Source organism: Brachycentrus maculatus, unplaced genomic scaffold (genome assembly GCF_059751285.1).
Source record: "Brachycentrus maculatus isolate JH-2025_06_01 unplaced genomic scaffold, ASM5975128v1 h1tg000055l, whole genome shotgun sequence".
Taxonomy (NCBI): Eukaryota; Metazoa; Arthropoda; class Insecta; order Trichoptera; family Brachycentridae; genus Brachycentrus; species Brachycentrus maculatus.
The window spans coordinates 1,198,889-1,442,681 of NW_028280809.1; the positions used below are offsets into that span (position 1 = coordinate 1,198,889).

At 31.2% G+C, this 243,793-nt stretch overlaps 7 protein-coding genes across 10 annotated transcripts in view; 2 read left to right on the forward strand and 5 right to left on the reverse strand.

The window, feature by feature from the left end:
* Positions 1-16,627, reverse strand: part of Teh4 (tipE homolog 4 phospholipid transfer protein) — a 35,886-nt gene extending 19,259 nt beyond the window's left edge. Inside the window, exons 1-2 of the mRNA XM_088278277.1 lie at positions 16,419-16,627; positions 6,086-6,253 (exon numbers count right to left, since the gene is read on the reverse strand). Of these exons, the coding sequence (XP_088134403.1) occupies positions 6,086-6,253; positions 16,419-16,607 (357 nt within the window). The 5' untranslated portion in view covers positions 16,608-16,627. The remainder of the gene's footprint in view (positions 1-6,085; positions 6,254-16,418) is intronic.
* Positions 16,628-23,151: 6,524 nt separating this feature from the next.
* On the reverse strand, positions 23,152-31,568 carry Teh2 (tipE homolog 2 phospholipid transfer protein). Of its 2 annotated transcripts, none has more exons than XM_088278087.1 (3): positions 31,111-31,568; positions 29,377-29,759; positions 23,152-26,300 (listed from the first exon to the last, which is right to left on the reverse strand). In XM_088278087.1, exons 1-3 carry the CDS (start codon positions 31,498-31,500, stop codon positions 26,198-26,200), a joined length of 876 nt encoding a protein of 291 aa, XP_088134213.1. In that variant the 5' UTR covers positions 31,501-31,568; the 3' UTR covers positions 23,152-26,197. The 2 variants fall into 2 exon arrangements, 1 of the variants encoding a protein (XP_088134213.1); XR_015839309.1 differs by having other exon boundaries at positions 24,868-26,300; positions 29,290-29,759.
* Positions 31,569-34,360: 2,792 nt separating this feature from the next.
* Teh3 (tipE homolog 3 phospholipid transfer protein) lies at positions 34,361-35,671 on the reverse strand. Its single transcript, XM_088278086.1, has one exon. The coding sequence runs from the start codon at positions 35,669-35,671 to the stop codon at positions 34,361-34,363; it is 1,311 nt and encodes a 436-aa protein (XP_088134212.1).
* Positions 35,672-52,608: 16,937 nt separating this feature from the next.
* On the forward strand, positions 52,609-99,845 carry tipE (temperature-induced paralytic E). 2 transcript variants are annotated; one of them, XM_088278089.1, is made up of 3 exons: positions 52,609-53,207; positions 58,659-59,788; positions 95,733-99,845. In XM_088278089.1, the coding sequence occupies exons 2-3, from the start codon at positions 58,752-58,754 to the stop codon at positions 95,794-95,796; spliced, it is 1,101 nt and encodes a 366-aa protein (XP_088134215.1). In that variant the 5' UTR covers positions 52,609-53,207; positions 58,659-58,751; the 3' UTR covers positions 95,797-99,845. The 2 variants fall into 2 exon arrangements, with proteins under 2 accessions (XP_088134215.1, XP_088134214.1); XM_088278088.1 differs by having other exon boundaries at positions 52,610-53,207; positions 58,672-59,788.
* Positions 99,846-101,320: 1,475 nt separating this feature from the next.
* On the reverse strand, positions 101,321-104,702 carry LOC148311868 (uncharacterized protein C9orf85). The gene is made up of 3 exons (XM_088278278.1): positions 104,147-104,702; positions 102,453-102,550; positions 101,321-101,673 (listed from the first exon to the last, which is right to left on the reverse strand). Exons 1-3 carry the CDS (start codon positions 104,456-104,458, stop codon positions 101,427-101,429), a joined length of 657 nt encoding a protein of 218 aa, XP_088134404.1. The 5' UTR covers positions 104,459-104,702; the 3' UTR covers positions 101,321-101,426.
* A 674-nt stretch (positions 104,703-105,376) lies between these two features.
* LOC148311869 (heparanase-like) lies at positions 105,377-108,007 on the forward strand. The gene has a single exon (XM_088278094.1). The coding sequence runs from the start codon at positions 105,574-105,576 to the stop codon at positions 107,092-107,094; it is 1,521 nt and encodes a 506-aa protein (XP_088134220.1). The 5' UTR covers positions 105,377-105,573; the 3' UTR covers positions 107,095-108,007.
* MICU3 (Mitochondrial calcium uptake 3) lies at positions 107,930-242,941 on the reverse strand. 2 transcript variants are annotated; one of them, XM_088278092.1, is made up of 11 exons: positions 242,723-242,941; positions 126,144-126,285; positions 122,699-122,809; positions 121,245-121,292; positions 120,730-120,812; positions 118,348-118,413; positions 116,281-116,367; positions 113,116-113,419; positions 111,901-112,128; positions 110,993-111,150; positions 107,930-110,898 (listed from the first exon to the last, which is right to left on the reverse strand). In XM_088278092.1, the coding sequence occupies exons 1-11, from the start codon at positions 242,927-242,929 to the stop codon at positions 110,827-110,829; spliced, it is 1,506 nt and encodes a 501-aa protein (XP_088134218.1). In that variant the 5' UTR covers positions 242,930-242,941; the 3' UTR covers positions 107,930-110,826. The 2 variants fall into 2 exon arrangements, with proteins under 2 accessions (XP_088134218.1, XP_088134219.1); XM_088278093.1 differs by lacking the exons at positions 116,281-116,367; positions 118,348-118,413.
* Positions 242,942-243,793: the final 852 nt, after the last annotated feature.

Below are 243,793 nucleotides of genomic sequence, written 5' to 3' on the forward strand. Positions count from 1 at the left end.
GGAGATGCATGAATGTGGAAAAGGCGATGATCGTTTGCAAATATGAAGTGTTGTGGCGTTCTATTCTCTCTGCCTATCTTTGCGGAGAACTAGCATGATGGTTTGTTAGTTTGTTCGCTTATTTATTAATTTCCTTTATTGATACAGTACATATTTACAATAAGTGCATATTTTAATAATCCCCGATATAAATTCAAAACGTCGACAAGAAAAAAATATGGATTCAGTTTTTTAAAATAGTTGAGGGAATATATATTTTTTTTAAAATGCCTGAACCCTTTCAGTACGATTTATTTTATTTTAATAATTCATGTAATATTTATAGCACAAAATATTTATTGCTAATTTAGTTTGACGGGAAAAACTTTTTCAATTTTCAATTTCAATTTTAATTTATTCAATAATAATATAATATATACATCCCAGAATCCAGAATCCCGACAAGAATCCCGCTTCGGAAAACTCCTTCGGACACATGGAACAGATCGATATACAATGTGATATTGTTCAACATAGCGGTAGCTCTTCTACAGGCATAACCATCGGCAGGTTGGTCCTGTGTATAGGAATGTAAAACAATCTATGTCGACGCTGTCTTAGGTAACTATCGGGAACATACAGACCAATGTTCCGGATAATTTCAGGATTATCGATCATACCGCGCAACAATCGATAAAATAACAAATATTTATATAAATTATCATATTATTCATTGATTATTGCAAAATAATAATTGGGACATATTTTCCCAAAAGTATTGGTGAGTGGGTCATATGTGTCCCAACATTATTTTATGATAAATTTTATGATTTTATGCATAATAGTAGATCAAATAAAATATATATCGCACTAAAAACAAAAAAAGACAGGTTTGGACTTGTTTTCGAGCCTTTGACCGTACAGTACTAAAATCCCAGATCCCAATGCATTTGTAAGCATTTAAATTATTTTAATATATTTTTTTTTATCTGAGCCCACCATCCACCCGCAGCAGTTATAGAGTCCTGGGGGACTCTCTGTCAGCTGCACATAGAGGAAAATCTTCAAAATATTTCTGAAGAAATAAATAATGCTCTATTCAATTAATGAGGGGGGAGGAGGATGTACGAACAGAGGCCGACACTTCGTCCCCACCCCTCGGGATTCCCTCATTACCTCTTTTACTTTTAATAAAATAAAAACAATAAGAAAACAACAACAAAAAAATAACAATGTTTCCAAAAATAAAAAACAAAATACAATTTAAGACGAACACAAACAATGACTTAAAGACTAAAGTAATAGAGAACTAGTAACTAATATAAAAAAACACTGTTATTTACATTAAGAGAAGAAAAAAAACCATTTTAATAATTATTAGAAATTCTCTGGGACAATTCGTCCCTACAGTATTTAAATGGTTAAAGTGAGAAGCTAATATTGAAAAATATTGAATCTGTCGCCCACTTATGGTACGTTTATCCATTAAAGACATCATTTTCTAAAAAAAGAACGACTGCTTTATGTATTTACACGTAAATATTGAATCTGTCGCCTACTCATTTGGTACGTGGCAAGTAGCTCTTCGCCAGGAATCGATATATTATTCGTTCTTAATCGAATTCAATAATCGCAGTCAAGCCATTTACATCACTTAACACTATGTATGACAGTAAACGAATAAAATAGTGAGTGCGATGACAATGGATCAATTTCATGATGTGTTATTGGCTAATAAATTAAAATGAAAAATCGCAAGGGTATCAGTAATATTCTTATTGAAATCTATAGAGAACTAAGGGAGATATTAAGGTTTAAACTTTAGATATTTGAATATAACGAAAAACGGACACCGCTATACGTCATCAAATTTTACGTCATCGGGTGTGTAATGCGGCGTATCCTAAAATGTCTCTGCTTTATAGAGCTATAAAAGTAGTAGTGTATAAAATTTTTAGTTTACCACTATACTACCATTTGTGTTATAATATGAACGGGGGGGTGGGAGAGTGGACCATAGACATCAACAAATAGAGCCGCCAATAATTTAGCAATGACACCAACATTAAAATAACTCCATCGTTTCTGTGACGTCATTCATTGCCAACTTACGAAAATAAAGTTTTTTCAAGGGCTAATTTTCCACAAGACAATGATGAATGAAAATATTAATTATATCGGCTGTTATAAACACAAAACGAGTCTAATACAATCCTTTATAGGTTGAGTATGTTAAATTAGATACTCCTCCCGTCTACAAATGATCCATTGTCTACGCAAGTAGACGTGTAGGTTCTTAAAGGTTGTAAATAGTTGTTCCTAGATGTAGTCCTTCGCTGAATAACGTTTAAGTATGCAATAGTCTTTTCATTTTTAAAGCTATCTACATTAAAACTGTTAAGTGGATTAACTAGGTATTTGACCCAGTTTAATATGTTAAGGCTATTTATCTAAAGAAACTCAATGAGCTGGGAAATGGCTTAAGCAATAACGTTATTTATTATTTGAGTGTTCAATGTTGTTAAGTTATTATTTCTGAACTATGCCTAAATTTTATTGTAAGGAAAATACGTATTGTATAAAATTGTACTATTTTTTTAACATATGTTTTTTTGTTCGAATTGTAATATACGTAAGCAATGTCTATACGATGTCTTTCGGCATCTCCATGTTTCACTTCTATACATAAGCGTTGGAACCAGGACTCCGTTGTGTACTTCTAGCTAAGCTTTTGTCATAGGTTTTTATTTGCTATTGTAACTGATTTCAGTGCCTTCCATCCCTAGAACATGTCTCTCTCTCTCTCTCTCTCTCTCTCACAGACACACACACACACACACACACACATATATATATATATATATATATATATATATATATATATATATATATATATATATATATATATATATATATATATATATATATATATATATATATATATATATGTATATATATTTATATATAAATAAATATATATATGTGTATTATACCGTAACATGTATCATTATGTATTAACATTTCGAAAAGTGATTTGTGTGTATAATACTATTTTCAACAATATAACTCCTTACCCACAAACACACAGCTTTGATAATTTATTAATTATTTTTACTTTTATTGTTTTATGTTTTCATGTTTTCCAACCGTGGGAACTTTTGGTGATAACTAAGATTAATTATTATTACGAAAATTAAAATAAATTTTCGTATTAATATTATAATAAAAAGACTTATGACATAACTATCTATTTTTTGTCATTCATAAATAGGATTTCATTCAGCGTCAAGATGTTGATATCCAAAATACTTGTTATATGTTCTGAGCGTTACTGATGTTTTTTTTTTACTTTGACCTTCCTTACTATCTTACCTGCAGACAAGCCTCTTATTAAAATTATAATATTTAATTATAACCAACTTTCCCTAAAATATATTTCATTTATCCTCTCTAATATAAATATTTATTTTTACAAAATGTGTATTTTTAGAATTTTCCTCATCACCCCTCTTACGTGTATAGTCCATTTAGTATACGAAGTACAGCTTGAATTACCTTCTTATAAAATATGCGTGTAGGAGTATCTAAATATAACGATTTAAAAATAGTCCTATTGAACAATGAGTTATTTACGTTTCGTATTCTTCACTGATGTAAAATTAGTTATTATTCAGATAACCTTATAATTTTGCACGTGATTAATTCTATGTACATACTTTTGTACTTTTATTTTTAACCCAAGTAAAGTCGGGTTGTGGTCCCGTGGTTAGTGTTGCTGACTCTTAAGTCATTGTTTCTCGGTTCGAGCCCACTTTACCACAATTTGATACCTATTTCTAATAATGAGCCACTTAAGCTCACAGAAATAGTATGAAATTGAAATATTTGAGTAAATAATTAAAACTCATTTTTTTCTTTTAAAATAATAGTAAATAAATAAATAAAATGTAAAATAAGCATAAGTTACGAATAACTTGTTTATTTTAAAACGAGCTGTTGATTTGAAAGGTAATAATAATATCGTGTTATTTTGTCCCCCTCAGCTTTTTAATTTATTTTATGAGCAAAAATGTGAAGTGTGATTTTGTATTTTCTGAAGACGTTATATTTTTTATACCTTACTTAAGAAATATATAGCAACCGCGAAATTATCGTTTTTATTATTTTTATGACTACCCTTTTCTGAGGAATGGTTTAAAATATCTGATTTAATTTAACGAAATTACTTGCTTTGAATTGTTAATTTAAGAATGGGGTGTTTTCACATTCATGGAATTTTTACGCAGAAAATAAAAAAGGACTCTTTTACATTAATATTTACTTGTCTGGATTACAAAAGCTTTCATGCACGGATATGAAAATTATAATGATGACTAGAAGAGTCTTCATTTCGGTGTTTCTAAAAAGACTTTTACGTTCTCTTTGTGTCAGCTCTTGTTTGATTGATCTTAAGCAAGTCTTATAGATTCTCACCTTACTCTCTTTCAGCATGTGTTTATATCTCCATACAGCGTTTTTCAAGCATCCAACCACAGCGATGGTCTTGTTTGCTCGGTCTTTACATTAGCTTACATATTTTACAATTTTTATTTTATTTTTTATTTCTAAGCCTGCCATCATCCACAGCGGGTAAAAACACCTGGGGAACTATAATTAAAATATAATTTTGTTTTTAAATCACTATAAATATTTCATTATAACTTAATTATAATGTCTACCGGTTTCGAAGCTAACCGCTTCATTATCAAGACTGATTAACACTAATACAAGTATTTTATTTATAATTATATTTGAAGCACTAACCTTGTGATTTTCCATTTTATAATTAAAATGTAACTTAGTTTTAAAATCACTATAAATAGTGAATATTCACAGTAAATATTTAATTATAACTTAATTATAATGTCCACCGGTTTCAAAGCTAACCGCTTCTTTATCAAGACTGATTTATACTTGTATTGGTATTAATCAGTCTTGATAAAGAAGCGGTTAGCTTCGAAACCAGTAGACATTATAATTATAATAAAATATTTATAGTGATTTTAAAACAAAGTTACATTTCAATTATAAAATGGAAAATCACAATGTTAGTGCTTCAAATATAAATTATATCTTGGGGGACTCTTTATCAGCTGCGCAGAGAGGAATAGCTTTAATTCATTCTTAAGGAATAAAATCTCTATGCAGATTTTATTCTTTAATTAGATTAATGAGGGGGGAGGAGGATGTATGGACAAAGACCGACACTTCGTCCCTACCCCTCAAGATCCCTATGCCTATTTAAAAAAATACATAAGAAGAAGAAAAAAAATGCGAGTGCCTAGAATTTTCACTCATGAATTACATGAAATTATACTAACTTTAAACATAAAGAGTAAATCCACTCACAAGTGAGCATAGGTTATGAAACTTATTAAGTTGAAGCCAGAGTAGGGACATGATAAACGGTGTTGCATAAGCCGTAGCTAGATTTCAGAGTCACTTGAAGGTTAGGTAATTTAAAAAAAAAAGAAAAAAATCATTATTTACAAAGTTTATGAATAAAGATAATGACTTAAAACTTAAGTAAAAAAAAAACAACATTATTATAAAAGAGGTAATGAGAGTCGTGCTTAATAGTAACTTAAAACATAAAGAGTAAATCCACTCACAAGTAGGCATAGGCTATGAAACATATAAAGTTGAAGCCTGAGTAAAGACATGATACACGGTGTTGCATAAGCTGTAGCCAGATTTCAGTATCACTTGGACGGTAGGTAATAAAAAAATAAGAAAAAAATCATCATTTACAAAACTTATGAATAAAGATAATGACTTAAACTTAGGACGAGGACGACCGAAAAAGACTTGGCACGATCAGATCAATCAGAACCTAAAATTTGGCGGTGTCAAAAGTCTGCCTAATCAGAGGGCATGTATGACTAGATGTATAAATAAATGTGAAGGAGGCGAGGATTGTATGTCAGGACAGAAGAGTGTGGCGTTCCATCCTCTCTGCCTACCCCTGCGGGGAAACGGCGTGATGGTAGTAGTAGTAGTATAGTACTTAAAACTTAAGTAAAAAAAACAATATTATTATTTAAGAGGTAATGAGAGTCGTGCTTACCGGGGGGCAGTTGACGTGCTGCGCGCGCGTGCAGCCCGAGAGCAGCAGCCGGGAGCCGTTGGCGCGCGCCACCACGTGCATCTGCGGACAGTAGCCCGACGTGCGCGTCAGGCACCACTCCCCGCACGACACCCACGAGCAGTTGTTCTCCATCGTCGTGTTCACCGTCTGTTGATCAAATTCACAACTGTTGGAATATATCACCGATAATTTATTCTTACAAAAATAATCAAATCATATTAATAACTGCGTTCTCATTTTTTAAAAATATTTTCTCATTTGTTTATTTTTAATATGCTTCTTACCTTATATTCTTTCATTTATTTCTTTTAAGTATGCTTCTTGTGCCTATTTATTATACCTGTTTATAACTAACTAACTAACTAACCATCACACCGCTTCCCCGCAGGGGTAGGCAGAGAGAATCGAACGCCACACCACTCTGTCATTCTTCGCCTCTTCTACATTCATGCATCTCCTCACACATACCCGACGATTATTACGACTCCTGACCCGGCCGCTTTCAAGTATTTGACATACCTGATTGTGCCAGGTTTTCCTGCCATGTATTAGTATTAGTTTTGGTTATTTAAAAAAAAATCTTTTTTGTTACTATATTATTTGTGTTCCAGTCTTGTTAACTTCAATCCCATGTCCCGAAATAAGAAATAGAAATTACTCATCGGGAATATTATATGTATGTATGATTTATGTATGTAATATGTTTTGAAATAAATAAAATTAAATTAAAAAATTAAAAATAAAAAGTTAATATAAAGTTAATGCCGAATCAATAAATAATATAAAAATAAAAACATTTTTTTGAACTACGCTTCATATAAAAATTTAAAATCATGTTTTCAGGCGGGTCTCAAGTTTGTGAATATAATCTTGTATTCGGACCTCGCATACAAATTTACCCGCTACAGGGCAGAAAAAGTGGTTGTTGCATTTTAAAGAAAAAGTATTGTTTAATTATTTTTTTAAATATACTAAATATTTTTCAAATGGAGAAAAAACCTTCAGGTTTTATCTAAAAAGATCTGTTGCACAGTAAAAAGTTTAATGAGTAAGTGGCTTGATATATATTTTTAATATTTTTTTAGTTTTAAAAAATGTGAAGAATTTTAATAATGTTCTCAATTCGGAATGAATATTTGGAAAAATAACTAATATTATTAAAGTTCCTTCACTTTTTACGAGAGATACTCATAGGTACATAGAACGCATCAGTATTCCTATCTGTGCTCACATTATCCTTGTATAAATATGTGCATGCTAACGCGACTTCTCCCTGTAAGTTCACAATCAAACCACGCATTTACATCTTCGCGCTCATTAAATTCCATCAAGATTCAATACCCTATAGTCAGGCAGACAGGCGCCAGTCGAGATAGAGTTCATCTCAAACCACCGTCTCTCCATCTCACCCTCAATTCCGCTTGTTCTACTTTTCCCGAAAAACTCTCACACCACTCGTTCATTCAATATCGGTCTAGAGCAGTGATCGGCAACCTCTTGGACCAAAAGAGCCAAACCCGAGTAGAAAAAAATAGGTCCAGCCAAAGAATGAATAATTTACTGGAAATCCCTTTTTGTAAATCCAGACTCGCGCAAAGACACTCATTTTTCATAGCTCCAAAACTGTTTAATTCATTCCAAAAAGACTTTATGTTAGACATTAATTACCTAAGTTTGTTTAAATTTAAAATTTTGCCTTATTCAAAAAACAGATCTAAGTACGTATAACTCATATAAACATATTTGCATATTATTTTTTTTTCATTTTTATTGTTTTGTTTTCTGTTAAAATGAAATATTTGTAATTTATATTAGCACTTTTAATCTAATTTTACTTCTGATATCAATTGTATTCTTGCCAGTGCCCCTTTATTATAACCTTAAACAAACATTTTTCCACCCACAAGCCATGTCTTTGTGGGATCTTATTTTGTATTAATATTATATATTTTTATGTACTTGTAATTATAATATATTGTGAAATGCAAAAGAATTTAAAATAAAGAAAAAACGATTTGGAAATTTTCGGGTAGCCAATTTTTAGTTAACAATATTTTTGTTTAATTTTTTGCATATTTAAAAGATGCATGAGAATGGTTGTCTTTAGCATAAATAGGTATGCTTGCTATCAAACGAGCATTTTAGTGGCATATTGAACATGAAAATGGTTAGAAACTAGTGTGGTTTTTCAAAGGTTGTTTTCTTTTCAACGTTTACATTTTTAAAAAGAATACGGTTTTATGAGGGTCCATATGTGCTCAAACGGCACCATCACTCCTTACCCAACCGAACTTAATATGAATATGAACAGAATTATCGAAAAAGTTAAAATTATTAAAATTTCCGTAAAATTTTTCATTTTGAATTTGAGAATGAAAGAGCCACACAAATTCCTTTAAAAGCTACATGTGGCTCACAGGCCACACGTTGCCGACCCCTAGAGATTCCGTTCGTGAGTCATATTAAAATCTCTCGTTATCTTGCACGCTCAACGGAAAACCCCCGGAAAAGGATTGAATTTACATGCCGTTGCCGAAGGTTTCAGTTAACTATAAACCGATGCTAGATGAAGTGATGCCAAGATAAATATTTTTTGTTTATTTTGAGAATTAGAGCATGATTCTCAGTTTACGCTTATCATAGCAAAATAGACATCGGTATTGACATATTCCATTATCTCCTCTCAGCTCTCGTCTATTATGAGAAGGGGGCTTAGTTTTGGTCCTTTTCGCTTGTGATTTTAAAAATATTTAAAATTTCATACGGATATAATACTACTACTATTGCTACTACTACTACTACCATCAGGCCGTTTCTCTTCAGGGGTAGGCAGAGAGGATTCTGTCCCAACGTACACTCCTAGCTTATTTCACATTATTACAGCTAGCCATACATGCCCTCCGATGGCGTAGATTTTTGATAATACCAGATTTTAAGTTGTGATTGATCCTTTATTACTTAAATCATTAACTACCTTTGTTACTTTATTTTTTAATTATATTGCAAGTATAGTCGGCTGTTATACGGCCCTTATGGAGCCAAGCCAAATGTACCAGATGGCACAAATTTGACTAGGTAATCTGATGATATACCCAAAGGAAACTTTTATTATTGTGTCGGGTTGTGGTCCCGTGGTTAGTGACGCAGACTTTTAAAGTCAGAGTTTCTCGGTTCGAATCCACTCTACCACAATTTGATACCTATTTCTAATAATGAACCGCTTAGGTTCACAAAAATAGAATGAAATTGAAATATTTGTGTAAATAATAAAAACACAAATATTTCTCTTTTAAAAAAAAAAATGTTTTATCGAAGAATTAACAGTGTATGATAAAATATCATAGCAAAACGTTTTTAGCTAGTATTTTAGGAAAATGTTACTTTATAAATTATCAACAAAAAAAAAATATTCGACAACGGGATCTTTGGCACGGTAAATTAAGCGCGACAAATTGAAATTTTAAAAAACAAATCATTTCATTAAAATTTTATATTTATATATTTTTTTTTATACGATGTTTTTATTTTAAGGTAAAATGTAAATATAACGTAACGAATATCGTGTTAGTATTCACGAATATAAAGAAAATCTTGCTGATTTTCCCAAGTAAAATATATATTTTTATTAAGATTTACTTTCCGAAGGATAAAAATGTCAATTTAGTTACGTTTCGCGTTGATTCAATTTTCTTGGAAAATTTCTTGGAGCTTTCAAGAATATTAAAAGTTCATGTCATTCAAGTTCTACAAATCCCGCCTTGGAGTGATTCTTGGAAAGTAAGACCTATAAATATATAAATATTAACCTATTAAATTTAAATTTATTGAATAATCAATTCATGATATGCCACTTGCAGTTGTACATCGGTCAGCATAATAATGATTTATTGTAACCTGATAAGTGATTACAGATTTCGAAAATTCTTTTAAAAATAAAATTGAGATGAAACATATGTTAAAACAAAATAAAAAATTAACATTTATACTCTATTGTGATAGTATTTCTAATATTTTTGATATGATTAAAACCCGAATTTAGTTAAAACTTTTTTCCCTAGTGATTTGACGAAATGGTGACGTTAAAACTACATATTTAATTTATCATATTATTTATTGCTTTGGCATCAACTCTATGGAATACGATGACGATTTAAAAATAGAAATAAAATACTTAAATCAAAACTAGTTGTATTATAACCTGTTGATGAGAAAATCTGTCTTTCTCGAAACTAGGCGTGTTTACATAAATAAACTCAAAAGTGGTATCAAACGAGTGAATTTAAAGTCCTATATTTCATAAAATCAATGCTAAATCAATAAATAATATTGAGAAATAGATTTTTTTAAATATTTTCCATTCAGTTTTAAACAATATAAAAATTAATGATTAAGTGTCATTTCCTTAATATATTTTAAAGGATGCAGATTTTTTTAAAGGAATAACCTGCAAAGCCTCTATTTTTAAAGGCTTGTCTGCAGAAAGGAACGTAAGGATAGGGAAGGTAAATGTGAAAAACATACTAGGTATACCCAGACCAATCGAAAATAAATCTTTCTTGAATTTATTTTGCAATTGTCGGGAATCGAACCCGCAACGCCAGTTTTGCAGTCTAGCGTCTATCCAACCACGCCACGCCGCCTGTTGCAAGGGAAGAAACTCAGGGTGAAAGACAGCACTTTTTTTATGAAAAAGAATATGGAGTAGGAGTAGTACATAGAAAAGTGATAATATCAGTAATAGCATAGATATCTTATATTTTATACGCTTAACCTGTCCGGGAGTATGGCCGTACATGTACGGCCATACCAAACTTTTCTCAAAGGAGTTTGGACGTACATGTACGGCCGATACAAAATATGATTTATGACACGATTTATATCAAAACATGTTAAAAACATGATTTATCGATATTTTGATAATTTTGATATAAATCATGTTTACTGGGGTAAATATCTTTGTTTATTCAAGAAAACATGTTGCTTATAGCATCGACTATAATATAAAAATTTAAAAGTAAAAAAAAAAAAACAAAAACAAATTCACTCCTCAGATACAGTTTTGTCCGGAGAAACTCACACCCAGACAGGTTAAATAATAAAAATGAAAATGAAATTTTCTAGCGTTTCTCATGTATGTGATTATAATCCACCATTCGGACCTCACAAACTAATAAAAAGAGTTTCTGCTCAATAAAAAGCTTCCTTTCATCTCACCAATAGTGAAGTTCTAGTGATTCATGAACAACGTTTCGAAATTGGTTCATATACATGTATAAATAACTTCCAAGAATTTGAGTAGTGTGGTTGTCAATAATGGGTAGAATAGGTGAATATTACACGTGTGTACAGTGATCACTTAAACCAGCCTATGACGGTCGTCAGCCCCGTAAATGCCCAGACTTCCATGTTCTTCTTCATCTGTGATGAGATGTCAAAATATAATTTAAATCTTGTGACTTATAAACTGTTAATTTGTGTAATCCCCTTTAAAAATAAAAATACTTCGCGTTATTTAAAACTTTATCTTCGTTATTCTCTTTGGGTAGTATCCTTTTATAACAGCGATCATATTTTTGTTTGCCGGATCTATTGACTAACGTGACAGACTTCTCTCGTTTCGCTGTATGACCTTATTATGTATGCCCCATTAGAAGGGCCAGTCCCGTGTTGACACTGTCGCTCGTATGATGAGTGATCGGGCACGTCACATCCGGCGGCGTGGGCGACCCGGCGCTCTGGCGCCGCCGCCTCCCCGTCAGCGCACTGTCGCGACGCCGCCCTGCGAGAGGACGTCTCTACGCCTCTACGCCAGACATTGTCCGTGGCTAGAGGATATGAGGATAGGCTAACAATGAAAGCGGCTTAGTTTTTTTTTAATGGCAACGCTGACCTCGATAAATATTTTGAATAGTATCTATCCCAAATAACTCACTTTGACCTAAAATATAGTCATTGTTTTTCTTGAAGAAATCTTTGGTTTTAAATGCACAGATACTTCAAATTAAAAAATAAATATACAAATTATTTCATTAAAACCCTTATCCGCACCCCAATGTTGCATAGGGCACTGCATCATATAAACGCAGTGTTATCTTGATTATTAACACATGAAGGAAAGGTGATCAGCCCTTCGCTTCAGGTACCAGTCCAGGGTAATATTGAATAAATATTAGAGTGAAAAAATCACTTATATTTATTTGACCCTCCCTGGGAATCGAACTCGGGACCTCCAGTACGGTAGCCGTGCGTGCTGACCATGACACTACGGAGGCGTACAAATTATACTTCATCATTATTAACAACATTTGGAGTGTGTCCAAATGCTTGTTTACAAATCGGAATATCTCCACTTGGATTTTTTTTTCAAATTGTCATCTTAACATAGATGAAGAAGAACATGGAAGGAAGTCTGGGTATTTACAGCCCCTTAAATACCCAACATTCCATATTCTTCTACATCTTTTTTAAGATGTGAAAAAATGGCATCATTATTGTAGATTGTAAATAAGTAGCATATTTAAAAATCTATTACATTTATTTTGATTCCCCTGGGAATCGAACCCGGAACCTCCAACGCAGTAGCCAAATGCGTTGATCACGACACTATGGCGAAAGACAAAAGGCATCCTACGTCATTCAGTATTTATTAGGTACCGTAAAGTGGGTATACATTGCACCAAAATACTGCATTTTTTCAAAAAATTGTCTATTCAGATCAGGTTTTTTTACTTTTTCTGAGGTTTCAACTACTGCAATGTAATAACACATATACCTGTAACATGTCTGATACGTTTTTAAATTTTTATCCATTTTGCCTGTATTTTTTTTTATATTTATATTTTGGTGCAAAGTATCCTAGGGTAAAGTACAACTTTGCACCATGATATTTTCTCTACGCTTTTCGTACTAGAATCGAAATTTATGCAAAGTAAAGGCTATCCTACAAGTTTTGTTGCGCCTTATGAAGGGTTTTGGCTCACAGTTCACTAAATGCAGATTATAATATTGTATAATTTTGGAAAAATAAGACACTTGATAGATTTTTTTTTTTAAATATTGAAAAATCTAACAAGAATGTTTTTTTTTCAATACTGAAGGTTTAAAATTAAATAAATAAAAGGTGGATATAAAACATATCGTACTATATAGGTAATAGGAATTAAAATTAAATTAGGTCTAAATATGGTCAAGTTCCGGGACGGTAAAGAAACCTCTTTTGGATTGCATTTTCGGTTCTTTTATGGAACCCGCTACATCCTTCCAAGAATATTGAAGAAAGTCTTCCTTCATCGGCCACTTCCACGATTTGAGACTCTCCTGCATGGATTTAACAGCTCTGTCTTTCTTTATTTCCAAAATCTGTCCCGGAAATTTTTCTCCTTCATAATGAAATACGACATATTCTCCCACCTTCTTTTTTACTGGTCCTAATGAAACGGAAGAACAAATACGATAACTGGTTTCAGTCATCGTTTTTGTTCTTCTCCCTCTTCCTCAAAGCTTCCGTGTGAACTATAATCAGTTAATGCTAGATATGCTGGAAGTTTCGATGCGGAAGGTGGGTTCATTGATGTAGTTGGTTCGTTGGTTCAGGTAGCATTTGTGTCTCGTCAACGTTCATTTCGACATTTGGATCGTGAGCAATGCTCTTACCTGGTTCTATCGGTATCGTTTTTCTGCGTTTTAAGACTGAATTCTTTGGGTTGAATCTGTTTTCTTCCAAAAACTGTTGAAAACTCTGGCGCACGTCATCGTCATACGCTTTTAATGGCAACCGATTAAGCAACTGACTAGTTTTAGCAACAGTCAAGGTTTTATGTCTTTGCGAAAATGATCTTATCCATTCAGAGCCTGGTACGTTGTTCTTTAATATTCGTACTCTTCTGCCAAATCTATCCAAATAGGCTATTAGAATGTAGCGAATGTTAAAAACACTCACTGGGAAACCGTACTCACTCATGTCTACTATGCAGTTTACGAAGGATTGCTCTTCGTCCTTGTCACATATCGGAGGTTTTCCCACAGGTTTTGTGTGCTGACCTTTGAGCTTATAGTTAATCGTCCTTCTAGGGATTTTTAAAATTTTTTCAGCCTTTCTTTGACTGATTGTACCATTTCGAATGGCCTCCAAACACTGCTCCACTCTCTTCGGTGTAAAATCGCAGTATCGTCTGGCTTAAGGCCGCTGTTTGTGTGTTCTTGACATTTTTGAAAAAAATATACCATCAGGAATTAAGTAAGTACACAAAACCTATAGATATTTAGCAAACACGTCAAGTTGTATTAGCCGTTTTAAGACTTTTCATCAAATTAATTAACCATGGCCTTTTGTGGATACTTTGCACTTGGTGCAATGTTACCCCAAATGTGGTCAATACAAGTCAGTTCTTAAAAAAAAAATATTTTTACATAAACTTGACAACGTAACTAAAAAATACAGCATTTGAGAAAAGCAGGGCCCAGCTACCTACGATTTAGAGACCACTCACTTGTTGTAACTAGTTTCAGTTTACTGATTCCACTGGATTTTTTCGGACACAATTTTCAGACAGAAAACTTTCTTTACGTTCGGACAGGAATAACGCATTGAAGCAATAGCAACCGACTGTTACTTCTGTAAACTAAAAAGTAGATTGAAGTGCCATCTATCAGAAACAATAGAAAGTAGAATGAAAAATGACATGTATCAGAGATGACCAGCTCTACAATTTCTTTACAGAAGGTGGTGCAAAGTATCACCCATGGTGCAAAGTATACCCACTTTACGGTAGTATAAAAACAAAAAGTTTCAAAAGATTTTTAAAAAAATTGTGTTTTTTTACATCAGCATCACTATATCAAAGTAAGATATGATATAAATATTTTATTTTATTTTATTTTTTTAAATATTTAATTTGAGTATTTATGTAACATTTTACTTTTCTCTACATGTGATATTTATGTAAAACTGGACTAAAATAAACTTAAATAATATTTTTTCCAATATTCAGATTGATTATAATACATTATCATACGTTTGCTTTAGCGAATGAAGCTGTATTTTGCCAATAGTAATGCGTTCATATATACATATACATACTATTTGCTATCCATGAGATATTTGGTTAAATTCGAGTTTGGACACCATATTTTTTTTTAGTTTCTTTGAAGCCAAAAAAGGCTGAAATATGTAGATTGTCATCGGTATTTAACATTTCGACATTTCCGCCTTACTATTATTTCAATTCATGCACTTTTTTCTCATCAATTTAAATTGCGATTTTTTCATATAGTCCTGGTACTTTCAGTCAAATATAGAAAATAGTTCCAAAAGTGTTAATAAATTAATTACGGTTCTAGCTTTAAAAGGGTTGTAGTTGTATGAAACTATTAACTTATTAATTTAATACAGGGTAAAGACTCTAGGGACAGTCTTATAAGGGTCTACTAACATGCAAAAACTGCATAATGTTGTTTTATCTCTTAACCAAACGAAAGGTAGCGTGTTCGTTTATCTGATTCTAGACAGAAACAATAAACTATCTATTTGAAGTATTATAAACTAGTTGTTATTATTATCATGTGAAAAAATATCTTAATTTTGCGTTATCGTTAATTTTCATAATTGGCTCTCAAATCACAGTATCAAAAATATATTATAGGTGTTTGATTTTAAGATTAAATATGTATTGTTTTTTATTTGAAAGAACATGGTGGTCTGAGCATCCCAGGGCATATGACCTGACATTAAGCTGGCTTAATCACTTTATACACTTGTGTAAAGTTAACCATTCTGTCCATTATTGGAAATACATATTACATTAATTTTTGACACTTGTGACTATTCGATGCTGGTGGATTTTTTCAGTATTGTAGTGGCGCCATCAGTAGGAAAATTTGCAATATTTACTATACTCAGTCTCTTTGAACATATTTTAACTATTACTTTTAGCTTTTTTAACGTATATTCCAACATATAATAGATTTATATTATCCACTGACACTTCGTGATGGAATTGCATTTTAATATATTATTAGATTAAAACCAATATTTTTAGCTTTTCAAACATATAGTTTTTTAGGAAAGAGAGCCTGAAATATTTTTTTTTAGAAAAGTTAAAAAGTGATTACTTCAGCCAGCCAAATGCCTGGTGTTAAGACTTTTATCTTCTTTCCAGCGATAGATGTTTCATCTCGGGTTAAGGCACCTATAATATTCACATATCATCCGTAGGGTGAATAATCCAATGTCTGACAGATAATATAACATAAATAATAATAATAAATGACATTTGAATAAAAATCAAATAAAAATGGAAAGAAACCCACATACCTCGCACATGACCGGGTTGGGATCGTAGCCCGAGTTGAAGGCTTTGCGGCTGGGGCCGTAGACCGCCACCGAGAGGTACATGAGCGCCACGACGCTCAGCACGAGAGTGAGCTGGCAGAGGCAGATGGCGCCTATGATGCGTCCGTCTTGCTCAGGGATCACGCGGGGTTTGTCCTTCTTCTTGCCCATGTCTTCACCAAATTATTCCCCTGTTAGTAAAAATCACTGTGTTTTGAGTGTCTTAACCCAGTGTTCCGCAAACTTTTTCACTTTTACATAGTTAAAAAGATCCCGTTTTTTTTGTGTCACCCTTTACCACGCTTTCTTAAAATCGACACAAATTGCGACACATCTTTCGATGCAATCTGCATCATTTTCAAACACCGCATCATGCGGAACGCATCGGAACACGTTTCTCAATTGATTAAAAAAATAGTGGCATTTACTAAGTGAAAATAATATTTAATATTGATATCTCTACAAAGATGAAAAAGAAGTAGTTATCAATAATGGGTTAAATGGTTAATTTTACCCGTGTGTAAAGTGATTACTTAATTGTCTATGACAGGTCTTTAGCCCTGTAAATACCCAGATTTCCATAATCTTCTTCATCTATGTTGAGATATCAAAACAAAAAAATATATATAACTCAAATGTGGAAAACCTCAGATTTCTGCACCAATATACTGTGCAGAATTTGGTATTGTGATTTTAACAGTGTTGCGTATTTATTCTATGAAATATTTATTTTCAAATATGAAAGGAGCTCTGGTTTTATTTCACAAGGGACTACCGGAATGAAAGCAAAACTAATTTAATTTACATTGTTCTCTATTAAAATACGACGGCATTGTGTTTTAGCTCTTATCCTACCTCATAAATATCACTTTAAATCTAAAATATTCCTCGAAGTACTACTAGTACAGGAATGAAGGATTGAATTGAATTATAAATTACGTACTTTGAAAATAATCTTGTAACCAATATGAATGCCTTATTTTTTTAACGTACCTACGTAATTACTTGTTAAAAACGTAATGTTGTTAAACGCATTTAAAAAATCGTAAAAATTACATTTTGACAAAAAATACAATAATAAATTTCAGTGGTGTTTTTTTTTTTGTAGTTTTCTAAATTAAACTGGTTTATTTTGTGGTAAATTTAAAACAATTAAATTAAAATGACTTCTTACATCGAAAATTCCCAGATACAAGACTTCAATTTCTGCCAGGTGCCTACGGCACGGGTAGACGCTCGACTGCGAAACTGGCGTCGCTGGTTCAATTCCCAATTGCAAAATAAATTCATGAAATACTTATTTTGAATTGTTCTGGGTGTTTGTGATGTATTTTCACATCTACTTTCCTTATCCTTACTATACTACTTTCAGACTAGCCTCAAGAAAAAAACAATAATATACCAACATTAGATTGAATTTTTTTTACTTAATGTCAGTCACAGAACAATATTTTAAATCATGCTTTTTTTCTTTCTGCCTAAAAGCAGGTATTATGGTATATTGTCGTCTGCTACACACACATGTAAATATACACATATAAACACACACACACACACACACACACACACATATATATATATATATATACATATATATATATATATATATATATATATATATATATATATATATATATATATATATATATATATATATATATATATATATATAGATATATATTTATATATATATATATATATATATATATATATATATATATATATATATATATATATATATATATATATATATATATATATATATATATATAGATATATTTATATATATATATATATATATATATATATATATATATATATATATATATATATATATATATATATATATATATATATATATATACATATATATATATATATGTATATGTGTGTGTGTGTGTGCGTGCTTGTTTGTATGAGTGTGTATTTTATTTAAATACATATTTACTCGTACGTACATAATATATGAAATAATCCCACTGAGAGCTTTATTTCGACCTAAATGTAGGAGTGCTTGTAGCGAAATAATGCCTGTGGATTCTTTTGAAATCCCACAGGCTATTTTATTATGAAAAAGGAAAATGATTTTCTCGGAATTATTTACAGGATAATTCAATCTTAACTGTCACATCTCTGCCTTTTTTTTATTTTTCTTAACGTTTTTATTTATTTATTTATTATTTTACAATGGATTTTATTTGATAAATTTCTTTACAAATACATAGCAAAGAAGCTTTTAATGTTTTTCTGCACTACTTGGGCATTCATTTATATTGATTTCCTTTACATCCCTTAATTTATGTCTTCAAAAACTATCCAACCACCACATCATCCATAATAATAACATAAATTAATGAATGGTGTAATAAAAAACATTATCTAACTCCTACGCGGACTCATTGGCGCATATTGAATAGTATATTATCAATATGGTGTATGGTCATCAATTACACGAGACATGGTGATCCGTCCTGTACTTCATGAATCATTTTTGATAGGATATAAATAACGCATGTGAATAAGCATAGAGTAGAGAATAATTGTTATATGGTAAGGAAACAGATGAGGAATAGAAGGTTAGATGATGAGGATAGCAGAAATGGCTTATGCATTCAGAGTTTTGTTCTTACTTTTACTATCCTTTGTGATTTTGATCCTACTCCTATTGTGTACGAGACCCTTTAGCAACATTCTCTAAATTGTAAGGTATTATATAAGTATTTTTTTCTTTTCACACTTATTTGCACCCAATGATGCATTTGACATTATATAGCATCGACGCAGTATTATCTTGGTAGTTTATTGAATGAACGCAATAAAATCAGTCTTGTGCTTCTTGTACCAGTCCAGGGTGATATTAAATATATATATAAGAGTGAAAATATTATTTTTCCTAATATTTATTACTTAGAATTTTTATTGAAGTCAAAATTGATGTAAAAAAATGTTTATGAGAAAATCAATACATGCTTAAACTATTTACAAAACGCTCTTGAAGTGTATTCGTATGAAAACAGCTATATATAAATTATCCATATAAATAAATACAATTAAATAAATATTGCTTCTTTAAAACAGTCTTTATTTTAATAACTCTAATGAATTTCACACAATTATAAATTATTATTTGGTAACAACACAGTATTTAATTTTTTTTTAAATATGTATTAATTTATCAAAGTTTAAATTCATCGCGTCAAATGAATAAATTTGTGAAACTTATTATATCACAATTCAAACGGTAATGTTACAGAAAAATACTCACAGAAGAATTTCCAATCCTCGAGCAACAGTTTGTTTCAGAACAAAGCACACTGAAAATAAATCCTTTGTTGTTTTAGATCCTTTGTTGAAAAATGAAAAAAAATTATCCCCGTTGATATTTGACAGAATGATTTTAAATTAATAAAAAATATGTCGAAATCACGATACTCAAAAAAAATTATTCCGACACCGAATAAAGTTTTTTTCAATTTTTTTTTAATGATTGTTTTTATAATAGTGTTATAATGTTTAAGCGTTACGTCAATTTAATTAAAATATATATTTTTTAACAAAATATTAATACGTATTTGTATTACATTATGGAAAAAAATTAACACTGCGTAATTGCGTTATTGTGTGTGTTATTTTTGCGGTAAATGTTTAAATTAATAATTTTGTTTGTTTATGTACAACAGATAGTAATCTACAGGTGTTTACACGTCTGATACCCACTGAAGTTAGGCGGTGACTGAAACGGGCTGAAATATAGCACCATACTTGTTCGGGCAGCTTTTCAGGCAAATGTTTCAGCAAGCTCAACCACCACGTAGAAAAACATTTATTAATAACCCCGTGGTTGATTTTCTAGCGACTGAGGAAACTGATCATTTTTATAACGTGGCTCTTTACTTGGTGCTTTGGACATTGGGGTGTGTTTGTTAGTATGAAGAGGGTGGCAGGGTGTGTATCGTGAATTTTCCCCCTTAGGTGGGTGACCGGACTTTGTGATGTGTTCAGGAAATGTCTTTATTGCTCTTACTGCAGCTGATTTGAGAATTCATAAAACGACTCTACAAAGTTATATTTTCCCTTAGGAAAATTGCAAAATCTTTCTATTTTTGTTGAAAAGCATACATAGTCATACATTTCATGGATGTAAAAATAATCTTGTCCACCTCCGTAGGTCCGATCAACATAATGGTTAGCACGCTCGGCTACCGTACTAGAGGTCCGGGTTCGATTCCCAGGTGAGGGAGTCAAATAAATATAAATGGTTTTTCACTCTTATGTCTATTCAATATTATTTCCCTTTAAGAAGGTTGCAAATTCTTACTGTTTTTGTTAAAAAGCATACAAATTCATTCATTTCATGCATGTAAAAATAATCATGTCCACCTCCGCAGTGGTCAGCACGCTCGATTACCGCACTGGAGGTCCCGGGTTCGATTCCCAGGGGAGAGGGTTATTTTTCACCCTAATATTTATTCAATATTATCCTGGACTGGAAACTGAAGCGGAGGGCCGATCACCTTTCCTTCGTGTGTAAACGATCAAGATAACACTGCGTTTATATGACGCAGTGCCCTATGCACTATCGGGTGCGGATAAGGATTTGAAGAAGAAGAAGAAAAATAATATATGCCTGTAACTTTCTCATTCTTATTTGTTTACTTTTAATAATATAGAAAAACTACACAATTTTGAAATATTTTAATAACCTTAAGATTTAATTTATTATTAGATTAAAACCAATATTTTTAGCTTTTCCACTTTTTTATTTGACCAGCGACCGGGTTTCGTCGTTACTGACATCATCAGACTGGTAAAAATACCACCACTAAAAATATTGGTTTTAATCTAATAATAAATTAAAAATGCAATTCCATCACGAAGTGTCAGTGGATAATATAAATCTATTACCTTAAGATTTATTAAAAATTAATGAAATTATTGTTTATAATAATTTTCTAAATTGCAAACAATTCATTGGTGTATTTTATCGATTTAATTTTTACAATTTAATTTTTCGTGGAAAGTTCTAATTCAAAATATACTATCCTGGCTTGTGCACTTGAAGGTGACTTTGCGAACCGTAAATTGCCGGTTTCTTTGTACAATAAGATCTCCCCCAACCCCAGTCCATTTCGAAACTACCCCTTACCATACATAGCCTTTCTCGAATTTTCCTGAAGCATTTTTATTTTCTTGGGCTTATATTTTCTGCCTTTTTTTTGGAATTGAAACCATACTGTTTTATTGTTATTGTAAAATGGTTTTATATTATTGTATTAAAATTATTATAAAATTAACTTTAATAAGTAAATTAGAAGTAAAGGTTTGTTTAATGTTTTTGAAATAAAAAAGCGTTTTAAAACATGTTCTTTCAATTGAATCTTAATGGTCCAACATACGCTAAAACGCAACTATTTTTTTTGAAACCAGGTTACATTTGACGTAATTTATGTTTTTTTCTTAAAATACAAATTTTGTTGAAAAAATAAGTTTTCCTTCGAATAGAGTTATTGAAAGGTAGAATCAATATATGTTATCCTTTATTTAAACTGTTAAAAATGGACGTGCACTGACGAATGCTCTCAGCGCAGCCGGACGTTTGAATTAATTAATTGAATGAATTATTTTATTGAGTGTAAGGCCTTAAATTGAACAATCTCCTTCGTTTCCTTGTAAGTACTTTATAAAAAATATCCCATGTAATAAAATAAAATATTTTCTCTTTTTCTATTCGATTCTTCACTTAACCTAAGCTGTCTTATCCCCATTCGTACCAAAGAGCATTTTTTTAACAAAGGGAAGTATTCTGGTACCATCTATATTATTTTAATGAATAAATGTCAAGATTTAGTGATAAATTTATTTAAAATATTTCAATTTAATTTGAACCTTCTTATTTTTCTCTGTCACCGTGACATCTATGATCATGTAATCAAAACTGTTTTGAGGCTTTTCTCTCAAACATATAAAAGTTCTTTAAAAGCTTTCAAAGGCTTACGTTGACAAGGAATGTCTGTATTTCAAAAAAAAATAATATCTGAGATGCTCGTATTGAATCTTGTGGGGAGGGATTCACAATATGTACCTACTTAATATAACTATATGTGCATATATTATATATATATATATATATATATATATATATATATATATATATATATATATATATACATATATATATATATATATATATATATATATATATATATATATATATATATATATATATATATATATATATTATATAGGTTAATTTTAAATTCGAAAGTTCACTTCAATTTTAACCTTAAATGTATAACTAAGATATTTTTTTTTATTTGTACTAAATCTAAATACGAAGAGCAGAAAAATCATTTGTTTTTTTTTCCGGTTTTTTTCTTTGGTAGTCTTGCAGGACCGCCTCCGTAGTATAATGGTCAGCACGTTTGGCTACTGTTCTGGAGGTCCCGAGTTCGATTCCCAGGGGGGAAGTCAAATAAATATAAGTGATTTTTTCACTCTAATATTTATTCAATATTACCCTGGACTGGTATCTGAAGCGGAGGGCTGATCACATTTCCTTCATGAGTTGACGATCAAGATAACACTGCGTTTTTATGATACAGTGCCCTATGCACCACTGGGTTGCGGATAAGGGTTTGAAAAAAAATTATTGCCGGAAGGTTATGGGATCTGGAATTGTATTAAACCATTTATTACAAATAAAACCATGTTTATATGAAGAAAGTAATTTATTTCTCCGCAATGTTTGTGTCCAATATACAAGAAGTTTAGTATTATATAACAAATTAGCAATATTTGTGATGATTGCGTAAGTTTTAGCCATGATTGCACACTAGTTTTATGTTTTCTGAAAATGTTCACTTCTATACAAGATTGAATAAGAAGTATATATGACAAGGAGTTAGGAATGCATAAGATAAAGGTTTTTTAAATGCTGTGATTTGATCTTATAAAATAATTAAGGCGCATATAACATAAATGGGCTAGTTTGTGGATCTTTAAAAATATGGCAAGAAATAGGGAGTATTGATTAGGAATAGATTTTGAATCAATGGCTTACACTTGGCAATTGATTAAATATGTTTTTTATCTTCTTAATCTGCAGAAATTAACATAAATTGTTCAAGTAAATAAAAATACCAATTATCTTAAAATTATTTATAAAATACAAGGAGTGTGTTAATAGAGATTTTATAATATACAAAAGTGGCAAAAAATACCTTTTTTGTTACTTAAATTTATGTTTTTGTACAAATTTTAAGGATAACATCACAATGTGTATCGTTAAATTAATAGAACACATATTCATATATAATGATAGCATTTAAGATAACACTTATTTCAGGTTTTTATTATTGAAAATCCCAATTTAATATTTTTTCAGAATTTACTCCCATGTAAAATAACCATAAATTATTTGTTGTGATTGAAATCAATCCAATTTCATACATTAAGATCGAGCGTACGCATATAATACATAAAACTATGTAGATCACAAAATGTATAAGTTTTTAGTTCATCTTCATTAAACTTTAATTTTACTTTTAACATCAATAAATCCACATTTCAACAAATCTTAAAGGACATAATAACAATGATACAACGATTTGTTCCTTCTGATTTAAAGATATATATTTAAATATTGATAGACGCACCTTATAAAATCAGATCTTTCGGCTTATTTTAAGCCATTTATTGTCCATATATACAAATTTCACTTCTGGTCTTAAATAAATATTACTTTTATTCACTATTTAATAAAAAATATGATACATATACATATTTATAAATAAGCGTTAGATGTGAAGTAAGTATACATAAGCCACATGTTGTCGCATAACTTGATAAGCCAAGAATTGTATGCCTTGCGCCAAGCAAAATATCTTAAATTCTCAACGTCTTCAATTAATTAAAGTATTGTATTATAATATTCTCATTACCCAGTAAGCTTTAAGCCATAGTTTTGAATTATTTTCTTATAAAGATGTTGTATTTTGACGTACCTAAGATCCCTACAAAGTCTTGCAATAAGACACGCAAGTTTCAAGTTAAATGTATGATAGAGCTTAAATTTAATGAATACGTTCGAACATTATATCGCATTTTGCGTGTAATTATAATTATTTTTGATAAAACAGAGTTCATTTTTATAACGTCAGCAAGTAATACTTATTTCCAATAATATTATAATATGACGTTTTTACTTTTCTAAATGTCATAAAATAAATTTTACTTTCTTTAATTCAATCAACAATGTTTTTTGTTGTTCTTTAAAGACAGTATACTAGCGATTATTCGAAAGCTTTTTGATATCACGATGAATCTTAAAATTTTATTATTTATAATTGAAATAATGCAAGGTGCTTTAGTCATTTTGATTTAAATCCTTTGAAATACATTACGGTAAGTTAAAATACGTATGATATACGACTTTTTTTTTAAATATTGTGTAATGTTTTATAAATTTCACCCGAGTTATTCTCATCTGGTATTTCATTCCATGTATGATGATTAAATCAGGCGTAATACTTTGATTTATCAACTATTTTTTTTATTTTTCACAACCAGAAACTTCAAAAATCATTTGTAGTAAGTTTTGCTTCCGACTAGGTTATAATAAATTCCCTTACAATATTACACAGTAATTTTATAAGGACAGGTTTGGTAGCAACATTCGTTTCTTAGTTAGCAATACTCGACAAAAAACTTTAAAATAAATAACTAAAGATTTTGTTTAAGTCAATCACAAATATTTCCAATATTATTTTTAATTAAATGATTACACACAAATGTGATCTTAAAATTGTACAAAATCATTTATGAATTAAAATGTCATAAACTTATCATTTAAAGATTATTTTGGTTACTGCATTCCGTATTATGTCGATAAAATCAATCGATTTTAGAAAACACTGATTAATGCTACAATATTTCGATCACATGTCGAGTTTAAATTTATTTTTAAATATTGATCTCTCCTATATCGACTATCAAATCTTGTAAATGCCTATTTTTTATGAACGGTAAACAAAGGTTTTGAACCATCAAATATCATAGTTCACTGTCTATAAAAAGTCGTATTTTTTACGACCATTTATTTATTGACATTGACATACTTGCTGCTAGCTCTCGGTGTAAATCACAGATAACAGTATTTTTATTTTATTTTTTCATTAATTGATTGCACCGTCACTCTTTATGTAAATATCAATCCATTTTGAAATTAATTTTTACTTGTTAACACCACATTTAGATAGAAGTAAGTAGTGATATTTACCAAGTAAAATTTATTTTAAAAATGGATAGATATTACCGCAACGTGACCACTGGATCAATCAATTAAATAATTGAGTCTAGTATGGTTAAAAAAGCAAATACATAGTGGTATTTACGAAGCTAAAATTTAATTTTAAATAAAAATCATGAATAACTCTTATGTGAAAATATTAATAATTAAATAATATACGAATAAGGGGTTGATTTTATGTGTATGTTTATTTGAGTAAATTTGAAGTGAATACAATAGTTGTTTTAAATTTTAAAATATTCGAAAAACATATATAGAAATACTAGACAAAGAAAATAGGGCTTTGTGGGATTCGATAGTTGACCAAGGAGAGTATCAATCACTGGAAAGTATGAACTAAGTTCTCAGACGTATCAGCTACCTGTCCTTAGGAGTACAAACTATAGTTAGAATCGTAAAAATCTGGTTGATAAGGCAATAGTGAGGTGCGGCGTATGGGCGTGAGAGCCTTCGGCTATCCCTTCCAGAGGGCGTCCGTGTCCCTGCTGCCGGCCCTGCCCCGTGTGTAGATGGACTCCTCCGGCTCGTCCAGGTCCAGCTCGTCACACAGGAGCTTGCTGTGGGGGCAATAAATAGTAAAACAAACAAATTAGATTATATAATTTTTATTTGAAGCACTAACTTTGTGATTTTCCATTTTATAATTAAATCGCTTCTTTATCAAGACTGATTAATACTAAAACACTACCTACTAAACAATATTAAAAATTTGAATATTTTGAATATTCTTTAGTAGATAGTGTTTTAGTATTAATCAGTCTTGATAAAGAAGCGGTTAGCTTCGAAACCAATATAATTAATATACATTTTAGTACTCTACAAATTTGTGTTTATATTTTATATATAAATTATCTTCTGATTAATAAATAATAATAAACATTCTCGTTTTTCGTGACTTTATTGATTATCAAAGATATTTTTTAAATCTATATTAGGTCAATAAATAGATTTGTAATAAAGTACGTTTCTATTAGCTAATTTTAAAAGCTGAATTTTTATCAAGAAAGTATCTTCGGAATAATTTATTTCATTAATTTAATTTAACTAATTTTTTGGTCGTATTTTATCAAATTTATGTTTTATACTGATTTCTTGGAAAAACTGCATGTAAAATAATATATTAGTATATAAAAAATGAATAACCCTTTTTTATATACTAATCTACTTTTTAATTTATTTGAGTAATTCTACTTTTTAATTTATTTGACCAGTTACCAAATTGCTTCGTTATCGACATCATCGGACTAATCTAATGATGTCGGAAACAATGAAATCCGATCACTGATATAAATAAAATAAATGTGGAAAATTCTATATGTAAGTCAAACCTTAAATTTCGATTTTGAATATTTAAAGCATTATTTTTGTGGATCATTGTTTTATATTATTTGAAACAAACAAAATAACTTCGTTTTTTATTTTTATAAAGTCATTTGAATTTATATTTCCTAATGTAAATATCATTTCAATTTACCGTGGAATTATAAAAATTATACAACTGAAAAATCATTTTATTTAGAACACATTTTTTGTGAAATTAAAATCAAAATATCGAATCACTAACATATTAACTAAGTTACAATATTTATTGATTTGGCATTTACTTTGTGGAATAACACAATGATTTAAGTACAAAAATAAAACACGTTTATTAGACCAATTTTAAAATGATCAAGGTAAACACTAGTTTCGAAAACTACGGGTGTTCTCATTAGCAGGTGAAAATACAAACTGTTTCCGCAGAAATGAATTCAACTTCTTATAAAAATATTATTTATAACCATTTGTCGTCATTTAAAAATATTTATATTTTAATAATATGTACTAACTACGTATTTTTTTTTTCTAATGTTGGGAAAAACAAGAAAAAAATTCTTAGTGCTAATGTGAACGAAACACTATGTAGTATCTAAAATTCAACATGAATGCTATCTACATATTTATAAACATTATAAATTTTATGCTTTAACAATAATTTATAGCAGATGATTTTTAATCATTAATAGCATTGAAAAAATAATAATCCTGATACCCATCCATAAACTTAATAATTCTAGGGCATATTTTTTTTTTCATTAAATGATTCGCAATCACTTTATGGTAAAATCTATCGATTTTTAATTTAAGTTTTATTTACTATTCATTTAGTGGTATTTACAAAGTAAAATTTAAATTTTAAAATGCATAAATGTATTAGTATCTAAATGCAACATAAAAAAATATATAATAATAATTCCAACACGATCATAAAGTTTCGCTTGCATATCTGTTTGCATTATTGATGCTCAATTGATAAGCGATATTCAAACAAACAAACAAAAATCGGCACAATATTTCAATCCCTAATTTAAAAATATTAAAATATATTTATTAAAAAAACAACTCATAAATAGCAATTTTGATTTTTCCGGTGTTTTTATTTGTTTATTTCGTAGTCGTACAGGAGAAAGTGACCAACTACCAACACGTAAAATGTTCAGGAGGGTGATTTAAGTCACTTCTGCTTGGCAAGAAAATAAACACCAATGCAGTTAGTCATTTTTAACAAGTCAACATATTATACTTCCAAGTTCAAAATCCTTTGGGATTTTTCTAGTGCAATATTAAGCTAGTAAGATATGAAATAGTCAATGATCACGTTTTTGTAAAATAATGCACTTGGTCACTTTCTCCTGTATGACTACGATTTGTTTGTTGATGTTTATAATTTTATATCCAACGGGACAATGTGCAGTATCCAGTTTAAATTCTGACAAAATTGTTATAAATTATAACGCAGACTAGAAATATTCTTCAGTGAATGCGAAAAAATGGCGTATATTTATTTCTGTATATAAGAATAACAATAATTGATTAAATATTTCAAAATCTTCTAAAAATTAACATCAAACTTCGAGATTTAAAAAAACATCATTATGAAAATAAATACATAAATAGTGATCAATCTAAAAATAAACTAAAATAAAATGTGAGTAAAATGAGTAGTTTCTGTAATTAAGAATTACAAAAATCGATTAAATATTTCGAAAAAATTAACATCAAATAAGACAACTTCAAGATTCAAAAAATATTATTAGGAAAATAAATACATAAATAGTGATCAATCTAAAAAATAAACTAAAATGAAATGTGGGTAAAATGAGTAGTTTGCGTAATTACGAATTACAATAATCGATTAAATGTTTCTAAAAAAATTACATCAATATCATAAAAATATAACTTTATTTTAAAATCACTATAATAATTTTTATATAACTTAAATTAAAATGTCTCCCGGCTTCGAAGCTAACCGCTTTTTTTCAAGACTGATTAATACTTGAATAAGTCCTGAAAAAGAATCGGTTAGCTTAGAAACCGGTAGACATTATACACAAGTTATAAAATAATTGTAGTGATTTTAAAACATAGTTATAATTTTAGTATAAAATAGAAAATCACAAAGTTATTGCTTGAAGTATAAATTATATAAAATACACAAATAGTGATCAATCTAAAAATAACTGAAATGAAAATTGAGTAAAATAAAATAGAAGCGACTATTATTACCTATGAACATGCATGGTCTACTAGTGGGCACTGTGTGTTGGCTACTAGATGCGGGGGAATGGCGGGGCGCTCGTCGCGCACACTTACTCCTCCTTGGCGGGCGGGAACCTCTCGCTGGCGCGGTCGCCGCACGCGCAGTGCCAGTAGGCCAGCACGCCCACGGCCAGCGCGAACACGAGCGGCGGCGCCACCACGGCCACGGCCAGGTGCTGCAGCGTGGCCGGCCACGAGTAGCGCTCCACCACGCGCTCGGGGTGCACGCGGCTGTAGTAGCACGGGAAGGCGGCGGCCGCCTCCAGCTGCTGGCGCAGCTCGCGCGCGAACGTCGTGCAGTTGACGCGCGGCGGGTAGCCGCAGCCCTCCGTGTTGATGAGGTACTTGGTGTCGTACACGTCCCACTCGATGCTGCTCGTCGTCAGGCCGCTCTGCAGGAACTCCGAGTACGGCATGCGCGAGTAGTTTACCAGGATCTGTAAGCGTAAGACGATATTTACACACGATATTCGAGACCTTAGCAGTTCCTGTATTTATCGTCCATCAAAATTGGTCCATCAAAACGGTGAATATGAGGATTTCGATATGTGCTCTGCAAGAACTCCAAGTACCTACGACATGCGCGAGTAGTTTACCAGGATCTGTAAGAGTTATACAATCTCTAAACATAGCTCCTGTATTTATCGTCCATCCTAATTGGTTCACGGTGAATATGTGGATTTATAAGTGCTCTGCAAGAACTCCGAGTACGGTAGGCGGGAGTAGGGTGTCAGGATCTGCAAGCATTAGACGATATTTGACACCTTAGCACATCTCTCGAATAGAACAAACTCTAAACAAGGTTCGTGTATTTATCATTAAAGGTTGGGTAACGGTGAATATGAGGATATTCAATTTGACATTGTCAGCACTGAGATCATTCTATAATAAATTGCAAGTCGACATTAATATCATGGTGTGTCCCATCTTTCACGCAATTTGTCTTTGATCTATACCCTTTTCCTCCCTCCGCTCCCTCGTCCATATATGTTGACAAATGTCTAGTTTTGTAATTGGAACAGTTCTTGTTTTATAATACTCATATATGTGTATAAATTTATGTTACATAGTCGACATTGATATCGTGATGTACGCTTCATTTCCTACAATTTTATTTCTCTTTGACTTCCAGCTTTGATCTTCCACTTTTCTTTTTTCTTCCCTACTATTCATATATTTTACAAATTTATAAATGTGAAATATAATTGGAAGATTACAAGTAATTTTTCTATAATACTCATATATCGCTCACTCCTTTCAAGAACGTCATAAATCAAAAAACTTTTCAGGAGAACGTTTTTAAAGTTTAAAAATATAATACAATGTATTAAAAATAAATATCAAGCCACTTATTGAACTTTTAACTGTGCAACAGATCTTTTTAAGTAAAACCTGGAGGTTTTTCTCCATTTGAAAAATATTTATTTAATTTAAAAAAAAGTAATTAAACAATACTTTTTCTTCAAAATGCAAGAACAACACTTTCTGCCCTGTAGCGGGTAAATAGTTACAATATGCCTCTTACTGGGATATAGTACTTCTGGGCATTCCGAAAACACGCACAACTGGCAATTTACGATTTTTGATTTATGACGTTCTTGAAAGGAGTGAGCGATATGTGAATTACTTGATGTGACTATTTTGTCAAATTCTCAAATAAAAACATCGTGTTTTTTGTATAAAAAAAAGCTTGCCGCTGAAATTCGTGACACAATATCAATAATATCGTTGCTGTATAATGAAATCTATGCATCTACTCAATTGGAAGAAGTGAACTTGTATTATTACCTGGAAGCATCGGGTGTGTGCTGTTGTACATCCCTCCCTGCACGATGCCCAAGAGCAGTTCTTCATGCCTTCGACATAGAGGTGTTCGCTCACCGCGCACGTGATGGCCTCGGACTCGAAGTCAGCCAGGATTGTCGTTATGGCCGGCTCTACCACGAAGGGGATGAGGAACAGGAACGCGAAGACCGCCAGAATGGCCGAAGTGCCGAGGCACAGAGAAGTATAAAACTTGGCCTTCTCCACTAGGATGGCCAGTTTCTCCGCTGCTGTCGGGGGCACTGGAGATGCTGGCGGTGGGGGGCTCTCTCCTCTGTCGCTCAATACCTCTGCGCCCATGATGATAGTCGACTCGTCCGAATCCATGGTGGAATGAAGTGATGACCCCTTCATGATTGCAAATTTAGTCGGATCGGTAACACTTTTCAAATTTTTTAGTGTTTAATTTTACGTACGTCAATTTTTTTCTGCACTGGGCACTTTTATAAACTTTTAGAATGATGGAAACAAAATCGTTTTTGCTGGTGCTATTACAATATTTACACTTTGAATTTCAAATATGTTGTGTATAATCTAATTAAACATTACAATGAAATCATCTAATCTTTTATTCACAATTATTGCGATAGATTTTGGCGTTTTTACTAAGTAACCACTGACTGTAGTCGAGCCGTTAAACTATGTTGAGCTAGAAACGTGTTGAGTTTATTTTCAATACCGCTAGCTGGTGAGATTCAACAACGAAGTCTGCGTTTAAACTAGAACTAATAAATTGTTTTTATTTCTTCTTCTTTTATTTGTTTCGTTATTCACGCGCTCTCCCCTCCAGCGCTACCGATTATCACTGACCACAGTTTGTCGTCTACCCCCGATGGCCGAGCTGTCGTCTGCCGCCCGAGCGAGACAACTCTCATCGTGCAACGGATGAGTCTACGCTCCCTTCGTTGTCACCTCACACGATAGCCGAAACGGGCGGGTGAAGTTCAGAGGATGATTGACGGATCGACGCAGTCAACTGATGAGGATGAGACCTCTAGCCTAATCCAGAAGTCGAGAGGGCTCTGAGGATTACCTAAGATGCGATTGACGAATTAAATGCGGAAGGAGATGAGCTATGTTGCTTGTCTAGTGTGCTAGTGGTGCTCCAGTCTCGGAGGGCGGGTGATGCTGGGTTCGGGGCTAGTCCGGCGGCAGTTCTCCCTCGGGAGGGTCGCAGCCGGCGCTGGGGATAGGCGGGACGGACGGGCGGCGCTAGAACCCGCCCAGCCCACTGTGGACGGGACTCTCGTGCAGGAGGGGAACGCCTGAAAACGTAACGAATGTTCTTTTAAAATACATCCTTTCATTACAGTCCAAGTACTTCACCACATAATCAAAAATAAGTAAAAAAATTATATTATACTGCTCCATAGTGTAGTACATTGTTTCGCAAAGTGTGTGCCGCGGCACACTGGTGTACCGTGGTGATTAGTTGGTGAAAAGTCTAGTTCTGTAAAAATTACACAATTGCTCTAAATTTTGATTGCCCGGCTAAGTTAAGTAGGCTATTTCGCATTAAATATGTTACCATAATATGGTAAATATGCACCTCCGAAATTTCTTAATTTGGTAGGTGTACCTTGAATAGAAAAAGTTTGCGAAACACTGGTGAAGTTACCAGTGGCGTGCACAGAGTTTTTAATCACGGTAGGCAGTAGGGTGGATAGATACTAGGTAGGCATAGTAGACACCGGTCGTGTTTTATATGGAACGCAAGTAGTCCATGGTAGGCACTGCTTTTTTGCCTATATACAATAGAATGCACGCCTCTGGTGGTTTCCACGTTCCAATACCATGGTTCGATTCCCGGGAGGCTCAATAAATATAAGTGATTTTTCGGGTAAGGGATCTTTCCCTTATACTTCACTTTCTTAGATGAAGTATGAAATATTTTAGTTCAAAACATTAAACGCAAATACTGTATTAAACTTTTAAGATTTTTTGGATATCACCATAATGATAAAGAAGTTTTTTGGAAGAAAATATTACTGTCTTATACGTAGCATAGTTTTCGTAAACTTAGGCAGTATTTATTACCTCTTTTAAATTTTCCCGCATTGCGTCATACTTATTACGATCAAATTGGTATAATATATTTTTTTTAAATCATGTTATATTAAGTATTTTAAAGTTTCTTGTAAGTTCAAGTATGGGTGAAGGATTACGCATACGATGTTTACGACTTACTGCATTACCAAAGGTTTCATTATCCAACCAAATGGCGCCAGATTAAAAAAATATATAATATTGATGTTTATATATATATAAATATATATTATTATTAACCATTACATTATTATTAAACATTATTATTATCCGCTCCCTAGGTGGAGCATATGGAGTCCACAAACTGTCTCCAGGCTTTTCTGTTTATATAAATATATATATATATATATATATATATATATATATATATATATATATATATATATATATATATATATATATATATATATATATATATATATATATATATATATATATATATATATATATATATATATATATATATATATATATATATATATATATATATATATATATATATATATATATATATATATATATATATATATATATATATATATATATATATATATATATATATATATATATATATATATATATATATATATATATATATATATATATATATATATATATATATATATATATATATATATAAATATATATATATATTTATAAATATATATATATATATATATATACATAAATATATATATTTATGTTTATTTACATTTTCTTTAATATTATGCGATAATTTTATTTATATAATTATATTGACCTTTCTGGTTATCATCGGTGCCAATGTCATTGTTTATAAATGTTTGCAATATTATGCGTCGTTTTAATCGGTAAGTTTACCAATAAAAACATAACTATTTTATTATATTTAAATATAGGTAACTGGTTCAGAGATGTATTTTTGGAATTATCTAACGTCCAAGTGAGCTACGAGTTATGCAAGACTGCTTATCACATTCCTACTTAGGCTTCAAGTTCATAAGTTTTATAGCCCATTCCTTATTTACTGTTTATGTTGAAAGCTACTATAATGTGAATTAATTCTTAAGCGAAAAATTTTAGGCAAAAGAACTCGCTGTTCATCGATGTAGGCAATCGTTTATTGTTAAAAAGGTATGAAAACACATTAGAAGACATGGAAATGGGTGTTTTTCTTACGTGACGGATCTCAGAGCGCCATAACATTATCTGCATTGGGCTGAGCCGCTGTGTCGGCAGGCAGCTCACTACCAGCACAACCTTTAAACCTCATCTTTGCGTCGTCTCCTACTACGACGGCTTTCTGGCACAAGAGCAGCGTCAGGCAAGATAGCACAAATAATACGGATGGTAGAATGGCAGCTACTATAAACTGTCTATAGGTCTTCTCCAGGTCGAAACGTGCCACGACTATATCTGTCCCTTCCGCGAAGAAACAAGGGAACCTAGCTCTGGCATTGTGATCTGTACCGTCCTTGCCGTAGTCCTTTATGAAGTCTCTACACTCGTCCTGCAAAGTGTTCACGCAACCTTCTAGATTTATCATCAGCTTGCTTTCGTTCGCCACGATTAGTTCTTGCTCAGGCGGGGCTATTATCTTCATGGGATGTGCTACGAATGTGTGCAGATAACTCAAATACGTAAAGTTTGTCAAGTCGGTGAGTACGTGCTTCTCCAATACGGATCCGTTGATACAGTCCACGGCCATCACACCTTCCGAGCTGTTGCTGATGCTGTAACAAGATGTCATGAGAACGTTGTCCTGGTCCTCCGACCAGACTTCTTTTCCCGTGTCTTTTTCGAGCGCTCTTTCGCATTGAGAGAGATAAACTTTATCGCCACTTAGTAATATCATGTTTTTATTGCGAGTGGGAATGTCGACACATCGGCGATCGCAGTTGTACGGAGTTCTAATCTTTTCGCAAGTCCCTTTTGTGCAACTGAATAAACCGTCTATATCGATGCACGTTATTTTTCCGCGTCGTCCCGAACACTTGAGCGGTGGATCCGTGTCGTGGAAAATACACTCGAAGGCATCTGTTATATTTATACACATCCCTAACGAGCAATTGAACGTCCCTGTTAGATTTTTGCATTCGTCCGCTATGCAGCGATATTTTCTAGCGTTTTCTTGGTCTATCCCGTAGCACGTTTTATTGGCCGCGTTTGTACAGTTTGCGAACAGTAACGAGGATCCGTTGTGTCGGAGGTTGACGTAAATCTGAATGCAAGCTCCTGAGGTCTTGCTGAGGCACCATTCCCCGCAGGATCCCCACTCGCAGGCGTCCTTGTTGATGGCCCTCGTGGTGGTGCACATGATAGGCGTCTCGCTGATGCCCGAAGCGAAGGCTCTGGATGAAGGCATGTAGATGGCTACGGTGAGGTAAACTAGGGCCACGCAGCTGAGAATGCAGGTCATCTGACAGATACAGATGGTGCCGCATATTTTACCATCTTGCGGCGGGATGATGGGTTCTTCCTCTACTTTTTTCTTCGGCATGATAGCTGTCAGTCGGCCAGTCACAGATCGCGATGAATTGTCACTCGGTCGGGTGCCGATTTGCTCATCTCGCGGAGCGGGTCGGTCTCGTGTCCGGGGGGCGCGCGCGAGTGCGGAGTGTGGCAACCGTGTCGCGGCGCGCGGCGCGAGTGCGCCCGGGAGGGGGCTGCGCTGCGGCCGAGCTGCGCACCATCCGCAGAGCGGCGATCGATCCTCTCCCCTTCCTGCTCTCCCGCGCCCTCGCCGCGCCGCCCGCACACGTTACTTACTACCTGTGACGTCACACCGAAATACCGAATCGACAGTTGATTCAAACCTTTACATAAAAGGCGACCGATTATTGATTCCAGTATGTTCATCGGAATTCTTACATAATTTATTCGATTGAAGAAAAGTATTAATTTTTCAAACAGTTGGAAATATCGATTTTTTCTATAAAGGGAACTTTTCATAAATATTTTACGTGTTTTGTTTCTTCCGATGAACACGTTTACTTTTGATTTTACTTCTGTAAGCATATGAAAACCTTAATAAATCAAATACATTTTTTTACTACTGTTAATTGTCTTTCCGTGAAGTGGACGTAAACTAACGAATCGGACAAGTCCGGTGACACTTGAAGCGCCAGGCAGGCTGCGATTCCCAGCGGAACGCCTCCCTCTTGTTTGCCAAAGTGTTCAAATATTTGCCTACGCACACGTATCGAATAATCTGTTTACCCCTCAGGAAAATCAAGTCACGTCAAGTATATCCTAGCGCCCTTTCCAGTAAGCGCCGCTTTGTTGACACTCTCCATTCACTACTGTGGCGTAGTTTTCACGTGAAAGCTTACCGTTAACAATCACGCAATTTTTACCATTTTACAAAAAGGGTCGAGATTCGGTTTTAAATTGTTTTTGTGCATGTTTTTATAGTCTTGACATTTTCGCTTCGCTCCTTTTTGCTGTTTAACAAATTTAATTGGGTGCATCTCGTCAAAAGGGCAAGATTGTGAAAGCTCGCCATCCTTTAATTTAATGGTTCGGATTCCTTGTATACATTTCCTTTTGTATACAACACACAAGTTGTGGTTTGCCTTATTCAATATTAGTATATGGTACATTGTTAGAGTGTTTACATTAGGATTTTCAACTAAGGATTTACAGCTTTTATCAGTTTGCTGCCGTTCTACTGAAGATAGAAATTTTTCATTAGTATTATCAAATTTTAATTACTGTTTAAAATAATATTTTTTCGACATCTCATCATAGATGAAGAAGAATATAGAAGTCTGGGCATTTACGGGGCTGACGACCGTTATAGGCTGGTTTAATTGATCACTTTACACATGTGTAACATTCACCAATTCTACTCATTGTTGACAACCACAATACTCAAATTCTTGGAAGTTCTATATATATATATGAACCAATTTTTAGACATTAAATCACTAGAACTTCACTAGAGACATCTATTGGTGAGATGAAAATAAACTTTTTATTGAGCAGAAACTCTTTTATTAGTATGTGAGGTCCGAATCCTGGATTATAATCACACACATGAGAAACGCCAGAAAATATCGTTTTCATTTTATTATTTAAGCTTATATGATTTGACCAGATAATTTATTTACAACATTTTAAGCGAGTCCAAATACTTGTTCACAAATCTGGATCATCTCCAATTATAGGAGTTATTTTTCATATGAAATATATACTGTACCCATAACCATGTTTTCAAATATATGAATGGGGTAATGGGTAGATATTTGAGATCATTTTCATGTTTTATGAGGTATATATTTGAAATCATTTTCATGTTTTCAAATATATACTATACCCATTACCTCATTCACGATAGAGGACTATACTATGTATTCATTACACAACAAAAGAAAAACAAACAACAAAAAATAGGGAAATCTTAAATTCCGTACAAAATAAAAGCAAACAAAAAAATACGTATTCACATGACAAAGAAACCCGCGCTTTAGTGTTTTCCCATTTAACATTTCTCTCGCCGTTCGTTGCATTTCCTATTTTGGTTCTTTCTTGTGCTCTTCACAAAGGCCGCCTCCCACTTTCATCCCTCCTTTCCCCTCCCCTATTAACAACTTCTATGAATGTGGGTCAGCGATGCGGCGCGGATATTGAAACTCGTCGACGAGTGTACTTTACCAAAAGCCTTATTCACAGTTCTGAGCTGTGGAGTTCGCTTTTAGACCGTGATCAAATAACGTCCACAACCTGATTTCAATTCAATTGGTTAAAATTAGACATAGTAGGTATTTGAATTGTTATTTACAGTTCGTTTGAGTTTCGAGATTGATTTTCGTCGATAATTAAATCAAATTCCCTCAAATTTCCCGCAATAAATTAATGGTGGCACCCGCCGTGTGCATGTTGCATCATCTTGTTGAAACCGCAGTTCACTTAACAATACCATTCAACTAAGGTACAAATAAATCAGTAATCATGGTTCTATAGCGTTCTCCATTGACCGTAACATTCTGGCCGCTAAACCCGTCCATAAAGCACACCGAACAGTGACTTTTAATGGATCTTAGGGCGTCTCGAAAAAGGTTTCTGGAGTTTCTCCACTCAGAATTTAGCAATTCTGCTTATTGACATAGCCATTTAACCAAAAATGTGCCTCATTGGCACAAAATTTTGCGTTGAAAAAGAGGACCAAGTTAAATATTATTTTCGGCCTGTTCACCGAACCTACGATGCGCATAATGGTCATTCAGTCTATTCATGGTGAAATGGCAAAATGTACTGATTTCAAATCAACTGTCAACTGTCAAATTGACAGTCTGTAGATACAATGTTGCAGTTTAAAAACCTAGCCTCAAAAAAACACCCTATTCTTCTATTGGATTATACTTCTTTCATTACCCACTGTCAGTATAGAGTAAGCTTTTTTACGAACATTACTTTCGTTAAAAGCAAAACTAAACATTTTCCCAATAATAGTACTTTATCTGTTTATCATAAGTAATATTTACTTCATAGCAAAAATAATTTTACAATCATTTCACGAAAATTTAAATAAAGGCTAAATAATACTCGTAATAAAAAACTAACTCAACTTAAACAGATGATGCTGAGAATTCACATGTGAAAGACGGTGTTAATTAATGGATACATACATACAACCAACGAAATTTTAGTATTGTTTGTAGTGTTGAAAGTGCATAAAGTGACCACTTAAACCAGCATATGATAAGTCGTAAGCCCTGTTAATACCCATATTTCCATATTCTTCTTCATCTGTGTTAAGTTGTCAACATTAAATTTTAGGTGATGTATTTTTTTTTTAAAAATACGGTTTCCCTTCGGGCTATAGTTTTATGAAATTGCAGTTCATAAACTCAAAAACTGTTTTGAATTTTCGCTTAGTCAGTTCATAATAAATTTGTAATTTTAGTATTGTATGTAGTGGTGAATGTTACACGTGTATAAATGACACATGTGACATGTCGTAAGCCCTGTAAATACCCAGACTTCCGTATTTTTCTTCATCTGTGTTGAGTTGTCAATCTCAATCAAATCACAACAATATTTTGCGTTATCTCGGTAATTTATTATTATTCTTCTTCTTCATCTTGTTGTAGGCCTTGTGGCCTCCTGTGATATCGATTCCCAGCTATCGACCCATCTCTTTGGTGGTCTGCCCGTGAGTCGTCTACCATGGGGTTGGCCGTACAGTGCGATGTGTTATTTCATTTATAAAATAATTTAATTGATGTTTATTTGAATTTGTAATTATATGGAAAATTAGATTATACCTTCCACACAATATTAAATAAATTTTATTTGTATGTTGTCAGAAAAATATTTTTATTTTTTATTTTCATAATAATTACCTCATTATATCCGTTAATGTAAAGGTTATCAACTCGCGATATCTTGTTTACAATAATAATTAAGTTATGTACGTCAGAAAATTTCTTAGAAATATTATTTGAATAAACATAACGGTACTTTTGTGAAAACAACATTAATTTTTAAATATTAATATATTAAATGGATAATAAACTAGGTAATTTGGCTTCACGTATGAATTATTCCTATTTATGCCATTTTATTTTCTATTATTACTCGTATCATTTAAGAATTTTGCACATTAATCTTTTAAGAAACCTTGTAAATTTTTGCCATAAATATGTTAGCTGTTGTTTATATTACTACGCATAAAAAGAAAAATATCATTATTTTATTTCTTTACTATTCACATAATGTTGACCTTTTGTCTTCGTTGAAAAACCATTCTAGCATTTCTATTTTTCTATTTTTAATATATTCAATATATTTAATATTTAAATATTTTAATATATTTAATATATTCAATTTTTTCACTCTTAAAGAAATGTTTTTTATAGGATATATGTATAATATTTATATTACATAGTCATATTATTTAAATGATTCGTTAATTTTTAGTTTTAAAACAATGAAAAATACAAAACATGAAATTCTAAATAATATAATAAGTTCATTGATGGAATATGAACACAATAGATATAAGGTTATAAAGAAAACCATAGTTTAAATACATGGAAAAGAAAAAAATTATAAAAAAAGGATTGTAAACAAAAAGAATTATAATACTTGTCACATTGTGGTAAAATCTATCCATTTTTAATTTAAGTTTTACTTAGTGAATACCAACCACTATTTGTTAATTTTTTGTGACACGTGTTGTTTTTTCAAATACGGTGTTTGAAAAAAACTTAAATTAAAAAAAGAATAACGACTGTAATATTGAATGCAATTCAAAATACAATAAAATACAATTTAAATATAAAATACATTGTATAAAAGCATATTACACATAAATATTGTAGGCTCATTTGAAAATAATGTCTTGTTTGTATCATACATATCAATAATAAATCAAATTGAGAACAAGCTTCAGAAATAATGTAACAAACAATTTTTAACAGTTAATATCTTTTCAAATGGAAACTGCTTGATTCTTATTTTTCCTCCCTAAGATTGAAAAAAATGTCCGTTATTGTACGTCAACAGGAAAAATCTTTCGAGAAGGTTTTTTACACATCTTTAAAATAGACAAATCATATCGGGTTTATAAACCTTCAAACAATCTCAAAACAGTATCATTAAAAAAATGTAAATTGTCACTCTTAACTTATATCGAATTAGTGAATATTTACATGTTTACGCATTGCAGTTCATTAAAAAGCAAAACGAAATCTCAATAAATCATTTTATTAAATCCACGCACTTTTTAAATGATAAACAACTTAAGGAATTGTGTAAATATTTTAAAATGCAATAGAAAAAATGGTTGTTGTACGTGTTGCTTGAATTCTTAATATAATTGTTATTACTACGTTTGTTTATTTTATAGACATAAAATATATGATTATACCCTCTCGTGATCGTTAAATAAGAAACATCAAGACGCGAATATAAAACAATATCGATAAAATAATGTTTATTGACATACCAATCATGTAAACACAATCCATTCCTGCGAGAAGATAACGTCAATCGGCACAGAATGGTACTAGAGATGATCAATTAAAAAATAATGTTTTTTCCTTGTTTGTATTATTGCTCACATGTCGCATTAAACGCAAGTTATCCCTTCAATTCTGTCGCGTGTCGACCATTGACCACACGAAAGCAATAGCGGCCATTTTACACTAATTATAGCGCGAAAATGTTGTATTTTCCGGTGTCTCACTCGTATGTCGGGTGACTGAAGAAAAATCAGCTGCCAAACTACCACAACAACGTGTCGTGGTTGGCAATCTTTACTACTCTAACACAGGCAATAAATTAAAGACACTTCATAAAAAAACACAAACCATCATCCGTTCCAGACGTGTTTCAAGAGCTGCATTTTTCCCAAAGTGCCCTGGAAAATCACCCCGATGCAGGCTATATTGCGTGACAGAGCTTGCGCAAAATAGCGCCAAATGACCAAAAGCTTCCTACTGCGCATGTTTCTCTATTGGCCGCATTGGAGTGGCCATCTTGGTCTACTACAATCGATATGAAAACCCGTGCGGCGGGAAATTTTTGAATTTCAAACAAACTCGTATTTATGGTTCCTAATAGACAAAAAATCTATGCAAACTTGCGCAAATAATCACAAAAAAAATATTTTAAAGATTTAAGCAGAATAATTTAAGAACGACATCAAACGTTTGGTAGGGAAAAAAATCAAACAAAATAACCATCAAAACATATATTCATTCTGCAGATAAATAGTAAAGTATCAGAAGAGTATGTTTTTTTTTTTAATATTTACATGTTAGATTACTCTATTTCATGAAATTTTCTATTGTACAAGACTAACGGCAGTGTTAAACATAATTTTTTTTAAATATTAATAAGCATTTTCAACTTTTTGGTACGGACTATATAAGACTGTCATTATCATTTATCGTCAATTTTGTGTAATACCACTTAAGAATTCTACTAAATAATAATAATAATAAATATGGATTATTTATGTAGCGCCATTTTCGTAAAATACTACTTCAAGGGCGCAATAACCATTCCCACATCAGTCTAAAGCAGGGGTTCCCAACCTTTTTGTACTCTACAGCACATTCTAAAATATCAGTAGGGGGCGGGCGCCACCCATTTTTAGTCGACTTATTTTTAAGTACTGTCAGCAAATGAACCACTCATACATACAATATCGCAAACAAAGATTGTATTTAATAATCCTAGGCACTTAAAAAAATTAAAACCAACAAATAAATTAAATACGTATAATTCACATTTTTAATTCATATTTGAATAGTGGGGGGCACATACGAATCGTCCCGCGGGCGCCATGGCACGGGGTTGGGAACCTCTGGTCTAAAAGTAAACCTGACGAGGAAATAATTGTTACGAAATCGGTAATCATGAAGGAGAGTTTTGAAGTGGTATTACACAAAGTCAACGTTGAATGATAAGGAGAGTTATATAATACCACACCAACATATATTTTTAAATGTGTATTGCACGATGAATGATAATGCGAGTCTTGTAAACATATATTAATTATTTTTTACCTTAGAACGCACGTATGATACCTACATATTACAAACATATACGAATGTACATTAATTAGCTTTCAAATTGTCTAGCACTTCAATTCCTGCAAAAAACAGGGTTTTTATTTTAGATGTTACTTGTAACTAAATGTTACTTACTACACATTATATCAGTACCGCCCTTGGGGAGTGGGAATCGAGGTTGTGCAACGCACGAGGCCAAGTCAGACGGGGCGCCAAGGGCGCTCAAGACGCTGTCTTACATGACTATTTAAAAAAAATAAACACTTGTAAAAAACCACTTCATAAGTTTTATTTTATTTTTCACGACTGGTTTTAAAAACTAACGGATGTTTTCATCTACAGGTGAAAATTAAAGTAACTAAAGTTAAGCATTGATCTTCACTCTTTTTTTAAATCGTCGTCATGAAATTAAAGAATGTTCGACCTTTAAAGTGGGATTTCGATATTCCGCAAATTAAATTTTCTTTAAGCCTAGGTAACATTTGACGTAATTGATTTTTTTTACTTAAAGCACCGTCTTTTTTGTTTCTCAAAATGTTTTTTTTTAGAAATAAATATAAGAATTTTTTTTCACTGTAATATTTATTCAATATTACCATGGACTGGTACCTGAAGCGGAAGTCTGATCACCTTTCCTTCATGTGTAAAACGATCATGATAACACTGCGTTTATAAGACACAGTGCCCTATGCACCATTGGGGTGCGGATAAGGGTTTTTTTTTTTTTTTTTTTTTTTTAGAAATAAATACATATCGCTCACTCCTTTCAAGAACGTCATAAATCAAAATACTTGATTTTTCAGGAGAATGTTTTTAAAGTTTAAAAATATAATACAATTTATTAAAAATAAATATCAAGCCACTCATTGAACTTTTTACTGTGCAACAGATATTTTTAGGTAAAACCTGAAGGTTTTTTCTCCATTTAAAAAATATTAAGTATATTTAAAAAAATAATTAAACAATACATTTTCTTCAAAATGTAAAAATAACACTTTCTGTCCTGTAGCGGGTAAATATTAAGTTAAAAATATGCCTCTTTTGCTGGGATACAGTACATTTTTTGGGCATTCAGAAAACATGCTTAACTGAAAATTTTCGATTTTTGATTTATGACGTTCTTGAAAGGAGTGAGCGATATATGGTTTTGAAAAGGAATGAGTTTTTGATAGGTGAGGAAAAAAAAAACATAAATTTTTTTTTTCAGCTTGTATTAAAAAAAAAACATATTATATTATATGTTTTTACAAAAAAAGAAAGACGCTTAGCCCTTAGCGCGGCCGATCGCGTTCTGAATTTGAACTTTTGAGATCTACGCCTTAAACTTGGAGACATTTAAGTTATAATATAATTTAAATATCTCTAGGTTTAAGGTGGATATATTATATTAGATGTTATATTATATTAGATGTTATATTATAACAATACTAAAATAATCTTTAAAATGCATCCAACTATCTTTTTTTTTTAATTTTGACATGTCAGTATATGTATATGAAGAAGTAATTGGAAATCTGGGCATTTACAGGGTTTACGACCTATCATATGCTGGTTAAGTGATCACCCTTACACACGTGTAACATTCACCATTCCATCTGTGATTGATAACCACACTACTCAAAATTTAAGCTGCTCTAAAATTGAAAATCATGTTTTAGGCACGGTAGGGCAAATTACCCTGGATAAGACGGAAATGTGAAACGCTCCCCCTTCTCCGAATTCAACCGGCACACAGTGCGTTATTTTGGCAATCTAGGGGTACTTTATTATTACGCTTAAAATATACCGGTTTTAGTAGGTTTTTGGATACTATCACTTATAAAATACATGATTGAGTGAACATTTTGTATTTATCTTATAGTATTTCAAGAAAGATATGATAAAATGGGTATTAAAACAACTTTCATGCTTTATGAAAAGAGGTCACAGTTAAATGTGTTTGTATTACACTTAAATGTTTTGGTAGATATTAATATTATTTAAATATTTGTTGTAGATGCATATATGCATAAAACGTCATCACCAATGTTTGTAAAAGAAAGGTATATATTCGTATATGAGGCCAGGAATTATTTGAAAATGGAGAATATTCAAGTTATGTTTTATTCAGAATCACTATTATTTAAATATTCTTCTGATTCATTATTCTCATATTTTAAGTTCTGTTTGAATAGATAAACATGATCACATGGCATTGGATACTTTACCGTCTATCATACAAAATTCATCGTAAGCTTCATGTGCATTTTTATTTCATTCACAAGTATTTTTGTTGGAGAAAGTGTCGTAATTTCATCCAAATTTTTTTCTTTCATCAACTTCTGTAGTCATTGTGTTCACCGTTTCTTTAATAAAAACCAATTAAATGGGGTGCCAATATCTAGTCAACAATGGTGCACGATTTTGCCAAATATATTTTTTGTTGTGTTTAACAGTTCCACTATAAGTATACATATTTGTATTGACATCATAGTAATACTGAACAATTTTTTGTCTGTATGATGGTCTTCTGAAAATTTTGTCGGTACCTATTTTGTCGGCACCATGACAGACCCACTTTAGAATTTTATTTTAACTAATGTTTTTCGAGTAACAAAGACTTTCAAGCACTTCTTCTTGAACCTTGGATAATCGCGCCCCAGTATGATCGTTAAGTGAGAATTTCACAGATTCTTTCGCTTAGTAAGGTGGATATTGTTTCTTATTTATATCTATCATTTTTTGCCTTATGATATCATACTGATGGGTTTTTAGATTATTTTATAGGTAGTGCTTAATCCGCAGATAATTCGGCTTATTTTTTATTGAAATATTTTTTTATTGTTAGGAAGGCAGAAGATAACTCTCTGATGAAGGCGGCAGAATCTCTTTTTCCAGTTTTTCTCAGTTTGATTACTGTGGCCAAGGACAACTCTTGTTGGGTTGTTAATTTAACATGATTTTGTATTTTTCGTTTTTTGACCTTCTATGCACACGATTCAAAAACCTTTCAAGGCCTACAAGGCTTACAAATTGAGCTACTTTTCAAAGTACTTGATAGAACTTGAGTAAAAATATTAGAAAACATAAGATTTCCTTGAATAATCTATAAAGAATTTGAACTCAAGAATTGTTTTCGAGATCTATCCGATTTATTCCACTTTTGCCCAATTTTTTGACAAACACTTCTGATTTTTGTTTTAAAACTAGTCAAAATCTTAAATAACACTGAAAACATATTAAATTGCTCCAAAATATATGCAATTATGGCTTCAACTCTCACGCGTTTCGAATCTACGACCCATATGTCAAAAATAGCCTGACGAGAAATTTACGTAGTCATTCTGAAATTGAAAAAAAAATGTATGGGTATGGCAAGTTAAGCAAAAAGTTATTATATATGCTTATAAGAATATAAGTTAAGCTTTTATAAAAATACTGTCATAGTACGGTATTTTAGGGTATGGCATACTAAAAGCCCAGTTATAATTGGAATAAACCAATTATAATTTATATTTACGAGCTATAAGTTCAACAAGACTTTGCAGGCTAATGAAATAATATTTACTCAAATAAAAACACGTACAGTATACCTTGATAAATTAATACTATAAAAATATAAACAAATATTACACATACATAACACAAATTTATAATATGATGACTCAAGCGACTGATGCGCATTCGTTTAAAACCGCTCACCCCCAACGGCGCGCTGAAGCTCGGGTTTCCGATACGATTATGTATTTTTCGGAATGACTTAATTTAAAAATAATTAAACAGTTTTGTAAAATGGTTTGTTTTCTATTGGAATAAAATATTTTTTTCAAAATATAAGCCATCGAAAAAAATAATAAAGTTCCGCTAGATTGCCAATATAACGCACCGTGCGGCAGTTGAAAGAAAAGAGTGAAATAATCATTTCTACTCTCTCCGTCTCATACGTCATAGACAGTGTACGTGCATGCGACATTTCTTTCTTATAGTATGAATTAATGGGAATTGATGGAAGATTTTATGTTGTTGTTTAATTTAGAAGGATTTTCTTGAATTGAATTCTACATAACCGTTTTTTTTAATCCTGAAATAATAAAACCGTCAATAAATGCAAAGATAGCAAGTCAACTGTTTCTAGAACATAAAAAGTTTCATTTCTATTTTATTTTTCCAAAATGCTTGTTATTTTTATATTGACTCGTAGGGTTATATATCATTTTAGAACCATTTTATCGTGAATTTTATTATACGTCCTCTTAACATAGATTTAAAAAAAATACTTTATACTTAATAAAAAAATAAAAACACATTAAAATTAAGTATTTGTAATTAGAAGGTTGAAGGTTTTTTTGTTTTATTTTGCTGTCGGTTCAAAAAGGTCGGTCTTTGCTCTTTGTTTTGTTCAGCTCTGACGTCACAAATTATATTACTTACCGTGCTATAAAGACGGCAATGAAATATGAAAGTCATCAAACATTAGCTTAAATCTTAAGAAGGTTTCTGTTCTTTTGAAAAGAACAGAATTTCGTAAATGGCGTAATATTTATAACGATCTGAAACACAATAGCGTATGAAAAATTGTCGGAACCTGCCTTATATTGTTAACATGTTTATAGTTTATTCATAATGAACAAAAGACTGAGGTTTCTCTGTGGCAGTTTTTTTTTAGTATGTAAAGAATTTATAGATATCATCAACGGTACCATTTATATGTCATCTTCTTCAAACCTTTATCCGCACCCTAATGGTGCATAAGGCACTGCATTATATAAACGCATTGTTATCTTGAACGTTAACACATGAAGGAAAGGTGATCAGCCCTCCACTTGAACAAATACAAGGGTGAAAAAATAAATAATATTTCTTAACCTCCCCCCCCCCTGGGAAACCGGGACCTCCAGAACGGTAGCCGAGCGTGCTGACCATTACACTACAGAGGCGGACAAACAAAAAATAAACAGGTATTTCATAAGTTAAAAGTAAAATAAATATAATAAAACTTGCAAATATTGCATTTTTGGTCCTCTAGATAAGGGCTATCCAAACCAGATACGATCTTGGTCCAATCCAAATAAATATAAATAAATAGATTCGAGGGTCGCAGAAACAGATGTTTTAACTTTTTGAACAAAAAATATGAATACAGGGATATCTGTAATAATTATTATATCACATTTTGGTCGAGTCCAAATTCTTGTTCATATGTCTGGGTTTCTCCACTTAGATTTATTTTTACATTTTGACATCTCAACGTAGATGGAGAAGAATATGAGAGTCTGGGTATTAACATGGCTTACGACCAGTCATAGGCTGGTTCGTGTGATCACTTCATACACGTGCAACATTCTACCAATTATTAATTGGTTGCTGGTAAATATTATATTTTATTGTTATTTTTATAATCCATTGTTCAAGATAAAATTATTATTATTTTTAATCAGCAAACAAAAAATTAAACTAATAATAAAAAAAGTTGAAACCCTTTTCTATGATTTCATTTGTTCGTACTGAAAATAATCTGTTGCTTAAAGAAATTGCACAGTTATTAAGTGCAGGCGTTTTACACATACTTTTGTGTGTGTATCGTTTATCCGTATAGGTTTAAAGAGTAAGTTAATATTACATACTTATAGTATATGTATACGACTCATTTGTGTTAGAATTACGTTCGAATCAACTCTGATAAATACCCTTCCGTGCCTATTCAATACCTACTTTATTTTTCACATAACTTGACTTCAGTAGGCATTTTAAAGTACTTAGATAATGATGTACTTTTGTTATTCTCATCAGAGATATGGATTTTTCTTTCAGTGGTTTAGCGTAGTCAAATATAGAATATTTGAATAATATATAATATGATACAGACATGTTTTAATGTCACAAAACACACGTACATATTTGACTGTCAGATGGAAAATTTATAATCGGACTGGTATTAAAATTGCTGCTTTTTATGGATCGCGGTTTCAACATAAAGCATGAAGATGAGCAAATTATTCCAGTGTTTCTAGGCAAGAGCAGAATATTAAAAACACCTGTAAAAGCGAAGAGTTTAAGTATTCTGTATTTTAGCTGTATTCGTTCTTTATGGTTCTAGACTTGAACATGGGAAATTTAGTGTTATAGACTAAAATGAATATTTTTGTACGTTCGAGTATAAAAGTACCCAGCTACTTAAATAACTTAATACTAAAATATAAAATTCATAATATTAAATACTATGACGTTCGTCAGCCCCGTAAATGACCCCAGACTTCCATATTCTTCTTCATCTTTGATGAGATGTCAAAAAATAATATGAAATACACAATAGTCTAAAAAAACTGTTATACTATCGGTTTCAAACCAATAAGAAATCGCTTGTTTTTTGCTGAACACAAACTTTACATAATATTGTATAACTAGCAATGATAGCGAATAATTTTTCAAATACATGGATGTAATACGTATAATAAATCTTTATATAAAATGAATATGTATATTGAATGTATCTATGTATTATGAAAATAAAATAATCAACAACAAAAAAATATTATTTATAAATGTAGGTAATACATAAATTATTATTATCTATGTCTATTTCAGTCTGTATATTTTTATACTTTATTTTTGAGGCCCTACAAACCCACAACTATTTGAATTCAGACGATCAAAAAATACGTAAAATTCTCCAACATTTTTAGTGCTTTGATATTCCTATCAATCTACTAGGATCGATTTCTTGTTGTTATTCGCGGATCCTATACTTTGTAGAAACCTTAGTTTCCAGGTAACACGATTAAATTATGCCTTTTTATTATTTAAATATAAATATTGACAAATATGAAGGTAATTTGAGTTTTCACGTCTTTTAGTATTTTAGAATGATTACTCCTTTGAAATATTGTTTTAAATGTTGAATAACAATCGTAAGATGAATAAAAAAGCACTCGCATGGGTGAATAACATTTTGTCATTATTATCGTTTCATAAAAATTATTACGTGGAAGAAAGTATGAGAGCTTTTATTTTTTCTCATCTTTACTGTTTTTTTCTGCACATACGGTTCTGAAAATAAAAGGTTCGCGGGTTATTTCTCTAAAATAAAAATGTGTTATTGAATATATTGAATTTTAAGTCCTTTCAATTTTCAACAACAAAATATTTATTAAAATACAGAACTTTGTAAATACTTATACAGTTATTTTCTTGTTTAAAATAACAATACGTCGTTAACCTTTGTATCGGGCATTTTCTTTCAGGGAATTTATCATGGTATTATTGTATCCTTTAGCGGTTTTAACCACCCTATTGTTAAACGAAGCAGGCGGCGCGGTGTAAACAAAAACTGGCACAAAACAATTTTTATTTTTACCTTTTCGTTTTAGTTAACTGAGTGAGTGTTCAATGTTTTATAATTAAACGTAACGAGATTGATGCGCGCTATTCATATTCTCAAAATTTCGCCTTTGTGATATTTACAAACCTATTTATAAATATGTATTTATAAACCTAACGAGTATCACCAATAGATGTCTCTAGTGAAATTGTATGGATTCAAAAATAATGTTTCGAAATTGGTTCATGTATATATATATATATATATATATATGTATATATATATATACATATATATATATATATATATATATATATATATATATATATATATATATACATATATATATGTATATATATATATATATATATATATATATATATATATATATATATATATATATATATATATATATAACTTCCGAGTAGGCATAGGCTACGAAAGTTGAAGCCTGAGTAGGGACACGATAAACGGTGTTGCATAAGCCGTAGCTAGCTTTCAGAGTCACTTGGACGTTAGGTTAGGTTAGGTTAGGTTAGGTAAAAAAAATGAGTAGTGTGGTTGTCAATAATGGGTAGAATTGGTGAATGTTACACGTGTGTAAAGTGATCACTCAAACTAGCCTATGACGGTCGTCAGCCCCGTAAATGCCCAGACTTCCATATTCTTCTTCATCTTTCATGAGAAGTCAAAAAATAAAATGGAAACTAACGAGTATTATTGAATAATGTTTATTATTTTTTTTTATTGAACATTTCAGTTTTTGAATATGTAGTTTTCCAAAAATCCTAATATTTCAACGCGTACGGCCACCCAGTGAAAAGCAGGGCTAAGCGAACGCGAAGGATAGGGATGAAAAGAATTTTAGTTATGTTTACGTACATCTGTTTTATTATAAAATGCACACATCTGCACAGACTTATAGTTATTAATTTTGTACTTTGTGCCTTCCAATAAAATAGGTTGTGAGAGGGTAAAACAGTTTTAATACATAAACCATGCTTATGAAAATGCATTTTAGTGAGATGTTTTTATTTTATTAATGTCATTAATAATTAAGTGTTGTATTGTGTGAACAGCATATCAATTTTATAGATTTTCATTAAGATTCAATCATTATAAAGATATGATAAGATTCAATTTTAATAAAGATTTTGTAAGATTCATATCATCATACCTTTTTTAGATAATCCATTTGTAAGGAAATTTTGAAATTTTGAATGCAGTCGAAATGCGATCTCTCAGAAGAATGTGCGACAAAACGATGTATGATAGATGTACGAATAGTGAAATAAGGAACGAATGCAAAGCTGAGATAAGCATTATCGATAAAATTAAGAAAGGTGTGTTGAGATGGTTTGGACGTGTAGAACGAATGAGTGAGGAAAGAACGGTAAAACAAATTTATGAGGCGAATGTTAGCGGGAAAAGAAGCAGAGGCAGACCGAGAAAAACATGGCACGATCAGGTATGCCAGATACTTGAAAGTGGTCAGGTTGGGAGTCGTAACAATCGGCGGGTATGTATGAGGAGATGCATGAACGTGGAAGAGGCGAAGAACGTTTGCAAGGACAGAGTGGTGTGACGCTCTATTCTCTCTGCCTACCCCTGCGGGGAAGCGGCGTGATGGTTAGTTAGTTAGTTAGTTAGTTAAGGAAATTTTTGATATCGTAAAGAACTGTTAAATTTACACTCACATCGTTTGTTTTTTTATTTGTTTTTTTTTTTAAGATTATTTTAAACACTACGACTTGTGTCGTAAATAAATATACTAACCAGATTTATTTTTGCTTAATTTAAACATTAATGTAAAGTAAAATTTAACCAGTTTAATATATGTATGTGCATTTGAATATATTAATTATACTTAAGTACCTGTTGAAAGTTTGGCCGCTTCATATTATATGTAGGTACATAGGCATTAGGTATGAATTAGGTATTTTAATAAACGGTGTTTGAAAATGACGCAGAATGTACCAAAACACGTGTCACAATGGGTAAAGAAATAGTGGTATTTACCAAGTAAAACATAAATCAAAAATGGATAGGTTGTACAACAAAATGACTGCAAGAGTGAATCAATTAATGAATGTTTTAAAAATATGCTATTTCCAACAAAAAAATTATAAAATTTTATAATTATAATGATAAAACCCTTATTCGCACCCCAATGGTGCATAGGGCACTGCGTCATATAGAGGCAGAGTTATCTTGATCTTTTTACACATGAAGGAAAGGTGATCAGCCCTCCGCTTCAGGTACCAGTCCAGGGTAATATTGAATAAATATTATAGTGAAAAACCACTTATATTATTTGACACCCCCTGGGAATCGAACCCGGAACCTCCAGAACGGTAGCCGAGCATGCTTACCATTACACTACGGAGGCGGACAAAAAAAAGTTATTTTCAAATATGAACGAATATTTTATTTTCTGTAGATTTTTCAGGTTTCATTTCATACTGTGCATTAACATCATTATTCATTTTCTAACTTCTCTACGAAAGTAGGAACCTACCTACCGTGACGTATTTGAGTGAAAAACTGGTACCTATACAGATATGTTCCAAGTCCCGCGAAGATCCCATTCCGACGTCGATTTCTTCCGCTTTGGATCTCAGTCGGAAACGTGAACCCGCCAAAAATCCTCCGCGTCCGCCTTCGGGTCTCTCCGCGGCCGCTCGGCCCGGCTCGGGTCCCGGCGGCCGGCGCCGCCCTGCGCGCGCTATATCGACCACCCGTAAAGCCTCCTCCGCTACACTCCGCCGTTGTTGCCTTAGCGCGCCGATACGGGGCTGACGCTAGCGAATACGCGACCGAAACTTGGCGCCCGAAACTGGCGAATCGCGTGAAAAAAATATCACAATTTCAGTGCCAAAAAAATATAAATCTGTAACCTAAAAAAATACCGAATTCGACTGATTTAAAAAATTGTTATTTTAATTATTATTTCATTTATTTATTTATGATTCTGTGTTTCGTTTGCGGTAGTCGGTTGCTCTATCGCATGTCATAACAATCCTCGCAAAAGGGTAATCCTTGCAAAAGGGATTTCTCGTTTATACATTTATTTTGATTGGAAGTGTTTCGGTATAGTGATGAAGTTTGATTGACAGAAGTTTTATCTGTCACATAATTTTAAAAAAGTCCCGCTTGTTTTACTGTCGTCCTACGCGGAACACAGGACCGGAAAAGTGAACTTTATTTGACAGGTATGAATATAGTAATTGAGCGGTGCTATTTACGAGATGAATGATGTATTAATGAATGGAAATTTAAATGAAGTACATTATCTATGATGAAATAAACAAATAATAATTTTTTGAAGACGTTTTTAAAAAAAATGATGCAATAGTTCTATATTAAAAAATGTCAGTAAAGTTTATAAAGTTTTCTTAATGTTTTATATATTTTTTAAGCATTCTAAAATCTTTAATATATGTTATAAGGCTTCTACATAAGTGTGACTAACCACCGAGCAGTGCAATTTGTAATCTTGTCATCTGTAATATTAAGTCTTTACAGAGGATTTTTATGATATTCCAAGCTAGTGAACTGAAGCAACTTTTTAACTTCTTTTTAGAAGTGGCGCTTCCGTTTAGAAAATTTCCTTTGATAGAGAAAGTGTTACGTAAACTTGCTCATAAGTTATTAATACACAAAACGAGGTCGTTCCGATGTCCTACACGTTGGTTTTATTCGCCAACACTCTCACCGGCTACCGCGACATTTATTCAAAGAAATATACAAAGAAAAAATCATTATCGTACTAGTTTGTTCCTATACACTTGAAGTTTTCTTTAAAAAACTATCTGCGTTTTAAAGGTTCTTCAATTTATTTTGTGTTTAATTTATATTTAAAAATAACTCTTGTATTTATCAAAGAGTGTTTTCAAATGAATTTAATATATGTTATAAATAATATTATTTATAAGAGATAATTTATTTATTTACAAATTCGCTGATAACCTTATGATATTCTAATAATTACGTGAATGATAAGTCACACAAACAAGTTTGCACGTATCACGATACTCTCAGAAAATGGAGTCAAAAGGACCTTTTTTATTTGTAAATATATTAGGACTACAGAATAGTGCACGTCAAAAATATTTAAACGAAAAAATCGTTTAGAAAATCTTTTTCTCTAAAACCGCATTAACTTTCATATGACTTTCTTATTTCCAATTAATAAAATATATTTGAACAGTGTTTTAATTTTACTGAATTTATTTTTAAAATAACGAAATTTATAAATATGAATATAAGTTTTTTTTCTTAATTTTTGAATTTGAATCAATTGAGTGAAAAAATCATCGAAGGTTGTTTTTATATACTACATTTTTTTTAAAATATTTTGTATCATTATTAATAGTCTAGACTCTTAACATAAATTTTTACTCCTATTTGTGTTTTATTTTTAACATATAAAAAAAATATGTTCATGTAGGTACCTTTCCTCTCAAAAGTTTGTTTTTGAAGTTTTTTTTATCACGACTTTTATTATCCAAGGTGCTCGGTGAGTTGGTGATATCACATGCTAGCGGCGCCGACTGAAAAATCAATTTTTATTGATTCTCTCCGCCGACGGCTCAGACTTGAAAACTGAGAAAAATTTCCACCATTTTGTTTACTATTGGAATGTCTTTACTCTTTCCAAGCAAACCCATAAAGTTGAGTAAACACCATTACACAAGGACTTGTCTACCGCGTTCGGGTTCAAAATATACGGCGCGTTTTTTTTATTATTTTGTTTTGTTGCGATCAAACAAAAAAAACTTTCGAGGATTTCAGTCAGAACTTCACTGAAACATTTTTACATTTTTATTTTAAAAGTTTGTAGACCATGAAATCACAAACATGACATATACTCGTAAAGATAGTACGTATATACATATATTGATACGTCATTTTTCTTGTATGCAGAACAATTTTTCATACGGTAAAATGCCTTGCTTAGCTCGTAGCTGTCGAAATTTTCATCAAAGCGTGTTATTAAAATATTATTTTTGATTTTGTTGTATTCGAGCAAATGTATATTAAATATGTTTATTTTTTACCATTTCTTTATACGTTGTTTTTAATAGTAATTGATAATTTATATTTCATCGATTTCGTAAAATATGTAGTAACTCAGGAGCTTCTTTTGTGCTTTATTGAATAACCTACCACATGTTTGTACTAAATAACCAAAAGTTTAAATAAAAAATAACAAGTGGACTTTTTCAAAAACCTTTTTAAATATCTTAATAAATTATTTTGAAAAATAGCATTGAAGAAAACAAACGATGGGATGACGAAATATTAAAAAGACACCTCTAGACCCAGAACAATTCGAGGAGAATATTCCTTATAATTACTTTTGAAATTGACAGAGTTTCCAGTTAAGCATCTACTTAATTCATTACAGCGGCTGTCTTTACAAAGCGACAATTATATTTGGTACTTAAATTGAAATTTTACTACGAAATCAAGCAAAATTGACATTATATCACATGTTACTCACTCCTTTCAACAACGTCATATATCCAAAATCGTCAATTTTCAGTTGTGCATGTTTTCGGAATGTCCAGAAAATGTACTTTATCCCAGTAAAAGTGGCGTATTTTTAACTTAATATTTACCCGCTACAGGGCAGTAAGTGTTGTTTTTGCATTTTGAAGAAAAGGTATTGTTTAATTATTTTTTTAAATATTCTAAATATTTCTCAAATGGAGAAAAAACATTCAGGTTTTACATAAAAAGATCTGTTGTACAGTAAAAAGTTCAATAAGTGGCTTGATATTTATTTTTAATATATTGTATTATATTTTCAAACTTTATAAACGATCTCCTGAAAAAGCAAGTTTTTTTATAAATGACGTTGTTGAAAGGAGTGAGCGATGTGTCAGATACATCAATTTTATGCTAGGGTTGTGATCCAATGGTTAGTGTCACAGAATCTGGGTTTCTAGGTTCAAGCCTACTCTACCACAACTTCATTCTTTTGTCTAAAATTGGGCTATTTAGGTCTAGAAAAAAAAATAAGCTGAAATACTTGCGTTTGTAATAGGAACACATTTTTTTAAATTAAATTATTTTTATGTTTATTTTATTGAAAATACTTTTCATTTATGTATATTGTTCCACATATATTAGTATAGTACATCATTAAGGCTTGGATATGTATAGACATACCTTTTGTATAATTAGTTTAGACACCAAAGCATGTTGAGGTTGAGTACGGCCATTATATCTAGAGAAACTTTGCCTATTAAAAACCCGAAACAACGCAACCAGAAACACAACACTGTCACTATGGCGATCCTGCTTCAATACAATATAATGATTAGTCGGGAAGCTTAAGTGTACGGTTATGTAAGGTTAGGTAAGGTTAGGTAAGGTTGGGTAAGGTTAGGTTAGGTTAAGTTAAGCTATACTGTTTGAAGCTTTACGAAAACTCTAACCCGTCTCATTAATTTCTATAGGACAATGTATACATGCCCCTGGATAATATTGTATATGTGAAATATGATATAGAGACCCGTTTATTTGACAGGATTTCCCTTCATAGTGGTGAAATACCATATCCTTATATCAGTGTTCATATTATATTATAAAATAGAATGGAATTTCTTATAAGAAATTTATGTAAAGCGACATACTCGGATAAAAGATATACCGACTATTTCGTGATATCGGTGGCATTTACATTACTGACAAAAAAAAGTCGGTAGATTCCATCCATGCGAAGATAAGTCGTATTAAGTTATACGCCAATAAATATTTGGCAGATATTCAGAATTAACGATGATCGTATGAGGAGCATTTTTTCAAACCTTTCAGATGTGCGCTGTATTTGTAAGTAATCTTTTTGCACTCATTCGAAGTAAATTACAATTATAATAGTACTCCGACTTAACTAAGTAGTGGGTGTAATATTATTTACCCATATTTAATGTAGGTATAGTAAAATAAAATAAAATAAAAGTAACCGAAAATTAAAATAGTCATACGGTAAAAATATTAGTTCATGTCGCTCACTCCTTTCAAGAACGTCATAAATCAAAAATCATCTATTTTCGGTTGTGCATGTTTTCGGAATGCCCAGAAAATGTACTATATCCCAGCAAAAGAGGGATATTTTTAACTCAATATTTACCCGCTACAGGGCAAAAAGTGTTGTTTTTGCATTTTGAAGAAAAGGTGTTGTTTGATTATTTTTTTAAATGAACTAAATAATTTTCAGATGGAGAAAAAACCTTCATGTTTCACATAAAAAGATCTATTGCAAAGTAAAAAGTTTAACAAGTTTCTTGATATTTATTTTTAATACATTGTGTTATATTTTCAAACTTTAAAAATGTTCTCCTGAGAAATCAAGTTTTTTGATTTATGACGTTCTTGAAAGGAGTGAGCGATGTACGATCCGCCAATAATCTTTTTAGGCCAATAGCCTTTTGATCCATTTTTTAGTGAGATGTACTTACTTCTTAATATGTATTTATTTTTTCAAATGTGTAAAAGTAATTTTTTTGACGAAACCTAGAATATTTTTTTAAAAATATGACGATTTTTATTATATCCAGTGATAAAAATATAGAGATAAAATGTGTGAAAAGTTTTGTATATTTATATACTATATACCAGTATATCGCTCACTCCTTTCAAGAACGTCATAAATCAAAAATCGTCAATTTTCAGTTGAGCATGTGTTCGGAATGTCCAGAAAATGTACTATATCCCAGCAAAAGAGGCATATTTTTAACTTAATATTTACCCGCTACAGGGCAGAAAGTGTTGTTTTTGCATTTTGAACAAAAGGTATTGCTTAATTATTTTCTTAAATATACTAAATATTTTTCAAATGGACAAAAAACCTTCAGGTTTTACCTAAAAAGATGTGTTGCACAGTAAAAAGTTCAATAAGTGGCTTGATATTTATTTTTAATACATTGTATTATATTTTTAAACTTTAAAATCGTTCCTCTGAAAAATCAAGTTTTTTTATTTATGACGTTCTTGAAAGGAGTGAGCGATATGTACAGTACAGTACAGTATATGTACGTGTGATCTATGAGAAAATATGTCATTATATACCGAGTTCAACATATATAAAAAAGTATGTCATATGTACCAAGCTCTCGTAAAATGGATTAAAATAACTCTTACCAAACTTAATACTATCTGAGAAACTAAACTCAAGTAGAATGTTGTTAGGTATTTCCTATTTGAAAATGGCGTATTTATTTAAACTGAACAATTGCATTCCTTATACAGAAGCACGTTTGAAAAAGGATAGTGTTTCAATGAGAGAATCGTGTTGATTTTATTTGAACAGGATGGATTTCATTATCTGGATAGTGTAAGTAGAGTAAATAATCGGTTCGACAGGTAATAATTTTGTGATCTAGAAATGCGACTATCATTTCGTTTGTGATACCGTGAACCGCTTCTGTGCGAACTTTGATGTAGCGGATTGATTCGAATAAATTATTTCCAGATTTGGAAAGTTGACCGAAAAAACAGGGTAGGGGTTGTAGAAGTAAAATGACTTTTAAATATCCTTGGATAATGTACGCGTGAAAGTAGTGAATGATGCAAAAAGTAGAACGTGCGTGACTGAGCTTTGTAATAAATCAACATCTGAAATCTGAAAATAAGAAGGGCGGAATTGAGTGTAGATTTTGACCGCAGCACGGTGGCTCGAGGCGGCATGCGGTAGGCGGGGGCGCGCGGCTGCCGCGGGCCATGGCCGTTGAGGGTCGCGCGCCATAATGGCCGACGAGGAGAAGATCCCCAAGACCTTCCTCGAGAAACTGCTCTTCTACACCACGGCCACGTTCATCCTGCTGGCCACCTTCAGCCTGTTCGCGTTCCTGTTTCTCGTGCCGTTCGTCATCGACCCGGCCTTCACGACCATCTTCATGCAGTTCGACACGAACCCGGCGCAGTGCGTGACGGCGGAGACGTTGCACCGCGAGGGCGCGTCCAACTGCAGCTGGGCCTCCTGCCGCGAGGGCTGCACCAAGGACATCTACGACTGCCTGCAGATCCGCGTGCACTACAAGCGCGCGCCGGGCAGCGGGCCGCTGCCGCCGCCGCTGGCACGCGCCGCCCGCGCCCTGCGCGAGTACGACTACGGCGAGGCGTCCCCCGAGTCCGAGTCGGCCGCCTACGAGGACAACGAGATCCCGCAGTCGCTGCCTGACTACCCGGAGGGCCCGCCGCCCACGGGCCTCATGGGCAACGACTCGGAGTGGTTCTTCACGTACGCCCGCCTCTTCCCCAACGTCAAGGGCTGCGGCTACCCGCCCATACTCAACTGCACCATCTTCCTGGGCAAGTACAAGACGGTCGGGACGAACTTCACGTGCTTCTACAGCAAGGTCGACCCGGGACTGGTCATCACGGACCTGGACATGTGGCAGAACACGTTGAACCTGGTGTACGCGATGGCGATTCCGATCCCGTCGTTCATCGTGTCCGTCATATACCTGACCGTGGCGTACTTCAAGATCTACAACGAGGACGAGGAGGCGGCGCCGCTGGAGAAGAACGCGGAGGGCATGGCGGGCGGCGGGGAGGGCGGGGAGGGCGGCGAGGGCGGGGAGGCCGGCGGCGCGGCGGGCGCGGGCGGCGGGGACACGCCGGGCAGCGACACGTTCCGCGAGGACCTGGCCGCCTTCGGGCACCAGGCGCGGGCGCTGAGTGGCAGCGCGCCGAGCTGCTGCAGCCGGAGCCAGGGCGAGCCGGCGCACAGCCGCTGCAGCCTGGACGCCGGGAACGTCTCCAACTCGGGATCCATACCCGGGTGAGTTTACAACTTGAGCTATAAATCTTTTATCGAATACTGAGGTAGTTACTATACTAATGGAGGATTCCTATCCCCTGACCCGTATCCGTACCTAATGGTGCATAGGGCACTGCACCAAATTGACGCAATATTCATTCGATTGTGTTGTATTGTAGTTGGGTTGACGCTCGACTGCGAAACTGGCGTCGCGGGTTCGATTCCCGCCAAGTGCCAAAAATATTCAAGAAAGATTTATTTTCAATTAGTCTGGGTGTTTGTGATGCATTTGTCATATTTACCTTCCCTATCCTTACTATCTTACCTGCGGGTTATCCCTTTAAAAAAATATAAATGAAGGGATCTGTCCTGGGTTTCAGGTACCAGTGCAGGATAGTAATAAATAAATATTAGAGTGTAAAATCACATATTTATTTTGACCCCTGCACTGGGAATCAAACCCAGGAGCCCCAGTATGATAGGCAAACGTGCTAACTACTACACCACCAAGGTGGATAAAAAGAAAAAAAATTTTTTTTGATTGATTTGGCAGTCGCTTTGTGGTAAAATCTATCCAGTTTTTTATTTAAGTTTTACTTACTAAATTACGGTATCTCAAAATGATGCGGAATGCATCGAAACACGTGACACAGTAGATTTTAAGAAATAGTGGTATTTACTAAGTAAAACTGAAATAAATATATATATATATATATATATATATATATATATATATATATATATATATATATATATATATATATATATATATATATATATATATATATTTATAGATATATATATATATATATATATATATATATATATATATATATATATATATCCATAAATATATATATATATATATATATATATATATATATATATATATATATTAATTATGAATTATAACTCGTCCTTTGATTTATCGCGAATAACAAGTGTTATGTCTGTTCTTTTAAAAACAATAATTTCATTAAATTGCTCGTTATTAGGAATGTGTTTGAATTATCATTGCCGTATTAACGATAGCCAATAATATTAAACATCAGCGTTAAGAAAACATGTCGAACATGGTTTTTGTAAACACAAATATCTCATTGATAATAATTAATATTTCAACATACTATATTGAGTCTTTCCAGCTTATATTTTATTTTAAGAAAATATAAATTTTATCACCTCGCTCTTATCCTCCTGAGGTCAGATGGGGTTTGCAAACGGGTCAGCCTTCGCTATTTTTACACCAACCAACAGCGACATGGCACTACAAGTGTTTCTCAAAGTCACCGAAATGTATACATTTTTTAAAAACATTTTAAGTCATAATACAAAACATATATACAAAATATTAAACATCCTTCTTTAACTTCTTCAAACCTTTATCCGCACCATAATGGTGCATGGGGTACAACATCATATAAATGCAGTGTTATCTTGATCGTTTACATGTGAAGGAAAGGTGATCAGTCGCTTCAGGTATCAGTCCAGGGTAATATTGTATAAATATTGGAGTGAAAAAATTATATTTATTTGACCCCTCCCCCTGGGAATCGAACCTGGGACCTCCAGAACGGTAGCCGAGCGTACTGACCATTACACAATGGAGGCGGAAGTAATATATATGCAAATATAAAATTCTTTAAATAACATTTTATTTCTGTTTTCAAATAAGCTTTTTTTACTTTTTAAACATATTATTTTTAATATTTTGGATTATATTTGAATTTGAGATCTGAAAAGAGACCTTTTTTTACATAATAATTTATTTCTGTATTATTCCATTTGTTCGTCTTGTAATATAATAATATCTCTGCTACATGGTCAAAAAGCTCTTCAGCCATTTACTAAAATATTCGATCATATTTACTATTTCAAATTACTTAACTTTTGATAATACAAAAACAGTGAAAACTTCTTATTCTTACACTGTATTATTTTGACAAAATGTTATCTCGATCGTTACTTGCATGAAAGCATGATGATCAGTTTTGCACTTCTTGCGCCAGTCCAGGGTGATATTTAATAAATATGAGAGTGATAATCGATAATATTTATTTTGAGTCCCCTCTGGGATTCAAACCCCGGACTTCCAGCACGGTAGCTTATCACGCTAATCATAACACTAAAGAAGCGAAGAAATAAATAATACTCTAGGTAAATCAAACTATTCCCACACTAATCATTCGTTTAAATACCACAATACTCTCATGAATTGATTGCTTTGTGATTAATATCTTCTCATTTGTATTTCATTTGTATTCTCAGTTACAATTTCTAATTTGTTTTCTTTTAAACATGCTTCTTACCATATGTTTTTTCATATTTCTTTTAAGCATGTCTTTCACTTTATGTAAATTTTTGTGTGCCTATTTATTATACCTGTTTATTGTTTTATATTTTGCCATATATTAGTTTTGGTTATTAAAAAAAAAAAATTGTAACTTTACCATTTGTGTTCTAGTCTTGTTAACCTTAATCCCATGTCCCAAAATGAGAAATAGATATTACTCACCGGGAATATATATATATATATATATATATATATATATATATATATATATATATATATATATATATATATATATATATATATATATATATATATATATATATATATATATATATATATATATATATATATGTATATATATATATATATATATATATATATATATATATATATATATATATATATATATATATATATATATATATATATATATATATATATATATATATATATATATAAACTATATATACTATGTGTATTTAAAATATTTTAAAACCATTTTTTTATAAGCAATTTCTTTATCTCCCCTAATATAAACGTCAAACCTTAACGGTTACAACAAATCTAAATTATTAAGATTAATTTATTCGGCAGTCACACAGTCTGTGGTAATCCATTTTTAATTTTAATTTTACTTGGTGAATACCTCTGTTTTTTATATTCTATATTGACACGTGTTTTGATGCATTACGCAACATTTTCAAATACAAAAAACGGTATTTAAAAATTATGTGGAATACATTGAAACACGTGTAACAATGGATTTAAAGATATAGTGGTATTTACCAAGTAAAACTTAATTAAATTGCTCCCTACTTGCAGAGTGATGTTACTTACATTATGACAGACACAAATTCAAATTAAATGTATATATAGCATTTAATTCTTGGATGACATTTATTTCGTAACCCTTATGTTGAGAAGCGTATTATCTATCTTCAATGAACGTCAGCCAAACACGTTTATGGCGTGATGCAATTTCAGCGTTATCAACTTTCAGTCGTGATGTGTTGGAAAATTATTTTCCACATGTCATAGGCATTCGGCTTGTTTCGGAATAAAATTTTTATATATATTTTGCAACAGATATTTTATGTAGTTTTTTCAAAACTTACAGGTTATACAGGTTTAGGATATTCACACGTACGTAAAACATATAATAATCACGAATTCAAAATGCTCGCTGTAATATTTTTAACCTCTTAAAATTATATTATAGGTGTCTCAACGCGAGATGAAACATGTATGGTTTATATGCGAAAGCGTATATAAACGATGATGGCATCACTATCAGTCATACCAAATCCACATCATCATCGTTTTTATAATACTTTTTGAAATATTTTGTAATTATATATATATTTTTTTTATTCATTTAATATATTTACATTTTTATTTATAACATAATAACATTTGAATCATTTATACATATGTAGAACTTTTATATTTCGATTCGCTGTGCCTCTCCATAAAAGAGTCTGTGCTCTTGTGCTTGGAAAGGGACTTACACTCGTGGTTTAATGTTATACAATAAAAGATATAATAGTTTTTTTAATATATTTTTTTAAAAGATTTAAATTGCTAAATATTATTAAAATTACATATTAATTTTAATTTAATATGTAATTTTAATAATATTTAGCAATTAAGTAAGAAAGTGGTTTAAAAAATAGGATTTTTAAAATTTTTATTTCATTATTTTGGCATCAATTTATTTATTCCTGGCCCAGAGAATGTCACTTTTTTAATGAAAATTTAGTTTTTTTATGTGATTGTTTACTTTCAATATATTTTATTTTTATAGCATATATTTTTTTCATTGTTTTATTTTAATTTTAGTCTTTATATAACATTTGTAACATGTAAGTAGTTTTAAACAACTTGATGATTTGATGTGTTTTTTATTCTTATTATTTAAATGGTACAATAGTACCGTATAAATAAATAAACAAATTTTATTTTAAAGGAATAACCGCAAAGCCTGTATTTTAGATGCTTGTCTGCAGGTAGGATAGTGAGGATAGGGAAGGTAAATGTGAAAAATACATCACAAACACCTAGACCAATTAAAAATAATTTTTTCTTGAATTCATTTTGCAATGGCGGGAATCGAACCCGTGACGCCCAGTTTCGCAGTCGAGCGTCTACCCAACTACGCTACGGTGCTTACATCACAATGTAACTTGAATACGAAAGATGAGAAGCGTTGGTATTGACGTGTGTAAAATATTACAAATTTGTACCCCAAATATTGTTTTAAATCATAATGACCAGAAAATATATATTTTTAAAGAATTTTACTAGCACGCAAATTTTTTCATCTTTTTTTTATATTTATTCGGACCTTAGTTAAGCTTTGGGTAATGTAGATGACAGTTTCAAACCAGCTATAACAACTGATCACACTAATTACCCCATATTTTTTATTTTCCTCACCATTTAATCGCAATACACGGCCGTTACCTTCATAATTGCTTAACGTGTCGAAAATGTTACACTTTATTTAGCAATTTTTCAGAGTATCATACCAGATTTACGTACAAAAATATGATAAAAATAATGTAAATGGTTTAGAGTATATATGTACAAATTAATATCACGGTTGCAATCTACCATAAAAAAATATTGTATAAATTGTATATTTGAATTTTGAATGTAACAAAATACATTATTTAAAAGATTTCAACTCAAGTCGTGGAAATTAAAAATTCCCATTAGTTTGGTATTCTCCACCTCCGTAGTGTAGTGGTTAGTGCGTTTGGCTACCATGCTGGAGGTCCTGTACTCAGTTCCCAGGGGGTCGAAATAAATATTTGTGATTTTTTACTCTTAATTTCTATTGGACTGGTACTTGCAGCGCAGGACTGATCACCTAGTATAATGAACGATTAATGTAATACTGCGTTTATGCGATGCAGTGCCTTATGTACAATCTGATATGCATGAGAACGTTTAACGTTATACTGACTTTAAACGTTCACTTAAGCTGTTAAAACAAATCGATGACATACCGTGAGCCCTGTAAATGCTCAAAACTATGTATTTTTCTTCTCATTTATGTATATATAAATATATATGCGTCGATTCTATGTTACTTCTATAATTTATCTCAAACTGACTTGTATAAATAAAAATAGCCACATTTATTGTATTCTATGGTTCCCATTGATTGAGGTTATGTAGAAAAAAATCCTTTTTGAATAAGTTCCGGAAATTAATATTTTAAATAATGTCTCTCGTGTAAATAAAATTACATACTTACATTATTTAATGGTGTCAAATTAGGGTACAAAGTCACATTATATAATCTATTATTACACTTTAAACATGTGGGCACATTTTCTTAATTTATTCGGCAGCAAAAAAATCTAATGACAAGCAATAAACGACACGCCACTGCGTGTTGCGAGATGTAACGTTTTTCTTTGAAAGCAGAAAGCAACAATCAAATGAACTTCAGTATTAATCAATTAGTAGTAGTTTAAAATGGAACATTTTGGTTGAATAAAATCTTAATTATCAAATAAATTTTTCACGTTTTGTAATATTGTGTACGTCAAAAAAAAAATGGTCACGTATTTCTCGTTTTTGCGTGACGTTTTGACGTTTATTTTTTAAAACCTTTTTGATAATTCTCTTAATCACAAAAATATTTCGGTAAAAATCTTAGAAACTGAAACAAATAATATATTTATGCATCAAAATTTGTATTTTTTTTAAACTCAAGGGTTCCTCTAATTTTCAATTCTTTTTACATAATATTAAAATCTATATACATTTTTATAGATGAAACATGATATTTTGTATCGCATATTATTTTTTTGTTTTAGATAAGTTGAACCCGGCCACGCATTGCTGAGGCTCATTATGATTAAATAGAAATGAAAAAAAGATAAAACAAACAATGAAAACATAAACTATTTATATACATTGTGTAAAAATTTCAAAGCGATCGGTGATTTGAAATTTCGAAGTGATAAAATTTAGGAGATATAAGTTTTTTTTTAATGTGTTAATTTATAGTTTTATTTATAAAGATGTTTGTAATATATATTATTGTCGGTTCTAGCTAAACTGTATATGTAAATGAAAAACGAAAACATTTTTGTTTAAATTTCGTAAGTTAATATGTTATAAGTTCAGAGTAAAAGAAATACGATAATACTACATTACGATGCCGCTTAATGGGACATAATATTTTTATTAAAGAATGTTTCACTCATTTCATCTACGTTGTATGGTATGTATCATACCGTTTTTAAAGTATAATGTAAAGATTTTGAAAATATATATGTTCGAATGGAAAAAAAATACTTAAATATAAAGTAGATACAATATCAGTAGTGGTATTTTAAAACTACGAAAACGAGGTATCTACGAACATTTTATGATTGCAAAAAATAAATCAACGTTATTTTATATTACGGGTACACAAACATATTTTTGCAATCAGAAAAATTAAGAATTTCCCATATTTTAAAGTAATTTTTATTTTTTATTTTTAATGAAAAATCATTAAATAAGCTTAATTCAAAGAGCTTTTACATTTACAAACAGATGTCACCGTTAATATGCTGGAAGCTCTTCCTGAAAGCGCGGAAGCTTTCTGCCTCCAGACAGAAGAACAAAAGAGCGCCGCCGCTCTGCATTTATTAAAGCTTCACTAGTAAAGGTTTTACTTTCAAAATTTGCACTCTCTGAACTGAATTTAAAAATTAAAGCATTTGTCTAAATTAAAATAATTATCTTTTATAGCTCACTTATTACCGTTGAAAGCACTCCATGTACAAAGTTGATTTCAGTTTCTATGAACGTATGCTATAAAATGTACGAACATATGAGATATACAAGTTCATTAAATAACAAGTCATGCGATGATTTTTGCAAAATGAAGTGAAGTGAATAACCATTTATCATAAAACGATACAAATTTCAATATCAAAACGGTAATCGGAGGGCATGTAAGACTAGATTTGTGAGGGAAGCTGGAAGTGCATGTCAAGACAGAAGAATGTGGCGTTCTATCCTCTCTGCCCATGTCCGCAGAGAACCGGCTTGATATTAGTAGTAACAGCAGTAATATTTTATTTTAAAATAAATATTTCATAGACTTGTCTTATAGACATGTGACGCGTATTACAAACATAAGGCATTCTGAAATCAGAAAATAAGCTTATTGTCAGTTTGTAGGAAATGTTCTTGGATCCAATGTAAACAAGTTAGGGATTTTGTTTGGGGTAAGCCCAAGAACATCTTGACTCGGGTCAAACGGCCTTACTCCAACGGTTATGTTATAATATTATCGGCAAAAAAAGCCAAAAGCTCAAGGGAAGGTGTTGGGATGTTAAATCCAAAGCACTCATCTGAATTATCTTGAGAAAGCTCTGTTTCTGTAAGATTATATTTACAGTCGGAATATAGATAGCTTATTGTTAGTTATATATGTATTTTTTTTTGTAATATGCAGGGAAATTTTTATTTTTTAAATCCGTCAAAATATTATTTAACTTTAAACTGTTGATTTCTTTGAATGATTGTGTGAAAATTCATTACTTGCCTAATCTAATACATTCAGCACATTTTTTGCCTAATACAGTTTTTACTACATATTTCCCTGTTAATAATTCTACTTAAAAATGTCAAATTATTACCACAAATAAATACTTTACCCCTTTTCACAACTCGATTCGTCATAATGTATCAGAAAAAAGTTTATGTAACAATTGAACTTTGATTTAATGTACCAACGGAGATAATTAATAATAAAATAAAATAAATCAGTAGGTAAAGGTATCCTTAAAGTATCTTTTATTTAACTAAAATCGCCTGTAAAATAGGATTATTCTTTTTTTATTCCAAATGTAGCATATTTTGGTAAAATAAATAATAAACTAAGTTATAAAATCATAATATGTTATTGTCCCTAAATTGGCAAAAAAATGTGATCTTTGTGAATTTTGTTTCTTTTGGAAATTGCTCGTCTATTCATTCTTATCTAGACAAAAATTAATACACTTTAATGTTACATATTTATGTTGGCTTTATATTTAAAATATTCATGATTCTCATAATTTTCTCTGGATTATGTTGGATCACGCTTTGCTGTTAAAGATGGCTTGATTTTCAACGTTATTTACGTTTTTCATTCAATATTAAATTATTCTCGAGGACAGAAAGCTATGGCAATATTTCCTGGGTATAATTTAATTTTTTTCTCATGGGTAATCTGGTTTTATTATTTTCTTGGGGGAAATCATTTTCTTGTCAAGCAAGAGGCGGATTTCTCTATGAATTATCAAAATGAAGTTATTCGATACTCAGTGAAATGATTTTCTTTAAATAGAGTTTTTTATATCTTTTTTAAATAAAAAATCCTATGACGCAGACATAAACCATTCAAATAAGTGTTTTGCATCTTCAATAACAGAAATATTTCAGTTTATTATGCTATAATAAAAAATTGTTATTATTATCTAATTTGTATTTTATCGTTTCATTGTATTTATTCTTATCTGTTTTTATTGTATATTTGGATGTAAATAAAATTCAAAACAATTATTATCTCTCTATTTGGATATAAATAAAATTCAAAACATATCTTTGTCCAAATATCATCCTCAGAGACTAAATAAAGACACAAAAACAATTGTAAAATCCTTCATTTTCATTATATCATTTTTATTTTTTAATAACAAAAAACTGCTTTTACTAAAACGTTGTTTTATTCATGATACAAGAAGCAAACAAAATCACTTTACAACTAACTTAAAACAAAAATGAAATGATATTTGGAAAATTTTCCTTATACTTATATGCAAAAGATCCATATCTTACCATCATACCATTGTTCATTGATTTCCTCTATCTCTCCTCCCTTAATATCCTACCTGATTCTTCCTGTGCTCGCCTTGAGGTTACCAATTTATAGTTTCATCAGTGTGTATGTCGTACATATTTGTTCATTCACACTGTGTAATTTATTCTAGTTTTTTTGCTTATTGTAATTTTAGTTTCTTTTTTCGTTAATCCTTATGTATAAGAACTATCTGCCTTTTGATTAAATATGGCTGTATAAGGTTAAAACTTATACTAGTACGTATACTTATACTTAAACTAGTATCACTAGTATGTTTTTGGTTGGTTAGAAGATATTGCTTCAACGAAATAAGCCTGCCAAGTTTGATAAATTAATAATTATAATAAAGTAATTTAAAACATTTACTTTGAATACAATTGTAAATATTATATTTTTTGAAAGCTACTATTTTGACCGTAATTAATTTATCGTTTCAGTAATTATCGCATCGTTTACAAAAAATGTCGTTTATCGGGTAGGTGATTAAAAATTAATTGTTTTGGCTTGTTTTCAGTTCCAATAATCGATTATAAAAATAGGTCAGCTCTGGTCATAACGAGGGGTTTAAAATATGCATAATTTCATGGAAATGATTATATATGTGTAGTGTGCATCATGCGATATAACGAGAATATGTATTTTTTTATAAACACACGTGTGCAAAACATTCTCTCGTACACAGGCTGATATATAACAGGTGATATATCGCTCACTCCTTTCAACAACGTCATATATAAAAAAAAAGATTTTTCAGGAGATCGTTTTTAAAGTTTAAATATATAATAAAATGTATTAAAAATAAATATCAAGCCACTTATTGAACTTTTTTCTATGCAAGATGTTTTTAGGTAAAACCTGAATGTTTTTTCTCCATTTGAAAAATATTAAGTATATTTTTTTTAAAAATAATTAAACAATACTTTTCTTCAAAATGCAAAAACAACACTTTCTGTCCAGTAGCGGGTAAATATTAAGTTAAAAATATGCCGCTTTTGCTAGGATATAGTACATTTTCTGGGCATTCGAAAAACATGTACAACTGAAAATTGACGATTTTTAAATATGACGTTGTTGAAAGGAGTGAGCGATATGTACAATGCCAACTATTAAAACACAATATTCTAATATTACTTAAAAATACACTTGTTTCGTAAAGTACTTGGACAAAAACATTCTCACATGTCAACATAGATGATGAAAAATATGGAAGTCTAGGTATTTGAATATATATCATAAATCTCACTACGCATTTTGTTTGAGTTTATGAACAGAAAAATACTATTTATTATAATTATTAACCCCATTACATTTATTTTCAGGAGTTGTATTAACGCTTTAATTGTAAAGATCTCCTGCATGTTAATTCGTCGGCGATATTTGTGGTTAAAAATCCACCAAAAAATGTCACTAAATCTTTTTTATGTAGTAAATATTTATCATTGCGTTGTTTTAAATAACAAAACTAGGTAACATAATTACGGTCATACTCGATAAATACCTGTTTTATTTATCTCACCATCCACTAGTTGGCTAACCCTTACTGGTTGCTAAGCACATTAAAATCCAAAGGCATTGGTATTTTCTTTGATTGAGCAGAAAAAACAGAAAGCAATTACTTCGTGTTTTTTTTACATCTAAAATTCCCGATAGATTCAGAAATGGTTCGTTATCGCCCGTTCTACCTCGACAATATTGATTTTTCCTTCAGCGTGGCATAATCCTTAATAATTCAGTACTAATTTGTATGAATACGTTGTCCTTGTAAAGAGTTGGACACAGCACGCAGATAAAAAAAATTAACTGATGTTTTTTCACTCGACCGTGGGTGTACTAACAAAAAACGTTAACTCAAAAATCCATGTTTGAATAATCCCTGTTATTTAAAGCTTTTAGCCTGAATTTTTTATTATTTTTTTTAACCCTTATCCGCACCTAATAGTGCATAAGGCACTGCATCGTATAGAAACAGTGTTATCTTGATCGTTAAATACACGAAGGAAAGGTGATCAGCCTCCCGCTTCTGGTACCAGTCCAGGGTCATTTTAAATAATATTAAACTAAAAAATCACTAATATTTATTTTGACCCACTTGGGAATCGAACCCGGGACCTCCAGCATGGTAGCCTAGCATGCTAATCATGACACTATGGAGGCGGTAACCACTACACTGAATAAAATACCCGCTATTAACCTTAAGTTAAATTTTCTTTTAAAACCATGAATATGACATTTCAAACGACTTAGTCTATTTTGCCAGTTTATAGAACGTTGAAACATTATCACTGCATCATTAAGTCTTAATTGCATATTTTCGAGTTAACGTTTTTTGCAAGTACGCCCACGATACATATACAATGTGATTCATACTACCCGTGTCACAATTTTTCTCCATCAGATGTGACAGGAAATTGAAAAAAAACTTCGATATTGATATCTCGTTTAAGTCTGGGTATAACAGAGCTTATGATCTGTCATATTCTGATTTAAGTGGTCACTTTATGCACGTATAATATTGACCATTCTATCCATGATTAGCAACTACAACACTAAAATTTCATTACCCTCAATTGACACCTTCTTCCACATACGAGCTCTCGACACCATCGATAGTTAAGTTGGGTAAGTTTTTATTTTTATTTTGCAGAAACCTTTACAAAATGTATGTTAGAATCTTTCCGAATTATTTTACATAAAAAGCTCACTTGATTTTAGCTTCAGCTTTTAAATAATTTATTTCCTACATCTGATTTCAGTGCGCCATTCACTCGCCTTCCTATATCTTGATCTTTCTTTTCCGTGAAATATTACAGTATTAAATGATTTCCACAGTATTTTGCAACACAACTATAGTATCATCTTATTTGTTTTTGTTATTGGAAATAACTAGATATATTTATGTATTTCAAAAAAGATTACCGTTCAAAAACCTAATATTTTTCTTATCAAAATTATTTTTATCTATCTATGAAAATATATACAGAGAATGTGTTAAAAAAATTACAACTTATGAAAGTTAAACAACTATATGCTAAAACAAACCTTACATTTGTATTTGAGAATAACTATCACATAACACAAGAAAGTACCTCCGAACAAAACACACAAATCACAATTAACATACTTTATGGAAGCTTTCATAGAACTAGCTCCAAAACTCCAAAACTCAAAACCACAGTAAACAAAACCGAATATATAAAATACTTCTTTTGGTTAAAAAAACTTAGATTATTATGCAATATTAACTGCTTCCATTATCTATAAAGTCACTAAAAAAAATATTGAAGAGCTATTTGCAAATGGCTTTCCCTAACCGTCAAAATATTTTGAATTTTGTTAAACAGATAGTGTTTTAGTATTAATCAGTCTTGATAAAGAAGCGGTTAGCTTCGAAACCAGTTGACATTATAATTAAGTTATAATAAAATATTTACTTATAGTGATTTTAAAACAAAGTTACATTTTAAGTATACAATTTTCTTTCATTTATTTCATTAATTGATTAGCTTGGTGGTAATATCTATAGATTTTGAATTGAAGTTTTACTTAGTAAAAACCACAATTTTTATATAGCGGTAAAACCAAGTAAAACTTTTATAATTTTTTTTGTTTCATATCGTTTCATAAGTAAGTCTTTTTAAATCTGCCCTCTCGGTACGGGAAAACACAGTGAGGGCATATTATCGTAATTCATAATTATGTGAACGATGAAACGTTAATAATATTATATACATTACAAGCTTTTGAGAAGATGAATATGAATAACATGAAATATGTCCTCTTTATTGGCTGTAAAAATATTCCATGTTTCGAATTACAAATGTCAGTTTTCCCTCTACTTGTGTACTATCGGTTTACATCTTTAAATGTCACAAATCATCTTTACGAGGGTAGGTTTCCTGAAATAGCTCTCCCTCTTCCTTCCACCACGTATGCTTTAAAAGCACAATATTCAGGGGACGAAGCGAAGAAGGCCTACGAGGAAATTAGATTCAGGCTCCCGAATTCCTAGAAACGCCTCTGCTGGCAATACAAAACAAATTGTTTTATAAAAACTCCAGAACATGTGAGGACGTTAGAAGCCAACTACGTACGCAGTATCGAAAAAAGATTATAGTATTTTATTAGTTTACAAGTATTATAGAAGAATTTGAGTATCATATCAATATTATAATAAAAAACAACATACACATAAATTACAAAGTACAAGTATACGATTAAAAATTGTCTCAATTTACAGTAATGCTCCCTTACTGGGAACTTCAATGCCATGAGCAAATTTTACAATACTTATTCAATATTTTAGTTACTCGTTTGTCAAGAACCATGTAATCACGTATGACGTAGCCAGACGACATGGTCTACATATTTCATTTCTACCTACTTTTATTACCCTTTTATTGATCGATTTTTTTGTTATTATCTTTTCATATTTATAAATATATATATATATATATATATATATATATATATATATATATATATATATATATATATATATATATATATATATATATATATATATATATATATATATATATATATATATATATATATATATATATATATATATATATATATATATATATATATATATATATATATATATATATATATATATATATATATATATATATATATATATATATATATATATATATATATATATATATATATATATATATATATATATATATATATATATATATATATATATATATATATATATATATATATATATATGTTGGAATCTACACCCGGCCACGCGCCAAATGACGATGGGTAGTTTTGAATGATAAATTTTGAATTATGGACAAGTAATAATGTGCTTCTTCCAGATCAATATATCAATATTATGAAACACAGAGAGTATCTAAATAGTTGACGATAAATTTGGATGATTTATATAGCGCTATTTCCGTAAAATACTACCTCAAGGATGTTATACCCTTTACCGTCTGGGTGGTACATTTCTACGATACCACATAAAGTTTATGGAACAATAATTGTTACGTAAATATTCCATTTCCGTATCATTCCATTTCTTAAAATGAAATAGAAGGATACAGGAGAGGCCTATTTCCAACAGTGGAGAATAGAAAGCTAGAGAAGAAGAAGAAAAAACCATTCAATAAATATTTGAATAAAATAAAAAAATTAAAAATTTATCCCTAGTATGATATTTATCCATAATTGGATACATATTTCGATTATTCATATCTTAAATATGATCGATGGAAAATTTATATCCCAAATATGATATTTATCCATAATTGGATAAATATTTCGATTATCAATGATTTAAAAAAAAATCAAACGTTATCAATCAATTGCTGCCATTTTTTGTCAAATTTCTTTCCATAAATCATTTTTTAAGTTCATTCATTTTGAATCCCTGACTATATTCTATTTTATATAATATGTCAGGCAGCTGGTTAATTTGGGTATAGGCAATTTATTGCAAAGACCTTACTCCAAATTTAGTTCTGTTTATTGGCTCCACATGTATTTTATAATATCCTCGTGTATTATAATGATGTATTTCTCTGTTGAGAATCGGTTCGGTGTTGCTATGAGTCGTTTTAAGAATTATTTTAAGCATTGTATTTGCGCTGTTAAATTCATTCCACAAAGACTATAATACGATATACACTAATTATATAAATATGTTTCGATTTAAAATTTTGCTTAAATTATTTAATTTAAAAAAAAGATCTACGTAGCTTCTTCCTTTAAACTTATAACTCATATGGTACATACTTATTTGTTAACTATTTTTCATTATCATCTTATAGATATTTTGGTTTCTAATTAAATAAAATATTTGTAATTTATATTATCACTTTTAATCTATTTATATTTCTTATATGTATAGTATGTTTTCCAATATACCCACACACAGCCCATGCCTTCGTGGGATTTTTTGTATGAATATAATACAATATTTATTTTACTTGTATTTATTATATCATGTGTATACTAGCAAAAAACGTTAACTCTTAAATCCCTGTTTGAATAATCCCTGTTATTTAAAGCTTTTAGCGTAAATAAAATACCCGCTTTCAAACATAAAAATTTAATTTACTTTTAAAACCACATAAATATGACACTTCAAACGACTTAGTGTATTTTTCCCGCCTCCGCAAAACTTAGTGTAATGGTCAGCACAATCGGCTACCGTACTGGAGGTCCCGGGTTCGATTCCCAGGGGGGGGGGTCAAATAAATAAAAGTAATTTTTTCACTCTCATATTTATTCAATATTACCTTGGACTGGTACCGGAAGCGGAGGGCTGATCACCTTTCCTTCATGTGTTAACAATCAAGATAACACTGCATTTATATGATGCAGTGCCCTATGCACCATTGGGGTGCAGATAAGGGTTTGAATGAATGAATGAATGAAATAAATATAAAACGATGAAATCTATTTACTACTGCATCACTAAGTCATAATTGTATACATTCAAGTTAACGTTTTTTGCCAGTACACCCACGATATATTGTCAAATAAAGAAAAAATGAAATAAAGAAAAATATATTTCATATATTGGGAGATTGTCGAAAGGTGTTTGTTATGTTAAAATTATTATTATTTTCGAAAATATAATTTAACCGAAGGCCCGAAGATAAGTTTAGAATTATTCGAGTCGTGGTGCCTGCACAAACCAGGTCAATCGATGCCGGTATCGGCTGATCCACTGAATGTTTGGCTCCGAAACTGAACCCCCGAACCGAGTTTATATAAAACTTGGCCCTAGTCCAATACTTAAAGTCTGACGTCACCAAGCAGCGGGCACCTTAGCGGAGCTTTATGGAACCGAAGGCTCTAATGAAGGCACTACCTCGTATAGGGGAGAACTACCGAGTCAAGTATCCGTTTAATGTGCTTTCATTAAACTACAAACGATCCAAACTTATTTTTAGCCTAATGACTTGTGTTACGAAATGAACTGCGCGACCTCCCATGCATTGGTTAACGCATTTAGACGCTGCATAAGATTCTACCACTGCGAATATGGTTGGTAATAGAAGCGGAGGAATACCGAGGAAAACTTGGCATGATTAAGTATTTCAAAAATGTATGTACTTGAAAGTAATTATTTTTTGACATGTACACTTTTATGTATTATTTAATACCTGAAAGTGTTAAGGTCAGGAGTCGGAATAATCGGCGTGTATATATGTATGAGCAGATGTTTGAATGTAGAAGAGGTGAACATTGTTGTGGCGCTATATTCTCAGTAAAGCAGTATATTTACAACATCTAATTAGAATGGGGGAAAGATATGAGTAATATTCTCTTTATCATTCATCGTTCACTTTGTGTAATACCACTTAAAAACTGTACTTCACGACTTCCGGTTTCGGAATAACCATTCCATAATCAGATTAACTATAGTCTAAAGTATATATTTGACCTGATGATGGAATGGTTATTCCGTAACCGGTAGTTGTAAAGTGGAGTTTTAAAGTGGTATTACATAAAGTAAATGAAAAATGATAAGGAGAGTAAAATTAATATTTGTAATATTATATTTAAAGCATTTATTTTGTAGTAAGTAGTTTTTTTTATACATAAAATTTTTAGTAGATATGCTGTAGATGATAAATATTTGTAACTAGTATTTTATTTAATAATGACTTTTTCAGTCATTTCCGCTTGTTAAAATGTAAAAAAAAATGTAAAACATCAACCCCTTTAACGTTCCCTCCGAAAACGCGGTAAGTATCTCAACGTTATAGGGAGGTTTACTGTATATAACTACTCAACGATGAGTGATTTTATATTAATATTGCTAACTTTTTTAACGGAAGGAGAGCGTTAAAAAATACAAAATAGAGTATTATTTAATGATATTCTCATTCCACCTTCTTTTAGCAATATTTAGAACCTTGTCTATGATGCATAGGGTTCCCCGCGCATGACACGCTAGGTTTTACAAGTCGCTCACTCCTTTCAAGAACGTCATAAATCAAAAAACTTGATTTTTCAGGAGAACGTTTTTAAAGTTTAAAAATATAATACAATGTGTTAAAAATAAATATCAAGCCACTTATTGAACTTTTCACCGTGCAACAGATCTTTTTAGGTAAAACCTGAAGGTTTTTTCCCCATTTGAAAAATATTTAGTTTATTTAAAAAAATATTTAAACAATGCCTTTTCTTCAAACTGCAAAAAGAACACTTTCTGCCCTGTAGCGGGTAAATATTAAGTTAAAAATATGCCCCTTTTGCTGGGATATAGTACATTTTCTGGGCATTCCGAAAACATGCACAACTCAAAATTGACGATTTTTGATTTATGACGTTCTTGAAAGGAGTGAGCGAAGTATACGTAGTAATTTAATTTACGAGTATCTTTTTCGAGTAGTAAGTGTGGAGGTCCTCACCAAAAAGTTACATTTCCAATATTGCACAAAATAATCCTTTAAATGCAAATCTGTTCTGTTTACTGTATTCAATCGAAATCTTAATTGAAGTTGCGACAAAACGTGACCAATCTTATATTAAACCAATATGAAATCATGAAATCCTACCAAAACGTAACAATTTTACAAGCTATAATTCCTGATTACTTAAAATCATTTATAATAGAAATGTAACGTTTTGATGAGGTATTATATGAAGTATTCTTTTTGGTTAGACTTTTTAACCTTAACTACCTTAACCTAACTTTGACCTGCTTAACTTAATCGAACTTTACGTTACTTCACACGACTAATTCTAAGTAGGTACTAACTCTTAAAGAGACTGTAAGAGAGGATACCTATGAAAGAGTTCATTACAAATTAGCCTCTTTCTTTTGTGTTCTTTTTGTTTTTTTATGGTACGACTTTTTAACCTAAAATACCTTAACTCAACTTAGACTTACAAAACTTTACCTAACATGGCGTTGATTCACATTACTAATTCTAAGTAGGTACCTGAGTCCACAAATATATCCTCACATGACTTTACTAAGTTTTCAAAATTAACCTTACCTTTCCTAACCTAACCCATCCTTAACTTACTCAACTTGACCTATGTTTGATTTAAGCAGATACTATGTTTCTCCGCAAGTACAATGTACCTACTCATATTTTTATTTCCTCTGTTTTGCGATTCCAGCTTTAGCTTTTGAAATTTGTATTCGCAAATTCCAGTGGAAGCACTTCAGGTCTTCACTTATGTATGAGATATTCCTGGCTTTAGTGAAAACTTTAAAGAATAGATTGCACACAATGTACACTATTCCGTGGACGTTGGATTTTCCGATTTTCCTTTGCCCTCAGCCTGAGACTTCTATTATACATATTTTATTTTATACAACCTCTACAAGAGACAAGACTGCAGAGAGAAAAGAGCTTTGCATTAAAAACAGTAAAGCTTTGAACGTTAAACATTTAATTTAGTTTATTTATTTCATTAATTGATTCGACATTGTGGTAATAGTGGTATTTACAAAGTAAAACATCAATTAAAAATAAGTTTATTTACTTCAAACTCGAATTAATCATATCATGAGAATATAAAAAGAAGCTGCAATAAAGTAAAACAAGATAAAAACCCAACTTTAAATTAAAAGGTGAATATGTACATGTGGAATATGTAAGAAAAAATATTTGTTAATATTTCATGGATGGGAAGGATAATTATTAGTGTGTTGGTTACCGCATTTAGCTACCATGCGGGAGGTCCCGAGTTCAATTCCCAGGGGGGTCACAGTAAATATTAGTAAATTATATATGTATAAAACACTTGTTTTTTACCACTTGAGTTTTACATTGTTTTTTTGGGTTTCAGATGTTATAGATGCTTCCATCTACGGATTCGAATATAAACTGAGTTAAATTTAAACCCGTAGATGGAAGCATCTGTAGCTTCCGCAACAAGTCGTAGCTATATAATACTCAAGTAGTAAAAAACAAGTGTTTTATTTATAATTGAATCATATCTTACCACAAAGTGAATTCCAAAATAATATACAAAATAAATATTGAAAGAAGTACTATATGTAATATTTATTGAATATCCCAGGACTTACCTTTATACAAATAACGATCAGCGTAACATTGCATCAATTTGACGCAATGCACCGTTGGGTGGGGAAAAGGTTCAGTAGGAGCTTATAGCAAGTCAAGATAGTCTTTGTGATCTCATCCCCTGGATAAATATTAGAGACTGTATCCACCCTGCTGTGGTTCAAACTTTTTCGAAGCACTGCACTACAGATGCAGCTGCAACGATTGTCGAGACGCATCATAGTATACTGCTTTCATTTTATTCCAATCGGATTGCGTGTAGGTTTTCCACAGAAATGTACATAATCTAAAAGTCGAGTGTGTTGCGAAAATGCTAATAGTGTTTTGTTATCTCGAAATGCATTAGGTAAGTGCTACCACTACACATACTGCTTTTCATATTACCATACATCGCCACCTTTCTTTTTATATGATTTTTCTTCTACCCTCACCCGCACCCAATGTTGCATAGGGCACAGTCTTACGTAAAAGGTACCAGTCCAGGATAGTATTGAATAAATATAAAATATATATTTATTTTGACCCCCCTGGGAATCGAACCCAGAATCTTCAGCACGGTATCCAAACGCGATAACCATTTGTCTATAGATTCGGACATAATTTACAGCCATGTAATTTAGCGTAAAAGTAGAACAGACGAATAATATATGTACTAAGAGTAATAAAAACTAATATAAGAGTTTCTGCTTAGTAAAAAGCTTCTTTACATCTCTAGTGAAGTTGTAGTGATTCAAGAACAAGGTTTCTAAATTGGTTCATATATATATAGAACTTCCAAGAATTTGAGTAGTGTGGTTGTCAATAATGGGTAGAATTGGTGAATGTTACGCGTGTGTAAAGTTATCACTTAAACCAGCCTATGACGGTCGTCAGCCCCGTAAATGCCCAGACTTCCATATTCTTCTTCATCTTTGATGAGATGTCAAAAAATAATATGAAAATAAAATAATTTTACGCTGGTATTAAAAGCGATCTCTCGGCCATGTAAAATTTTACTCAAAGTCCTTTTAAAATTTTCTTCAATCATCCAAAAAATTCTTTTGGTTTTCTCTGCCACTAGCTTCCGTAAACCCTTATTGAACTTTTTTGTAACTTTTTTCGTATGCGTGTCCCTGAGGGTACATTTATCATTCATGGTGCTTACTTACGTTTTAGTATTGTGTATACAATGTAAAGGTACTTGCTTGTATAATACTCGTATAAATGTACTACTCGTACCTACTAATGTCGGTCTCGAATACTTGAAGGTTATTATTTTACATTGCGGTGATACAATTTATCATTCACAAACATTTTTACCAGTTCAATAATTTACTATATCTACTGATAGATAAAATCCAGTATTGTAGTATCGTACACCTTATGTACGTAAAAGAATATTTTTTTACATATTAAATGGCTTTGTTTTGTAAGTTTTTATAAGAGTAACGGGATTCATATGAAAATTTTATTCTCATTGAAATAGTTTTATTTTCTCGTGATTATTACGGAAATACTTGTTTGGAAAAATGATAATATTTTTTTTTTAATTATTTATTCGGCAGTCACCCAGTGAAATGATGTTTCTGCCAGTGTAAAGTATTATTTTTATTTAGACAAAAAAATAATAGAAAATAATAATAACAATTAATACAAAATTTCATAGTTTGAATGCGTTTAGCTTTATTTTTGGAAATTATAACCGCAATTCTAAAATTAGGTTCAGAAAGAAGGGTGGATACTTAGGTGGGGAGTTGGATTCCTGCCTGTATTAAGCTGTTTAGAAAGTTCTCCTTCTCTGTTGTGAGCGGAGACAATAATTACTCCAAATTTTATACCCCCATTCATTAAAAAAAAGAAATTATACTTACGAATAAAATTTGTGGTCACTCACCAGCAAATGACAGGTCATAAGCCATGTAAGTACCCAGGTTTCGATATTTATATTCATCTTTATTGAAATATCAAAACTCGATGTAATTAACTCTAAGTGAAAAAAAAACTAGAATTTCTCAACAAAATAATGTACCTCTTATTTGTACACATTTCTAAATTTTAATGTTTATTAAATAGTTAACATAAAATTCCCCCTGTTTTGATTTTATATTAAAATATATTAACGGCAAATAATAAGAAAAAAATGAGCCCAACTAAAACGCCTTACATAATAAAATCACAAACATATAATATTCTAATAAAGTAATTTTATTTCCAACATTTTGAGTGTGTCCAAATACTTGTTCACAAAATCTGGATTATCTCCAATTACAGGAGTTATTTTCGTTTTTTATTTTTTATTTAATTTTATTTTTTTCTTGTTTTAAAAAATATATATAAAAAAAAAAATTATACTTCCATGAGTATGCATAGTTAATAATAATAAATCCTTTACCGCACCCCAATGGTGCATAGGGCACTGCTTCATATAAACGCAGTGTTATCTCGATCGATTACACATGAAGGAAATGTGATCAGCCCTCCACTTCAGGTACCAGTCTAGTGTAATATTGAATAAATATTAGAGTGAAAAAATCACTTATATTTATTAAACCCCCCTGGGAATCGAACCCGGGACCTCCAGAACGGTAGCCGAGCATGCTGACCATTACACTACGGAGGCGGACATTACACAACGGATGCATAGTTATAAAACTTTTGTCATATGTCATTAAAATGGTTTAAGTTATACTTTTCAATCAGGTTAGAATCGTTAACATATTTTTTAAATCCTTTTTTACCTTTGGTAGTTTATGAATACCAAAGGTATTGCAAAAATACATTGCATTTTATATCACACATGAAAGTTTAAAAATTGTATTTCAAGTTAGCTGCGGATCATCGTAGTACCAATTTTCTCACTCAATTAAGTATAGGTAGGTACCCTTATAGCCTTTATATCAGGACGTTCTACCCCACGCGTGCACCACATGGGGTGAGTGTGTAATATGAGTCGTGTGCAGAGATAAAGCAGAAGCAATCAGGGGATGATTGTGATGCTTGGTAGTGATTAAAGATGAGTTCCTTATTTCGCTCACTCCTTTCAACAACGTCAAATATCAAAAATCGTAAATTTTCAGTTATGCATGTTTTCGGAATGCCCAGAAAATTTACTATATCCCAGCAAAAGCGGCATATTTTTAACTTAATATTTACCCGCTACAGGGCAGAAAGTGTTGTTTTTGCATTTGAAAGAAGAGGTATTGTTTGATTATTGTTTTTAAATATACTAAGTATTTTTAAATAGAGAAAAAAAAATTCAGGTTTTACCTACAAAGGTCTGTTGCACAGTAAAAGTTCAATAAGTGGCTTGATTTTTTTTAAAATACATTTTATTATATTTTTAAACATTGAAAACGATCTCCTGAGAAATCAAGTTTTTTTTAAATATATATATGACGTTGTTGAAAGGGGTGAGCGATATGTACAATAATAACTGTTGATAAAGAGACGTAAGTTTTTTTCTTTTTTTTTTAGTTTTTCTGTTTGGTACAATTGGTATTCATTTTGGTATGTATAAACTATTGTTTACTGTCCTTTTTAATTTATTTTTATCATCAATGATTTTAAACAAAAAACTCAATTTATCATAACACATAGACCATGCATTTTGACGTCCCAACATAGATGAAGAAGACTATGGACGTCTGGGTATTTACAGGGCTTACGGTCTATCATTGGCTGACTAAAGTAATCACTGAAAACGTGATAGTTTCTAAAGTCGGTTTGAGTAATCTTATTCACAACATTTTGTGTGTGTTCAAATCTTTGTTCACAAATCTTGGTTTCACCACTTTATTAGGAGTTATTTGAAGTAATTAAACCAGCCTATGACAGGTCGTTAGATTGAAACATTACTTATCACCCTTTAAATCAAACCCTGGATTTCCAGCACGTAAGCCAACGCACTGGCCACTACACTACGGAGGCGGTCAAAACATTCATGTAATGCGGACATATTATTCCCCTTAAAACATTTTAACTTCAACTAAGTTCGTACAGTTTTTTTAAAGAATACTCTAGCCTTTTTGTTCTCCAGACATGTCAATATATCCTATTTATATTTCCCTTTCAGCGTAATCACTCAAACCATCGATTTGAGTTATGGTAAAATATATTATAAATCGCTTTCGTAAGTGGGATACTTATTCCGCAAGTGAGGGAAAAATGGAAAAATGGAAAAAGAGATATTCAATCAAATTATATTAAATGGGCCAAATATTAAATAATCATCAAATGGTATGTTCTTACATCTTAGAAATTTAATAGATGTAGCTAAAAAGTTTACTAAAAATCTCTTACTGTAATGTAATTACAGACTCGCGCAAAGACACTCATTTTTCATAGCTCGATTTTTTTTTATCCATTTCGTAGAAATAATAAAATAGAAATGAATTATTTGAATTAATTTAGATTTTGAAGTTTGTTGAAATTATGGAAAAAATCTGTTTTAAATCGCTTTTTAACAATGTGTACTTTTACAACATGTACAACATGTACTTTTTAAATGATTTTTACACTTTTTTATGCATTAATTTTAAATGAAACACCGATTTTTTTAGTCTACTAAGTTGTATTTTATTAACAAAAACACATAAAAAATTATATTGTTACAATTGTTTCGCCTTGTTAGGGCATTATCAAACGAATGTCCTTCGTTTGACATTCGAATGACATTTGTTTGTCCTAACAAGGCGAAACAATTGTCACAATATATTTTTTTATGTGTTTTTGTTAATAAAATACAACTTAGTAGACTCAAAAAAACGTTGTTTGATTAAAAATTAATATATAAATTAAAATGGAGTTCTACAAATTAAACGCCAAATCAATAAATTTTTACACTTATTTGTGATCTTAATATTTCGTACTTTTAAATTTATTTTTAAATATATATCGTTTTCTCCCAGTTGCTTTTCTTAAAGCATAATCTAAACGTTTTATTCCCCACACACAGGTCTTGGGTTTGTGGCAGTTTTTGTGGATGTAATAGTGTTTTTTGTATGTGTGTTATAAACCGCAAAATATAATAAAAACATAAAATACATTAAAAAAAATAAATTAATTAAGAACACAGAAATCAAATAGAATAGTCAGCACAGTATCTGATGGTGAATAACGACTTTATATACTCTGGACATGATTGATTTAATCTCGAATTTGTAGTATAACGATGATTGGTTACTTTGCACTTATTGGGTTCCTCAGTTTATGTCTTGCCCGTTGTGAATCTTGCAGAAATTACGACCAAATAAAAGCATTTGTATGTGGAGTCCCAGTGGTACATACATAATAGTAATAAAGGAGGCCCTCGCGCCCTTACGAGTAATTGCTGCAGACACAATACGTCAACTTGAATAATGACCACTAAAACGTAAAATAATCGCGGCACAAATAAAGAAAATTGAAGTACTGTAATATAGGTACGTTTAGTACAAATGTAAAAACCTTTTCTTGATAATTTCGAAAAGACAGCTTTCAAATAAATTTAGTGACTTTTTCAATTGATGGTATCTATCTATCTCTTCTTCTGAAAAAAATATCGTCGGCTTGTTATCTCAAGAATAGCTAACTTTACAGCAGAAAAAAAATCTAGTACATAATTTCAAAAACATAAACCCTAAAGGATTTAATCAAAATCTATCTTCCTACCAACGTTTCGACTACCCTGTCAAGGTTTTTATACTTTCTAATATTGCACCCTAGTAAGAATGCAATATTTAAAAGTAAAAAAAATTAAATTATAATATTCATATAATTTACTTTGTGATAGTCACATTACTTTTTTTTAAATATTTATATATACCCACCCACCGAGATTTTTGTCTACCGGTTTCAAGACGTACACATCTCTAGGTCAGGACAATAACTACACCAGTTTACAAACAATATTACACGTCACTACCGTAGCGTATTCACACACTTACAACTACACATAATATTAAAATTTTATATTCCAGAAGAAGGGATATATTTACAGAATAAAACCATAACCGACATTATCAGTCTGACAATATCGGTTACGATGAATCCCGGTTGCTGGTCAAATAAAATTCATGCGGAAAAAATCACAAAGTTGTTATTTTATTCAATAAAATGCAGTTCCACAAAGAAATGTCAGTACAAAATCTAAATTTAATAAAAAATGATATATTTACACTTAATTGATTGTATTTGACATATGTATCATAACCACCTACGAAATTTTCTGTGGAGTGTATTATTTTTTTCATAAATCACACAAACGCTTATTACTATTATTTCCTGAAATTCAGGTAACTAGCTGTATACTCTAGCGGTACTGGAATACACGATTATGTTGAAGGCAACAAAAACCCAACAAGAAGAGCAGAAAACCGAATAAGAAAAGTAGATAGATTCTTGAAAATCTCAAGATGCAGCGCAGAGAAGTTCCAGATCTTGAGAATAATGCAGCTTGGAAGTGCAGCCATACAATGATTCGCTCTTGTTGAGAATAATGTCTTAACTCACTGAAGAAAATTTTAACTATACTTCAATTTTGTTTAGAGATTCCTTGAAATTTCAATTAATCAAGAAAAAGCCAAAAGCTCAAGGGCAGGTGTCGGGATGTTAAATCCAAAGTACTCATCTGACTTATCTTGAGAAAGCTCTGTTTCGGTAAGATTATGTTTATAGTCAGAATGTTCAAATCAGGAGGACATCTCATCTGTAGGGTGAATAATCCAGTGTCCGATATAAAAAAAGAATATTAATATCGTTACTTATCATTTTGATTGTAAGATTGAGCAATATACTCATTCAAATAGATCAAGTATATGCGTTTTGTTATAATTGATAAAGACACAAATTAAGCAGCTAATTAGGAAGGAATACTAGTATAATTTGTTGTGATTTATCCGTGAAATAGATTGAACTTCCCTCATAATATTTATATTATTACTTATTTCGATTATAAGACTAAGCAATGTCTACTCATTCAAATAGACCAAGTATATGCGTTATGTCATAATTGACAAAGACACAAATTAAGCAGCTAATTAGGAAGGAATACTAGTATTATTTGTTGTGATTTATCCGTGCAATAAGTTGAGCTTACCTCTTGAGTTGTACAATAGTTCCTGGTATAATATTTATATTGTAACTAATAATTTCGATTATAATATAAGGCAATGTCTACTCATTCAACTGTACCAAGTATATGCATTATATTTTAATACGATAAAAACTTAAATTATGTAGTTAATTTGGAAGAAATACTAGAATAATTTGTTGTGATTTATCCGTGCAATAAATTGAACTTACCTCTTGAGTTGTACAATAGTTCCTGGTATAATATTTATATTATTACTTATTTCGATTATAAGACTAAGCAATGTCTACTAATTCAAATAGACCAAGTATATGCGTGTTATAATTGATAAAGACACAAATTAAGCAGCTAATTAGGAAGGAATACTAGTATAATTTGTTGTGATTTATCCGTGCAGTAAGTTGAACTTACCTCTTGTGTTGTTCAATAGTTCCCGGTATATTATTAATAGTTGAGTTTGAGGCCAAAGTTTGCGTCAATTGCGCAACTATGCCTCGAAAAACTTTACGGTTCAGATTATATCTTTGGAGGAACTTTCCCGTCGGTGTTCAGTGTGCTTTTGAAAGGAGACGAAGGAACAATGCAAAAATCCTTTCAGATTAAATGCTACTACCTTCCTTCCGCTTCTAGTAAAGTTTTGTAGAGCGTATTTAACAGCACTCAGGGTAAACAAAACAAACCTGCTTTTGACGGAAAATTAAAATGTTGCCTCATTTTTGTTTTCTGATTTGAGCATCAGGAATATGAAAGCCTTTTTTTTACATTTCCTTTAAAGATTTTTTTTAAGTTCGGTTTTTCTTTATTAGTAAACAAAGGTAAATTCGACTTAATATTTTATAACGACTTTACAAACTTGTATTCTGACAATACATTAGTCATACAATTACCTGAAGGCGTAACAATGTTGAAATTAATCTTAATCAATATACGGTGATCCGATTTAAAATTATTAGAAATTAATGTTATTTATTTTGACATTTCAACATAGATGAAGAAGAATATGGAACATTATAAAATAAAACAACTTTGTTTTTTTCCACTTTTTTATTCGTACATTTATTCTCCAACCTTTTTTCGACAAGAACCTTGTCATCATCAGGGTTCGTTTAACCCTGATGATGACAAGGTTCCCGGTTGGAGAAAAATTGTACCAATAAAAAAATGTTTAAAAACAAAGTTGTTTTATTTGATAAAATTTATAAAATGTGCCACAAGTTATCTGCGAAAAACATTTTAAAAAAAGAATTTGGTTGTCTGGATAATTACAGAGTTTATGACCTGTCATTGACTGTCATTCCTGGGTAGAATGATGAATGTTGCACGTGTGTAAAGTGATAACTTAACCAGCCTTTGACAGGCCCTGTAAATATCCAGATTTCTATATTCTATAGTCTGAATAGATAAATAGACAGTGCTCGCGCAAACCGGGACAAAATCTAAGCCGGGCGGGACTCCGGGACCCGTGTCTGAAAGCGGGACAATCCCGGTCGAACCGGGACGTATGGTAAGCCTAAACATTAACCATTTTGACAATTATTAAACATATTTTATGTTAACAAATATTAAATAAATGTCTCTATAGAGACGATTTTATGATTGCGAAGAAAAAAAACTGGCACTTACAGGGCTAACGACCTATGCGTTATTGGTTGGTTTGAGTGATCTTTTTGTGCACCCTGTAACATTAGCCATTTTGCCCATCACTAAACATTATTATTGGTGTTACTTAAGTACCATCGTTAGTACCTACTATTCCCTAAAAAGTAATGATATTCTGTTTTTGTAGATATATTATTGTAATAAACCGCGAATAACATGCAAAAAGAAATTAGACTTCGCCGTAAATAACTATTTTAAAAATGAAAATGCATATTCGAATTTTGCTCCTGTCGTGAAGGATTTCTCTTCATTTATTTGTACCCTGTTTGTTACTCTGCGAAATTAAACATTATTCCCATCATTAAACTTTAATGGTGTTACTTTCGTACCATCATTGGCAGGTACTATCCCTCAAGAAGTAAAGATATTCTGAATATATATTTATATACCGCTCACTCCTTTCAACAACGTCATAAATCAAAAATCGTTAATTTTCAGTTGTGGATGTTTTCGGAATTCCTAGAAAATGTACTATATCCCAGCAAAAGTGGCATATTTTTAGCTCAATAATTATCCGCTACAGGGCAGAAAGTATTTTTTTGCATTTTGAAGAAAAGGTATTGTTTATTTTTTTTTAATATACTAAATATTTTTCAAATGGAGAAAAAAAACAATCAAGTTTTACTTAAAAAATCTGATGCACAGTAAAAAGTTCAAAAAGTGCCTTGATATTTATTTTTAATACATTTTATTATATTTTTTAACTTTAAAAACGATCTCCTGAAAAATCAAGTTTTTAATATATGACGTTGTTGAAAGGAGTGAGCGATATATGTATACATATATATATTTATATATATATATATATATATATATATATATATATATATATATATATATATATATATATATATATATATATACACACATATAATTAAATATATTATATATATATAGTATCATCACCAAATTGTTAAAGATGGGCATAATGGTAAATGTGACACGGTGAATTCGTTAACGTTCCACTATGCCTCAAATTTATTTGTACGTACTCTACTTACACAATTTGCACGTCAATGCTTCAATCAATATTGACCAGAGCTTTTTGAAAGCTTTCACAATCTATAGTAAGTAGGTATCACCGTCCATCGTGATACTTCCGCATTCGCTGGGATTCATTTCCGGACGCCATTCCTCTTCCGTTCTCTGTCTAGTTCCACTCGCCGCGTGTCGAGTTATTGTAGCAACGGCCGTGTATATAATTTATTCCCTATCTTATTTCTTTAACCGCGTGTCAAGTATCTCAGGAAAATATGGAAGTAATATTGTTTACTGTCAAGTTTTAACTTACATTTTGTAGTTCTCTTAGTGCCCTCTGCTGTTAAGTGTGTAGAAGAAATGTGTTAAATAAACAATTATAAATATAACACTGTCTTTATCATTCATCGTTCACATTGTGTAAAAATTCCACTATACTAAACACTAATTCCACGAATGATAACGAGAGTCTTATATTACCATACCACAAAGTTAACTATACTTATAATTTACAAAAAAAATTGTAAATATATATATATATATATATATATATATATATATATATATATATATATATATATATATATATATATATATATATATATATATATATATATATATATATATATATATATATATATATATATATATATATATATATATATATATATATATATATATATATATATATATATATATATATATATATATATATATATATATATTTATATAAATATATATATATATATAAATATACATATATATATGTATATTTATATATATATATATATATATATATATATATATATATATATATATATATATATATATATATATATATATATATATATATATATATATATATATATATATATATATATATATATATATACATATATATATATATATATATATATATATATATATATATATATATATATATATATATATACATATATGTGTGTGTGTATTCTGCATTCGTTAAAACATTTGAGATAGATTCAATCTTTTATCGCCATACCTGGATGTATTTTTTTTCAAATTTCTCGTAACTTTTTGCGACTTGCGGGATTTAAATTCACGTTCAGAGCCTGTTCCCGTCTTGTCAGCGGACTGAATAAAACATAATACTCTGTTTGTACTTCTATACATTCAGGCATCTCTGTTTTTGTACTGCATTTCGGAGTAGACAGCTTTTATTGCGGACAGATATCGAATTCCAGGTCTGAAGCGGACAGGCGATAAAAGTGGAAGCTGTGAATAGTACATCATCTGTACCGTGTATTGACCATCTATGTGAAATATATAACAACTTATAGACGATATCAGGCTTGTGAGTGGACACAACAATACGTTCGTGAGGTATACGTACAGAAATAGTACAAGTTTTGTAGGCTCGAATACAATATATAATATATTATATTATGTTCCACAAAGGAGGCTGCATGGATAAGATGAAACGATACGGATTTCTAAGTGAAGTTGCTTTACGAAAATGTTGAAAATCGTAGGCGTTTGTAAAAATAATCTATTCAAGTATTTTGAAAAGTATTATGTATTTATAGTATATAAATAAATATGTTTATATTAATAAAATAAATTTAATAAATCATTGTTTGAACCAAATTTATTTTTGGTACTATTTTTCCAACCGGTTTTCTTTAAAAGAATAACCCGCAAAGCCTCTATTAGAGGCTTGTCTGCAGGTAGGATAATAAGGACAGGGAAGGTTAATGTGATAAATACATCATTAATATCCAAACCAATTTTTCTTGAATTTATTTTTCACTTGGCGGGAATCGAACCCGCGACGCCAGTTTCACATTCGAGCGTCTACCGAACTACGCCACGGCATCTATCAAGCACCTTGTCCTCTTCAGGGTTCGTACTATCTCAATAAAATCAAACATATCTTAATATGATATCACATGTAAGAAAGTATTTTAATATTGCTGATTTAAAATATAAAAATCCTGTTTCAAATAAGAAACTATAATAGATAAAAAAATATTTTAATACTTAAAAATAAGATACTATCATAAGAAAATCCAAAACTATTTCAAATGAAGATAAAATAATCGATTTTCATAATATTCTTTTTTTTAAACCTGTAAGTTAACAAGCAATTTTAATGACCCATACTTGCAGATCAATTTTTTAAGGGAATATCTGTATCTTTAAGGAAATATGTCTGAATATCTTAGTGCTTACGACCTTCACACACTGGTTTAAATGATCACTTTTGTACACTGCGTAACATTCACAATTCTACTCATTATTTAATATCCGTACTGCATTACTTTTCAAAAGTAGTATATATGCAGTTTTTAGTTAATATCATCCGTATTTTAGTTGGAACTGACAAATAATTCTACTATCAGTTGAAAACTATATGATTTCTTTATTCCCTTCTATAAATCTTATGTTAAGATAACTACAAGATTTATCTTGGTAAAAGGAAAATTCCTTGGGGTGAAAATCCGGTCTGAATGAATAAAAAATAAAAATTAAATACGTAATATAAGAGATATAACATACCGCTCACTCCTTTCAAGAACGTCATAAATCAAATAATTGATTATTCAGGAGAACGTTTTTAAAGTTTAAAAATATAATAAAATTTATTAAAAATAAATATCAAGCCACTTTTTGCACTTTTTACTGTGCAACAGATCTTTTTAGGTTAATCCTGTAGGTTTTTTCTCCATTTGAAAAATAACTACTTTATTTTAAAAAAATAATTAAACAATACCTTTTCTTCAAATGCAAAAACAACACTTTCTGCCCTGTAGCGGGTAAATATTAGGTGTAAAATATGCCTCTTTTGCTGGGATATAGTACATTTATTGGGCATTCCGAAAACACGCACAACTGAAAATTGTCGATTTTTTTATTTATGATGTTCTTGAAAGGAGTGAGCGATATGCATTTTATAGTCGATAATTTTTTTCCCCAATAAATGATGATTAACCGCCCTACACATACGAGCGTACGTGAAACGCATTTTTTCCGTACCATTGCGCTAACTCTGTGCCAAAAATATTTAATGCGAAACAGAGAGAGGGAACACGCTAGCGAAAAAGTACATCAGTTCCGTCGTAAAAGCACCTATTATGGCAAAAAAAAATCAGGTATGAATACAATAAATGTTGTTTCCATAGTTAAGTAGAAAAAAAAGATTTTTTCTACAGAAATTACTCAAGAGTAGGGTTTTTTCAAGATGTAAAAATACAGTCTATGCTAAGTATACCAATATTTAGATACATTTTCCTAGTAAGTTTTTAATGTACAACTAACTTTCTACAAATTTTCATAAAACTAGATGCATTTAAATTGGAAATTCCCATTATTCGCCAAGTCCTGGTGGCAAACAATGTTTGAATAAATTGCATAAGTTTTGCAAGATCTAGGTAAATGTTTTATTCACGAGCCGTTCTATCAACTGGATATTTTTAGCATCAAAAATGAGATTCAATAAAATCTTTCTACGTTAAAATATATAAAAGCCTGAAAATTTTATAAAATGCGTAGAAAGTTATTATATTTTTTCTTATGTTTAATATCGAATGTCAGGTATTTCTAGATAAATTATTGTAAAAGACCGTAAATAACATGCAAAGACAAAAATGGAATTCTGATTTACTGCAATTTTAAAAAATAATTATATAAACAATAAAAATCTAGTAACGATATTCATATAATATATATAACGCAGAGTTATCTTGATCGTTTACACATGAAGGAAAGGTGATCAGTCCTCCGTTCCAGGTACCAGTCCAGGGTAATATTGAATAAATATTACAGTGAAAAAATCACTTATATTTATTTGACCCTCCCTAGGAATCGAACCCGGAACCTCCAGAACAGTAGCCGAGCGTGCTGACCATTAAACTACGGAGGTGGATATATATATATATATATATATATATATATATATATATATATATATATATATATATATATATATATATATATATATATATATATATATATATATATATATGTCTGTGTTTTTATACCCAACTTCTGAAATAAAAAAATATAATAAATAAAAATCACAAATAATTATTTTGTTTTGTTATTAAACATATTTAATTACGTACTTTATAATTGTTAACTTTAACATTAAATACAAATATATAATTTTCTTTAAAGATGACTTCATTAAAAATATTTAAAAGGAGTTATAATAATATTAAAATAGCGAACTAATGACTCCTAAAATATAAGCAGAGAGACTCGTCAATACATGTCTATAAAGGAGAAAACAAACATATTATTATACCCAGATCATGGTGTGTTTTAGTAATATTATATTTTTACTATCGTATTTCGTATGCAATCGTTATTACATGGTAGTTTGATTTTCCATTGTGTAGACCACTGCGACAGACGCCCGGGCGCCGCCACGACCCGCCGCCGCAGCCGCTATGGCGTGCTTCAGCCAGCAATTCCCAGAAAACCGCATAATACTTATTACCAGCGTTGGCTACAAAGTTGAATGACACTTAGTTAGCTTGCGATTGTTATATTATACAAAGTACTCGAATCTGCCCGACTAATGCGTCTGAATCTCGGATTGATGTTCACGCAGAAGGGAAATAAAGACCTCCGAAAATAAAGCTCCTTTGATTGTGCGCTTTTATCGATTTGAAGCTTTCCAGTAGCATTATTAACAGTTCTCCATAAAACCTAAATAGTCAAAACCTAAATACTTAACTAATTTTACTTTCAACAAAATGTTAACTAATTTAAACATATTTTTTTATCAATACAAAAAAAATCAATTTGCGCTCTTTGTATAATTGAAAAACAGAGAAATGTAGGTCAAATTGAGTGGGCTGTTTTTCAGGGTGTTTAAGTTATTAATTTTAAAATAATGTAAATATACTGAGCAAAATCCTGAACGCGGTTCAAAACCTTAATTTAAAATTTCAAAATTATAAACAGTATGTCGTTTGTATTTTTACAAGCTTGTTTCCAGTTTTTTTCGCATACATACATACTCGTATATTTCAGTAACTTCTTCACTGGATAGTTCTAATTATCTTTGCAATACCCTCATGAATAATGTTTTTAAAATAATTTATTTTCGTCAATGTGATTATTTTTTTTTAAGTTTGAACAAATACATGTATTTAAATGACGATTTTTAAAGGGACTAACCCACTTGGTTTTTATATTTAAGGCTTGTTTGATTTTTTACTTTTATTTCTTCACACATTCGATTCATATTTGCAATCAATAAGCAAGTTTTGTATAATGTACGTAGGTACCCTTATATTTTTACCAGTATATTTGGAAAATTTATCAACATTAGTCTTATGGATCCGAAATTGTTAGTAACAATTGTGATAATTGGGCTTCGTGAGACCCAGAATGTGTTTTAATAAAATAATCGATGAGGAAAGTAACGAGAAACCGTGCGGCATACGACTGTTTATACATTGTGTACTGTGTACACTAATGCCTACTTAATTTCATATATGTACATATCGTAGTCATACAGGAGAAAGTGACCAAGTGCATTTTTTACAAAACCGTGATCATTGACTATTTGATATCTCACTAGCTTAATATTGGCCTGAAAAAATCCCAAAGGATTTTAAACTTGGATGTATAATATATTGACTAGTTAATAAAATGACTAACTGCATTGATGTTTATTTTGTTGCCAAGCAAAAGTGACTTAAATGGCCCTCCTGAACATTTTAAGTTTTGGTAGTTGGTCACTTTATCCTGTACGACTACGATATATGTATTTAGCATTTTATACAACAGAAATACGTATTTAATATAAAGTGCTCAAAATAGAAGTGAATTGTGTCCATTTCTATGAATATATATATATGTATATATAAATATATATGTATATATATATATATATATATATATATATATATATATATATATATATATATATATATATATATATATATATATATTTATACATACATATATATATATATATATATATATATATATATATATATATATATATATATATATATATATATATATATCCCTTCATTTTTTTATTTCTTTATTTGTTTCACTTCACAAAAAATTAAAAACATGGACTTGGCTCACTTCTTATCTGAGCGTCTGAGAACCGTATATTATATTGTCATATTGTGCAGGTGGGTAGGTACTGTACAGACTCGCGTGATAATGCTTCTTAACCCTTCGTGTCGGCAGTCCGCGGTGTCGATGTTTATAGTACAGTATAGTACTTTCTGCCCACGGAAACCCGGCGAAGACTGAATATGCAAAGCTTTGTAATTGTTCGCAATTCTTACCCACTTTACCGAAGAATTTTATAGGCGCCGTAAATCTTTTAGCATATATTTTGCGTGTTGGCGAATTTCATATCCACCCGTGTGAAGCAGGTATCGTGCGCCTTTTTGCGCCTAAGGGTAGGTCGGGAGTTGACGCCTGTCGAAGAAAGGATATGTAATAAATTACATATATGTAGCCCTTCATTTAAACTAACTAACCATCATGCCGCTTCTCGCAGGGGTAGGCAGAGAGAATAGAACACCATACTACTCTGTCTTTGCCGATTTTTTCGACTCGTAACCCGGCCGCTTTCAAGTATTTGGCATACCTGATCTCCAGCTCTCATCCGTGCTCCACAAGCGATTTTATGATGAGGTTGGAGCTCTTCGCCAGCCTCTCTCGAAGGCCGGTCACTCTATCTTATTAACCCATCCCAGTATCTATCGTCTATATAAGGCTTGCCAGATTTCTGAAATGTTCAATTGGGACCATAGAATGCCCCCAGCATCGCGGGTATTCAAGTGTACACACTCTGTCGTGTTTTTAGGGTGTTTTAGAGGGTAGTTTTTGTCAATGCTATGAATAAATGGTTACTGATTAGGAACCTTAAACAAATTTTATACTAAATGACACAAGCATTAATAAATGACATAAGACGTAAAGTGAACCGTCCAGAACACCGGGATTTTGTCTGAAAACCGGGACGTCTGGCAAGCCAATCTATAGTCCGTGGAGTCATACGTATTTTCAAAGCTGTGCAATTATTTTCCGCAAACATTGAATGTTTTGAACTGGGTAAAGATTCTAACGATTCCTCTTTTGATTTGCAGAAACTTGAGCAAGACGATGACGACGAGTATCTCGACTCCGCCTGGGCCGATAGCGGCAGTCTGAGGCGACACTTCCAAGGGCTGGACAACATTTCGTGGAGACCCAAGTAGCCGGCGAGCGCCACCCCCGCTCGGCGCATTAGCCCAGTGAAGACCCATGCTCAATCTCTTCGCCGCCTAATGATAAACAATGTACAAGCACTGAGAGTTTGCCGCACTTTATATGATATTACCGAAATAAATAGCGCATCCGTATTGTTTGTGAAGACGACAAGCGCAATTCACATCGAGTGCTAGTTAACTGCATACATAGCCTGACTCGCCAGTATGGAAACGGCGATGCACGGGTTAACTGAAGTTTTATAGCTTTAGGTTGTTTTTTATATAAACATTGTCTTAGAGCTTTGACTGAAGGATGCATTAAGCTTTTGGCCTGATAGCTTCAATCATGAATGGTGTAGCTATAAGCTAACTAAACGTGCAATTCTCTGTGTATGCAATACTTGTACCACATGTACGTACGGCTAAATATACCTTCACCATATTGTTGATCACATCATTCTTACTATATTCATCTAAATGCATTTTTTTCTTCATGAAAACTTTATTCTCCAAAAGTACACACTCATAAATGATTTCTCAATATTTTATTCAACATCTTACGTTTATATTTCATACATTTCTTACCTTAGACTTTGAATACTTTATTTGCAAAAAAAAATCTTACTAATTTTTCTTTTACACATCCCTTCTTTAGTCAAATATTTTTATAAATACGAAACCAGCAAGTCTCTCAGACAGCTAACGAAACAACTACATGATATGTAATTTTTACTTCCAATAAAAGTAGCAATGATGCCTTGAAATTTTCAAATGTTAAACTATAAGACCTGTCTAATATTTATGTATGTAGATTAATAAAAAAAAATACTATGTATAATATATGTCAAAGAGATTGCAAATATTCCTAATTTGTAATCTCGGAAATACTTTCCACGCAATAAATAACGATATTTGAGTGTTTATAGTTTTTTATGAAATTACTATGATTTTCTTTATATATATTTAAATATACACGATAAATTGACATTTAGTAGTCCCATTTATTTCCGTTATTTGCATTATTTTACTAGGATATGTCTAAAATATATATATATATACCTAAGAGAAAAATGCAATTGTAAAGTATACTCTTGGATTTCTCACACATTTGATTCGATTTATTATGTTTTAGTTCTGCAACAAAAATAAAATTAAAATAATTATGACTTGCTTGTGTGATAGCTCCGCCATCTAAGCCTGAATTTTTCCAGCCATAAATATCATATTTGTAATCATAAAACATACTTATTATATTTACAATCACTCAAGTGACTATTTTTTGCTCGTATTGACATTATTATAGACACTAAACTAAATACTAGGTTATTTTCACGAATTACATTTAATTTTGACTGATTTCGTTTGATTAGAATTTTTTTATTCGATGTGCTTTAGTCGAAAGGAAAAAAGGATATAATTTAAGGGATTAACACAAATCTTCAATAAGAGCTCACGCTTTAGAATATTGTACAACCTTTTTCCTACCATAAAATCAGCAAAACATAAACCAGTGATCCAGTAACTACATATATACATACCATACAAAGTAATAAAACAGCCATTAGAGAGTATTCTTACAAAGTAATATACTAGATTAAAGTAAAATATTAGGCAATTGTTGGTAGTAAAAAGGTTAAACAGATCTGTTTTAAGTGTTGCAATATTTAAATAATACAAAAATTATAATAATTCTATTAAATAATACGGTTGTTTTTTCTAAAGAATATATTGATAAAATAAATGTATAAAAATCAAACGAGAACAATTTGTCTGTGATCCACATTTGTAAGACGTGTAAAAATGGATGTACTTAGATATGAAATGAAATGTGCGTTTACGGCGAACAAACAAATAATTAGACATGTGCACAGTGTCCACAAAGAATGAATGCAATCTTTAATATTTAAAAAGAGATGATGAAATAGATACAGTTAAGTCTTGTCCTCTGTATAATATTATACTGTGTCAAGTGAGTTTGGTTGATTATGAGTACAAATAAATGTCAACAATAAAGAAATGAATCTTCCGAAAGTTTACGTAACATAAAAATATTGTCGATAACAGTGGGCTTCTCATTGACTATAATTTTGTATGTTTGAAATCATTTATATAATCATCGTAGAATGAAAAGTGACAACTAATATTTTCTCATAAAATATTTTGAGGTATGAAGAGTTCAAATAATATATATATATATATGTATATTTGAATATTCTTTGTACCTAAGGAGTTTAATATAGTAAAAGGGAGACTTTGTTGTTACTTAATCTTTTTTAGTGTCATTAGAGTATAAAACAAATGCAGTTTGACATAATTAACTTATTTCCAACCAATATATTAACCACTTTTCACTCTGCGAAGACAATATTCTTAATTTTCAAATACTACCCATTATGCTTTTTAAATACAGATGAACATCTACATTACTTATATTTCTTGTGTAATTATACTATTTTTTTTACCACTGTTATCTGTAAACATCTTATAAAATGGAAGAACTATAATTCTACTGAATGATAAAATTTGGAAAAGTTTTTTTTATTACTCGATATTTAATATAAATAGTGAATTTATTAAAAAAATCCTTAAAGAAACCAGTCCATCTGCCAATCCTTCCATGTATTCCAGCTAATATTCATTTCTTCGTAAACCTTCGATGACAGTACCCATCATAGTATGTATGTTTATACATTTGAATCAATCCCAACCCATGAGAATTTCATAAAATACATATGTGGCAGTCCTCACCAAAATGTTATATTTCTATCTGTATAAAGGATTTTAAGTAATCAGGAATAGCTTGTAAAATTGTTACACTTTGGTGCGATTTAATGATTTGATATTGGTTTAACACAGGATTGGTCACATTTAGTCGCAACTTTAATAAAAAAAATTGATGGAATACAGTAAACAGAACAGATTTGCATTCAAAGGATTTTTTCGTGCAATGAGGAAATGTAACTTTTTGGTGAGGACCTCCACATTAACAGTAGAACCCTTCTAATCTGTCACCTTCGGGACTGGGGAATGGGTTTGGTCTTAATGTAAAAAAGGTCAGACTATCAGTAAATACAGTTTTACCAGAAAACCAAATTTACAGTAAAATAAACAATATCTGAACTCAGAAATACTGTATTGTTTTCTACATTAAAAATATTGCAATGAACCGCACAAAGGCTGTTATTTTAAATAAAAAAGAGCAATACAATAAATAATACATACATATAAAAATTAAAGGTAGACCATAGTAAAATGTTACTTGTGAAAATTGAAAAAGAGTCGGTTATTGTCAGTTAGACGGGTTCTACTGTGAAAACATTGTCGACTCCAGAATCTCTTTTAATAGTATAAGCTTAGGATATAATCCTAAAATTTCATATACTTAATTGCATAATAAGTATCCGAGCCATTTTTATTTTATTTTATTCATATCAGAAAGCAATCTTTTAAATAATGCAAAAAATAAACGTTCAATATACCGCAGATATAAGTATAAAAGAAAATAAAAGATTTGTCAAAAACAGAATAGTCATTATTGTCTAAGAAGTTAATCTAAAGTAATTTTTTAATCAATTTTATATACAACTGGATATTTACGAAAGAAATTTTTATTTACCGATCAATTCACATTTAATTTGTATTTTAACTAAGTGTGAATATGATGAATGATTTGAAAGATTAAAAAAAAAGAACTAAAAATTAATAAAAACATTTATTATTTATTATTCTTGAATAGGCACCTTGGTTTATTTCAATCGTAATAAGAATTATATTAGCATTTTTGACATTTTTATTCTCATTTGTATTTTTGGCACATAATTCAAATATTTTTAAGGAGATAAAAATATTGATTAAAAAAAATATTATATACATACAAAATGTGACATTAACATTGATGTAGTAAAGACAAACTAATGAGCTGTGTGTACAGACACTTAAACAAAGTGATGCTTTCTCTATGCCGCAATATTATATTGAAATAAAGTTAAAGAAATGTTATAAAGCTTCAAATGTCGTTTTAATTCACCTTATCATTATGATTTATGTAAATATAACCTTTCAACTGCCGGTTGCTACTAATATGGCGATGGCCGACACATCACAATTATTTTAGAAAATATCGTCATGTATATATCGCTCACTCCTTTCAAGAACGTCATAAATCAAAGAACTTGGTTTTTCAGGTGAACGTTTTTAAAGTTTAAAAATATTATACAATGTATTAAAAATAAATATCAAGCTGCTTATTGAACTTTTTACTGTGCAACAGATCTTTTTAGGTAAAACCTGAAGGTTCTTTCTCCATTCGAAAAATATTTAGTGTATTTTAAAAAATAATTAAACAATATCTTTTCTTCAAAATGCAAAAACAACACTTTCTGCCCTGTAGCGGGTAAATATAAAGTTAAAAATATGCCTCTTTTGCTGGGATATAGTACATTTTCTGGGCATTCCGAAAACACGCACAACTGAAAATTGTCGATTTTTGATTTATGACGTTCTTGAAAGGAGTGAGCGATATGTCATATGTTATAATTATCCCAAGAGACGTCTGCATGTTAGATATTTTTTATTTGAACAATTTTTATGTTATTAGTTTCGTGTTATTAGTATCTGGACAGTAATAGATAAAAAGGCAAGATGTTATTTATTAAAAATTGTGCTGTTACAAGTTATTTATTACAAGTCATTTATTACAATCATCTGTTACAAGTCATTTATTACACATTTAGGACGGGAAAGGTATTTCTACCCGTTCAGTCGATTGATGCTTAAGGACCGGAAGGGTATTTTTACCTTCTGCGCAGGCTTCATTTTAAAGTCAGGAAATGATATTAATTAATTATTATTAATTATTAATTATTATTATTATTATTAATTATTAATTAATTATTATTCATGAATTACATATTTAATGTTTTTTTATGAATATAATGTACCAATCTCTTTGTTATGGTCTCAACTATATGTACATGATTATCAAACCCCACCGCCAGCGGTCCGCAGGCTTGAAAACACATCGCTCATTCCTTTCAAGAACGTTTTCAGTTGTGCATGTTTTCGGAATGCCCAGAAAATGTACTATATCCCAGCAAAAGAGGCATATTTTTAACTTAATATTTACCTGCTACAGGGCAGAAAATGTAGTTTTTGCATTTTGAAGAAAAGGTATCGTTTAATTATTTTTTTTAAATAAACTAAATATTTTTCAAATGGAGAAAAATCCTTCAGGTTTTACCTAAAAAGATCTGTTGCAAAGTAAAAAGTTTAAAAAGTGGCTGATATTTGTTTTTAATACATTGTGTTATATTTTTAAACTTCAAAAATAAAAAAATCAGGTTTTTTGATTTATGACGTTCTTGAAAGGAGTGAGCGACATGTGTTAACTTGTCAATCTCTTAATTAATTAAATCAAATATTAAGTTGTCATATCCCTTGGTAATATTTTTAAAAAGTTTTTAAAAAATTCAATGAAAACACAAGAAAAGGGTTTAAAACATTTAATAATAAACAGTAAAATATATACATTTTCATATATAATTTTATAATGAAAGGTGCATCACGTAGCGTGTTTTCATTCTAATATGATAATCATTCATGTTTATCTGAATCTTCATCTTCATCATTGTTATCCTCGTCATCAGAATTATCACTAAAATCACTTTCGGAATCACAAAAATCGCTGTCATAATCTTCCACATCTTCTTTTTGAGCTTCTAGCCTGAGTTTATTTATTTTTTCAGCTAAATCAACTTTTTTCTCCTCAGCTGTTGCAGTTTCTTCGACAGTTTTTACTTTTTTACTGACCTTTTTACTTTCATCCTGTTTCCGTAAATACCTGTAATATTTAGATAGAAGAATATTTTTGTTATTTATTTTAAAGCATTAGTTTTGACTATAAACTAACAAGACAAAAAATTTGCATTTTCAGACAATCAAAATCAAATTATGGAGAAGCAGTTACTAATAAATTATTATAATCTTATGTTTATTAATATGAGACTGCTATGATCAAACAGTTGATTCAATCTATAAAGCCGATTCGCAGAGCTTATAATAATAATCATAATAATAAGTAATAATTCAATAATGGCAAAAAAAATATAATAAAGGAATAGAGGGGTTGTGAAAATATATATTTTAATTACAGATGTGCCAAAGAGTGACTGTCACTTTTTCAGTTACTCAATTAGTATTTACAACATTTTGAGTGTGTCCAAATACTTGTTCACAAATCTGGATAGGAGTTATTTTTCATATTATTTTCTGACATCTCATCAAAGATGAAGAAGGATATGGAAGTCAATGCCCAGACTTCCATATTATTCTTCATCTTTGATGAGATGTCAAAAAATAATATGGGATAGTATTTGTTACTTTTTCTCAGTTTATATTTCTTTCCAGCTTAAGTTTTCAATGTCATCATGAGTAAAACATAATCAAAGTTGTGCAGTTATTGAGTGATCGCAAATCTTAAGTGATCAAATCCAAATTGAGTAAGAACTTTTTGAAAAGAAGACAAAGATTGCCCATCACTAATTTGAATGGACAAGAGCATTTATCTTAAAATATTGAATAGAAAAAATTGAAGATATAAAATACATTTGAAATAATTACCGAAGGAGTGTTCGCCGTTTTCTCTCTGGCAATGCTTTGATTATCCTCTGCAATTCTTCGTCTTCAGCGGGAGTATTTGTAGACTGTGGTTCAACAACCTTAAATCAAAATGGAAAAAAATGTTTTTTTACAGGTGTTGAAAAATTAAACAGGTAATTAAATTGTTGGGTAATATATCCAAAATAAAACAAGGTTTGTTGAATTGAATTCTACATTTATTTTTGTATATGTTAATACGTGACGCATTTTGTCTTCTTAGGACATTATCAAACACTGACAGTGTTTGATAATGTCCTAAGAAGACGAAACGCGTCACGTATTAACATATACATAAATAAATGTAGAATTCAATCCAACAAACCTTGTTTTATTTTGGATATATTACCCAACAATTCAATATGGAATTCTACTAACTGTCTGCAGTTACAATAAATAAGGTAATTAAATCACAAATTATACGTAAACAATATGTAAGATCATAGATAATTTGCATCTCTTGAATTCTTCAACAATTGCCAATAAATTTCATGTGTAAATGGCCATGCCGATTCAAAGAAAAAGTAACGCCAAATCAGAAACTAACAATTAACTAAAATATATGTGGATCACAGTCAAAAAAGCAATAGTGGAGGATATACCTTTTTCAACATTTTTGAACAATAGGCGCAACTTTACTTATACCCTAATCTAAAATGCCATTAGATTTATACTTGTAAATTCATCTACGCAAAATGTCAAATGCTTGAAAGCGGTCAGGTTACAGGTTGTGGCATTATATTCTCTCTGTGGAAGCAGTGTGATGTTTAGTTAGTTGGTTAAATGTATGAACATGAAATAGACCAGAGGGTGGGAATTGCTTACACTTGCATACCCATCCGTACATCACTTTTTTTTCAAAATATGTACACATATATACTAATTGAATGTATCCCCGAAAGTAAAAAAGTTACCCCACCCCGCCCAGGGCGCCTCATTGTCAAACAATGAGGCGCTAATATTTTGCACCTGATAAGAGAGCAAACATAGAAACAATCTTTAATACAGAAAAAGGTAGCTCGCACTAAACAGATTGATTTTTGTGGTGTAAATCAGTCCAACAAATCATAACGCTCACGTGTGACTCATACTTTTGAAGCGTCAAAGGCGTTCAAATTTAACCGTGTTATAAAAATAAACTGTCTCGTAAACTTATAATTATTGCTGTTTTACCAATAAATATGGTACATTTAACTATTACGCACATATTTTATCGAGTGTCTAGATCGGAAATGTGTTGAATTGACAAGAAAATTTGAAAAAAATAACTCAGTAAAACATTATGCCTGGAATGGATTTCTAACCGATTTTAGTTGATATTTCAATCAAAAGGATAATTCAAAAAGGACATTTTTGGTCAAGCGTCGTCAATAAATTTGTATAAAAATTATAATAAATAATGCATTACAAAAATCTTTCTGATTTGTAGATTTCACACTAAAGTATCTTTATAATATGAACTACCACGGACGGAGGCGTAGTTCAAACCGCGGCTAATTAGCGATTGTAAAGTATTCTTAGCCGCTAGTATGCCGATGGGTTAAGATGTAACATGGTGATGATTAGGTTGCTTTAATTAAGGGAAAATATGCTAAAATACATAGAAAAACAAAACAAAATACATGGAAAAATAATTCACTATCCATAATTATTTATACCTCTTCTTGTTTGCAACATTTAGCACAAACACCCTCCTTTCTGGAGCAAGGTAGGCACATGGTATGGTAGGCATGCTTCACTGATTTCTGTTCGCATCTCACGCATTTCTTAGGCGCAGTAAGGGGTTTGTATTTCTTATATTTTATTTTCCAATCGATTATATCCTTACATCTCAAACAAATACCGGTAGGTTGGATTGAATTTATGAATTTCATTTTCACAGACTTGTCATGAAGATCGTTTTTGAATACTGTACGATTTTGGTGTTTCTGAGCTCGGGTTCTTCCGATATTTCCTTTAGAAGAACTCATGTTCAATGCTTAAGATTAAGACGCACAGAAAATATTGATTTAACGTTCAAATTATTCACTTGCAACCACTTCCAACTTTCAACACGTGCTTGGAATTTTTATAAACACAAATTTTTGACAAGACAAAATGTCAAAGAATATTGAGTGTTCTTGGTTACGTTCATACATGATGACAACCAAAGATTTTTGATCATGGGCCAATGGCCAACATTGGTGTTGAAAATGCCACAAGCACCTGTCTTTCGTAAGATATGTTGTTAGTTTTCAGAACTTCACTTTTTCGGAGAATAAACTCAACGAAAAAGATAATATTGCCCACAATTTAAAAGTTATGTTTTTTTATCACGGGAAATGTGATTTATAAAATATTAACGAACCGTTAAATCGGGTAAACTGCGTAAATGCGGGGAAATCAATATTGTTAAAATTTTAATAATTGTGTTGACCTCCATATGTAAGAAATAACCTATAAGAATATTATTCCTCCATCGTCAGAAAATTGTGATCTATTTTTAGTACTTCAACTGGAAAAACGTTCAAAAAATTACCAAAACGATTTTTTTTGGTTTATGTCAGTCCTTTGAGTCCTTGAAATATATCTAGAAAACAAGTAAATGACCTTTTTTTGGGAATTTTTAGGCCTTTTCTTTATCTTTAAAAAATATTAACATGCTCGTTAATTTTTCATAAAAATCGGTATTTTCGTAATTATTCATTAAATTACAAAGTAAATATCATGGATATGGGATTGGAAAAATCACCACCATGTGAAAAATAGCATGATATTTCTTTATTTTATAAACGTTTCTATTTACCCCAAGATAGCTATAAAAATTGTTAAACGATGGCTACTCGTTATTCATGAACGATGTCTCGAAGAAAAATCTATGGTTTCAGTTTTTTCAAACTGTCAAATGTCAGTCAACTGTCAGACGCCCCAGTAGTTTGTTTTGCGTTTGCCCGGTTAGTTAGTATTTCTACAATCAACATAAAAAAAAGAATTTCTAGCGTTTTATTTTGCAAATTCTAATTCATTTTAATTGGCAAGCATGTTAAACTGAATTCAGACGCATCAAACTAGATGTTCTTAGTGTTGAAACATTATTGCTGCTACAATGTTTTTCCCGAAAAAAATATGTGAAAACACTGTCCTCATCGTTTGCATTTTATTACTTTTCGGTACTACATTTTGGACGTTGCTTCGGCCTGATAATAATTATACTATTTGCGTAAATGAGCAAACTTCGCCTGTCAGCACAGTAAGCAAACGGTTCTTGAGTTTTGGATTAGATACTAGCGAGATAAGCAGCGGTACCAATGATCTTCATCTGAACTCTACCAAATTAATTCATATGGTATCTCTTCTCGGCTCCGGCTACATCAGGTTAGGGGGCACAATGTCTGATCGACTTATTTTTATGAATGAGGCTTCAAGTAGTTCCGCTAATTATGCACAAAATGAATGCGACAATAAAGTATGCTCTCAGAAATTCCTACCATTTTTTACTATGAGTGGGGGAGACTTTTTGCATATAAATGATTTCTGTAAAAAGACAAACTTTAAACTTCTGTTTGATATTAACGTTTTACTACGCAATGACAAAAACTGGGACCCTACTAATGCCATCGAGCTGTTTGAATTTTCTCGTAAGCATAATTTAGATATTGACTGGCAGTTGGGGAACGAACCTAATTCTTTCCAACATGTTTTTAATGTTACAATCACGCCACATCAGCTAAGCGAAGATTTTAAAAATTTAAGAAGAATTTTGAAGGATTATTTTCCTAACTCTCTATTAGTAGGACCCGATACAACAAGACCTCAACCGCAAAGACCAAGTTGCGTAAAGTACATGAAAGATTTTCTTTCCGAAGCTTCGCAATGCGTAGATGCTATAGCCTGGCACCAGTACTACCTCAACGGACACAACTCCAGTCTAGAAGACTTCTGGAATCCCGATGTGTTAGATTTATTACAAACCCAAATTGATACTATGCTGGAAAACATAAGCCCCTACATGAGGGGCCTAAACATGTGGCTCACTGAGACAAGCAGCGCTTACGGGGGAGGTGCGCCTGAGTTATCTAATTCTTTTTCCAGCTCTCCCTTATGGCTGGATAAATTAGGAATAGCAGCGCTAAACAATATACAAGTCGTGGTCAGACAAAGTATTCTGGGAGCTAATTACAGCGTTATCGATCGCAATTTAAATCCTTTACCAGATTGGTGGCTCAGCTTTTTATACAAAAGTCTTGTTGGCGAAAAAGTTGTATCTTGCACACACACATCTTCGAAGTACCAAAGAATTTACTGTCACTGCACTTCTAGGAATCTTCAGCAAAAGAAAAGTATGGTAATTTATGGAGTTAATCTGGCAGATTCTACTATTCATTTTACTTTGGCGGGAACTGCCTTTCATTTACCGACAGATATAGATGAATTTGTCTTGACTGCGCCTCATGGAGACCGGAAATCAAAGCGTGTATTGTTGAATAATATTTTATTATCTTATAAAGATAGTTTTCCAGAAATTCTACCAAAAAAACTTGTAAATAGTGGTTCAATTACAATGAAGGCTTATTCATTAGGGTTCTGGGTGGTACATAATGTGAATATTTCATTCTGCAAAGCGTGAACAATTTTTTTGAAGTGTGGATGCAGAAATTTATCTACGACTATTTGTTATTATATAAAATGCGCCATATTTTTATCGGTTAAGTTTAATTTTGTAAACACCCCATACAAATATAAAGACTTATTTTGACAAATTGTAAAAATTGAAATTGTCAATCCAAATTAATGTTATTTTTTTTAAATATATAAAACATTATTTGGTAGGAAATCAAAACAAATCAAGTATGTTTTTAGCAAAAATTTTGAAAAATTTACTAAATTTTGATTATGTTTGCACTCTAATATTTATTTACCCTGGACTGATACCTGAAGCAAAAAGTTGATCGCCTTTCCTTTATGTATTTAACGATCAAGATAACACTGCTTCTATATAAAGCAGTACCCTATGGACCATCGAGTGCGGGTAAGGGTTAGAGAAAGACATAATAATAATAGTAACAATAAAAACACCATTTTTTAGTGTTGAAAAGATTTTTTACTGAGTTAGAAAATGTTAAGAACAAAGTATGACAATTATGTGTTAAGTCTAAATAGCAATATTCAAATATTTTGCACAATGAATATCTCTTGTAATTTAAGATTTTTTAAATGTATTTTATACTCGTAATTTAATACTTCGTAGGAAGATTTAGGAAAAAAAAATAATACAAAATTGGAAAATATAGATCAAGGATATTCGAGCCAAACATATTTGTTTATTATTCATACAACGATCCTTATAATACTTTTAATTTTTTAAAATTTTTTATTGTATTGGGGGCCAAAACTTTTATGAATTTTACCTAAATGTATTGTTAATAAACACAATTATTACTAAATATCTCCCATGTTAAGAATTTTTAATTTGTTTTTTTTTTAAATGTATATAACTATGTACTCCGCTTAAAACATAATAAAACATTGAAAATATACAATTTTGTAATGGTTTTTTTTTGAGGGAGAACCATCATTTTGGTATTATTTTTTCTCAAGGTCCTAAATGTTAAAAAAAAACTTATAAAACTAAATACAGTTTACAAATTGTTTATGAAAAAAAACAGTGATTTTAGGAATATAAAGAAAAAAACAGTAAATTGTAAAAGAATAAGGGACAATAAGTCCCTTCAGGGGCTTTGTACACATTGTATTGAGTGCCCTAGCCATAGCTATATTTTTAAGCTCCTTTTCCTACCTACGATTTCTTCTCTATTTCCTTTCCTTTATAGCAATAATGTCCTATACTTCCTTCACTTGCATCCCATCAAATATCGATTAGATCAAATAATCTGGAGCAAAGAAATGATCACCTTGCCTTTATGTAATAAAGATAACGCCGCGTTGGTCCGACACAAAACCCCTAGGCACCATTGGGTGCAGATACAGGGGAATATTTTGGCAAAGAATAACACCCTGTACACATAATGAGGGGTGCTCGCATTTTTCTAAGTCGTGCCACAGTCATGAGTCTTGAGGACCTTATAAAACTTATATGTATATCTTGGTGACCTGATAACTGTGTAAATTAAAACTAATTTTATTTGTTTTCCCAAATATTTAGGCTGGAGGTGATCAAATTTAAGTCAATTAAAATTTTATATGATAAAAAACCATAAAATAAACCCAATGATGCTGTGAAACTACAATAAATAATTTACATATTTGACATTGATAGTCTAGTTTTCATTAATAAAAGAAAGACCAATGCCATTATTTTGACGGCGGCCCAATTTGATACTTATCTGTTTTTTTTTCAATTCTCTGTTTTCGGCTTTTTATGAATGACAGTTATGATCTTGTTATTGAAAAGTTGAAAAGGATTATTTTCAAGATGGCAACATTATGCTTTCTTGTATTAAAAAATATCTCATTAAAACCCGTAATTGATTCCTATAAATTACTATAGCTAGTATTTCCTTATTTTGCACCACTGCTCAAAAAATACCAATATAATATCAAAATTATCGAAAATACAATCAGTATACCATGCATGTACATTTTAATAAGAACATTCTTTAATAATACACATAAGATTACGTCTAGGGTTAGATTTTAGTAAATTTTAAACCAAACCAAATAAAAAATAAATCTCCAAAAATACATTAATACACACTTATATAATAAACTTGCGAAAACATTATACACTTTCATTCTTCAGTTGTCATGTCCAGTAATCACAAATAAATGTTTTACTGTCAATAAATTGCAATAATCTAATTTATTACAAATTCACTTAAGCTAGAAAAATAGATAAAACTTATTAACAATAATAATGTATGAGGTCTCCATTTTTAATATATGTAAGTTTTAGGAAAATGTTTTAGTTAGGACATGCCCTTTTTTGCCAGTCATCACCACAGCAGTGTGAAAAGAATAAATGGATCGATTGATAATAATGATTCTATTTCAAAATATAAAGTGATGAATGATAAACATCAAGTAAAGATTTACTTTAAATGTTATATAAAAACATATGAAATAATAAAATTTTCGATGCAAAATGTTCTTACGTTTGTATTTATGTATAGTATTTTTAATTGTAATATTATTACCTAAATAATGACAAGTTTGGTTGCACTTTCGTTTAAGCATTAATATTTTCTAAAGGCTTAAGTTAATAATATTAAAATGCGTTTTAGTAATAGAGAATAACTTCTTAACAATTTTTTAATGGCTAGAATTGGTTACATAGAGATCGAAGAAAATCCTATCAAATTATTTTGATTTGCAAGGTGCATACTTGACAATAAGTGAAATTTAACAGATATTAGAATGAAACATACACGAAATCTCCTTTGTAAATAAGTAAATTATTTCTACGTGTAAGTTTGCGCTGAGGAACTTTAATTAAGAAATAAATAACAATGATTAAAAAAAATAATAATAAAGGGCTATTATTCTTGCAAGTATAATCATACTAATTTGACACTGTATTTAAAATATAATATGACAGGTCATTCTAATATATAAATTCATAAAATACAAACCCACTAACTCAGGGTTTAAAAACCCGAATTGTCATAAAGTCTTTTTAAATACGTTGAAAGGGATACCTAATCCTTATAATAACAAATCAACGCTAACAATACTATTGTGCCTAATTGAGCTAAAAATCAACAAATGCAGGGTGTCACTCTGTACCCATGCAAGAAATAAATACGTATGTCTCTAGTTTTTATGTACAAAATTGTGCCTATTACAACTATCATGTTCAACCCAACCTCAGATATAATACATTTATATCACATACTGTGCGCATAAGTTATCAGGCTAAAAATAATAATTTCAACACAATAATGTGATGACGATAATAATCTTGCTTTAACAAGTGTGTGAATGACATTATCACAATCAGGTACTTGTGTTATAGACAAAAATATATGCAGATTATTTAGAAATAGAAAATTTATAATTGGTTATTGATGTTTTTTCATATTCTGATATACGCAGATTTTTATAAATTATTTATTTCTACAACTAACTTGTGTAAAAAGTAAACCATTCTATCAATAAAAAATAAATAAAATACAAAATGTACAAATTATTGTAAATATTCGTCGGACAACTGGCCTTTTTTTGTAATTATAAATACTTTGTTATATATTACTTAAGCAGAAAGTTGTGAAGTAACTTGTTCAAATTTGACATTATCTTAATCCTAAAATAATATTACCATATTTCCGTTTGAGTATGAAATATCATTAAATATGACAAAATTGTTAATACATAATTTGCTATTCTACTTTTTATAATAATTTTAACCGACAGATTTCATTTCCTGTTTGACACAGCTTTTGAAGGCTTCCCATCCCTCATTTTTAGCAGACGACTGAAAACATAATAAATAAGTAAGTCATACATAAAAAAGCATTAAATAAAAACTTGTCTCGTATCAAATAGATTACAAATTAAAAGAAAGTTACTTTGAATCCTCGGTGTAATCGATCTTTCATGATTGCAATAAATTCCTTGTAACTTAATAGACCATCACCGTCCTCATCGAAAATTGCAAATACAGTGCTGACCAAGTGGTGAGACTGGCTTATTCCGGTACAAATCTTTACAGCACGCTGGAATTCATCTGAAACAAGTCCACAATCAGTCCTTGAATTCCCGGAATCAAAACTTTTTTAGAAATAAAATACATACATTTTTCTATGTTATAAACTATAACAGAACTCTAGAAAATTTAGAATGAAACTCATATTTGTTATTCTTCTTACTATGCCAATCAACATTGAAGGTTGGCAATTTCAACTTTATTTGCAGCCGCTCTAAATAAATACTTGGTGGTACAGTGGAACCACTGACTTGAGCTTTAAAGCCAGGATATACATCTTCTTCCTTTGCTGCGTTTACTATCGACTTTATCTTGTAATATAATACATATTATTTGTATTTCTGTACAGTAATAATATAACCAAAGTACTCTAGCTTTCTTATTTTATGATGTCTTTAAGTTTTCTATCACTCTCTGTCTCTTGTGTTAGTTAAAAATTATTTATTTTCATTCCGCATGTGCTTTTTAGAAAAGGATATAATTTATTTACAATATAATATGTATTTACAGCCGAAAGATGCCTTTGTTTAGCAAATAGTCTATAAAGTAAAAAAAAGTAAAGTTCTAATAAAATAGGGAAAAAGTGCTGCTAGAAGAAAAACATCTTAAAAATGTAATTGGAAGTTTACAAAGTTTTTTAAAAATGAAAAATTGAACCCAATAAACTGTAGATTTAAAGGTAAGTATCACTAATTTTAACACCACATTTTCTCACATGTTTCAATGCACTCTACACCAGTTGTGTTATCAATTAGTGGAAGCAATAAATACCCTTGGATATGGGACGGTCGGCTAGTGTATACATTCTCATGGCGATGGTGAAGTCCTCTAGATTATTGAGAAACTGGCAAAACACCTTAAACTCTTCGAACGTTATTCCTTTTTCTTCTTTCACTCTATCCAGAAGACGATCTAGATACATGTCGTAAGCATCGGTATCCAAGTAAGTATAACGCAGTAGAATTTTAGCGAAATCTACTTCAGATATTGTGTCCTGACCTGCAGATGACAATTAATTTATCAAACAAGATGTAAAATCATAAGTTATACATATATTAGAGTAAAGAAAGTGTAAGCCAATATGTATGTTTTTCTCGGGATTTTTTTAAAAACCAAAAATAGTTATTTTATTATTTGGTCTGTTGACAATACAGTAGAAACTAGGTTATCCGGACCTCTATCATTCAGATTTTTAATTATCCAGATCAATAAAATAAAATATGAATTTCCTGATTTGCACAAAGCGAATTACGTCTACCGTTGTTATGTTGTAATGCATAACATTTTGGCTACTGCTTTATGTATTATTTTCAGCGACGTCCTGGAAAATATTAGTTATCATGCGCAACATTCGCAATATTCGCGATTTAACAGCTTCAAAAAGAACTGCTAGCTTAAAGCAGAAATTAACATGTTTTTTTTTTTTTTTCGATCTGGATTTTTCCTTATCCGGACTATCTTCACCCTTAATAAATACGGATAATTAGGGTTCTACTGTATTCAAATTGGATTTGAACTTAAAACTATAATTATTTCAGTTTCGTATCATACATTTAGTGTGAATTTCAAACTACAATAATAATATATTTTTGAATGACCTTTAAATACACATTTGTATCTGCGTATTCTAAAAGGGATATATTAATTTAGGTCAATTTGCTGGATTAAATTAAAGGCAATGGAATAGCAAAATAATGTTTTTTTAATCTATTAATTTTAAATCAAACACAGTTTTTTTGAGTCTATTAAGTTGTATTTTATCAACAAAAACACATTAAAAATTAATATTGTGACAATTGTTTCGCCTAATTATGGCATTTTCAAACGAATATTTATTATCACAATATTAATTTTTTATGTGTTTTTGTTAATAAAATACAACTTAGTAGACCCCAAAAAATCTGTGTTTGATTTAAAATTGACACATAAATTAAAATGGAGTTCTACAAATTCAACGCCAAATCAATATATTTGAAAAAAAAATACCTTTTGAAAATTCGTTGAACTCCAGTTCGAGCACTTCGGTTTGCAAGTTTTCCATAAATTTCCGAAAGCCCTCATATTTCAGTTCATCTTTTCCCTTCTTTCCGAAAAAATGTACTTGGAGGAAGGTGTCCACATTATGACGGCGCTGCAGTCCTTGTTCATCATCTACATACATGTCGCTGGAAGACTCCTTCTTGTCTTTGGGCTTGGCGGCCTGGTCTGCGGGTTTGGCATTCGGGTCTGTCGGATCCTCCGTGGTTATTCCTCTCTTGCCCTTCCAAGCGTAGCTGAAGATTTTCTCCATCTTAAAAAGTTCCATTCACTCAATTAGAAGAAGTGATGCATCAGAAACATTGCCAACCTGAGTGAAATAATTACTTCGACTATCATGTGGCTTTGACTATACTTGTGGCTACTACACATGTATTTCTAAAGCAAACTGATTCCACACAACTAAATTTATTTTCGATTTATCAAACCTATTTTTGATATTAAAATAACCATCGATACAGATATCTAAATATGTATTCTCTAATTAGTCAACTTGGCAATGTAACCTTAATTTCAATTCAAATATTTTATTACTGGGTTCCCGTATCTATGTAATAACAATTTCAATTTTCAAATTTTCAATTCAATTTAATTGAAATATCAAATGAAAATGTAAAAACAATGAATTGTAAAATTAATGAATCCTAATTTTGGAAATGACTTTTTGTAACTTCCACCATTTCCTACATAAATTTACCTGTTTTTGTAGGACGATATTTATGTTAATTAGATAGCAATATGCTATAATTTTAGTAATACATACCACGGTAAAACATTCATAGCATGTTTATTATAAACATTAATGAGCATTTTTTAAATGTATAAACAGTGCAATTATTATTTCACTATTTGCAACAAATGGTACATTAACAGTTGGTGTAGAAAAAACAATGTTTGGTGTAATTCAGTGAGGTATGGTTATTAGTGGACAATTCAATCTATGTAACACAACGATCACAAGACGAAGGGTCTATACAAACAACGACAACTATAGCAGTTAATCTTCCAAGAATTATTAATATTATAACTAACAATAACAACAGTACAACAAATATAATTACTGTAATATACCTGCGACAGTTTAAAAAGTCTGGAAAAAAATCTCTGGATGATAAATTTATATCTGCGAACGTATAGGAGGTACCTGGTTAAAATAATTTAATGATCTTGTTGAATTAAAAGTAAGCATGCGGAGGACATCCATTTCCATATTTGACTATTACTAATTATTACTTAGCCTGTTCATTTGAAACATAAAAAAATATAAATATATGTTGTGTTTTAGTGACTGAAGGGGCCTGTAAAAAAGTAAAATTTTTCAGTAATATTGGTCGGCAATTATTTGATTGCAAGACATGTGCGATATGTGGGAGCAACAGCTAGATCAATGACTGCCAATGATTAGTTGCCATTTTATTATTGCCCAGATTTTGTGTTAACATACATAGATGCGCTCAGCCTTTATGGACGACACTGAAGTCCTTGTGCCTGCTACATATGTAACTTTTCAAAAATGTGAAGAATTTTTCAAAAATATGATCTCGCCCAAACAAATTTGATCTGATGACTCCTATTAACCGCGAAATGGAACTGGATAACTGTTCATTTAATATATTTACAAGGATAGGATGAATCGGTTTTTGAAGATTTATTAATCTATATCATGGACAAGCCAAATGACCATATTTCTGCAATATTTCCAGCGATGGAATACTGTGAAAATGTTGTTTGTTTACAAGCCCCTTAGGACAACTCTATCTTGAGTTTTATATTGTTGATAGATAAGGAGCTACCACAAGGATATATTTTAGGGCCTATTTTCTCAATAACGTATTCTTTCATATCAATTGACGAAACATTCTTTATAATGTAAAATTACACAATGGTTCTCTGTAAGGATAATGAAATTTTAAGGGAAAGATCGTTAGTAGTGGAGAAGGATTACGGAATGTTAAGTTTTGGATTGCTTTCTAATTTTTTTCATAAACAGTTTTCATAAAAATGTAGCTTTGTAAGCAGTGCTGCAAAAAGAGATTGATAATGTAATAAAAAATACTTTTCAAAGCGAAAATATTATATAAAGATACATATATAAAAAAAATAGGAATACACACACGTAAAACAAGTATTTGGTGAAATCAAGAAAATCCATTTAATCATTGGCACAGTAACAATTTTAGCAAGTAAATTTTGATGATGTAGACATTAATAAACAAATTATTCATTTAATATATGATGTTAAATTAAGGGTACATAAAATATTTTATCTCATCAAGACTGACCGGAGGATTTCGTCATAACGTAACATTCACAGCGAGAATCTGAACATCGGATGGAGTACTCGGAATGAGCTCGACTCCCTGTACTGACTATACGAATGCTCGCATCGTATCATGTTACGTCACGACAAAATGACTCTGGTCAGTCCCACCTTTAGATTCAGTCATTAATATGATTTGATTCAATGACAAAATGTACTATTTAAATACATTTATATCGGTAGATAAACAAATTAACATTTCTAAGCACATAAAGTTTACATCTTTAATTAAATAAGTATATACGTTATAAAAATATAATCTTTGTTTACCAAAATACACACATGTATTAATAGTTGCCAGCAAAAAGGGTGTGAGTGACAAATGGCTACTTGATAGAATAGTCATATCACTGTAATTTTTTATGTTAATTAGATAAAATGACGTCTTGGCGATACATTTATATATGAGAACATGACTACCTTATAAATTTGTAGCGCTTCCAGTAGATTTCCTGTAATGTAGAGTTTGGTCACTAATGCCCTTTTGTCTGGCAACAGTGGATATATTACGTAGTATTACGTTCTTGAAACAGATGACGTGATAAATTGTGAACACAATGAATAATCAAATGATATTAGACCACACAAAAACGTATTATTATAAATATAAATGGCGATAACTTATTGCTTACGTAGAAGTATGGGCTTGTATAAAAGCTCGTGTAAGCTGTTAGGAAAACCATGTATGAAAACCATTATGTGGGTAAAACACAAAACTATGAGGTTTTATAGTAACTAAGACACAGGGTAATCTGCTAGTAACAACACAGACTCTTGCAACTCTTATGACTTACGAAGGAATGAGTTTCCGGCGGCTCTTCGCGCAATAGCTCCCTGGCTCTGATTTTGGCTTGCGCAGTAGAACACACTAGTTTCAGTAGCTGGTAAATAAACACAAATTGTAACATACTGTATCAATACGGACATTGTCAATTGAAGCTTAAATAAGTATAAAGCAACTTTTCACTTGAAACAAAACAAAACTTTCTAAAGCAAATAAGCTATGTTTTCAAAGGTTATTAATGTAAACATTGTTTAAGTAGAAAAGATTATGCAAAGATAGCATTTAAAAGGTTTAACAATAATAGTTGAAATGCATAAAATAGGAAGTATTTTAAAAGCAAACAGTAATGTTAGCTAATAATTATTATTAATTGCCATGGAATAAATCACAGCAAATAGAATTGAAAAATTATAAGAATTTTTACTGTGTTCAAATATTAATTGAATCTTTATTGACTGACCTATTTTCAGGCTTCTATTTCTTTTTTGAAGCTATTGAAGATACATAATTTATGTAAAAATCAAAATACACAATTTAAGGAAATGCTATTCAAAATTACAAACTTGTCATGTCTTGAAACAAATGAGAACTTAAGCACATTAGACAAATTATGAGTCTATGAAACTCCTTTTAAAATCTATCAATGAAGTTATTTTAATTTGAAGATACAGAAACCTTAAATTAGAATTTTAAGAATATTATTTTCATTTTGATAAAACACTACAGATTGTTAATATACAGACCCATTTGCACCTTGGGGCCTGAAGCCAAAGCTTCACTAGCTTTGAAGTAAATCTGTCACTGACTGTCATGAAATTATTATTTACTTATTATTGACTTATTATAGATTAGATAGAAATTAGTTTTTAGAGAGTTAGTAAAGTTAAGTAAAACAGTGTTTTTTTTTTAAATAGAAGTTGTAATATCTTTTGTTATTGCTGGGGCAGTTTTAATGTATGTTTAGTATATTATTCAAAGTTAATTAAACATCAGGCGGTCATTTGCTGAAGAAAGCAAAGAGAATGCAGTGTTTCAGTAGTACACTGCAGAAAAATAAGGAAAATATAGTAATTGTTTGATAAAACATTTTAATAAAGGTAAAATTAAGTAGCTCAAAATCAAATTAAGTAATTCAAAATCAGTCTTTTTTCATTCAAATAAATATTATCTCTCAATCAAAATCAATAAAAAATGACATACTATTATAAAAAAGTTTTATCATTGTAATATTTTGTTTGCCATTGAATAAAAATGAATAATATATAAAGCTATGTTTTTATGATTTTACGCTTTTTTAAAAAAAAAACACATACTTTTGGCTAAGGTTCAATATACGATAAATCCCAACTTTATTTTCTTTTACCCCAGGTAACATTTGACACAATTTAATTATTTGCTTCCAATAATGTTTTTGTATTAAAAAAAGCAGTTTTTCTATGAAAGAAATATATAGTTTTGAAAAGAAAAGAGTTATTTAAAGATAAAGAGTTTATAAAAATATTTTTTCAATATATGTATATTCTAAAAAAAAAATTCACGCGGAAACTTGTCTGTCCCCAAGTGCGGCCGTTCGCATTCTGAATTTGAATGTTCAAGATCTAAGTCTTAAAATCACGCAAGGGCTTATGACGAAATTTATTATATATTAATAATAAAGACCTAATCCAAGAAATAAGTTGAAAATATTTATCAAAAACATAAAATCATACCCAAATTGATAGGCATGCATTTTAATTTTGATTCTCACATTAATTTAACACGATCCTAGAAAAGTAATTGTTAAAACACTAAAAATATTATTTGAAAAACAAGGAAAACGAAGTTGAAAAATGCCAGAAAGAAATTACACAGCAGCTTTTGACAAATCACAAAACACTTAAATTAAAACGTCCACATTAAACGTTGACGTTGCACGTCAAAAAATTCCACAACTTGCAATATGTAACCAGTTTAACATTTAGTATGTGGTAAAAATAACATTTATGCACAGGCCGGGATAGTTTAGTAAAAAATATATATTAGCACAATAATAGATGCATGTAGTATGAAGGCAATTTAGTTTTCTGCTTCCACTCACGGCTTCTGTACTATCTCTATCCAGGTCACTCCGATTTTTGACGGAACCTCCCATGAGCCGTCTAATCTATATTTCACAATAGAATTTAAAAACAAAAACCAATATTAATCATCACAATTAAAAACAGAGAAATAACTTTCTAAAATATTATCCATAAAAAATACAATATTCACATGTTTATTATTCACATATTTTTTTGTCAATATACATATCAGGACATTAGCAAAATGACAGAAATATTTTTATCGATAACATAGTCAGTATTTTCATCTATTTTATATTTTAGAAACAATGAAAATCATGTTATTAGCATTGTTGGAAGAAAATAAACAAACATCTATTTGTATTTATTGTTTCCGCATTTACTTTGTAGTAAGACATTTTAAAATGATTGAGGAAACACTTGTTTTTATACCACTTGAGTTTATTAATGACTACTAGTTTCGGAAGGTAAACTTGTAGTTATTAATAAACTCAAGTAGTATAAAAAGTGTTTCCTTAATCATTTTAAAAAATATCTTCATTATACTAATACTTAACTAAGTTCTCCAAAATCTTACATCTCTTAAAGTAATAAGATTTTCCTTGGAATGGAGAATTATGTGTAGGGGCCCTCAATCTGTCCTATTTTAACATTTGAAATGAACATAATTTTAAAGACTTCAATTATCCCTACAATAACAATAGAATGCAGAGTCCTATGCTCTAAAGGTGCAGAATAAATATATGAAACATACTATGAGTAATACAGTTGACTTTATTGAATCTAAATTAGGATTTTCCAAAGAACACTGGTGTTCTGCAAAAATCTGGATTCGTTTAATATAATGATATAGTTAAAAGAAGATCATCTTCCACTATATGTATTACAGTTTTAAAATATATTAATAATGCATTTATTACCTACCTTAGAAAATAAAATAAAATTAAAAGTCTGTTAAAAATATCAGGATTTACAAAGTGTTCCACAGCAGAAAGAGTTTGGAAACCCAGACGGAAATGATAAAATATGTTGTTGTTCATGACGGAATTTTCAATAAAAATTCTACAAACGGAAATAGACATATAAATACATACATACGAGTCATATCTTAGATCCATTCAACTAAAATATTGAAGCATGAAAATTTCAATATCGAAAACATGGAAACCTTAAGAAAATCACAGTTATGATTTCCAAAGTCAATATCAATGTTCAATATACTAAATAATTAATTCAATACAACATTAAAAAGAAGAGTGGAGAAAATAATTTAATGTACGAAGACATTTACTGTAGTAAAAAAAAATCAACGGTATTTAAAATTGCAGTTGCTTATAAATTTAATGTAGGATATGATATAAAAACTTGCAATAAAAGTGAAAGCCAATGACTTGGCAAATCTTTTGAGATATTTAGTGAGTGTCAGACTGCGCATGATGCAATATTTCATACAACGCTAAAAATAAGGTCAATAAATGCATGGTAAATAAAAATTTATATGAACAAACTGAATTCGTATTATTATACTGGTAGTAAGAATAACCATATCTTATATCATTGTTTCCGGGAAATGCTTAAAAGCGTCTTTTTGCATACTGTTGGTATAGAACGGGAGACGCTATAAGCGATCTACGTCTCTCGTGCCACTAAAACTAAGCAAATAGAAATTTGCTTACTTTTTTGTGGCACGAGAGACGTCAAGAAACATTGTACAGATCGGAATTGGGTTTGCTGTTACTTGCTATTAGTATACAACCCTCATTAGTATACTAAGTAGGGTCGGGGTTGATGTAAAATCCGCCCAACAATGTATTAATAATTACATATTATTTTTAACGGAATTTGCATATAATGGAAGATCATTTATTTCATACGTACATTCATAATAGATGTATCACAGTATATTCATGAATTATAAATATTTATTTGGGACACTTTTTGAAGTAAAAACTGAAAAAAAACATGTGTGAAAATCGATCATTATTGAAAAATTTGAAATATTGGTAGTGTTCCTACCCTTTGTACTGCCTACTAGATTATAACATTTCAGACGTGTATTTTTTATGCCTGTGGACCACTGGCGACGGGATTTAATAATAATTTACATATAGTTTAGATCTTAACGAGATTGGTATACAATATTCTTATAAAAATATTGAATAATTCCTTCTTTTCTGCCTTTGAAATGAGGCCGGCGCAGAAGGTAAAAATACCCTTCCCATTCTTAAGCAGCAATCGACCGAATGGGTAGAAATACCTTTCCCGTCCGAAGTCTGTTAAAATGCTATTCTATTTTTTTAAATGATGCTTGAACTAAAGTTAAGTATGTCGTTTTCTGAAACAATATTTAGTAGATAATTCAAATAACTAATTTTAATGTGCATTTTTTTTATACTTACAACGAGAAATTCATTTTTATCGACGCGTTGATTTCCATCTGTGTCAAACATGTTGAAGGCGATACGAAAACCAGACTGGGGCTCTGAAAAATAAGTAAAAATCAAATATTAAAAGAATTTATTTAAACAGCAGTGTTCTTATTTTCCTTGTACACACAATGGGTGAATAAACCATAAAAAACTAGAGATTTACATATAAAATATCTTTGTCAATGTTGATATGACTACAATATATTTAATTGTGTTCATATCTGGTTTTCTTGTTGGTGTTCATTAAGACAGGGATATTGAAAGCTATTTCATGAAATTGACAGTAAAATCGGGATATAATTTACAGATTTTTAAAATTTTTCATTAAGATTTAATAAAATTTGCTTTGCAAGTATATATGATATATAAATATTTATTTTGTATTTGTGTTTGATGTATAATACATATGTATGTGTATTATGAAAAATTAACTCAACCTTTTATGTAAAAATAAAAAAAATCTATTAATAAAAACCATCACTCACTTGTTAAGATCGATAGCAAGAAGAGATATTCTGTGTACGAAATGATGCCTGAAAATAAGAAATAAACATGTAACTATTAGAATGTCTCATAAATAAATTTCATAAATTTAAAAATAATCTGAATTTTAGGACGCTGGCATACAATATTATGTATATCACACAATTACCGTCAGCTGTTTAGAATTTATTCTAATGCAAAAAAGAAAAACTTTTAAAAAACACATACATACACAATACAAATGATATTTTCATGTGATATGATGTGACATTTAAGACTACAGAATTAGATAACATACATTGCTAGTTAAATTTTTTTTGGGTCATTGACTTCCGTTTTTTCAAGGTTCCAGTGCACAGCAAGGGTAAAGCAAACAGGCTAAATAACTTTTTAAGTTTGCTTTATTTTAGTAAATAAAAGATTTCTTAATCCAATATAGATGGATCTAGTGAACTGACATGTCCGAGTCATGAGACTAATGACGTATGTAGGAGTTCCAATTTTTTTAGTAGTATGGTTCCAATTCAATTCAATTCAATTTATTCAACAAAAAAATAATATATACATAACAAACAATATTCAGGGCGTATAAATTAAAAGTAAGCAAGAAGACTTAAAGGTGTAGAAGAATCCCGCTTCGGAAAACTCCTTCGGACACATGGAACAGATCAATATCCAATGTGATATTGTTCAACATAGCGGTAGCTCTTCCTACAGGCATAAACATCGGCAGGTTGGTCCTGTGTATAGGAATGTGAAACAATCTATGCCGGCGCTGTCTTAGGTAACTATCGGGAACATACAGACCAATGCTCCGGATAATTTCAGGATTATCGATCATACCGCGCAACAATGGATAAAAATGCGTAATCAAATACACATTCCTTCTAGTCTCTTAACTATTGTAGCCAAGCATACCCTGGAGAAACTGGGTCGGGTAGAGCCAAGGATAATAGCCGTACTCTCTCATGTAGAGATACCTCAAAAACTTCTTTTTGGTTGTCAGTCATGGGTAAAATAGGAATGTTTCCCGTGTGTAAAGTGATCACTTAACCTGCCTATGATAGGTATAAGCCCTGTAAATACCCAGAATTCTATATTTTTCTTCATCTAACTCAAGATGTCAAAAATGCTTTAGTTTGGTCTGAAAAGATGTATAGCTATACATAATGTAATTATGTCAGGTCCAACTGATCTATCGGAAGGAGTGAACCCGGATATGAGGAAAAAAACGTAAAGAGAAAAACATGACCTAAAAAATGTATTCGGCATTGGAAAATAATCTTTATTTATTTATTAAATTTATTTTGAATTCGTAAGATATACTCCTATTAGAAATTATAAAAGTTATAACATCATCCCGCATGATGATCTTTCTCATCGCATGGACATAAATTTAGGAGGATGATACAGTTTATGTAAAATAAAAAGCCGTTAGTTTAAGAATAGTTGTTACCTTTATCCCTCAAATGTCTAAACATTTTAGAAGACCCCTGCTTCAAAGATGGAGTTGAATCGCGTAACTTCTCTATTTCTTTAAGTGTTAAGTTTCTTCTCTTGAGCCGCGCTGAAAAAGATAAAACATTGCTTAAAACAACTAAGCATTCCAATATAAATACTTTTATATCTCTCGCACTATAAAATCCCACAATATCATATCGCTCACTCCTTTCAAGAACGTCATAAATCAAAAAACTCGATTTTTCAGGAGAACGTTTTTAAAGTTTAAAAATATAATACAATGCATTAAAAATAAATATCACACCAATTACTGAACTTTTTACTGTGCAACAGATCTTTTTAAGTAAAACCTGAAGTTTTTTCTCCATTTGAAAAATATTTTGTTTATTTAAAAAAATAATTAAACAATGCCTTTTCTTCAAAATGCAAAAACAACACTTTCTGCCCTGTGGCGGGTAAATATTAAGTTAAAAATATGCCGCTTCTGCTGGGATATAGTAAATTTTCTGGGCATTCCGAAAACATGCATAACCGAAAATTTACGAATTTTGATTTATGACGTTCTTGAAAGGAGTGAGCGATATATAAAAACATGATTTTTTATCAATGGACATTGACTGCGTTAACCCTTTGGACGCGTAAATGGACTAAAGTTGCCCGAATTTTTTTCTTCTTTGGGCGCGTAAATCGACTATAGTCCCTGGCTTTTACAAGCCATGGACTAAAGTAAACAAATAAAAGGAATTTTATGGAATATTTTATTTTTTATGGAAAATTTGCTTTTTACAAATCAAATTTTATTTTTTGCTTAAAGCGTTCAAAGGGTTAAGCTGCTAATGCACTCCCGCACTAAGAGAACTAAGAGTTTGTAATAATATAGAATAATAATAATAATGATAATAATAAACATAATAAAACAGGTTTTTTTTATTATTTAATCACCTACAAGTTTTTGTATTAAGATCATTAAAATACGTAAATTTTCTGAACAAATTATGGGGAGAAAAACTTATCGATCGACCCTCTTACCCTGTCATAACTTTATCAACATGTAGGATTCTTCGAGACTCTATTTTACGCAAAAGTTTTCGGCAAGACTTAGTCTCTGGCTGAATTCCAGAGACCGTTTCACACGACATAAAGAAAGGTTAAATTGATTCTGTCATGAAAAAAAATGGAGTTAAATGTGGAAGAGTGAATATGCACGCAAGAAAAAGCTCGTGATTGCGGGCATATTTTATGGAATTATTATCTAAAATAGTGTATATCGTAGTCATACAGGACAAAGTGACCAACTAAACAAACGTAAAATGTTCAGGAGCGCCACTTAAGTCACTTTTGCTTGGCAAGAAAATAAACATCAATGCAGTTAGTCACTTTTAACAAGTCAATACATTATACTTCCAAGATTAAAATCCTTTGGGATTTTTTTCAGGGCAATATTAAGCTAGTAAGATATCAAATAGTCAATGATCACGTTTTTGTAAAAAATGCACTCGGTCACATTCTCCTGTATGGCTACGATATATTAAAATATCATTGTAAATGTTAAATTTTTCAAAAAATTAGTTGATATTTGAGGTATTTCGATTTGATAATTTTTAAGTATTTTTGCAAATAATGTATAAAAAAAAGTAAACAAAAAAGGAAAAAAAATCGAAGTTTGAAATGCGACGATATTTTTTTTAAAGAAAACCGTTAAATATAATCGATAAAAAAGACAAAATGCATATGCTGAAAATTTTTGAGGGTTATTAATTTATCTTAAAAAAATAAAACATTATTTACTGCATTATGGACAAATAATGTCGTGAAACACACGTCTAGGTGAAAATTGCTCTTGAGAAATTGAGAACTTTGAGAAATCAAAAAAGTTATTTTAACTAAAAGAAAAATATCTTTTATAATATTTATAACAAATAAATGTCGGAAAAATGGGAAAGTAAAATAATTTATATAATTCAGTTTCTTAACGAAAAATATTGAAAAAAAAACTAAAACATGTATTATATAATAAAAACAAAATACAATATAACGTGGAAGTTTTCCCTGTTAAATTGAAAGGGTAAAAGCGTAAGCATGACTCCAGTTGAAAGTAATTTGTACCAACTAAAATACAGAGGGCGAAACCGCACGAAATTTTTCATCTTCGTATTGTAATTCGTTTGTGGAAAATTCTTTCAGTCTGCTGAAACAAATTCTCGTGCCTAATGAAGAAATAAAATAACTAAACCTAAAAAAATAACACGGAAGTTTATTTAACATTGTGCTCCGCGAGAGAGGTTCACAATTTAAGGCAATTTAAAATTTGGAGACTAATTAAATGAAAAAAATACTATACTTTAGTCAAAAATTAATTGAACATTGTATTTTTAGCGAAACTGAAACACTTTTTCATATATTTTTCTCATAAAGAGACCTTTTTGAAACCGTTTGAAATTCTTATGATATGATTCAATGATTGGTTAAGGACTTTTGACACTTCCGCAGTCTCATATTTGTACTCGTAATTTAACCGTTTTAGTATCATACATTTTCGATAGAACTATCTAGAAGCGCTATAGCGCTCTTCGGCACTAAAACTGTTAAAATTCAGTTACACATGTATAATTCAGTTATATATGTAGTTATGGTATTTTCTTGTTTGCATATTCATCATCATTATCGCCAAACCCTTATCCGCACCTCAGTGGAGCATAGGGCACTACATTATATAAACGCAGTGTTATCTTAATCGTAAACACATTAAGGTAAGGTGATCAGCCCTCCGCTTCATGGATAATATTGAATAAATATTAGAGTGAAAAAATCACTTATACTTATAGACCCCCTTTGGGAATCGAACCCGGGACCTCCAGAATGGTAGCCGAGCTTGCTGACCATTACACTACGGAGGCGGAGGCTTATTAAAGGTATAAACATATCGTAAAAGCGATGAAATTTGTTTTATAATATTGTTAGATCGATAAATCGTAATTTACAATTAATAAGAATAGTGATTTTTCACTATAATATTTATTTAATTCTACAGTCATTACCCTAGTATCTGAAGCGAAGGTCTGATCGCCTAGCCTTCATGCACATTAACGATCATGATAACATCGCATTGACACAAAACGGTATTCTATTCACTAAACATAAGGTAAAATTTAGTTTTAACCAAGGCTTTTTTTTCAAACAGAAAAGGTCCCGGAAATCACTTAATACCAAGCTTTTTACTAAAAAAAATATATATTCATATATTATTTAAATATTCATTACAATACCATATTTTATCATTTTTATGAATTATATAAAAAAATTGTAATTACGCAAGCGCAAACATTTTTTAGAAAAAAAAATCGTGAAAAAAGGTGCAGGAACGCCGTTCCACAGCGTTACAATAATAGCCCTGGTTATAACTTATAACACATTAAAATAGGAAATTAAATGTCTCTCACTTCTCGGTTCCTGTTCTACAACGGATTCCAGAAAGTCCTGGGGGGTCATGTACAGCTGGCCGTCATATTCAACTGATGAAAACTTGATGAAACGCCTCTCGCGCGATGTCAGCTTCACCGCTCGGGCCAGAGTCTCGTCGTACTGGGGAAAAGGAGAAATATAGGATTTAAAAATTATATTAATATTTTCAATATTTTAAGCATTTTAATTTTTATTTTTCAGGCATCTCCCGGTATGTAAAACACTTCGGGAAGGATCTTGCAAACATTTAAAAAGCCTATGACGGTCGTAAGCTTTGTAAATGCAAAGACGTCCATATTCTTCATCTATCTTAAGATATCAAAAATGTTTGTGATACGTTTTGTGAACGAATAAATGTTGAAAATAATATGTTGGATAATAGATACATCGCTAATTCCTTTCCATAACGTTATATATTAAAAATTGACAATTTTCACTTGTGCATGTTTTCGGAATGCCCAGAAAATGGACTGTATCCCAGGAAAAGCGGCATATTTTTAACTTAATATTTACCCTCCACAGGGCAGAAAGTGTTGTTTTTGAATTTTGAAGAAAAGTTATTGTTTAATTATTTTTTAAACATACTAAATATTTTTCAAATTGAGAAAAAACATTCAGGTTCTACCTAAAAAGATCTGTTGCACAGTAAAAATTTCAATAAGTGACTGAATATTGATTTTTAATACATTTTATTATATTTTTAAACTTTAAAAACGATCTCCTGAAAAATCAAGTTTTTTTTTATATATGACGTCGTTGAAAGGAGTGAGCGACATGTTTAGAGGAACTGATCATTTTAAGACGAATACCGGCAAGTCTACATTATAATATGCTCGAATTACGTATTACGCATTGCTTACATTCACACTGCTGAGAGGTTATATTGACCAGATAACTGCGAATTTTCAGGTAACCAATTAGATCATTTTACTCTAAACAAATCTATTTTTTGTTCGGGAGTGCATTGAACTTTGTAGAAGTTAAATGGGCGTACATTATTCATTCAGCATTTTCAGAATACTCCCGAGGAAATGAACGAGACGATATTACGTGGAATGATAAAACACAATTCAAGGGTAACGCGGAGAAACTAATGAAACATTTCAGAAGAAAACACTTAAAATGTTTTCAATGAATGTGTACAAATTTGAAAGATTTATTTTTAAATGAAAAACAGAATAATGAGCCCACTATTTTTTATCTCAAATCACTCAAAAAAGTATTATAGTTGTTATAAATGTTATTTTCTTCTTCTTCATTTTCGTTTTTTTTTCTTAAAGGAATTACCCGCAAAGCCTTTATTAGAGGCTTGTCTGCAGGTAGGATAGTAAGGATAGGGAAGGTAAATGTGAAAAATGCATCACAAACACCCAGACCAATTGAAAATAAATCTTTCTTGAATTTATTTTGCAATTGGCAGGAATCGAACCCGCGATGCCAGTTTTGCAGTCGACCGTCTACTCAACCACGCCACGGCGCCCGTCTCTCAGACGAATTATGCGACAAAACTATGTGTGATAGATGTTCGAATGGTGAAATGATGAATAAACAAAAATGAAGAAGAATATGGAAGTCTGGGCATTTACGGGGCTGACGACCGTCATAGGCTGGTTTAAGTGATCACTTTACACACGTGTAACATTCACCAATTCTACCCATTTTTGACAACCACACTACTCAAATTCTTGGAAGTTCTATATACATGAACCAATATTCTTCTACATCTTTGATGAGATGTCAAAAAATAATATGAAAAATATCTCCTATAATTGGAGATAATACAGATTTGTGAACGAGTATTTGGACACACTCAAAATGTTGTAAAGTAAGATGTATAAAAAATATGTTAATATTTTTTAAATGTTATTATTTAACAGCGCGCCAATTCCGTTGTTGAAATAAATCAAAGGGAATCATGATGCAGCACACGATGCGAGCGCTCGGAAAAATCGAAGAGCGCAATGAGATTCATTAAAAGCTTCGGACGCATCGCTGCGCTCGGGACGCGAACTAAATCAAAGCGGCCACATATCAAACAAGGCGATAAATTTAAAAGCTCAACAAGTCTATTAGCGTTACAGGACGAGGGGACGCAGAGATTTAGGCGGGAAACGGCGAGAAATGGCGGGAATTTCGCGCGGCCGGCCGAGCGCGTCCGCAGATTGATTGGTGCAGAATAAAAAAATCGACGCAAAAATGCGCGACTTTCAATCTCGTCGGGAGGGGCGTCTGTCTGCCTGCGAGCTTCAGAAATAAGGGCGAGAGATTCAAATTTGGAAATGAAATCATTGAGCTTATTTTTTAATGCTTCTGAGCAAATTTTATTATTATATAGTATCAAAATGGCGCTCTAAACGAATTAGCGCTAATCTGGGTCTATTTTCCACATACATACATAAATACATACATATAGAAATACTTTTACTTTTTTTCGCTCGTTTGACACATTTCCTAGCACGAATGTCTACCATTTGTGTAAGCAGTGTTCAATTATCGCGATTTTATATACAAAAACTAATGGGTTTCAAACGACAAAACAGTACACGTATAGTAGTACATATATTTGCAAACTTATTGGGAATTCACACTTTATACACGACCGAAACGGTATTAACTGATTGGGAGTCGACACGCCTTATGCAAAACCTAGTAAATATTAAGAAATCCCCGAGTAAATGATTGCATTTTTCGGTTCCTCGGTGAATCACTGAACCGCACTATTAAAACAGCGTTATAGCGAAACAGAGTCAATAGGGGTAGCGTCAAACGGGGTATTACTGTATTGTCAATTTTCAATTGACGAGGTACGGAGTGCGCAGTATGTGCTCGAATTATTAGGGCCAAAATTGGCATGTTCAGTTACACGTACACTCATAGATAGCCCCACATGCTGAAGACATATACTCGGGAGCTAGTTAGGAGCTATTACTGTATATATCGTGTAAAATACACTTATTATTTTTTGATATCTCATCAAAGATGAAGAAGAATATGGAAGTCTGGGCATTTACAGAGCTGACGACCGTCATTACTTCACTAGAGACATCTATTGGTGAGATGAATAGAAGCTTTTTATTGAGTAAAAATAAAAATAAAAAGCTTCTTTTCATCTCACCAATAGATGTCTCTAGTGAAGTTCTAGTGATTCAAGAATAATGTTTCAAAATTGGTTCATATACATAGAACTTCTAAGAATTTGAGTAGTGTGGTTGTCAATAATGGGTAGAATCGGTGAATGTTACACGTGTGTAAAGTGATCACTTAAACCAGCATATGACAGTCGTCAGCCCCGTAAATGCCCAGACTTCCATATTGGTCTTCATCTTTGATGAGATGTCAAAAAATAATATGAAAGTAACTCCTGTAATTGGATATAATCCAGATTTTTGTGAACAAGTATTTGGACACACTCAAAATGTTGTAAAATACACTTATCGATGAATAACAACAAAAACAACAACAACAACAAAAAACACTCGCAGATCTACAAAAATGTAAAAACTCAACTAGCGGCTTTTGAAAAGTACATCATAATAATAAAACAACAAAAAAGGTTTGTTTTTTTCAATTTTCATTTGAATGATTTTGCCGACCAATATTCGATGTTACGGTTAATTGATGATTGTAACGGGCACAACTCTAAATCTAACTGCATACAATGTTGGCGAAATGCCGTGAACACAAATCCTGACTCGACGCGTGACAAATCGCTTAGCCGATAATTCTTTTTGTAAACACAAATTGAATCCGGTCATTAAATGACTATTCCGCTGCGACTTTCCACCTCGCTCTTCTCACCATTTCCTTAATTAACGATATAACCCAATTTTCTCTTTCACTACTCTGTTTTTATGTATAAAAAATAATTAAAGACTCTAAAAATTAAAGCAAAAAAACCGTGTCTATCCTGTTCTTTTTCTATATGATTTTAAGATTTAAGTAACTAATAAGTTAGATTTCAAAATTTAATTGATACCTCAGGATATATGAAGATGTCTATAAAGATGGGAATACGGGTGACTGAATATTAATAGGGCTTAGCCTATCATTGGATGGTTAAAGTGATCATTACATACTGCGTAGCATTTACCTTTCAACCCATGATTGACAACCATACTTCTCAAATTACGAGTGTGTGTATATATTTATATATATATATATATATATATATATATATATATATATATATATATATATATATATATATATATATATATATATATATATATATATATATATATATATATATATATATATATATATATATATATATATATATATATATATATATATATATATATATATATATATATATATATATATATATATATATATATATATATATATATATATATATATATATATATATATATATATATATATATATATATATATATATATATATATATATATATATATATATATATATATATATATATATATATATATATATATATATATATATATATATATATATATATATATATATATATATATATATATATATATATATATATATATATATATATATATATATATATATATATATATATATATATATATATATATATATATATATATATATATATATATATATATACATATATATATATATATATATATATATATATATATATATATATATATATATATATATATATATATACAGTGGGTGGCCAAATTATTAGGGACACTTCGAATTTCCTGTAATTTTCATGATCAAATGAATTTTATGAGCAAATAATTAAGTTTTTTAATTATTTTTTTATTGATTGGGGTGCTTTATTTAAAATATAGGAACAATACAATCATTCATTTAATAAAAGTAATTTATTTTTATCATAAAAAGCGATTATTTAAAAATTTCAGAAAAAAACCTTAATATTTAGTAATAACACCCTTTGCTGCGATTACAACTTCCAAACGTCGGGGCATGCTTTCTATGCAGATTTTTGCATTGTGCCGAGGATTAAGGTTACCAAGCCATTCTCTGATAAGAGTTTCTATCAGTAACAGCTTGGTGGTGATGACTTTTTTATCAATTTCCCGTTTCGTTAGCCTCGAAATGTTTTCAATGGGGTTTATATCCAGCAAATTGCCCGGGCAAGCCAAAACACATACTCAACGGACGTTTTTTTCAGCCAAGAATGCGGTAACACTCCTAGCTTTATGACACGGTACCTATTTATGCATAAACACATACTCTTCATCACCAGGGAACCATTCCTTAGCCTCGGCTGGAGCCGACTTTTCAGTACTCGCTGGTACTGGTCTTGCCTCATGGTCCCTTCCATGATATAGAGGAGTACCATACCCTTAAATGAGATCATGGACCACAACATTATGCTAACAGGGTGTTTTTAACCCCCTTTACAAGGCAGTCCGGGTGGAATTTTTCTCCTGGGCCACGTCGGACGAATGAAGTTTTTCACACCAAAATTTTAAATGTTGACACGTCTTAGAAGCAGACCTATAAAGTATTACCATGATTGCAAAAATGTATATTTTTAATTATCTTCTTATTTTATCATACAAATATAAGTCATAAATACTCGATTCCAGTCCTAAACAGTCATATTCCGGTGTTCTTTGGCCCATAAGAGTCGTTTTTCTTCATGTCTCAGTCAGGCGTAGTTTTTTGGTTGGACGTCGACCCATTAGATTTACTTCAACTAACCGTTTCTGAACTGTTCTTTTGGAGACGTTAATTCCTTCATCGTTTATCAACAAAAATTAACAACAATTAGACGATCAACGGACTTTTTACGATTTTGGAAATAGATGTCCCTGATTTTATGGGCACCACGCGGAGTTTCGATCCTTTTTCTGCCTTTTTTTCCGACGCGGGCTGATTCAAGAGGCAGGTTTTTATCAATTTTTCTTTGTATCCGATGGACTCCTGACTTCGAAACATCTGTAAGTGCTGCTATTTCTCTCTGGAAATATGTGGAATGAAGTAGTCAGGTTATAACTTCCCTACATTTTCTTAGAGATATGTTTGAAGACTTGCCCATACTTAAATTGAGAATATTATATTTCAGTTCAAACTAAATTGAATTTAAATTAAAAATAAATTGAAATTAACTTGTTGAATTAGCAAAACAAATAAATTATTAAACAATACTGACGTTTTAATGGTCTTGAACTCAAAAAACTTCCACAAAAATGGTTTGAAAAAATATTAACTGAGCTCACACCAATACCATTTTTCACTAATCAACATCCAAATGAGAAAAAACCTTACTTTTTTTTATATTTTGCAGTACTGCCACATCTTCAAAATAATAACAATGATACCAGCAACAAAAATACATAGGAAAAAATAATAACAATTGAATTTATTTGACCACAAAATTCATTTAAACATGAAAATTACAAAAAAATACAAGTGTCCCTAATAATTTGGCCACCCACTGTATATATATATATATATATATATATATATATATATATATATATATATATATATATATATATATATATATATACATATATATATATATATATATATATGTATATATATATATGTATATATATATATATATATATATATATATATATATATATATATATATATATATATATATATATATATATATATATATATATATATATATATATATATATATATATATATTTATATATACACGCCAAAAAAACAATACGTATATGTGAAATAAAAACACGATTGGCATTTTTCGTGTAAAGCTTCGTATGTGACATCCATGGTTAAATTAATAATAGCAGAAATATATGTAGTACATTAAAAGTATTGTTAACTTTATGGTATGGTAATAAAACGATAAGGAGAGTATTAATAACAGAAATCTTACCGAATGTGTATTTACAGAATTTTTACAACCCTCATCCTGTCTTCCATCAATTGCGTGGCAAAATACGTTTTATTTAATTTCAATTTCAAATCGTCCGAATCGTTTTCACAAATCTACATAATTATTTTAATGGATCATCTTCAACATTATTAGTTTATGGTTTGAAGTTAAGCGCACTTAAAGCGTTGGCGTAAACATAATACAAATTTTAACGATTCTATGAACAGGCTGTAAAGCCGTGGTTTGTTGATGTTGGGCTATATCGTTATTAAAAGTAGGGATTTAGCTCAACTGGTGATTAATTTACAATTCCAAAGGCGAACTAATGATCATGTTGAACTATTTACGGCGTGTGCGAAATAGTGTAAATGTTTGAGAATAAACTTCTCAGTTCACAGAGTTCACGGTCGAGCGAATGAAGGTTAAAGGCTAGAAAAGCTGTGTAGAGGCATATGGGGCTATTCTGTACCTTGCAATTAAATGCTGAAAATATGATTTGCAATAACATGAAGAAAATGTTTTTATATCTCCCTTTTTAAAAAAATCGACTAACTTGAAACGCATCTGACATTAAGGCCCAGTATTCGATAAATCGCAAATTAATTTTCTTTAAACCCAGGTAAAATTTTATGCGTAATTGAACTTATTTCTTAAAACACCGTTTTTGTATTGAAATAAGTTTTTTTTTTCGAAATAAATATATGGTTTTGAAAAGAAAAGAGTTATTGAAAGGTGGAGACTTAAGATTCAAATGTCCGATGGAACCATTAAAAATTAGGGAGAAGCTTTTTGTCACATCAATGTAAAACAATCTATAAAAAAGATGACCATTTTTCATTTCATTTTAAACAGTTCTTTATAAGGATAAAATCTAGGGGAGCATTAAATTTTATATTGACCCCACTGAGAGTTGAATCCGACACCTAAAACATGGCAACTAAACATCATAAGCACTAAAATACGAAGACGAATAATATGACTTAGCGATTTTGACTTAAAAGGACAATCAGTCAAAAACCGTTTTATAATTGCTAGAGACTATTGCTAATAGAAAAAGTAGACCTCGCAGGATTCCTCGTGTAATGTCTGGTCGCTATTACGTATATATCACAATTGGGAGAATAGTGATCCGCGAATTGAGACCACGAATAAAAGGGAAATGGTGCATCATGTCATAAACAGACTATACAGCAGGGGTGGTAAAACTTTATAAAACTTTAGTATTGCATCAAGATTAATTATCCAACTAAATTTATTCAATTTTAAAAGTAATGAGGCTTCCACGAAAAACTATCAACCATTTTTAAAACCGGTGTTTTGAATGTTGTTAAAATTAAACTCATTTTTGTATTCATATGGGATGGTTTAAAACATAAAGAATAACTACTTTTTTATTTGTTTTATTTATTTAAGAGTGTATTTTTGGCATTAATCTCGAATAAACAATAAATTTCAATAATCACATTTAATTAATTGTACATAAGTTGTATAAATGGCGTCAAAATAAGTAAATAATTATGATTTTTATGAAGGTTAATTTTATTTTCCCATCAACAATTTTTTCCAACCTTTTATACAACAACAACAACCTTTTTTACAACAATGTGAAAACGTATTGGAAATATCAATAGATTCATGGAAATGAATTTAATTTAAAATACATTTTTTAAAGAAAGAACCCGCAAAGCCTCTACCTCTAAAGGCTTGTTTGTAGGTAGGATTGTAATGATAGGTAAGGCAGTTATAAAAAATTAGATTATTCCTTCAATATACATCTTCTTCACGAATTCATTCTGCAGTTGGCGGAAATCGAGCCCATGACATATTATACCACTTTAGCAGTCGAGCGTCTACCTAAATGTTTGAATAAAATATTTTAAAAGAAATATGCGATACATCAACAGTTATTTGTCACTTATTTGAGTTTCTGTATTAAAATACTTTCATTTCATAGTAATTTGTTTTTTAATCTTGAATTAAAAGTGCTGATAAAAAAACGACACAGATGATGCAAAATCATTGAGAGAAATAATAAAAAAATGTGCACTAATGACAAATAATGGGTGTATTTTTTTTTCAGACAAGATGTCACATTGTGATGATGATATATGCTTTTGAACTATAAATTAAGAGTCGCATGGTAATAAATTGCCACGAAAATATAAACAGATGACAAAAATCGCTCAGTCTTTACGACTTTCAATGGAGAACTCTTTAGTTGAACAATAGGAGATTCGCATGTTCAGAAGGCAAGCAACATTTAGAATAAACAGACGACTGAAAATATACGAAAAATAAAAGAAGAGGTCTAAAGTCTACAACATGCTTCAGGGAAACATTTCCCTTAAATAACTATTCATTCAATCCCTTATCCGCACCCTATGGTGCATAGGGCACTGCATGATATAAACACAGTGTTATCTTGACCTTTAACACACGAAAGAAAGGTGATCAGCCCTCCGCTTCAAGTACCAGTCCAGGGTAATATTGAAAAAATATTAGAGTGAACAAATCACTTATATTTATTTGACCCCCCTGGGAATCGAACCCGGGATCTCCAAAACGGTAGCCGAGCGTGTTGACCAATATACTACGGAGGCGGACGGAAGAATAACTATAAAAAGTATAATATTTAAACCCCGATAAGTCATATAATACTACCTATAAAGGAGCTTTTTCTGTACTTGTTTGCACGCAATAATATGAAAGTACAAAAGTATATTGCTCATTTGAATGAGGGATAATTTTTGATATATTCATTTTTATTTCTAGAATGTGAGTAATTTAAAAAAAATCACACTGCAAAAAGCTTCTTTTATTAGTTGATAATGGCGTTTATACATATGATGCTTATTCATATGTATATATGTAATCTTACTGTTACCACCTAAAACTAGATGCGACGAACGCTCAGTCGCGGTCTTTTTATTTGAGATTATTGGATTTTATTCAATATAAGATTATTGGAGGGAACTAGTACTTGTATGTGGAGGTTATTTGTATTTTTATCAGTTAACAAATTAATTAATTAATTAAATAATACGGTATGATATACCAATTTTGAAACAATAAGTACTATCCAGTTATATTATATTTAACTAATGAATTTTAAATATGTAGTAATACTTATATACATTTAAGGGATTTAAGAGACACCTAGGAGCATTTATTATATGCAAATTATTTAATTAATGTTGTTAAAATTGATGATCTATTAGTGTTTGCTATATACCTAGCATTGTAATATATATGGGTCTGGCAATCAGACTTCATCATCGGGCGTGTTGATTTAACAGCATTGCGCAAAAATGTGAAACAGTGAAACGTTCAGACGGTTTATTAACCTCTTGCGAAATAATCTGGGAAGTGGGGTCTGCCGTGACAAGGGTGTCTGAAGGAATTCGCCCGGGAGAAGATCTAGACCAGAATATCCATCTCACCCCTTTCCAACCCTTTGCCGGGGAATTTCCATTTTCGCTGACTTAAAGCTCAAGTAGCGCTCCACTTCTTTCCCCGCTAATGGAATTTTTCCGCGAACGCTATTTTATTCTAAAAAGCACGTTACACGAGTAGATATTTTTAAAATATTACACACAAACACACACCTCCGCGGTGTCGATGAACCTCGCAACGTGTCCACGGCTCGCTAGACCAAATAATAAAATTTCGAAGAGCCGGCGAACCAAAGGCGGGAAAGTGCTCCGCGTATAAATCGCGATAATGAAAACGAAAGCGCAAATCTGCAACGCCGATAGTTTGGCGAAAATTGAAGGCGATTTAAACTTGCTGACTAAATAAATATCGCGCAACTGTTTCTCTTTGAAAAATAAACATTTGAAATATTCTATCGTATATTTGTGATAATCTGCATAGTTTATTACTACTGGTTTATATATAAAGCTTTTTTTATAATAATTTTGCACGTAGAACTCAAATGCGTCAGATTTATTGGCTGTGAAACGACATGACGTACCTACTCAGAATTTCGGGATACTAAGATAATTTCGATACATCATCACATAACATAAGAATAACGGTATATGGGCATTTAAATATCCAGGTATTTACATGTAAAACAGCACCTGTCTGTCAAAATATTGATTAATTTATACAAAATATTTTTTGACATCGTGTGGGGCTTAGTTTGTAACAACGAAAAGAAAACCTGTACATGTTTCTTCATGAATTTATCAAGCTTTAAATTAAAACGATCTACATAGTTTGATGTTACCCATGTTTAGTATGCATCACTGAATATGCGACGAAAATTTGTATGTTCATACATAGCTGACAAATTATTTTTCCAATATCATAGTAATTACGAATGGTAAATATTATACCAGCTATAAAATATACCGGTATCTTTCAATATCTACAAGAATACAGGCGATATAGATGAGAAATTGATAAATAAAATTATAAGCAATTTGATGTGTTCATAATGTTCAATGTTCTGTAATAGATATGAAATGGGTAAAAAAATTAAGGTAAAAAAAAAGCTTTATAAAAAAATATTTGATATCTGATTTACTAATATTTAAAATATGAGTAATTTAAAAACTATCAAAAAAAACTCAGACTTTGTTTTTAAGCACTTATACGTTACAAATTTTCCAACCTGTTTCGACAAGCACGTTGTCTTCTTCAGGGATGGATACGTATGGTACGTCCATGTTCAATAACGTATATGAAACGGAATTTGTTTAAAAAAAATATTAAACATATCATTACTAATATTTAAAATATAAGTGATTTAAATATTAATACAATACTTTAATAAAACTCAAAGTTTGTTTTCATTATTATAACCCTAGACCGATTACTTCACTTTCACGTGGCTAACGATCAAGATAACACTAATTCGATGGTATAAGGTGCCCTATGCACCATTAGATGAGAATAAGGGTTAGGTTAGGGAAGGTAATATTTTTTATCTACAATAGGAAATTACGGTAAACAATCATCATAGATGTATAAATCAATTATAAACAACATATCGCTCACTCCTTTCAAGAACGTCTTAAATAAAAAAATTGATTTTTCAGGAGAACGTTTTTGAGTTTAAAAATACAATGTAATGTATTAAAAATAAATATCAAGCCACTTATTGAACTTTTTACTTTGCAACAGATCTTTTTAGGTAAAACCTGAAAGTTTTTTCTCCTTTTGAAAAATATTTAGTATTTTCAAAAAAAAAAAATTAAACAATAGCAATTCGAGCATATTATAATGTAGACTTGCCGGTATTCGTCTTAAAATTATCAGTTCCTCTAAACATGTCGCTCACTCCTTTCAACGACGTCATATATAAAAAAACTTGATTTTTCAGGAGATCGTTTTTAAAGTTTAAAAATATAGTAAAATGTATTAAAAATAAATATTAAGTCACTTATTGAAATTTTTACTGTGCAACAGATCTTTTTAGGTAGAACCTGAATGTTATTTCTCAATTTGTAAAATATTTAGTATATTAAAAAATAATTAAACAATAGCTTTTCTTCGAAATGCAAAAGCAACACTTTCTGCCCTGTAGCGGGTAAATATTAAGTTAAAAATATGCCTCTTTTGCTGGGATATAGTACATTTTCTGGGCATTCCGAAAACATGCACAAGTGAAAATTAGCGATTTTTGATTTATGACGTTGTTGAAAGGAGTGAGCGATATGGACGAGTGATATTTTTGTAGGGTGAAAATAAACATATGTAATTTTTCATTCTAACATTTATTTAACCCTAGATTGAAAACCTCGCTTTCACATGGTTTGGACTACGTGCAAAAATTACGTTAGTGTCAAATGCCTTAAAAATTGACCAGTTACGGTTGTTAAACATAATGAAAAGGAAACTATTCAAGGGGAACAGATAAGTTGAAGAGTAGTGCGAAAAAGAGTAAGCATTGGATACGGTAGCTCATATTAATTATGCTTTGTAGTGAAAGACAATACGTACATCGCGAAATGAATACTACCGCGACTAGAATCCATAAATTCTAAACGTCTTTAACCTGTTTAGTGCGAACAGAAAAAAATATCCTTATACAAAGAAAAAGATTTTCATTTTATTTATTTATTTCATAGATACATATTAGTTTCATAGATACATTTTATTTACTTTTTTTTACTTTTTTTACATGTATTACGGCTCTTTAGGCATGGCCTGTGTTGAAATAAAAGAGTTCGATACATAATTACGTTTACGGCTTACACAACAGGATTAAAACTATTCTTAAGTCAATTAAAAATGCGTTAATACAGGTAAAACAGATTTTAAACTATCCGGTAATAAGATTCGCATTATATATAAATATATTTTAAATACCTACCTGTACTATATCAACCGATAACCTTTTTTTATTTATTGTATTGAAACCAATTAAAAACGAAAATACGTGATTCAAAAGATAAAATTGAAAACAGATATCAGTAATTTTCAACTATATCTCACCGCACTTGTGCGGTTATACCTACTCAGTGACAGGTTAATATTATAAATAAAAATATATACAACATATAGCTTCAATACATGTTTTAATGATTGAAATAAACCATGTTTATATCTCAACGAAGATGAAAAAGAATATGGAAATCTGGGTATATACATGGCTTACGACCTGTTATAGGCAAGTCTAGTGATCACTTTACTTCTACCCATAGTTGACAACCACACTTCTAAAAATTGTTGAAACTCCTAAATATTTCACAAATCTCGTTACGCTAGACATATGAGTTCACACGAGCCATCTATGTTGGATTGACTAACTAACTACTAACATACCATCACGTCGCTTCCCCGCAGAGGTAGGTAGAGATAATAGAACGCCACACCACTCTGTCTTTGCAAACATTCTTCGCCTCTTCCACATTCATGCATCTCCTCACATTGGATTGAGAAAGCTTTTAATAAGCAGAGACCCTTTTTTAGGTCAAAAGCCGTGTTAATACACAGAATCCATATTCTTCTTCATCTATGTTGAGATGTCAAAATGTAAAAATCACTCCCATGCGGAGGAAACCCAGATTTGAATTCGTATTTGGACACATTCGAAATGTTGATTCGATTCGTATTCACGACACGGTTAAAAGTTTTAAAATTGGACAGCGCCAAAATCAAGCCGGTCGGTTAGTGGTCACCGCAAGTCACAAGTCACAATAGTTGAGATGACATCTCAGAAACTAAGGACGTTGACACCTATTCTGGTTTGGGAAACGGCCGACGCCAAACGAGCGTGCTAATTACCGAAAACATAAATACAAGTGAATCATTCACTCCTCGTCCGAAAAATGCGACGTCAATCAAGCGCCTTGTTACGGAAGTTGAGGGTTAACGATTACCAAATAATGGCAAATCGCATTACACACTACAAATTGCGAGATATGGAAAGTATTGTGTAATTAGTATGTATTATAGATGTCTCAGCTTGATATGAAACATGCATATGGAATTTTTTTTTTACATCTCATCAAAGATGAAGGAGAATATGGGAGTCAGGGCATTTACGGGGCTGACGACCGTCATAGGCTGGTTTAAGTGATTACTTTACACACGTGTAACATTCACCAATTCTACCCATTATTGACAACCACACTACTCAAATTCTTGGAAGTTCTATATATAATATATGAACCAATTCCGAAACGTTGTTCTTGAATCATTAGAATTTCACTAGAGACATCTATTGGTGAGATGAAAATAAGCTTTATTGTTGAGCAGAAACCCTTTTATTAGTATGTGAGATCCGAATCCTGCATTATAATCACATACATGAGAAACGCCAGAAAATATCATTTTCATTTTTATTATTTTAGCTTATACTTGACCAGTTCATTTATTTACAACATCTTGAGTGTGCCCAAATACTTGTTCACAAAATCTGGATTATCTCCAATTACAGGAGTTATTTTCATATTATCTTTTGACATCTCATCAAAGATGAAGAAGAATCTTCTTAAATGCAATGATCTCGGGTACCTTCCACATGCGAGTAATCTGATTGTGACGCCATTGTTAATAATCGACTGCTCAAAATAAAGTTATTTTTGGCTCAGTCTTCTAAAAAATATATGTGTACCATTTGTGAATGAATCATACATATTTACTTTTTTTTCCAAAAATGTAAGTAATATAAATAACCACTCACCGAGATATTGTCCGCCGGTTTCGAGACGTACCCGTCACTTCGTCAGGACAATAATTATAATATTGATAATATAAATCATAAATATGTTCAAAAAGAGCAAGCTTTCTCAAATATTTCTCAAATTCTCAACCAATGTAGTAAAAAATATGAACATTATCAGGTATCCACTATTTCAGAGTGAAAAATGTTCTAAGGTAGGCTTTTACATTTTTAATGTCGACAATGGATCCAATATAAATTTGCCAAACGTGAAAGTTATTCAATATCTATCTGATAGAAATTGAATTAAAGACATTAAATGACAATTTCTTCTTACATAAAAATTAGGTAACAAAATGACTAAGGCAAAACACAAAAAAAATTCTGACAGCAAAATTAAGTATTATTATAAACCTATTGAATACCCTTTAACGTTTTAAATACTCGAGTAGATATTCGCTCAACAGAATGTGATTTAATTTATTAAAGAATTTATGAGAAATGTGTGTGGAGACAAGAGAACATATTTATTTATGTGGGAACTCTTTTTTTAATGGTTTGGCTTGTCGCATCAATGAATTATTGTAAATAATCTTAATAAAATCAAAGCATGAACAGATAATTAACTTGTATCAAATGGATGTATTACAAAGTTTAAAAAACTTAAGTATCATTAAGATTTGCAAATAGAATTATTGCCAGGATAATAAAAAAAGAGGGAGAGACAGAGAAAGAAAAAAAGTTGAAGTTTCTGCGTGTGTGTTTGTAGTAAACATTGCTCGAAATCATGGATAACTAGTCCAGTCGCTGTCATTTGAAATTACATTCCATAAAAATAACAGTTTTCTTTACAACATTTTGAGTGTGTCCAAATACTTGTTCGCAAATCTGGATTATCTCCAATTAGAAGTTTTTTTATAGAAAACAATATAAAATAACTACTAATTGGAGATGATCCAAATTTGTGAACAAGCATTTGGACACACTCAAAATGATGTGAATAAATTAACTGGCCAAATTATAAACTAAAATAATAAAATGAAAAAGATATATTCTAGCGTTTCTCATTATGTGATTATAATCCAGGATTCGGACCTCACATACAAATGAAAGAGTTCCTAAATTAAGTAAATAATCGTTTACAAAATAACAACTTTGTACAACACAAATTTGTGCGAGTGCGGAATGCAACCCTAAGTACCCTAGACCCTAGACTTTACATCTAAGCAAAATTATTTATTTTTTAAATGGAATAACCCGCAAAGTCTTTACTTTAAGAGGCTTGTCTGCAGGTAGGATCGAACCCGCGACGCGAATACTTATCGAAAAAAAGATGCAGAAAAAAAAATTACTGGTTTTATTTTCATCATCTTTAGCCTGTTGAAAATAGCCATTAATCAAGATTGCATCAGAATAAAAGTCCCGAAAATTTAATTTAGACAATCGATAAATTCAATTTAAGTAATTTATTTATTTACTTATAATATTTATTTATTTATTGACCGGCTTATGCCTTTAACATGATTAAAACATACATACAGTATCTAATATAAAAATACACTAACGAGTACACTAATAAAGAAACAAAAAGTTTTAAAAATAAAATGAAATAACAAATAAAATAAATTAACAAATAGTAAGCACTGGTAAATACACGTCTCCTTCATACACTATCAGCGAGCATCGATAGAGAGTGAAACACAACGTTTAAATTTATCCATTTTAACATGGAGAATAAATGTTGAGAAAGTACAGACTTCAAAGTGGATAACAATATATTTTTAAAAATCTATACTTTCAAAAGCATTGACTAACATGTGAAGCCGCGGAATCGGGGAGAACATGGCATAGTTTGCATTATGTTCAAATACTGCGAATATAGATTCCATCGATTATTAAGGTACATAACGACTGGCCTGCGCGTTTTTAGAATTTTTCGATTACATCACACGAGATACCGACTTAATTAATTTGTCATCCATTCCTGACATAATAATGCGCAGTGGCATACTCTATATTTATTACCGATACGGGCCCTTGAAGAGCCGACGGGAAACGGGGCATGTGTATAAATAAGAAAACGTAACATAATTAATACTATAGTTTTTATCGATCGCCGTTAGATACAGTTGGCCGAATTGTTTTATCTTACGAACCTGTACTCGAAACAGTAAAGTAAAATGAAACAATCATCGATAAGAATCCAAATAACTGAAAAAAAAACAATCTTATTATCAACACATTAACACTCTCCTTATCATTCATCGTTCACATTGTGTAATACCACTTTACAATGAAAAAAAACCGCAAAGTGAACGATGAATGATAAGGGGAGTGAGGAGAGTGTTATATTACCATACCACAAAGTTAACAATGCTTTTAATGCACGATATGATATGCATGAAATAATCTTACTTTTATTTTTTATATCAGGTACTGGATTATTCGCCCTACGGATGAAATGTCAATATTAATAGGTCGTATAAAAAGTCTGTGCGGTTTTTTGCCACTAGATGATGTTGATGCCCATATATCATGCAACACTCACCCGATTGTTTCAAATGAAGATGTGCCTAAAAGGGGACATTTTAGTCAACATTTTTGGAAAAATTGTTTTCCAATGTATTGCTTTTGTAAAAAGTTATATTGATTTGAAAATTAATGAAATATCTGAAGAAATACGCCATTTGATGATTTTTTACTATAAAAGGGTAAAATGTAGCAAAAATTGCCGAAAATTTTGTGAAGTGTACGGTAAGAATGCCTTGAGTAAACGAAGGACCTAGGAGTTATTTGCTCGATCCCGTTCCTGAAATTTCGATGTCGAAGATGCATCTCCCTCTGGTCGGCTAGTCATATAAAAAGTCGATGAAATTTTTGAAAAAAACTGGTGGAGCAAATGGTTTGCAAGTTGGCTACTTATATAACTTACGATTGTAATAATTTCACAAAGTATATCAGCATCTTTGTTACGAATTAAGTTCAATTAAATCTTGAAAAGAAAAGTTTGCATAGAAAAACTATACAAAAGTCAATCATTATTGTATTCCACAAATCTGTTCGCTTCCTCCCCTAAGCGTAGATACCCCCTTTAGAGTATTGCAAGGTATGTAGATACTACGAGCCGGCGTCACCCGTCTGCAGCTGACAGTTATTATGTGGCATAGCAATACGCGCGCCTTCATACGGAAATATCCATTGAGCCCGCTCTTGGAAAATGTCGTTCAACGCAGGATGTCCAAATCTTTGATGTCTGATATCGTTCCTTGTATGTTATATTTAGTATCCCTCCACTTGTATGGAATATATTGATATTATCTCCGAAATACATTTATTATTCGCAAATTGAGTTATTACAATATACCTATTAAAAAGAGATGATGCGATTAGCAAATTTGAAGAACTCATTGAATAATTTAAAGGAATTATCACAAACACGTCACTTTTCCCAAATCATTGATAATTTATTATTTGGATACTTTTTAGAATATTCATAACGAATAATTGTCAATATGAAGAAATTTATGATTACATCAGCAATGAAAAAAAACATCCAACTTGGTTGTCAGTTGGTTGGTTATGTTAACAAGATCACGGTAAAACCCAATGTCTTAATATCAAAAATATAAATATTAAAAATAAATTAATTTTTTTTAGTAATTTTTTTTACAAAATACATATTTAAATAATAAAATATAGTTGGTAAATATACAATACATTTCAAATATAACGTTTCTACCTCTCAAATAAAGTAGGTACTTGTGTTTAGAGAGGGGGAGTTCGTTTTACAATATTTTTTATGAACAAAGTATTTTTTTTTTTTAATTTTAATTTTAACTTTGTTTATTAAATGAATTAAAGCGTGAAGTAAACACAAAAAACGCCCATACTTTGTACATACTTGAAAAAAGTGTATATAAAATAAAAATGGTGATAGTCTTTAAACTGGTATTTCAGAAGCTTTTTAGATACAAATAAAAAATACATGTATTGTATAAATATGGTAAAAATTATGCCCTCAACGCTCTACATATAGTAAGTAGAACTAAAAAAGGTTACATATCACAATACCATCAGTGGTAGAAATTACCGCTCATAAGGTCTAGTGACTTATTAGTTCTAAATTATGATTCGGCCAATAAATGTTCATCAAAAAATATTATTTCAAAAGTTAAGTCATTTTACAAAAAGCCTTAGTAGCATTAGATAACTCAAGTCGGGATAGCAATCAGCCAGCCACGTCTGCAAAGAATGCCAAATATTTCGACTCAAATATGAAAAATAGTGTCTGATCGCATTATGAGAGTGCGCGACGCGGTATGGGTCCTCGCGTAATGGCCACGCAAATCAGATAATTTGGGCCAATTGACCGAACAATTCGCGAACCGATCGGGAACATGTATCTCTACACGTAGGCGACGCGGGAACATGACGATCTGCAACCATAACAGTCCATTCTCTAATAAATGTCCACCAAAACAATGAGTGATCGAGTCATAACACATGTGCATTAATGCGTCAATGTTTTTCCTACAAGACTGACGACGTGACACGTTCACAATCAGATCATTAAAAGTTAATTTCCGAGCACAAAATATTTCCTAGGAAGAGATTGAGTAATGCAACAATAAAAATCATTTACTTACTCGCATATTCAATGAAAATTTGAGAGAATTAAACAACCATATTTATTGATTAATTGATTCGATAGTCACTTTGGGGACATCTTACCATTTTAATTTAAGTTTTAGTTACGTTTCAAAAAATACCACTATATTGGTAGTGGTATTTACTAAGTAAAATTTCAATTAAAAATGCATATTTATTTACTTTGCACCCAAAGGTCTTCTACAAATTTCGAATAGTTAACATATGAGAAAAACATGAACAAATAAAATAGCATAACATTTTAATTAGATATCGATAAAAATACCTCCTCATTGGTAAGTAAAAATGCTAAGATTCATGAAAGATTTAGTAGTGTTACACAATATGAGCCAGCGGTATGCTAATAGGCATTCATGACATACATCATTACCCCTAGGATTTCAAAATTGTCCATTGCTAAGAAAAGTATCCCCATATGGATGAATTTCCTAAGCGCGTGATTTTCTGAAGCACTCATCAGATTTTGGTAAAACTATTCCAAAAAAATTACCATGTAAACATCTCGGCCGGATTCATTAGCCTGCCTTAACCGTACAAACGTTTAGGTATTAAATCTACATAATTATTACCTCAGATTATAATATTTTTCTTAATTTAAGACCGACAACGACTTAAACGAAGTCATTTCTTGCATCATTGACTGTCATGTCTCAATTTCTACCCTGGCCAGTTCAGATATTGAAACAAATAAATATTGCAGTTCACAATAAATTTTGCGAGATCGTCGTCCATTCAGTGTATCCAAATCACAGCATGCTTTTGATTTCTCTGTCCTATTTAACACATTAACTACCAAAATCTGACTGGCTTTTCGCAGCCAACGGTAAACGACCAATCACCGATTAGTTAGTTTTTCCAATGTTAATTCAATTAAATTGATTCAATCAACAAGAAAACCCCGAATAACAATAGATGCAACTTTACGTTGGTTAATAAAGTTGATACATTAAATTTAAAAAAAAAAAAAAAAACATGTATGTTGGTAAATAAAGTGTCAACATTTTCAAAAATAATATTCGCATTTCATAGTCTGTGTCTCAGTGACAGCAAAACATTAATTGCTGGAAAACTCACATATTTAAAACATTTTCATATTTTCATCATTGTATGATTTTTTTAATATCAGACTATTGTAGACCACCCACGTAGAAACAGTGAATAAAAATATTAAAATATTTTAACGTAATTTACAGTGATGACTAGGTACCCAAGTGAAGTTCATTTACACGGTGGAGTAGTTTGAAAATATTTTAACAAGTCACATAATAGTGAAATAATATTAGAAAATAACACGTTCACTTGTCGTGAGGTGCCAAAAAATGTCGAATTATCTCATAGAGCATCAGTGCACATAAAAATAACTTTGTAAGACTTCAAATATCTTTACGTCAAGACACAGTAAATTGTGAGAAGCAAGTTGTAATTAACCGCTTAGATGCTGCGTGCGACTTTATCGGCTCGACACTTTATGTCTCTAGAGTACTGTGTGCCGATATATAGGCACGGCCGTACAAACTGCTCGTGTGCTTTATACCGATATCAATTTGAGTATTCATTATGAAGGGAATACTTTATATTTTTAATTTAAAAAAGCCACAATTTGGCCATGCAATGGTTTCATGCAAGCGTAATGTGACACGGTGTTTGTATTTACAAACAAAATGCTTTTTTTCGTGTATTATTGAAACCTTTCGTAGAAATTTTAAAAATCAATTGCCGCACCTAAAGGGTTAAGGATATGCTATTCATTACATTTATTTTTTTATTCGTATATTTCATACAAAAAAGAACATAAATCCGTTTCTAAATCGTTCGAATACTAAAGTAACAGACCATTCTTTAGGCCGAAAGAAAGAATTAAAAAATATTTCAAAATAAAAATAATATTTTTGCATGACTAATGTTAGGGTATGAAACCCAGATATTAATTATGCCTAAAAAAATAACGAACGCGAGAGTGAACAATCTCAGCTACACCGTTGCAGTCGGTTGCACTTTTGAACATTGCAACTGTCGCGACGGGGTCATAAATTATAACCACGCGCATAACGATGAATAACGAAGTGTGTAAAAATCAAAATTAAGAATGAAGTTCATAAAAAAAATGTGAAATTAGTTAATGTGATACATTTTCGCCGTGGACCGTTCCAAGGCATTAAAATATTATTTCAAAAATGACATTAAAAACTAGGGAATGTAATATTTTTTTACATAATAAAATATTAGAAAAAAGTGATTTCACGTTTCAAACAAAAATTTAAAAAAAAAACTGTAGAAAGAAGAAAAAAATTCATCAATGAAAACATTTTATAGAAAAACGTGATTTTTTTTAAATCAAAAGGATAACCCGCAAACCCTCTATTTTTAAAGGCTTGTCTGCAGGTAGGATAGTAAGGATAGGGAAGGTAAATGTGAAAAATACATCACAAACACCCAGACCAATTGAAAATAAATCTTTCTTGAATTTATTTGTCGATAGGCGTGAATCGAACCCGTGACGCCAGTTTCGCAGTTGGGCGTCTACCCAACTTCGCCATGGCGCCTGTCGTATTATTAAAAACGTAAAATATTTTTCAAGATTTTAAAAAAATTATATCAACAAATCTTTATATAAGTAGCTCCTAAGTACAACTAAACCCAATACTTGTGAACAAAGGTTAATATATTTTTTTAAATTAAGTTCAAAATAAAATGTTGCATAATAATGAATTTAATGAATATTGAATACAATAAGTTTAAAATAATATTTATCGGCTTAAAAAATTCAAGAATGGCTTGATTTCACGTTATTAATTGAGCATTTTAGGAGTTGTACAGACGTGGGTGCTCGACTGGATAATAAATAATACTCGGGGCATAATTGAGAGGTAACTCCGTGGCATTTTGACCCTTCATCATTGAAAGCGCTCACTGATAGCTCCGGGAGTTATACAAAATCGCAACCGCATCGGAATTGATGTGTGAAAATAAACAAAACGAATAACGCCCGGGGCTATTTTCAAATTGAAAATAAATCGAATGTTTCAAAATAGGGTTTTTAGTTGTTGGGAAATCGATTATTTATGTTACGAGTATCTAGATGCAATAATACGTTGTTCCGCAAAGTGCGTGCCGCGGCACACTGGTGTACAGCGGTGATTAGTTGGTGTGTCCCGGAAAAAATCTAGTTTTGTGAAATAACACAATTGCTCCAAATTCTTATTTCCTGTGCTCAGTTAAGTAGGCTCACATTTTCCATCATAGGTTGAAGGGTAAATGTTGCGCGTGTGTAAAGTGATTACTAAACCAGCCTATAACAGGTCAAAAGCTCACTTGACACACCTGTAAATACTCAGTCTTCCATATTCTTCTTCGTTTATTTTGAGATGTCATTTTTAAATAAAAAATCCTAAATTTATTTGTTTAATTAACAAGTAATTGGATACATTGAAAAATATTGTGTAATAATATGAATTCAAAGAACTATTTTTCAAAACAAATGTTAAGATAATTAAAAAAAAAAACATAGTACCCACTGTTTCTTCAATTATACGAGTTGAAAGAGGGTATATTTTTATATAAATTATATTATAGTGCTTTCTTTAGGTAGATAGAAAGGTGTTTGATCAAGTCAATTTAAAATTTTAGATAAGTAGTTAAGATAAGGGTGAAAAAAACGTGTACAAGCGACAGTATTTTCATTACTAATCGTAAAAACTGCATGGGTTATCAATAAATCTAAAATCACTTAAATAGCAATAAAAGTGTTTTCTTTTGTGGGTGGTTCTCTGTCTTACCGAATACATAAACCATTAAATCCTAAGTTATGGGTTCAGCTAATGCCCATAAAGAGTGGCTTTACAGCGGACATCCATCAATGGGGTGACAAATTTCCATCCCCTATTCCGATGGAATTCGAAGTAACTGTGCATTTTTAATGGGAAATAAAATTTATACGGGCGTTTTCGTTTTATTTCCAGAAATAAACTATATTAGAAACGTTATAAATTAAAATCAACCCTAAGTCCGGTTTAGTCAATGTACGTTTAAATATTAAAACAACCATTAAAAAAATAGTTTAACCTGTGTGCAATGAAGCAAATTATTAGACTTGTTTATTTATTTTATATCTTTTATCAAAGTTAACGTTTCAGAGACACGATAAAGTATAAGTATACAAGTTTTTTTTATTGTGGAAAAAATAAATATCAAGAATTTTATCTCTGTATTTTATATTACCTAAATTCCTCTAACTAAGGCAAAATCGGTTATATACACAATGACAAAATTATTGTACACTTTTATTTCCCTGTAAAATATATTTGTATGCAGTTGAAGATAGTTATAATAAAAAATAATTTAAAATAAAAGGTTTGAATAGTGATATGATGCTTATATTTATTAGGTTTTGTTTTATTTTTATTTTTTAATATTTATACGTATGTGTATATGTTTGTGTGTGTGTATGTAACTAAATAAGCGGGTGGTAAAAATTTGATAAATGTCAAACATAAACAAAACTGGAGTTGCTTTTTTTCTGGATAGCGAAAGAGAGATTATTTTCGAAAAAAAAATAGATTTTATGTATTGTTATTTATATTGTTATTATTGTTATTATATTGATATCCACTAGTTTATAAGACAAACTATGAATGAAGTTTATTCCCGGATATTATGATATTTAGTGGAAAAGGGGAAACATTTAGGTTGCATTCCAAGAGACATACTTGATACTGGGTTGGCTTCTCACCCTGTTATAAATTAGCACCCCCAGTGGCGATACGGCAGAACCCTTTGGTAGGGACGGGGGCTGATTTAGGAACACCGCTCTGGGCAATAATAGGGCCAAAGGTGTCACCTAGCCCGTGGTATAGTGTCAATAAACGTTTTTTTTTCAAACAATAGAAGAAATGTACAGAGTGGTTCAGAAAGTATCGGGTAGGCACGCTAATTCAAAATAAAACGTTTTTATTTTTATTATTATCGTGTATCTCGTAAAGTTTTTAATTTATAGGGTCCCTTAATAGGAAGACATAAAACAAAAGGAATAAAAAAATATATGCGAGTATACATCCCTATTACAATTATAAAAAAGGAATAATTAGTTCCTAGAAACATTAAAATAGTAATAATTACCATAAAAAGTTAGAAAATAAAATATTTTTACAAAAATTATATGAACGTAAAAAATACACTTTAATAAATACACGTCAAAAAAATTATGTCAGAAAATATTTAAACATAATATGTAAATGCTGAAATATGCAATACTAAAAAGAAGATATATTATTTATTTTTTTTCTTAGAAAATACAACATATTGTATGAACTGTAAAATAAGTAGACATAAATAGGTTCATGATCATTTATAATACAACAGCATCAGTCTTGCGCTTTAAAGTTAAGTGCATACTAATGCTAAATAAATATTAGAGTGAAAAAACACTATTTCTATATTGATCCCCAGGGGAATCGAACCTGGGACCTTGATTTTGGTAGTCAAATGTGCTAACTGTTACACTATGGAAGCGGAATAATAATATTATCTATTTATTATACTTATTATGTGTGTCGAGTATACAGTGTCTGCCTCCCAGTAAGACGACACTCGTCGCATTTGCTGTTCAAAATATCAATTGAGATGAGGAAATTACTTTAGTCTGAGTATATACAGGTACATGCGATGGGAGAGGATTTCCTTTTATTGGTGTGACGTGCTGGAAGGAAAAAAGCTAACTCTGTCTGGTAGATATCAGCTGGCGATCTAGGAGAATAAATAATTTGAAAAAATTGGATGAGAAAAGATAGAGCAGGCAATATTTGTCTATTATCAAGATCATCCATCAATGAAACTACGTAGACGCTATTATTATTCCAAGATAAAAATTCCGAATATGATAGAAACAACAACCCAAAATAACCTTTTGGTATTTTGTAATTATTTATTGGTTCGTATTTTAACAAATCAACTTAAATGGTTCGTACATAACACCTCGTCATATTATACAATTGTAATTTTTTATACTAATATCTTTTTAAAGTTGTTTTAATTATTTACATTTCATCATACACGAGTACAAATTACAAAATTCAATAATGTGCCCTCACCGAGTTTATCTAAAAGTTTTTCATACATCTTTTCAAGTATTTTTTTATGATATTTATAGTAGTGAAAATAATAATACGTTTTTTTTAAGTAAATGTTTTAAAATACTCCACAGCGTTGCCTTCACGATAAGGAAAACGATATATCAATCAGTCTATACCTAAACTCCTAGTTATCGTTTTGATATGTTGATAAAAGAATGATAAAAAAATATGTACCAAATAAGACAAAATAAAGCCCCTCAAAGCAAGATTTCTTTATAATTTTACTGGCTTAAAAATGTATGTGTAAAACGATAAATTATGTTTTACGAGTCTACGTTAAAACCCTAACCGGTAAATTGCCTTCAAAACGTCAGCTTTGCCAATGGACGCTACAATGCGATCCGAAATGTAGGCCAAAAAGATAAAAATCCCGATAAAACTCAAAAATGTCGAAAATATTTCTCAATCAAATTTCTGCACTTTTATTTGTCGCAATTCTGAATACCAGCCAGGATTATCAGAAACGTCTTCAATATTAAAAAAAATGTTTTCCTAAAATTAAAAGATCGTTTTGAAACACCGTGTATCTTTTGTGAATGTGTGCGCACCTTTAACACAAAGTGCGGGTGTGAAAAAATAAAACAAACGAAACTCAATAATGACAGTTTGTGTTCCGTGACGGATGGCGCCCCCTGGCGGTCCGCGCCCCACGGAGCTACAAGCGCACGGACACTAATACTTCTTCTTTATGGGGCTTTTTATGGAAAGGCGGTTAAACGGCGTATTCCCGATCCTGAGGGCGCTTGTCCACTACCCGGAATTTTACCGTCCGGCAGTCTGGTTTTGAAAAATGAAAGCGACTACGACAGTTAAGCGTAATCGAATTTACGCGCAACGTGTTCACGCACCGATCCGAAGAAAGATGGACAAAAGCACAAACCAATCCAAGCCAATCATCGTTTTAAAACGCTAACTGACGTGCCGGACCGTAAAATTGCGTGTAGTGGACAAACGCCCTGAGTCTGTTATCCCAGCCGCAAAATCCAAGTACATTAGTGCTTTGGAAAGGAACGCAAGTGAGAGTCGACTATTAACGTACATGTAATATTACCCCGGGTGCGGAATACGCACTAGGAGCGTATGGCTGAATGCAATGAGTCAAATGGCTTAAAAGTATCATTGCGTAATTTTAAGTATACCCTAATGATCCAGGCACGATACTTTATGTCAGTGTGTAATGAATAAAAAAAATACAAAAAATAATTAGTTAAATTTTGATTGAATGTATTATGTAATTTGCGAGTGTCAACTCAGCTTAGGCCCCTCGACGAGTCGTTTATACTCACTTGTCTATAAGAAGAGGTTATATATCGCTCACTCCTTCAACAACGTCATTTATCAAAAATCGTAAATTTTCAGTTGTGCATGTTTTCGGAATGCCCAGAAAATGTACTATATACCAGCAAAAGCGGCATATTTTTAACTTAATATTTATCCGCTACAGGGCAGAAAGTGTTGTTTTTGCATTTTGAAGAAAAGGTATTGTTTAATTATTTTTAAAAAAAAAACTAAATATTTTTAAAATGGAGAAAAAAACTTCAGGTTTTACCTAAAAAGATCTGTTGCACAGTAAAAAGTTCAATAAGTGGATCGATATTTATTTTTAATACATTTCATTTTATTCTTAAACTTCAAAAACGATCTCCTGAAAAATCAAGTTTTTTGATATATGACGTTGTTGAAAGGAGTGAGCGATATATATATATATATATATATATATATATATATATATATATATATATATATATATATATATATATATATATATATATATATATATATATATATATATATATATATATATATATATATATATATATATATATATATATATATATATATATATATATATATATATATATATATATATATATATATATATATATATATATAACGTGGTAATATTTTCCTTTTGAAAAGTGTAAATAATATGTAAAGTGGGTGTATAATAATAAAATAAACAATGTGTTGCTTTGTAATTAAAGTTTATTCTTAATTTATCTTTATAATAATTTTTATATCTATCTATCTATCTATCTATCTGATTCTGACAGTTAATAATATTATCGGAAGTCTTTTGTTTTCTTCTGAGTGACGCATGCGACATCTGTTGGTAGAACTGTTTTATGTAGGTACTATTTGTAGGTACTTAATAAAATGTATAGGTAGGTACCTAGTTATTTTATTACATCTCCCCCCTTGGGGATGAAAATTCATAGTAAAATTTTCACTCGTCCTCCGGATCATCTTCTTGTAGTGAAGGGACTGGTATAAGTTTAGTGATATGATAAAGGTTTGATTTTATTTTTTTGTGACCTGTATCAATTCTGTATATTGAGTTAGAAATTTTTTCAATAATTTTATAAGGTCCAATTTTTAGTTCATCCAATTTTTTTCTGTTAAGCTTGTTTCCATTTTCCACATACACCATGTCTCCTACGTTGAATTCGCAGCCTATTCTATTTTTGTCAAATAATGTTTTATTGTAATTATGTGATTTTATTGTATTTTCAAGCGCTATTTTCCTGTCTCTAATCCAGTCATTATTAGATTTTCCTTGTTTTAATTCGTTGGGTAAAATATTTACAGCTGTACCATATAAAAGATAACTTGGGGAAAAGTCAGTGACTGAGTGATTAGTATTATTATATTTATTAACACATTCTTGAGCTATTGTGGTCCATGCTCTTCTTTTCCCTTTTTCATTTATTTTGCATCTGATTTTGTTCACCAATGTTTGATTCAGCCTTTCATTTAGGCCATTTGAGAATGGTGCATTTACTGCAGTGAAGATTATTGGGATCTGCTTGTCATTTAAGAATTCCTTGAATTCTTTCGAGTTTATTCCTGGGTATTGGTCGGTGAGAAGCATACCAATATCCTCGGTTTCTGTTATTTTCATGACTAGTTTTATAAAATCATTTGCATTCTGAGTTTTCGAGGTTAAAATAAATGCGTATCTTGTAAAGTGATCCACTAAGAGATGTAGATATTTTTTTGTTGATCTTGAACCTCCTAAACCTCCAATTGTGTCTAAAGATATTATTTCAAAAGGCTTTGTGGCCGGGCCTAGATGAGACATAAATCCAAATTTCTTTTGTCCTCTTGATTTATTTTTAATACAAATTTCACAATTTCTACAAATTGTTTTTATGTTTTTTGTCAAATTTTTGGCTGTGTAATGTGGACTAATAGTCTTTTGCATTTGTCCAATTCCAATATGGCATAGGTTTTCATATATGTCTTTTATGATTTCGATGCTAAACGGTTCTGAAAGAATTATTTTTTCTTTTTTCTTGACCTTTTTAAAATAGACATTGTTTTTTTCAATCCATTTGTTTTTTTTCTGTTGAATTCTTTCATTTTTATTCTGATCTCTTAAAATATCTTCTAATTTAACCAAATTTACAAATTTTAATTGTTCATCTGCATTTTCACTCGATTCTAATACTGGATTCCTGCTTAGACAATCTGCTTCTAAATTCTTCTTTCCTGGATTATATTTTATTTCAAATTCATATTGCGATAAATAATATGTTAAATCACCTAACTCTTCATCGGTCCTAGATTTCAGATTCATATTTTCCAAAGGTTTGTGATCTGAATAAACCGTAAATGATTTACCTATTAACCAGTATTGCCAGTATCTTACCGCTTCCTTAATTGCTAAACATTCTAAATATATTGCTTTTTTTTTCTTCTGGGCTTCATTTAGATTTTTTGAAAAGTATGCCACTGGTTTTTCTCTACCATCGGGCTGCTTTTGTTTCAAAATGGCCCCAACACCTTCTAAAGAAGCATCGGTATAAATGTTGATTGGTAAATCCTGATCAAAAATTTCTAGAACGGGCTGTGAGCAAAGCATGCTTTTTGTTATTTCAAATGCTTTTTGGCATTTATCACACCAAATAAATTTTTGATTTTTCCTTAGTAAGTTATGCAATGGATCTAGTATTATTGCACTCTTTGGTATGTATTCATGGTAAAAGTTTATTTTCCCCAGAAATTGTCTTACATTTTTTATCGTTTTTGGAACAGGAAAATTCTTTATTGAAATCAAATTATCCTTTACTGGTTTTATTGAATTATTTTGAATTATATGACCTAGATATTTTACCAAGTCTGACGCAAATGCGCATTTTGTAAATTTTAACCTGAAACCTTCCGTTTCGATCGCTTCCAGCAACTGTGTTAGATGTTTAATGTGCTCAGCAAAAGTTTTAGAAAATATAAGAATATCATCTATGTAATTAACGGTGAAATCTGTAAGTTTATACTTTCTTAATATGTTACCTAGTATCCTTTGAAAAATTGCTGGTGAGGTCTTCAATCCAAATGGTAGGCAAGTCCATTGGAAATGTCCTTCTTGTGTAACAAATCCCGTCTTTTTTCTGTCTTCGATTCGTAAAGGAATAGACCAAAACGCTGAGTTTATATCTAGTGTTGAAAAAAATTTGCAATTCCTGGTCTTTATCATTAGGTCTTCAATTAAAGGAAATGGTTGAGCTTGAGGCACTACTATTTTATTCAAGTCTCTGAAATCTATACACAGTCTGGATTTTTTGTTTTCCTCTTTTTTAAATGCCAATGTAACAGGTGCAGCAAATGGACTGTAGGATTCTTCTATTAGCTTATTATCCAGTAATTTTGCAATTTGTTTTTCTATCTCCTTTTTATCTTCTACAGTACATCTGTAAGGCCTCTTACTGCAATATCTGTCTACTAGTAAGTCTATTCTCGCTTCGTATCCACTAACAGTGCCGATATCATATTTGTCTTTTGCAAAAACGGATTTATATTTGCAAATCAGTTCATTTATTTTAGATTTTTGAAATTGATTTAAATGATTTATTTTTATTTCAAAATCTTCTTCTTTTACATGTTCATTATAATTTATTTTGCACTCCTTGCTGTTGTTATTTTCTGTATTTTTAAATTCACTATTTTTAATTTTATATTTTGTAGAAATTTTTTCTACTTTCTTTTTATTTTCATTTTTCAAGCATTGTCTTTGTGTTATTTTTAAGTCTTCATTTTGGATTAGTTTAAATTTTTTTATCATATCTAATCCTATCAAAAATTCATATTTGAAATTTTCTTCATCAATAATATATACATCAACGTTTTTTTCCAATTCAAATATTTTTATTTTCAAAGTCGTCAAACCGTTTGTCTTTTTAACACCATTAATTGTTACTAAATCTGCTTCATTCATATTGTTTCCTTTTCCTTTTAGTTTTAATAACTTAGAATTTATTAGAGAAACATTTGAACCTGAATCGTAAATTCCAAATATTTCAATTTGATCATTTAGTAATAGTTTGACATTTATTAATGGTGTTACTATTCGTTTTTTTGATCGGTTTCGTTTAACTTAGCTTCTATAACTGAATTGTTTACATGTCTGATAGTATTTTTATTATTAAACTTATCATCCTCCTTTGATCTAAACCAGCACGTTACTTCAGGGTGATATCGAGTTCCCTTATTTAATTTTTCACAAATCTTACATGGACTTTTATCTTTAATTTTACCACTAGTTCTTAGATTTCCATATCTTCTTTGATCCGAAAACCTTTTTTTATTTACAATGTTTTCGTGTTTTTTTACTTCATTGAATAAATCGACTGAATCTTCTAATTTTTCTCTATCAATCTTATTAATTATAAATTCTGGTAAACCAGCCACAATAAGATCTACTAAGGTACCCATGTCGATCGTTCTTCTCATCTCCAACAAAAGTTTTTCCTTCCTTATGGCATAGTCTAACAAGGAACCGTCGTTATATTTAAAAGATAATGCAAACATTACATGGTTCCATCCCTTGTTTGTAAATGTTTTACAAAAGTTGTTTTTCCATACTATCCATTCTGAGTTCATGGAAAATTTTATCATCATCGAACTGTACCAATCTTCACAACTTTTATCCATAAACAATCTTAATATTTCAATTTTTTTCTCATCCGTTGTCACCTCAAAACGTATACATTCTTTTTCAAAAATATCCATCCACTGGTTTGCATTAGGATTTTTGCTTGTAAATTTTTCAATGATGAACTTCTCTGAAATATCTTTTAAATTTTGATGTTTGCTTACCTGAGCATTTTGTATTAATTTTTCTAGTAAGTTTTCTAATGTTTGAGGAGCAGTATCCATTTTTTTTTTTTATTTTGTTTCTTTATTTTTGATTAACAAAATTGTCGTTTTATAACGTGGTAATATTTTCCTTTTGAAAAGTGTAAATAATATGTAAAGTGGATGTATAATAATAAAATAAACAATGTGTTGCTTTGTAATTAAAGTTTATTCTTAATTTATCTTTATAATAATTTTTATATCTATCTATCTATCTATCTATCTGATTCTGACAGTTAATAATATTATCGGAAGTCTTTTGTTTTCTTCTGAGTGACGCATGCGACATCTGTTGGTAGAACTGTTTTATGTAGGTACTATTTGTAGGTACTTAATAAAATGTATAGGTAGGTACCTAGTTATTTTATTACTATATATATATATATATATATATATATATATATATATATATATATATATATATATATATATATATATATATATATATATATATATATATATATATATATATATATATATATATATATATATATATATATATATATATATATATATATATATATATATATATATATATATATATATATATACATATATATATGGCGGTTTCATTAGCCTCTCTCTTTACTTATTCATTTGCTTCCATCCTAAGAATAACTACATATTTTGACTTGACATAATGAAATATTTGCATTTTTTACGGATTCTTTTGCAATTCCGAACCGTCGAGATATGATATTGCAATAAAATAACAATTATCTAGGATCCAGATTATCGCGATGAGAGGAATGACACATCAAAAATAGAGTAACTGTTAACTATCCCGTGAACTTGAAATCACCCAAGCACGTGGCGTCGAAGCAATGAACTTGAATCTATCCATGTCCCACGCATTGCTATTTGTTGAAATAATAATTACAGATAATAGTATACTCAACGAGATATTTTAATTAAATGCCTTCTGGTGTTGTTCATCATACGACATGGACCCGAGTCACTAAACGGTACTTAAAGTGTGCTATACACATTACGTTTATTATTATGTCTGGGATGATAAAACACAATAATAAATTTATTTGAAGCGTTACCAAGAAAACAAAAAACATCATTTGTTTACATTCAAATGGATTTTTTTTTGCTTTGATAACAGCGAATAGGGTTTAAGTTTTTTACTGAAATTTCTTGGGGGAACTGCATTTTATGTAAATAAAAAAAAAACAACTCTTTTGCTTTTTCAACTTTTATTTAATTTGTCCAGTGACCAAGATTCGTCTTTACCGACATCATCAGACTTATGGGAAATGATAGGACCAGGGGTTGTGAACCATGATTTTATAAAACGAGTTTAAATTCAACGTTTTTAGTAGTGTATTGTAATAATAACTACAAATGAAATATGGTGAGAATTAAAAGCAGGATTTTATGTAAATTTTATTTTAGACATGTTTTTTTAACTAAATTTAAACCATGTGTAAATTTTATTGTACACATGGATTTTAACAACTGAAATTGAACCATGTAACTAGAATCGTTAGTTAAATAATACATCTAGAATAAAAAGACTAGATTTAGTAAAGAAATATTTAAAACTAGACTGTTCTATTGCAAAATATAGTTAGATTTTTTTTTCGCCGCTAATGGTCAAGTATAACATATCGCTCACTCCTTTCAACAACATCAAATATCAAAAATCTTAATTTTTCATAGAGATCGTTTTTAAAGTTTAAAAATATAACACAACGTATTAAAAACAAATATCAAGCCACATATTAAACTTTTTACTGTACAACAGATCTTTTTAGGTAAAACCTGATGGTTTTTTCTTCATTTGAAAAATATTTAGTATACTTAAAAATAAATAAAAAATACATTTTCTAATTTCAAAAACAATTTTTTCTGCCCTGTAGCGGGTAAATATTAAGTTTAAAATATGCCCTTTTTGCTGGGATAGAGTACATTTTCTGGGCATTTCGAAAACATGCACAACTGAAAATTGACGATTTTTTATTTATGACGTTCTTGAAAGGAGTGAGCGATATGTGTGTTGTCTTGTTATTCCCGACCACATAATAAATAAATCTCTAAATTTAAATTTAATCTTAAACATGTGAAGGAATTTAATCTTAGATTTATACATCATCCGTTGAACATCTTTCTTAAGACATGATATAATTAAAATGAAGTAAATTATACACATAAACTTACTAGTAACACAAAAAAACATATCATGAGACCAAATCCATGGAATGGTTTGATAACTTGTGACTCACCATGCCAGAATATTGCGAAAATTCAACGATAACAGGGCAGCAACAAAAAACAACGCTTTTGCTTACATTATGACTATTACTTACTATTATATCATTGCATGCTGTGAAATATGTTAAAAGAAATGGCCCTGCAGTGATTTTTTTGTTTCGTGATTAAGAATATCATGGTGTGGTCCTACAATATGCACGCTACTAATAAAAGGAGTGATAAAAAAAATATATCACCAATTTGGGTCCAGCGAATAAGCCAGCACGCAATACAGGATACTAAAATATGTTGTAAAATATTCAAATTACAACGTGTATACAAAACTCAATTCAATACAACTATATTACAGGCATACATTTGAATCAGTTCATTCATTCATCCGTATTCGCTCCCTATGTGGAGCATATGGGGTCCACAAATTGCCTACAGGCTCTTCTGTCGGCCGCCAGCTCCGACATCCTCCCAAATCAGGTACTGATTAATTTTTTGGGTAATATATAAAAAAATTAAACAAAGTTATTGGATTGAATTCTACTTTTATTTACATACATACATATGATAAAATGTGACGTGTTTCGTCTTATTAAAACATTATCAAATACTCCGAAGACGAAACGTGTTACATATTATCAATATATTTGTAAATAAAAGTGGAATTCAATCCAATAACCCTTGTTTTATTTTGAATATACTACCCAAAAATTTTAAATGGAATTCTACCAACTGTCTGCAGTTCCAATAAATAATATCCTAAAGTTTAGTCATTTTAAAATGCCTTTTTTGCCATAATACACTACGATTTAACACAAAAATGGTCAAAAAATGATTTTTTAACTCTAAATTTAACAACAAACATAAACCACGGAAACTACATTTTCATACATAAGTTATCTGCGCTACTTTAATTTTTATAATTAGAGAACTTACTGATCTATTTTCTGTTATTTGTCCTCTCTACGCATTCTTGTTTCCCTTCTACGTCCATCACATGGCGGAGATGTCATGGCAATCCTTCAACTTTCTTAACATCCTTTCCAACTTCCCCTTAACATGTTACTAATACGTGCTCTTCCCTTGTCTCATCTCGTCCAAATTTAGCCCGATCTCCCTCGAACCCACCCACGTTTTGCCCAAACATTTTGAACCCTATTAGCGAAACGGGGACTCCAAATGCCAAATGGAAGAAATCAAGTAGAATTTGAACACGGTATCGGCAGCTGGAACCATACTAGAACCGACATATAACGTGTTTATCCTCTACTGACGTGTAGGGAGGCAAATGCTAGTTCACGCCTTCGATCCTTAAGATCTTTTGCAGATATGATTTAATTCACTGGGCGTGCCAATATAACGTTTTTACGGAACTAGTCTAATAAAATTAATGGCATTTCTTCGTAAAACGTAGCATCTTATTAATCATACTTCTACCTTTAGTGTGTTCTCGTGACTTTCTTATTTAAATAAATAACATTATAGAGTCGAATTGAAAAAACAACCGTGGTTTTTATCTCGACACGAATATAAATTAGTTATTGCGCCCTTTAATTAAAAGTGTAAACTCTGTATTGTGTAAACTGTGTTGTGTAATCTGTGTAAACTCAGTAAATTCTGTATTGACTTTTAAACCCTCATAAAATATAACGCAACAACAAAAAAGAGATGTGAATAATTCAGTGTGTAATATAATGAATAATAATAATAAAAAAATTGACGATAAACAACTAGTCAAATAGTATTTAAAAATTGAAATGTTATTTCATGTTCTCTCTCAGAAATAAATATATCGCTCACTCCTTTTAACAACGTCATATATCAAAAATCGACAATTTTCAGTTGTGCATGTTTTCGGAATGCCCATAAAATGTACTATGTCCCAGCAAAAGCGGCAATTTTTTAACTTAATATTTACCGGCTACAGGACAGAAAGTGTTGTTTTTGCATTTTGAAGAAAATGTATTGATTAATTATTCTTTTAAATATACATAATATTTTTCAAATGGAGAAAAAACATTCAGGTTTGACCTAAAAAAGTCTGTTGCACAGTAAAAAGTTCAATAAGTGGCTTGATATTTATTTTAAATACATTTTATTATATTTTTCAACTTTAAAAACGATCTCCTGAAAAATCAAGTTTTTTGATATTTGATGTTGTTGAAAGGAGTGAGCGATATGTGAACTGAATGAACGGAATGAATCTCACCTTTGTGTAATTGAAGTAACCTATGTAAACGCCCTTACTTATAGTATTTCACGAAAATGACGCTATATAAATTATCCAAAATTATTATTATCATTATTATATACTTTACAAATTTCTCAACTGAACTGAACATGGTCTGAAGGGAAGACTTTAAAAAATTAATGCAACATGGATGTTCAATAGTGGGATGAATGGTAAACAAGTGTATAAAAAGAACACTTAAGCCGACCAAATGCCAGGTCATAAGCCCTTAGACTCTCAGACTTCCATCTTCGTTCGTATATAAATGATAGATATTCAATCTTAAGTTGGGACACGTATAGTAAAAAGATGAGATTTATCAATATTTAAATTGGAATTGATACGTATATGCCAATATAAGCGAAATTCAAAGGAAGCTTATTTGATTTTCGGTACAATCTTACATCGTTAATAGTATCAGAGCATCTCGTTTTAATGATTTTTCCTCCAAACCGCCCCCGTCGGGTGTTCGAACAACGTTAAAGGTTTGACGCCTCGGGCTAGGTCTAAAGATCCTAATTTATGCCGCATTAGCTGTAAATTGGCCGCCTCTGTCCGGTAACCATAATGATAATCCTGATCTGCCTGATTTCAAACTCTTTTATTTTTACAGTTCTATACATACGTCAAATACATTGCCACTCTTAATGCTTTAGTACGTACGATATATGGTATTTGATCGAGACGATATTAACATCCATCCATGTAAGAGATTTTTTTAATTATATGGGTACCTTTAATATACCTTCACTTTACTCATCTTTTTAAAATTCAGTTCTGATTTGTAGATGAAAGGACAATGAAAACGCGTTGAGAAAACAAACATTTTAAAATATTTTAATACTAGCTGCATCCGGCCACACGTTGGTGTAGATCAATCTGATTAAACGAAAAACAAAGAAAATAGAAAGCACACGTCTCTATGCATAATTTTCAAAATCCTTTTGAAGCAATGCAAATCTTAAAAATACTCGTAGGTATATGAAACAGCAATCCAACCGAAAATATTAAAAATTCAAAATGAAAGCTGTTGTCAAGAAGCACGCTGTCCGCCATGAGTTATGTTGAATATTACGTATGTTTCAGTTATGCTCAACCGATGGCGCTGCCACTGTGGTAAAAAACTTGTATCTGTCCCAGGAAAAAAACATGTCACAGGTATATAAAATATTTGAGAGCGTTTTGTCAAAATTATAGAGCAATCAGTGATCAACTCGAGGAGATTTGAGATTTCGAACAAACTAACTTAAATTTTTATATATAAAGATGAATTGTATTATTCGGATGGTAAAAAAAACAGTATTTTAATATGAACTATCAGTTTTATGCAGAAAAAGATTAAGTAATGTACATCATTTAAAATTGAACAATGTAAGCTATCAGGTTTAAAGGTCCATAACGCGTTCAGAAAATTCTGGATGAATATTTTACGAAAACTGAACATGTTCACAATTTATGCACGCGTAAAAACTTTCCAATATTCAATGAAAGTGGTCTCTTATCGATCTGAAGAAGCGGAAAAACGAAAGTAACTCTTAAAAATTATCCGAAAAAATACACCTTTTAAATATTTTACAATAAAGTTATATTACAATGACAGGCAAGGCGCTGAAAATGCAATATTATGCGATAAATAAAAATTATCTAACAAGTTAACGTAGCGTGTTTTGAAACACGAGAAACACGCCTTGGAGGAAAATTACGAGATTCTACATACAAAAGATAAAATAATAATGAATTAAGCTATCAACGCATTAAAAAAATCTAAAACTACACAAGTATTACGACATTCGAAATTGCTGGACAAAGCGTACAAAAACGTTTTAAAAGTATCAGCCTTGAACTGGATTTTGTAATTCCAGCTGTTGCAAAATGTGGAGAGTAGCGTCACGGAGATGGGGTATGGTCAAATGAAGCAATTTTCGGGTTATCTTGATGATATAATAATACACCCTCGATCAAACAATATACCTGACGAGACGGCTCCTCGAGCAATTATTTCTGGGTAAGGCATGCTTAAGGAAATAATCAGAGACCGAATATCTCAAAGAAAGGCGAACTTAGCCGAAACCAGGTTTAATTGTGATATTGAAGTATTCATTCTTGCTTTATGTGTGGAGTAATATTTATCATAGAAAAAAGGACAATGAATTACATAATAAAATGTTTGAAAAATTAACTCATGAAAATGTCACCAGAGTTTAAAATTATGTTATTTTTTGACATCTCGTCAAAGATGAAGAAGAATATGGAAGTCTGGGCATTTACGGGGCTGACGAACGTCATAGGCTGGTTTAAGTTATCACTTTACACACGTGTAACATTCACCAATTCTACCCATTATTGACAATCACACTACTCAAACTTCGAAATTGGTTCATATATATATATATATATATATATATATATATATATATAGAACTTCCAAGAATTTGAGTAGTGTGGTTGTCAATAACAGGTAGAATAAATGCCCAGACTCCCATATTCTTCTTCATCTTCGATGAGATGTCAAAAAATAATATGAAAAATGACTCGTATAAATACAGATAATCCAGATTTGTAAAATAGTATTTGGACACACTCAAAAGGTTGTATATAAACGCTGTTTTGCGGCATTGCAACTGAAATTGGATACCACTTTTCATTTTTAAAGAAATTCAGAAACAGCAATAACATTACAAAGTAAATTTCAAAAGAGTACAATGTAAGTTTCAAATCTCGTCAGCAATAATTTGTTTAATACTTTAAAAGGCAAGTAAATTTCGGTAGAGACTGCTTATTTCCATACGGGTAAGACATTGTATGTGAGCTGGGTTGTAAAATGTCTGGAATGAAGGGAACAGCCACTCAATAAGCTGACGGCGGGAGCGAAATGATGTCAGAAGCGTCATTCAACAAGGAGAAAGAAGGAAGAGAATGTGACGTGAGGTTTTTATCCCAATCACCGAAATACCCGGGAGCAGACGTCATCAAGGTTCCAGAATAAAGGATAAATTTCTTATAAATAAATTAACTTTGAAGTTATAACTTTATTTTTTGTCATATCACCTGCCGATGGAGGGCAGCTCTCCCATTACAAGTGTTGTTTTTTTTTGTATATTTTTTGTATAATATAAAAAAGTAATAATTTAAATTAATTATTTCGAAAGTCATTATGATACAAAGTTACTATCAACTTTGGTCGAATGATATATTCTCTATTCATAAAGGTGAAAACCGTGAAATAAGTATGAAAAAATCAGTAATGAGTTTAAGAAAAAAATTGTTGAATACGAGAAACAAAAAATGCCCAATTCTGTCAAAATAAAGATTTCACGCAGGAGGTAAAAATATCGTTGCTGTCTGGCTCCGTAGTGCAATGGATAGCACGTTTTGCTGCCGTCCTAGAGGTCCCAGGTTCGATTCCCAGGAGGGGGTCAAAATAAATATTTTTCACAACCCTGGACTGTGGTACCTCAGGCGCTAGACTGATCACATTGCCTTCATATAATTAACGATAAGTAATACTACTTCGATACGACGCAGTGCCCTGTGCACCATTTGGTCCGGATAAGGGTAAGAAAAATAAGAAGAAGTACAAAGACATATTATATTGATTTTTTTCACAATAATTAAAAATATTTTTATTAGGAACGCCATTTATGGTAACATTAAATCATTAACCCAATCCATAAATGAAAAATTCTTATGGACTGTTTAATTTGCGTGATGAATTATGTATTTATGTATATTAAGTAAGGGAAAATTCGGAGGTCGCAAAGGTTAAGAAAACAGGTTGTTGAACTCCGTATCCAAAACGACCTTCAAACTTTCTCACATCCACTTGATGCTAAATAAAACAACGCACTGAAATATTTCACGAAATGCTTTTGCTCCAAAGGGAGCTTTCGCTCGAGCTTACTCAGCATTTACGTAATTGAATGAGCTTTGCTAACACCGTTATGTCTGAAATCGTAATACAAAAACTTGCATGGGTAAATTCCTATTCTTGATAAAGGAAAATGAGGGACGCCTACGTCAGTGAGGGAGAAAATCCCAGAAATACCATGGACGGATATATGGCCATTTAGTGGGGAATTCCGCATGGCGGGGCAATGAGATAATTCACTTTGGATAAAGTCTCGATTATGGTGTTGATATTTGATTTATCCATGGTGGCCGAAACATAAAACCATCCCTTTCTTTATCTTAAGGGGGTTTAATTCTTGCGATTCATATGTTTCATATTTTATTTCTTTTGCCATATAATATTTAGGAACAACTGACATATTTATAAAATTTGATCCAAAAAATGGTAGATAAAAAAACAATTAGATTACCTCTGATAAAATTGCATAAACAACTGACAACAAAAAAAATTCAAAATTAGTCGAAGCTACAGTACAATATATATACAGTACAATAAAAATTCAATTAAATTATTTTTTAAATGGTATTTCATGCTGATAAATATAATTTTATTAATTGGAAAATAAAATAAAAAGATTACCTCTAATCAAATTGCTTAAATGTACTAATTATAAAGAAAATAAGTCACAGTTAGTTACAGTACAAAAAACTAAAAATTTAAATGATTTTAATAAATCTAATTTTATACATGTTTAAAAATTAAATGTAAATTTCTACGAAAGTAGACTTTATGGTAAAAAAATATGTTTGAAAATACTGTGATCCTCTTTAAGCTATACCTAAAAACGCACTATTCATAAAAAATGGGAACTTTTTTACATTGCATATGTTTTCAAATACAGTTATCAAAAAAATCACATTTAAATGATGATAATAAATATATTTGCTAGCTTCAGTTAATTGGTTATCGAGTTTGGCTACCCTGTTGTAGGTCCCGTGTTCGATTCAATACATACAGTGGAATTCTTTTAAGATAATTAATGATTCAATACTTACAATGGAATTATTATTGTTACTAAAAACTTACAAAATAATTCAAGATAGTATACATTTTTAGGTATAACTAATTGTTTATTTTTTCTCATAAATACTTGTAGCGCGGGATATTATTTTGTCCATAAACATTGAAAATCGGTTTGTCGGCATATGTATATGAAGTGTGTCCGTAGGGAAGAGATGAACAGGCGTTAGGCGCCAACGGTCCTTCACTAACCCGGCTGTAATAACTTGGCCCGAGGTAGACCACATTAAATATAACCTATATCATAGATCCTATAAACTCGAGACTTTGACCGAAGCAAAGCCTCCTGTATCAGCCATAGTTGAGAGCTGAAAATACAACGATTTTTATTTTATCTTAGTAAGCATTAGATCCTTGGTGACTCGCCATAGAAGATTATATCTAATCCGAAGGTTCTGTTTTGTTCCAATATATTGATTGCTGAGTACGCGCCAGGCGCGTATTACCGACATCTCAGAAGCGCAATACGTGGCTAGCACATACAATTTATAAACGAGATTTATCAGGTTTCCTTCTTAGGGTGTCAATTGAAGGATAAATACAACTACTAAAATTAGAGTATTATGTTTTATCAATCATGAGTAGAATGGTTAACATTAATTGTTGTAAATTTAATTGTTCACGTTATACACGTGTACGTGTATAACGTGAACAATTAAATCATCCTACGATAGATCGTAAGCTATGTAAATACCCAGACATTTATTTTCTACTTCATCTACGTTGAGATATTGATACTAAGGTGTAACGTACATAATCTGATGTAAACTCCGATAGTGGCTAAGAAAGCTTTTAACTTTTTAATTTAAGTTTTACTTAGTAAAGCTTTTAACGTTGAAAAGGGGCGAAAGAGAATTAATACGAGTATGTAAGCTGAGAAAATTATTTGTTGAATAATTCTTCCTGAAAGCTTGAGTTTATCTTCCTGGTCCAATGTAAGAACGGTGTAAAAACATCGTAAACTAGATATACTCCGATTGACGCCGTGTTGACTAACATTACACTATCGGGGAATGTAAGACGTGTGTGTAACAACAATGAGAGCGAGGAACAGACGTGTCTTCTCTCCCACGCTCCGTATATTCCCTTATCGACACCTGACAGCCCTTTACTCCTATCTAAAGCTGGTGACCTTTACCTGCCAAACAATGAGATAATGCTCTACTGGATAAAACGCGTAGGAGAAACTGTGTCAAAAGGAACATGGATAGGACGCATATGAACGAAGGAATAAGATCAATAATTCAAAGAACTTATAAAAACATATACAATACAACACCTATTTTATTTATTGTTTTGGAATTAACTTTGTGGTAAGACATGTTACAATGATTAAAGAAAACACTTGTTTTTTACCACTTGAGATTTATTATAGACTACATGTTTCAGAAGTTAAACTTCCATCATTCAGGTCTGTATAATAACTAAAATTATTCCTCTCCTTATTTATAGAACAATTTTATATTTTATATTTTAGTTATTACACAGACCTGAATGATGGAAGTTTAACTTCTGAAACATGTAGTCTATAATAAAACTCAAGTGGTAAAAAACATGTGTTTTCTTTAATCATTATTCATACAACACCTACAATACAATACCTAAAAACGTTATAATTTAGTTTTTTTTTTACATATTAAAGTTATATTTAAAACTTTCATTTATTGATTCGACAGTCACTTTGTGGTAATATCTATCTATTTTTTATTGAAATTTTACTCAGTAAATAGCACTATTTATTAAAATCCATTGTGACACATTTTTCGATGCATTCTGCATCATTTTCAAACACCGTGTGTTTGAATACATTTATTATACTGGTCAATAATTTTTAATCATTTTTTAAATGTTTTTCGCAGATATTTGTGGCACATTTTATAAATTGATAAAATTTAACAACTTTGTTTTAAACCACTTTTAATTGTATTTATTATTGCACTTTTTATTTATAAAAAGTGGTTGAAAATATAGTTTTGTTTTATAATTTTTTTTAATCAGACTCGATTTTGAGTGACATAGGTACAGTTTTTTTGCACTGATTCTAATCTTTGTTCAGTTTAGTCTAGTTTCTGAGGTAGCGTGCATTGTTTTGAGCAGATCTATCGAAAATCTGAAGAAAAAAAACTAGGCTCGACTAAATAGGCTCAACATATTATTATTTTCCTTGCGTATGATATTCAAGACTTATATCCAGTAAAAGGATTTCAATTGTACTTAGGTAACTTGAGAGGATCGGGTAGGATGGTCCGGCTGTGGCCTATTCATGGGAACTTTTCCGCATCTGCTTTTGTGATGAGAAAACTACATATATGTACATCAGGAGAAAATAAACGTTACTAAAACGATAGATTGTCTTCTTCAGTACACGGAATTTGTTTCCTATTTTAATTAAGAAGTTTACGCCCTTTTTCTAAGTCTAAAACCAGCAATATCAAAAAAGGTGTACGAATTTAAAGCTTGAACGTTAAGGTATAAATAATTTAAAGCACAAAGTATGATGTTTTTGCAGATATTTTTAACATATCAAAAAACAAGGGGAAGGAGAAAATCAATACATTCGAGTGATTATGATAACACAAAATTTCATACATGAATGTTAAATTTTATTGAAAGTTGAATGGAAACGAATTGTGAATGAGAACCATAAGAAAAACTATAATTTCAAAGCAAAATTTACAATTTGCAATACAACCGAGAATGATGACTTCATGTGCAATTTAAAAATTCATTGTATTTCGTGCAATGCCTTTTGAGATATTGAATTATGGTTTCTGATTTCTGGCCCTGTTTATTTATAGCGTTTTTGAACTTGCATTCATTTTTTTTCACCATAATTATCCGGTATCAAATAACAAGGGAATGCAAGGGCATATCAGGACTCTTAAAATTATTTATCGATACTGGCACGAGACCATATAAAAAATGCATGATTGTTAAATACATACTCCTGTCCATCTGCCCAACATTCATTGGTATTCACAAAGCACTTATAACCGAATCCAACCGAAAACAGGCAGCAGGCTTCGGAATCTACAAGTAAAAAACCTTACGTTTGGAGATAAACAATCAGGATGACTTATTGAAATGAAAATCACGAACGAAGTGTCGGAAAAGGAGTGCAGCAAGTTAAGAGGGTATTCATTGATATATTGAAAGCTGTCCCACCGCATTCCCAGATCTGATACAGAAGCATATAGGCTTCCTGACAGACCTTCTCTTGCAAAGCAATTTTTTGTTTGTTTTATGAACTAGCAAAATTTATAGAAAATATAAAACAAAATTGTATTTTACTATGAATTTTTATTTAAGCTAATTTGACCAGTTAATTTGATTAATAAATACGATAGTAAAATGATAAATTAACTGTTCAAATTTTAAGCAAATTAATAGAAAATCATGTTTTCAAGAGTTCATGTATATGAATATAATCCAGGATTCGGACCTAAGAAAACAATGGAAAGAGTCTTTGCTTTATAAAAGCTTTCCTCATCCCACGATAGATGGCTATTATAAATCGCGTTACGAGTTTGATCAGTATATCAAAAAGTAAAAAAAGAGTAGTGTGGTTAACAATCATGAGTAGAATTGGTGAATGTTACAGGTATGTCAAGTGATCACTTAACAAATCCTGTGACGGTCGTAAACCCTGTAAATAAATGCCCAGACTTCCATATTCTTCTTCATCTATGTTGAGGTGTCAAAACAAGTTTACAGGATATTCATTGATACTCGTATAGTTAATGAACACGCTAGTTAGTACTTCCATATTCTTCTTCATGTTAAAATGTGAAAAAAATTAAGAGGGTATTCATTGATATAGTTGGTAATAAACACGCAAATTAATACTTCCATATTCTTCTTCATGTATGTTGAAATATCAAAAAAAAGTTAAGAGGGTATTAATTGATATAGTTGGTAATGAACACGCTAATTAGTACTTCTATATTCTTCTTCATCTATGTTGAAATGACAAAAAAAAGAGGGTATTAATTGATATACAGTATCTACTCAATGAATTAGGGCCACGCAGAATTTCGCGCATTTCTCAATTCAAACAGAAATAACTCAGAGAAAACCTTGAATAAAACAACATTGAATTTTATTTACACATGAACACTTTATTACGCTTAAATTATGCATTTATTTTCATATAAATATAGTTAGTATTTAGTATTTCCACCTTTGGCAGAAATAACTGCCTCAATTCTTTTTGGCATACTTAAAATGCACTGCTTTATCATGTTTTATATTTGTTCGTCTTCTGACCAAATTTTTTGAATATTTTTTTGAAACAGTCTACTGTCGGATTTGGAAATGAGTATACCTTATTTTTTAACATGCTCCATACGTTTTCTATAGGATTAAGGTCCGGAGAATTTCCAGGCCAGGGGAGCAAAGGCAGATTTTGTTAGACAAAATTTTTATTATTGATTTAGCCCGGTGGCAAGGTGCCCCATCCTGCATGAAGGTGTATGGACTTTCTGTTGGGTCGAGTGTATGGTAGAAGGGCAATAAAATTCGTTCGAGGACCTCCTTATAGGAATTTTGGTTCATTGTTCCTTCCACGAAAAACAACGGCCCAGGTAAATTGTTAATAATACATAACCATATCATTGTTGCAGGGGGGTGTTTGATAACTTTTACCACACAGGCCTCATTGTAACGTTCCATTGGTGTTCTCTTGACGAATCGACGGCTCTCTGTCACGACTTCTAACCGGCACTCATCACTAAAGATGACCTGAAAAATAATGAAAATTTAAGTTTAATTCAAATATATAAGTTTATTTACTAAAATGATATGTTGAAAATTCAATTTAAATAAATACCTTTTTCCAATCATCTACCGAGTAAATTCGATGTAGCCTGGCCCATTTTAATCGATCCGCTTTCATTCGTGGTGTCAATTTTGGTACTTTTACAGGGCGCCTGCATTTCAGATTTACTTCGTAAAGACGTCGCCTGAGTGTTGATACCTATATATTTATACCCTCTTCTTCCAATTTTATTTTTAATGTTTTTGCTGATGCACTACGGTTTTCTAAGGCACTTTGAACGATTTTTCGATCAGTCCTCGGTGTTGTTTTTCTAATCCTACGACAGTTCTTTCGTTGATTGCTGGTGGCGGGTGACTGATTTTTTATTGATTTTGAAATTCTGTCCACTGTTTGACGAGAAACGTTTTCTTTTTTTGAAATTTCTCTATTAGATAGTATTCCTAATTTCAGTAGCACTATAACACTAGACTTTTTTTCCTCAGAAATGTCTTTACTTTTTCCTATTTTGTCTTTTTCAAAAAAAACACTTGTGTTTACAAAAAAAAATTATACTTTATAAACTAAAATTAAAAATTAAGTTTTTTTCACAAGACACGATAACTATATAACCTCTCTGAACAAAACAACAACCAGAACTCAAGAAACTTCACTAATAAATAAGATAGAACTATTTATTGAACTTTCAACTATCTGTCTACCTGTGCTGATTAGGGACCTTTCTCAGAAAAAGGGTTTGAAATTTTGTAAAGGCTTAAATAATCCAGGTATATTTTACATATTATTGAAGGTAATATACATGATATTAGATGTCAATAGAAAACTTAAAGTATTTATGTAAAATAAATATAATAATCCAAAAGATTTCAGAGTATTCAAAAAAATAATGGGTGGCCCTAATTCATTGAGTAGATACTGTAGTTGGTAATGAACACGCTAATTGGTACTCGCTTGAGACAAGTTTGACGCGTCGCAAAAAACTGCTGTAGGCAAGAGCAAGAAGCGGCCACGGGCAAAGATCGTTTGGTTCCGTGTTAAATTGTAAACGGGCGATTTAATCGGCGGGGCGGTAACTTGCACCCACTGAATAAATCTCGGAGATAAACTGGACGGACGCGGGCGTTTTGTTTGATACATATAATACGCTACGTTTGCCGCAATGACACAAATTAATTACAATACGTGTATACATTTGAGGTGTTATTTTAATGGTTATAAATTTCAAAGGAGCAAACACATTAATCTTTAAAGCTTTAAATGAAGGCAGAAACTAATGACTTGACAATGAATAAAGCGTTCAGATAAGCAAAGGAACGTTAGTATCAATAAAAAAAACTAACGGTATTCTTTGTAAGTTCAGAATTAAAATAAAATAAAGTTAAATTTTTACGGTCACAGATGATAATGCGTCTTTTTTTCTTTTATTTTTTCTTAAAAGAGCAGTTTTCAAAGTGGTACAGTACTAAGCTTTAATACAACCAGCACTCTCAAAAAGCTTCTACAAGAACGGGATAAACGATAGTAGAATAAATACTTTTAAAACAAAAAAAATATCCATCACGCTCCTTTACCCGCAGAGAGAATAGAACGCCACACCAATGTGTCTTTAAAAACAATATTCGCTTCTTCGACATTCATGCATCTCCTCATACATACCCGCCAATTATTCCAACTCCTGATGTGACTGGTATCAAGTATTGCAAATACTTGATCATGCCGAGTTTTCCTCGGTCTTCCTATGCTCCTTTTTCCAACCACATCCGCCCTATAAATTGTTTTTTTTCTATTCTTTCTTCACTCATTCGATTCACATGCGCAAACCATCTCATCACACCTTTCTTAATTTTATCTATAATGCTTATCTCAGCTTTGAATTATTTCCTTATTCCACCATTCGAACAGCTATCAAATGGTGAAATAAGGAAAGAATGCAAAGGTAAGATAAGCGTTATCGATAAAATTAATAAAGGTTGAATACAAAAAATGTCTTTGATAAAATAAAGTTATTTTACAAGCAAAAATTAAAAAATATGTTCTTATATTTAATTTTGTAAAAGGGTCTACTGTGATACACACATACAGCAATATAAAATATATTATTCTCAATATTATTAATATTAAAAGCATTAAATTTGTTAGTTAGTCATTTTTACATATTTTTTTATAAAAATATTAGTAATGTTAGTATTTAACCACTCACCGATACCTATACAAAATAAAGTTTGACATCACAAACAGCGCACCTCAACTGCGAACTCAATCCAATTCCATACCCATTCGGATGACAGTCCCATTACATTCCCAGTCGCTCTGGAAGTCGATTTGTCGGGATAAAAGCTTCAGCCCGCAGGCTGGACCGACCAATGAATGGGATGAGATCGATTTAGCGAAAGGGAAAATATAGCATTCAAATGCTGATTTATGATGCCGCTTTCGGGGATTCGAATTCGCAACACTTTATGCAAGGTAATGATCTCATCTCCAAACTTGTGTGGACTATCTCAAGGACTGAGAACTACTGCTTACAAATCGTGACACGATATAAAGTTTCCCGATTCAACAGATATTCTGAGTGAATAAAATATAAGGTCGCCTATTTTCGAAATCCGCCGGATCCAATTTTATAAGATTTTAAAATATATACTCCATCGACAAAACCAATTGTTGGTTTTATTGTTTGAAATATTTATATACTTGAAAACCCAGCTAAAAACAGCGTTGTATTTCAAATTCCACTATATTCATGGAACTTGCCTTCTGACCCATATCCATTCATTTCATAAAGACACAGACACAGAGACAAATTATTTTAATTTATTTCATTTTAAGATTTTGCTGAAAATACTTAATTTTCAGCAAAATCTTAACAGATTTAAGTAGCTTCTATGCAGTATACTAAACTTTATATTTTGTTAACTTTTTTTCATTTTAAAGTTTATATTAGTACTTTAAATCTATTTGTATTCTTGATATACAATATATTGTATTCTTTCCAGTAATTTTTGGTATAACCTAAAATAAAATGTTTACCCACACACAGGCCATGCCTTTGTGGGATATTTTTTTTTTAAATGTAATATAATATTTTTGTACTTGTAATTATATTTCATTGAAAAATGCAAAAATAAAAACAAAAAAATAATAAAAAATAATGGGTTGCATGTTATTTATGACGTGATAATGCTGGAGTTCCTGCAGAAGGATAATCTCGGTGATTAGGAGCGCAGAAGCGACGAAACGGGGATGTATCGCTACTAGAAGATAATAATGCGGTGCACATAATGTGATATCGCGAAGAGAATTCGATTTATTAGTAAATTGATAGGTTACGTGTGTAGGAGGAAAATTGACTAAGTTATTACTTATGATTTATTATTACACGGGAGGTGTTTTGAGAGGTATGTTTTTAAGTTATTGGGGTATCCGGTACAAATTGCTCGCTATAATTTGCACAAGATTAACATCTCAATCGAAAGCGATAGCCTCGCGAGAATTTGAAGGGAGTGCGTTAAGGACGTTAAAGATGGATAAATGTATTATCGAAAGGAAAATTTATAGCGTAATAAATACTGAGTACTTACATAAAATATTAGTACGATTATTATTATTATGGTACCGTAAAGTGGGTATACATTGCACCAAAATACTGCATTTTTTCAAAAAATTGTCTATTCAGATCAGGTTTTTTACTTTTTCTGAGGTTTCAACTATTGCAATGTAATAACACATATATCTGTAACATGTCTGATACGTTTTTAAATTTTTATCTATTTTGCCTGTATTTTTTTTTATATTTATATTTTGGTGCAAAGTATCCCGGGGTAAAGTACAACTTTGCACCATGATATTTTCTCTACACTTTTCGTACTAGAATCCAAATTTATGCAAAGTAAAGGCTATCCTACAAGTTTTGTTGCACCTTATGAAGGGTTTTGGCTCACAGTTCACTAAATGCAGATTATAATATTGTATAATTATGGAAAAATAAGACACTTGATAGATTTTTTTTTTTTAAATATTGAAAAATCTAACAAAAATGTTTTTTTTTTCAATACTGAAGGTTTAAAATTATATAAAATAAAAGGTGGATATTAAAACATATCGTACTATATAGATAATAGGAATTAAAATTAAATTAGGTCTAAATATGGTCAAGTTCCGGGACGGTAAAGAAACCTCTTTTGGATTGCATTTTCGGTTCTTTTATGGAACCCGCTACAACCTTCCAAGAATATTGAAGAAAGTCATCCTTCATCAGCCACTTCCACGATTTGAGACTCTCCTGCATGGATTTAACAGCTCTGTCTTTCTTTATTTCCAAAATCTGTCCCGGAAATTTTTCTCCTTCATAATGAAATACGACATATTTTCCCACCTTCTTTTTTACTGGTCCTAATGAAACGGAAGAACAAATACGATAACTGGTTTCAGTCATCGTTTTTGTTCTTCTCCCTCTTCCTCAAAGCTTCCGTGTGAACTATAATCAGTTAATGCTAGATATGCTGGAACTTTCGATGTGGAAGGTGGGATCATTGATGTAGTTGGTTCAGGTAGCATTTGTGTCTCGTCAACGTTCATTTCGACATTTGGATCGTGAGCAATGCTCTTACCTGGTTCTATCGGTATCGTTTTCCTGCGTTTTAAGACGGTTCTTTGGGTTGAATCTGTTTTCTTCCAAAAACTGTTGAAAACTCTGGCGCACGTCATCGTCATACGCTTTTAATGGCAACCGATTAAGCAACTGACTAGTTTTAGCAACAGTCAAGGTTTTATGTCTTTGCAAAAATGATCTTATCCATTCAGAGCCTGGTACGTTGTTCTTTAATATTCGTACTCTTCTTCCAAATCTATCCAAATAGGCTATTAGAATGTAGCGAATGTTAAAAACACTCACTGGGAAACCGTACTCACTCATGTCTACTATGCAGTTTACGAAGGATTGCTCTTCGCCCTTGGTTTTGTGTGCTGACCTTTGAGCTTATAGTTAATCGTCCTTCTGGGGATTTTGAAAATTTCTTCAGCCTTTCTTTGACTGATTGTACCATTTCGAATGGCCTCCAAACACTGCTCCACTCTCTTCGGTGTAAAATCGCAGTATCGTCTGGCATAATGCCGCTGTTTGTGTTTTCTTGACATTTTTGAAAAAAATATACCATCAGGAATTAAGTAAGTACACAAAACCAATAGATATTTAGCAAACATGTCAAGTTGTATTAGCCGTTTTAAGACTTTTCATCAAATTAATTAACTATGGCCTTTTGTGGATACTTTGCACTTGGTGCAATGTTACCCCAAATGTGGTCAATACAAGTCAGTTCTTAAAAAAATATTATTTTTACATAAACTTGACAACGTAACTAAAAAATACAGCATTTGAGAAAAGCAGGGCCTATCTACCTATGATTTAGAGACCACTCACTTGTTGTAACTAGTTTCAGTATACTGATTCCACTGGATTTTTTCGGACACAATTTTCAGACAGAAAACTTTCTTTACGTTCGGACAGGAAAAACGCATTGAAGCAATAGCGACCGACTGTTACTTCTGTAAACTAAAAAGTAGATTGAAGTGCCATCTATCAGAAACAATAGAAAGTAGAATGAAAAATGACATGTATCAGAGATGACCAGCTCTACAATTTCTTTACAGAAGGTGGTGCAAAGTATCACCCATGGTGCAAAGTATACCCACTTTACGGTACCATAGATACGAGAAAAAAATAATAATACGTATTAACTATTCTACTTTAAACCCTTATCCGCACCTGATGGTGCATAGGGTACTGCATCATATGAACGCAATGTTCTCTTGAAACACATGAAGGAAAGGTGATCAGCCCTCTGCATCAGGTACCAGCCCAGGGTAATATTGTATAAATATGAGAGTAAAAAAATCACCTAAATTTATTTGACCCCACCCAGGGAAGCGAACCCGGGATTCTCAAGTTCGGATTAATTTCTATTATGGGATCTATATGTCTAGAAGTTTAAAAAATAAAGTAGTGTTGTTGTCAATCATGGGTAGAATTGGTGAATATTTAACGTGTGTAAAGTGATCACTTAACCTAACCTATGACAAAGATATCAAAAATGTAAAAAATAACTCCCAAGAGATGATCCAGATTTGTGCACAAGTATCTGGACACACTCAAAATGTCGTAAATCTATTATGGGTATTATTATACAAAATTATAAAACAGTTAAATCAAATAGTTTTATTAACGGGTTCTAATTGCGAGGAAAATGATATTACTTAATCGATCGCACAAGATGATAGAACTGCGCTTAATGGATGACAAATTTTATTCTGCAAACATGATTAGAATACTGGTAGCAGCAGTAGGCAAATGAATGATCGTCGATAATCTTTGATTACTTCCTTGCATAGAAAACGCCGGGTTATTAGTCACTAGCGCACTTCGTAGCCCACGGTGCAGCGCGAAGATGCGCAATAAATAAGGCGGCGTCCGAGGCTGCAAGCGCCTCGTCCTGCAATTACTGTAGGATACGGATTATCTCCGTACAGCATCTCGTAGGGGAGGTGTGGGAGCAGAGGTGGCGCCATCTCGCCGATAGAGGGCGAAATATTTTCAAAAACAAATTGGGGAAAGATTGTATCATAGTATCGGATTTGAATGTCACAATTCATTGTGATATTCAAATCTTGTCAACCTTAATCCCATGTTCCATAGTGAGTTTAGAAGTTGCTCATCGGGAATATTATAAACGTGAATATTATATATTATATATGTTACTGTCGCTGACCATTTCCAGGGCTTTTTTCCCATGTAACAATTAGACGAAACAATGTTTGCGCTTACGTAATTACAATCTATATTTATACAATTCGTCAAGATGATAGGAAAAAATTGCTTTACATTTTATTTAGATGATATTTAAACAATTTGTTTTCGTAAAAAGTTTGACATAAAGTGGGTTCCGGGACCTTTTTTGTTTAAAAAAAGCCCAGCCTATTTCTAATAATGAGCCGCTTAGGCTCACAGAAATAGTGTAAAATTTAAGTATTTTGTAAACTGTAAAAACACAATTATTTCTCTTTGATCCTTAAAAAATAAACATATATTCAAATGTTTATATTTATTTATATATATATATATATATATATATATATATATATATATATATATATATATATATATATAATATATATATATATATATATATATATATATATATACATATATATATATATATATATATATATATATATATATATAAATATATATATATATATATATATATATATAAATAAATATATATATATATATATATATATATATATATATATATATATATATATATATATATATATATATATACATATATATATATATATATACATATATATATATATATATATATATATATATATATATATATATATATATATATATATATATATATATATATATATATATAAATATATACATATATATATATATATATATATATATATATATATATATATATATATATATATATATATATATATATATATATATATATATATATATATATAAACATTTATATATATATATATATATATATATATATATATATATATATATATATATATGTGTGTGTGTATTTCTAATATTAATAATTAGTTGAAAAAACTGTCGATGGTTTCATAAAGTCGACCCTGTGCGTCTTCCAGAGATTAAATCGCGGATCGGGCACAAAGCGATCTCGGGATTATCTCGAGTAATAAAATAATTGTGCCCCGCCAAGGGACCGATTCCCGATTCGGATCGGTGTTAATAATAAAAACAGTGCCTAGAATCAGGATCGCCGCTTGATACGAGGCGTTTAATTGAGACGTTTATTACCGGCGATATGAGAATGGGACAGGTAAATTATGACAAACTATAAACGAGCGAGGTAAGTAACGATTCGTTGTACCAACCAGCCCTAACTACAAGTATGTCGTGTTTTTAAATATGCTTTTATCGAGCTACCGCACATATTCCAGACGCCTGAACGTAAAACATTATTTTTTTATTTAAAAAAAAGATAAATATTTTTGTTTTTATTATTTACAAAAATACTTCAATTTTATATAATTTCTGTAAAAAACGTCAATTTCATATAAAGATTTCGCGTTTAATTTGTATAACTCCATAATTTATATTTTAAATATTGATTAAATCAAACACTGATTAGACATTACTTTGATAATGCCCTAACAAGGCGAAACAAATGTCACGAATTTTTTTTTAAACGTTTTTTTAAAGAATATATACAACTAAGTAGGTCTTAAAATTCGGAGTTTGATTTTAATATTTAAAATATAAACAATTTTTTTTTCCAGAACATCAGTCTTCTTTTTGTTTTTGTTGCAAATACGATTTATTTGGTCGTTTTTATTTGGAAATAACTACAGTATGTCGACCATATTTACCTATCTATTTATCATGGAACCCTGAAGATACAGACACACATGCTACTAATCAAACATGCTTAAGAGCATGCTTGATACGCGCTTGCTCTATGGCTGAATACATTTGCTTGAAATAAGCATGCTCGTTTACATACATCGATACTAGCACATTGTTTGCGGGAAACGTTTAAAAGCGTCTCTTACATACTGTTGGCAGAAAGCGTGAGACGCTTATAAGGGTTCTATTTGCTTACTTTTGGTCGCCAAAAAACATTGTACAGATCGGAATTAGGTTTGCGGTTACTTGTGATTTGTATATCACCCTCATTATTATACTAATTAGGGTCGGGGTTGATGAAAAATCCACCCAAAAACTATGTGCTAGCATCCTCATTAGCAAACATGTTCAGACGCGCTCAGTACGCCCTTCCCACCCTCACTGTAGATAGCATGCTCGAAAATTGAACGACTGCCGATTTTTGAGCATGCTTATATCTAGCAAAGTACGTACACACATGTTACTAAGTAACAATTGCTCAGTAAAAACATGCTTCTAGACCTATGCTCACTCAATTTTTAGTGTATCCTAATCCTTGCTCAGGAATCTGTTTTTTTTAGCAAGCCTGCGCTCGTTTACGAGTGATTTATTTTTTACGAGCGTTTTTCCACTTTTATTTAATTTTTCAAATATGATTTATTTTTATTTTCATAGCAAACAAATTTCCTATTCTTACAATGATTAAAGAAAACACTTCGTTTTTTACCACTTGAGTTTTATTATAGACTACATGTTTCAGAAGTTAAACTTCCATCATTCAGGTCTGTATAATAACTAAAATATAAAATTGTTCTATAAATAAGGAGAGGGGAAAGTAAGGGGAAGGGGTTAGTCAAGGGACGGAGTTTGAAAACAAAGGAAAAATGGAAAGCGATGGCGAAGAATTTTGAAACAATATATTATTTAATAAATTATTATTAGAATTCAGGTTTTTTTGTATTTCTAAATTTTCAAGATAATTCATAATTTGGCCTTTATATGGAACAAGGTGTAATAATTTTAATTTATGAGAGTGAAATGAGTGATTAGTATCTATTATATGATTTGCAAATTCCGAAAAATAATCACTAACAAGACCGCTAAGAATGATGGAAGTTTTACTTCTGAAACATGTAGTCTATAATAAAACTCAAGTGGTAAAAAACGAAGTGTTTTCTTTAATCATTGTAACATGTCTTACCACAAAGTTAATGCCGAAACAAATAATAAAATTCCTATTCTTATGTTTAAAAATGTAGGTGAATTCGACAAGGCACAAAAAAATCAAGACGACTTAAGCTGAGATACGGTTTTACGATAATCGTTTTACATACATAAGTATAAGTTCTATTTGATAAATGGTAAATGCACCACTATGTGATATCATATTTTAACTTCGATATTTACAAAATATCTACACGGGTATCCTAACTGTGTTCCAATACGCTGCAGGTAGAGATTACCTCTGGAAGAAATATCCATCGATATTTAGTTATGATCAAGTTAATCATAATTGAGACATAACGGAACGTGTGGCGGTATTTCAATATAACATTTTATCCCGCGTTAAGAGATTTATTTAATTACCAACATAACCGAACGAAGTATGCTACACATCCAATGTACATGACAAGTTCACAAGCTGTGATCATAAATAAGGAAATAAACGCTTTTGGCAACCACGTTCAATTTTGTTTGAAAGAAATATGACAGGTATAAAAATACACGACTCGAGAAGGTGAAATATTTCGAAATAAAGATAGAAGGCAAAAAATGCAACAGCTGAGTTTTTCTTACTACATATAAGTGTATTTTTGAATAAATTCTTTGTTTCATGAAATCCAGATAATTTATGCACAGAAAACACATACTTCTCTTCTTCTAAACCTTAGCCGCACCAAATGGTGCATAGGGCAGTGCATCGCATCGAGGCAGTATTTCATTGCTCGTTAATAACTTGAAGACAAAATGAACAGTCCTACACTTCAGGGCAATATTATATAAATATACGAGAAAAAAACTGAATTTATTTTGACCCCCCTGGAAATCGAAACCAGGACCTCCAGCATGGTAGCCAAAATGCGCCAACCACTACACTATGGAGCCTACACTCACAGACACATCGTGAGCCCAAAAATTATACATCACCTAAAAAACGCCTGCAATATTTTGCAATTTAAAACTGGATTTAAAACGATTTCAGCAAATGTTCCTTACAGCATTATTCGAACCATACGACATAGTTTCTTGCTCTGAAAAATCAATGAAAAATAAGGGAGCATCTTATGGTACAAAGTGCGTCTTATAGTATAAAAGCATTTTTTTTTAAATTGATAGATAAATTTCAAAGTGCGTCTAATAGTTGTAGTAATCGAATAAGGTACAGTACACTTGGTTAAAGTATAAACATTAGAGTCGACAATTAGGTGTAAATTTGTTCCAATGAAACTTATACCCCTTTCGCTTCTAGCGTCAATATATTGTGTAGCTTTATGCATGTTACCAACTGGTTACCGCCGTTGGAAAATTAACGTATTTCTAGGAATTTAAAATACGGTCTAGTTACGAACATAAATATGTATGCACACAGGAAAAATATCGTCTTTTGCCCTAGGCTTACTGAATGTACTGAGCACTGACCGCCTTTAATGTAATTATTCAGTTTGATGCTATTTAAAATATTTGTTTAGCTTGGGGTCATCTTATACTAATCACAGCTTCTTTTCAAGTTTTTGAGTATGTATTTTTTGCGATTATTGAGACCACAAGACAGGAAATAAATACCCAGACTTCCATATTCTCCTTCATCTATGTTGAGGTGTCAAAAATGTAAAATAAGTCCTAAGTGGAGAAACCCAGATTAGTGAACAAGTATTTGGACACACTCAAAATGTTGTGATTTTACAAATATTCAATTTATCAATTTTAGTCAATTAATCAGGGTTAAATTTTGTTATAGCCAACTTTTTATATATGTACGTTCGTGGGTAGTTGAGGTGAATAATAGCTTTATGATATCAAAAGTAAATAAATTACTGATATATGGTATTAGATGTGTCTCAATTCGAGACGAAGCATCTATCGTTTTTATACCAAAGAAGATGGAATTCTGAGCATCCCAAGGCTTTCGACCTGGCTTAAAAAATCACTTTATACAATAGTGTAACATTCATCATTCTGACAATTATTGAACGTCTACATTGCATTAATTATTGAAAGATGTATCCACATATGTATGTACTATCGTTGGATTTCTTTCGTATATCAGTTCTAATTTGATATATTTGTAATTTTGTCTAACCGTGGCTCCCTCAGTTAAAAACATAATGATATGTCATACAATACATAAAATCAAGTTTCTGATAAAAAAAATGTTAAATTACTGATGTGAAAAATATTATCGTGGCGACACACCAGGGAATTAAACACTTGTTAATTCTTATAGTATGAGAATTCACCGGTCAAATCATAACCATGTTTTTTAATTGTATTTTGATCTGCGTTACAAGGATAAGCCTTAAAAGTGACAATGTTTTTAATAAGTTAAATTCAACATTCAAAATATGACCCCTATAAAGGATGAATCGTTCAGAAAACCGAAGTTAACACGGATTTACCTATAAACATTTAATCTTTAGTATACAGTAGTAGTGTAAATCGACGTACGTTCAAAGTTGATTATTTTACGTAATAAATTACATTATTTACGGCAGTGCACCAAACAACGTGAAACTGACAGCCATAGATGAAAGGAAATAAAGCAACGGTCCGCATTTACAAAGTAATAAAAATATACGCTCCGATAATCTACATCCTTGCAGTAGGTACCATAAAGTATAATGTGGGAAGTTCACCCTGTAGGTTAGTGGTATAAATATTTTGATGGCGGGGCATTCTAAGAAGACCATCATTAACAGTGCATACAACCAACAGTTTATAAATCACGGAGGCCGCACGACAGGGGGCGGAGCCCGACCACTGTTCGGTCGCAGTACCGAAACATAAAACACGGGGGACACCATACCGACACCTTGAGGTTTCGACTTGCAAATGATATCGGACGGGAGTAAATTTAAATCGCGCTCATTATTCACGGGATGCTTTATCTCGCGAGGTATTAAGATGCGAAATTTGGCAATCAATAAGTTAACACATCGATACTTTTACATAATATATATGCAAACCACGTTAATCTAAATCTCGATTTGACACTCATGAAATGATTGAAAACAATTTAAGTTTCCTTACATTTCATGTCCGCCTCCGCAGTGTAATGGTCAGCATGCTCGCCTACCGTTCTGGAGGTCCCGGGTTCGATTCCCAGGGGGGTTTAATAAATAAAAGTGATTTTTTCACTCTAATATTTATTCAATATTACACTGGACTGGTACCTGAAGTTGAGGGCTGATCACCTTTCCTTCATGTGTATTCGATCGAGATAACACTGCGTTTATATGAAGCAGTGCCCTATGCACCATTGGGGTGCGGTAAGGGATTTATTATTTTTATTACATTTCATCGTAAAAATTAATTTAGATAATAAATGTGTTTAGCTTAATTAATGTCATTTTAATCAGGTGAAACATCAGGCGATCGCCATTCATAAGTGATAATACAGTGCTGTCTGGCATATAGAATACATCATTAGCCTGGATGATCGGGGTCGGTATAGCTGTTCAGGACATCTTAGTCCGAGAATACACTAGCAACTTGAAGTAAAACAGAGAGGATTTTGCAGTTTCAGCACTTCAGCTGTCCAAACTTAAAACACAGTAAGGGACATTTTTTGTAGCACGTTTTTTTGCATTTTTAGACTAAGTAGAATCTACTTAGTCCAAAAATGCAAAAAAAACTTACTACAAAAAAAATGTCCCTTACTGTGTTTTGAGTTTGGACAGCCGTCTTGCGTTCGAATAAGCACCAAATGCGATTGTTGTAATGAATGCTCAACCGCGACAACTGCACGTTTGTGACCCCGGTTCGTTCAAGCTACTAGTGTATTCTCGCACTTACAGTTTCGGCGACTAAGCTAAGAGTATTCTTGAAAAATTGAAGAAAAAATCAGATACAATTTTGTAGGTCAAAAAATTTATAGTAATTCTATAATGTATAGCGTGTTTTATGTCAATCGCATTAAACAAATAAAGTTCTTCTTTTATAGACACATATTATTGGGTTATTCTATGTACGTATTATTTCACCCTTCCAACACACCAGTACAAAAGCCATTTTAAGGGCGTAATAGTACCGAAATAAATTGTATAATCTTAATACAATAACGTCCTAAAAACCACCTCTATAATGGTGGCAGAAATATTGAACATTGAAGGAAAAGTTTTGAAGGAACATGGATTCATACAAGAATTAAATATTCTTTACTTAATAATGATTGGCAAAACCGACGTCCACTCCATCTAATAATATTATTTATTTATTTGGGAATTACATATACATCTGAAACATAAAAAAATAAAAAAATAATTAGATTTACAAAAATAAAAGCCAATTAAATAATTCCACATATTTTATGTTACGAATACTTCGTTGTATGTTAAGAAAGAAGAAAGGGTGATAATAAACAATAATGTTTTGATTATAGTAAATTATATGTATTTTTAATTTATATTTTTTGAAACTCCTTATTAGCTGTATTTTTTTATACATACCCTGTGCACCGTAATTCATTTACTTTTCCTACAAACACACCTCGACTAAATGAACAGGCACAACAAAGTTTCAAGGAAGCAGATATCAGACAGTCATAAATATGGAGAGAAAAAAAATTCAAGTACTGTGCCAACAATACGTTTTTGAAATCTAAACCGTAAACATATCAAGCAAGTGCATCTTTTTACTTTTGAAACTGAAAGTAAACGCGAGTTATGACCCCTGCGCATTGTAGGGTGGCGATAAATCAACATGTTAACCTCAATCGAAGGCTGTGTATTGAGACATATCGGTATTCGTGCGGGGGGCTGAGCGGACGGGGGCCCCCTGCGGGCCACCGCTGGGGCTGATTTACGGGCCCCTCCGCCGCGGGGCCCCCGGACGCCTCGCGTTCAGTGGGACAAAAGATAATCTTTGAAATTATCTCAGTTTTGAATAACACCGATTTGTCACTACGCGCGCGGCTATCGAGAAGTGGCAAAAAATAAATACGAATAAACAATCGAATGCTATTGTGCAAAAAATTATTCGGGGTAGCATTTATAAAACTGTCGTAAAGGGACTACGCTTCGCAACTGGAAAAAAGTTATAATGAATGAAATCATATAAAATATATTTACAACATTTTGAGTGTGTCCAAATACTTGTTCACAAAATCTGGATTATCTCCAATTACAGGAGTTATTTTCATATCATTTTTTGACATCTCATCAAAGATGAAGAAGAATATGGAAGTCTGAGCATTTACGGGGCTGACGACCGTCATAGAAAAAATAAAATAGTTTCTGCTAAATAAAAAAAGCTTTTTTTCATCTCACCAATAGATGTCTCTAGTGAAGTTCTAGTGATTCAAGAATAATATTTTAAAATTGGTTCATATATATAGAACTTCGAAGAATTTGAGTAGTGTGGTTGTCAATAATGGGTAGAATTGGTGAATGTTACAGTGTGTAAAGTGATCACTTAAACCAGCCTATGACAGTCGTCAGCCCCGTAAATGCCCAGACTTCTATATTCTTCTTCATCTTTGATGAGATATTAAAAAATAATATTCCATATGCATGTTTCATATCAAGCTGAGACATCTATAATACATATTAATTACACAATACTTTCCATATCTCGCAATTTGTAGTGTGTAATACGATTTGCCATTATTTGGTAATCGTTAACCGTCAAAAAAATAATATTAAAATACATTGATTTAAATAACTGTTTTCGACTAACGCAGTTTCGAATACACATCTTCCTCTTCTTCTTATTGTAATCAACACCTAATGGTATATAGGGCACTGCGTCGTATCGACGCATCACATTTTAAATAATAAATTCTTCACAACATTTTAAGTATGTCCAAATGCTTCATTTGCCTCTTGCTACCAGTATTGTAATAATGTTTTCAGAATAAAATTCGTCATCCATTAAACGCAGTTCTATCTTCGAGTGTGATCGATTAAAGTAATATTCGCAATTAGAACTCGTTAATAAAAATATTTGATTCAACTATTAAACAATGTTATAAAATAATAGATCCATAATGGAAAAAGAAATTCGAGTGTCTCCAAATACTTGTTCACAGCTATGGGTTTCCTCCGCAGCATCCCAGGTCGTAAGCCCTGAGATGCTCAGAATTCCATCTTCTTTGGTATTAAAACGATAGACGCTTCGTCTCAAATTGAGACACCTCTAATACCATAAATCGGTAATTTATTTACTTTTGATATCATAAAGCTATTATTCACCTTAACAACCCACGAATGTTAATATATAAAAAGGTGGCTATAGCAAAATTTACAATCTTTTTCATAAAAAACGGAAGAGTGATACATTCTGTTTCATATCAAGAACAATTGAGACACCTTTAAAGGGTTTTTTTCTGTAAATGACCTCAAAATGATGGATGCGATAAAACTCAATAGAGCAATTAAACCACTAAAAATTATTAATTTATACCATGAACTGCAGAACGAATGCAGTATTCCTACATATCCTGTAATCTGGAATACGAGAACGGAATTTTGGGACATGTGGAACCAGTTAACCGACCGCCGATTAACATTGAAAATATAATTAAATGACTTGATTTATCAATCCAGTCGTTGGGCAGGAAACTGAGGTGTAATAATAATTAAACGGGACGGCATCATTTGCGCATGAAAGCGGTACCTGCACTTGATCGATGGCTTCAAGTGCACTCAGTTTCAAGAGAATAAATGACAAGACAAAAAAAATGGCCACAATCATCTTAATTGTTTTGTAATTAATCGTGATATTATTGTGACATTATACATACATTCCAAAGATTAAAATAAAAAATACCGAATTGCTACTGCTTTGAGCTGCTAGTCTGTTTCCGTGCTAACTCTCCGTGAAAGATGCATCCTTCTGGTTACGTCAATATCTATATTTATTTATTTCATTTCATCGCATACATAATTACAAATTACAATAATGTGCCATCACTAAACGTAAATAATTCAATAACACGACGCTCAATTTCGTACATTAACCGCAATACACTCGTTTACGAGTTATATCAAAAGTTTGCATTAAAAAGTTTATTTAATAAAAATCATCAGTTATTCCACAACGTTTATGCCACATCAATAAATAACGTTATATGCATAGTACCTAACATTTATGTTTTTTTTTATTAAAACACGAAGCTCAATTTCGTACTACATTAACAGAAATACACTCGTTTACAAGTGATTTTAAACTATTGCATTAATAAACTCAAGTGGTCTATTTTTAATACATTGAAATTATTCCAAATTAAGTTTAGGTTAACCCTTCATTGCATGAATTTTTATTTTTTAATTTAAAAAAATATTTTCTATTGTATCTTACTCCAAACAGAGGAAAAATAAACAAAAAATAATGAAAAACATTTAACGAGGAAAAATCGAGAAAATACTTATGTATCAAATTTGCAACAACACGCAATGGTTATCCTCATAAAATATTGATATAGTTTTAACTTTTGGCTATGTAACAAATTTGATACACGATGAAGCGAAGGGTTAGTGCCAAATCAATAAATAATAAAACATTCATTATTCACTTAGTCCTTTAGTTTTATTTGTTTTTTTTTTAATAATAACAAACGCTCAATTCCGTGCTATATAAACCGAAATACATGGTACTCCAATAAGTCCTTCGTCCTAAATCACACTAACACGATAAAGACTTCGCATCTGTCCCCCTGACAAATGAGAACGAAGCAAAAAGTTATCATTTTATCCCTTATAAATAATTGCCAGTCGTTCGAAATAATGACACAAATAAAAATAATATACCAAACGACACATCACTTAATAAGAAAAGGATGTCTGTTATCTCCTAACATTGTGTTAGGACACGTGCCTGGGGCCTGTATCATTTCAGGACACGTATACAGCGCCGTCCACCTGCCAACTAAAGGACAAGCGACTGAACAAGGAGGAAACGAATATATAAAGGCAATGTGGAGGTCCTCACCAAAAAGTTACATTTCTTATTTTGCATAAAAAATCCTTTAAATGCAAATCTATTCTGTTTAGTGTATTCTATCGAAATCTTAATTAAAGTTGGGACAAAACGCTACCAATTCTGTGTTAAACTAATGTGAAATCATTAAATCGCACCAAAACGTAACAATTTTACAAGCTAGAATTCCTGATTACTTAAAATCATTTTTAATGGAAATGATACGTTTTAGTGAGGACCTCTACATAAATGCAACATGGCAAATCGGTACAGTGAATGAGCTAATAGCAAAAAAGGAAATTGTCTTAAAAACATTTTGTCATAAGATATTAAAAATAGGTAATAACACACAAACTTTTTTTATAAAACAATGTATAATCGATGTTGTAATGGTACACCATTTCAATAATATATCAATAAGGAATGAATGCACGGCACTATCGACAAAATTAAGAAAGGTGTGTTGAGACGGTTTGGACATGTAGAACGAATGAATGAAGAAAGCACGGTAAAACAAATTTATGAGGCGAATGTAATTGGAAATAGGAGCAGATGAAATAGGAGACCGAGTAAAACTTGGCACGATCAAGTATGTGAAGTATGTCAGGTTAGGAGTCAGAATAATTGGCGGGTATGCATAAGGAAATGCATGAATGTGCAAGAGGCGAAGATTGTTTACAAAGACAGATTGGTGCGGCGTTCTATTCTCTCTGCCTACCCCTGGCGTGATGGTTAGATAAACTAAATTAATGTATCAAATGTGAAAACACATATCTGACATCATTATAGCGCAGATTTGGACGGTTATGATAATTATAAAAATTACTTATTTATTTATTGATTTGGCGTTTAATTTGTAGAACTCCATTTTAATTTATGCATTAATTTTAACTTAGTAAACTCAAAAAATCTGTGTTTGATTTAAAATTAATACATAAAATAAAAAATACAGTAGATTATTCGTATTGTGAAATACGATAACTTTGTCGATTATGCAAATGACTTATTTATTTTTTATCAATTAGTAAATAGTGACGAGCGATTAAATAAGTTCACTGATAGTTCTGGCGAAATGAATATCAGGATTCACAGAAAAACCGATTTCAAAACTTCCTATCTTCTACGAATCATTAAAAGGAAACTCATTATACAGAACAAACTTACCCGCGTATCTACATATTTTTCCTGTTTTTGAAAAGCATTGAAGATTTACCTGTAACAAAAGAAAATAAAAATTAGATACGAATAAACAAAAGAGATGTAATTGAAAACAATTAAGATACAACTTTATGCATAAAAATATTAGTTATAACTTCAATAAAATAAAACAAAAAGAAATTATTTTCTTAAGAATAAAAGTTAACTAAAAGACCACTTTTGGGTTTATTTATGTGGACACAACTAGTTTCGAGAACTATAGACGATCTCATCAACACGTGAAAATACAAATTGTAAATTCTAAAGCACAGGAAATTCATGTACTGATGATAACATGCTTAGTTATCAAAACTAGTTGGATCGACATTAATAGATTTAAAAGTGGTTTTAAACACGTGTTTAATTTTCATAATCAAATCATCGTGTTATTCCACAAATTTAATGCCAAATCAATAAATAATTGTAAAAGAAAAACACTTGTTTTTTGACGACGACTAATTTCGGAAGCTATGCCTTCATCTTCATGTCTAAATAATATAAAATGAAGATGGAAGCATAGCTTCCAAAACTAGTCGTCATAATAAAATAAACTCAAGTGGTAAAAAACAAGTGTTTTTCATTTACAATTTCATCGTGTCTTACCACAAAGTGAATGCCGAAACAATAAATAATATATTTTTTATTTGTACATATAAAAGCGTAAGTTTTTTGCGCCAGGGTGGTTTATGACAACATAAATATAAATTGACAAAAAAGTTTGAGGATGAATATGCTAATAAAAATACACATGTTATAAGGCGAAACAAGTTCGTGAAAAAACTAACTAAAAACTTGATTGAGATTCCAAAAACGAGACCGCGTAATGAGATGCATGGAGTATTTTGATTAATGCTACCCGTCATCACTGCTTACGTCTTCAAAGAACAGCAAAAAAAGAATGCCAGCCAAAGCGTATAATATTTGGCAAACACCGATTTAGTCATGTACTTACGTTAGCATAATTTAAAATTCATAAACGTTATCGTCGATTTGTACCCTTATTATTTGTAAACGATGACTTAATTCCGTCTCAAAGTCGAGCGAAGCGTGGGTGGCTTCATTGTGAAGACTTACTATCTGCCCGCTGACCAGGGGATATGAAAAGAGAGATATCTGGACAGACAGTTGAACAGATGAGAAACGAAACGTAAAAAAGGTAAGAATGCCACTTGATAAAAATAATACGCACTCAAAAGAAAAATTATAAATACATAAGTATAAAAAAATTAAATGATAAATGAAGAAGAATATAACATTAATTTTCATTTCAAATCTTATATAAAGTTTTATAACTGTTACAATGATGTAAAAATAACAGATTTTTTTGTTTTTCTACAATAACAGCTTCAAAATACTGCACAAAATACGTTTCACTCAAACAATCGGAACATGATTAAAATAAAAATATTAAACTTAAATGAACGCAATATATTTAAATTAAAATGCAATGTGAAACCTAAAGAAGATTTTGGAATACAGTGTGTAATATTCACCATTCAAATGGCAGAAACGTTTCAAATTTCCAGTACGAATTTCAGTGACATTTGTTTTTTTTTGTACTGATTTCAATAAAGTTGAAGAAGAATATGGAAATTTAACCGTTTACAGAGCTAACGACCTATCATGGGCTAGTTTAAGAGAACTCTTTATACACGTGCAACATTCACCATTCTACCGATGAATGACAACCACACTACTCAAATTTCAGAAATTATATTTATGCAACTGTTGTTGAAACATTAAATGTTAAATAACTAGGCTGACTATGTTACATAGGTATGTGAGATTTTTGTCCGAGTTGTTTCATTGACAGGGTTAATAATAATATTTAATTATTTTTTCAAATACTTAAAAAAACAGGTCAGAAGGCCTACACCAAGAAGAAAAAGAAGAGAAAAATGAATATGCTCTTTAAAAAAAATACAATTCGTAAAACTTTGTACTTATTATATTCGGTACTTTTCTTTTAATATTTTTTCCTTTCTTCCTGGCAAATTTTAGTTGTTATGTAGATCAGAAGTTGGCTTGCTAACAATTTAACAGTATAACAATATTTTAACGATTTCTGCCCTACAACATTCTACCAATTTTTTAACCCGTGTGATAAAACGAAAAAAAACCTATAGAACTAAATAAAAATAAAAAAATCTAATAAATTAAAACAACGCTGAAAAAGGACGAGTGCCATTTTGAGGTAGTGCTATTCTGATGAACATATTTTGGTATTTCAGGGCACGTGGTTCATTTTAAATGCATGCAAAAACCCGCAGGGCGGTATTATTATGCACCGATTTTTATTCCTCCTTTTGATGTGCTTATTATGCACGGCGTGCATTGTCTAAGCAAATATTTTGAGAGGGGATGCATGTAATTTGGCATGAGTGAAGACAAGACATTAAAACCAAGTGGGATGTTCATGATATGACGGTTAAATAAAATACCTTCGAGAGGCATTATCTGGAGTAATACATAAGAAAACATTTACATTATAAATTAAACACTTGATTTTTATCACTTCAGTGTTATATTTTGTTCTACGTTGTGTATCTACGCTTTATATTTCATAGTTTTTAACCCGTAAATAGAAGCATCTGTAGCCTCCGCAACTAGTCGTCACAAAATATAATACTCAAGTGGTGAAAAACAAGTGCTTTATTTATAATTTAATCATGTCTTACTTACCACAAAGTCAATGCCGAAACAATTAAGAAAAGATTTATCAGTAAAAATACGATTATTAAAAAAAAAATTCAAAGGTGAAAACGGCTCATTACCACCGTAAAAAATGGAAAAAATATAGAATTATTAGTGAAAAGTACTACATAAACGCAAGTTTTCAATCAAGAATTTCGCTTAAGGATTTATATAGGATTTATATTTGCAAAGGAGTATTCACAAGGGGGTTACGTCTTTTACCAACTACATACATTCACCTCATAAATTTAAGTTACTATTCTTATTCGATTCACATATCCAAACCATCTCAACCTTTCGTAATTTTATCGACAATGCTAATCTCAGCTTTCTTTCCCTATATCACCATTCGAACATCTATCATGCAAAGTTTTGCCGCTCATTCGTATGACAGAACGCATTCCGACTGCAATATATTAATATATTTAAAAAGCAATAAAGTAATACAGTCAGACTTTATTATGGTATAAAACAAACCAATATTGATGATTCGGTCTGATATTATTTGATCTATACACAATCAAATTTGTATTAGGGTGTAAAATAAAGCGGTCTACGATATATTATCGTGGAATCGGTTATATTGTAATAAGTAGATCATAGGAAAAAGCCGAAGCGGTGATTTAAAAACATATTTTATGACTTATTCGAGTTGTCATAATGTCCGCTTGCCATGACATCCTCGATAACATGTCGTCCAAGTCGGGAACATATTCATTCTCGAATATTTGACGACAACCGATAACGAGAAAAACAACAAATAATTTCGAAAAGTTATGCCAAAAACCAGCGCATATTTAACCCTAGATAACTATATTTGTAGAAACATAGTAACTAAACATTCGTCGGGCGGACTACGCAATTAAAAACGTGAAAATTATCAAGTATTTATTAAAAATACTAACCGGTTACATGACACTTAAGTTTAGTTTATTAGGAATGAATTAATGAATGTAAGAGACTATTTATTGACTTGGCGTTTAATTTGTAGAACTCCATTTTAATTTATGTATTAATTTTAAATCAAACACAGATTTTTTGAGTCTACTAAGTTAGTAGACTCAAAAAATCTGTGTTTGATTTAAAATTAATACATAAATGTAAGAGACATTTAACAATAAATCACTATTCCGAAAACAATGCCTGGGCGGCACGGGGTGCAGGGAAGTAAGTGCACTTGACTTTTTCGGAGAAGAGCGTCGTCGCGTGGACGAATGTTTAGTTATCTAGGGTTAAAATGAGCGAAATCGTTACCATGCTTTTGCGGTACACACTGTGTCAAGAAGCCTTAAATATTGAGGAATAAGTATACAGCAGCAATGTTTAAATTATACTTCATTAAAATATCCGTAATCACACCCATAACGATCCATGCAACACTGCCTCGATGTGTTGTAGTGCCCTGTGCACCATTTGGTGCGGGTGGTAAGAGTAAGAAGAAACAGAAGATACTAGAAATTAAGTACGTGCGCGCGATAATATTTTAAAGTGCGGGATTATTTTTAATCACTTAATGTACATAATTTCTCTATTGGTGATTCTAATTACATATATTGAATAAATAGTCTCTTCGTATTATGTGTACACAAATATTTTATTTTATTTAAATAACAAAAAATTAAACCGACGGTAAACACTTATCATCCAAAGTAAATCGTATATTTTTAAAAAAGCTTTTTTTGCTATTAAAAACCTGTCAATATTGTAGTAAGATTGAATTATCGATAAATAAATATAGATTAAGTAATATATGTAGTTTTAAGTGTGTAAATAGTGCTATGGTAGTAAAGGGTTGTATTCTTTGCATGCATGTGGTAGGAATTGTCCTGACGAAGAGACAGGTACCTCTCAAAACTAGTAGACATAAAAATCTCGGTGAGTAGTCACACACTAATATTACTAACATTTTTGTAAAAAAAAGTTAAAATGACTAACCACAAAGTAAATGCTTTAAATATTAATAATATTAGGAATAAATAAATATGAATATATATTATTTTTTGACTCCTGTAATTGGAAATAATCCAGATTTTGTGAACAAGTATTTGGTATTATTGAAAATAACTCCTGTAATTAGAGATAATCCAGATTTTGTGAACAAGTATTTGGACACACTCAAAATGTTGTAAATAAATTATCTGGTCAAATTATAAGCTTAAATAATAAAAATGAAAATGGTATTTTCTGGCGTTTCTCATGTGTGTGATTATAATCCAGGATTCGGATCTCACATACTAATATAAGAGTTTCTGCTTAATAAAAAGCTTCTTTACATCTCACCAATAGATGTCTCTAGTGAAGTTCTAGTGATTCATGAACAAGGTTTCTAAATTGGTTCATATATATAGAACTTCCAAGAATTTGAGTAGTGTGGTTGTCAATAATGGGTAGAATTGGTGAATGTTACACGTGTGTAAAGTGATCACTCAAACCAGCCTATGACGGTCGTAAGCCCCGTAGATGCCCAGACTTCCATATTCTTCTTCATCTTTGATGAGATGTCAAAAAAAATAATATGAAAATAACTCCTGTAATTGGAGATAATCCAGATTTTGTGAACAAGTATTTGGACACACTCAAAATGTTGTAAATGAATATATATTATAGGACTCGGAACGGTCAGGATTAATAATCACCATACCTTCACCTAATTAACGATCAAGATAAAATTGCTTCAATAGGATTGTAGCAAATTATGAAAAATAAATACATATGTATGTACATATATATGAATAAGAAGTAAAAAAAATACAACACCGTGTCTACGTCTGGAATTCGTCTGCAACAGATTGTATAAATCATCCTTCGGTTATGATTTTTTTAAATAAAAGGTTAGGTGCTGCTCGAACCTTTGTCAAAATATCGTCACGTCTGTAAGGCGATCCGAAGGCAAAAATATTGACACGATATTATTCATTTTTGATTAAATATTGGTCGACTCAATGCACCGACAAACGGTTACAAAATATTCGCCATGCCTTTGCAGCGAATCGTGTTTACAAGCCGATCGATGTCGTTTCGGTAGTTGTTTTTTTTTAATTAATGCATATTATAGAGAATATAAACGATGAAGAATTTGACATAATAAATTTAAAAAAATAAAAAGTATGACGCAAAATCAAGTGATTTCTACTGATGATTCTGATTTTTATTTTAAGTTTTTTTATACCTTCATCCGCACCCGATGGTGCATAGGGCACTGCATCATATAAACGCAGTGTTATCTTGATCATTAACACATGAAGGAAAGGTGATCAGCTCTCCACTTCCGGTACCAGTCCAGGGTAGTGTTCAATTAATATTATAGTGAAAAAAATTCACTTATATTTATTAAACCCCCCCCCCCCTGGGAATGGAACCCGGGACCTCCAGTACGGTAGCCGAGCGTGCTGACCATTACACTACGGAAGCGAACACAATATTTAAGTTTTAATTTATAAATACTTGTTATTTCTTAAAAATATATTGTGATACGTGTTTCGACGCATCCTGTATCATTTTCAAATACCGTATAAAAATGATGCAGAAAGCATCGAAACACGTGTCTCAATAGATTTTAAGAATTAGAGGTGTTTACAAAGTAAAACTTAAATTAAAAAGTGACTGTTGAATCAATAATGAAGTGATTTCGATTGTTTTCTTTTGATATCTTTAAAATAAAACGTATGTTATTCCATAACGTAATTTAGTATAACAGTAAAATAATTAATATGTAACTTTGTTTTAAAATCACTATGAATATTTTATTATAACTTAATTATAATGTCTACTGGTTTCGAAGATAATCACTTCTTTATCAAGACTGATTAATACTATTAATATTAATACTTTATCAAGACTGATTAAAACTATATAATAGTATTAATCAGTCTTGATAAAGAAGCGGTTGGCTTCGAAACCGGTAGAAATTATAATTAAGTTATAATAAAATATTTATAGTGTTTTTACAACAAAGTTACATTTCAATTATATATTGGAAAATCACAAAGTTAGTGCTTCAAATATAAATTATAGTATAAAAGTAAGTGCATTAAACTAAAAAATTACATAACGATATTTTTTTCTCAATTTTTGTCGTTATTTTATTTTTTGTTTTTTTTTTTCCAGAATCTTTCATCCCACCTGCAGTATTTTACATATGTATGTACAACGCAAGTACCTGCTACCTTTCAGAAAAATATACAGAGAATCAAGATAAAATAATTTTAATAGCTTTACTAGTTCGTAAAATCTGTCGATTAAAAATCTTTATAAAATATTCACACCAACATCCGCCATCAGGGTATTAGACATTAGCGTATTTTCAGTCTCTTGAGTGTTATTATGGCCGGAAAAATGGCTCGGTTTATTATCATTCAAGTCTCATAAAACATGTAACACAAACAACGCCTCCCTTCTATTATCTACCCGTTGAAAATAACGGGGGATATTTTGGGAATATGCCAAACCAGCGATTTGTCAAACGAAATCATTAAATTAAGATAAATATGGGTGATAATAATGTATACATTTAATGAATGGGTATAAAAAGTCTAAGCAATAATTGTGAATCGTTTGTAACCCACAAAAAAATATTTATTGTCAGCACTGAGGACATCTTTCTGTATAAAACATACAAATTAATTGACATGTTTATAAAAAAACTTTTAAATAACCAATGATTACACGTTTTTAAATTATTGTTTTATTAAATATTTTATAAACATATTGAACATTTTTTTTTACACAGAAAGATGTCCTATTTCGTAATAGAAGGGGAAAGTTAAACATATCGAAAATCTTAACTCTGTTGTACACTCGAAGAAAATATAACTGATACCTATACTTCAACAATATGTGCACACAATTCATTTCAATAAAAACAGTAACAGTCGTGTTTAGCATCAATGGTCCAAGGAATGACATTAAAAATGCATTAATTCCATCCCAATTTGCGCGGAGGGCATTTCAAAGGAACAGGCCTGAAATACCTCAAAGGAAAGGACGAGTCGAGAGACGACATTATCTCGTTACTAATTCAATACGCGTCGGCTAAGTGCAGTTATGTATTATGTAGCTAGGGTAACCAATACATACATACATTAAAAACAAACGTCTCTTAATTAAAGATGCATAAAAATAGCTACAATTTACGTTGAATATTATTAAAAATTTAACACTTGTCTCTCTCTTCTTCTAACACTTATCCGCACCGAATGGTGCATAAGGCACTGCATCGAATTGATGCAGAGTCATCTTGATCGTTAGTTACATGAAGGCAAGGTGATCACTCTTGCGCTTCAGGGACCAGTCCATGGTAATAAATAAATATTAGGATGTAAAATCACAAATATTTATATTCACCCCTCCCCCCTGGGAAACGAACCCGGGACCTCCAGCACGATAGCTAAACACGCTAACTATTAGAAACACTTGTATTAGACCAATAATTAAGTTTTATTTAATTTCACACGACTAGTTTCGAAAACTACAGATGTTTTCATTGACTGGTGATCACAACAACTAATGATCGAAAAATCATTTAGATATTGGTAGTGGTTAGTGGGGTAATAACTAGAGGGGGGGGGGTTAGGGGCGGGTCTTGGTTTAATGGGAACATAGACAATAATGTCATTCACAAAGTTAATGCCAAATCAATATATCGCTCACTCCTTTCAAGAATGTCATAAATAAAACTCTCATAAAAAAATTCAGTTGTGCATGTTTTCGGAATGCCCAGAAAATGTTCTGAATCCCAGAAAAAGAGGCATATTATTAACTTAATATTTACCCGATACAGGGCAGACAGTGTTGTTTTTGCGTTTTGAAGAAAAGGTATTGTTTAATTATTTTTTTAACATACTAAATATTATTCAAATGGAGAAAAAACCTTCAGGTTTTACCTTAAAAAATCTGTTGTACAGTAAAAAGTCCAAATAGTGGCTTGATATTTATTTTTAATACATTGTTTTATATTTTTAAACTTTGAAAACGTTCTCCTGAAAAATTAAGTTTTTTTTATTTATGACGTTCTTGAAAGGAGTGAGCGATATATGGATAAAGTTAAATATGGCATTTCAGGTATAATGTAAATTAGTGCCCATAACAACTAAATTATTAGCTTTATTTGAAAATATCGACCAAATACAGGTCAACAAAATACTGTTATACCACACCAAAGAAAAAATGGGACTTTAAGATTCTAAAAATAATTTACAGGACCCTACTCGCACATTCGCAAATCCAGTAAACAATCAGTCGCCGGTATCGGGCGACGAGGAGTGTGCGGGTATGAGTTTTTAGTGCGGAACGTGTCGCAATGTCCGGTCTCCACCGTTCTCCTACTCCCCTGGCAGGTGTACCGGGAGTACTGCATTCCGTTATATCAATCTGCAACGACTTCTTGCTCACAATTTAGATATGGAACACATATCGCTCACTCCTTTCAACAACGTCATATATCAAAAATCGTCAATTTTCAGCTGTGCGTGTTTTCGGAAAGCCCAGAAAATGTACTATATCCCAGCAAAAACGTCATATTTTTAACCTAATATTTACCCGCTGCAGGGCAGAAACTGTTGTTTTTGCATTTTGAAGAAAAGGTATTGTTTAATTATTTTTTTAAATATACAAAATATTTTTGAAATGGAGAAATAACATTCAGGTTTTACCTGAAAAGATCTGTTGCACAGTAAAAAGTTCAATAAGTGGCTTGATATTTATTTTTTAATACATTTTATTATATTATTAAACTTTAAAAACGATCTCCTGAAAAATCAATTTTTTTTTATTTTTGACGTTGTTGAAAGGAGTGAGCGATATAATAACATAAATTCGAATCTTGATAAGATTCGTTCAATTTGTTTTTTAGTAGTATGCGTGAATAGGAATAATGAAATTCAAAAAATAAACTAATTTTATATGTCTTTGACTTAAAACACGTCGATGTATAAATTATTGATCATGATGCGAGTATATGCAGAACCTAGCTTTGTCATAATAATGGTGATGATTAGAAAGAGGAAAGAATAATTAATTCTTACTAATGTTCTAATGCAGCAACGGGACTATTCGTGAGAACCATATAGACGGGTTCAAAATTTGATACAAAGAAACAAATGGAGACATTAAAAAACACGATATAATTTCGGCAAAAATGTCACAAGTTATGTATTTCATTGGTCATAGAACTCTTCGTTCATCGACCTTTTTGTGGCCTAAAATAACCAATATTTTTTATTTATTGTTATTTACAGTTTTCATAGAAAAATAATTAGGTTTGTAGGTTCATTAGTAGCATTTAATTAAATCAAAACTTTTTTTCTTGAATGTTTTCCGCAGATACTTTTTTGGTTAGAGTATTTTAATGTTTTTGAATTAAAATAAACCTTGATGATGACAAGGTTCTTGTCGAAACCGGTAGGTTAAATTGTATTAATTAAAAAAAGTGGTGAAAACAAAGGTAATTAATTTTATAAAGTTTAAATCAAAACTCTTTCGCAACGAAATAATACAATCAAAAAGAAAGGAGGAAATAATAACGTAACGGTAATTTCACGTAACTATGATCCTAAGCTTCAACTTTGGTTGGAAAAGTCAAGCAAATTTATAAGTATTATAAAATAACGAATTACGTGAATTTTGTATCTCATATTTAATAAAACACGGAACTTAAATTTACGAATATCGTCATAAATTTAAGTTCCGTAAAGATACGTAAAGTAATAAGGTGAAATCCGGAATCGCGGAGTCAAAAAAGTTTTCTTGCAAAAATGTTTTTCGGTTCAGTGAAGGGTGTCGGGTTTCAGGAGAGATGTGATATGAGAAGGTAATTTTATCGTGTGGCAATATAAAGGGATAATATGTATTATATTAAACTTATATCGATACAATCATGCATATTGTGGTCATAATAAATTAACAAACAAAAAAAAACAGAAGCAACGATCTCCTGAACGAATTCAAGTACTTTTTTATTTATTTCATAGATACATACATACATGTTTTTACTACGTGTATTACGGCTCTTTAGGCGTGGCCTATGTTGAGCCAAAATACTTACATGTTAATACAATTTTTTATATTATTTAAATTTGAAGCACTAACTTTGAGATTTTCCATTTTGTATTTAAAATGTAACTTTGTTTTTAAATCAAAACAGTGATTTAAAAACAAAGTTAAATTTTAATTTAACATTTTTTTACTATAATTTTTTTTTTAATTATTAGATTATACACATTACAAACAATACATACAATAACAATTTATAGTATAAAGGTTTTAGAATAAAATAATTACACCTGGACTTTAATTAAATCACTTTCTACCTTGTCCCTTCCAACGAAAAGGAACCATCGATGGACACTTGACACAATTGATCGCTAAAAAATGATGAACTGTGAAAGGTAATATTAGATTATTTCTAACACCAATCAAAACATATTGTCATTCTAATAGATAAGTCTCGACCATTAGATATAATACAAGATATCAGTGTGACATAAATATTTTGTTTTTAGCTTATGGGAAAGAAATGTAAAAAGGGTCGCGGACTGCTGGAGTATCTTCACCATTGAAAGTAACGAAAAGTCACAACAAACAGACAAATACCAATTGTCAGTTAATTGAAAAAAAAACTCGGTCACGAATCAAGAAAACTTATGCAATAAATCGTTTTTTTAAATAACAATTTTAAAAAATATATACTCAAAGCATTACAGAATTTTGATCAGAAACCATCACGCGGGTTAAGAAAGCTGTAAAATGATACTCCTACTCGTATTAAAACCACAAAAATTGAAATATTTTACGTTAACAGATTTATTTCAAGAATTAAGGATGTAAGACTATTCGCTTCATGTCAGTCTTCAAGTATAAATGAGATTAATCATAAGATTGTGATACTTAACACACAAATGTCGTATTGAAATCTTCGGAAAACAACGGAAACATTGGCAAACATAATTTGTACAATGATTTAACATTAAATTAGTCGCACAATGTAGGATTACGTTACATTATTAAAGAAAACACTTGTTTTTTTTTACCACTTGAAAGTATTTTTGTGACGACTAATTTAGCTTAGAATAAATGTTCACATTTAGACCTGAAGATGGAAGCTTAGCTTCCGAAACTTGTCGTCACAAAAATAAAATTAAGTGTTAAAAAAACGAGTGTTTTCTATAAAAATATCATATCTTACCACAAAGTAAATGCCGAAACAATAAATAAAATAGGATTACGTTAGTTTTACGTACATGCGTTAACACCGAGATATTTAATTTGATAAGATAAATATTTGTCTTTTTTATTGTTTACAAAAATACATCAATTCCACATTTTTTGTAAGCCTAAGCTAAGGCTCATCATTAGAAATAGGTATCGAATTGTGGTAGAGTGGGTTTGATCCGAGAAACTCTAACTCAAGAGTCCGCGACACTAACCACGGGACCACAACCCGATTTATGCACGTCAATACATAGTCGTTTGACGATAAAGCTACCTTATATCGTCTTTGCCCATCATCAAAAATGGAACAAACATTGTTATCGGTTGTACTGTACTTCTAGAACTATTGAATGGATTTCAATTTCAATGGGCACTGTTAGATACATAATATATACGGCTTTTATTGCATTCTCTTCATCGCATCTCCTTTGAATCCCTGAATATCGTGGCGTGCTGGTGTGTTGTAAATTTAATACCTTTTCGTCTGAGTTTGGAAGAAGGAGGAAGCAAACACCCGTTGGCAGCGGCGTATTCCAGAAAAAGCAACCCTGATTACGAGAGATTTATATTCGGCATTTCAATATGTGGAACCGCTATAAATCATTGCCCGATTGTCATTTGTGGATATTTCGGAGCAGTTTCGCCGCCATCAATATTAATGTGACCAGGGACAATCGGAGACCGGGACATCTTACCCTATTTTACATATTACTTATTGATAAATCCACAACCACACGCAGGAGTCAAGTCCTAAGCGAATATCGCGTTTGCATTGACATCGGACTATTATAGCATGGCCACCCTAGCCTTTTTGTCAAGTAAAATTATTTATACAAAAATATTTATACGATACATTAAACCTTGCAGAGAGACGATGTCTTGTATAAACTCTGACAAGGCGTGAATTACAAATGGGTACGAAATAATTCAATAAGACCTAATCTTATCTGGATGAAAAACCTGACGCTATCAATTAAGGCCACATCGAGATGGGTACAGTTCCCAAATATACCCTCAGTGGGTGAGATCATTATGACCCCCTTGATTTGCTACCTTATACTGTATTTATTTTTGAGTACGTGGGTATGAATGTGTATGTGTGTGCATGCGTGCGTGTGTGTGTTTGAAATAAATATAAATAAATAACAAAAAATCAAATATTATTTCCACCTAGAATGCAGCTGGTTTCGCTAAACTCTGATCTCTTATGACGCTTCACGAATAGCACATCTTCGACGGTCGCCGTTGTAATTAAGTTTCAACGAGTGATTTTATAATGAATACAAATATATTTCTTAAGTTATAATATGTTTCAATAATTTCACACGCTGTTTTGAAACATCGAACAGATTCTCTTAAAATTTATGACCTCACTATGGTATATTCCGCAGGGAAGAACTCAAAAAATCGTCAGAGCGAGCGCGGTCAAAATTTCTAATTAATATTCAAAGCATAAAATTCAGACAGATATGAATTAAACGCCTGTTAATAAAAACACCGAATTTCGGCACACTTTGGCAGTGTGGATACCAGTGTCTGGAGTTTAGATTATGCGGACCCGTTAGGTCCCTGAAAACGTTAGCGATCCTAATTAACTTCGGCCAAATAGTCTCAAAATGTTGGCAAGCAAAAAATTGATTTATCGACGCATCATTGTTGCAGTCACTAATTTACACATAGACACCACCAGTGGCGTGCAGAGTGTTTAATCACGGTAAGAGTAGAGTTGCGTAAGGATACATTAAAAGCTGTCTCACCGCATTCACAGATCTGATACAGAAGCATCTAAGCTTCCTGACAGACCTTCTCTTGCAAAGCAATATTTTTTTTAACTGAGATGGGAAATTTATTGAAAACATGAAATAAAATTGTATCCCGATTTAACTGTAAATTTATATTTAAAAGCTTTCAATATCTCTTGCAAAGCAATATTTTTTTAAAAATAAAATGGGAAATTTATTGAAAATATGAAACAAAACTGTATCCCGATTTCACTGTGTATTTAAATTCAAAAGCTTTCAATATCCCTGACACTGCCAATCAAAATAATACAAGTTTGTAAGTTTGTGAAAGGGAGTAGTATTTAGTTAGTTCAATTAGTCAGCTACATCCGATTTCAACCCGACGTTAGCTGGTACATAGACGCTTCCACAACCCCGACCAGCACAGCAATTGGGTAAGGATAAGGCATAGTAGGCACTGGTCATATTTCTATATGCAACGCGAGTAATTCAGGGTAGGCACTGCTTTACTGCCTATATAGAATGCACGCCTCTGGACACCACCAACCTTGGGCAGGGGATTTTGACCTCTACCTCGTGTGGTCTATTGGTCTTTCTTAGTGTATGGATTCTAACATACGTTAAGAGTTTTTTTACTCTGATCTGTATCATGATTTATGTGGGAGATTATACAACGCGTGTTTGTTTTCGTAAGTTGCAATCCTGATTACAAGTGCCCTAGGAAAGCCTGCGAGGTATTAAAATGGCACGCACACCATATTTGAATGAAAAAAACTAGAAGCAATATTCGAATAAAGTTTTTGACTTGAGCCAGACTTTTATTTAATAAAGTAACCATTTTGTCATCAATATACATACACACATATATGTATTTATAGACAGGCGCAGTGGCATAGCTGGGTAGACACTCGACTGCGAAACAGGCGTCGCGGGTTCGATTACCGCTTATTGCAAAATGAATTCAAGAAACATTTATTTTCAAATGGTCTGGGTGTTTGTGATGTATTTTTCACATTTACCTTCCTTATCCTGACTATCCTACCTGCAGACAAGTATCTAAAAAAGTCGGATCTAAAAAATGGGATTAATGTTAACGAGACTGAAAAAAAACAGGGCATAATTTAAAATATAAAACAATAAAAGGTACAGTAAAAAAGTATTAAAAAAACATAAAGTAAGAAGCTTGTTTAATGGAAAAAAATTAGAAAATATAACGAATCACACACAAATATCTTTCCATAAAATATTTTTTCAGTTCATTCATTTTGGATCCCTGACTGGGTTCTATTTTATAAACATCAGGCAGCTGGTTATTTAAGTATAGGTAATATATTGCAAGGACCTTACTCCAAACTTAATTTTGTTTATCGGCTCCACATGTATTTTATATAATGTCGAATTTCTCTATTGAAAATCGGTTACGTGTTGCTGTGAGTCATTTTAAAGATTACTTAAAGCATTGTATTTATTTTGTCCGCCTCCATAGTGTAATGGTCAGCACGCTCGGCTACCGTTCTGGAGGTCCCGGGTTCGGTTCCCAGGGGAGTCAAATAAATATAAGTGATTTTTTCACTCTAATATTTATTCCATATTACCCTGGACTGCTACATGAAGCGGAGGGCTGATCACCTTTCCTTCACGTGTTAACGATCAAAATAACACTGCGTTTGTATGATGCAGTGCCCTATGCACCGTTGGGGTGCGGATAAAGGTTTGAATGAAATGAATGTATTTATAATCTCATATGTTGGGAGAATGTCAAAAGGTATTATGTTAGTCATACATAACGCTTTTTTCTCTACCGACAATATCGAGTCAATACTATTTCTATCATGTAGGATTCCATGTATGGATCGGTCGATCAAAAGTTTATTGAATTAACATAACAACCCCGGGTTGACCCTAACCTCCGCTCTCCGTAGGGGTAACGCGTGAGGGGTTCGTTAGTGCCCCACAAGATGCTGTTACAAGATGTTTATCGGAAACATATAAACGCCAGGACCTATCCATGTTTATTGTGGGTAGTAGGTACAAAAAATGACCTTACCATTCAAGAGAATCGACTAGGACATTGAACCAAGATAATAAAAATAAAATTAAAAAAAAAAAATAATCGAAGGAGTGAAGAAAGAAAGAAAGAAATTTATGAGGCGGAATGATCGGTAAGAAGAGCTAAAAAATACCGAGGAAAATTCGGTATGACCAAGTATTTCAAATACTCGAAAGTATTCGGAAAATAAAGTGTGTCGGATTGTGGTCCCGCGGTTAGTGTCGCGGACTCTTGAGTCAGAAATTCTCGGTTCGAACTCACTCTACCACAATTTGATACCTATTTCTAATAATGATCCGCTTAGGCTCACAGAAAGAGTATAAAATTGAAGCATTTTTGTAAATAATAAAAAATTTAAAAAAAATTAAAAATTTAAACAACAAAAAACAAAAAAATTCAGGTCAGTAGTCTGAATAATTAAGATTTTTTTATTATTGATATCTCAACAGAAACGAAGATAAGATATAGTTTTCGAAGTCCGTTATCACTGTCTTCTCAATAATCCATGAATGGAACAACTTGCATATAAAATTGATGAAATGTAAGTAATGTGGTCATATTATCATGGTTAAAATGGTGAATGTCACACAGTGTATAAAGTGTTTACTCAAAGCAGTTCATGACAGATAGTAAGCCATCTAGACTTTTTATATCATTAAATTATATTTTCATAATACATAAATCATATTTTCACCTTTCACTAGCTTCTTCGTCTCTATAGAGATATCAATATAATACAATTCCATCTTCTCGACGTTTTTTCCTCCCTCACTGCCTACCCCCGCAGCAAAGCGGCGTTATTGAGTTAGTAAATAGTTCATCAACCCAAAAGTTCAACCAAAGCGAGAGCTTTCGAAAGCTCAACGAAAGTTTGAAAATCACGGAGTATAAATACGTAATACCCCTTGCGTGTTATTATTGAAAGCAAGATGCTGATAATTTGTATTATTCCACTTTCGTGAACAGCGGTTTACTTTCCAACTTAAGAATTTTTAATCATTTTCCATTGTTAATACTCGTTTTATATACAAAAAAAAAAAACAAAGTACACAAAGTAACAAAAAACAAATATCGAAGGTATTTAGGGCTGTATAAAATATACCATATATACGTAGTGAAGTCAAGTTACTTTAAAGACCGGGAAACATGAATAAGATCGTTTTTATAGGTTTTGATTAAAAAACTAAACAGACGGGGCATGTATTGAAACCGATAGCTTCCAGGAACCATTCTGACAATGTCAGAACAAACAGTCCACCGCTACCATCCACATAGATGCACTATATAAATGGCATTGTATTTCAACCTGACCGGTCATCAAAAGGTACAATAACAAGGGGATGAAGAGTTTAAAGTTGACTCAATAGTTTGAACCTTTTATCATACCCATCCAAAACGGTTTACTAAACTTATTTTTGATCTCCTTGAAGATATGGGTTATGTGTAAATTTTCACTTTCGATGGACAGTTAGTGGTGGAAGGAATCCCAAGGGTATTTTTTATTCCTAAAATAAACGACGATGAACACGAGTCTTTTTGTAAAATGTAGAATAAAAATGAGCCCACGCACCGATATTAGAATTTCTTTAATCAATTCACAGCAGGAATCCATGAATAAGATGCTGGGGTATAAGGCGATCATAATTGAACCAAATATTTCTCCTAATGAGGAAGAAAGTTCCAACGATTGAAAAGCGTAACGAATTATACGAAGGGGGGAACTACAAGGCGAGGACAATAAACATGTTGTGTATATGGGGCTTAAAATAAGTTTTTTCTGAGACGGGTTAAAATTCTCCGTAAGTGATGCTGTAACGAGTGGTTACTGGCGCGATAATGTACTAATGTACAGTTAAGTTGTCAGACCGTAAGACAGTAGACCGAAAATAATAGTATTACCAGAAAGGTAATGCCCATTACAGATATCCTATTTATAAATGGTTCCGTTTCTAGAAAAGTCGTAAAATAATCGTCAAACAGTGTCGATGGATTCAATAGTAGAGCAATAGTACAGCTCCAAAAAGATAAAAACAACCTACAGAAAACTAAAAAATCTACGAAAAAATATGGGATCAACTAATGATAAACAAACAAATAACTGTACTAACAAAAAACTAAAAATACATTACAACAGTTTGTCACGTGTGTGTGTGTATTTGTAAAAAAATAAGTTACGCCACATCGCTATCCAAACATTATTCGCCTCTTCCACATTTATGCATCTCGCCTCATACGTACCCGCCGATTGTTCCGACTCATAACGTGATCACTTTCAAAATTTTGATGCTTGATCAAGTCATTTTTTCCTTTGTCTTCCTCTGCTACTATATTCGCCTCATATATTTATTTTACCGTTCTTTCCTCATACGTTCCACGCGCCAAAACTATCTCAACAATCCATTCATAATTTAAATGATAATACATACTTATCTCAGTCTTGCATTCTTTCCTTATTTCACCATTTGAACATCTATTATACATCGTTTTGCCGCACTGATAATGAGTAAATTTAATAGAAAAATCGGATAATATCTGCCCTTTACTACAAATCGCATATCTTCACATAAAAACAAGAGACGAAAAGGGAAGAAAATAAAGAATCGAAGGAGAAAAAAACTATGGATATTCACATAGCCGGTTCCCCATAGAACATTATTTCCGATGGCATTCTTTCAAGTCATCGGTTTCCATAATAAAAATTCCTGGATATTAAAAATCTGAATAACTCCAAACATCTTTATATTCTTAGGTTTGAAAGAATTTATAGTATTTGATTCTATAGCTTTCCCTTTAAAAATAAATCGATGCCAGAATTTCATTAAATATCGTTTAAATCTTTTAAAAATCCTTAATTAATTCAAATTTTTTCCCGAGAATAATGTTTTCGGTCGCTTGGCAGATAATATATTTTTATGGCATTAAGCTCGCTAAATATCAAAATATATATTATTTACAAGAATTTTATGAAATAAATAACCAAATAAGTAAAAAAACGATACACGAAAGATAGATTAAATTAAGCAAATTCTATATTTTATAATACAGCCGTTAGGAAGAATCATTATTATCACCCTTAAGCGAGCATTAATGGCAACGTGAAATAATTCAATCAAAAGGGTCTGTCTCATTCAATTTATTGAAAAAATACTTGACAAATTTAAATATGTATTAGTGTCTTAGGCCAGTAGCTTTGTGGATACATCTGAAATTGCATTAATTAAGTACAGCAGTACTTTCGTACTCTGAAGATCATTGGTGGCCAAAAACCATGATTTTCAGAACCGACCATGTTGCCTTAGCTGCCATCTTGTAGCCTATTTTCAACATTAGACTGAAAATGGTAAAGTGAAAAATTTTAAAGTGGTGAAAAATTTTATTCTCTACGACCACTAATTTTTAGTTTTCGACGCATTTTCTCAGAGACTTATACCTTTCGATTTACACCTTTAAATATTAAATGATTTTTTTTTAAATCGAGATAGAATAATTAAATCTCACCTTAATTCCAACACCTTATATTTAAACTACATTTGATTAATGCAGTTTTGAATATACATATTCATCTTCTTCTAGTCCTAATCAGCACTTAATGGTGCATAGGGCACTGCAATGCAGTATTATCTTGATCGTTAATTACATGAAGGTAAGGTGATCAATCCTACGCTTCCGAGTCCAGTCCAGGGTGATACTAAATACACATTAGAGTAAAAAAACATTCATATTTATTTTGATTCCCTCGTAATCGATTGCCTGAACAGCAACAGGATTGTATTATTGAATTGTTGGGTAATATATCCAAAATTAAACAAGGTTTATTTGGTTGAATTCTACATGTATTTATGTATATTTTAGTACGTGACTCGTTTCGTCTTCTTATGACATTATAAAACACTGACTAAAATTATTTAAAAAAATACAAAAAAATTATTAAAATTATAAAAGAAGACGAAACGCGTCACGTATTAAAATATACATAAATACATGTAGAATTCAACCAAATAAACCTTGTTTAATTTTGGATATATTACCCAACAATTCAATATGGAATTCTACCAACTGTCTGCAGTTACAATCAATTATATTATTGTACTTACTACTTACTTACTTACTAACCATCACGCCGCTTCCCCGCAGGGGTAGGCAGAGAGAATAGAGCGCCACACCACTCTGTCCTTGCAAACATTCTTCGCCTCTTCCACGTTCTTGCATCTCCTCATACATACCCACCGATTGTTACGACTCCTAACCTGACCACTTTCAAGTATTTGGCATACCTGATCGTGCCATGTTTTTCTCGGTCTTCCTCTGCTTCTTTTCCCGCTAACATTCGCCTCATAAATTTGTTTTACCGTTCTTTCCTCACTCATTCGTTCTACATGTCCAAACCATCTCAACACACCTTTCTTAATTTTATCGATAATGCTTATCTCATAATAATATAATTTATTGTAACTTAAGTAATTTAAGGAGCAAAAGTAATGACGCCTATACAATGTCCGTACTGATTTGTTTTACACGTTCCTCTCACCTTTTGTTTGTACATATTATTTCTTTACACTAGGATTGGAATTCAAACAGGTCCACTGTGTGGAGAGTCGGCGTCTAGCGACCTATTTGCCTTTTAAATAATAGAAAACTATTCTAGGGTGGCCTCTTCAATACACACTTTATTGAGCATTCTCACCCCGTTAGCATATTTATGGGAATGCACAGACGCAGGGTTACCAAAACACGAGATAAATGAACCTTTAGGGTAAGAAATGCCAACGCTAGCTTTTCAAATAGTATTTAAATAATAATAAAACCCTTACCGCACCCCAATGGTGCATAGGCCACTGCATCATATAAACGCAGTGTTATCTCGATCGATTACACATGAAGAAAAGGTGATCAGCCCTCCACTTCAGGTACCAGTCCAGTGTAATATTGAATAAATATTAGAGAGAAAAAAAATCACATCTTTTTATTAAACCCCCCTGGGAATCGAACCCGGGACCTCCAGAACGGTAGCCGAGCATGCTGACCATTACACTACGGAGGCGGACATTAAATAGGTAAGTCTTATTTCTTTCTAGGAAATAAATCTATACAATGTAGGTACTATTTTTCGTACTATATTCCTTATTCGGAAATTTTATTTATTTAAACTTCATGTACAGAAAATAAATGAGTACTTTTTTTTTTAAATCCAATTTTCGTTTTTTTTATTACTTTTTATTTTATTGATTTATTTCATAGATACATACATTTTTTTTACTATATGTATTACGGCTCGTTAACATGACCAGTGTTGAGCCGAAATACTTACATGTTAATACATTTTTTTTTATTTTTTAATTATTAGATTATAAAGTACATTACAGTATAAAGGTTTTACAATAAAATAATTACAACTGGACTCTAATCAACATTGGCGGGCTTATTGCTAAAAAGCAATATCTTCCAACCAACCAAAATCATTTTGGAATTCATTTTGATCGGATCACTTTTAATAATAATAATAATATTTTTTTTATTCCAGTTCGACTAAGTGGTGGTTGCAATACTTAGTTAGCCATATAAGTATGTTTTACAAGATTTTTTTAAAAAATAAAATTAAAATTACAATAATAAACAAATAAAATAAAAAATAAATAAATAAATAAAAAATCCACCCTTAGATTTAATAAGATATATCAAAGGGTGGTAAAAAATGTTTTGTTCCTTTATTACAAAACTACAAATTACATGTTAAAAATAAGTCCAGAATAAGGGAAAGTAATGATAATAAAAAAATGTGAATACATCATTTCTTAAAATCCAACGTATTTGATACGAAATGTATCAAAACACGTGTCACAATATAGAAGAAATAGTGGTATTTACCAAGTGAAATTTTAATTTAAAAAAAACCTGTCTAGTTCGTATAAAGCCGGTTTATTTATATTTGAAATTTGATGGTACCGCCACTTTGTATAATATTAACATATGTATATATCATGTACATTACTGTAAAAAAAAGCTTCAACTTTAATAAATTCCATTGATGCGTGTTCAAACGCATTTTTTTAAATCGATCGAAGTCATTTTATATTAGGTACTTGATGGTATATTAATGCTGATTGACATTAGAGATAACTTTTAGACAAATAACAAAAAATTAGACATGACATGTGCAAATACGGTAGTTTTATACATCGATATATGGAATTAATCCATTCATGCTACATAAATGTAGAATTTAAAAAAAGCAACAGCAAAAAATATGCGTTTGCATTTCAAGACTGCATCAATAATAATAAGCAGGTTGTAAGTGGGTACTAGTTTCAGTGTCAACCATTAAAAATATCTTGTTATTAATATTAAGTGACATGCTACATATTTTTTTCAATAATCGGACACTGATTCATATCTTCTCTTTACTAAGTTAAAAAAAAACATAAATTTTTAATGGTTAAAAAAGTGCATCATCAAAAACGTCAACGTTTGGCGATTTATTTTAATCCCAGATATAATTAAACAGGGCGGAGAAATGTAAAGACGACATGTTTTTTCATTTATAAAAAAGCCGACTTTATACTAAGAATTTTAGAATTAATTAAAATAGTTCCTAATTTATTAATAAGCTTTCCCCAGTGAAATATGTCCGTAATAATGAAGAGATTTCGAAACGACACAAGAATTAATCAAGCGGAAGAATGGTAAAGATTGCCTCATGTTCTGTTCAGTTAAAACAATGAAACTGGTAATACTTTAAAATTAAAGCGTCCCTCTGTAATGTCAAAAAATTAACAACGTTTTGAAAGGCTTACAAAAAATTACTTTGAACTTAATCGTTAATTTTAAAAAATCAGAATTTAACTTTACGATTCATAAAAAAAATAAGAAATAGTATGTTAAAATACTAATGCATTTTCGCTAACATATAAATAACATGATATGTCGTTTATAAGAAAAAAATTGTTTCCAGTATCTCTGCTCATTTCTGCGCAAAGATGACATAATAGTACGTACAGTATATTTAAAAATTAACGAAATTGAAAGAGGGGAGTCCAACACAATAATTATAGCTAATAAAACGAAAGTGGATTGTACGATCTTTGTTACCACTACATATCATTATTCATAAAGTCTAATTGATGTCGAGTTCTATGCATTTGATTGATTAATTACAAAAAGTGAAATTGAAATAATAAGGAAGAATAATGAATATTCACAAATTAATTAACGTATTCACAAATCCCATAAATATCAGATTTCATAAAAAAAACTCTTTTCTAAAAAAATCGGTTAGGTGAGTCCTCACCCCCTGTATCTAACACTCATTCAGTTATAATCGGCTCTTGCTATTGGTTTTTGACACATGGGTCTAGAGCTAGACCGAATATAATTTACTAGAGAGTAAGATGATTTTAAGTGGATAAAGATAGGATATAGGGAATGAAGACTAGCCCAACTGCAATTAAATGATTTTTAGCCACAAGGCAAAAATTTAGAGGTGAGATTGAATATGCCCATAATGTGATAGGATAACCAGAACAGACGTATTAAGCGGAGACATTAAGAGCGATAATTTTAGCGTAAGCAAACTTAAAGTATCATGGAGTTTATGAATTAATGGTAATATTCACAAAGTATTTAAAAATTATAAATTTGGCCAAATCAAAAGAAATTTAGAAACTCGGTGAGGATGTTGAGAGTACATGAACCAAATTTTTAGTATTATCCAATAGGTGTCTCAACTTGAAACGAAAAATATTTCGTTTTATACGAAGATGGAAGTCTGATGCTGGGATTCTCAGACTTCCATCTTCTTTTGTATTAAAATTAAAGATGGTATGTCTCTAATTTGATAGTCGAATGAGAAATATTGGAAATATCTAGAGAAAACAGAATAATATAAAATTAATGTCCTTATCCTGGATAAAGCATTCACAGACGTTTCGGAAAATAAAGTTACATTTGAATTTAATAAAAATATTACATAAATGACAGGTAACATTTTTAAAAATCGGTACAAAACGGTAGCAAAATGAACACAAACGATGAAATATATTTTACCATAAGCAATAATTACTAATTAACACGGTAGTCAGACATCCCAAACAGCTGACTCCCGGAGGATTGAATAATTGAGATACTGCACAATATCATGCAACGCTAACACCATATTTATCTGGAAACATGTTTGGATTTACATATTATCGACGTAGGCGAAAGGTGAATGATGAATCAATCAGCCTAATTATATTTATCAAGCGCATTGACCGAATGAGAATCAATTAATATTGTAGGTAACAAAAAAATGTATTCCCTATAATACTATGTCTAGTCAAACGAAGCTTTCACCCCGAATTGATCGAATCAACGTTTCTTCGTCTTTTAACACTGCTTTAAATTACTTTAACCTCTTATGTATAGCCTAAATACATGTTTATCTTCACAAATTCGTTAAAGGGAGAAAAAAAGTTTAAAGTAGTAAATTTAAGGTATTTAAAAAAAGGAAGAAAAATTCACGTAAAAATTAATTTATGTCACACTTTCCTTACCGTCAATCATTCACTTTGTGCAATACCATATTAAAATATTAATACTATTTTAAGTGGTATTACACAAAGTGAACGAATGACGACGAGGAAAGTGTTATATTACCATACCACAAAGTTAAAAATGTTTTTAATATCCAAAATATATTAATCTATGTCTTCTTCAAGATTGAAACTTCGGTACATCTGACGTGCAATTAAAATGTCCCAGAGTCATTACTGCTTATCCATTCTTTAACTTGTCTTAAAGGAAGGGAATCCTGATCAGACACTGGAAAGATCATGCTTAAAATATGGATTAAACAGTTTTTTCAAGTTACTTTTTATATCTTAAAAAATTAATGTATTCTTTAAATGTGACGTAGACCGAAAAGAAGACGCAATACCATGGCGACTCTACTTTCCCCTCCCCAAACTCAGCATTTTTTTATGTTTTTTTATCATTATCATTTTAATATCATAATTCACGTAACCGCCCATGAAGTGGTATTTTACGAAAATGGCCTATATAAATTATTTAAAATTATTATTACTAACGTGCTTTTAAGCTTAGCCAGCAATGTGCTTTTTTCCTAACATTATCATTACAAAATCCGAAAGCGTTAATTATAACTTAATAACAATGTTGGTCTAGGAGTGATGATAACACGATCGAAATGCGTAAATAACGCTTAAATAAAAAATTTAAATATCTAACATAATGCGAGAGAATCTACGACAAATGTACGCGGTAAAATCTTACACTGATGCATCGAACAGCCGCCTACCATTGTTTGCGAGTTGATTCATTGAGGAACTGAGATGATTATCACGTCCCCCAGACACAACCGACCGGTCAGACGAGAAGAGAACTGTTACCGGATCGAAAAATAATCAGAGTTTAAAATTACGCCTAAGCTTAGAGGCAAGGAAGATGGACCGAGTCGATAAGTCAACACTAGGTATTGGTTATACATTATACACCCATCTCATAATGCGATCGATAAAAATACAAACGCAAACAAAATAATAAGCTAGTCACTCGGCCATTTCGCAGAGAGGCATGTCTGGATAAGTTACATCATTATAACTTTATGTTTATGATGCCTTCATAGGTCATAGCGTAGTGATCAGTATTTGAAATATTACTTAGAAAATACTACTTTTTCTTAATATATTGTGACACGTATAACCCCTACTAGAATCCATAAGGGTTAAATGTCATGAATTATCATTTTAAAATAAATTAAATATTGAAAGCCAGGACTAACTGCTGTTTTAAATTTTTTTAAATCACTCAACTTTTACTTAGTAAAAAATACACAACTTTTTCTCGAAATCTATTGTGACACATGTCTCAGAGCGTTCCGCATCATTTTTAAACTCCGTTTGTGAAGCTAAGTCTAAATTTTAGACTTGTGTCCTCGGGACGTTTTAGGATGAAGAGGGGGTTGGAGCTGTTCCTTTTTTTTATCAGTAAGGGTAGGGGTTAGTCATCGTCATATTGTTAATTTTGATTTAATTATATTATTAGATTAAAACCAATATTTTCAGCTTTTCCACTTTTTTTTTTTTACCAGCGACCGGGTTTCGTCGTTACCGACATCATCAGACTGGTTGATTTAATTATTATTAATATTTTTTTACGAAATGCTTTTTGTTTCAAAATGTTCCAGTTTATGAATTTTTGAAACAATAGAAATTCAGAAACACCTGTCACAATAGATTTTAAGAAACATTAGTATTTACCAAGTCAAATTTGTATTAAAATGGGTAGATATAAAAAATAAAGTGACTGCCGAATTAATTAATAAAATAAGTGATCAGCATTTAGGTAAGACTTTAAGAAATACTATAGACAAGAAAAATATTTAAATCGTTTCCTTTTGTTTCACAGAAAACGTTGTCACAATGACAACTCAAAAATCTTTAAACTTATCTAAATTTCGTACAAAAAATTAACTTTTGACAGAGTTGATCGTAATATATACTAATGGTCATTTACAATTGATTAGGTACTTATAATCAGGTACGCGTTTAGGAAGATTCAATTCTACACACATGTCGATGTAAGACATGATCTTTGAAGTAAAAATACTTCAGTATAAATTAAAAGGATTTCTTTGTCCGTTCGTCAGTCAATCATGTCAATTTATTGGATGGAAATAAACCCGTCTGAAGATAAAATAAAACAATATGAATAAAACCACAGTTCATTTGGCGAGCAAAGTTGATCCCAGCTGACCGAATCAAAGGACATAAAATATACGTTAGTACAGTAATAACCAAAATGTCGACAAAATTTTCATAAAATATTTTTTTACATAAAAACTTGTCTTATTCAAACTTCCGCGTCTTATTTCAATGCGAAAAGAAATTAGAGATGCAACAACCAGTCGGATTAGCCGATCAGCAGTCAGCAAATAGATGTCAATTAGTCGACTTTTTAGTTAAACCAGAATAAAATAACCGGATGTATATTCTACACAAAGACACTATCATTATTTATCAAAAAATATCATTTATTCATATAAAATAATCGCAATCATCAAGGCACGTAAATAAACTTACTTACATTGTTTATTAATTATTGCACCCAATGCTTTGTCAATTCAGAATATATTTTTTCCCGTTTATATGGTTATTTTTTCTTAACATTTTTAATCAATTTTGAAACAATATTTGCTTTTACACTAAAAAGCTTCTAGAAGGGAGTTATTTTTCAAAACTTATACGATCATGATGACGTGAAAACTTATACGAGCTCACATAAGCTAAAAACAACGTAAACTTATTTATTTTTTGTCAATTTATCATGTATCAAGTCCTATACATTTTTATGGAAGCTTCTCATGCTATTTTTTCATTCCTATGTCCACCTCGCCTTATATCCTTGTTCGTATATCACTACCAATTTATTGTAATTCCATCCCATAGATTCATGTTTGAAAGGTAGCATAACATAATGTATTTGCTATAATATTTATGCGTAACGTTTTAGGATGGGATCAATTTTACTACAATGTGATGGATGTTCTACTATTTCAGCCACTTATGAAGGACAACTAATGATATATTGATGTAAATGAGTTTAGAAGAATGGGTACATTAGAAATCAAAAGTTAAAACCAGTCCTGTAACATAATTTTAAAATTACAAGAAAAATAACAAAAGGTATGAGTATCTACGATTTATACATCAGCGGATTTACAATATATTGATATTTTATAATGAAATACTCAGTAAATACACGAATCATTCAACGAGTGAAAACAGCTAACCGAGCAAAGAGACCTACACTAGAAAAAATGTATTGACAAAATTCATCGCCGCATAGTGTAGCAGTTACTAAGTTTGGCTAGAAAGATGGAGGTTCCGGGATCTATTCCCAGGGAGGTCAAAATAAATATTAATGATTTTACAACATAATATTTATTTTATATTTCCCCGTAATCCGAGGCGCAGGATTCATCACCTTGCCTTCTTAGATTAACATGTCTATAATTCATTTAATTAATTTTTAGCATTTTAATGTATAATATTTATATATATATATATATATATATATATATATATATATATATATATATATATATATATATATATATATATATATATATATATATATATATATATAAAATAAAATAAATAACAACAGATGGCATGAAGAAAATCAAAGCTAAAAGATCTGTACGAATTATTCGCGGACGGTCATCACTTTCAATTTCGTACGAACGCATCTGAACTTTTGACCCACCATGTACACGCGGGTCTTTTTAAAAGATAAAGGTCATGGTGTCAAGAGCCGGCAGCGGAATGCACCGACTGCACGAGAAAAAAGATCAATTGGTTATTTGTTCAAATTGTTCAAGTTCAATGTCACCAGTATCGGGAGTGAATTGATGGAAGGACGCGAACCCGAGATGAATTATGACGGACCGTTTGATTGGTGAAATGTGAATCAATTAATCACGCAGTGTCACTGCACTTTTTGTCTGCGAGATTGCATCTCGGAGGGGGAGATGCTGTTTTTTCTTCATGAATACACACATTACAGTGCTTCAAAGACAAAATTTAAATGTGCGAAATTAAAACAGATAGAAATAAAGATACAAAAGGGTACCGTAGAACGGGGCTACTTGAACTTTGATGTGTTACTTGAGCCCAGTACAAAAAAAATAAATCTGTATTTGGTCTACAATAATGAACGTATCGACTAATTCATTATTTCCCTGACAGGTGACACTTATTGTCACGATACTTCGATCAATACCACGGTGATCACTCCTGCACTTCGGGGACCAGTCCAGGGTAAGAAATAAATATTAGAGTGTAAAATACGCTGAGTGTCCGCCTCCGTGGTGTAATGGTCAGCGTGTTTAGCTACCGTGCTGGAGGTCCCGGGTTCGATTCCCAGAGGGGGGGTGGGGGCTTGAAATTAACGATAATAGAAATAAAGAAAATAAATTGTAGAATTTTCAATCCCTAATTTATTCCTTCAAATATAGAAACACAACGATATTGATTCTTTAAAATACATAATGAACAATAAAAACAAATGCAAGTGTTAATTCTACATCACACATTTAAGTAGGAGTAAGTAACGATATATGTACGCCAGCTGTGACGATTAATTTATTGAAAACAGCGATGAAACAATCATTAACCCCGGCTACAACATCCCTAAAAAACCGTCTCGTTAGTCAAGGGGTGTCATATCTTTTATTTTACATGACTTGTAATAACCAGAGCTGAATACGACAGTCTTCGCGGGAATAGTACAGAGACACACCTACAAGACTTAAGAGACAACAGATGTTAGTTTGTAGTCGGAAAAAAGAGGTAATTTATTTAAATCTCCGCAATGCACTCAGTAACAATCCTAATAGCTTCTGAATTCCTCGCGTTAGTAACGTGTGAACTAGCATTTGTCAGGCTCGGAAAAAATGCCGAGGGGTTGAATTATAGAACAGCACTACGACGACAGTCGATAAAACTTTCCAGGATTATTCCTAGTCGAAAGTGTGGGTGTTTTGTAAATCAGATTGGCATATTTGATATTTCTTCTTCTTCCTGGCTACATCCCAGCTTATTGTTCTTGTAGACTGCTGGGGTCAGCTCTCCTCGTCCTCAGGTTATAGGTCCTTCTGTCCTGGACAACGTCACCTAGGCCACACCTTCGAATCATGTTATCTTTCTGCTTCACCCATGAATTTCTTGGTCTTCCTCTAGATAACTGTCGAGGAAGATCCATTTCTATTGCCAGGTTAACTACATGTTCGGGTTCTCTGCGTCCTATATGCCAATACCATCTAGAATGGCATATTTGATCTAAATCCACAAAAAAGCATCATGACACGTATCCAACGAATAAAACCACATTAGCATGGACATTATTTGGAACAAGAATGATATACCTTTATATAGATTATACCTTTACTACTACTACCATTCGTCTCATATTTGTTTTTACCGTTCTTTCCTCACTCATTCGTTCCACATGTCCAAACCATCTCAACACACCTTTCCTAATTTTATGTATAATGCTTATCTGAGCTTTGAATTCTTTCTTTATTTTACAATTCAAACATCATATTTTATTTATTGTTTCGGCATTTACTTTGTGGTAAGACATGATGATATTATTAAAGAAAACACTTGTTTCTTACCACTTAACTTACCCCTCCCCTTATTTATAAAACAGTTAATTATTTATTATGTTTTAGTTTACATTAAGACCGAAAGATGAAAGCTTAGCTTCCGAAACTAGTTGTCCCAAAAATAAACCCATCTGGTAAAAAAACTAGTGTATTCTTTAATAATATTCGAACATTAAGCATACACCGTTTTGCCACACATTTGTCTGAGGGTTCTCATTTCGACTGCATTCTGTCTACTTTCATCCTTCTTTTGCCAACTCCATGCTTCATTTCCATACATTAGGGTTGGAAGTAAACTTGATTTCATTTCCTTACTTCAAATACGTAGAGCTTAAAAATTATAGAAAAATAACGTTAGCCGATATTTTTATATTAATTTCTCCTTCTAATAATTAGTGTTTTCAAATTGTATAGTTCATCGCTTAATTTTATTGATAATGTTTATTTCAGCCTTGCATTCTCTCCTTATTTCACCATACAAACATCTTCAAAAGATTTTTTTTTTTTATTCTTCATGTCGAAAATATCAGGATGTCATATTTCAGGGCAGAGAACGATATTACGAGGTACCTTATTAAGTAAATTAATATTTTCGCGAGTGTTTTGACATATTACTATACAAATGTGATTTGCAACCGGTCGTGAATAATGTATGACGGTAGGATATTATACTTACATTATTAACATAAATCCCAAGTTATATACTATAAATTTTAACCGCGTGGTATATGATTTAAGTCCTAAAGAACACATCATGGGATACTTACAAAGGTCACCTACAAACAACATATTTGTTTTATTTAGATATATAATCTATAAAAATAAATATGTAAATGTTTGTTCAAAATCTCAAGTCATTCTCCGATTGATTTGAGTTTTTGACAACGTTGCATTCGAATACAAGCGAGTTTTTATCAGTGACAGATATTTTTTGAAAGACAGGTTTTCGAAGTTTCATCTGTTGAATGTAATAGCAACACACGCAATACCAAATATTACTTATGGCGGATAGCGTATACCTTGACAGCTGCTTAAATATTGTATCCCCAAAAGTATAATTTTATCTATCTATATACATTCATGAAAATGTAAATGTTAGTTTGTTCAAAATCTCAAAACCTGCGACAGGCGTTTTACCTAGGACAGATAAAATTCGTTTTTTTTTAAACACCTTTTTTTACTTCAATGGCAGCGCCGTCTATTGAAAGTTTTAGCAACACGCGAAATACTAAACATTACTCATGGCGGTTAACGTGCTTCTTGACAGCTGGTATCATTTAGCGTTTTCTATTCTTTCGATTGCATTGTTCCATAAATTTTAAATATTTTCATTGCGTCAAGTATTTATTATGAAATTATACAAATGTGTGCTTTTTTATTCATTATTTTCTATTTGATCAAATTTAGCCACAGAAACCCAATGCCGGGTACCTACAGCTAGTCTATAATCAATTTATAATTTAAATTTATCATTTGTATTATTTTTGGTCGTATGTTTCTGATCCGATTTCGTTCATGAATACATGTATGTTTTATATTATTTGTTCAATTTCGAGTTCTCTCGTATTTTTTTATTTATTTTTTTATTAAATTTATATTTTTTAAATTTATATATGCATAATGTATAATTAACATTCCAGGTTCACAGCATTTCAAACCGAATATAAATATTGAGAAACTTAAAATGCAAAGGGCTTTTTTTAACGTGCGTGTATCAGCTAATGGATATGTCACTTTCGATGGTTGTATGGGCTATTAAGATATTTTTGTGAAATGTGAGTAATTATAATTTATTATTTATTATGACTTCTGTTAATTGAAAGTGAGACCTCATATGAGGAACGTGATTTATGGCGTTACATACAATAATTGAGTAATGAACACTTATCGATTCATAAGAGAGAGAAAGCAAAAATAGTGTATTTTGAAAGCTATTACGTTGGATATAGCATATACCGTGGTGCATTGTACCCAAGTGTAGGGTCTTCGGGAAAATCGATGAATGTTATTTTTATGCCAAAATTTTATTTTTAACCATTATCGATAAAATTAAGAAATATGGGTTGAGATGGTTTTGGCATGTGAATCAAATGAGTGAAGAAAGAACAGTAAAAGAAATGTATGAGGCAAATTTATGGTAATATAAGCAGAGGAAGACAGAGGAAAACTTGACATTATCAAGTATTTCAAATACTTGAAAGTGTTCAGGAGTCGAAATTCGACTGATTTTAGCGTAAAAACCACTCGTTTACAAGTGATGTAAGCTCAAACTAACAAAACACATTGTAATAAGAATAAATAAAGGATATAAGAGGAGATAGAGATAGAAGAAGAAAAAAAACAATAATAATAATAATAAACTAACATTAGGTAAAATATAAAATAAACTTTTCGATCTACATTGATAAAATTATATTAAAATGTAAACAGTAAAAATTAAATCGATTTGGTAATAAAAGTTTAATTAAAACGCGTTACTTTCAATTCTGCCTTTTACTGACATTCATAGTTATTCTCCAAGACTGTATGAAGTGAATTATTCCAACAATATTTTGTTAGTTTTTACGATTTCACGGTGCATTACAGAAGAGTCAAAATAGGCACTAGGGTGGCAAGATTTACTCAAATTACACGACTACTTTCTAATCGAGATATCTATGGCCAAGCCGTAACGACGAACGGATTAAATAGTTAATTAAAAATAAATAAAACAAAGAATTTCGTAACAAACCTAATCACGGTTGTTCCATTTTTAAATTGTAGCTATATTTATTTTTAAATAGGTCAAAAATGTAAATGCCCCCATGAAAAAATACATTGTGTACCTACGTAGGCGAGTAATATTTTCACGTGATTTCTTAACACGTTGATTGCCGACCTGAAAAGCTGTATTTCAGGAGATAACCAAATTATTATTTTTCTTTAAACTTGCTTTTTTTAAACTGTGCTTATATAACATTGAAAAGTGTATTTTTAGTTTTAATATCAATTATGTAGTTGAACAAAATGTAAATATTTATCACGCGGTAACGCGTTGTTCCTTCATCGGCTGACAAGCCGGATCACGCATATAAGCGTAACCGGCAATCAACGTGTTAACATAATATAATGCTTGTAGATAGAACACTATGTCTTACCTAATGTACTATTTTTTTTAATTGTAGCTAAGTTTATTTTTAAGTAGGTCAAAAATGTAAATGTCCCCTTGGAAAAAAGGTACATTGTGTAGGTATGCTAGTGATATTTTCACGTGCGTTCTTCACAGAATATTATGTTTGTAGATAGAACAATATGACCTACCTAATGTACTACTTCTATTTTTTTAAATTAGCTACTTTTTTAAGAAGGTAAAAAATGTGAATGTCTCCATTAAGAAAAAATATATATATAATATAATATGTAAGTAGGCGGGTGACATTTTGAAGTGAGTTCTTCACATAATATAATGCTTACATATAGAAAAATGTGACCTACCCAATATAATAATTCTATTTTTTTAAATTGTAGCCACATTTATTTTTAAGTAGGTCAAAAATGTGAAAGAGAAACCATTGCGTTGGTAGGCGAGTGCTATTTTCAAGTGTGTTCTTCACATAATATTATAGTTGTACAATACATAGATAGAACAATATGACATACCTAATGTACTACACGTTAAGGTCAATATGGTCATATTAAGGGAGATGATGACAATTTTGGGTGGGCCCGGGTCTGGTCAATAAAGATTTCTATATTGAATCGTAAATCATGATGTTCAGAATATCTTATTTTTAATTCAGTTTGTTCATTAAACACTATCCAATTACACACTCCATCGTAGTAAATCTAACAGACAATATCAACAATAAATACTGTCAATATTTAGAAGTTTTTTTTATGCCGTTGATATATTTTATTCATAAAAATGCATTACATTTAGAAACAATATCTATACAAATTAAAATATAAATGTTCGTTTGTTCAAAATCTTAAGTTAAAGCTATTCACCGATTGCTTTGAAATTTTCACACAACGGTGCATTCAATCATGTGTGTGTTGACAGTTAAACATGTTTTTACAAACAGGTTTTTATTTTAATAATGGCAGCACCATCTGTTGAATTTAATCATTGCTCATGGCGGACAGAATGCTTCTTGACAGCTGCTAAAATATTGTTAACTTACTAGCAAAGTTAAATTAAACATAAGCAATGTGTGTTTTCTCTTTTCTTTCTTTTCCATTGAACTAGACTTAGCCACAGTAACGCAATATAGCTAATAAAAAAAATACATAATTAATATTGGTACTATAGTCCGATTACGCAAGACTTTTGACACCACCAGATTTTAGGTAAACATATGAAATATTACATATAAATATAGAAACATACAAACATTAAGGTAAATATAGAAATATATTGTATCTATGGTAAATATATGATAAATATTTTGAGGTTTTAAGCTAGTACATTGAAGGAATTAAGAGAACGATACTTTCTACCAAAAAACACAGACTAAAAGTACTTGAGGAAGAAGGGCGTAAGTTAAAAGGATGATTTATTTCTAATAAAACTAAATTAACACATTACTAATTGAATACAAAAAAGTGCACATGGGAGCATTATAATAAAAAAATAAAAATAAAACAAACAAACATTATCTTATTACAACATCCGAATGTAAGACTTTTTTATTTTATTTTACCGATGGACAAATTAAAACATTTATTAATGACTACCAAGCAAATAAATCAAGTTATATGTTCACAAAAGTCGTAACAGTTCCTATTTCACCGTTTTAGCGCAATACATTTTCGATAGAAATATCTAGAAGCACGATCGCACTCTTTCATTTGTTTGTGTAATTTGAACAAAAATGAAGTATAATACTTATATTAACAAAGAAATTGCAACATACAAATGAAGTAATAATTAAGCAAAAATCTTCAGCCTTGAAAAAGTCGACCCAGTAACAACGACGACCGTGTCGAAAAGCGTGACTTTAAATTGAAATGCACACGAGAGATAAATATTTACGACATGCATATGGAAGTAATGTGTTCAATATAAGGCCCAATATACAATAAATCACAACATTATTTTCATAAAACCCAGGTAACATTTGACGCAATTGAATTTTTTGCTTAAAATACGTATTTTTGCTTAAATTAAGTTTTTATTCCAAAAAGATTTATGGTTTTTTAATATGTTTGAAAATTATGCGGAATGCATCAAAACACGTGTCACATTAGGTTTTAAGAAATAGTGGTATTTAAAAAGTAAAACTTAATTTAAAAACAATTAAAATCATTAAAATTAATTAAAACCAATAGATTATTGAACAAAAAGAATTACGTGACATCTCTATATAAGTGGTATTTACTAAGTAAAACTTAAATTGAAAACAATAAAATTCATCAATAATTTGAAATTAACTAAATTAATTTGATTGACCACGAAGAACCACATGACATCTCTATTTAAGTATTTGTGCAGTGCAATGGACCATTTATTATAACGTCTGCACCAATTAGAGATCAATAAAATAGAACTGCCTCCACACATAATGAGAATGGCTTATTCTTGGAAGCTGTCTGAAAATGTGTGAAGATTTAAGGGTTTCTTTGGACTGGGAATAAGAGACATCTTGCTAAAATTTATTACTGTAGTTACATAAAGACCGTATTGATATATGTGGAGTAAATGTCCGCCGAACCCTTCATCAACTGGATATTATGTATTGTTAATCGAATAATATCTCGGAAAGCAATATTAAGTAGTCTGTTCAATAAAATAGGTGGATAATAAAAATGAAATTGAGTAAATTGTCTTCAGTACCTAGCGTAAGTGAAATGCGCCATTTTAATAAATTATCGATAAAAATGACACAAGAAAAATTGCTTCATTCGTTTTCCCAATTGAAAGCAAATGAATAGCCGTAGAAATAGCAGGAGATAAACGTATATTTTAAGAAAGAAAAACTGCAAATAAAACATTCTGGAAAGCGATAACGCCACAGACAAAAATGAGACATAGTATGATTAATCGATATCGTTGTGTAGTACGCTTTATTGATTGTACAGCGTTAGAGATTTCTTTGTCAAGCTCTAAAAGTCCTTCAACATCAAGAGCAAAATGCCCCATTTGCATGACAGATGTAGAACCTGCACCTTATCTCCGAGCAGGGTCATTTGTTACAGAAACCTAACCACCCCTCAAATTCTTGGGGTGCAGCGACTGTGCATATCTGTCAGCGACTCTTTATTGCGAACAGTAGGCAGAAGAATCAAAGGATCTCATATGAAAAGAACATCCATATATAGGAATCAAAAGATATCAATATTCGAAGTAGGTACAGATGTAATGGAAGCGTATTAATATATTAAAAATGTTTCATCTTATCAATTGTTAAACAAATACTTTTCCGACTATTATTGTATTACATAAAATGCAGTTCCACCAAGAAATGCCAGTACAAAACTTTAATCTTTATATTGAATGTTTTTTGCAGATACTTTGTGACACATTCTATAAACTTTAACCATAAAATTAAATAGAACCACTTTGTATAACCCCCATCCCCTCTCACTCCAAACCTAACTTAATTACCCATTCCTTAATCCCGCCCACTCACCTAACTATGAATGTTTGAATGTTTTAGAATTAGTACATATTTAACCCTAATGATGACAAGGTTCTTGTCGAAACCGGTTGGAGAAAAGTACAAATAAAAAGTGGCTAAAAACAAAGTACTTATATAATTTTAAAAAGTTAATTCTTTATGTATAAAGTTACTATAATTTATGTATTAATTTTAAATCAAACACAGATTTTTTGAGTCTACTAAGTTGTATTTTATTAACAAAAAACACAAAAAAAATTATATTGTGATAATTGTTTCGCCTTGTTAGGGCATTATCAAACGAATGTTGACATTCGTTTGATAATGCCCTAACAAGGCGAAACAATTGTCACAATATAATTTTTTATGTGTTTTTGTTAATAAAATACAACTTAGTAGACTCAAAAAATCTGTGTTTGATTTAAAATTAATACATAAATTAAAATGGAGTTCTACAAATTAAACGCCAAGTCAATAAATAAAAATTACTATAATTTCATGTAATTCATGAGTGAAAATCCTAGGCAAAACCACTCGCAAACAAATATTTGTAGTTTATATTAGCACTATTAATCTACTTTTATTTTCTGATATCTATTTTATATAATATATGCCCTTTATTATAACCTAAAATAGAATATATACCCACACACAGGCCATGCCTTTGGGGGATATTTTTTTGGATTAATATTTGGGGATATTTATATCTTTTTTTGTACTTGTAATAATAATAATATAATATATTGTGAAATGCAAAAGAATTTAAAATAAAGACAAAAAAACTCACGTTTCCAAAACGGAAGCCGAATTTCTCGCAAAACCGAATCAGCTGCTGGGACGCACGGGTAGGTATCCACCCAGATAAGATTAATAAAGCGATACCAGCCGAGAGATGACATGCGGGCATTTCTCAAGCCAGGAGGGATGCTAGACGAGGGCTCCTCCCTTCCGCGTCGGGAGACGAATCGCGGCGAGACGAGACGGGACTCTAGACGCGGCCTGACGGATGGACAGACGCGGTAATCTCGGGGATCATCTCGCGGGCGATCGGACCGATTGATCTGTTTTGACGGGGACTTTTTTTTCTTCGTACGGACGGAAGATTGATTGATTACTGAGCAGGGTGTTTAGAGAAGTGTTCCTGTCTAATTAGGGGTGAAAGTGACACTTTTAATAAGGGCCATGCTTCGGAAGTAGACAATAAAAAATAAAAATGAATATTCACACGTTTTAATACAAACAGAATTATGCCTATCATTACATATTTTCATTCCGATTTACCTTACATGATCGTGATTAAAACACTGCGTTGTATCGTAAAAATAATATATATAATTTAATCATGTACGTTAAAATATTATTAGACTTATTTTTATAAAATCCTACATTAAACTGTCGCGATATTTTACATTTGATTAATTCTGATTATAATACACCGCTTAAATTAATTCAATATAAATTGATTTTGTCAGAAAAATCATATAAATTAATCATTTTCAACCCCGGCCCATCTATGTATTAAACACAGAATTTTTTCTTCTTCTTACCCTTATCTGCATACAATGGAGCATGGGGCCCTGCATCATATTGACGCAGTGTTATCTTGATCGTTACTAACATGAAGGCAAGGTGATCACTCTTGCGCTTCAGGAACTAATCCAGGATAATATAAATAAATATTAGAGTGGAAAATCACTAATATTTATTTTCAGCCTCCCCCCCCCCTCGGAATCGAACCCGGGACCTTCAACACGGTAGCTAAACACGCTAACAATAACACTACGGTAGCGGGTATTAGAATTTTGTATGGAGGAAAAAATCTAAATTTTGAGGTTAAAAATGAAATACTATTTGCACGCTTTCAATCAGCCTTTATAACTAGCAAGCTATATTAGTGTCAAGCATTTAGAGAATGTATCGAATAACCATAGGGGTCATTTGATAGGTTTATTGTGCAGACACTATGCTAAAATTGAATGATGACAAATACCTGACAGAAACATAAAAATGTGCCCGTTGAAGTATCATTTTCAATCCTCAAGCAAAAAATCAATTATTTGGAGATTATTGCCGAATCAAAAATTCTAGGGTATAAAAAACATTGCATAATCGGCACAGTGCTTTACAGTTCGTGCAATATTAACGAAACGTTGTTGTACGCTGGGTGCAATAAGAAATAAATGGATATTAGCAATGCTAATTTCAATCTGATTTCAAAGCATTTCACGGTATTGCAATGAGACTTTTTTTAAATACTTCCAGTATATAAAAGTTTAGCGAAGTCATTCTACTGATTAAATTAGAAATTTCCTAATTATAACGAGACATTTAAAAACACATTTTGTTCATTTAATTTAAGCTTAGACTAGACGCGCGCAATTGTAGCAATCTTAAAATTTGTCAATATTTTACAGTGCTTCTTAATATCTAGTATTTATATCATATATTTATATTTAGGATATAAATATAGTATATAAATAGGCACTATCGACTTAGCTATTTTTTTAGACTTCTAAAATTGGGCGCGTCTAAGTTTAACTTAAAAGAATAAAATGTGTTTAAGTAAACTTAAGATACAAATATGCACTATCGACTATTATCTAATTTTCAGACTACTAAAATTGGGTGCGTCTAAGTTTAACTTTAATAAATAAAATGTGTATAATGTAAACATAGGATACAAATAGGGACTAACGACTATTGTCTAATTTTCAGACTACTAAAATTAGGCGCGTCTACGTTTAACTTAAAATAAAAACGTGTATAAGTATAAACATAGGATATAAATAGGCACTTTCAACACTTGATAAATTTTCAGATTGCTAAAATGAAGTGCGTCAAGTTTAATTTAAATGAATAAAACGTGTATAAGTATAAACTTAGGATATAAAAAGGCACAATCGACTATCGGCTGATTTACAGGCAGCTAAAATAAGGCATATCTAAGTTTAACTTAAATGCACAAAATGTGTATCATTTCAAAATAAATCGCTTTATTTCTGTTCATTTGTGTACCCCAAAGTGCCGGCACTCTGCGAGAGAAAAAAAGTAATTTAGCGGAAACAAAATGCATCAGTCGAGTGCCTAATAATCCTTGCGAGAAGTGCAGCGAAAATGTCAACGGCAACCCATGGATCAAATATGTCAAAACAAGATCCTGTCAGCGGGTTCCACTCAATTCCACCCTTGGTACCGAAGCCAAGGGGCGGTTATTCCGTCGCGAGGGTGCGTTAAGAATTAACATATTATCTACACGACAGTTTTTCAATAGGTATCTCGAATCTTAAGTGATTCTAGAAAGAAAACAATGAAGATATTACATTTTCGCTTGGGGTAAGATGTCACGCGGTGCGAAGCAAAAAATTGCAAAAATAAATTTCGAACGAAGCGATAGCGATGATAAAAAATCAAGTAAGTATACCGAAAAAAATATTATTCACATAAAACAGGCTCTATCTTTGATAGACTTAGTATTTATCCCGGAGACGATAAACAAAAATATTTATAGTTTAAAAATGCTGATACAATATTATATACAATATGGAACTTCATATTAAATAAAAGACATGTTTTTGGACTTGCATATATGTATATCTATAATATAATGATCATGTTAGTTTGTTCAAAATCTTAACTTTAACAAACTTACCATCAAGCTACATCCCCGCGAGGGTAGGCAGAGAGAATAGAACGCCACACCAATTTGTCTTTGCAAACAATCTTCGCCTCTTCCACATTCATGCATCTCCTCATACATACACGCCTATCGTTCCAACTCCTGACCTTACCACTTTCAAGTATTTAAAATACTTGATCACGCCAAGTTTTTCTCAGTCTTCCTCTGTTTCTATTACCTACCACATTCGCATCATATATTTGTTTTACTATCCTCTCATTCGATTCACATGTCCAAACCATCTCATCACACAGCCACACCAAATTCTGTTTATGTATTAATTATAAATCAAACACAGATTTTTTGAGTCTACTAAGATGTATTTTATTAACAAAAACACATAAAAAATTAATATTGGGACTATCGTGACAAAATTAATATTGTGACCGTAGTCCATTTGATCTTCACATTTGTTTGATAATGCCCTAACAAGGCGAAACAAATGTCACAATAATAATTTTGTATGTTTTTTTAATAGATTTATATTATCCACTGACACTTCGTAATGGAATTGCATTTTTAATATATTATTAGATTAAAACCAATACTTTTAGTTTTTCCACTTACCGTCGTTACCGACATCATCAGACTGGTCTGATGATGTTGGTAACGACGAAACCCGGTAGCTGGTCAAATAAAAATAAAGTGGAAAAGCTAAAAATATTGATTTTAATCTAATAATATATTAATTTTGTATGCGTTTTTGTTAATAAAATACAATTTATGATTTAAAAAATCTGTGTTTGATTTAAAATCAATACATAAATTAAAATGGAGTTCTACAAATTAAACGCCAAATCAATAATTAAATACCAAAGTCTGTTAGCTAGTTGTTTGAATAAAGAATATTTGTGCATTAATTGAATAGAAACATCCCGAAGTAATTTGCAGATACATGAAAAGTAGTGATTATTTATCATTTAATGACAATATAACAGTCTAAAATGAGATAATATTAATTATTCGTGATTCGAACGTGAAATCGATTTATATCTTGCCAGCTAATATAACATGAGGCTAATATAACATGAGGCTAATATACATCTCACCAATAGATGTCTCTAGTGAAGTTCTAGTGATTCAAGAACAAGGTTTCTAAATTGGTTCATATATAAAGAACTTCCAAGAATTTGAGTAGTGTGGTTGTCAATAATGGGTAGAATTGGTGAATGTTACACGTGTGTAAAGTGATCACTTAAACCAGCCGATGACGGTCGTCAGCCCCGTAAATGCCCAGACTTCCATATTCTTCTTCATCTTTGATGAGATGTCAAAAAATAATAGGCTAATATAACATGAGGTTAATATAACAGCTAATATAATATGAGGCGAATGTTAGTGGGAAAAGAAGCAGAGGAAGACCGAGAAAAACATGGCACGATCAGGTATGCCAAATACTTGAAAATGGTCAGGTTAGAAGTCGTAACAATCGGCGGGTATGTATGAGGAGATGCATGAACGTGTAAGAGGCGGAGAATGTTTGCAAGGACAGAGTGGTGTGGCGCTCTATTCTCTCTGCCTACCCCTGCGGGGAAGCGGCGTGATGGCTAGTTAGTTTTTTTTTAGCTAATATAACAATATAATTTTGTCCGCCTCCGAGTGTAATGGTCAGCATGCTCGGTTCGATTCCCAGGGGGGTTTAATAAATATAAGTGATTTTTTCACTCTTATATTTATTCAATATTACACTGGACTGGTACCTAAAGTGGAGGGCTGATCACCTTTCCTTCATGTGTAATCGATCGAAATAACACTGCGTTTATATGAAGCAGTGCCCTATGCACCATTGGGGTGCGGTAAGGGATTTATTATTATTATTATTATAACAACAAAAATAGATAATAATGTTACCGTCAAACTACGTCATCGAGTTACTTCACCGTTATGAACACTTTCTAAGTAAAATTTAGAGAATGCAGGGTGCATCATTGTACGAAGTGTGAATGAATAATTTAAATGCATAAATTGTTAGGGCATGTTCTTTCGACAGATGCATCCCTAAAACAATGAAGATCCCCAGGTGAAGCGACATTAAACACGTTAACGACGATTGTTCAAACAATAAAAATAAAGCAACAAAATAATAATGAGGTAGTTGAGAAAGGCACACAACATGAATTTTGTTGACGCCTCTCATGTACACACAGAAGAGTTTGAGAAGATTTTCTTTTCATTGGCATGTAAGTGAAGAAAACAACCTGACTGAGAAACAACATATGTATTTTATATGGCGTTCTATTCTACATATCGCTTACCTTTTCTTCAAAATGCAAAAACTAAACTTTCTGCCTTGTAGCGGGTAAATATTAAGTTAAAAATGTGCTGCTTTTGATGGGATGAAGTACATTTTCTGGGCATTCCGAAAACATGCACAACTGAAAATTTACGATTTTTGATTTATAACGTTCTTGAAAGGAGTGAGCGATATATCAAAAACAGTTCAAATTACAAATTTCCTACCGATATTAAATGAAATATCGTTATCGTAATTTAAACAAATTAACTATTAGTAATTATTTATAACCTTTTAACCGTAAATTATTAAAGTTACAAAAAAAAAACAAAACACTGAAAAAAATTGTGTTATCAAAATAAAATAATGTTTTTGTTAATTTTAATAAGAAACAAATACAGTCAATAATTATTTTTTTCATAAATTGATTCGGGAGTCACTTTGTGTTAAAATCTATCATTTTTTTATTAAGTTTAACATAGTAAATACCAAATAGTGGTATTTACTAAGTAAAACTTAAATTATTTTTTTTTATCTTTTTTTTATTCATAATTATGCCCGAATTAATTAATTATGAATCTAAGTGTGAATCTAAGTGTGAATAAACATAAGTGATTATTATATGTTTTATATACATCCTAATCCAGAGTATCCAAAACAGCTGTGAATTCCAGACGAATTGGTTGATAGACGTCTCACGTTTCGATCGGTTACAACATCTGCTATGGATAAAGTGATCTTACTAGCACGCAACCAGCGCACTAGATTTGGCAAGCGTGACTTTACTGTTGCGGGCCCAATGGCGTGGAATGCTCTTAGAGTAGTGAGAGTCCACCAGTAGTTAGAGAAAGTGAGAGTGACATGATCTTTAGAAGAAAAAAAACTAAACAAGCATTTGTCTGCTAAATCATTTCCACTATCTTCTTTTCCGCAATTCAATCGCAGGAAACCCCCCTTGAAATATTTTACGAAAATGGCGCTTTATAAATTATCAGTCTATTTTTATACATTGATTGAAATATGCGTTAAAAAAACGCAACTATGCTTGTTTCCATGTTAATATCGTAATTGCATATTACTCGTACATGAAATTGATCAATGCTGATACTCGATTACACAAATACTATTGCGTGATAATAATTTCCTTCGCAAATATAAATATGTATCACAAATTAAATCTGCCCTCTATATTGACACAATTATTATCACCAGAACAGGAACTAAAAATGCGCACGGTAATGAGCTCCTAAGTACGTGAATTGAATCACGTACACAATTTTATCGATGGTTCTCAAAATGTAACAGTAAAGTGCCTTATCTTCAAAAAATATTTACATTAAAAAATAATATGATGAGATTTCTAAATGGTATTGTGGAGATTACTTTGGATTTCAGGACCAATTTTTCAATCCCGTCACTACACTTAAAAAAAAACAATAATTAGAATTTCATTGGTAAAATAGGTACATACTATTTTATGAACATTGATTCAACATATTTTGCTTCACGAGATGCGATAAACAACATGAAATGCAATGAGGGATGAGTGCATTCAATTAAAAAAATATATTAAGATAAAATGAGCTTAGCTTTTTTTTTAATTATTAATATTTTATTTTCTTTTACATTATTTGTGATATTGAGCAAATATATACTTAATACCGAACCATTAAAAAATAAAAATGTTTTTTGTGTGAGATAAAATTCTGAAATACAAATAATTTTTTTGTAAAGTTAAGGTGACGTAATGAGATACTATGTGACAGTTTATTCCTTACTTAGTTGTGAAAATTATAATTGCAGATTCATGTTAATGTGTTTTACTTTATATCATATAAATTGCTCTGGTACCATATAGTTCTTATAATAAATTTAAAATTTCACAGTAAATAAACAACTACAATTTCTAAAAGAAACTATAAACAAATATAAATGGGAAAGTAAATGTACATAAAAAATAATGACGGATGTTCAGAATGAGAAATTAATCTCAATCGTAAAACTGTGATATTAATAATAATGAGAAAATTTTTATTCAATGACAAGTAAAGAAAGACGAAAGATTAGAAGAAGAAAAACAAGGCTGATTTTATGTAAATAATAAAATCGCAATTTGATTTTATATTTTTAAAAATATATAAAACAAAATACCGTAGCAAAAAATTACAATCACTGTTAACAGGGGGCGCGCCATAACAATCCATTATCTACACGTTGGAGAAATGACACTGTCTACCCTCAAGGTCACATTAAAGGGTAGTTCAATAAAAACAAAATAATAAAATAATAATTGATTGCAGAAAATCTCTCTGTTATGAGAGACTTTCTAAAAGTAAAGCACATCCATTCACCCTCGCGTCAGTATAATATGATACATTTTTAATACCATTCTTTTGATACCATCCACACATACTAATTTGAAGATCTTTTTGTACTAACACATATTTACAATATTATTTTTAAATATGTATTTGTATAAATATTATTTTTAAATACTTATCTAAAGCCACGATAAATATAATTAAAATGTAACTTTGTTCTTAAATCAATATAAATACTTTATTGTAACTTAATTATGTCTACCGGTGTCGAAGCTAACCGCTTCATTATCAAGACTGATTAATTAATCATTCTTGATAAAGAAGCGGTTAGCTACGAAACCGGTAGACATTGTAATTAAGTTATAATAAAATATTTATAGTGATTTTAAAACAAAGTTACATATCGATTATAAAATGGAAAATCACAAAGTTAGTGCTTCAAATATAAATTATATCCACGTAAAATATTTTTTAAATTAAATATTATCGTTACTTGGTAGTTGAAACACCTCGGGAATGATAAGACTGCGCACGTGAACCGGCAAAATTATCAGCTTGCCATAACATTACTCACTAGTGACGTCACTGTCGACTAGACGAGAGGGTCAATAGATTATCGTAGGTAAATTGCAATCCGCGCAGAGCGCTGCTAATTGATAGCGACTCCGCGAGAGTATAATATGTGCTATACGTTGACCCATTTAGTTGAGGTCAGAGCACTAAAACGAAATAACCATTTGTAGTGCATCGTAAAAATGCAATAAAAGATTTAAAAATATCCCTATAATCTAGTCCACAGGTTCTCAAACTTTTTAGCCAAGAAACCCCTCATAAAATATTCCCCCCATTTCGGGAACGTTTATGCCAGAATATCCCCTTATAAAGAGAGAGAGAGAGAGAGAGAGAGGAGGAATACAAATATACTGCCCACTTCCCAGTCCTCTATTTCGTATCCTAGGGATTCAGTATCCCGTAGAATATCTTTCCAGTGCCTACCGGGGTGCGGTATCACCCCCATTGAGAACCTATTGATTGACATCAGATTTTTGTAACTCCACCCTAATCCATTACCCATCATCTAAAAATCGTAACTAAACTTTTGCTCTTAAAATTTAATTATTTATTACAACATTCGACTATTCAGGTCTAAGTGTAAAAATATCGATTGCCGAAAAAAATATCTCGTCACTAAATATTAATTATGTTTAATATTTAGTGACGAGACATTTTGTAATTTTGATAAATATTAACCATATATTAATTATGGCACCTTTTTGGATATACTCAAATAGAGAAAAAATAAAATACCTGAAAATATTTTTTTACCCGAAGAATAGCCATTGTCAGAGTGTTCATAATCACGTATTTAATATTAATAAAAATAAATTACTTTAACCATATGTATTCATAATAAATATTTAAATTTCATAAATCATTTAAAAGTCACTAAATACGAAAGTTTAAGTATACAAAACTGATCAAACAAGAGAGATTATTATTTTTATTGGAACATACACAATGTAACGACACTTAATAAATATTATTTTAAGTTATTTACTTATGTCGTTTAACATGATTAAATGTATCCAAATACAGTTAACATATATTTATATTCTAAAGAATTACATACAAAAATAACAAAAATGATTTTTAGAAATATCTCCAATACGCTTAATTTTAACTATTGGTCAATTAACTGTATCTATATTTCAACAATATTATTCGATTCTATGTTTAATTCTTGTGTCGGGTTGTGGTCTCGTGGTTAGTGTCGTGGATTTGAGAGTTTCTGGGTTTGAACACACTTACGACAATTTGATACCTGAGCCGCTTAGGCTCACGAAAATAGTGCGAAATTAAAATATTTAATAATGCAATAAAAACGTAAATTTATCGTTTTTTTTAAATAAAGAAAACTGATTCCTGATAACTAAGTCCCAAATAACAAAGATTTTTTTTGTGTAGTAGGCTAAAAATAAAATGATGCGTCTCTAGTTTAAAACCTAGATTTTAAGTTTAAATAACTCAAATCACATCCAAGGGTGAAGACTGACAGGAGCATTTCGTCGTAACGTTACATGTTACGATGCGAGCATTCAGGCAGTCAGTATACCGAGCCGAGCGCTCGATCCATAGTTTCGGATGCTCAGTGATGCTCGCCGCGAGCGATGTTACGACGTTATGTTACGACGAAATGCTCCGGTCAGTCTCCACTTAATACTTCTACTACCTTTACGCCGTTATCTGCAGGGGTAGGCAGAGAGGATGAAGCGTCACACTTTTCTCTCCTAACATACACTCCTAGCTTCCTTCATATAGGTACATACATCTAGTCATACATGCCCTTCGATTACGCAGACTTTTGACATCACCAGATTTTAGATTTTGATTAATCTGGTCGTGCCAAGTCTTTTTTGTCCGTCCTCGTTCTGTTCTCTCGTTCATATTTACCAAATATACTTTCTTAGTCTTTCTCTCGTTATCTATTCGCTCCACATTAAGGTGTATGGACCACTTTAAAGAACTATTCTTAATATTTTCACCAAATTTCCCTGGTTCAACCTTACAGTTCTTTCTTACATAAATTATGATGGTAATTATGAAATTAACCATTTTTTACTTATATTATAATTCTTGTTATGTTCTAATCCTTTATATTATTTGAGCCAAAATTTAAAATGCGTATTTCAAAAAAATCGTCCCATAAAATTACTTAAATATAATATAAAATTAAAGAAGAATTTAAATAAACCCAAACAATAGATTATATTTGTATATTTAAACAACGTCAAAATTAGCGAGACAGTTTACTTATATATGCAGGTTTCAATAAATCGTTACATGTAATTTAAAATACATAAATCAGGTAGCATGATGCCGTGTTACAGAAAACATCGTCATAAATTAAAAGGCATCGTCATCGTGAAACCTAAAATGGACGGTTACCCTAGCGCGTATGCGAAGGTCGTCTAGAGCGACAATTACAAACCGACACAATTCCTAGAATAAAAGAGACAAACAATTTTACAATCCAATCAAATAACTCCCGGTACTTGATAGCAAATTAATTGCGAAGATAGCAGATTAAAACTTTTTACGTGCATGGTAAAATTTTGACGTGTGAAACACGCTCGCAACAGTCGCATACGTGACGATCCTCAGGTATGTAGTTATTATGAAATGAGGTGTGATTAATTTCTTTTATTTGCATATTGTATTGAATGATTCAACATTTCATTTAGCGATAAACGATTGCGGATTTTGTTTGTCATGAAACCTTTCACTTGTTTCAATACGAAGGCTTAAAAATAAATGACCTGGAAACAGATCGGAATATGTATATCATAAGCGATAGGACTTTTTTCAAGAGATATATTTGTGTTTTTATAATTTACACAAATATTTCAATTTCATACTATTTCAGTGAGCCTAAGAAGCTTATTATTAGAAATATGTATCAAATTGTGGTAGAGTGGGTTCGAACCGAGAAACTGACTGAAAAGTCTGCGACACTAACCACGGGACCACAACCCGACACGAATAAATTTTTGAAATCAAATAAATTCACAACATTTTGAGCGTGTCCAAAAACTTATTTACAAATCTGAGTTTTCTCCATTGAGGGGTAATTTTTACATTTTTTTACATTATCGGAATAAATAAAAATAAGATTTGACACTGGCAGAAACATCCTCTTACTGGGTGACTGCTAAATAAAATATCATTGTTTGGTAAAAAAAAAAGCGTGCTAATTCTACTAGTAAATTTTAAAAATATATTTAAAATATTTTTTTGTTCATCTTTATATTGTACATAAGGATCAGGCTGCGGTCATGTGGTTAGTGTCGCGGACTCTGAGCCAGAGTTTCAAGGTTCGAGCCTACTCTACCGCAACTTAATTCGTATTTTTAATGACGATCTGCTGAGGCCTACGAAAATACAATGAAAATTAAAAAAATGTGTTTACAATAAGAAGACAAATATATATATTTTCTTAAAATTTCATTGACAAAAAGTACCTACATTTGGATAGCAGAGTAGACATTTTTATTTTATATATTAAGTATTAAAATCGAACATTGATTTTTAGAGTCTACGAAATTGTATTTTATTATTAAAAACACATAAATATAAAAATTGTTACAATTGTTTCGCCTTATTATGGCATTTTCAAACTGCTGTACATTGCGATAACTAGGCGAAATAATTGTCACAAATTTAATTTTTATGTGTACAACAAAATACAATTTAGTAGACTCTAAAAATCAGCGTTTGATTTTAATATTTAAGATTTAAATTAAAACGGAGTTCTACAAATTAAATGCCAAATCTATAAATAATTATATACTTATATTCAAAGTTATATCGTATAATATTAATCCCCTATCGACTCTACATTTGATATGTGACACTTAAATAACAATCAACGCTTCCTTCTTTTACATTTTACAATTTCAAGACCCCTGTAAGGTGACCGAAACATTGTTAAGAGGTGATATTACAGTATAAACCTAAAAATATGTACTACTTTCGAATGATATATTTGTATAACTAGAAATAAAATAATGTACAGTCAGTGGCGTGCAGAGAATTAATTAGGGTAGGCAGTAGAGGTAGGTAGTAAGGTAAGCTGGGTACTACTTAGTAAGGAAGGGTAGGTACTAGTTGCGTTTTTATATGTCGCTCACTCCTTTCAACAACGTCATAAATCAAAAAACTTTATTTTTCAGGAGATCGTTTTTAAAGTTTAAAAATATAATACAATGTATTAAAAATAAATATCAAGCCAATTATTGAACTTTTTACTGTGCAACAGATCTTTTTTAGGTAGAACCTGAAGGTTTTTTTTTCCATTTGATAAATATTAAGTATATTTAAAAAAATAATTAAACAAAAGCTTTTCTTCAAAATGCAAAAACAACACTTTCTGCCCTGTAGCGGGTAAATATTAAGTTTAAAATATGCCGCTTTTGCTGGGATATAGTACATTTTCTGGGCATTCCGAAAACATGCACAACTGAAAATTGATGATTTTTTATGTATGACGTTCAAAGGAATGAGCGATGTCACGAAGGTAAGTTAGGATAGGCATTGCTTTTATACCTGTATGGAATGCATACCCCTGTATACAGTAAATATATTATAATAAGTCCAATTTCATTAATACCCCAATATCAAAAAACCTATTATTTTTCTGTTTTATATTTTTGACATTTACAGAATAAAGAACTTCGAGATGAAAATAGCAGTTTGTAGTACATCGACAAGAAATATGTTTGCAAAATAAATACCTACGAAAATATAAGGTATCATAAATATTAAATTATAATGTATATCAGATTCCTTTATTGAAAGTTATTAAACAAATATATACAGCGTCCGATCAATTGGTAATGAAGATAACAGATAACTAGGGCGTTCGAATAAAATCAATGAGAATTAATTAATTGATGGTTTTTTAAGCATTGCCAATAATTGTAATTGGCAATTGAGATGGAAAAACATTTTTCAATTCAAACAAGGCTGTTGAGATTTTTTTTCAATTGTATTATAGATTTAATAGCTCATTTGGAATAGGTACCCCATTCCTATTGCTACTCCTGTACTCCTTACGAAAAAAGTATTTTTTTTAAAATACTATGCATTATTTGAACATATTTCAAATTCCAGAGTACAATATCTGCCATTAAAAATACAGACAGTTATATCTAAGTTATATCTAATTTAATAAATAAATTAAATATACTACGATGACAGTTTTTTTCTTATTCCTATGCATTCCCCAACATTAAGTAACTCTATAATCCAGCAATAAGATACAGCTAATGCAACACACGATTCATAATTAGTTTTGAATTCCTAATGAAGCTCTGACACCTATTCCTGCTTGTCTAGTTTTTTTTCAACCCAAAATTACTATATTTTCACGAAACGCATACGTAAATTCTATGCAAAAAAAAACCTGTTTTGTGAAAAAAAAACATGACTGCTTTCTTTGAATCCATAAATACAAATATTTCATTATGCTAAAATGTTCACGTATTAAGAGAAAAATACTGTACATATTTTTATCTGTATTGAGAAATATTGGCGTTTGAAAATGTCTCCAAGATATAGTAGATATTTATAACTGTATTGAAAAATAATAGTGTCTGAAAGTTTCTCAAATATATTTTACCTCTTAAAAATATGTTTATCTAATTCAATCTATTACTAAAAAAAGACTTGGGACTAATTATTTAAAATTATCAATTTTATAAATGCAAAATTTGACATTCATGTATATTATATTTCAATATTTAACTACAAATGCATTTTTTTATTTGTCAGAGCTACGTGCATTTTTTTTAGTTTTCTCAAAAATTAGTTCAGTATGGAATTATCACCATATGAACATACACCCATGAGTAGGTACTATGATATTTTGTCACGTAAGCGCCGCGTCGTAAGCAAGTAACTTTCGTAAACAAATAATGACCATGAAATCTTTATGGGTTTTTCTTGTTTTTTGGAAGTTACGTATTCTTTAAAATGGTAGAAAATTTCTAAAATAATTTACTCATACAATATTTAAAATATCAGTTTTTATTGTATTTTTTTTTTTATAAATAAATAAAATGTATATTATAGTTGTCATTATGACGTTAGCTGCAAGCACGATTTTTTTTGACAGCGCGTTACGCACTGTCGACGAAGTTGATAATTTATCAACGGCCTTTGATATTGACAGGGCGATGTCGTGTAATAATGTCAATTTGTGTATCGTTATACAGAAAAAAATACAGCTGGGATTCTTCTATAAATAACACAGGTCGGATATAATAAAACGAGTCGCAACCAGGAACAAATACTGGAGACGCTTCGTAATGTTGCCGACCAGACTTGACCCCAGCTCATTGCCCTACTTATTAATATCAATAATATACAATCCTTGCACCTAGACGATCATTACCAATGTCAGATAAGCTCCACCACGTGTTTTGCGTACGCCTCGCGATGAAATAATAACAAATCTAGCTATAAAATAGCGCGAGATCAGCACAATAACACATTGCTAGGTTGGTATTCCCAACTTACCTTTGGTTTGAGAGCGTACACAGCACTATATTTCCTCCACTTTGTGGCCGCGTAGAGCAGCATTCCACCGGCGGCGATGCACCCACATGTAACGGAAATATTACTAAACGATTTGACATTTCGAACTGTGCTAAAACAACGACCCGAACGTAAAAATTTCGACGTTTTTTGAGAAATTCCAAATGACAGCCTGCTCACGGTAGCCATGTTGAAATTCCCAACAGCTGACAGGCGAGAAAGAGATAGGAAGAGTATGGCCGTTTTAGCAGACGAGCGCAGCCGAACGGCAACGAAATTTATCGAAGTGGATTTCTTACCCTCAGAATAATTTGATCTTTTTTTTTCAATATTTATTTTCAGACAGCTACTATTTCTTTGGGTGAAACTATCACCAATCCAGTGAATAGGTATATCTAAAGATAATATTCATAAATTCTCACCAATTAAGATTATATATAATATTTATCGCCTAAAAATGGATAAAATACGAAAATTTTTAAATTCTTTTATTTTTGTAGGTATTTCTTTTTTTTGTGAGTACATATATACCAGCAACAATATTATTTATCAAAGGCACTTGCGCGAACAACGACCGTCTCGCGTAGGTATCATTACAGATGGAAAAATGGTATTCTTGCAGCAGTTTATCCATCAAAACAGTTGTATTATATATTTTTTACAATAAATTATTCGAAATAAAAGAAATTGATTAGTTTTGCTTAAAACTTTAAAAGGTTATACTTTTTTTTTGTTATCCCTTTTCTTCTCTCTATTTTATGAAATCGCATGTCTCATTATCAGCAATAGTTCGGCTGTCCAATCTCAAAACACAGTAAGGGTTTTTTTTTTGAGACTTTTTTTTAATGCCCTTACTGTGTTTTAAGTTTGGACAGCCGAGTTGATCTGACGTAATTAAATTGATTTACAATTGTAAGTCCCTACTAAAAAAATATCTTTATTGCTGATAACAAGGAATAAATGCAGGGCTGAGATAAATATTTTCGATAAAATAAAGAATGATGGGTTGAGATAGTTTGGATATGTTTAAACGAATAAGTGAGGAAAAAACGA

What these genes read in the sequence shown, in the direction of transcription:
- Teh2 (XM_088278087.1), bottom strand. Translation starts at nt 31,500, where the DNA reads ATGAAGGGGTCATCACTTCATTCCACCATGGATTCGGACGAGTCGACT. An exon ending in CACACACCCGATGCTTCCAG is followed by an intron (nt 29,760 to 31,110) that starts GTAATAATACAA and finishes TTACGCTTACAG; the next exon opens with ATCCTGGTAAACTACTCGCG. An exon ending in TTCCCGCCCGCCAAGGAGGA is followed by an intron (nt 26,301 to 29,376) that starts GTAAGTGTGCGC and finishes TTGCCCCCACAG; the next exon opens with CAAGCTCCTGTGTGACGAGC.
- Teh3 (XM_088278086.1), bottom strand. Translation starts at nt 35,671, where the DNA reads ATGCCGAAGAAAAAAGTAGAGGAAGAACCCATCATCCCGCCGCAAGAT.
- tipE (XM_088278089.1), top strand. Translation starts at nt 58,752, where the DNA reads ATGGCCGACGAGGAGAAGATCCCCAAGACCTTCCTCGAGAAACTGCTC. An exon ending in AACTCGGGATCCATACCCGG is followed by an intron (nt 59,789 to 95,732) that starts GTGAGTTTACAA and finishes TTTGATTTGCAG; the next exon opens with AAACTTGAGCAAGACGATGA.
- LOC148311868 (XM_088278278.1), bottom strand. Translation starts at nt 104,458, where the DNA reads ATGAGTTCTTCTAAAGGAAATATCGGAAGAACCCGAGCTCAGAAACAC. An exon ending in AATGTTGCAAACAAGAAGAG is followed by an intron (nt 102,551 to 104,146) that starts GTATAAATAATT and finishes TTTTGATTTAAG; the next exon opens with GTTGTTGAACCACAGTCTAC. An exon ending in AAACGGCGAACACTCCTTCG is followed by an intron (nt 101,674 to 102,452) that starts GTAATTATTTCA and finishes TAAATATTACAG; the next exon opens with GTATTTACGGAAACAGGATG.
- LOC148311869 (XM_088278094.1), top strand. Translation starts at nt 105,574, where the DNA reads ATGTTTTTCCCGAAAAAAATATGTGAAAACACTGTCCTCATCGTTTGC.
- MICU3 (XM_088278092.1), bottom strand. Translation starts at nt 242,929, where the DNA reads ATGGCTACCGTGAGCAGGCTGTCATTTGGAATTTCTCAAAAAACGTCG. An exon ending in TGTACGCTCTCAAACCAAAG is followed by an intron (nt 126,286 to 242,722) that starts GTAAGTTGGGAA and finishes CCTTTTCCCCAG; the next exon opens with TACGACGAGACTCTGGCCCG. An exon ending in CGCCGGAAACTCATTCCTTC is followed by an intron (nt 113,420 to 116,280) that starts GTAAGTCATAAG and finishes GAACTTTTTAAG; the next exon opens with ATGGAGAAAATCTTCAGCTA.